We start from the raw sequence: 288,358 nt of genomic DNA on the forward strand, positions 1-288,358 counted from the left end.
CGTAACAGCTAAAAGCAGACTCTCCTTGCTTTGAGTGAACCCTTGGTATTTCTAAATGACTTGATCCTGATGATCTGAGTGATCTGTTAGGTTTATATTCTATGAGCATATCTGCAATGTATTGAGGTCCTAGGCCATTGAGTGATTTATGAACAAGCAACAGTACTTTAAAATCAATTCTAAATGCAACTGGAAGCCAGTGCAAGGACCTGAGGACTGGTGTGATGTGTTCATGTTTTCTGGTTCTGCTCAGAATCCTGGCAGCAGCGTTCTGTATGAGCTGCAGCTGTCTTATGGTCTTTTTGGGAAGGCCAGTGAGGAGCCCATTACAATAATCCAGCCTGCTGGTGATGAAAGCATGAACAAGTTTCTCTAAGTCTTGACTGGAGACAAAGCATCTAATTCTTGCAATATTTTTGAGATGATAATATGCTGATTTAGTTATTGTCTTTACATGGCTACTGAAACTCAGGTCTGACTCCAAAATCACACCAAGATTCCTGACTTGATTTTTAGTTGTTTGACCCCTAGAGTGAAGGTACATGTTCACTTTGAGAACTTCTTCTTTGTTTCCAAATGCAATGACTTCAGTTTTGTCTTTGTTTAACTGAAGGAAGTTTAGGCACATCCAATTTTTAATTTCATCAGTGCATTGGCACAGGGAGTCAATGGGGCTGTAGTCGTTAGGTGATAGGGCTAGGTAAATCTGGGTGTCATCTGCATAGCTGTGATATGCAATTTGGTTCTTTCTCATTATTTGGCTCAGTGGCAGCATATATAGGTTGAACAGGAGGGGTGCGAGTATTGAACCTTGAGGGACTCCGCATGTCATGGATGTCCACTCAGACTTATGGTCACCGATACTCACATAATAACCTCTCCCTTCTAAGTATGACCTGAACCATTTAAGGACCATCCCAGAAAGCCCAACCCGGTTTTCCAGCCTGTCAAGAAGAATGTTGTGATCGACAGTGTCAAACGCAGCACTGAGATCGAGAAGAACCAGCACTGATAATTTACCTGTATCTGTGTTTAGGCGAATATCATTTATTATCTTTATGAGTGCTGTCTCTGTGCTGTGATGCGGTCGGAAACCAGATTGAAAGTTGTCAAAGTATCCATTCAAGCTTAAGAACTTGTTCAGCTGATTGAAAACAACTTTTTCAATGATCTTGCCTATGAAAGGAAGAATTGAGATTGGCCTGTAGTTGCTCAATATGGTGTTATCCAGATTGCTCTTTTTCAGGAGGGGCTTAACAACTGCAGTTTTCAGGGATTTTGGAAAAGACCCAGAGAGAAGTGAGGTGTTTACCACTTCTAGGAGATCTGCTTCTAAACAGTTAAATACGCTTTTGAAAAAAGATGTGGGAAGTGTGTCAAGGGTGCAGGTTGATGTTTTAAGGTGCTGTACTGTTTCTTCCAAAATTTTACCATTTTGCTTCGAAAACAGACATAATAGCTACTTTCTGAGGTTGTAATGTGATCTGTTTTACCCCGGTGCAGATCAAGGATGTGCTGATCGCCTTTCTGATATTATTAATTTTCTCAGAGAATAAGGAAGCAAACTCACAGCATTTGCTGTCTGAGAGCATTTCACTGGGGATCTGACTTGGTGGGTTTGTTAGTCTCTCTACAGTAGCAAAAAGATTGCGGGTGTTGTTTAGGTTTCTGTTTATAATATTTGAAAAGAAGGTCTGTCTAGCTTTGCCTAGTTCCACATTGAAAGCATGAAGAATATCTTTATAGATGTGATAATGGATTTCGAGTTTTGTCTTTCGCCACATGCGCTCAGCTTTTCTGCACTGTCTTTTCATATTTTGTTGCGATCTTATCGGACTTATGATAGTTAACTGAATCATAACAAAGCACTGTTCGCCAGAGGAGAACTGCCCCCCTGACTAAGCCTGGTTTCTCCCAAGGTTTTTTCTCAATTTTAACACCTGTTTGTCACCTGTCGGAGTTTGGGTTCCTTGCTGCTGTTGCCTTTGGCTTGCTTAGTTGGGGACACTTGACATGTGATATTCTGGCCACTCCAGTTATCTCTGTATGTATATTTTAGGCAACAATAAAGTGAACATATTAATACCCATGCATGTGGTTCAGACAACGCAGTCCCTGATTATCTTCACTGCATGTATATTTACAACCAAACAAACTATAAAACACCAGAATGGTATAAAACAGAACTATAAAACTTCCTCTTTTAATTTACATTTTAAAAATAATAAACATATGTGGTTCAGGCAATATGTTCATATAGTTTGCAATCATAAAACACAACTCTGTCTCATTTTGTTAAATGTCAGTTTTAATGATCAATAACAGCCATTATAAAAATCTAAGCAAAAGGTACATTTACATTTAAAGGTATAAGAAGCTACAATAAAAATTAAAGCAAACAGTTCAGTCAAACGTTCAAAGTCAGCGCTCTAATAGACTACAATAGTAAAGTTAAATAGGCTAAATATATAAAGTTATGAAACTTTACTTTACCCTCAGCCAAAACGATTATCCAGAGAACAAATTATAGATTAATGAGACCAAAGATTGCCTGTTACAAAAGATGAATTATATCTCATGTTTAACCACTACAGAGTCATCAGAGTCAGCGGCAATCATCAGAAGGACTAGCCGAGGTAAGGCTGCTCTTGGCGGGGTACATGAGCGCTGAACGCCCAGTGATCGTCTGGATCTCACAACTCCGACAACGTCAGATCAAATTTTCAAATAGGCGCTTTCTTTATCAATAAACCACAGATTTGATCTTGGTGCTGTTGCTCTGTGGCTGCTGTTGAATTATCCAGGTTGTTGATGAGGAGCGACCCCTGATGTGATTGTGAAGCACTTACAGTGTACAGTAGTACATAGTAAAGTGCTATATAAATGCCTCATTCATTCATTAGTTATCCATTTTTTAATATGTGTTCTTGTCTGTTCTTGTGAAACGTCATCAGCTGCTGCCCGAGTATTGATCCAATTCAAAGGTCACATCTAGCCAAGTACAGTTCAAATCCCCGAATGTGTTCTTTATCCGACTTTAATCGAAGATGCATCGAGAGAGTACTTGTGATAGCCAGGTATCCCAGAATGCCTCTCACATCAACCAGCAACAGTTAAACTACATGTCAAGACATAATAACATGGAGGACACTGAGGGGTATTTTTCCCAAAGTGAGCCGTCAGCTCCAGTCCACTACAATTTGAAGTGGTTAAGGTCCGGGTATTTGTCATTTCCCACGTTCTGCTCCATCTCGCGCACAGTTGAGTATGCAAGCCTTTCAAAGATAATTCTTTGCCCGTGAGCGCGAAAAGACAGCGCACCATCAAGCCCTGGGTATACTTCACTTTCCGTAACTGGACGTGTCTCGCGTGCAGTCGTGTCTGTGCATCTTTCAAAGTATAGTAACCACGGATGCACGTGGATCACCAAGTTCGACACGTGCGCAATAAAAAATTTTCTATACTATTACCAGACATCATGTCACCAATGGGACATTTGCTGCCTGAACACCGTTTATCCCTTCACAGTGGTGTTTAGCGGATTATTGTTATTATTATGCTTCTTTTATTATTAAATTAATATTGCAATTCATTTAACCGACGCACCGCGAGCATAATAAAAGATTAGTTAGATGGTATACTCCTCATTTAAAAAAACAACTTGTTTAACCTTATAACACTCTTATCAGTCCCGCTAACGGACCACTGGGTCGTTAAAGGGTTAAACTTGTTTGCTTAAAATTTTTGTGAATAATTTGCTGATGCAGGTACAAAAATACGTTTTGTAACTGCAAAAAAATATAAATGAATAAAACTAGTCGCCCATGGTGCCAACTATAGCTGGAGAGGAGAGATTTGGCTGTGGCTAACTTACACAGAAGAGATTTTTTTTTGTTTAGCACATAAAAATGAACTACTTCATTTCAGACTGTGGTGATGTGGTTTCTCCACTGCATGGATCTTCATGTGCATCATGTATTACTGGAGCAGGGTCGCTTCTCATCCACAACCTGGATAATTCAACAGCAGACAGTGCAACAACGCCATCTATAGGTGTAGAGGAGAGATTTGGTGTCTGTCTTAGAAGAGACGTTGTTTCTCAGCACAAAGATGAACTACTTATCATGATTTCAGACTGTGGTGATGTGGTTTCTCCACTGCATGGATCTTCATGTGTATCTTCAGGTGGTTTTTAAAAGAGAAACTCTTTCCACACTGATCACACGTGTGCGGCTTCTCTCTGCTGTGGATCATCTCATGTGTTTTCAGATGTGATGAATCAGTGAATCTCTTGTCACACTGTGAACACATGTAAGGTTTTTCTCCAGTGTGGATCCTCTCATGTATTTTCAGATTTGTTAACTGACTGAATCTCTTGTCACAGTGTGAACACTTGTAAGGTTTTTCTCCAGTGTGGATCCTCTCATGTATTTTCAGATTTGTTAACTGACTGAATCTCTTGTCACAGTGTGAACACTTGTAAGGTTTTTCTCCAGTGTGGATCCTCTCATGTGCTTTCAGATGTGATGAATCAGTGAATCTCTTGTCACAGTGTGAACACTTGTAAGGTTTTTCTCCAGTGTGGATCCTCTCATGTGCTTTCAGATGTGATGAATCAGTGAATCTCTTGTCACAGTGTGAACACTTGTAAGGTTTTTCTCCAGTGTGGATCCTCTCATGTGTTTTCAGATATGATGACCGACTGAATCTGTTGTCACAGTTTGAACACTTGTAAGGTTTTTCTCCAGTGTGGATCCTCTCATGTGTTTTCAGATCTGTTGACTGACTGTATCTCTTGTCACAGTTTGAACACTTGTAAGGTTTTTCTCCAGTGTGGATCCTCTCATGTTTTTTCAGATGTGATGACACACTGAATCTCTTGTCACAGTGTGAACACTTGAAAGGTTTTTCTAAGGTGTGAATTCTCTGGTGCACTTTTAAATGGTTTGCTTTAGTAAAAGTCTTCTCACACTCAAAGCACATGTACTCTCTCACACCAGTGTGTATTTTCTCATGTTCATTTAAATATGACAGCAGTGAAAAACTCTTTCCACACAGAGAACATGAATGTGGCTTCTCCTTTGTATGAACTCTCAGGTGTCTCTTCAGGGCTGATGACCTAAGAAATGTTTTGTCACACTGATCACATGTGAACGATCTCTCTCCAGTGTGAACTTTCATATGACTCTTAAGATTCCCTCTTTGTGTGAAGCTCCTCCCACACTGATCACATGTGAACGGTTTCTCTCCTGTATGAACTCTTATGTGAACATCAAGACTTTGTCTGGTTGAGAAACTCTTTCCACACTGAGTGCAGGTTGGAGATTTCTTGGCTTTTTTCTTTAAAAATGTCTTTTTAGTCTTTGAGCGACTCAAAGGTTTTTCTCCAGGTTTATCATGATGTTTCTCCTCCACTTCACTCAGTTCTTCACTCTCCTCCTTCACTTCCATCAGCTCTGAAATGAAAGAGAAAAAGTCATTTCATTGTCAGTAAATCAAAATAAAGAGAGAAATATAAAGTTAAAGGTCATAAAATTGAGACGTTGTGACAGACCACTGGAACAAAACATTGCGATCATTTTGAAGCATTTCCAACAACAGAATCCAGTGGTCTGGTGAAGGTATAATGTGTGTACATCTTTTCAGCGCTCCTGTGAAGTTCACTTAATTTTTGAATTTAGTCTCAATTTTACTTTAGCTGCTCGTTTAATCTGACTCCAATTTCAAATGTTTTTACATCAAGATTTACTGAATTAAGACAATCAGCACTGAATGGACGTCTTCTGGCTACAGAATTTCCCAAATAGCTGCTCTGTCACCTTCCCTTAAATAATTCTTAATAATTTATAAATAATATTAAGAAAATAAAGAAAACATTGCTCTGAAATATTTTGAGTAATATATATGATCAATGACAAAATGATCTAATGTGATATTAACAGCCATATTTTGACATCAACTTTTAGGTTGATATTTAATTTATTTTCCTAAAAACTGTGTAATTATTAAGGGCCGTTCACAGCAGACTTCTCCTTCCACTGACTTCCTTTCATACACATGTGAATGTGGGACACCAGAAACACAAGATCAAGTGAAGTTTGCAGTAAAGTGGAATAGATTGTATATTTTAAAATTCTGGAGTGATTATTATTTGTTATTTATGTTTTTAAAAAAATATCATGTCTTATCTCGACCGTTGCAGTGTCTGTAGAAAGTTCACATGCTCAAAGTCTAGACTGACTGCATCTTTAAATGTGTTATTATCAGTGTCCTACATGAGTCACTCAACCCTGTTACTTCTGACATGATTTTCCTCCTTTCAAAACCAGAGGATTTCTTAAAACTGTGGAAGTGACATCATCTGGGCTCTTTTCTACAGCATGATGGGAGGACAAGAAAATAATCTCAATCCATTGTCTCAGTTTTTACACAAATGAATGACTGCATTCATCAACCCTGTTACCAAAGTTATTGTAAGAAGAGATTTTGCTCAAGTTACACTCACAACCCTGTCAGCCATTCTGGAAAGTTAATTTACTTCATACATTTTGGTTTTACAGTTTATTCCTAAAAAATAACAATGTTGTAAACTGTATTGAAATTGCCTAAATTCTGGAAACACTTTTGCAAACTGTGAACCAGATATTGAAATAATACATTTAATAATATAAATAAATAACTTTAACTGTTTCTCTAAATGTGCAGAAGTGCTTGAATCTTTCTGACATGAATGTTGTTCAGCATCATGAATGGATGAAGAATAAACACCAACCTCTTTGTTCTTCAGTGTGTTTCATTCTGCAGGGTTCTGGATCACTCATGTTCTTGGCAGATTTAAACTCTTCCTGATGCTTCAGTGCTCATCTGATGGGAATATCCCAGCATTTATTGATGAGTGGGCGAGGCTATATTGATGATGTGACTGATGTGGGCGGGGCTTCACTGGTGAATTGACTGCTGTGGGAGGAGCTTCACTGATGATGTGACTGATGTGGGAGGAGCTTCACTGGTAGTGACCTATAGTGGGCGGAGCTTCACTGACTGAACTACAGATTGGTTGGAGGAGATGATCAGTCCAAATCAAAAATATCAGTTACTGTGTTTGTTTTTATTGGGTTAAAGACCAGAAATCAAATTTTAGTATCTGCATCAAATTAAATGTACAAAAGCGATTTTACATAGAAAACCTTTTAAATACAAGTGTCTATTTTAATGTTCCAAATTACTTTTGTGAAAGTTTTAATGTCCCATTATCATTTAGTGTAACAGATATATTTATGTAAAAATGAAACAACGGTTATTTTTTTTACCTGTACTTAATAAAATAATAAGCTATCATACTACATGTAGTTAAATTTTATATGATTAAAAACTTAGTGTCTTGAAGGATAGTGTATAAATATACTCTATAAAAGTATAAAGATTTAAAATGACAGAGTATTTTGGGCTGCACTGTGGTCATTAAATACAGTGTTTGAATGTCATCAAATGTTTTTTGTGTTAAGTACTTACAAGTTTTTTTTGTTGTTGTTGCTATATTAACCCCTTTTTGTATTTCACCCATAAACTAATTGCATTAAGGATTTATATCCATCTTTAATAAAACAACTGATGCTAATTCAGAACTTCTTATTTTTAAATTGAACATTATTCTGTTGACAGCAATGAAATGAGCTTTAAGTGTCAATTTACAGCAGATCTGAAGACATCAACATAATAAATGAGGTGAAAACAGGAACTATTGACATGAAATAAAGAGTGTTTTCAGCAGTTTCTCTGTAAATATTGATGATCCTCAGACTATCAACACTCATTCAACAAGACACATCACATCATCAGCAGATTATCTCACACTCTTTATTTCATGTCAATAGTTCCTGTTTTCACCTCATTTATTATGCTGATGTCTTCAGATCTGCTGTAAATTGACACTTAAAGCTCATTTCATTGCTGTCAACAGACTGAGGGGATTTGATGGTGTTTATGTCTGTTTATTTCAGTATTCATGTTTTTAACTTTTTTTTTTTTTTACTTTTAGTTTTTTTTTTTACTACAGACAGCACCTACATCCCTACAAGATGTTTGGGAGGGTTTCAAGAAAAATCCTCTGCTCTCATCCAGAAACAATCTCCAGCATATTCAGTTGTCAGACACGTCTGGAACTTCAAACGGGACCGGCTTCTACGGTCAGATGAAACTAAAACAAGAGCTTTTTGGCAGCAAACCCACTAGATGGATTTCGTGCACACATGGATAAAAAATACCCCATTGTCCACGGTTAAATATACTGCTGGATCTTTAATGTTGTGGGCCTATTTTTCTGCTGAAGGTCCTGGACATCTTGTTCAGATTCATGGTATCATGGATTCTATCAAATACCAACATATAAAAAAATCAAAACCTGACCATTTCTGCTAGATATCCAATAATGGGCCATGGTTGGATCTTCCATCAGGACAATGATCCAAAACCAACACAAAAATGTGTCACTGAGCACAAAATGAAGCTTCTGACATGGCCGTCCCAGTCCCCTGACCTGAACCCTAAAGAAAATGAGTGGAGTGAACTGAAGAGAAGAAGCACCAGCATGGAGCTGGGAATCCGAAGGATCTGGAGAGATTCTGTATGAAGGAATGGTCTCTGATCTCTCCTCAGGTGTTCTCCAAACTCATCAGGCATTATAGAAGACGACTCAGAGCTGTTATCTTGGCAAAAGGAGGTTGCAAAAAGTATTTAACAAAAGGGTGCCAATAATTGTGGCCAATATGTTTTGGATAAAAACATTCATTTCATAATGTGATTTCCCCCCCACTTTCAATTCTTTTCTTTCAATGAAAGGTTAGATTTTTGCAAATTTTATGAATTAAAGATCAAAAGGATAAACAATGCATAATTATTTTTATTGTCATCTTTGATCATATTTACCAAGGGTGCCAATAAAAGGAAAAGAAAATGACACAATGTCTCTTTATTCACTTATTTACTTGTGTAGGATGAAGAGATACAAATGAATGATCAGTAACAAGATACACTTAAAAAAGGTATTAATAAGCAATTTTTAGACTTACTACTTTAACACTTTTGAGTCACGTGATATTCATGGGTTCTGTCTGTCTCAGTGCTGAAACTCTTTATACAAACTTACATTTATAGACAGATCAGAACTTATGAATATAATGTATTTTACTGACTTTTATTCGGTAATCTATTGAAAATTCAAACACATTAGTACTTAATTTAGGTTCATATGTTAATGATTCTTCATGATTTTTATCTTAAATCATACGCTGAAGGTTCAGAATTATTGAAATCACATTCTTCAAATCTCCTGTTATCTTAAGGGAAACAATAGATAACCACTGAAAGTGTTGTGTTTATTGAGGTTATCATATATCCTCCTGCCAGACCACAGTTTCACATAGACAACATCTCCAACCTCCAGGATCAACACAGCTCCATTCGAGGAGTTTGCCGGATCCCTAGCCTTAATATCATGTGCTACAACCACAAAGTCTCCATTCTTAAAAATGGCTGCAGTTGATGTAGTTCCATCACGCCCATATACAGAGACTCTGAACATGTACGCTCCTTTCAGTGGGGCTGTGAAAACACCTGAATCACATAACAAGAGATACAGAAAAGAATAATCTGTTTCCTGTATTATTGCAACACACTGTAATAGTTTTGAAAGACGGCAGATCATTTAATTCTCTTACACACATTACACAACTGCAGAGAGGTCTGAATGGAGCAGAAGGTTTTCATTATTATAAACTGAGTTTATGACTCCAATTCATTGATAATTACCTGTAATTGGGTTGTAGGCGTTCCCTATGTTTGTGAAGACGTTCCTGTAGATTAGTGTAATGTGAGTGGTAAAAGGACCAATAAATCCACTGCCAGATTCCATCAGTGAAGCTGAAAAAGCTATTTCTCTGTCTGTTATTGAAAAACATAAGCAATATTGTGATATATTACTGTATTACACTGAGATTGTATACACTGAATTTAACATCATTCAAGCACACTTTCACCTCTATTTTCCTTTCTCAACTCCTCCACTTGACTCAGAGTAAGATTTGAAATTTCTGTGAAGGAATAAAGATTCTGTTAAATGACATTTACATTGATTATTGTAATAGATAACACAATTTACACCGTATACACTCAACTTTACACTAACATTTACACTATACAATGTATTGCATTGGAGTTTTACTCTGAGGATCATTGATAAAAGAGTGAATGTTTTGGTGAAGTACCTTCATTTTTCTTGTTCAGTACTTTCAGGATAAACGTCTGTTGTTCCATCATTTGTGTCTCTAAAGCTCTGATGTTTGCTTTCTGCTCTGTAACGGTGGCGGTCAGTTCTCTAAGTGCTGCATGGATGTCAGGGATGCCCAGATCACAGTATTGTTGTCTGTCAGTTGAAGCTTCAGCTCTCAAAGTGTCTCTTTGAGGTGGATTCTGTCTTCCGTCCTCAGAGCTGATCTGTTGACTGATCTCATTCTCATTGAGTCCTCCATCTACCTGCTGCTGGACGACAAACACAAAGGTTTCCAACAGCAGCAGTATACATACTAAAGCCTTCATTCTTCACTGATGTTTGTTTCCAGCTCTTGCTCTGTCATCCTCACAGCCTCTCATGTTCCTTTTATAGTGTCCTGATTTACTGTCTTTTGTGCTTGAATTACTTTTATTATCTGAAGCGTTATAAATCAAGTTAATTGTTAATCATAGTGGGATGTTCCAGGTTCAGTAGAAGTTTATCTCTATTCACAACATTTGTGGCACTGTGTTGATCACAACAGAATGTAGCGAATCAGCTCAAAGAGGAAATACTAATAATTATTCATAACTCATTATGATTATTAATTATGATTAATTATGAATATTTGAATCAGTTAATACGATTAACTTGATGTAGCTATATTAAAATTACAATCAATAAATCAGTTCATCATGTGAACACTCAGTCCCAGATAGCACACGTACGTCGTGCAGACATCTGTGCGACGTCGTCATTTTCGTCTGGAAGATGTATATTTTAGAGCGGTTATTTTAGAACAGTTGCAGCAATGAATACGACCTGTCCATAGCAAGCTGTGGTCCTGGATTTCTCTTTGGCTGGAATGGTGGCAGAACAGGATCCACATCCTTGACATTTGGATCATTCCACTTTAGAGCCTCGCCATCTTTTGTCCCCCATGAGGAAGATCCTCTTCTGGTCTGCCTCCTGGAAGTGCAAGGCCTGTGTGCCATGCTCTGGAGCCTCAGATTCAGACTCAGAATCTCCACTGTATCACAAAAAAAAACAAAAAAAAAAACAGTTTTTTGTAAACACTTGGTTGTTTTCACTGTAATAAAAATACATTTCAAAAACATATTTATTTGTATTGTACTTTTCTAAGAATGTTCAACCTTACCAAAATGAAAAACATTAATAAAATATATACAAAGGACTCACCTATTCCCTTGTCTGATCTTTGTACTTTCCATTTTACACTTTAAATCCTACACCACAAAACCCTTACATTTCTCACTGACTTCTACAACACCTTTCACCATTATGCAATACTGTTAAACGAACACCAAATTATACTGTATTTACTCATCATTTGATTCAATTATAAACACAGCCAAATTTATCAAATTCTATTTTCAACAACAAATCATGATAACAAATAAAGTCTTTCTAATTTTGCCTTTGATATCAAATACACTATAAATGGAGGTCATGATTGGACAGGCTCTTATGAATGATGATGATGATCTGACAGAGAAGAAGGCAAAAAAATTCTTTGAACTCTTGAAGAAAAACTGAAGAAACAGTGTTTCTATCACCGTTCACCAAACCATTCAAGAAAAAAGATGGAATAAAGATGACAACATCCCCCTCACAAAAAATGTGATTGCTCTGAGAGACCATCTCAGGATGGTTGGTGAAAGTCCCACATTAACTTCTGGTTTACAAAGACAAAGAAAAAAGGACAAGTGAAGAGAGGAAGAGAAGTTGATGAGGGTAAGATTTAAAGTTTTTACATTTAAACTTTGTGTTTTTAAAATCACCTCCTAGGAAAATGGAGTTCTAAACAAAACCACCACTATAAACTACTATGTAAATAGTATTTTTCATGAAATCTTGGCATGCACCAATGTGAACATTTTGGCAGATACTGATTACTGATAATTCTCTACATTTTAAAGCAGATAACTAATATATTGACTCTATAAATCAAAATCCAAATTGATATATTTTGAGAGCCTGATTACAAATACAAAAGTCTCGCCACTTAAAGGGTTAGTTCACCCAAAAATTTTTTATTAAATCCAAGAGCCTCCACGTCAACAGCAATGTAACTGCAACTTTCAAGGTCCAGAAAGGTATTAAAGACATTGTTAAAATTGTCTATGTGACTACAGTGGTTCAACCTTAATGTTATGAAGAGACGAGAATACTTTTTGTGTGCAAAACCCCCCAAAATAATGACTTTATTCAATCTCTTCCCTGTTGAAAAAAAAAAACAGCATATGCTGTTAAGGTATGTTTTGAAGCTGGGATGCTGGTTTATGCTGGTCCTTAAACCGAGTTCAGACTGCACGATTTTAGCCCCGATTTTGGCTCGCCGACAGGTTTTGAGAAATCGCCGACAAATGCCCGAAATCACAGGCAAATCGGAGCTCGTTCACGCGAGTGACAATCACGCAGTGTGAATGAGCAAAGACGCGATCTGAGAGAATCGCCGACGAGTCACCGACACCCGTGAGATATTTGGCATGCTAAATATCTGGACCTGTCGGCGATTCAAAATCCTGCTGTGTGAAAAGTGTTCGGACTGAAAACTACATCGGCGATGACCGACAGCCAATGAGAGAGCAAGATACCGAGCAGCGGGGAGTTCGGGGAGGAGTTATAGACCAAAATATCAGCAAGCATGGCTTCATTCACATAAACATTACAATTATATCATACAGAAGCAAAGCACAAACATTTGCTTGACCATCAACAGCAGCACATTGAAAAGTTATGTATTTTGCTCCAACTGTCATTGCAGAACACACAATCCTTGTTCTTCGCATCTCCCCAAACATTTCCTTCTCCATATTCTTCTTTTCTTCATGTTGTTTTCGCTGCAAATCAGCACACAGGCAATTTGTATTTCAAGCTTCTTGCGGGCTACTATTTTTAATAATAATCCCACCGTGTGTCTCAATCAGCTCCCTAGTTCAGTAGTCAGGGCACTGATCAGGGTATCAGCCACATTCACTTACATTATATACTGATTCACTACCTAGGGAGCTGACTGAGACGCAGGGCCAGTCTCACGTGAGAACTCTGGTCTTGCGCGCGTTGTTTCCTTATCACGTCTCGCGTGTGTTTGGTTGTGAAACGTAGTTTGTGTGCCAGACAGAGCTGTCGGCGATTCTTCCTATTGTAAAGTCATGCAGTGTGAAACCTTCTGTCGCCGATCCATCGTGCAGTTTGAACACAGCAGCGACTGAATGCTGGCCAAGATAGTCATGCAGTGTGAAAAGAACAGTGACCCGACTACTTTGAAAATCGTGCAGTCTGAACTCGGCATTAGCTGGTTGATAAGGACCAACTTGGACCAGCTCAAACCAGCATCAAAACATACCTTAACAACATATGCTGCTTTTTTTTTTCTACAGGGAAGAGATTGTTTTAACTATTTTGTATTTATAGACAAACAATGTCTTTGCTACTTTTCTGGACCTTGAATGTGGTAACTATGTTGCTTTCTCTTGAGGATCAGAAACCTCTCAGATTTCATCAAATATCTTAATTTGTGTTCTGAAGATTAGAAGTTGAGGTGTCACCTTTTGTTTTTCAGACGGATGTTCTGACCTCTTTTCCCCTCAAAAAACATCTGCCCAATGCAGTGAGGATGGGGGTTCGGATATAGATGGTGAGTTAAATAGTGTTTTTCATCAAGGCACAATAATCATTTATAGAACTTTTTATAGAATCATTTATAGAACCTTTAGTTATAGGACCCTAATGGAACCAGCCATTTACTATTCAAGGATATGTTACAGTGAAGTTGAACATTTAATCTTTCTCTTGTTTTTATTTCATGTAGCTTATTTGTAAAACACTGTGGTTGGGAGGCACAACAGAAGACCTTGCAATGTTGCATGGTTCCATTTAGCTCCCCTATAGCTGTATTGTAATGTTCAAGGATCGTCTGCTGCTTAAAGTTGGGAACTCTGTCAGGTTTTAGGAGTCAGATTTTACTGTCAGCACTTACAGTAACAGGTACTAATGCATGTCTGTTGCAGATCGCAGTCAGGGAGCGAGCCGGGTCACGAGGCCCTCACCGAAGATGATGAAGAGAAGAGCAGAAAAACTGGCTAAGATGGGGAAACTTTAAGTTTAATCTAAACAAAAGAGTAGCGAGTAGCACCAGTGCTTACATGTTAGTAAAACCTAGTAATTTAAAGATTTTTAAAATGTAACTATTGAAAGACATAAGACGAATAGCATTTATGATTTAGAGAGTCCTTATAGCTGCCCAGTAAGCAGGCCAGAGCTACAGGGTTTTGATTAGGTGAAGAAAGTAAAAACAGGGGAAACCTGAAGTCATCACTCAGCAATAGGGATGCAAATAACAATTACTTTGATAATTGATGAATCTAATGATTATTAGAATAATTATTTGAGTGTAACAATACACGTCTCATGATTCATTACAGTATACAATTCGGAAATCATGGTTCACAATGCAGTTGATTCTTTAAAAACTCAAAAAAAGTTTTTTTGATTAATTGTCTGTAGAGCATGTGACTGTTTGATTCAGTACATATTGGCTGTTTGGTTACAACTAAATGTCCAGTTATGAAGGTAAATCAGTTGCTCTCTCTCATCTGTTCTGAGTTTTAGCCTACGGTCCATTACTTTTACAGTTCGGGCAGTTTCTGCTTTGATTTCATGTTTTTTTGCAGAAATCCACAAATGCTGTAAAGGCCTTTCTTTTCCTGAATCCTGCTACTCCTTGTATTACATTCTTACGTGGTTTCAGTTCCAGTTATTGCTGTTTGAGACAAATTTATCATAGAGTACCCTAAATTCTAGTAGCCAATCTATTTCTGAGCTAGTGTTTATTATTGCATAATAAGGAGAATAAACAGTTAAATAATTTCAAAAAAGTGTCCATTCTCCATGGCACATTTTTTTAAAATCATATATATATATATATATATATTTCTTTATTATATAATGTGTGCATATATTTTTTAGACCCCTTACCATTCAGTGATTATCATAAACATTAATGGGGTCATGACACAGATTTTTTTAATCTTTGTTTTAAACTATGAAACAGCAGGATGTTTAAATGTTTCTTTGAGGATTAAATTAATTTTTTGACAATCATGCAGCCCTACATTTATGTGCTTTCTGTGACTGGGTAAGCAAAAGCAGTTTGGTCTCTGTTTTTAAGTTTACACAATCTACATTGTCTTTGTCATTTGTAGAGACAACCAGGATAATCCTGAAGAGACCATGGAGTGAAGAAGAGAGAAGGGCAGTTAACAAACATCTTCGCAGGGTTCCTGGAAAACTGGACTGCATGAAATGCCTAGAAGAGGAAAAGTCCCTGAAGGAAAGATCTTGGAAAGATGTTAAGAACTTTGTTTACAATACAATTGTTAATCTAAAAAGGAAGTCTGCTTCACGAAAAATTATGTTTTAAAAGCTCAGCATCTTGCCATCCAGTTGTTCCGTTTACCTTTAAGTTAAGACAGTATTTTTGGGATTACCATCTGTTTACAAATTAAATAAATGTAGAGCTGGACACTGGAGATGGCATCTCTTACAGTTTTATTTGAGGCTTTTGGTTAGTTTTGTATATTTGCTAAAATTTTGTTAATCTAGGTAAATCAATAAATTGAACAAATGTTAGGGTAGACTGTTTATGAACCTCCATCTGAAACGCGCATTAATTGTCAAGTTACATAGTTTTTTTCTCTTGTGCTTTTTTCAAAGCAGCTTTACAGTGATGACAGGAATGAAGCTCTAAGTCATTATTCAGCTGAAGTTAGTTCAGTTAAATAATGTCTTAGACCTGTCAACACTAAAACAAAAAATAGCAAAGAATAAATGCAAGCTTAAAAAAGGTAGTTAAAATAATTCAGTCAGAATCAATAGCTCAATAGCGCCCCCATGAAAATGTCCTCACTCCGCTGGTAAAATGCTGGTTCTTTTCCTTTGATTTTTTTTTAGAAGCTGAGGTGAAGATTTGAATCATGGACACAGCTAGTGTTGAAATATAGTATACATTTATCTGTAATTGTAGCAGAAATGGTGGTCTTCACACACAGGTTAATTGACTCTGTCCTCACTTTGATAGATGTACAGGAATGTGTGTGTGTGTGTGTGTGTGTGTGTGTGTGTGTGTGTGTGTGTGTGTGTGTGTGTGTGTGTGTGTGTGTGTGTGTGTGGCAAATGGGGCAGACCTTTAGGAGTCTGCATGCTGTGAAGTTTGACGTTTACAACTGTGTGTTTGATCTCTCTAGACTCGACATCAGAGAACCAGAAAGTCTCTTTTAAGAGCGTCAACATCACAATTTGATTTGCTAAATAGGCAGCAGCTCACACAAATGACCCCTGACATTGAAGACTTGTTATTGATTTAATTACAAATATGTGAAACATTTCATTTTTAATTGGACTGAACCTTTTAGCAATATTTTTGGTATTGAATAAACTACATTTATACTTGAAATTTTGCTTATTTTACTTGATTACTGATTCTTGAGAGATAAATTGTGTTTCAGTTTGGACGGACACATGAATGAACTCATACAACCTTTTTAACATGTTTCTTTCTATCTTATTTGTCACAGTTTTTATTTCAATACAAAGATTATCTGGTAAAACAGATTTCTATGCAATTCTGTGATTGTAGACAATGCAGCGTGTGAACAGGACTTTTATTTTGGAGTAACGACATGACGTCATAAGACTGTGCCGCGCTCCTGCATCTCCTGAGATTCTGCTGAAGAAAGGTTTGTTTTAAAAAGTTAAGCTGTTTTAATCGATGGAAACAGTTCAATGATTTATAGTTGTTACAGTTTTTTAAAAGCGATGTGAAGTGAGTTTATTTACTATCTAACGTAACATTGTGATTCTTTATCTAACAGTAATGAAGGGTATTTGTGTGTAAAGCTCATCCACTGATGAGAAACAGTAAACCTGCATCTCATTTCTCTCTATATAAATCATAAATCAGTTTATCATGAACACGAGTTCAGTCTCTGGAGAGTAATGATGGAGAAACTGAACTTTTCAACTCCGAATCAATTGAATCAAATACTTTGAGAAATGATTCAGTGAATCACGACACAGTGAACATGAATGACAGTAACAAACTAACTAATTATGTTTTCATCAAAGTGTAATAATTTAAATATAATATATAATTTATTAAATTACCAAATGTAGATAATAAATGCCTAAATATGAAGTTTATTAATTTGCAGCGTTAGTTTTGAGTGTTTTTAACAGGTCATTGAAGACCATTAACTCTGTTTTTCTCTTCTTACAGATGGCGTTTATTAAAGAGGAGACTGAAGATATGAAGATAATTATTAAAGATGAGACTGAAGACGTGAAGATTGAAGATATAGAGGAACAAACAGGTTGGTTTTATTCTCATCGTTTTATTGATCCTAAAATGTCCAGCTCTACAGAAATAGAGAATATTTTGTGCAACATTAAACCCAATATCTGCTTCTGAATAGAGAACAATGAAAAAAAATCTTTGAGCATCTTAATGCTCGGAAATGCTGTACTTACATTTTAACATACCTGAACATAAACAGCAGTAACTGAACATTAAATCAGGCAAAAAATAATTCTTTAATAAATAATAATTTAATGTGTGTGTGTCATATGGAGGAAAGTCAGCAGGGGAAGCAAGTGAACTGATAATATCTGATGAAACCAGTGAAAATATTTACCGTGTCATTTGTGGCACAGGTGTAGGTTGGAAATCAGTAAGCGCTGGCAGATGAAATGGTGTGAAAATTACATGTTGTGACAAAATTATCATGGTTGTCGTTTACATGTTTTTGTTAATGTTCTGTAAAAGTTCTGATACAAGCTGAAATAAGTTCAAAAGTTCTTTTATTAAACTACAAATTAAATTAGCAGTGTACAAATTTTAGTTGAAATCCGATGACTCAGTGAGGTCTTCATAGGGAGCAATGACATTTCCTCTCTCAAGATCCATAAAGGTACTAAAAACATTTAAATTCAATGCAATTCACATTTATTTGTATAGCGCTTTTCACGATACATATCATTTCAAAGCAGCTTTACAGAGAATGGATGTCAACATTACAATTTAAAGAATGCAGTTAGCAAATAATGTAATAATTTAGGCAATTAATTTACAATTACTGTTAGCAGTTTAACTGAACGTAGAAGCAATGAGCTCCTGGAAAAATGAATTACATTAACAATAATTAGGATATAGAAATTGTGCAATGTGCATGTTGATCTAGATGATTGCGTCTCCTGAAGTCCTCGCAGGAGTTGTCGCCGTCTCTTCACAGGTGATGGTCATCTGAGGTCTTCTTTAGAGAGGACTTCAGCTTCAGTTTGGATCCAGCCTCTTGGCAAAACAGAAAAGCAAATGGAGAATAATTAGCGTAGCTGCTGTTCATAACTTTAAGCAAAGGTAGTCATGTGCAGTTGATCTGGTATGAGATGCATTATGTGAATGCTTGGCTAAAGAGATGCGTCTTTAATCTAGATTTAAACTGGGTGAGCGAGTCTGAGCCCCGAACATTATCAGGAAGCTATTCCAGAGTTTCGGAGCCAAATGTGAAAACGCTCTCCCTCCTTTAGTGGACTTAGATATCCTAGGTACAACCAGAAGTCCAGAGTTTTGTGATCTTAAAGAGCGTGAAGGATTGTAGGGCGATAGAAGATTGGTTAAGTACACAGGAGCTAAACCATTTAGAGCCTTATAGGTCATTAGCAATACTAATATATTAATACGGAACTTAATAGGTAACCAGTGTAGAGATGATAAGATTGGTGTTATATGATCATATTTTCTTGACCTGGTAAGAACTCTAGCAGCTGCATTTTGTACTAATTGTAGCTTGTTTATTGAGGAAGCAGGACAACCAGCTAATAATGCATTACAGTAATCTAGTCGAGACGTCATGAAAGCATGAACTAACTTTTCTGCATCAGAAATAGATAACATATTCCGTATTTTAGCAATGTTTCTGAGGTGAAAGAAGGCTGTTTTTGTAACATATGAAATATGATTTTCAAAGGACAAGTTGCCGTCTAATATAACACCCAGGTCTTTAACTGTTGAGGATGGAGTAACAGTACATCCTTCTAAATGCAGATTGTAGTCTGAGAGATTCTGTGCTCAGGTTTTTGGCCCAATAAGTAATACTTCAGTCTTATCTGAATTTAATAGAAGAAAATTACTAGTCATCCAATGTTTTACTTCTTTAATACATTCTGTCAGATTGGATAATTTAGAGATTTCATCTGGTTGTGTTGAAATATATAACTGAGTATCATCGGCATAGCAGTGGAAACTAATTCCATGTTTTCTTATAATATTGCCGAGTGGCAGCATGTAGATTGAAAATAGCAGAGGGCCTAACACTGATCCTTGCGGCACTCCATAGTTTATTATCGTGATCTTAGATTTTTCCCCGTTTATATAAACAAAATTGTGACGGTCTGATAGGTACGATCTAAACCACCGCAATGCCTGGCCTTGAATACCAGTAGGGCTGAAACGATTCATCGAGTTACTCGATTAACTCGATTACAAAAATTCCTAAGAGTTGCCTCGAAGCCTCGTTAAATTCCTATGACGCGCACTATATGCGCAGGGATCTGATTCACACGGACCGTTGTTCAGTGTTCAGGAAGCACACCATAGCACGTGATACATTTTGAATTTAGTTGGCGCGATGACGGAGAGTAAAGATAGATATGATGTTTAGCTTTGATGTTTTTAAGTAGTGAACGTATTCACGTTCAATTGTAAGAGTATAGCCTAAAAAAAAGAACCCCTTCACACACACACACGCATGCACCCTCGTCTCTCACGCGCCAGTCAGACCAATCGCGGCAATGCATCACATATGCATAAACTTTTTATGTAGCCACGCAACAATAATTTCAGCATGCATTCACTGTATACACAGGGACGTGATGTTGTGACGCGATTTTTTGAACGGATGCTTCACCTAAAATGCACTGCAATGCAAGTGATGCAGGCCAAATGCACCGTTCTATTGAAAATGATTGTATGTAACGTTAGGCTATTTCTGCCGTACCAAACTGCAATGAAGCAACTGGTTTGACTGGGGCGTCACTCTTCCTCACACACGGCATGTGTTTTTGTTCTCAGGTGGGTAATTTGCAGAAGGTGCAATCCTTTTTTTGTAATGTTGTATTAAGACGACAAAACTAAGGCCAAATGGCCTTTACTATTTAAGTTTGTATTCATAGTTTTACATGTCATACATGTTTTACAGTAAGTTGACTTAACTGTATTGTTATATAATTGTTGGCACTGACACTTATAAACACTAAATGGGTAAAAAATTGCAATAAAAAGGCTTAGTTTTGGAGCCAAATGTTGGAGTTGGAACCAATACCTCTGTTTTTTTAAGAAATAAAAGCCAAATGCTTGATCATTTTACAGCCACATCATTTTCACTATGCATTATTTGTTTTGGTTGTTAAAAAAAAAAAAAAAATCTGATTAATCGATCGATTAAGTGCTAGATTAATCGATTACAAAAAGAATCGATAGCTGTAGCCCTAAATACCAGTGTAATTTTGTATTCGATTTAGGAGTATTTTATGATCTATAGTGCCGAACGCAGCACTGAGATCAAGTAACACTAGTATTGAGACACAGCCCTGGTCGGAAGCTAGAAGTAAGTCGTTTGTAATTTAAACGAGCGCAGTTTCTGTGCTATGATGAGATCTGAATCCCGTTTTTTTGCAAGAAGGAGCATTGGACAGTTGTCGGGAGAATTGTTCTGCCTAGTCGATATTGCGGAGCAATTTGACAAATATCATGAGTATGCAGTACGCAAGTTACGAGGTAGTGATCAGAGACATCGTCACTTTGCAGTAGAATTTCTATATCGGTTGGATTGATTCCATGTGATATAATTAAATCTAGTGTATGATTAAAACGGTGAGTGGGTCCAGTGACATTTTGTTTGACCCCAGATGAGTTTAGTAAATCAGTAAACGCAGCCCCTAACGTATCATTTTTATTGTCAACATGATGTTAAAATCTCCAACAATCAACGCTTTATCAACGTTGACCAATAGGTCTGAGAGAAAGTCTGAAAACTCTTTTAGGAAATCAGCATAAGGCCCTGGAGGTCTATAAACGGTAGCCAAAGCAAGAGATAGTAGCGACTTTTTACTTATATCTGAGAGTGTAATATTTAGCATAAGAATTTCAAATGATTTAAACCTATAGTTTGTTCTCTGAGTAACATTAAGAGTACCTCTATAGATTGTTGCTACACCACCGCCACGGCCAATCAGGCGGCATTTGTTTTTATAACAGTAGCCAGGTGGACAAGACTCATTAAGACCGAAATAATCAGTTGGTTTAAGCCATGTTTCAGTAAGGCAAATTAAATCAAGACTATTATCTGTGATCATTTCATTTATAATAACTGCCTTAGGTGTCAGTGATCTAATATTTAGTAGCCCTAGCTTTAGAAATTGTTTTTGTTCAGTAATTTTGCGAATTTCTGGTTTGATTATGATCAGATTTTTTCTAGATCCTTTATTTTTATTGTTAGACCTCACTATTCGGGGAAGTTTACACAGTTTATACAGACTGTACTACACTCACATTTCTATCTATAGACCAATTTGGTGTTTGCAAACAGCGATGACGTTTTTTATGGGCGGAGCCTACCTGGTTGCAGAAAATGACAGTTGAGCAGTAGCAGTCAATGGAAGCCACGAAATAAAAGAATAAAAAAAAGTTAATTTTGAGTTTGTCTCACAATTCTGACTTTTATTTCTCGCAAACCTGAGTTTATATCTCACATTTCTTACAAAGAAAAACAGAATTGTGAGATATAGCCTACTCGTTATCCTGTCTTTTCTGAATTGCAATTTATCCCGCAATTCTGACTTTTTTCCCCTCAGAATTGTGAAATAAACTCACAATTGCGAGTTATAATGGCCGAACTGGGAGTCATAAACACGCAAATGCAAGAAAAAAAGTCAGAATTGTGAAATAAAAATTTTATAGACTATGTTTAAAAGTTATCTATGTAAAATGTTATAGGTTTAAATATTATTTCATGCTGTAACTGCTATGTATATATGTCCTCTGAACTGCATATGTGAATATTATGTAGACTTACTGTTTACATCAAATTCCTGCTTTAATAGTAGACTAATCCTTGCAGGGGTGTATTCCAGAAAGCAGGGTTAATTTACTGTCACATATACCCTGAACTCTCGGTTGATTAACCCAAACCTTGCTTACGCGAGGTATGCTGGTTCCAAAAATGCGTCCGGGAATAAGTTCAGCCAACCCAGAGTGTGTTCCCGGTTAACACACAAGACATTCTCAACAGAGCGATGAATCGATGATTCACCATGGAAACAGACGCTAAGAAAAAGCGCGCCATTCTACTTCATTCTTCTTCTTTTGTTTAATGGCGATTTACATAACCTACTTGGTGCACATCACCTATTGGGTGGTTGTGCAATAATTTTTAATCTTAATATTGTTTGTTTGATGCTAATTATTTAATAAAATATCACATATATGATATGTATTTTATTATAGAAATTATAGCATAGAAAATGTCCTGTTATAAAGATTAAGAAGTAGATCCATGTGTGCTATGACAATAAAATTCATATATTAGAATTGAATAAACATTTATATATTGTATAATATAACATTGTGTATATAACTGTAACTATATAACAAATTTAGATACATTAATATAACCATATTGATAATATAACACACATCTAAATTCCTCTTAAGCTAACTAACCCTTGAACATAACCTGCTCCGGAGCAGGTTATGTTCAGAGAGCAAGTTGCTATGGTTACTTACATACCCTAAAAGTTACCTCCGTTTTTGGAACCGAAAGTTGAGGTTATCTGCTTACTTACTCTTAAACATACCCAGGTATGTCACATAACCTGCTTTCAGGAATACCCCCCAGGTGTCATCAGTCCAGTCTGTGAAACGTCTCCGTTTAGCTTCAAAGGACGTTTTCAACGATGGTTTTCTTTAAAAATGAAGACTATATTTTTTTGCATTCCGATTCCAACATCCAGAGGCACAACAAAACGTTTTTCTCTTGTTCTGTGGATTTTGCACATTTTCGTCTCGATCAGGCTCCTGAAGTCCTGCTTCAGCACCTCCGTCTGTCGCAGCCTGGTGTCGTTCACCCCCGTGTGCAGCACTACAGCTCCGATGGTCTCAGCACCGTTGAGGATCTCGGGAACCTGCGCAGCGACATCGAGAACACGAGCACGTCCACAGCGTCGCGTTCCGCCTCGCGAAGAGGGGAGAAGCGGTTCCGTGTCGGGACCTTGAAGACCGGGAGCGGCGGCGGAGGAGAGGTCCTGGTCCAAGGCCTGGCTCGCGTCTTCTGCTGCTGAAGCACCCAAGGTCCTTGGTGAGACGGCGCCGGAGTAAACGAGGGCTGGGATGAATGCGTTCTGGGAGCTCGGGCCCTGTGCAGAGAAACACATGGCGTAGAGGAAGCAGGAGTGTTAATATCGCGCTGTAAACTTACCGAGGAGCGGTGAACGTCAGCACGGGAAGTTTCCAGCGCTGTCTGCCGCTCGCGTAGCTCGGCCTGCTTCTTGAGAAGGGTCCGGATCTGTCGCTCCATGTTCCAACTGCACCACATGCAGCTCAAACGTGTCCTCACCTGCACACAAAGATAGAGAAGCATCCGATACACTCGCCATTAGAATAGATGAACAATAATGTAGTGAGAGAAGAGTACAAACGCTAGTGTGCCACGCCGCTATTGCTAACGGGCTAAAGCTAATAGCGAATGTTCGGGAAGTCGGATAAAACTAGCGATATCAAGGTAATCTGAGTGTTTTTATGTAAAATATTGTTGGGGATGTGTTCCCCCGCCGAAAAAGAGAGTGATATGTTATAAGTTTGATTTTAAGAGACAAAAACAAGCAATTAGGAATCAGCTCGACGGAGCTCTAGTTCAAACAGTGCGGCAGCAACAAATAGGAAGTGACGTCACTTCCTGTTTGTATAAATCCGTTCATGTGAGCACAGTGGTTCAATATTAATATTATAAAGCCACGAGAATATTTTTGGTGCACCAAAACAACAGAATAATGACTTATTTAGTGATGGCCGATTTCAAAACACTGCTTCAGGAAGCTTCAGAGCACAAATGAATCAGTGTATCGAATCTGCTGTTCGGAGCGCCAAAGTCACGTGTTTTCAGCCGTTGACGGTTTGACACGCGATCTGAATCATGATTCGATACACTGAACAGAGCTGTTGCAAACATATCCACATTGCTATGATCAGATGCTTTTTTTATGCTGCCACCGCCAGTGGCGTAGCGTCTGGGAATGCAAGGTATGCACGTGGATATGGGCCCGGGCAGATTGGGGGCCTGATACGGCCTACCCCAAACTACCCATCCACGTGCACGTCTGCACATTTTAAGATACTGCACAAGATGTGAATAAATGTAACTCGTACACTCATTGGGGTGGATACTCTTTGTTCAACGAAATGAAATACACATAAAATGTGATGGAAAAATATTTAGAGAAGAAACTTATTGTAAATTTATTAGGAATAAAAAGTGCATTAAAAAAGACAGAATAATTAATTAATAACTGGAATAATTTTCGGACTCATCACATCTGAAATTATGCTATTATCATTCTGAAATTCCAAAGCAAGAGTCGTATCGGTCGAATTCAAACGTAGACTGTGTTGAGAAGCCGTTTTATCACTCCTATAAATGTTTTTACCATTTCCGTCTGCATGTTAGTGATAATATCATTCATAAATAAATTGAATCTCATCATAGATTCGAATCTATAAATCAAAATGTATTGCATTTATGAAGAAAAAGTTGAGCACCTAAGGCTCTCTCGCTATTGCCTCAATGGTGTACAGTGTCTTTGGGTGGATTAGGACTGTTTGTGATTTGGTCTTAGTGATTTAGGAGTCCTCTGGTCTACTCCTAACGCTTCACAGATTTAGGAGCTAGTTTTAGTGCTAAAATGCTTTGTGAAATACTCTTAGAGCAAAATTCTAGGACTCCTAAAATTAGGACTGACACGCCCATTTTTTTTAAGAGTTTCTCCTAAATCAGCAAGTTAGGAGCTTCTTTTAGCCTTAAGATGTTTTGTGAATACGGCCCCAGGTTTCTTTATGCCTGCCGCTCCACAACAAACTAAAAAACAACTTCCGTCTGAGAACACGAGTAATTCAGGCAGTTGTACAATAATACAATCTGTTAGCACCCTCTGCTGGACTGTCTTGCACTTTTCTTTGCAGCAATACTGATATGACTTCTCCCGATAGTGAAGGCAAAAGGTCAGAGACAAACTGTGTGGGGTTGCCCTTCTCGATGTTCTCAGAAAGACCAGCTATCTTGATAATTTGTCAATGAGATCTGGCCTCTAAATCTGTTACCTTGGACTTCAGAGACGCACCCTCTTGTGATAAACTTGCTAGAGTGCCCTCCACTGTGTCGGCTGACGAGGACGAGCCTTTTTGACAATCTTTTTAGATTTATTCATCATCAGCATGTTAATTATGTTGAGTGATCAATTTAAGCAAGAGCAATGAAGTTTTAAATGATTCATTTCAACAAGTGTGACGGAGCTAAGTGAGAACGCGTCCTACTCAATGTGTTGCTCTCTAGCGCCCCCTTCCATCATCATTAATTCTGAAGTATTTCCACACCTCTAAGGCTGACATTGTTTCTGCTGCTGCCGTCAGTGTCTCTGTGCTTGGAAAATTCTGTCAGTTACGTCACGTGAGGTATCAGTCTTTGGTATTGTGGGTATTTTTACGAGTACGTGTACAAGTATATGAGCTTGGTATCAGGTCCGATACTGATACTGGTATTGGTGCATCCCTACTGAAAACCCCTGATTTAGATCATGCTGAGGTTGTGTGTGTAATCACGGGAGCTGATTAATTATTGTTCATGGTCATGATGCCACCAGCTGGCAGCAATAAGTGTGGCACATATTCAAGCATTTAAAATAGTTCTTTATTATTTTTTTATAAAAAACTGACAACTGACTACAAGTCGGCTCCATAGCAGATTTCAAGCAATCAAGAGCTTAGAGAGTTACATGTAAAGTACTAGACAGATTCTGCTAGTATTGGACATTTACAAGTAACAGTATAACTGTAAAATGTAAGTTTTGTGCTGAGGAAATCACATCTCATAAGCATTAATTCTTTAATTGTTTTTTTTTTTAAGTTGCCAGCCATCACCAGCATTTTTGATTATTTTTACAAAACTTTAATGACCCCAGAAGATTTTGTTGTATGAATAGCTGAACATGCAATATGTCAAGAAAAATAACACAGATGATTGCATTAGTTTGCATGTACTTGATCAAAGCTTTTATCGCTTCTTCCTGCTGCTGCTTCTTCTGTGTTTTGATCTGGAGGTTTTGTACTGATTCAGATAAGTAAAGGCACCCCTACCGTATACCAGGAAAATTCTGTCAATGGCGGCAAAGTGTTGTGTCCTAAATTATTCTCAAAATGTGTCTTGAAACAGAAATTAGGGGGGTACTCGCACTAGGCAATCGAAAACGTGCCGAGCACTTTTGACCCCCAAAGTCTAGTTTGTATGGCTAGTGTGATTGCTCCGTACCACTTGAAAAGATTAGGCTCGGTACGGCTGTAGTGAGATCACTAACCGTGCCGCAGTACGGAACAGATATCTTCTATTACTAATAGAATAGTTCACTTTTCAGTTAAGTTAATTAATTCAAGCATATTTAGGTTTATAACAGGTCTGATTCTCGCCTTATTGGTGAACAGGAAAAGTAGTCTGCAAATTTCTCTATCAATGTCAGCTCTCCTCTAACAAGCGAATGATCTTCACCAGATGTAAAAAATACAGGAGACATACAAAATGTGCAGTGGTGGGTCCCTGTGGACCAGGTTTGAAAACCACTGGTGTACTGAGTATACTATAGTATAGTATAGTATAGTATAGTATATATGGTGTACTGAAAATATAGATCTATAGACGGGATGGGCAAATCTGGTCCTGGAGGGACACTATTCTGCAGTTTACCTCCTTGATCAAATACACCTGCAAAATTTAACCCAACCCCCAAATTTAACCCGTATTCTTGAGGACTGCTTGAAAATTACAGGCACGTGTATTTAATTAGAGATAAAACTTTACTCTGCAGGTCCTCCAGGACCAAAGCTGCCCATCCCTGATCCATAGGGTATGGTATAGATCAGGGGTGTCCAACCCTGCTCCTGGAGAGTTACCGTCTTGCAGACTTCAGTCCCAACCCTGCTCCAACACACCTGCTGTAATTATCAAGGAACATCCTGATTAGCTGGTTCAGGTGTGTTTGATTGGAGTTGGACCTAAAATCTGCAGGATGGTAGCTCTCCAGGAGCAGGTTTGGACACCCCTGGTATAGATCATACATGTTGTTGGTTTTGATGCTTTAAATGTCGAAATTGTTTTGTCTATTTTCCTCCTAGACCTAACGGCACTGAGAGAGGCTAGCCATGAACTTAATGAAAGGGAAGAAGAGAAAGAACATTATGATAAACATGATTTCATGACTGGGGAAAGGTCGACGCTGGCTAAAAAGACTTCCTCACGAAAAAGAGTTCAAAAGACAGGAACTAAAAGATATTTCACCTGCCAACAGTGTGGAAAGAGTTTTGATCGACATATAAAAGTTCAAGTCCACATGAGAATTCACACTGGAGAGAAACCTTTTTCTTGCTGGCAATGTGGAAAGAGTTTCAGTCAAAAAGGAAACCTTAATGTCCACATGAGAATTCACACTGTAGAGAGCCCATTTGCCTGCGTACAGTGTGGACAGAGTTTCAGTGAAGAAGGAAAACTTGAAATCCACTTGAGAATTCACAAAGGAGAAAAGCCTTACAGCTGCCAAGAGTGTGGAAAGAGTTTCATACAAAAAGGAAGCCTTAAATACCACATGCGAATTCACACTGGAGAAAAGCCTTATACCTGTCAAGAGTGTGGAAAGAGTTTCCATTATAAAAGAAACCTTAAGGTCCACATGATAATTCACACTGAAGAGAACCCATTCACCTGCCAACAGTGTAGAAAGAGTTTCACTGGAAAAGCAAACCTTATAGCCCACATGAGAGTTCACACTGGAGAAAAGCCTTACACCTGCCAACAGTGTGAAAAGAGTTTCAGTCGAAAAGAAAAACTTGAAATCCACATGAGAATTCACACTGGAGAAAAACGTCACACCTGTCAAGAGTGTAGAAAAAGTTTCAGTCATAAAGGAAACCTTATAGTCCACATGAGAATTCACACTGGAGAGTGCCCATTCGCCTGCCAACAGTGTGGAAAGAGTTTCATTGGAAAAGAAAGCCTTGACATCCACATGAGAACTCACACTGGAGAAAAGCCTCACACCTGTCAAGAGTGTGGAAAGAGTTTCAGTCATAAAGGAGGCCTTAAGCGCCACATGAGAAGTCACACTGGAGAAAAGCCTTACACCTGCACTCTGTGTGGGAATGGCTTTTCACAGAAACAAATCCTAAGGGAACACATGAATATTCACACTGGAGAGAAGCCTTTTACATGTGATCAGTGTGGAAAGAGTTTCGCACATAAATTGTCACTACATTTTCACATGAAAATTCACACTGGAGAGAAGCCATTCATGTGTGATCAGTGTGGCAAGTGTTTCAGATTAATGGGTAACCTTAAGGAGCACATGAGGATTCACTCGAAAGAGAAATCTTTTAGAAGTCGTCACTCTGGAAAGAGCAGAGGTGTAAAGAGTACCTGAAAACAATACTTGAATTAAAGTACAGATATCTTATCTGCCTCATCTCCTAAATCAAACACCTGTGATTCATTACTAACTGCTAATGCACTTGCATTCATGTAAAGTAGCCTTGTTGGCAAGTTTGGGTAAGTAAAGGCAAACATACAAGATATAGTACCTACAATGCCTTCTTTATAGCAGAAACTGCTGCAGAAATATTAGGTGCCATGCAAAATATAATGTAAGTATTGGAGTAAAACATACATTTACTTGTTTACTTGTCAAGTAAAGAGTAAAAGTTGCTAATATCTTGATACAAAGTAGCCAAAAAGATACTTAAGTACAGTAACTAACTGCATTTACTCAAATACTTTACACCACTGGCAAATAGTTCCACAGTCTCCGTAAATGGCAGATTTGAAGAAAATTAACGTAGTTTGGCAAATAAATAAATAAATTACGGACAGTTACAAACACATTACCAATCATGTTGTCTTTAAACATAAAGCTTATGTTTAAATGTTTTTCCACTTGCGTGATCAACGTAATATATAAATCAAAAGTATTAGTTCATACAGGGTTCCCACGGGTCGTGGAATTTTAAAATTTCTATTCCACACATTGAAAGTCAGGACATGTTATATTTTTTTTGTCCAAGTCATGGAAGATCAGGGATTTTTGTTTGTTGCTTTAAATTTTAGTTTCCGTTTATCAAAATGTATTCTATACTTTATTTTTTGTTTTTGTCATGTTGTTTCACGTGTTTTGTATTGTAGTGGTTAGGCTATTTTTCAGAGCAATTTTATTTCCTTGAGCTTTGTCAACTGGCAATCACTTAATCAAATGCAGTCACCTGTACTACCTGTTAACTAAGGCAAACATGCCAGGAATATGTCAATTCTGATGGAGAGAATAAGGTCTCTTAAGGATTGATGTGTTTTTCTTTTTGATGAAAGCTTTAATCGGAAGACCCCAACAAAGCAAATGGGCATTCATTTAAGATTTTAGGACAATGATGCTGTCGTTACATGCTACTTCACTTCTGGATTCATAGGCCGCAGCAGAGGATATGGTGGAGGTCTTCCACAAGTCAATAGAGGGGTTGAATTACAAAGGTCTTGTTTCAATGGATGGATCTAATGTTAATTTTAAATTCCAAGACCTTATACAAACTGAACTTGGACAAGATGTCAATACTGTGTTACTAATTGTGGGTATCTGTGGCCTACATATTTTGCATGGGGTATTTGAAAAGGTTGCAGATGCCTCAAACTGAAATGTAGACCAGTTCTTAAGTGATGCTTATTGGCTACTGAAAGATTCCCCTGCCTGAGGAGAGGATTATGCTAAAGCTGTCGGACAAACATCTCCTCTTATGCCACTCAAATTCTGTAAAACAAGATGGGTAGAGAATGTCCCAGTTACAGAGGGAATGATCAATATATTGATGGACTTAAAGAAATATGTGAATGCAGGCAAATTCCCTAACCCTGGAACTAAATCCTATACTACTGTCAAAGAAAGGTGCAGAGACACACTGTTGCCTGCAAAGGTTGCACCTTTCTTGAAACTATATAAAAGAGACTTTGCTAATGTTATCAGGTCAATTATGGATCATTTTATCAAGCCTGATATGTCGTCACCAGAGTTGGGCACGTTACTTTAAAAAAGTAATTAGTTATAGTTACTAGTTACTTCTCACAAATAGTAATGGAGTTAGTAACTGAGTTACATCATTATAAAAGTAACTAATTACCAGGGAAAGTAACTATTGCGTTACTTTAAAAAAATAAAATAAATAAAAATATGCCAAATAAATTGAATGCCCTCAATATTACATTTAAGTCTAAGAATAAATTATTCTTGATGCGACTCCTGACTCATGATCCGCTCTTGCTCACAACATGAAATTTCTCTGTACTGTGTTGGTAGCCATTAAAGAAAACGTAGTTTCATATTTATGTTTAAATAGTCCTATGTTATGTTTTAAATCCATTCATTCGATTATGAAAAGTGAACAGCGTGAGTAAGATGCATCATAAAATGCGCAAATATATCGGGAGACATGGAGTGGGTCAGACATGATTTTAAACACTTCATTAAGTTTTGTTTTATAGAAAGCCTCTCTTTAAAGTGAATTTCGTTTTGTAAAAATTGTATCTTAATTTTAATCAATGTTTCATCAGCCAATTGCTTGGATTTAATATATAACAAGCAAATATAGCAGACAATAAAATCATGACATGGAAGCGCGGGCGCGATCACTGGCGTGTGAATTGGAGCGCGTCTTATAGGCTAAATGAACCGAAACTCAGAGGCTGCTTGCCTCGCAGACATGAGAAATATATCTATAGAACGCTTGAAATATCTACTTTAACGAATATGAAGTAATTAAACACGAAAAGAAAGAGGCTACTCTGATTATATAGCCTAATCCGAATGAAATGTGCGTTATCTCTCTAGGCGCGTCCATATGAGCAAATGATCAGCAATGAGAATCAGCAATGTCAACTTCATCTTTGCAGCCGACACTGTTTATTAATAAAGTAATGTTTTCTGAATCAATTAAAATGTCTCCTTGCTGTTTTTGTCACACTCATAATCATTACTTTTGCCGGTTCTTTATGGCAATTATGCGTGCCCTTGAGTGCTATATAGCCTATATTATGTAAATGCTCCTTATTATGGTTTCTCTCCAGTATTTAAGAAATTAAATTAATATAAATGTGATTAGTCAACGAATAGCTTAAATGAACAACAACTAGTCGACTAGAAAAAAACTCATTTCACATTTTAGCATCAAAAAGGGTATTCTGGTTTGAGCTCGTGCTTCGCGCGCATGCTCTGACAGACACACACACACAGCGCATCATACATTATTATCAGTTTAAAATTATATTTGTGTATGACTTACCGCAGCACACACCAGAGAAAAAAACTTTGCAGGTCCTATGGCTGAGAGAGAGCTTACTCGGATGAAAACCGCTTCAGTGAGCTCAATTATAGTAACGCGGCATTTTTTTTTTGTCAGTAACGCTAACGGCGTTGTAACGGGAGAAAAAGTAATTCGTTTGATTACTCGTTACTGAAAAAAGTAACGGCGTTAGTAACGCGCGTTATTTATAACGCCGTTATTCCCATCACAGTTCAGGTAGATACCCTATTCTATAAAAAGGCAAGAGAAAAGAGAAACAGTACGAAACACTGTGGAATGTTATGTCTCTTCTTCTAAAGCTCTCGCATAGAAATGCAACCGTGGAGCGAGGTTTTTCAGTCAATAAACAAATTGAGGTTGAAAACATGAGGGAAAGTGTGGATCATTTGAGGTCAGTAGGGGGAATTGATAACTGTGGTAAATAAGGCCTTCAGTCTGTATCCTTGTCAAGACAGTGATACATCTTTCATCTCAAGGAACAGAAAAGACTTAAAGGAGCAGAAAAACTAAACATGAAAAGGAAAACTCTCTGATGAGATTGATGAGCTGAGGAAAAAGAGAGCATGCCTCTAGGAGGATGCCTCAGCTATGGAGCAATCTGCTGATGACCTTGCATTATAGGCAGAAAGTGTAGGTGATCTTACATAGATTGCTCAGTCAAACAGTCTAACACAGTCTGCAAAAAATAAATGTGAAGAATGAACTTGATCACAAACAGAAAATCATTGTTTAACTGACGATAAACTATTTCGATTTAACTATTTCTACAGAAATTAAAGTCCATTTAACAAATAAAAGAAGAAAAAAAAAAGTAGTGTGTATGTGTTTAAGTTGGTTAATAAAACAACTGTGAATAAGTAAATAAAGTTTGAAAAATACTGTTTGTGGCTGTTTTTTGTCTGCTCAGTGCTCCGTTCATTATAGGTCATGGAAATTCAGCTTTTTAGTTTGTGAAAGTCAAGGAAAAGTCAGGGAATTTGATATTTGGCTTAGAGTGGGAACCCTGTTTACATAAATATAAAGTAATGAATTTAATAAAACATTTAAACATGACATCAATGAAATATAGTGTATACAAAGAGAATCACAATACTGACAAGCCATGTTCATTAACAACTTTTCAATTTAAATTAAAAATAAGTAAATGTTGTTTGTGTTAAACAGCCACAGATCAGTTACACACTGCAAACCTGGCATCTGTGAAAGCACAATAGCACGGGCTGCTCCTGCATCATACTGCAAAGGCATGACGATGGTGCGTCTCCGCTCTCCTCTGCTGGCCTTCCTGTGTTGTTTCATTTTGACAAAAATAATATCCAAAGCTTAAATCCTAAAGAATTACCTACGTGCAGACACGTCGCAATAGGGTAGGCAACAACACATTTTGAGGGAGTCCCCACGGGCTGATCAACAGTCAGAAATGTTAATATAAACATCAAGCAAGGAATAGCGTTAAGACATGTTTTCCTCCTTAAAGTAGTCCAAAAAAGGGTTCCAGGCTCTAAAAAATAGTTTATGTTTCTGTCCCATTATATACCTGATCTTTTCCGTTTTAAGTGCATGTAGCAAATCAAAAATCCGTTGGCGATAAGTAGGTGGAACTGCAGACTTCCAATTCATGAGAATCAATCGTCTGGCCAATAAAGTTGCAAAGGCTACACTATCAGCCTGTAGATTAGTTACTTTGATGGTGTCTGGTACAACCCCAAACACTGCCATTAGAGGGTTAGGGTCTATTGGTAAAGAGAGAACAATTGAAAAACACCTAAACACTCTCTCCCAGAAGTCAAACAGTTTAGGGCATGACCAAAATGAGTGCAGTAGGGTGGCTGGTTCACTTGAACATCGAAGGCATGTTGGATCAAGATCAGGGAATATTTTATTAAGTTTAGTTCTGGACCAATGAGTTCTATGCACTACCTTAAACTGAATCAGAGTGTGCCTAGCATTAATTGATGATGGATGTATTCGGTCAAGAATCATGTTCCAAACATGATCCTCAAATACTAGGTCTAGTTCCTCTTCCCAGAGCTTCCTCAATGGACCGGTTGAGGGGGACTGTTTTGTGTTAATTATCATATAGATCTTAGAAATTGCCCCTTTCGTGGATTTGAAGAAGGTGGAAAAGATATATTGCAGAGAATGGGAACAGTGAGACTAGGATCTTTAAGGCCTAATGATAGTCGGAACTGAGACCAAATTCTCAATGAATGTTTAACAACTGGATTTTTAACTACAGTAGTATGTTTGGAGGGGATGGATGTACCCAAAATTGATGTTAAAGTTGCTGGGCAACAAGAGAAAGCTTCCAGTTGTACCCACTGAAATTTCTGAAAATGCCAGTCATGTTGAATCCAAAATAGCATATTTCTTATGTTAGCTGACCAGTAATATGTTTGGCAAAGCCAGGTCCCCCAAGCATTTTGGTTTCATAAGATGATTTTGACTAATCCGTTTAGACTTATTATTCCATATAAAAGACAAGATATTACGCTGCAGAGCCATAAAGGAGGATTTAGGAATAAAAATCGGAAGGCACTGAAATAAATACAAAAATTTAGGGAGAACACTCATCTTAATAGCATTCACCCTTCCTATGAGAGAAAGAGGAAGACAATTCCAGGACAGGAACAGAGATTTGACATAGTTGTGGAGAGGGCTAAATTGACTTTAAACAAATCTGAATGCTTGCGTGTGACCAGGACTCCCAGGTATTTAAAACGATTTCTAACAACTTTAAAGATTTCATACACAAACTTTCCTTTTAGAGACACATCATTCAACGGGAACAGCTCACTTTTAGAAAAATTTAACTTATATCCTGAAAAACTACTAAACGATTCTAAAATAGAGAGAGTATGTGGAATTGAGGTGAGAGGGTTAGATAGAAATAAAAGAAGATCATCCGCATAAAGGGAAACCTTTTGTACAATACCTGCACGAACTATACCACAGACCTGAGGGCTTGACCGTAGGGCAATAGCGAGAGGTTCAATAGCAATAGCAAATAAAAGTGGCGAGAGGGGACAACCCTGTCTTGTGCCCCTCTGTAAATTGAAACAATCTGATGTCACATTATTAGTGCGTACGGAGGCTTTAGGAGCAGCATATAACATTTTTATCCAAGAAATAAATGTAGGGCCAAATCCAAATTTTTCTAAAACTCTAAATAAATAAATCCATTCAACACGGTCAAATGCTTTTTCGGCGTCAAGTGAGAGCACCACCTCAGGACTGTTAGAATGTGGAGAGTACAGAATATTAAAAAGGCGCCTAATATTAATGAATATCTATCACGGATGAAACCAGTTTGATCGGGCGAAATTATTTGCCACATAGAGTTCTCCAAACGGGTAGACAGCAGTTTGGCTAAAATCTTATAATCACAATTCAAAGATGATATGGGTCTATACGAACCACATTCTAGTGGATTCTTATCCTACTTTAAAATTAAAGAAATAATTGCCTGATACATGCTTAATGGTAAAGAATGTTTCTGAAGACTCTCTGAAAATACTAAGAGCAGAATTGGGCAGAGAGAATTAGAAAAAGCCTTATAAAATTCAGCCGAAAAGCCCCGGGGCCTTGCCAGATTTTAGAGAGGCAATAGATTCCCCAATATCTTCAATTTGAATGTCCCTCTCTAGTGCTTCGCGTGACATTTCGCTAATTGTAGGAAACTCAATATCATTTAAAAAAGTTTACAATTGGAATTGGGCGGGTTTGGCATAAATAAATTATAGATCTGGCACAACAAGTTCAAATTTCATTAGACAACGCAAAGTGGAATTTACATAGACAGACGAGTGATTTCTGCTGTTTGTCGCATTTTATAAGTTAAATTGCATCGCTGACAAAATGGATGTTAACTGACCACAAAGCGAGAAGTCGCATTAATGGTAAGTAGTGTTCAATTCATTTAGTGTTTAATATAGCCTACACCGTTTAGTAGTATCTGATGAAACTACAGTATCATAGTTAATGAAGCCAAAGTGCCTCCTACAGGCCTATTATGTGTAGGCTGGCGAAATGGTGACGTGAATATTACCTTTTTTGATAATTATTAGCTTATGCGGCATTACGAAATAAGTCTCTTATGCTCATTAAGCCTGCATCTGATCAAAAACAGCAATATATATTTAATAAATATTATTGCAATTTAAAATAATGGTTTTCTATTTGAATGTACTTTAAAATATAATTTATTTCTGATGCAAAGCTGAATTTTCAGCATCATTACTCCAGTTTTCAGTGTCACATGATCCTTCAGAAATCATTCTAATATGCTGATTAATTTTCAAAGTTAGAAAGTGGAAACAGTTGTGCTGCTTAATATTTTTTATTACATGCTGTGTTCCTTCAGTCAATTAATTTAAAATCTTTTATTTAAAAACATTAAAAATAACAGCATTTATTCAAAATCGAAATCTTTTCTAACAAATTACCTTTACACCACCTACTATGTGGCATTTTTACCCTAAACTGATATTATTTTTTAAACTAATATCTAAGTAAATAAAATACAGTGTACATGCCATGGTATATTTGATGAGTATGGTACCAATTTTATTGTTTCCACCAAACATATACATATTCCTTTAGGTCTTTAGATTTCTTTAGGCCTTGTCTCAGACCCAACCTTATGTGAACTTGTCTTGGACCTCTTTGGTCTTGGTCTCGACTTGGTCTCGACTCGGACTCGACCCTCTCTGGACTTATTACTGAGTAATAAATTACATTAAAATTTTTTTTTACTGTTTTTGCTGTATTTTGGATCAAATAACTGAAGCCTTGGTAAGCAGAAGAGACTTATTTAAAAAAAAACATTTAAAAATCTTACCATTCAAAACCTTTTGACCAGTAGTGTACATAGTGAAGAGTATTTACCTCTGGATGAACTCCAGGGTTGAGGCTGCGTCCTCCTGGTATTCCACATTGAAAACATAAAATGACCCAAAGAGGGCAGCCAGGGCGGAGGTGAAGACCTGCTGGAGGGGACTGGACTCTGTGACGACCTTCCCCTCCAAGGCCAGCATCCACTTTTTGGGAAACAGAATGGAATCTCCTGAAAAACATATTTATGTATCACACTTAATTTTTCACTAGGCAATGATATTTCAGAAAAAGGTAAAACAAATATAAATAAACTGCATGCATATTTGTCTGTCATCAAGAGTAAACAAAAATGTATTATTACAATGTTTAAAGCATTCAAATTTGTTTACGGAATCTTAAGAATGAGGTTTGTTGTTGAATGTCATGCAAGCAAGAACCAATGACGTTTAAGTACAAGAAGGTTTGGTTAAGCTTGGTAAGTTTGGTTTGTTTATCCTTGCTGATCAAAGTTTAAAGAAGCATTTTTTTTTGTCAATAAAAGGCCAACTTAAATCTGATCATCATGTAAAGTGATTATATCGCTTCAAGAAACTGGTCCAAGGTACTCCTTCCTCCTCCAAATAAAAGTAGACTAAAAGTAGATTTGAATGATCATCTCTTTTTTGAATGACCTTAAAAATGACAGGCTATTTTAAGCGATTGTTGTATTTTTAATAAAAATAGAAGTTTTAATAAATTCTGCTCTCGTTTGTTGGACTGTGAGGTTTGTCCACGGATGCTGGAAGGCTTCCGCACCGTCACAAACGTGACTCAAAATTTATTTAAACATGCATAATTGATTTTAAAATTTATATAATTCGGTTATAAACACTGCAAAGAAAACGTCATAAGAACAGTTAAATGTCATATAACAAGAAACATGCCAGGTCCCCACGAAGGGTAGGGTCAGTTTGTGGGACAGGTTGAAGCTGTAATTAGAAAGCAGTTCCATTAGTGTGCAAATAGAAAATCTACACATTAGCTATATGATGACAAAAATAAATGCAAATAAAGAAAAAAAGAAAGAAAAAAAAACGTACCTTATGAAAGCCTCTGTTGTTTCCGTTTGAACACCGCAAAGGTCCTAACTGGCAAGTCCCTCTCTTGGCACAATTCCAGGTAGGCCTCGTATGCGTCGGCATGTGTTAGGGTAGGGTTTCCCTCAACCAAAGCGGATTCCTCTGAAGTCCATCATCCGAAGTTCGCGGGCACTGTTCTTGTGAACACTCGTTCGATGACCTGTTCCGCTGGAACATCTGGTTCCTGCTGGAGCACTTCTGATTGGTCCTGTGACGGGGAGCGCGGTCAAGGCGCTGGAGTAGTCGATGGTTTATTCTTTTTTTCTGTCACAATGTGGGCCATCTTGTATTTTATGGAGTCATGCAGCCTGTGTACCTGGGGTGTATGCAGCAGGATAAGTGGTGAGAGGATGTGCATCCACTGGAACTGGACATGAGTGACTGGCAGTTCCGAGATGAGGGATGACAGTTGGTTGAAGGAGACAAAATCTCCATTGTGTATCATTCCGATGCAGCTCACAAAAGTTAATGTTGTGAGCAGTCGGTCTTTCTGCAGGCCTTTGGGAAGGCGCTGAATGGTCTGCTCCATCCATGGCATACCTTGTTCCTTGTATTTTACAAGTTTGGAGGAGTAAGACAGGCCTCTTTTTTCTATGGCTGAACAGACGTCACCAGTGCATGCAGCTGCAGAAGCCTTGGCAGACAGTGTTTCGGTTCACCTGTATGTAGTCGATGTAGTCGATTTTATTCCATTTTGCCTTTGGGTGCCTCTTTTCATCCCAATAGACAATGGAAGGGAAGAATTTAAACCCTGCAAGGCCAAGTTGTAGGCAGGTCTGTACGTCGTGGCCTGCACCTTGTGCCAGTTCAATTGCCCTCCCAAATGTGTGTGGGTAGCAAAAACCCTTGCGTTCAGTCAGGTCCTTACAGAGGTCGGAGGTCGTCCGGCAGCCGACCAACTTGCACAGTAAAGGGATGGACGATTGCTTGAGGGTCTCAATGGAAATTCTGTCGTTTCTTTCGTGCAGGTCGCAAAGAAGCACCTTCACGAGAGCCTCTCCAAGAATTGCAGGGCCAGCATCCAGTGTGTCGGTTAATGGGAATACCCTATGGATTCTCATCCGCTGCAGTGGGTCGGCAATCCACTTTTTGAAAGGGTCGATATTGTCCCCACCACTTTTTGAAACATCTCGCGGCATCTCACGGATATCTAATACTAAATAAACACCTCTAGTTGATTATCAATTTGTGTTAATAATTGGCGATCTGCCGCTGGGATTTGATGTTTTAAAATTATGTTGAGTGCTCGTTACCGCTGTTATCAGAGGCGCAACAGTTTTCTCGGCGCTCGTGCACACTGCGCAGTCTTCACAAGGACAAGCGCTTTAATCTATCGCTGTTGCGGAGACTCTCTATTTCGTTCCTTTGAAATCACAAAACTCAATACACATAAACGTGTCCCTGCTCTTGATATACAATCATTGACGAACATCTTTGGTTTTAATGACTAAAAAACATGGTTGGATTAGAACCCAGAACCTCTTGCATGTTAAACGAAAATGCTGCCCCTAGTCCATCAGGACATTTGTTTATCACAAGCGGATCCACGTATTTATTAACTAATGTACATACTCAAGACTAACGACATATATTATTATAGCAGATGTAAGAAAGAAACTATCATATTAATTTTAATATATTATTTTAATAATACAATTACAATACACCCCCCCCCCCTACACACACACACACACATTCCTATCCCAACCACTTTTTAAAACAAAGTTACACCACTGTGGCCAGGTGTTGTTGAACCCACCTCTACATTTACACTCATCAAGCAGAGTGTAAAATGTGTTTTTTTGAGGTAGTCTGCCACTGGATGGATTACTTGTCTTAGGCCCAACTTATGTGCGTTGTCTTTAAACGGCATCAGCATTGGTCTATTCTCCAGCAGATGGTAAATGGCCTGTGGATTGTAAAAATCTCTGGCTTCTAGAGTGCGTGGGATTTTTCCTTTAAGCAGGTACACAGCCTCCATCCTAGCTTGGGTCCGACACACAGTCTTTCTGGCCAAGTCTTGCATATGATCTATGTATGACTTTGCTCTGAAGGAGCATACTGGTGTGTTTTGAGATGTGTAGGCCACAGGTGGCGATAACCCTGCTGACCGGATGTTTAAATGTGTCAAAGTGCACATTTGTGGCAAATTTTGTCTGAACAAAGGTGATGTTGGGGTAATTAATAGGGCCATTGAAGATGTGCAGCAGTTCACGGTCCAGGGTCATTGGGTATTGGTCTAGATTTGTCTGAAAATTAGCGGCCTCCGGCATGGCTGCAGTGGTGAATATATTTCCTCTGTGGCCCACAACTTCTTGAAGTCCATTCCGTGGCCACATAAAGTCCACCCGTGGGTCCTTGGCAGAGATGGTGAAAGCAGTGTGGCATTTTATAGCTTTATAAATAATCTTCCTGATCAGTTTCATCGCCTTAGCTTACCAGACAGCTTAGAAGACCTCGATGTTGCAACAGAAACTATTGCCTCTGTGTTTTCCAGCACATTAGACTCAGTTGCTCCTTTGCGTTTAAAAAAGATTAAGGAAATTAATCCAATGCCATGGTACAATGAGCACACTCGGGCCCTAAAAACAGCAGCTAGAAAAATGGAGCGCAGCTGGAAGAAAACAAAACTAGAAATATTTTGCATTTCGTGGAGAGAGAGAACGATTGAGTACAGAAAGTCCTTAAAAACTGCTAGATCTGCCTATTTTTCCAAACTCTTAGAAGAGAATAAACACAACCCTAGGTATTTATTTGATACAGTGGCTAAATTAACAAGAAATAAAGCTTCAACTTCTGATGTTTCCAAAGAGCACAGCAGTAATGATTTTATGAATTTCTTTACTTGCAAGATTGATAATATTAGAGAAAAAATTATAACCATGCAACCGACTACTACAGTATAGTGTCAGACAGTGCATTGTAGTGTCCCTGAGGAAAAATTCAATTCATTTACTGCTTTAGGAGAGGAAGAATTGTCTAAACTTATTAAATCATCAAAATCAACAACATGTATGTTAGACCCTATACCGACTAAGCTATTGAAAGAGATGCTTTCAGAGGTCATAGATCCTCTTCTTAATATTGTTAATTCATCTTTATCACTAGGATATGTACAAAAAACTTTTAGGCTGGCTATTATTAAACCTCTTATTTAAAAAAAACACAACTTGATCCTAGAGAATTAGTCAATTACAGGCCAATTTCAAATCTCACTTTTCTGTCAAAAATACTAGAAAAGGCAGTTTCATCACAACTATGTTCCTTTTTAGAAAGAAATAGTATCTGTGAGGATTTCCAGTCATGATTTAGACCATACCATAGTACTGAGACTGCTCTCATTAGAGTTACTAATGATTTGCTCTTATCATCAGATCGTGGTTGTATCTCTCTATTAGTGTTACTGGATCTTAGTGCTGCATTTGACACTATTGATCACAATATTCTTTTAAATAGACTCAAATTATGTTGGCATTAGTGGAATTGCATTGGCATGGTTCAAATCTTACTTATCTGACCGTTATCATTTTGTAGTAGTAAACGAAGAGTGGTCATATCAGTCACAAGTTCAATATGGAGTATCACAAGGCTCAGTACTAGGACCGTTGCTTTTCACTCTGTACATGCTACCCTTGGGAGATATCATTAGGAAGCATGGCGTTAGTTTACATTGTTACACTGATGATACTCAGCTCTATATTTCTTCGCACCCAGACAAAACTTACCAATATGTATAGCTGATATAAAATGCTCTGTTAAGTCTTCGTCGTCAGCTAGGAACCTGGGTGTGCTCTTTGATACCAATCTTTCATTTGAAGGCCATGTTACTAGCATCTGTAAAACCGCATTCTTCCATCTTATAAATATATCTAAACTACGACATATGCTCTCAATGAAAAATGCAGAACAGTTAGTTCATGCGTTCATGACCTCAAGGCTAGATTACTGTAACGCTCTACTGGGTGGTTGTTCCTCCTGCTTGATAAATAAAATACAGCTCGTACTAAATAAAGCAGCTAGAGTCCTTACTAGAACTAGGACGTATGGCCATATTAGCCCAGTTCTGTCATCACTGCATTGGCTTCTTGTTAAACATCATATAGATTTTAAAATCTTGTTAATTACTTACAAAGCACTAAATGGTTTAGCTCCCCAGTACCTAAGTGAGCTCTTAATGCATTATAGTCCTTCACGTTTATTGCAATCTCAAAATTCAGGCCAGCTGATAATACCTATAATATCAAAATCAACCGCAGGCGGTAGATCCTTCTCCTATTTGGCACCTAAACTCTGGAACAATCTTCCTAGCATTGTTCGGGAAGCAGACACACTCTGTCAGTTTAAATCAGGGACTAAAAACACATCTCTTTAACCTGGCATACACATAACACATTATCAATTTATATTTTCAAATCCGTTAAAGGATTATTAGGCTGCATAAATTAGGTTAGCCGGAACCGGGAACACTTCCTATAACACCAGATGTACTCGTTACATCAGAAGAAGAATGGCATCTAAGCTAACATTAGTCTTCCTGTTTATCCCAAGGTTTACCATAGTCAACCGGATCCGGGCCGTACCCAGCTGAGACCAAGGACCTGCTCCTTGACACGATCACAACACAGCCCTGAAGTATCAGCAGAGATCGAGTCAACTAGATAATCCATTGTGAAGGCCTCATCGACACGACAGCCAGTGCCACAGTTCCTCACAAACCGTCCATACCGGCGTGATGAATACGATCCTCAACTGGATGGAACTGAAATAAATACTTTGATTGCTGCGATCCTATCAGACTTATGATAGTTACCTGATTCGTAACAAAGCACTGTTCGCCAGAGGAGAACTGGCCCCCCGACTAAGCCTGGTTTCTCCCAAGGCTATTTTCTCCATTTTAACACCTATTTGCCACCTGATGTCACCTGATGGAGTTTGAGTTCCTTGCCGCTGTCGCCTTTGGCTTGCTTAGTTGGGGACAATTGACATTTGACTTGACATTCGATATTCTACAGTATTCTTGACATTTATTCAACAGTGCTTTTGATCTGCCTGCATTGACACTATTCTTTAAGAGCTGTTGTGCAGCCAAAATTATATACCAGTTATCACTGTAAAGCTGCTTTGACACAATCTGCATTGTAAAAAGCACTATATAAATAAAGGTGACTTGACTTGACTTGGAACAATCTTCCTAGCATTGTTCGGGAATTTTCAGATCCAATAAAGGACTATTAGACTGCATAGATTAGGTCAGCCGGAACCGGGAACACTTCCTATAACGCCATATGTACTCGTAACATCAGAAGAAGAATGGCATCTACGCTAACATTAGTCTTATCCCGAAGTTTACTATAGTCAACCGGATCCGGGCCGTTTTCAGGTGAGGTCGAGGACCAGCGCCCTGAAACAACCACAACGCAGTCCTGAAGTATCAGCAGAGATCGAGTCAACTAGATCATCCATTGTGAAGGCCTCATTGACACGACAGCCAGTACCACAGTTCCTTAACAAACTGTCCATACCGATGTGATGAATACGATCCTCAACCGGATGGAACTGGATTAAATACTTTAAATATTGCGATCCTATCAAACTTATAGTTACCTGAATTGTAACAAATCACTGTTCGCCAGAGGAGAACTGGCCCCCCGACTAAGCCTGGTTTCTCCCAAGGTTTTTTTCTCAATTTTATCACCTGTTTGTCACCTGATGTCACCTGTTGGAGTTTGAGTTCCTTGCCGTTGTCGCCTTTGGCTTGTTTAGTTGGGAACACTTGACATTTGATATTCTGGCCACTCCAGTTATCTCTGTATGCATATTTTAGGCAACAATAAAATTAACATATTAACCCTTTGAGCGGTACGGTCCCACATATGGGATTTCGAACGTTCAGCGACGTCACATAACTGCCAGATTCAAACTGCGCTTTCGCGCTTTGGCTGTGAGACGGACACGCGCAGCTCTTGTCATATATCACAACTATGCAATGTTTTCAGCCACATAACTATTCTTTTAAGGTTTCAGACATTTAAATACACATAAGCACCATTAAAACAATATATTTAGAGTTTATAAAATACAAACTGATGTCAGACATCAGTGGAAGGAGCAATATTAACAATCCATTCGTTTACAATTTGCCGACATTTATTCATATCAGATACACATAATGGGCCCAAGTAACTACAAAGTTTACTCTATTATTCTTACAGTTCACCAGCCACATACTTGCATATATTTTGGGAGAAAATGATGAATTCACCTGCTGTAAATCCGACTGACAGGACTCTGCGAACTGCGGGGCAAACTAAGATGGCGGCGCCCCTCTCGCATTATAGATCAAGATAAAGATCATTTATAAAGGCTTTTAAACGACAAAACACACTCACTTACACATATTTGAGGATCGGAATATCAGATAGTTGATAACATGGTAAGCAAGTTTGTGAATATTTTAAATAAACAAGGAAAAACAAAATAATAGCGATCCACCTGTCATACAGTGTTATTGTGGCTGCGCTCAGCGCTCGTGATACGCATGACGCGTCGCTATGGAAACATTAAAGGCAAACGTTCTAAAATAACGGTCGCCTTAAAAAAACTCACTCTGGGGGGACAGTTAGAATATGTTAAACTCACACTCGAAAGGGTTAATACCCATGCATGTGGTTCAGGCAACGCAGTCAATGATTATCTTCACTACAAGTATATTTACAACCAAACAAACGTCTCAGGTTATGACTATAACCGTGGTTCCCTGAGAGAGGGAACTAGACACTGCGTCCCGAAGGGGGCGCTATGGGAACGCCCTCAGCGTGAATGCGTCTGATGCACGTGTGTCAACTAGTCCAATGGCGAGAGTGAACGTCACCGGCGGGTGACGTCACGACCAGGAAAGTATAAATACACATCCGGAAAGACCGGCTTCAGCTTAAACTGCCGAAGCAAATCGATCACAGGGATGCAGGGAGTATGGCAACGCGACGCAGTGTCTCGTTCCCTCTCTCAGGGAACCATGGTTATAGTCATAACCTGAGACGTTCCCTTTCGAGGGAACTCGCACTGCGTCCCGAAGGGGGCGCTATGGGAACGATATCCCAAAACGCCATAATTCCAAAATGCCTGTCCATGTGAAACTGTGGCACACTAAGACAAGAGCACCGAAGAGCCTGGAGCTGCATCCAGGTTGAGATACATATCTCATAACGTGAGTGGCGAGGGTCAGTCCGCCACATCACAGACTTCCTTGAGGAAAACCCCCAACATCAAGGCCTTGGAGGCCGCCATACTCCAAGTAGAGCGAGCTCTTGCAGACAGTGGATACTGCTGGCCAGAGACCTCATACACAAGTGATATATTCTCAACTATCCACTTGCTAACCATTTGTATGGATGCAGAGAGACCCCTAATTGCGCGGTCCAAAACAAACAGTTGATCTGAGGTCCTCCAAAGGGCAGCTCTGTGGATATCAGGTGTCCAGTGCTCACACTGGACACACAAGATTCCACTTTTCCTGGTCTGGATCTGAGAACAGAGGACAGAAAGCTTGCAGCACTATAGGCCGTGTCATATTGGTCAGAACCTTAGGTATATAACCCGGTAGGGTAAAGGAACACTTTGACCATCCCTGGTGCACACTCAAGGCACGTAGGGGATAAAGATATGGCCTGAAGGTCTCCTACTCTTTTAGGGAAGAAATGGCAAGGAGGAAAACAGTATAAACTTCAGAAATATTTCTGAGACAGAATCAAGCGGCTCAAAAGGAGCTGCAGATAGCCTTCCAACACAAAGGCCAACTCCCAAGCAGGAACCCTAGTGCATGTTGCAGGCCTCAACATCAGAGTGCCACGAAGGAAACGATACCTCAAAGGGTTATACCCCACAATTGTACCATCCACAGGGACATGGTACGCAGAGGATAGTTTCCTTGTGGCTGGAGTTCTGGGGTAAAGTATGGTCACCACAACCTCGGTTGAGAGACCAGATACTATGAGTTAGGCCCCCTCAGGGGCCAAACCCACAGATTGAATACTTCTGGGCAGGGTGAAAGATCAAGCCTGTCACCTGAAATAGGTCTCTCCTGATCAGAATCTCCAAGGGAGAGCTGTCGAGGAGAGACACGAGGTCCAAGAACCATACCCGACTTGGCCAGTAAGGCGCTACTAGCAGTAGACTTATCCCTTCCCGGCGAATTTGTCCAGAACTCCTGGGAGCAGAACAATTGGGGGAAAACGTACAGACGTAGCCTCGGCCATGTCTGTACCATGGCATCCAGTCCAAGAGGAACTGGCTGCGTAAGGGATAACCACAGTGGACAGTGCGTCGTATCCTGAGACGCGAAAGATCCACCTCCATGTGGCTATAAAATCTCCCATATGAGCTTCACCACTTAAGGGTGAAGTCTCCATTCCCCTGGCCTCAGCCCCTGTCTCGACAGGATGTCTGCTCCTGTATTCTGGGTCCCTGAAATAAGACTGTTCTCGAGGAGAGCATCTTCACCAGGGACCACAGGAGGATCTGGTGTGCCAGATAGTGGGAGCAAACGCAAACCCCCCTGTTGATTTATAAAAAAGACCATCAATGTATTATCCGTCCAGATAGCTTGATGACCTCTCAGGTCTGGGAGGAGAACTTCAACGCATTGAAGACCGCCATCATCTCCAGGCAATTATGTGCCACGAATGATGACTCCTCAACAGCCCTTGAGCTGAGTGGCCTTCCACTGCCACTCCCCAGCCTGTGAGAGAAACATCTATCATGTGAGTGACTCAATGATATTAAGCTCCTAACACAGGTCCCTGGGACAGGAACCAACTTTTCTTCCATATAACCAAGGCGGAAACACCGCCGCGTGATCATGATCATACGAAGTGGGATCCCCCTCAGGGAAAACCCTTGGTCCTGAACCACCACTGTAAGGGTCTCATGAACAGCAGGTATCACCGTTGGACGCAGCTGCCATCAGACCCAACAGTTTTAGAAAACTGTTTTACAGTGAGTGACTGGCCTAGTTATATCTCCTGTGTGACTGAAAAGATTGCAGCAATACGAGTGGGCGACAGAACGACCCGCAGCGTCACTGAATCCATACCATGCCCAGGAAGGTGGTTCTCTGTAATGGAGAAAGCACACTCTTCTTGGCATTCAGCCACAACCCCAATTTTTATGAGCAAGAACAACATCTCAATGTTGAACTAAGCATCTGTTCCGACTGTGCTAATATTAGCCAGTCATCTAATCAGTTCAGAATACGTATGCCCTGCAGCCTGAACAAGGCCAGAGCTGCATCTACGCATTTCATGGACATGTGGGGTGATGGAGCTAGACCAAATGGAAGAACCTAATATTGGTATACTTTGCCCCTGAAAGCAAACCTGAGGAACTTCCTATGCTGTGGAAGGATGGAGACATGGAAGTATGCATCCTTTAGACCTATCATGACAAACCAGTCCTCAGATCTGGTTTAGCGTCAGTATTTTGAACCCAAGTCTTTTGACTGAATGATTCAAATGATTCAGATCTAACATAGGACACAACCCTCCATCCTTCTTTGGAACAAAATAGTAGCGGCCGTAAAAACCCAACTCTCTACTGGGAGGAGGAATCCGTTTTGTAGCTCCTTTCGCAAAAGAGTTTACCTTCTGTTCCATTACCAGAGCCTGCCCATTGAGATAAATTCGGCAGAAGCCTCAACTCTGCCAGAAAATCCACAAAAGGGAACCAGCCTCTCAAGGCTGGTCTCTGGTATACCTAGAGCAGCCACTTTGGTGACCTGAAATACACTGGCAGGAAGCAACCCATTTGACTGCTTTTCGACCCTCCTCAGAGGGTGCGAACCTGATGCAGCGTTGTGTGAGCGCTGAATCATAGCTTGCTGGAAACCGCTTCGCCCTGAAGCACCGAGGGTGCCAGGGTTGGCAGAACGGCCCCCTAAGGACAATGAAGTGGAGCGGGCACCATATACTGAGGTGTACACCGCTCTATCCCGTATATGGGGCTGCCATTAGATTTCATTCAGAGGGTGCAAGCCTGATGCAACGTTGTGTGAGCGCTGAATCAAAGCTTGCTGGAAACCGCTGCGTCCCAAAGCACCGAGAGTGATGGGGTTGGCAGATCGGTCCCCTGAGGGCAACGAAGTGGCACGGGCACCGTATACTGAGGTGTACACCGCTCCACCCCGCAGGGGGGCTGCCCTAAGAAGCCTAACACCACTGGCGTCAGGATCTACATGAAAGGCTGAACTAATACATGAATCTAACTACTTAAAGTCAGATAAATATGTATTATTTCAATTTCTCAAAATTAAATTACAGCCAACTGTCCATTTAATTCCACAAAATTAAATGCAGCAAATGATCTATCAGACAAGTTAATACGGTCTGAAAGAAATGCTATATATATATATATATATAAGGCATATAGCCATACACACATCAAATTTCATTTAATCTCTCAAAATTAAATGCAGTCACATATCAACCAGACAGGTAAAAACGGTCTGAATGAAAGGCTAAATAAAGAGTTATTAGTGCAGATATATAGCTTTTAAAAACCAGGCAATATCCCATTTAATTCCTCAAATTAAATGCATCAATGAACCACCAGACAAGTGTACACGGTCTGAATGATTAGTTGAATATTTATAACTGCCGTCTGCACACCCTAATCTACGCGTCGCCTCGGCAAACACGAGATTAGAGCCACATAGAATCTTTACTGCAGTTTGCAGACTCGAAATCTACGCGTCGCCTCGGCAGACGCAAGATCCGTGTCACTAGATTCTTTATTGCAGTTTGCAGACTCGAAATCTACGCGTCGCCTCGGCAGACGCAAGATCCGTGCCACTAGATTCTTTATTGCAGTTTGCAGACTCGAAATCTACCCGTCGCCTCGGCAGGCGCGAGATCAGAGCCACTAGAATCTTTATTGCAGTTTGCAGACTCGAAATCTAAGCGTCGCCTCGGCAGATGCGAGATCAGAGCCACTAGAATCTTTATTGCAGTTTGCAGACTCGAAATCTAAGAGTCGCCTCGGCAGACGCGAGATCAGAGCCACTTCTTTATTTATTGCTTAAGACTATTCCCTCAAGAAAAAAAGCCAAGAGGAGCAGAGATAAAAATCTCGATAGTGCATCACATCGGGAAATTTATGAATGAACACTGTCAGATCCACAAGAACTGACGTGCATGCTCTGCTCTCAAACAACAACACGTGAATCGCGTGTATCCCCACTCGTATAGTAGCGAAGGCAGGGGAGCACACATGACTCAAGATGCTATTTGCTCACCAATAAGCTTCTGTCTAGAATATATATAATGCTTGAGGACAAACAACAATAAATAGACAGAGACAGTTTAACACAGAGCGCTTTGCTGAGGCACAAAAGCTGAAGCTGGTCTTTCTGGATGTGTATTTATACTTTCCTGGTCGTGACATCACCCGCCGGTGACGTTCACTCTTGCCATTGGACTAGTTGACACACGTGCATCAGACGCATTCACGCTGAGGGCATTCCCATAGCGCCCCCTTCGGGACGCAGTGTGAGTTCCCTCGAAAGGGAACTATAAAACACCAGAATGGTATAAACCAGAACTATAAAACTTCCTCTTTTCATTTACATTTAAAAAAATATTAAACATATGTGGTTCAGACAATATGTGCATATAGTTTGCAATCATAAAACACAACTTTGTCTCATTTTGTTAAATGTCAGTTTTAATGATCAATAACAGCCATTATAAAAATATAAGCAAAAGGTACATTTACATTTACAGGTATAAGAAGCTACAATAAAAATTAAGGCAAACAGTTCAGTCAAACGTTCAAAGTCAGCACTCTAATAGACTACAACAGTAAAGTTAAATAGCCTAAATATATAAACTTATGAAACATTACTTCATCAGCCAAAACTATTTTCCAGGGAACAAATTATAGATTAATGAGACCAAAGATTACCTGTTACATATACAAAAGATGAATTATCTCATGTTTAACCACTACAGAGTCAGCGGCAAACATCAGAAGGACTAGTCGAGGTAAGACTGCTCTCGGCGGGGTACATGAGCGCTGAACGCCGAGTGATCGTCTGGATCCCACAACTCCGACAACATCAGATCAAATTTTCAAATAGGCACTTTCTTTATCAATAAACCACAGATTTGATCTTGGTGCTGTTGCTCTGTGGCTGCTGTTGAATTATCCAGGTTGTGGATGAGGAGCGACCCCTGATGTGATTGTGAAGCACTTGCAGTGTACAGTAGTACATAGTAAATTGCTATATAACTGCCTCATTCATTCATTAGTTATCCATTTTTTAATATGCGTTCTTGTCTGTTCTTGTGAAATGTCATCAGACACCGAGTACTGATCCAATTCAAAGTTCACATCTAGCCAAGTACAGTTCTAATCCCCGGATGTGTTCTTTACCGCCTTTTATCGAGGATGCAACGTGAGGGGACTTGAGACATCCCAGACTGCCTCTCGCATCAACCAGCAATGATTTCTTCATTCCTTCTATGCTTGATCACTTGTTGGAGACTGTGCCAATGATTGTGCCCTTCAAGGATAATCAGGATGGTTTGGGGTTGCACAATGTTGTACATACGGTTGCCTCACATCTCAGTCAGAGTCTCGGGATGTTTTTGCAGCTTAGAAAGGCATGGGAGGATTCTTCAGCAGCTGGAAAGCATTTCAGTTGGAGCTGTCTCTGGAGGAACTATTTTTTGGCCGGGTCGTTGGCAAGTATTCCAGGCAGTTTGCGGCAGCACTGGGTGTCTGTCCATCGAGTCTCAATAGCCTGACCCAAATGAAGGGATTTAGGGCTCGGACAAGTGGGCAGTGCCAGTGTGGGTGAGTCCCCACCGCCTCTGGAGATCTGGCTTCGTGATGACGTGCAGAAGTCCAGGGTCGAGAGCATCTTTGATCTGTCTGACTGTATGGATACAGGTCATGTGGTGGTCGGTGAACATCTGTTAAGAATCCTTATGTCCGACCTTTACGGACGCAATGACCGTTTGTCGACTCAATCCCTGCAAGGACCCGAGCGTCCTATTGGCAACTTGGTAGGATGTCAGACTGTCAGGGAATTCAGTCGTGAGGTGTGCCAACGGAAGGGATTTGGATACCCTCATACTTATGGCAGGGCTCTGGATATCGTCACATCTTACAAGTGTGGATCCTGTCCCATGTTTGGAGTCAGCATTTTCAAAGCTGAAATACTTCCCAAGTATCCATTACTGGGATGAATAAAGCCAAATGGAACTTCAAAGATTACGTGGAGCTCCACAAACCAACTGAACTTCCTTCGGCTGCATCGCGTGCTGCCAGCTACTGCGGGGACATTTGTGCTCGTATGGAGGAGCTGGATCTGGCATTTTCACGGAACATCAGAAAATATAAAGACAATGGCATGCCTTGGCTGGAGAGGTGCATACAGTGCCTCCCCAGAGGCATGCCAAAGGATCGCGTGTTGACAGCTCTGGTGTTCCTTAGTGCCGTGGGGATGATCATGAATGGTGACTATGTGTCTTTTAAGAGGCTGGCCGAGCTTGAGCACAATCTTCCCGTGACCTAGAGTCACCTTAAAGGGTTAGGCATTTTGTCCAACTTGTTGCTACTGCAGTCTCCTTTTGTGTGGCGTTTTCATGAGTCAGTTCCATACAAGCTTGTTGTTTCTGCTCACCCCCCAGTCCCACGAGCACAGCGACGGCCACGTGCTATCTCACAAGGTTCAACAGGTGAACCGCTTGAAGCAGAGGCTGAAGAACCCGAAGAACAGCTGGTACAGAGGATGGAAACTGCAACTGTTCCTGCTAGTACGCATAGTCAGTGGAGCAATTTGGAGGTGTCGTATGTGAACCTCACTGATAATCTTGCACATTCACGTGCATACGCAATCTATCTGAAGCGGTGCAGAGAAAATTCCATGCCTGTGCGCATGTTGGAAGCCTTTAAAAGAAAGCGCCGTCGGCTGTTGGTAGAAGTTTGAGTCAGAAAAGTCTAAATTTTTTTTTTTCACAGGGACATTGGTAGGGTAATTTTCCCAAAGTGAGCAGTCAGCTCCAGTCCACTACAATTTGGAGTTGTTAAGGCCCGGGTATATGTCATTTCCCACGTTCTGCTCCATCTCGCCATCAAGCCCCGGTTATACATCACTTTCACGTCACCTGGACGTGTCTCACGTGCAGTCCTGTCCCTGCATCTTTCATACTAAACCACAGATGCACGTGGATCACCGAGTTCGACACATGCGCAATAAAAAAATTTCTATACTATTACCAGACATCATGTCATCAATGGGACATTTGCTGCCTGAACACTGTTTATCCCTTCACAGTGGCGTATAGCGGATTATTGTTATTATTATTCTACTTTTATTATTAAATATCGCAATTCATTGAACCGACGCACTGCAAGCATAATAAAAGATTAGTTAGATGGTATTCTCCTCATTTTAAAAAACAACTTGTTTAACCTTATAACATTCTTATCAGCCCCGCTAACGGACCACTGGGTCGTTAAAGGGTTAAACTTGTTTGCTTAAAATTTTTGTGAATAATTTGCTGATGCAGGTACAAAAATATGTTTAGTAACTGCAAAAAAATATAAATAAATAAAACTTGTCGCCCATGGTGCCAACTATAGCTGGAGAGGAGAGATTTGGCTGTGGCTAACTTACACAAAATAGATTTTTTTGTTCAGCACATAAAAATGAACTACTTCATTTCAGACTGTGGTGAAGTGGTTTCTCCACTGCATGGATCTTCATGTGTATCTTCAGGTGACTTTTAATAGTGAAACTCTTTCCACACTGATCACACGTGTGCAGCTTCTCTCTGCTGTGGATCTTCTCATGTGTTTTCAGATATGATGAATCACTGAATCTCATGCCACACTGTGAACACTTGAAAGGTTTTTCTCCAGTGTGGATCCTCTTGTGTGTTTTCAGATTTACTGACTGAGTGAATCTCTTGTCACACTGTGAACACTTGTAAGGTTTTTCTCCAGTGTGGATCCTCTCATGTGCTTTCAGATTTACTGACTGAGTGAATCTCTTGTCACAGTGTGAACACTTGTAAGGTTTTTCTCCAGTGTGAATTCTCTGGTGCCGTTTTAATTGGTTTACTGTAGTAAAAGTCTTCTCACACTCAAAGCACACATACACTCTCACACCAGTATGAATTTTCTCATGTTCTTGTAAACTACACAGCAGTGAAAAACTCTTTCCACACACAGAACATGAATGTGGCTTCTCCTTTGTATGAACTGTCAGGTGTGACTTCAGGTCTGATGATCTAATAAATGATTTGTCACACTGATCACATGTGTGTGGCTTCTCTCCAGTGTGAACTCTCATGTGATCCTTAAGATGTCCTTTCTGTTTGAAGCTCTTTCCACACTGATCACATGTGAACGGCTTCTCTCCAGTGTGGATCCTCATGTGTGCTTTAAGGGTTGATGATTGACTGAAACTCTTCCCACATTGATCACATGTGAACGGCTTCTCTCCTGTATGAACTCTCATGTGAACCTCAAGATATTGTTTGGATGAGAAACTCTTTCCACACTGATCACTTGTGAACGGCTTCTCTCCAGTGTGAACTCTCATGTGTTCCTTAAGATGATGTCTGGTTGACAAACTCTTTGCACACTGAATGCAGGTTGAAAAATATCTTTTTAGTCTTTGAGCGACTCAAAGGTTTTTCTCCAGGTTTGTCATGATGTTTCTGCTCTACTTCACTCAGTTCTTCACTCTCCTCCTTCACTTCCATCATCAGGTCTGAAATGAAAGAGAAAAAGGTAATTTCACTTTCAGTAAATCAAAATAAAGAGAGAAATATGAAGTTAAAGGTCATAAAATTGAGACTTGTTGTGATAGACAACTGCTACAAAACATTACGATCATTTTGATGCATTTGCATAAATTAGTTGCATATGTCCCTGAAACTTTAACATTAATCTTCCAATCGTAAAGGACCAGCTGTCTTTCCAGCGACAGAATCCAGTGGTCTGGGTGAAGGTATAATGTGTGTACGTCTTTTCAGCGCTCCTGTGAAGTTCACTGAATTTTAGAATTTAGTGTCAATTTTACTTTAGCTGCTCGTTTAATCTGACTCCAATATCAAATGTTTTTACATCAAGATTTACTGAATTAAGACAATCAGCACTGAATGGACGTCTTCTGGCTACAGAATTTCCCAAACAGCTGCTCTGCCACCTTCCCTTAAATAATTCTTAATAATTTATAAATAATATTAAGAAAATAAAGAAAACATTGCTCTGAAATATTTTCAATCAATGACAAAATGATCTAATGTGATATTAACAGCCATATTTTGACATTTGATATTTAATTTATTTTCCTAAAACTGTGTAATTATTAAGGGCCGTTCACAGTAGACTTTTCCTTCCACTGACTTCCTTTCATACACATGTGAATGTGGGACACCAGAAACACAAGATCAAGTGAAGTTTGCAGTAAAGTGCAATATTTTTAAATTTTGTAGTGATTATTATTTGTTATTTATGTTTCTAAAAATATATCACGTAATATCTTGATGGTAACCGTGTCTGTAGAAAGTTCACATGCTCAAAGTCTAGACTGACTGCATCTTTAAATGTGTTATTATCAGTGTCCTACATGATTCACTCAACCCTGTTACTTCTGACATGATTTTCCTCCTTTCAAACCAGAGGATTTCTTAAAACTGTGACGCCCAGGAAGTGACATCATCTGGGCTCTTTCTACAGCATGATGGGAGGACAAGAAAATAATCTCAATCTATTGTCTCAATTTTTACACAAATGAATGACTGCATTCATCAACCCTGTTACCAAAGTTACTGTAAGAAGAGATTTTGCTCAAGTTTCACTCACAACCCTGTCAGCCATTCTGGAAAGTTCATTTACTTCATACATTTTGGTGTTTAAAGTTTATTCCTAAAAAATAACAATGTTGAAAACTATATTGAAAATGCCTAAATTCTGGTAACACTCCTGGAAATAGTGAACCAGATATGAAATAAATGTAATATATGTAAATATTTAGTTTGATCTGATGTTGACAATCAGTATGAAAGTTTCTCAAACTTCCCTTTACTGAGCTAGAAAAGAACATTATGTATAATTTCATAGTTTAACTGCATATCTAAATATGCAGAAGTGTTTGAATCTTTCTAACATGAATGTTGTTGTTAAAAGTTCAGTATGTATTTGATAGTTTATCTAAATGTGCAAGAACATGAATGTTGTTCAGCATCATGAATGAATGAAGAATAAACACCAACCTCTTTGTTCTTCAGTATCTTCAGTGTGTTTCATTCTACAGCAGTGGTTCTCAAACTTATATATGACGTCACCAATGCAAACCAATCAGATTTAATGTTATGGTATTAGCAGATAATACTATTATTATACTAAGATGTTGCACACAATAAATAACAAATAAAAACGAACTTACTGACATTAGCTTTACAATAATAATCAGTAATGCTCAATGAACACACAAACTGTATATACAATCACTTTAAGTTGCTATTTAATTTCAGCTCTTCTTCTTCCTGATGCTCTGATGCTCTTCTGATGGGAATATTCCAGCATTTATTGATGTAACTGCTGTGGGAGGAGCTTCACTGATGATGTGACTGGTGTGGGAGGAGCTTCACTGATGATGTGATTGCTGTGGGAGGAGCTTCATTGATAGTGCCCTGTAGTGGGCGGAGCTTCACTGACTGAACTACAGATTGGTTGGAGGAGCTGATCTGCCCAAATAAAAAATATCAGTTACTGTGTTTGTTTTTATTGGGTTAAAGACCAGAAATCAAATTTTAGTATTTGCATCAAATTAAATGTACAAAAGCGAATTTAAATAGAAAACCCATTAAATGCAAGTGTCTATTTTAATGTTTCAAATTACTTTTGTGAAAACCAAATGTTTTAATGTCCCATCATCATTTAGTGTAACAGATATATTTATGTAAAAATGAAACAACATTCATTTTGACCTGTACTTAATAAAGTATATAAAAGAGTAAGAGATCATACTAAAGTTCATTATATTTTAAATGTATAAAGATTTAAAATGACAATTAAAGAGTATTTTGGGCTGTTATCCTTCAATACAGTGTTTGAATGTCATCAAATGATTCTCTTTCTAAGTATGCATGACAAGTTGTTTCTTTCTTTCTTTCTTTTGCTATATTAACCCCTTTTGTATTTCACTCTTAAACTAATTGCATTAATCATTTATATCCATCTGTCGTAAAGCAAATGAGGCATAATTAGAAGCAAAAAGTTATGAATTAAACTTTATTCTGTTTCTTCATTAAAATAATGGCAAATATCTAGAAAATTGGTAAAGAACTGTAAGAAAAACATTTATGGCATGAAGACAGAAATAAGCAGCCATAAACACCATCAAATCCTGAGTCTGTTGACAGCAATGAAATGAGCTTTAAGTGTCAATTTACAGCAGATCTGAAGACATCAGCATAATAAATGAGGTGAAAACAGGAACTATTGACATGAAATAAAGAGTGTTTTCAGCAGTTTTTTTGTGGTCTGTTCGTGCTCAAGGGTTTAGTAATAAGAATATCGGTAGACAATTATTTGCAATTAATGTAGTAATAGTTTTAATTACAATTTAACAAAAGTAAAGGCAAACAAAGGTTATTAACAAAGTAATCAAAACAAAGCAAAGTTTCAATCAAAGGTGTAAAAAGCTGGGTTTCTCGTGTCGAGAGACACTGCTCAATCAGTATCTGTCTGGCCAGTCTTCTTATCAGTCTTTTATACTCAAACAGTTCACTGCCGATGTTAAATTCTCTTCTGCTGTCATCAGTTGGAGAGCTGCCAAGTCTTCCACCATCCTTTTAAGGTGTTTCTGACGTAGCCTTTTCCTCCTGTTAGCTCTCCTCTTGGCTCTTCTCCTCTGTGTCCGTCTCGTTTTTGTCTGTAAAACATGCCTTATCTACAACATTACAATTCTCTTGTATCTAATACATAAATGTTTTCTACTCTGTTACTTTAATATACTATACACCACAGTTTAATAGTTAACATATACTGTAAGTAAAGTAGTCATATACAAATTACTTTAACATGGTCAAGTATACATGCATACATAATATCATTAGTTTGCTTTTCTACATTACATCATTTTAATACATTTTAATGCATCATCACTAATTGGGTTACATAAAACTACTACAAAGCCAAAACAACTTTAAACAAAATAGAGTAATTGCATAATCATCATATTCATCAACAATTGTTAATTTTATGAATAAACTGTAACACCAAAATGTACGAAGTAAATGATCTTTCCAGAATGGCTGACAGGGTTGTGAGTGTAACTTGAGCAAAATCTCTTCTTACAGTAACTTTGGTAACAGGGTTGATGAATGCAGTCATTCATTTGTGTAAAAACTGAGACAATGGATTGAGATTATTCTCTTGTCCTCCCATCATGCTGTAGAAAGAGCCCAGATGATGTCACTTCCTGGTGTCACAGTTTTAAGAAATCCTCTGATTTTGAAAGAAGGAAAATCATGTCAGAAGTAACAGGGTTGAGTGAATCATGTAGGACACTGATAATAACACATTTAAAGATGCAGTCAGTCTAGACTTTGAGCATGTGAACTTTCAACAGTCAAGATATGACGTGATATTTTTTTAAAAACATAAATAATAATAATCACTACAAAATTTTTAAATATACAATCTACTCCACTTCACTGCAAACTTCACTTGATTTTGTGTTTCTGCTGTCCCACGTTCACATGTGTATGAAAGGAAGTCAGTGGAAGGAGAAGTCTGCTGTGAACGGCCCTTAATAATTACACAGTTTTAGGAAAATAAATTAAATATCAACCTAAAAGTTGATGTCAAAATTTGGCTGTTAATATCACATTAGATCATTTTGTCATTGATTGAAGAAGATTATTGTTAAAGTTTCAGGGACATATACAACTGATTTATGCAAATGCATCAAAATGATCGTAATGTTTTGTAGCAGTTGTCTATCACAACAAGTCTCAATTTTATGACCTTTTTACTTCATATTTCTCTCTTTATTTTGATTTACTGAAAGTGAAATTACTTTTTTCTCTTTCATTTCAGAGCTGATAGACGTGAAGGAGGAGAGTGAAGAACTGAGTGAAGTGGAGGAGGAACATCATGACAAACCTGGAGAAAAACCTTTGAGTCGCTCAAAGACTAAAAAGACATTTTTAAAGAAAAGAGACAAGAAATCTACAACCTGCACTCAGTGTGAAAAGAGTTTCACTACCAAACATAGTCTTGAACGTCACATGAGGATCCACACTGGAGAGAAGCCGTTCACATGTGATCAGTGTGGAAATAGTTTGTCAACCAGACATCATCTTAAGGAACACATGAGAGTTCACACTGGAGAGAAGCCATTCACATGTGATCAGTGTGGAAAGAGTTTCTCATCCAAACAATATCTTGAGGTTCACATGAGAGTTCATACAGGAGAGAAGCTGTTCACATGTGATCAATGTGGGAAGAGTTTCAGTCAATCATCAACCCTTAAAGCACACATGAGGATCCATACAGGAGAGAAGCCGTTCACATGTGATCAGTGTGGGAAGAGCTTCAAACAGAAAGGACATCTTAAGAATCATATGAAAGTTCACACTGGAGAGAAGCCGTTCACATGTGATCAATGTGGGGAGAGCTTCACACAAAGAGGAAATCTTAAGAGTCATATGAAAGTTCACACCGGAGAGAAGCCACACACATGTGATCAATGTGACAAAACATTTCTCTGGGCATCAAACCTGAAGAGACACCAGCAAGTTCATACAAAGGAGAAGCCTCATTCATGTTCTGTGTGTGGAAAGAGTTTTTCACAGCTGTATTATTTACATGAACATGAGAAAACACACACTGGTGTGAGAGAGTACATGTGCTTCGAGTGTGAGAAGACTTTTGCTACATGGAGCGATTTAAAAAAGCACCACAGAATTCACACTGGAGAAAAACTTTATAAGTGTTCACACTGTGACAAGAGATTCAATCAGTCATCACATCTGAAAACACATGAGAGGATCCACAGCAGAGAGAAGCTGCACACGTGATCAGTGTGGAAAGAGTTTCTCTTTTAAAAGTCACCTGAAGATACACATGAAGATCCATGCAGTGGAGAAACCACATCACTGCAGTCTGAAATGAAGTAGTTCATTTTTATGTGCTGAACAAAAAAATCTCTTCTGTGTAAGTTAGCCACAGCCAACTTACACAGAAGTCTCTCCTCTCCAGCTATAGTTGGTGCCATGGGTGACAAGTTTTATTTATTTATTTTTTGCAGTTACAAATTGTCTTTTTGTGCATCAGCAAATTATTCACAAAAATTTTAAAGGTCCCCTAGAACATGTTTTTACAAGATGTAATATAAGTCTAAAGTGTCTCCTGAATGTGTCTGTGAAGTTTCAGCTCAAAATACCCCATAGTTTTTTTTTTTATTAATTTTTTTAACTGCCTTTTTTGGGGCATCATTAACTATGCACTGATTTACACTCGACCCCGCCCCCTGCCAATCGTGTCTTCCCTGCCACACGAGCTCTGGACTATATTACAGCGCATTTACAAAGTTCACACAGCTAATATAACCCTCAAATGGATCTTTACAAGATGTTCGTCATGCATGCTGTATGCAAGCTTCGAATTATGTGAGTAAAGTATTTATTTTGATGTTTACATTGATTCTGCATGAGTTTGAGGCTGTGCTCCGTGGCTAATGGCTAATGCTACACTGTTGGAGAGATTTATAAAGAATGAAGTTGTGTTTATGAATTATACAGACTGCAAGTGTTTAAAAATTAAAATAGCGATGGCTCTTGTCTCCGTGAATACAGTAATAAACAATGGTAACTTTAACCTCATTTAACAGTAGCAACATGCTAACGAAACATTCAGAAAGACAATTTACAAATATCACTAAAAATAGCCTGTTATCATGGATCATGTCAGTTATTATTGCTCCATCTGCCATTTTTCGCTGTTGATCTTGCTTGCTTACCTAGTCTGATGATTCTGCTGTGCACATCCAGACGTTCTGCCCTTGTGAAATGCATTGAACATGGGCTGGCATTATGCAAATATTGGGGTGTACACCCCGACTGTTACGTAACAGTCGGTGTTATGTTGAGATTCGCTTGTTCTTCTGAGGTCTTTTAAACAAATGAGATTTATATAAGAAGGAGGAAACAATGGAGTTTGAGACTCACTGTATGTCATTTCCATGTACTGAACTCTTGTTATTTAACTATGCCAAGTTAAATTTAATTTTTGAATCTAGGGCACCTTTAAGCAAACAAGTTTAACCCTTTAACAACCCAGTGGTCCGCTGGCGGGACGGTAGTGTTATATGGTTAAAAATGTTGTTTTTTTAAATGAGGAGTATGCCGTCTAACTAATCTTTTATTATGCTCGTAGTGGACTGGAGCTGACGTCTCACTTTGGGAAAAATACCCCCCCAATGTCCCTCATGTTATTATGTCTAGACATGTAGTTTTAACTTTTGCTGGTAGATGTGAGAGGCATTCTGGGATACCTGGCTGTCTCAAGTCCTGATGCATCCTCGCTAAAAGGCGGATCAAGAACACATCCAGGGATTTAACCTGTACTTGGCTAGATGTGAACTTTGAATTGGATCAGTACTCAGGCAGCAGCTGATGACGTTTCAAAAACAGACAAGAACGCATATTAAAAATAGATAACTAATGAATGAATGAGGCATTTATATAGCACTTTACTATGTACTACTGTACACTGTAAGTGCTTCACAATCACATCAGGGGTCGCTCCTCATCAACAACCTGGATAATTCAACAAGAGAGCCGTCGCTATTTTCATTTTTAAACACTTGCAGTCTGTATAATTCATAAACACAACTTCATTCTTTATAAATCTCTCCAACAGTGTAGCATTAGCCATTAGCCACGGAGCACAGCCTCAAACTCATATAATTCATCTTTTGTATATGCAACAGGCAATGTTTGGTCTCAATCTATAATTAGTTCCCTGGAAAATTGTTTTGGCTGAGGGTAAAGTTTCATAACTTTATATATTTAGGCTATTTAACTTTACCGTTGTAGTCTATTAGAGCGCTGACTTTGAATGTTTGACTGAACTGTTTGCTTTAATTTTTATTGTAGCTTCTTACACCTGTAAATGTAAATGTACCTTTTGCTTATATTTTTATAATGGCTGTTATTGATCATTAAAACTAACATTTAACAAAATGAGACAGAGTTGTGTTTTATGATTGCAAACTACACTCGCCTAAAGGATTATTAGGAACACCTGTTCAATTTCTCATTAATGTAATTATCTAATCAACCAATCACATGGCATTTGCTTGAATGCCTTTAGGGGTGTGGACAATCTCCTGAACTCCAAACTGAATGTCAGAATGGGAAAGAAAGGTGATTTAAGCAATTTGGAGCGTGGCATGGTTGTTGGTGCCAGACGAGCCGGTCTGAGTATTTCACAATCTGCTCAGTTACTGGGATTTTCACACTTTTGCAGGAACCAATCACAGACTGGCTTATCCACCTTGCTCGCTATTGGCGGGTATAACATGATGACGAAGCGAAGGCAAGCAGCTTTTTGTGTTCATTGAACATGGCGGCCACCGAAGCACAGCAACCAGTTGATGCCACTGTCAATGCTTTTTTAAAAGTTTTCAAAGGCAAGTTTTCTTTGAAAATGGAACAGAGACTTGCCCTGCAACAATTCATAAAAAAGAAGGATGTGTTTGCCTTACTACCGACGGCTTTGGTAAAAGACTAATTTACCAGCTAGCACCGCTGCAAAGTATGTCACCCGGATTGTTGATCTGATTGGTTGAAGGACTATCCAATTGCGTTAATAATGCTCGTTGATCATGCCTCTTGTGCAGTAGAAAATTCATAGCAGACTCTCCAGACCAATGTTCAATTTTAAATTGAGCTTGGTCTGGTGATAGCCAGACAAGTATGCGGCAGTCCTGTGGGCGAAAATGCCTTGTTGATGCTAGAGGTCAGAGGAGAATGGGCCGACTGATTCAAGCTGATAGAAGAGCAACTTTGACTGAAATAACCACTCGTTACAACCGAGGTATGCAGCAAAGCATTTGTGAAGCCACAACATGCTCAACCTTGAGGCGGATGGGCTACAACAGCAGAAGACCCCACCGGGTACCACTCATCTCCACTACAAATAGGAAAAAGAGGCTACAATTTGCACGAGCTCACCAAAATTGGACAGTTGAAGACTGGAAAAATGTTGCCTGGTCTGATGAGTCTCGATTTCTGTTGAGACATTCAGATGGTAGAGTCAGAATTTGGTGTAAACAGAATGAGAACATGGATCCATCATGCCTTGTTATCACTGTGCAGGCTGGTGGTGGTGGTGTAATGGTGTGGGGGATGTTTTCTTGGCACACTTTAGGCCCCTTAGTGCCAATTGGGCATCGTTTAAATGCCACGGCCTACCTGAGCATTGTTTCTGACCATGTCCATCCCTTTATGACCACCATGTACCCATCCTCTGATGTCTACTTCCAGCAGGATAATGCACCATGTCAAAAAGCTCGAATCATTTCAAATTGGTTTCTTGAACATGATAATGAGTTCACTGTACTAAAATGGCCCCCACAGTCACCAGATCTCAACCCAATAGAGTATCTTTGGGATGTGGTGGAACGGGAGCTTCGTGCCCTGGATGTGCATCCCACAAATCTCCATCAACTGCAAGATGCTATCCTATTAATATGGGCCAACATTTCTAAAGAATTGTTGAATTAATGCCATGTAGAATTAAGGCAGTTCTGAAGGTGAAAGCGAGTCAAACACAGTATTAGTATGGTGTTCCTAATAATCCTTTAGATGAGTGTATATGCACATATTGATGAACCACATACGTTTAATATTTTTAAGATGTAAATGAAAAGAGGAAGATTTATAGTTCTGGTTAATACCATTCTGGTGTTTTATTGTAACGTAGGGAGTTCACTGAAGGAGAGCGTTGTGTTGAACCCAAGTGCAGTTTATTTACATAAATCCAAAATACAGACACGAATGAACAGGAACGGAAACGTGGCTTGACCTGACTTGACGTAAACAGACTTGACGTAAACAGACTTGACTAGACAAAGACGACTCACCGACAGCAGGTTACATTGATAATACATGACAAAGGAACATGGGGAAGACAATGGATATAAATACAAGAACTGATGGAACACATGACTAGGACAACCAATGGGGAAGTGACACAAGGAACAAGAGAACCAATGACAGAAGATTACATGACCATAAACAACCAATCAGAACATGACACATGGACTAAGGGAGAACAAGAGGAGCAAGGGAAGCATGACAAAAACAAGCAACATGAAACAAACTACAAAATAAAAGACATGAAAACCAAAACATGAACACAAAAACCCAAAACACTCAAAAAAGAGAACACTTTTTTTTCCCTTTGTACCGAGTTTAATTTAGGTATGATAGAACTGTTGCAATTATTTATATTGACAAAATAGAAAGTTAAACATTTAGTGCTTACTTTTTTGGTTAGTTTTTGAAACAAACAAACTCAGAACTGTTGAAATTCTTTGGTTATACATAAAATTCAATGAAGGTTGTATAATCTTTGAACTACAGTATGTAGTTATCTGCATGTCTCATCCATGGAGATGCAACAATAAAGAACAAGAACTGACTGAAAAAGTTGAAATTTAGCTATAGTCTGAGCCCCTTTATTAAATGCCTGCAAGTGAGGAATGATTAAAAAAAAAGAAAGAATAAAGGTCAAATTCACTCAGCATTCCATGATCTACACTATCTCAATTACAATTAAGAACAAATTAACTGTATTTAGTTAGGCACAGTCCAGTACATTATAGTAAGGCTCATTTTTATGTTGAAATAATGAAGATTTTACTCCAGACTGGCTGCTGGCCCCTGCCTGGCCACCCCTATGAAAAAATCCTGGCTCTGCAACTGCGTTCTGTGTAATAGAATCACCAATAACTAGGGCACTTCCAACAGGATTCTCAGTGGGTGTGTCACTGGGGGGGAGAACTTGTTTGATGTTCTAATTGGAACGGAAGAGTGGTGTTTTCCACAGTTAGGCCCCCTCATGTCACCCAAGTGCCCTTCACATTTATGATGGTAAAGAATCGCTGTGCGTGATGATGCTGAAGCAGAAATTGATGTGTAAATATTGTCTGTTTACCCAGTTTATGAATATTCTCAACATAAATATATACAACTTACACAACAGACTCGAATTGGCTTGGCACATGAACATGAAACTCAAAGAACATCAGATTACACTAAGGCCCCATTTACACTGCACGGTTCAAGTGACCCAATTCCAATTTTTTTCCTCCCATGTGGCACAGATCGGATATGAGTCACGACCGTGTAAGCAGGAAAAAAGCGCATGGATTCCGATTTTCACAGATCGGTTTCAGGCCTCATTCACATGTGGTTATAAATCAGATATGAATCGGATACATGCGTTTGTGCCTGCAGTGTAAGTGGACAGATCGGATATTCCCCTGTAAATGCGACTCCTGCGTCATTGAAAAGTGAGGGTTTTTTAGCATTTCGCGGTACAGACATACCTATAACAAACGGAGCATCTCTAGTTGACTGGTAGATTATTAATTTCATTTGTTTGTGTTAAATAAAAGGTGATCTGACGGTGAAATGTGTTGCTCTTGAAATCGCACTGAGTGCTCGTTGCCGCTGTTGTTAGTGACGACGGCTCGTGCACAGACGCGTGCTTCAGTCCCGTTTTGGAGACTCTATTCGTTCCATTGTAACCACAAAATAAAAAGCACACAAACTTGCAACTGCCCTTGATATACAATCACTGATGAACGCATTGGTTTTAATGACAAAAAAAAACTAGTATAGGATGGCGGATTCGAGCCCATGAAGCTGTGAATATCTGGTTCAGGAAACAATCATTGACACCCTCCACAAAGAGAGTAAGTCACAGATGGTCATTACTGAATGTGGTGGCTGTTTACAGAGTGATGTATCAAAGCATATTAAATGCAAAGTTGACTAATAGGAAGAAATTGGGTAGGCAAAGGTGCACAAGCAACAGGGATGACCACAAGCTTGAGAATACTGTCAAGTAAAGCCGATTCAGACACTTGGGAGAGCTTCACAATGAGTCAAATGAAGCCGGAGTCAGCGCATCAAGAGCCACCACACTCAGACATCTTAAGGAAAAGGACTACCAAGCCACTTCTGAAACAGAAACAACGTCAGAAGCATCTTACCTGGGCTAAGGAGAAAAAGAACTGGACAGTGAACAGTGGACAAAAGTCCTCTTTTTGGATAAAAGTAAATTTTGCATTTCATGTTGAAATCATGGTCCCAGAGTCTGAAGGAAGACTGGAGAGGCACAGAATCCAAGCTGCTTGAAGTCTAGTGTGAAGTTTCTGAAGTTAGTAATGATTTGGGGGGCCGTGACGTCTGCTGATGTTGGTAGATGAGAAAGATGAGAAACAGTCGATCCAACAATATACAGATGATCTGAAGGCTCAATAGTGCCTCAGCAGTGGATCAGCCAAACTCAGCCAAGATCACTTCCATGCCATACTTCACTGATGCTGTAATTTGTGCTAGGACCAAGTCATTTGCTGTAATATGTGCTGCCGACCAAGTATTGAGTGCACAAATGAACATACTTTAAAGAACTTGAACTTTTCTGTTTTGAAAATCAATTTTTTGATTGATCTTAGGAAATATTGTAATATTTTGAGATACTGGATTTTGGACTTTCATGAGCTGTACGCTCAAATCATCAAAATTAAAAAAAAAAAAAACTTGAAATGTTTTACTTTACATGTAGGGAATCTAGAATATATGAAAGTTTCATTTTTAAAAAGAATTTACAATAAAAAAAACGAACTTTTTTACAATATTCTAATTATATGACCAGCACCTGTATGTCGTGTAATTAGGGGCCAAGCCCCGAAGGGGCTGTAGCCCCTATTGTAATTGTACGTTTTCCCTTTTATTATTATTATTCTTCCTCCCGAATGGGAGTCTATGGCAGCCCTATCAACGGAACATGAGAAAATGATGAAATTTGGCACAGTTGTAGAGATGCTCATGAATAGTGATTGGACCAAATTTGGAGTCTCTAGAACCAACTCTATAGCGCCACCACCAGTTCAAAATTTCAACATTCTAACGGTTTTAACATTTGAACTGTTTGTCATAGAAAAATTAAATTTAGTTCATCTGATTCGTCTCTTCATGCTGATGCTATTCAACTTCTTACATTAAGTCTCCACCCATTACAGTAGCGGCCATTTTGAAAAGTACAGTATTTGTTTTTTTCGCTTCTCCTCCTTCAAAATTTGTCCAATTTTGTCCAATCTTTGATCAGATTATCTTTGGACTGAGCCGCACAGAAATGACTGAACAGATTTTTTTTATTCATCTTTGTTCAAAGGTTATGATGTCACGAAGTTAACGAGGTCGACCTGAAATTAGTATAGAGGCTGTATCTCGGCCAAACTTTGAGCAATCGAAACAAAAATTGGTACGCTTCATCAGAACCATGGTCTGAGGGTTTACAATGTATCATTTGCCATTTTCCTTAAATGTACCTGTCTGCCATATTGAAGTAAATGAAAAACAGTTTTTTCGCTACTCCTCCTACAAATTTTGGTCAATTTTGTCCAAAATCAGCTCAGATGATCTTTGGACCGAGCCGCACAGAAATGACTGAACAGATTTTTGATATTCACTACCATTTCCGAGATATTCATCTCTGAATGTGACCTTGCTTGTGTTTGTTGTCTTATGCTAGTTAGCTTAGCACAGTAATTGCTTAGCATGCTAAACTATTGCTATTCTTTCTAATGTGGTCTTCAGTCAACAGGTTAACCAAAACTTAGTTGGCATTAAATAACTTTGCATACTAATATGGTTAACATGCTATGAAGCTTTTTTTTTTTGTGAACTCTTTCGCACACTGAAACCTCTGCTTAGCATACTGATGAACTTGCATGGCTGATTAGCTCAATGTGTTACGCCACGGATACCGAATGCTCTGCATCGTGGGTTCGAAACTCAGTGTGACACATGCCCAGACCGCATGAGGTACTGTGGCAGGAAAAGATGCAGAACATTCTGCCTAAAACTGGTCTAATCTGAAGCTATCACATGCAATTCCTTTATGTCCAAATTCGTAGTTATTCTTCTTCCCCCTGTATGGTAATCAATGAACCATAAGAAGGAAAATTATCAAATTTGGCATGCTTGTAGTGATAGTAATTAAAAGTAATTTGACCAACTTTGGAGTATCTAGCACTAAGTCTATAGCGCCACCACCAGTTCAAATATTCACTTTTGTAAAGGTTATAACTTTTGAACCCTTTGTTCCAGAAAAATGAATGTCAATACAACTGATTCCTCTCTTCATACTGATCACATTCAATATCTTACATTAAGACTCCACCCAGTACAGTAGTGGCCATTTTGAAAAGTACAGTATTCCATTTTTTCACTACTCCTCCTACAATTTTTGTCCAATTTTGTCCAAAATCAGCTCAGGTGATGTTTGGACCGAGCCGCACAGAAATGACTGAATGGATTTTTGATATTCGCTACCATTCCCAAGATATTCATCTCTGAATGTGACCTTGCTTGTGTTTGTTGTCTTATGCTAGTTAGCTTAGCATGCTAATTGCTTAGCATGCTAACCAGTTGTCATTCTCTTTAATGTGGCTCTTCAGCTATCAAGTTAACCATGAGCTTCATTAGCATTAAGTTAGCTTAGCATGCTAATATGGTTAGCATGCTAAGTAATGCTTTTTTGTAAATTCTTTCTTACACTAAAAGTTCTCTTCCACAGATTGTTGAATGTGCATCCTCAAGTAGCTCAATGTGTAAAGCCAGTTACCTGATGAGCTCTGCATCCCAAGATAGTGGGTTCGAATCCCAGGTGGAGCGGTTTTATGAAATAGTGTGTTTTGATTCCTTTACTGCCTCTTGGATTAGAAATAAATGCTTTTTTGTTTCATGCTGTGTTCATTTTCATCTAAGCTTATGTACATAAGTTCTGAGTTCATTTTCGCCCATAATTCTGAACCAGCTGTTTCATGTTTGTTCATTTTCTGCTGTTTTTCCTCTTCCTGCTCGGTATTGCGCTACAGCATGATGAGCTGCAGAATGATCTAAAGTAGTTATTAAATATAACATTCAGTGCAGTTTTATAAAATTCTTCATTTTGAGTTCATTTTCACATGAACTAATGAACTTCGGCAGGTGTGCCAACATTCACCTGCACAGTGGCGCAATGAGTTGAGAAATGGACATTGGACCCGGAGGTTGTGGGTTCGAATCCCGTGTGGGGTGCCTTTATACAATTGTGTGTAATGAGTCATTTTGATACCTTTTTTATCCAAATAAGCATTGTACTAATCTTTATTCCTCTTGAATGAGATACAAGTGTTTTTAGTTCATTCCGTGTTCATTCTCTGAACTTCTATTAATTTTCATTTCATTTCCACCTGTCCTTCTGAACGAGCTGTTTAGCATGTACATTCAATTTCTGCTGTTTTTGCTCTTCCTGCTCCGTATTGCGCTACTGCCCCTTCTGGGGCTTGGCCCCGAATTGCTGCTTGCAGCTATATTTTGTATTATTTTTATATAGGGATGTAACTATTGCATTAAAAGGGTTTCTGTATGAATTCATGTCAATAAATTAAGCTCAATGTACCATTGAAATTGATTTGTGATGTCATATAAGCTATTTTTGGTACGCTTCGCCAAGTGCAATGTAAAAAGGAGATATCCGATACAGGTCACTTTTAAAAGAAATGTAAGCAGCTCGTCCAAAAAAATTGGATATGGTCAAAAGATCAGAACTGTGCATTAAGACTTGCAGTGTAAATGCAGCCTTAAAGCTAGACAAGACAACTATGAAACATGAGGGCTATTTATACAAAGTGACTATTGACAAACAAGGAACACCTGTGATCAATCAAGACAATCACCCAATCACAAAACAGAACTGAATAACCACATAAATTAAAGGTGCCCTTGATTCAAAAATTGAATTTACCTCGGCATAGTTGAATAACAAGAGTTCAGTACATGGAAAAGACATACAGTGAGTCTCAAACTCCATTGTTTCCTCCTTCTTATATAAATCTCATTTGTTTAAACGACCTCCGAAGAACAGGCGAATCTCAACATAACACCGACTGTTACGTAACAGTCGGGGGCTCCGCCCCCAATATTTGCATATGCCATTGCCAGCTCATATTCAAGCCATTAGAAAGGGCAGTACGTCTGGATGTGCACAGCAGAATCAACAGACTAGGTAAGCAAGCGAGGACAATAGCAAAAAAGGGCAGATGGAGCAATAATAACTGACATGATTCATGATAACATGATATTTTTAGTGATATTTGTAAATTGTCTTTCTAAATGTTTCGTTAGCATGTTGCTAATGTACTGTTAAATGTAGTTAAAGTTACCATCGTTTCTTACTGTATTCACGGAGACAAGAGTCGTCGTTATTTTCATTTTTAAACACTTGCAGTCTGTATAATTCTGAAACTTCATTCTTTATAAATCTCTCCAACAGTGTAGCATTAGCCGTTAGCCACGGAGCACTGCCTCAAACTCATAGACAATCAAATGTTAACATCCAAAATAAATAATTTACTCACATAATTCGAAGCATGCATACAGCATGCATGACGAACATCTTGTAAAGATCCATTTGAGGGTTATATTAGCTGTGTGAACTTTGTAAATGCGCTGTAATATAGTCGAGAGCTCGTGTGGCAGGGAAGACGAGATTGGCAGGGGGCGGGGTCGAGTGTAAATCAGTGCATTGTTAATGATGCCCCAAAATAGGCAGTTAAAAAAATTAATTAAAAAAAAAAACTATGGGGTATTTTGAGCTGAAACTTCACAGACACATTCAGGAGACACTTTAGACTTATATTACATCTTTTAAAAACATGTTCTAGGGGACCTTTAAGCAATGAAATGTCACATTAGGCTTGTTCGACTTGCTGTAAAGATCGGCTGCCGCCCATCAAAAGCAATGCATTCAGGTTAGGAAATTTGTCCAACTTTGAATGGTGCTGCAGCCGTTTTACGATCACTTGTCCCATCAAAGTACCGCGAGAGCAAAACAAGACCAGCTTCTTCCAAACAAGATGGCTCTAATCAATGCAAAAACGTGTGGTCTGCCATGTTGGTTCAGCACACTATCGAAAGCACAAAGTGTCTGATCAGCTTGCTCTGCTCCTGCCTCTCAGAGTGGTTTGCATCTGTAACTCTGTATAGCGTTGTTTTGAATCCCTTACTTTCATTCACTGTTGCTTATATTATCACTACCTTATATTAGGGCTGGGCGATATATCGCATGCGATTGTCACACGCATTTCGTCAGTAAAGCCGGTTCCCTGATTACCGCGAAATCGCCATCACCTGCTTTCAAATGGAGCGGCATTTAATAGACAGAACCGTAGTTCACAGACAAGCAACGCAATCACGTTCATTATCGCAGATGAATCGCCTTCGATAATGAACCCGATATTGTGTGGCTTGTCTGTGAACTACGGCTCTGTCTATTAAATGCCGCTCCATTTGAAAGCAGGTGATGGTGATTTAGCGGTAATCAGGGAACCGGCTTTACTGACGAAATGCGCGTGACAATCGCATGCGATATATCGCCCAGCCCTACCTTATATATAATATTGCCTATCACATTAATCTGACATTGCTAGCTTTTAGTCTTTTAATCTAAATCATATTACAACACGGTTGCATCTCGCTAGCTTGTTTACTTGTCATCAGTCTCTCGCGCACTCCTTTTACGCGTTCATCAAACAGCTGTGGTAAGTCAGATCAGTCTACAAACATGGTGTGTCATGTCATCCTCTCCCTTTATTGCAAGTTCCTTGTCACAGGATTTACATGTCATAAATGTTGAGAAATAAGTCAGGCTGACAGAATCTCAGAATTAGAGACACACATCCAAACTTTAATCGAGGATAGTAAGAATGCAAGGGCTTCAGATACTGTTTTGGATGCGACTAGCTTAGTAAAGTCTGTACATTGTTCGGTTGCACAATTGCCCTTCATTGCGCTAAAGAATGTGGTTGGCACATGGAAGAGAAGAGAAGAGACACAGAAAACCTGCATCTTTCCTGCATTTTTCCCACAGAACACAGACTTTCTTGCATTAATTTATAGACAGACTGTTCTATAAATGAACATGCTCATCCCCAGGAAATGGTACCCATTATTACTGATGTTGTATTGCACTCACAGTGTATTCACATTGTTTTATGATACATTTAAGGTAACTTCAGTTATGCCATGTTTATTGTCTGTGGGCTTGAATGGGGAAGATTTAAATGCTTGTGTATGCGGTATGCATGGGCGAGGCTAGCCCTTTTTTAGGGGTGCTTTAGCACTCCTAAAAAGGAGCTCAGCACCCCTAAAACTTGGAGTAAGAAATGTCATTCTAAAAATTTTTGTTGTCTTTTAAAAGGTTAAATAATGCCCAAAACATACTCCGTAGTTTGTGGTTTAAAATGTATGTGTTAAGGATGAAAATGAAAACATCCCCCTTAGCAAATGGTGTCATCCTCTTCTCTTCTTCTACTTCTCCTCTGTACCTGCACCGCTCAGCACGACTGTCATCCAGCGCGAAACACACGCAGAGTGATAACCCGTTATGTAGTGTTGTGAATCAACTAAGTAGCTCCAAAGCTGTGTCTCACACTTCTTTCCTTTTACCTAGAGTTGTTCCGATTCCGAAACCATATCGGTGAGTACTGGAGTCAGTATAAAAAAAAAAATATCCCCCCTGGGTGATGCTACTCCTCAAACCACCAACAGAGCATATAAAATACCAAAAATATAAATCTTTTTTAAAACATAGCCAAGTAAAACGCTGCGTTTATATAGAACTGTCTCTTTACGACCACAACAAACGGGACACTTTTCAGACGCGCGTACCGTAAAACTCCGAAAAATGAACATGACTGTCCAATCAGCCGTTATACTGTGCTCGTGGCGCGCACTCAAGAATTGCTGTGCAAATGCGCCGGCGCGCGCTGCATAATTACTTTATTATAGCTTAAATAAAGCGCAAAAGAAACTACGAGCAATGACCTTCGTTGTTCTGTTGTAAGTTAAGTCATGAAATTACCAAACATGCGATTAAAGCTGCCTCAAAACTGTGCAGGCATGCATGTATTTGTTGACATGGTTTTAAAGCTATTGTTATCCAATTTGTTGGCCATAAAACGTCTTAAAATGCACATATGTACACCAGGGAAATCTAAATTTTCTCGGGAGACCATGCCCCCGAACCCCCCTAGCATACTAGATTTTCTGACCTCGGTAATTATATTTATTCTATCTAATGAAATATAAGGTAAACGTGCATTTCTCCAAATGTGCGCACTTTTGGACTAAAAGTTTGTGTGTAGCCTATGCACTGTGATCAAAAATAAATGGGACCAAACACGATTGAATGTCTCGTTATTCAATTAATAACTAGGCTAAAAAAAGAAAAGAAAACAAAAATCTGGATTTTGGAGTTAGTTGAATCAATGTTAAAATGATAAAGTTATTTTTCAGTAGACATATTTTTGTTTTTTGTGTGAAAAGAGGGTGGGTGGCGCCGGTCAGTGGCGGTTCTACATTGAAATACACCCTGGGCGAGACCCCTTTTGAGCGCCCCCCTCAGGTATGACTTGATCAACTTCAGTTTTGAAAAGCTCCTCTCTGCTTGAGCCACAGTGACTGGCAGAGTAAGTGCAATCCTGTGAGCAGTCCAAAAGTTGGGGTAGATCTCCGATAGATCCTTATCATCCATAAAAGTGATAAGCTCAAGGAGGCTCATGGTCTTTGATGGCAGGTCAGGGAAGTTCTTAATTTCCTGCACAAGCTCTTTACTGTCCAAATCAGAGTGCCCCTTAAAGTGCAGTGTGGTGGCAAGTGCCTCGCATTGATCTGTCAGCTCCACGTCTGCAAGACTTGAGAAATTGGTCAAAACTCTGAATTTCTTTCCCACATTTTCCAATGTGGAAAATCTCTCTTTGATGGCTGACGTGGCTGCATCAACGACAACATTGAAGAATTCAACCTCCAACTTCCTAAGTGCATCACTGAAAGGCTCATGATGTGATTCATATGAGAAGTGGCGCTTTGTGGACCTCAGCCTTTTTTGTTTTAATACAGCCTCCACATTCATATCTTCACAAATCTCTTTGGCCGCCATCTGTGCAGTCACAAAGCCAGTTGCCCTGTAGCTCTGGAGATCTCGCTCAGTCTTCTTCAAAAGACTCACGGCTAGGTCCACATGCATGTTAGGAGACTGCATGAGTTTGCTGGCATGTTGTATTGCAGATAGCATGTCATACCAAACAACCGTGCAGATGCTGAAGCGGTACGACCCCACCTCCTCAGACAAAGACTGGGCCTCAGCCTTTATAGCAGGGTCTTTGGTGTGGTCTCTCACCTCAATTAAAGCCTCTCTCACAGCAGCTCCCTGGTACCTCATGGGCTCGATGCTCTTGACCTTGCTCTCCCACCTTGTTTCTGCCCACATCTTTAAGGTGATGCTCACATGGTTCTTTAGTATGGCCCATCTTTGGGTGGAGGCTGAAAATAATGTGTACAGCTTTTGCAGGACACCAAAGTAACTTAAAGCATCAACAGATCCCTTAGCTGCATCACACACAACTAAACAAACAGACAACATGGCACAAACAGAGCTCAGGGATTCTTTTCTAAGAGTCTCGCTTGAACTCCCTTATTTTAGCCTTTCATGTTTGCCCCGTTGTTATATGACTGTCCTCTGCAGTCTTAAAAAGGAATTCCCAACTCCTCAAGTCTCGTCAGGATCATGGATTCCAAGTGCTGGCCTGTGGACTCCTCTGCCTCCAAAAATCCCACAAAATGTTCCCTGATATGGGGCTTCTCCATCAGTGACACCACTCTAATGACCACTGACAACTGTTGTGTGGCTTATATCTGGGGTGCAATCCAAAATTATTGAAAAAAACTTTGCCTGCTTGATGTCATCCACTATAGCAGATATGATTTTGCTGCTCAACAAATCAATCAGCTCATTCTGAACATGATGGCCTAGGTAGCTGTTATGACTTGCTGTTCCTCTTTCGACACGGTTAAGGTGATCTTTCATGATGGGATCAAACCTGGCCATAAGTTCGACCTCTTTGAGGAAGTTCCCATTTGATGGTGTGAACAGTGTTTCTGTGTGTCCCCTTAAAGCCAAATTTCGAATGGCCAGTGACTGCACGATAGCAGTGAGACGTGTCAGCACTGCTCTCCATCTCACCCTTACAGCCTCCAGAAGTGCCATTTCCTGCTTATCAATAGCTGTCCCACTTTTTAACCTCACTGACAGTTCCTTCCATGCTTTCATGCAATTGAGGTGTTCTGTACTGTTTTCATGTGATGTGAGATAATTTCTTGCATGTTTCCAATTTGCCATTCCTGCACTTGTTAAAATGATGTTCCTCTTGGAAAACAATTTGCAGCAGAAGCAAAAGAGGCTGTTGTTCAGCCAACTTCTTGCCATCTTTTCACCACTTACTAATGTCTTCTTAAAATATTGGTGGTGGCAACTTCACTCTCATTCCTACGGAAAACAAAGCCAGGTGGCACCTTACTTGGTCCTCTGCGAACCAGCTCAGTCCGAATCCTGTCAGTCAGATGTGAGGGCCAGTTAGCAGGGTCGGTTGACAGAGGCTCATCCTCACCAGTAGGGCTCAGTGGGGGTTCAGCTCCAGGCATTTCTATCAGACAGCATATTGGCATATTACTCAAAACACATAGCAGTGAAAAAACATAGTCCTACTCATAAATTATCAGAAATATTAAAATGACATTAAATTGCAGTTGTCCAGTTGTCTTGTAGCCTACACACACACACACACACACACACGATATGCACACCTGAAAGCTCATGCTGGAGAGAAGTAGAGGCAAAGAGGTCTTCATCCTCAATATCAGATATTTGCGGAGACATATGTGTAGCGGAGGAGGTGGTTGGCTCAACCTGAAGGGTCGAGACCATTCCAGAAGAGGCCTGTGTAGCGGGGGAGGTGGTTGGCTCATCCTGACCAATGGCAGAGGATGCTCCAAAATATTTTAGAAGTGCCCCTGAAATTGCAATTGAATTGCATTTGAAATCAAAAGACCATAGGATAATGTTTTATAAAGCTAAAACAGCCTGGGGTCAAATTGACTCAAAACATAATAGAAGGGTTACATAAACATGCTCTTACACACTAAATGTGTGTCATTACACACTATATCCTCCTAGACCCGGAAAAAAAACATTTTTTTTTTTCTTTTTTTTCCCCCCATGTCATCACATTGTTTAGAGCATAGAAACAAATGGTAAAAAAAAAAAAAATTGAAAAATTATATTTTATTCATGTTATGCTATGGTCACTGGGACTCAGTTGTTTAAAAAATAAAATGACTTTAAATTGTATGTATAGGCAAAAACAATGGGATTTTATTTTTTAATCACCAAAAACTTTTTGGGTTTCAGGATATTTTTCAACCAAAATTTGTATATTAATCTAACTTTCATGGAGGAACCATTAGCTCTTTGGTTACTGCCTCAAATTCTATGCATGACACACTTTTAGTTATGACTTGAAAAACTGATAAAAAAAAATGATAACTGAACATGTAACAGTTTTATTGCAAAGCACAATATTATAAATTAGATCTCGTTATTGAGTTGAAACCAAATTATTGTTGTATAAGCATAGCAAGCATCATAGCAAAAAGACTAACAAATATTTAATAAAAATTATACCCACCACCAATTAACATTAGCCCTTCATTCATGAAATTGATACCGTAACTTAATCGTACAGAGAGAGAGAGAACATAGTTGCATACCTTTATCTTTTGCTCGTTTCTCCTCTTCTTTTCTTTTTTTTTCGAAATTGGGCACCTGATGGCTTTGACCTTTTCTTCTCCATCTCTGTTTATTTGGCACTCGACAATCAACAGATTTCCCATCCCCCCAACTTTCACTCACGACCAGAAGTCAAGACTAAACCAATTCACCTTGATGACCGCATAATCGTTTTGTATTACCTAGTTTCATTTGCAGGAACTATAGGCCTGTAGTATAACATTATGAATGAAATGTGCATTATTTGGAAGAAAGTCGAGGTGTGTGACTGACTTTAGCCTATTATTAATTATATTACTAGTGTGGATCCCCGCCCTGTCTGTTCCATTTGAGAGAGACCCAGAGGTGAAATGTCGCCCGCACCTCTCGCCCCACCCCCTTTTACACTTCTCTCACAACACACAGCTTCTGTGCATGGTACATTTTCAGCAAGCAGGGGCGCCGGCAGCTGCAGGGAGCGCCAATTTGCCAATTCCACACACAGTGAAATGATATAAATGATGAAAAACCGCCTCGCCACGCAGAGGATTTTTATTTTTTTTTTTAAATCTGCTCGTGCTGCCGCCCCCAATGTGTCATGCAGCCAGCAGCCATATCACCCTGTAGCCCAAGACCAGTTGCCCACTGAAGCTAAGCAGGGCTGAGCCTGGTTAGTACCTGGATGGGAGACCTCCTGGGAAAACCAGGTAGCTGCTGGAAGAGGTGTTAGTGAGGCCAGCAGGGGGTGCTCACCCTGTGGTCTGTGTGGGTCCTAATGCCCCAGTATAGTGATGGGGACACTACTGTAACAAGCACCGTCCTTCGGATGAGACGTTAAACCGAGGTCCTGACTCTCTGTGGTCATTAAAAATCCCATGGCACTTCTCGTAAAGAGTAGGGGTGTATCCCCGGTGTCCTGGCCAAATTCCCTCCATAGGCCCTTACCAATCACGGCCTCCTAATAATCCCCATCCATTGAATTGGCTCTTTCACTCTCTCTCCTCTCCACCTACAGCTGGTGTGTGGTGAGCGCACTGGCGCCGTTGTACTGTGGCTGCCATCGCATCATCCAAGTGGATGCTGCACACTGGTGGTGGATGAGGAGAGACCCCTGATATGATTGTAAAGCACTTTGGGTGTACAGTAGTACATATGAAAGCGCTATATAAATGCCTCATTCATTCATTCATTCATGAAAAAATTACGCCCCGGGCGGCTGCCCGGTTCGCCCGTGCCTAAAACCGCTACTGGCGCCGGTGGCAGTGGGGCTCATTGGGTGCTGAGCACCCCTAAAGCTCTGACCCTAGAATCGCCCCTGGCAGTATGTCCATACCTGTGTAATACATCAGTATTACAAGAATCTTTAATAGTTCTTCTTCAAAAACTCAGCCAGTTAATCTTGCTCGGTCGTAAAAGCCCTGACAGGAGGTGTATTGTCATCTATGAGAGAGAAATAACTTTTTCCCCACTAAGAGTCAAATTAACAGCTTAAAAGTCCTTTCACACTGGACGCGATTTTGACGCGTGAATTATTCGTGCGGTGGTTTTATTTTTCGATCAGCTGTTTGTGTAATGAGTGCTTCCACACCGAACGCGAATGTGCTGCTGCGAAAAAACGACTTTAATTTTTTCACTTCGATGTCGTTTTTTTTCCACTTTCGAGGCGACAGAAAAGGCTTCAACCAATCAAATACAAGGAAACAAAGGTGACGTCACAGCAACAATGGCGGATCATCTGATTGCTTGTGTCGACACATCCCGTTTTGTTTGACAAAACTAACAAAAACTATAAGGACAACGATATGAAAGACAATGTGTGGCGTAGCATTGCCAACCAACTCGGCTATAACGACTGTAAGTATGTTATTTGTATAGTCCTGTGCTGTAGTAGGCTAGCAGGCTAGACTACATTTGGGATATAAAGCTAACACTATTATCGTCAGAGATAGAGACAGATGGTGTTTACTTTGAAAATTTAGTGAGACTGTTTAGGCCTGCTAATACTATACATTCTTTGTGTGATAGTTTTATTTTCTAGTCAAATGATTTTGACTTGTTAACTTTGTTATGTGTCCAATTGACATTACAAAACACATTGTTTTAGTTGAGGACACAAAAAAACTGTGGAAAACCTCAGGGACACCTATGTGAGGAAAAGGAGAGAGGAAAAGGAAACTAAAAGTGGACAGGCTGGAAAACAGAGAAAGAGAAAGTATATGGAGTGCATGAGCTTCCTTGAGGCTTCTACTTCTTTCAGAAGGGAGCTGTAGCCTGTTCAGTTATTCAGATTTATAAGCTTGTTCTTTTTTCAAGTTCTTTCAAATACAGCAATGAAGTTGAAAAATAATGCAGAGTTTGTACAATGAGGTGGCACAGGAAAGTTTACAGAATGCTTTTGAACAGGGTCTGCAGCAATCTTGAGGAGGAGCAGCAGGTGGTAGATGATGCAGGTCAGGGCACATCTGAGAGCGAGGGAGAGCCTTCCTGTCCGGGCAAATCTAGCTGCTAATGTAGGCTGTCACTTACTGCCATAGCAACAGTAAACATTCACTTAAGGGTTAATGAGCTGTAAATAGAGATGCAGAAACAAGCTATGTTTGTAAATACACATTAGATATGTTGTATTTTACCACAAAATACATGATTTTACCAGTTAGTAAACCTATAGAATATAATTAATTTAATTAGCAAAATTTACCATTACATTTATAGGCCACGCACATAGAAAGACCACTGTGACCATATACTGACTTGAAAAGAGCACATATTAACCAGTACTACTGTTACAATCTGCATAAAGTATTTTAATGTCAAAGCTCACATTTTTAATGTACGAAGGCATCCTGTATCATAACTAATGTCTGTTGTTTGTAATAAAACAAATCTGAATTGAACTCACTGAACATATACCCATATAACGTTACCAATTACATAATGATTAACGTTAATTATGTTTATAATTACATTTGTGTATGTTTGTATTTTATTGTTGTGGATTACTTGGCACATTGAATTGATCTTTTTCTCTTTTTTTTTTATAAATGTGCAGGAAGGTACAAAGGAGCTGAATCTGAACAACATGCTCTCACTATCAATGGATTGGCCCACTGTAAACTGGAAGTTCCCATTCAGTCAGTCACGTTCGACGTGCAATGGGGTCTCGCTAGGGAGCCCAATCACCTCCAAGGATACAAAACAAGCCAATGGGAATTGGGAGAATTGAGATTTACATGAGGTCGGAACCCTCCCATCCTCCTCGAGCCACCCGCAGGAAGGCAACGCCCCCCACCCAGTCCGCCAAGCCTCCTTCGAAGAAAAAGAAGGCGGCCAAGAAGCTGCCCTGAGACGGGAGACCCGGAGGTGTTGGAAGATGCTGGGGAGACGGTGACCGCACCGCTCCTTCCCCCGGGAGAGGGCCCAGGGGAGAATCCTGTGTTGCATTTTCTTACCCACCTTATCAATAAAAGAGCAATTTCCAAAACCTCTGGGTCATATAAGAAGGTCTGTGCTGGGGGCGAGCGAGTCTTCACTCCCTCTCTCTCAGCCACTCCTTCCTTCGCCACGGGCAGGGTCTTGGCGCCCCGGGAACGCACCGCCTTCCCACGCCACCCTGCCCACTCGGAGCCTTGTGAGTGGACTCCACTCACAGCCTCGACTTCGGGGCGCATTGCCTCCCGAGTTGGGCCACAGTGCTCCATGCTGCCCCCCCGCGGGTACTTCTGTTGTCCAGATGGTTCCACTCGTATGGAGCTTGGGGGCGTGGCTACGCCTTCCCAACCCATCCCGTTCTGACAATCAGACTTGGCTACGCGATTCAGTTCGCCAGGCGTCCCCCCAGGTTCAGCGGCGTTCTGTTCACCTCGGTGACAGGTCCCAACACCTCTGTCCTGCGGGCGGAGATTGCGGTTCTTTTGGCGAAGGACGCAATAGAGCCTGTCCCTCAAGCCGAGATGAAGTCTGGGTTTTACAGCCCTTACTTCATAGTACCCAAGAAAGGCGGGGGGTTACGACCAATCCTGGATCTGCGTGTCTTGAATCAGGCCCTTCACAAGCTCCCGTTCAAGATGCTCACGGTGAAACGCATTCTCACATGCGTTCGCGCCCAGGTTTGGTTTGCAGCCATCGACCTGAAGGACACGTACTTTCATGTCTCGATCCTTCCTCGACACCGACCGTTCCTACGGTTTGCGTTCGAGGGGCGGGCATATCAGTACAAGGTCCTACCCTTCGGGCTGTCCCTGTCTCCTCGCGTCTTTACCAAAGTCGTAGAGGGGGCCCTTGCCCCGCTCAGGGAAGTGGGCATTCGCATCCTCAACTACCTCGACGACTGGCTCATTCTGGCCCAGTCCCGAGAGCAGTTGTGCGAACACAGGGACCTGGTGCTCAGTCACCTCAGCCAGTTGGGGCTTCGGGTCAACTGGGAAAAGAGCAAGCTCTGCCCCGTGCAGAGCATCTCTTTTCTCGGTGTGGAGCTGGACTCGGTCAACATGACAGCACGTCTCACCAACGATCGTGCACAGTCGGTGCTGAACCGCCTGAATTCGAAACAGCGGTCCCACTGAAACAATTTCAGAGGCTCCTGGGGCATATGGCACCGCGGCTCACTCCGTGTGGACATCACGCCGAGTCGTCGCCGCACATTCAGCCCGTGTGCGGACCTTGCTTTTCTACGGGCCGGTGTGCCCCTAGTACAAGTGTCCAGGCATGTTGTTGTCACAACAGATGCCTCCACCACCGGTTGGGGTGCCATATGCAGTGGCCAGTCGGCGTCAGGTTCCTGGACAGGACCCCATCGCCATTGGCATATCAACTGCCTCGAGTTGCTGGCAGTACTCCTTGCACTGCGCCGGTTTCGACCGCTGTTGCAGGGCAAGCATGTACTGGTCCGGACGGACAACACATCAACTGTAGCGTACATCAACCACCAGGGTGGTCTACGCTCCCGTCGCATGTCGCCCGCCATCTCCTCCTGTGGAGTCAGCGCCGACTCAAGTCGCTGCACGCCTCCTACATCCTGGGAGAGCTCAATCGTGCGGCCGACGCGCTCTCACGACAGCTCATGCTCCCGGGGGAATGGAGACTCCACCCCCAGGCGGTCCAGCTGATATGGAGCCGGTTCGGGGAAGCACAGGTGGACCTGTTCGCTTCTCAGGAATCCGTCCATTGCCAGTTGTTTTATTCGCTGACCGAGGGGACCCTCGGCACAGATGCACTGGCACACAGCTGGGCCCCGGGGCCTACGCAAATATGCGTTTCCCCCAGTGAGCCTCCTTGCACAGACACTGTGCAAGGTCAGGGAGGACGAGGAGCAGGTCTTGCTAGTTGCGCCATACTGGCCCAACCGGACCTGGTTCCCGGAACTCATGCTCCTCGCGACAGCCCATCCCTGGCGCATCCCCCTGAGGAAGGACCTCCTTTCTCAGGGGCAGGGCACCATATGGCACCCGCATCCCGACCTGTGGAACCTCCACGTGTGGTTCCTGGACGCGGCGGACTTGAGTGGCCTACCGTCCGCGGTAGTCGACACCATCACTTCAGCCAGAGCCTCCTCTAAGAGGCGCGCTTATGCCATGAAGTGGAGTCTGTTCATTGAGTGGTGTTCCTCCCGCTGTGAGGACCCCCGGAAATGCCCGGTCGGTGTTGTGCTTTCCTTCCTTCAAGAGGGTTTGGAACGGAGGCTGTCCCCTTCCACCCTGAAGGTCTATGTGGCCGCCATCGCAGCGCATCACGATGTGCTTAATGGTAAGTCACTAGGTAAGCACGACCTGGTCATCAGGTTCCTCAGAGGCGCCAGGAGGTTAAATCCCCCTAGGCCTCGCCTCATTCCCTCCTGGGACCTCTCTGTTGTCCTCTCGGGCGTACAGAGAGCTCCCTTCAAGCCCCTTGAGTCAGCTGAGCTGAAACATCTGTCTCTCAAGACAGTGCTCCTGACCACGCTCGGCTCCTTCAAGAGGGTTGGGGACCTGCAGGCATTTTCAGTCAGCGATTCGTGCCTGGAATTCGGGCCGGACTACTCTCTGGTTATCCTGAGACCCCGGCCTGGATACGTGCCCAAAGTTCCCACCACTCCCTTCAGGGACCAGGTGGTGAACTTGCAAGCACTGCCCCCGGAGGAGGCAGACCCAGCCCTTGCGTTGCTGTGTCCCGTTCGTGCTCTTCGTCTGATTTGGAGGTCAGCAGAAGGGGAAGGCTGTCTCCAAACAGAGGTTGGCCCACTGGATAGTGGATGCCATCGCCTTGGCGTACCAGTCGCAAGGCGAGCCACGCCCCCTCGGGTTGCGAGCTCACTCCACTCGGGGTGTTGCTTTTCCCTGGGCGTTGGCGCCTCTGTTGCAGACATTTGCAGAGCTGCAGGCTGGGCGACACCGAATACATTCGCGAGATATTATAATCTCCGAGTGGAACCGGTGTCCACCCGTGTGCTGTCTACTCGTAGATAGCCGTGGGTGTTCGGTTGCTGTGCCATTTCCCTCGGGAGAGGGAATGCGAGCACTTTTCCCGCTCCTCAGTTCAGTTCCCCGTAACGGTGAACCCTGTGGAGTTCCTCCGGCATCCTGCAGCAGCCAGACGTGGTGGAGGCGTCCGGCGCTAGGTCCAGTACTCGTGTGTATGCCCAATTGGTCTGCCCTTGTACTGGGCTAGATGCCCATATGCTGTGATTCCCCACGGGTAATCCCATATGTGTTTGTCCACGGTACGGTTTCCCTGACGGTAAACCCGTGTCTTTCCCTGGGCGGCTTCGTTTTGCCCCGTCTCTGATTGCTAGTCGTTCCTCCCGGAAGGTAGGACCTACATCAGAGATCTTCCATATGCGTTACTGTTCTCAGACCAGTCCATATGTGTCTTCCACACATTACCTCCCTTCGGGCAGGGTGTGGTCTCCGTAGCTTTCCCCTCCTTGGGGAACGCTTTCCTGGCGTTTTTGTCGTTGCTGGAAAACGTGGGATTGGGTTCCGAAGCACTCTTCCCCATGGGTAGGAACAGCAGCTTCGACCTCTCCACGGTAACGCCCTGTCCTCTCCATCCCACCGGTATGGAAGACATTCCTGGGCTTACTCTGGGCGCTGGAGGGTTGCGATTATGGGCTGCACTTGCATTGGCACGCCTCAGCCTGCCAGCATCTGCCTCCCTAACACTTGTAACGTGGTTCAGTTGCTATGGCGCTTTCCATGGGACCCCATTACGTCAGTATTGACGTAATGTCGAACGTGACTGACTGAATGGGAACGTCTAGGTTACTAGTGTAACCCCCATTCCCAGAAGGAGGGAACGGAGACGTTACGTTCCCCTGCCATAGCTTTGAGTCACCGCTGAGCGGCCAGATATCTATCTCGGCTCCTCAGCAAAAATATGAATGAAGGTGAGTATGCCGGCCCTATTTATACCCGGATGCCGGGGGAGGGGCCCGGCATGTAAATCTCACAGGCCAATTCCCATTGGCTTGTTTTGTATCCTTGGAGGTGATTGGGCTCCCTAGCGAGACCCCATTACGTCAGTATCGACGTAACGTCTCCGTTCCCTCCTTCTGGGAATGGGGGTTACACTAGTAACCTAGACGTTTGTTGAACTCTTACAAGAGGACCACAGAGAACAGTGTGGTGGAGCCCAACTACAAATAATTGGGAGTTGTGGCCTTCACATGATGCAAAACTCGTTCAAGAACGGCTTCGCAGTGTGGCAAGTTGAGAAAGTCCTGAAAGCCCTGCACTACCTGTTTCATTGTGCACCTGCAAGGAGAGAGGACTTAGTGAGAAAGTGTGATACATTTCCTCTGCCATTTTGCGGACATCGATGGCTGGAAAACCTTCCAGCAGTGGAGCGAGCCATTGAAATTTAGCTATATATTGTCACCCATGTGGATCAGGTCAAAGCCTAGAAGCTCCCCAATCCAAGGTCATCGTCATATGACACCATCGCAGAAGCCCGGATGGATCACTTCATCTTGGCACAGTTACACTTCTTCATGAGTGTCTCAAGAAGTTTTCAGCCATTTCTCACCAAGTACCAGACAGATGCCCCGATGATTCCCTTCCTCAGCAGAGATTTGGAGGATCTAATCAGGGTAGGCCTAATGACTACTAAAAGTATATTAATGGTTTAATCATTCAAGCACCATCATTTACAGAGGATATGACCAATAAAACAAAGTACTGAGTTTTCAGCATGATGATGTTTGTAGAAAGTATTGTAAATAATGTAATACTTTTTCCAATTTTGATTATAATTATTATGCTTGTGATATTCTATTTTCAGAGCCTTCTCAGACGCTTCATAAAGCGAGAGGTCCAGGTTGATGTTTCCCCAGTAAAACTGGTCAAGCTTGATGTGACAGACCAAAAGCTTTGGGTCAGTCCAAAGCAAGTGGACATTGGCATGGGAGCCACAGCTGCCCTCAAGGTAATATTTATCTTACATTACTTTATCATTGTGCTATATGCGCTGCAAAGTCACTTGACTAGTGAAGTATTTATGTTGAGAAATTAAGAGATCAGATTAATTGTTTTGACATCAAGCAGTTGACCTATTAACTGGATCTGTCAAATGTTGTAACATTTGTAGAGAAATGTGAACAGTTAGCCTAGTGTTTATCAAAGGGAGTCTTATTTTAGATCTCAAGTTATACTAGCCTATTATTTTGTAGTTCATTTTTTGTTTTATTGTATTGGAAATACAGCCTAGTATGAGTTATAATAAATGTATGTAGGCCTAATATATGTTCTTAGATATAATAATTAAAATATAGTTGAAAATATAAGATGCATTTTCCAGAGTATAGTGAAAATAAATCTCTTGTGACAACAAAGTATAATTTTAACTAGAAAATTTTACAGATGTGCTTGTCTTTATCTAAATGCAGGTGATAAGATTGCCCAACAATTTCAGAAGTTCCTCTTCAGTGAGGCCAGAGGAGAGGAATTCATGGCCTTCAGTGCATTGGATGGAAAATCGTGAGTTGACAGCTTCCTGCATAAGGCCATGAATGGATATGCAGAACTTTGGAGCTTTGTGGAAAAGCTGGTGCTTCTGTCCCATGGACAAGCTACTGTGGAGCGTGGGTTCTCCATAAACAAGGAGGTGGAGATGTGCAATATGAACGAAGACACTATGCGACTATGTGAGGATGTGTGGTGGAGTGGTCAAAGGGCCTCTAACTAAAGAGCTGCTAAATGAGTGTGCATCTGCACACAACCGGTACAGGATATTCTTGGAAGATGAGAGGCAAAAGAGATGAACAAGAGAAAAGGGGTTGAAGATGAGCTTGAAGAGCTACGCAAGAAAAGAAGAACTGTGTGTGAAACTCTAGAAAAGGATGCAGATGGCCTTGCAGAGAAGGCTGAGAATACAGCAGGGACCAAGATGGCAGAACTTATCACTAAATCTAATTCCATGAGAAAAAGATGCAAGGAAAAGAGAAGGGAGTTGGTGGACCTAGACCATGAAATTGAGAAGAGAGCAGCAGAGCTATGCCACATGTCTTGAGGAGAATTTGGGATGTTACAAAACAAAGGGTTTCTCATTAAAAGTCATGTTATAACATTTGTGTTTTCTAACAGTTATGTAGATTATTTGTCAACTTTTTGGCTTGTGGAAGGCTGTTTTGAGGACTTTCATTATTGAGCTTATTTTCAGTATTTTATTCTATATGGTTCCTTCATACAAGGAATTGTGTTGTTTAGTGTAATCCAACTTATCTATGTTACGTTGTCTCTGTTCTACATCACAAAGGAACAAAAAAAAAAGAAAATAAAAAGGTCTCAAAGAAAAGTATTTTTACTTTTTTTTACTTACTGAGTTTACACATTGCATATAATTGATACCAAATGGAAAGTTTTGATTTCCATTGTAGGAGGCAATAAATTGAGTAGCCTGTTCCGAAGAAATTATGAAATTTTTGGGTCTTAAATTATATTTGTTGAGGTCTTAAAAAGGTCTTAAAAAGCATTAAATTTTACTTTTAAAATGGTGCAAGAAACCCTGTTTGAGGACGGAATGAAACAGAATATCAAGAAAGACAGACAGAGTATAAGAACGCTAATGAAGAAAGAATAGTTCATTTTCAATGTTCGGTTTTCGTTGTTCAGTTACAGTGAAGTTGGATGGAATGTCACTTTAAACTTTCTATATGTCATAAACAGAGGATGAGGTAAAAGGGATGAAAAGAGGGAGGAGCGAAAGTAAAAGGGATGATAAGGGGGAGGAGCGAATGTAAAGGGGATGAAAAGAGGGAGGAGCGAATGTAAAGAGGATGATAAGGGGGAAGAGCGAATGTAAAGGTTGTGAAAAGAGGGAGTGAATGTAAAGGGAAGGAGGAGTGTGAAGGTAAAGGAAGAAGTAGAGAGATTTTAAAGACGGATGAATGGAGGAAGTACGGAAGCCTCCAAGTTAGTGCCAGTTTTGCATTTTCATTGTCCTTTGTAAAAAAAATTTTTTCTAATCTTTTTGAATTTCTGTTATTCACCACAATGTGTTGATATTGTTAATATTAAAGAGTCATTTAATCAGTTTGTCTCACTAGAGTTCTGAAAGAGTCATTTTATCGGATTTTGTGTATCACTAGAGTCCTGAAAGAGTCATTTTATCGGAGTGTGTGTATCACTAGGGTCCCCAAAGAGTCATTTTATTGGATTTTGTGTATCACTAGGGTCCCCAAAGAGTCATTTTATCGGAGTGTGTGTATCACTAGGGTCCCCAAAGAGTCATTTTATTGGATTTTGTGTATCACTAGAGTTCCCAAAGAGTCATTTTATTGGATTTTGTGTATCACTAGGGTCCCCAAAAGGTCATTTTATCGGAGTGTGTATATAACTAGAGTCCTCAAAGAGTAATTTTATCGGATTTTGTGTATCACTAGAGTCCCCAAAGAGTCATTTTATCAGATTTTGTGTATCACTAGAGTCCTCAAAGAGTCATTTTATCAGATTTTGTGTATGTCACTATTTTTATTCATATAGTTTTTTGACTATTATTACATTTGCAGTAAACATGCCTAATGTCTTAAAGCAGCCAGTGAGCAGCCAGAGATGACTCTGGTGAGGAAAACATCTTAAGATGTTTTTGGGGTAATGATTATTTGCAGTCAATGCTAAATTAGCTAGAGGGATGCAGGCAGTGGTCAGGGAAGTGTTCTCTGCCGTGAAGTCAAGACAACTTTATTTCTAAGGTGTGTTATACTATACAGTTCATTTCATACACCTTCACACACATAAAATAACTGTTGCAAATTTTAACAATTGACATGATTTGTATTCCAGTTGTAAAACAGTTCTGCAGAAGACAATTGTGGCGAGGGGGGCGTGGTTCAGCGAGGTCTGCAGCGGGAGAGAGCATCGGGAGATCTTTGGTGAGTGAGCGAGTTAAATGTAAATCACGAACACCTGTTTCTCGTTTCAGTAATTGGCGCGGAGACAGGTTTAAACGCCGCGAGAAGCAGGAGTCGGTGAGAGAGAGCGGGACTGCTGACTGAGCCACTGGTGCACGACAACTTGGAGTGAAGCCCTTTGTGGATTGTATATGCCGTGACTGGAGTGAAGCCCTTTGGGGATTGTTTTGTTTTGTGCCTTGCACAGTTTTTGTTTGACATTTCTGAATTTTGAAATAAAGCTCAGTCAGCAGTCAACCGCCGACCCTGTCCCCTTCCTTCCTACACTAACGAACATTGTTTGTACTACAACAATAATGTCATTATTCAGCTTAATTCAGTTCATCTTTTGTTCTCTGATAGTCAATACAGTCGAATCAATAATATTTCTGAATGTTAATTGTCATTTCCCAACTGAGCAATCCAAAGGCACTTGATCTCAAGCTGCAAATCAAATGAAAATGTATGCTACCCATTTTCAGTGATCTTGAAGAAGTTAAAAAGCCCAGTTAAGTCTCTCACACAAGTTTCTCTGCTCTAGCTTGATTTCAGTACCCAGTATTGAAACTTTGAATTGTAATATTCCACTTCTGTGTCTTCTTAGGATAAATAACTTATAAAATTACAAGTTTAAAACAAAGTCCTGAAAGTGTACCTTAACCAGAGTCTGTGTATCACCACAGTCCTCAGAGTTTGTGTATGTCCCCAAATTGGACACATAAAATACTGTCCCCAATGTGAAGGTAAAATGTCAGGGGCCGGTTGCATAAAGCACCTTAAGTTTTTCCCTTAAGTATGACACTTAAGGGGTGGTTTCTCCTTACCTAAGGGAATATGTTGCATATAATCCCTTAAACGGTTCCCTTAGGTAAGGGAAAATGCTAAGTGTTTAACGACAGCGACCTAGGTTTTGCCGTTATAAAATTCTATTGTTGCCATGGACACGCTACTGTATACTTTAACCCATTAGCAGCCATTACAGAAAACAATGAATACAACTGAAAAAGAAATGGATAAGGAAAACAAAAAGAGAAAGCCAAATTGGACAGAGGAGGAGAAGTGTATACTCCTCGACAAATATGGGAAAAGGAAAGCGATTTTAAAAAGCAAGCTTAATCCCAATGTAACTGCTACCAAAAAATATAAACAGTGGGAGGAAATAACAGATACAATTAACGCACGTAATCTAGGTGTAAAAAGGACTGTTCAGGAAATAATTAAGAAATACGAAAACATCTCTGTGATGGCAAAAAAAGAATTAAGCGTTCACAAGAGGGAGTCCAATAAAACTGGTAAGAGTTTTACCGCACCGTAGTGCGTTTTTTTTTTTTTTTTTTTTTTTTGCCGTATAACAACTGTTACAAAACTGATAAACAGGTGGAGGACCACCGCTCCCTGAATTGTCAGACTCTACTAAAATGGTCCAAGACATCATTGGGGCGGACTCACCTGTCCTGGCTGGCATCACAGGAGGTTTAGAGAGTGAAGCTGAACCAGAGGAACAGCATAACACGGAGTGAGAGAGCATTATTGTCTCATATCAGCATACAATCTTATCAAACTTATCATTAAAACAAATTGCAGCTGGAGATCGAAAAAATAAAAAAGGAGAAGGAAAATCAAGATCTGTACAACTTTATTCTCAACAATAAGCTTCTACAGCTACAGAGCGAAGTAACAATCACGTCAGTTGACGAATAAATACATTTTATGTTGTATATCTTTTGTATTTTATTTATGAAATTATAAATTACAAATAATAATAACAATAGGCCTAGCTATTACATTCACATAAAATATTGCTAGCAATTGTCACAGACACGCCAGGCTCCACCTCACCACAGTACCCACGCACTCAATCACCAGCTTATTAATCACCGCCACCTGCACCTCATTCACTCTGCAATCACCAGCACTACAAAGCCACCACTCTCACACACACTCACTGTCCGGTCTCGTTTGCACTACGCCATGTATATGCTTACCTTAAGGACTCCCCTTCAACATACTTACCTGCTCCAGCGATCTCCTTCATCTCCTTCGTCTCCTGGTCCCTTCGTGTGCTTACCTATCTGTGTGTGTGAGTGTCTCCAACGTCTCCCTCCATCTCAGCTCAACTCCTGGATCCACAAACCACACAAGGACAGTATTACTTTATATTCATCTCTCAAGAACCTGATAACAGCCATTACCACTCTGTGTTCCACATATTGTTCCAATAAACTCACCTGGATTGCTTTTATCTCTGCCTCCGTGTCTATATCATAACAGAAGACCGGACCATAACAACTAACGGCATGAGTACAAACGATCCATTCCAGGAACTCGTGGACGTGCTGCGTCGAGCACTCACACCACAGCCCTCAACATCGTCATCCCACAACACGGCTGTCTCCGCACCCACCAGCACCACTCCTTCACCTGCATTCACCGCCAGTCCCATGGCCAAACCGGCGCCCTACTCTGGATCGGCGGAGGAATGCAGCGGATTTCTTCTCCAATGTGAGCTGGTCCTGGAGATGCAGCCGCACCTCTACACCACAGACACGGCTAAAATAGCGTTCATTATTTCACAACTGCAAGGGAAGGCTCTGCAATGGGCAGATTCGTTGTGGACCCAGAAAGGCCCAGTCGTCCAATCCTATTCGGCGTTCGTCTCCCACTTCCGGGAAGTATTCGGGAAACCTCTGACTGATTCCTCGACTGGTGAGAAACTTTATAATCTAAAGCAAAGAAACCTATCCGTTAACGAATATGCCTTGCAGTTTCGAACGCTAGCCGCCACCAGCGGATGGAACGAGCAAGCCCTCATCACCACGTTCCGTCAGGGGCTGGAACCCTCCGTGCGGCTGCATCTCGCTGCATACGAGGACTCCATGGGATTAGAACGCTTCATCCAACTCGCCATCCGCGTGGGGTCCCGTATGCAGTCGTGCATTCAAGAACACCAGGGCCAGTCATCCACCACTAACCTCCTCCGTCGGTCCGAACCCGTCAGCTCCCCAGAACCAGCCAACGAACCCATGCAAATTGATCACTCTCGTCTCACCCCTAACGAAAGACAAAGAAGGCTGGCCCTGAATCTCTGTCTCTATTGCGGAACAATGGGGCATAATCTCTCCACATGCCCAATCCGTCCTCCTCGACCCGTGGTGAGTGCAATATTTCCCTCCATTCAGAAAATGAAACCACTCACTACAACTGTAACTCTTACTGCTGCTAACATCTCTGTTCCAGTGGTGGCGCTCCTTGATTCAGGGTCAGCCGGAAACTTCATCTCAGGCACCCTCTGTAGACAACTCAACCTTAAGATCTCTCCTTCGCCGACGAGCTATCAAATCCACTCCATCACGGGCAAACCCCTAAGCCGCAGACACATCCGTCACTGCGTGGGCCCACTACAACTCAGCATCGGTATCCTGCACACTGAACACATCCATTTGCTGGTTCTGGAGGAATCCACCGCTGACGTGGTTCTAGGGCGCCCGTGGCTGGAACAACACAACCCCAACATCTCCTGGCGCACGGGCGAAGTCCTGAAGTGGGGCGATCACTGCTTCCCAGACTGCTTCCCAGCGCTTCCTGTTCCAAAACCTCCACTCTCCAAGTCTCTTCTCGTGAATGCCACGTCCATCGAGAGCCCTGTTGAGAAGCGCTCCGTGGATGTTCCCCCTGACTACGCCCCCTTCAGCGACGTCTTCTGCCCGCAACGCGCCTCCAAGCTTCCTCCACACCGGCCATGGGACTGCGCCATCGATCTGCTGCCGGGTGAACCAGTGCCCAGGGGACGCATATACCCCCTGTCCATACCGGAGGAGAAGGCCATGGAGGAATACATCAAGGAGGCACTCGAACAAGGTTACATCCGCCCGTCTACTTCCCCTGCTGCTTCAAGCTTCTTCTTCGTGGCAAAGAAGGACGGAGGCTTGAGGCCATGCATCGATTACCGTGCACTCAACAAGATCACCATCAAGTTCCGATACCCACTTCCCCTCGTCCCAGCGGCCCTGGAACATCTCCGCGGTGCCACTGTGTTCACCAAGTTGGACCTCCGCAGCGCGTATAACCTCATCCGGATACGTGAGGGGGACGAGTGGAAGACCGCCTTCGTCACGCCCACTGGACACTACGAGTACCTCGTGATGCCGTATGGCCTGGTCAACGCCCCCTCCGTATTCCAGGATTTCATCCACGAGGTGCTCCGGGAGTTTCTCCATAAGTCCGTTCTGGTTTATATAGATGACATCCTCATCTACTCCCGGAGCTTGGCCGAACATCGCCACCACGTTGCGGAGGTCCTCCAGCGCTTACGGCAGTTCCATCTCTTCCTCAAGGCTGAAAAATGCTCATTCCACCAACCCTCCGTCCAGTTCCTGGGGTACGTGATTGATCACAGTGGCATCCGGATGGACGAGGGGAAGGTCTCCGCCATACAGTCCTGGCCCACTCCTACCACCATCAAAGAACTCCAAAGATTCCTAGGTTTCTCCAATTTCTATCGCCGGTTCATCAAAAACTACAGCACAATCGTCAGTCCACTCACCAACCTCCTCCGTCACCAGCCCAAGTCTCTGTCCTGGTCTCCATTAGCCACCGACGCCTTTGAGACCCTGAAGAAGGCCTTCACCACCGCTCCCCTCCTCGTCCACCCTAACCCGGACCTCCCGTTCATAGTAGAGGTGGACGCATCTACCACCGGAGTGGGAGCGGTCCTTTCACAGCAGCAGGGGACACCAAGTAGACTCCATCCATGCGCCTTCTTCTCCCGCAAGCTCAACCCGGCGGAGGTCAACTACGACATCGGTGACCGCAAACTCCTGGCCGTCAAGCTTGCCCTTGAGGAGTGGAGGCATTGGTTGGAGGGAGCTACTCACCCATTTCAAGTCCTCACTGATCACAAGAATCTCGAATATCTGAAGGCCGCAAAGAGACTCAATCCTCGCCAAGCTCGCTGGGCTATGTTCTTCTCTAGATTCAACTTCTCCATCTCCTACCGTCCTGGTTCAAAGAATACGAAGGCTGACGCCTTATCTCGCCTCTATGCTCCTGAGGAAAAGCCCGAAAAACCTGATACTATTCTGCCGGAGTCCATCTTCATGAGCCCCATCCAGTGGTCCGAAGAAACCATTCCCTCCGCCAATGCCTCCACACGCACTCCGCCGGGTTGCCCACCGGGCTTGCAGTACATCACACGGACACGTCGCACTCCACTCCTGCACAACGTTCACTCTTCACTTGGCACTGGTCACCCGGGGGTCAAGGAGACCCTCTCGTTGCTCAAACAACGCTTCTGGTGGCCCAACATGGCCAACGACGTCAGGAGGTACGTGCAGGGCTGCAGGGAGTGTGCCATCTCCAAGAGCCCACGCCATCTTCCCACCGGCAAGCTCTTTCCTCTGCCCGTTCCTGAGAGACCCTGGTCACACCTGGGAGTGGACTTCGTCACCGATCTCCCCGAGTCTGACGGTCACACATGCATCCTGGTGGTGGTGGACCGCTTCTCAAAGTCCTGCCGTCTGATACCCCTGGAGGGTCTACCTACCGCCATGGCCACCGCAGAACTAATGTTTAATCATGTTTTTCGCTATTATGGATTACCTGAAGACATCGTCTCCGACAGAGGACCCCAGTTTGTCTCACACGTCTGGAAAGCCTTCTTCTCCCTCCTGGGTGTGACCGTCAGCCTATCGTCTGGATACCATCCTCAGTCGAACGGGCAGACGGAACGGAAGATCCAGGAGATCGGCCGCTTCCTGCGTACCTTCTGTCACGGCCACCAGAACTCCTGGAACCAGTACCTGGGTTGGGCCGAGTACGCACAAAACTCTCTCCGCCAAGCCTCAACGGGACTAACACCCTTCCAGTGCGTACTCGGCTACCAACCCCCGATGTTTCCCTGGGACGGGGAACCCTCCAACGTTCCGGCAGTCGACTACTGGTTCCGGGAGAGCGAGAGGGTGTGGGACTCAGCTCACCACCAGCTGCAGAGGGCCCTGCGCAGACGCAAGATGGCAGCCGACCTTCGACGCTCCGAGGCTCCTGTCTACCAGCCGGGGCAGAAGGTCTGGCTGTCCACCCGGGACATCAGGATGCGTCTGCCCTGCAAAAAGCTGAGTCCCCGCTTCATTGGCCCGTTCACCATCCTTCGGCAGATCAACCCCGTCACCTATCGTCTCCAACTCCCGGCACAGTATAGTAGAATCCATCCTACATTTCACGTGTCTCTACTTAAACCTCACCACCCTTCTGTTTTTCCCTCCACAGAGCCTGACGTGGCAGCCGCCGAGCCCCCCTTCCACTTCTCCTAGAGGACGGCACAGCCTACGTGGTCCACGAGATCTTGGATTCCCGGCGCCGTGGTGGTAAACTCGAATACCTCGTGGACTGGGAGGACTATGGTCCCGAGGAACGCTCATGGATTCCCAGGAACGATATCCTTGATCCTCTTCTGTTACAGAACTTCCATACCAACCATCCAGACAGACCTGCCCCACGACCCAGGGGAAGACCACCACGACGTCGGGGTCCGCGGCCCTCAGGAGCGGGCCGTGGGAGGGGGGGTACTGTCACAGACACGCCAGGCTCCACCTCACCACAGTACCCACGCACTCAATCACCAGCTTATTAATCACCGCCACCTGCACCTCATTCACTCTGCAATCACCAGCACTACAAAGCCACCACTCTCACACACACTCACTGTCCGGTCTCGTTTGCACTACGCCATGTATATGCTTACCTTAAGGACTCCCCTTCAACATACTTACCTGCTCCAGCGATCTCCTTCATCTCCTTCGTCTCCTGGTCCCTTCGTGTGCTTACCTATCTGTGTGTGTGAGTGTCTCCAACGTCTCCCTCCATCTCAGCTCAACTCCTGGATCCACAAACCACACAAGGACAGTATTACTTTATATTCATCTCTCAAGAACCTGATAACAGCCATTACCACTCTGTGTTCCACATATTGTTCCAATAAACTCACCTGGATTGCTTTTATCTCTGCCTCCGTGTCTATATCATAACAGCAATAGGCTACTAATAAATAATATTGTTATATTGATTTAATATCAACTAGGCCTACTTTAGACTACACTACTATACTAATAGCCTAAAATAATATATATTATTACTAATATTTGTACTAAGGCCCACTTTTTTTGCTACAACTAATTAAAGAACGCATTCACAATGGCATCTCTGACAGCAAATCCAGCCTGCTGGAAATTGTAGGATTATTCCCGAACAAAGCTCACCAAATTACCACAAACTCCACATTCCAAAGATCAAAGAGTCAACTCATTCCCTTACTGAACCATTTGTGAACCATAAAGTTGGACCTGGAAACTAAAATGGCTGATCGAAGATGGCCCCTCAATGTCTGCTTAATTACAAATGCATTTGATTGTAGTAACAGAGCAAAAGATCAAAGAGACTCTCTTTCGCTGTGTTGACTTTAAGAAAACAGATGGATCAGCAAACACCAAGGTGTAAATTCACGGTTATCAGAAAACTCGGCCTTGCGACACATCTTGAGGTGAAGATCACAGCAGGGCACCATGGGAATCACCCACAAGAAACTTTCCCTCTGCCCAGCTTTGCATTTCAAAAGACATTCCAAAGTTTCAGAGACAATTTAGAAAATACTGCCAGAGATATGAACTTATCACCAAAAGCAGTCTCTAACATATCATATGTATTAAGCATGTTTTATTTTGTTCATGGAACGTATGTAATTCTTTCTGTGTGTTTTAAATATTGATTACTGGTAAATTTGAAGAAAATCTACCTCTATTACAGAAAGTGTCTACTGTTTGGTATGGTTGTGATGGATGAATGCTTTCCAGTATTTTGATGCAAAATTGATTTATGTAAGATGTATAACTTTTGAACCAGCAAAATTAACTTCTCAAAGTTCTGACCAAAATCCCTAGGTTTGAGAACAAAGGACTGTAAGGACAGTATGCTAATTGCATACAAGGACAGGAGAACTGGGCGTTGGACCCCACCCAAAACAGGACCTGATTGGCTAAAACAATCGGAAAGGCGGAACCAACAAACCGTTCAAAACTCAATACCGCCCATTGTGAAAGAGCTTGGCTTTTGCTTTTCCTTTTTTTTGGCTTTTGCTTTTGCACTTCGTCTTGGCATTCGCTGAGGCGGCGGACCGAACATCGTCCTGCCAGCAAGCCAAACCATTTCAAGACTCTCTCAAACCCCTGCAAGAAACTTCGTTGAACTTCGCAGCCGAGGACTCACCAAAAGTCTTTTGTTCCAACAACTCCTTGAGACGCAGAGAGACACTCACGCAGCAACGCGTAAACCCTGCTATCCAACGAAGACTCCATTTTCTGCAAAGCCAACTTCTTCCCCACGGACGTCGTCCTTCAGAACTCTTGACCAAGCCACGCGCTTCCTTCAACTCCGTCACAAAGGGAACACGCGCTTAAAGGAGCAGCCAACGCAAGTAACACAGGTCTCCTAATTTTGCTGAGTTGGTGCAATTTTATTAAGCAAATGAAACTATGGTTGAATTGCTAGTGTATTAATTCTCTCAGGTTACGGTCAGAGAAACTTGTTAAAAGCTAAACAACTGGGGAATCCATTCACCTCCAAACAATAACCTCACCATTTCCCTGTAACTGAATGAATGTGTGTGTGTGTGTGTGTGTGTGTGTGTGTGTTTGTGTGTGTGTGTGTATGTGTGAGAGTATATGTTTTTCGTTAGATTAATTTGTGCGTAGTAGATTTAGTTCAATAAAGTCTTCTTTGATTTTCCACACATACAGTGTCTTGTGCTGTGCTTACCAAATTGCTGCCTTAAACAAAGATCATGCTACTTGCTCATAATCATAATCATAATTATTAATCATAACAAAATAGTATTACTGTTGGCCACAGAATAATAATTTTGTCCAGAACTGGTAAAAATACTGTAACCTCAATTTTTCGGTGGACGAATAATTGATAAAGTGTTAAATATTGATTCTGAATCATTCACGGTTAATCCGGTTCTTATTCGGTGTAATTTAATTACATTTTTTCGATATTTGGGTTTGATTCCTACAAAATCTTGTTGCAGATGATTTGCTTCATGAACCTCTTCTGCTTCTTGTCCCTCTTCTTCGAGTTCATCCTCCTCTTCGAAGGCAGAATACATCTTTGACATGTTGAAAAGAACCACACAGGCCACAATAATTTTGCAAGCTCTTGACGGCTCAATGCGCAGCTCGCTATGGAGACAGTGAAATCTGCGCTTAAGCTGTCCGATCGTCCTTTCAACTATAGACCTCGTGTGTGTCAAAGCGTTGTTGTATCTTTCCTACAGGTGTAAAACAATGCATCATTAGTATCAGCAAGTCACACTGTAATAAAAAAAATAAAATACAATGCAACACATTGTTCAAATATTACTTTAATGTTAATTAAGCAATAATAAACTTTTTTTTATGTTATACAGGATTCAAATCATTTTTTCCAAGTCAGTTTAATGTCATTTAAGTTGAATGACTTAGACTATACATCGATCTAAGTTGACTGTTAAGATTATTACATGCCTGTGCAGCGTTACAGGGATTCATAAAGGGCGTCATGAGCCATGGTCGGCAGGGGTAACCACTGTCCCCGAGCAGGAGGCCACTGTGGATTCCAGCCTCAAAGTCTGTCCCGATCTTGCTCTCTGCCAAAATCCTGGAGTCATGTGTACTCCCTGGCCACGATGCAACAACATTTCTAATTATGGACATATGGTCACACACTAACTGGACATTAATTGAATGATAGTTTTTTCTGTTCACGTGTGCGGGGCGCCTGAATTCTGACATGTGTGCCGTCTATTACACCACTTATTCGAGGAAACCCCACTTTCCAAAAAAAAGAGGTTTGAATGGCACCCTGTTCTTGACGAGATGGAAACGTCATGGTTTGACTTAAATGACGGCAAAGGCCCCCCTGCCCCCCGGTGTACAACCCTACTGAAAGATGATTTATGAATGTGGAAAACATCTCCCACTACATACTGGAAACTCCCAGTTGCAAAAAAGTGAAGCGCTATAAGCAGCTGTAACACGGATGGTAGCGAGTGGGTGCGCTGACTGACACGGTCAAGGTCATATGGTCATATTTTTGCAACAGTTTTTCGTCGTTAAGATGGTCCAGCGGGTTCTCCCTATCACGAAATATTCGCCTCGGCACATCAGTGTCTTCAGCAAGATCCATAAACTCAGCCATGTCATCTAATTTATGTTTGTGGAAACTCTTAAGGTAAAGTTTGCCCAACCTTAGAGTAAACTTTAAAAAATGACAGTTAAGGCGCTTTACGCAACACTTAATGGTTTTTAAGGGATTACTTAAGTGAAAAATAGACACATTAGGGAAATTAAAGAAACCCTCAAGTGACAGTTAAGTATTATTTTTTGCAACATCCTTAAGTTTAAGGGAAACTTAAGGTCGAACTCAAGGGAAAATTACACTTAAGGTGCTTTATGCAAGCGGGCACTGGCCATCCCGTCACATAAGCCCTAAACAAACTCCTCCACATACCTCTCCAGTGAACTTCCTTCCTGTCGGAGCCCAACGAGGCGATCCGCAGCAGAGGTTGGCGTGGGAGGTGCGGGAAGAGCAGACATATCAGACATGACAAATAGCCCCATCCTGAGTCTTGGATCTGTAATGCCCCTCGTGGTTGTTCAGCGGTATTTGGTCCGGTCTTCTGTTACGGTACACAGGAGGTCGGCGACACAGGTAAAGTTTACAATGTTTATTGACACAACCAGAGCAGTAGCAGGTGAGTTATTCAGATGAAGTTTCCAGACAGAGTATACAATATATTCCTATTTAGCACCTAAACTCTGGAACAATCTTCCTAGCATTGTTCGGGAAGCAGACACACTCTGTCAGTTTAAATCTAGACTAAAAACACATCTCTTTGCTCTTGCATGCACATAACACATTATCAATACATTAACATTTTTCAAATCCGTTAAAGGATTGTTACGCTGCAATAATTAGGTCGGCCGGAACCGAGAACATTTCCTATAACACTAGATATACCTGTACATCAGAACAAGAATGGCATCTCCGCTAATATCTGTCTCTCTGCTTATCCTGAGGTTTGCCGGGTGCTGGATCCAGGCCGTATCCAGGTCAGATGGAGAACCTGCGTCTGGACCTGACTACAACGTAGCCCAGGATCCCCGTATCCGCTTACATATATTTATATATAATCGATTTTTAAACTCTATAATAAAAATGTACAATTCAGATTTTGATCTCCATATACATTTACATATATATATCTTCCAAGGGGTTTTTTCCCTCCTAGGACTTTTTTCCCAGTGCTAGCACGCTGGGTTTTTCTCCTAGGGGGTTTTTTCCACCCCTGGAAGTCAGCCGACATTGGCTTAATGTAGCACCATCTTGTATATGTTACATATTACCACGCTTGTTTGTACAGTTTTAACCACTTCCCTTTTTTTTTCTGTGCTTCTAATATGTAAAGCTGCTTTGAAACAATTACCAATTGTAAAAGCGCTATATAAATAAATTTGACTTGACTTGACTTGACTATATCAAGACAGTAATACTTGACTTGATCTTCACACCAGGTTCGATGAAGGCATAGAAACGTGGAGCCAGACAAGAGGATATATCAAGACAGGAATACTGAACTTGATCTTCACACCAGATTCAATAATGACAAGGGCTGCGTTCCACTCCAGTTTTAGACACGCACTCGCAAACTTTCCTAAACACTTCCCCTCGGGGGAATCCCTGCCGCCATTTTGAAGTGCGTTCCACTTTGTGAAGTGGACAAGGGAAGTTTATATGGACAGACCCTCGCTCCCTCGGTTAAAATCGAGGGAGCGAGTCTACTTCACATGTACACTTCAGGCAGCCCATAACCCACAATGCAACACGATTATGACGTCACTGCATATTGCGTTTAATTTACCCTACCACAAACAATTCTATGACATATGAATTATTTTTTTAAACATTTAAAACACATATATACATATAGAATGCTGTGTTAAACAATATTGTAAGGGGAAAAAATAAATAATAAATCAGCTCCATTGTGGATTCCAAGTGATCAAGGGCTTAGGACGTTCCAGTTCAGTCCATACAAAGGTTCTGCCAGAAGTGGGCACTTGTGCAACGTAAGCAATGACATACATCCAAGTCAACGAGACCGAGGGAAGTTAGCGAGGGAAGGGCATTTATAAAATGAACTGGAACACAGCCCAGGAGACTTGGAACAGACTCAGACACAGACTTGGAGCGTGACGTGATTGGCTGGGTGCAGAACCTGGTGTGTCTGTGACAACAACGTAGTCAATATTCTTTATTAAACATCTATGGAACTGTAGATCATATAATACTAACAATTAATATCAAGATTTGTTTATTGCTGGTAGATTATTTGAGAGGCATAACCAGTATGAAATCATAATGTTGCTAATGTAAGGATGGAAAGTTGCAGAATGAGAGTAAATCTGGTTAAATCTGGTGAACTGAAGGAGAGAAGAGATCGACTCGTCAAACACTGGGTCACTTCTAACAGCACTAACATGAGTCTACTGTAGCCCAGATTTACTGTTAAAATCACACATTTAAATACTGATGATACCAAATATGTTTTTAGACTAATTTAAAACCAAAACATCATTTTTATGATTTGAATAACTAAAGCTAAAATGTGTTTTCCATGTATTCAGTCATTTTCATGATAAACAGTAGAATTATAATATACTGTCGGCTAATCAAATGATTGAGCAGGAGACATTTATTGATTGATCAGAGTATCTTTGAAGAACATTACTAAAGGGGTTGAAGTTTAATCCAAGACTTATGAAGCGATATGATTTCTCTGTATGGGGAGCAAAGTGAAATTTGATCGATTCCTTCTGATCAGTTCATGTCTACAGAAGACAAATCAAATATGGTGACGTGTCAATAATATCAAACCCTCAGTAGTGTTTGTGTCAGGAAACAGCAGAGGCATTTCTCTAAATATCTTCTGTGTTGGAGGATTTCTGCATGTGTGAGTGATGGATGAAGGGATCATTTTCTCCTGACATGATAATCACACTCTTCATGTCTCTTGATTTCCACAGACAAAGACTTTCCCAAGACCAGGAACGACTTCCTAAAATGTAAGTCACTGAGAAAACAAGCAGAGAAACTCACTGAGTGAGAAAACACGACAGAAGAGTTTAGGTCAACTGGTCAACTGTACTGAGACACTGCTGGTATAATGAACATGAAGAGTTCAGATACATTAAAAGATCAGATTGATGATTCCTGATTGTGATGTGTTTTATCTCTATCAGATTCCCAACAGCTCACTCCGGATCTGAACACAGCGAATGAAGACCTCCATCTGTCTGAGGGGAACACACTGATTACTCTCACTGACCTACAGTCGTATCCTGATCATCCAGACAGATTTGATTATTATCAGCAGGGGTTGTGTAGAGAGAGTGTGTGTGATCAACGCTCTTACTGGGAGATTGAGTGGAGTGGAGATGTGTATATATCAGTGTCATATAAGAGCATCAGGAGGAAGGGAGAGGGTCATGAGTGTGAGTTTGGATCTAATGATCAGTCCTGGAGTTTGATCTGCTCTCCCTCCAGATACTCATTCAGACACAATAACATACAGACTGATCTCCCTGTAAAGCCCATCATCAGCAGGATAATCGGAGTGAATAATGATGCTGATGAGTATCACTATAGAGTAGGAGTGTATGTGGATCACAGTGCAGGAACTCTGTCCTTCTACAGCGTCTACAGAGACACAATGAACCTCATCCACACAGTCCAGACCACATTCACTGAGCCTCTCTATCTTGTAATGACTGAGGCAAATCAGACACAATTATTGGTTAGTTAACCAATAGTTTTAAGCTCACTCTGGAGTCTGTCCCCATCCCCCGGGAAGTTTTCAGTTACAAGTTTATTGCGCTGAGGAATGTGGTTGCCGCATGGAGAACAGTGTAGAGACACAGAAAATCTGCATCTTCCCTGCATTTTCCACACAGAACACAGACTCTATGGCATTAATGTATAGACAGACTGTGCTATAAATGATTTCTTCTCAGGAAATGGTATCCATTATTACTGATGTTGTATTGTACTCATTGTATTTACATGTTTGATGATTGTTAAATGTTATGACCTGCACGGTAACTTCAATCATGCCATGTTTAGTGTCTATACATTCGTAGCGGGAAGATTTAAATGTTTGTGTATGCGGTACATCCATACCTGTGCAACACATCAGTATTAAAAGAATATTTAATAGTTCTGATTCAAGAACTCAGCTTGTTAATCTTTCTGGGTTGTAAAAGCCCTGACAGGAGGGGTGTTGCCAACCAGAATTATAACATCTTCATTGGTCCGGTCAACAACTGAGAGGTGTGACTTTGACCAGAGGTTAAAAACCAGCGAACAGTGCCACTCCCTCTCTTCTTTCTTCCTTGCTTCTGGACCGAACAAATCTCCTTGCTGCCGGCCTCTCTAGGCCCGGCCGCAAGGCTGGTAGGCCCCTGGCCTACAACACCCAGCCATGTGCTCATCACCCAACAGACTGGCAACAACTTCAGATGATAACATCAAGAGTTATCCTCAACCTGCAGATTACCTTTGCTATTGCTAAAAGAAACTGATGAGTCCTTTCCAGATTGCCTTTGACATGTCATGTAGCTCTAGTAACAGCATCTCTTCCGGTTCAACACTATCATTACTCATTCTGACTTGCGTGTGTGTGTGTGTGTGTGTGTGTGTGTGACCCTTTATGTATGTTATGTTATGTGTTTGTTAGTTTAGTTATGTGTTTGTGAGTTAGTTAATAAAGATTGTGCACAATACACGTTGGATTCTGACTCGGTCTGCTAATGAATTGCCTCTTAAGTGATAGATCCGGACTACGTGAGTAGTACAGTACAATAAGAAATATTATTTTTCCATAACTTGGAAATTGACATTTCTTAGAATTAATAAACAATCAACACTGAGCGTTCACTGGACGAACAGGTTAACTGATTGTAATGTTAATTTTAATGTAGCTACGTCCAGTTAATCTGATTAACGGATTTGCATATTCATAATTAATCATAATTAATAATCGTAATGAGTTATGAATAATTATTAATATTTCCCCTTTGAGTTAATTTTCGCTACAATCTTGGGTTTGGGTTTCATCTTTTGTCTACTGGATCATCAGTGAAACTGTGTTGATGAATCAGAACAGACTAGAGAGACTCTACCCATAATGCTTTGAGCTGATGATGAATCAGAACAGAGACTCTACCCATAATGGTTTGAGCTGATGATGAATCAGAACAGACTAGAGAGACTCTACCCATAATGCTTTGAGCTGATGATGAATCAGAACAGAGACTCTACCCATAATGCTTTGAGCTGATGATGAATCAGAACAGTGAGACTCTACCCATAATGCTTTGAGCTGATGATGAATCAGATGTTATAGTCTCTTCATGACATTAACACTGAAATATCATGACACAATAAATGTGTGTTAATGACTCAAAATCACATGATGAAATAAATGTTGAAATATTGTAATAAATGTATTGTAATAAATAATAAAACTCAGTTTACATGTATATTGTGTCATGTGGTGTCGTTATGAGGAGCAGGAGTGACACTTACAGATTTAGATCCACTAACCCACTGAAAAATAACATCAACAATCAATTTATCAATTTAATCATTCAGACAGAAATGTATGGGATTAATAGCCTGCCATGATTCAAAACAGAAAATAAAGTTCTGAAAGGTTGCAACTAAGTGTTCGAAAACTGAAAATCTTACAAAAAAAGTTTTGCAAGATCGAAAAATAAGATTTGCAAGCTTGCAAAATGTAAAAAAAAAAAAATATCTCTGCAAACGTTGTTTTTGAGATTTCCTTCTTCAGAACTGCAACATTTTTTTACGATGTTGTGCAAAGAATTTTTCAGAGTTTCAAATTTGTCAGTGTTCTCCCACTGTATAGTTTGTTTTCCAGGTTTGAAACCTTGTAAATGGTGATCTGAAAACTGGTGTGCAAATGTGTGAAAAAAAGTTTTGAAACTCTGAAAATAGAGGTTCGAAAGGGAGAAACTTATTACATTACATTACATTTGCACTCCTATTGCAGACTATTTGGTAACACTTTACAATAACAGTACATGAATAACCATGAACTAATACCTAAGTTAATAGTTACTTCAACATGAACTCATGATTAGTTGAGATATGAACTAATGAAGAGTGATCCTTAACTACGACAGGAGTCATAGGGATTCATGCATGGAAACAGAAGCCTTAACTACGCGTTAATACATGTTTGATAATTAATGCATTAATTAACATTTAGGGTAAACTAAATCAAGCAGTCTCTATAAGAAGGAATAATACATATTTGGACTTTGAAATAAATGTAAACAATTTATTCTTGTCAGAATTTAAACTACTGACATCAGCAGCTTCATTATAAACATCACTGAAAGGCACATGATTAGTTTGCCATTATTTTCACTTATCCTCCTTATCAAACATATAAAATACTAAATACACTATTTATCTTAAAAGGTCTTAATATGTTTTGTGATATTCTTTCCTATCAAACTAAACTACTGTGACTTACATCAGTTCCTTAGGAATCGGTTCCCAAAAAAATAACCAAACAGGAAACATGAACTAAGGTCAGGGAGCGTTTGCTGGGATCAGAATCAGAAGTTCACTCTCCATCCAGACGCAGGCCGTGATCATACTGTACCTCCATTCTCTGACTTTTTGAAAAGTCACACAACATCACTTAACTGGGCTGAATACTTATATAGTTGTGTTAGTACAAGTGTATTTGATAGTAAGTTAATGATAATCATGAGCTGAATTTGGTAAGTAGTTAACTGTGAATTAATTAGGGGCCAAGCCCCGAAGGGGCTGTAGCCCCTATTGTAATTGTACGTTTTCCCTTTTATTATTATTATTCTTCCTCCCGAATGGGAGTCTATGGCAGCCCTATCAACGGAACATGAGAAAATGATGAAATTTGGCACAGTTGTAGAGATGCTCATGAATAGTGATTGGACCAAATGTGGAGTCTCTAGAACCAACTCTATAGCGCCACCACCAGTTCAAAATTTCAACATTCTAACGGTTTTAACATTTGAACTGTTTGTCATAGAAAAATTAAATTTAGTTCATCTGATTCGTCTCTTCATGCTGATGCTATTCAACTTCTTAAATTAAGTCTCCACCCATTACAGTAGCGGCCATTTTGAAAAGTACAGTATTTGTTTTTTTCGCTTCTCCTCCTTCAAAATTTGTCCAATTTTGTCCAATCTTTGATCAGATTATCTTTGGACTGAGCCGCACAGAAATGACTGAACAGATTTTTTTTATTCATCTTTGTTCAAAGGTTATGATGTCACGAAGTTAACGAGGTCGACCCAAAATTAGTATAGAGGCTGTATCTCGGCCAAACTTTGAGCAATCGAAACAAAAATCGGTACCCCTTATCAGAACCATGGTCTGAGGGTCTATGCCAAACTTGGGAACAGCGCCACCTACAGGTCATGAGATATGAAAAATGGCTATTTTGGCCAATAACTTTTGAACAGTTTGTCAGAATCAAGATCTTGGTGTCTATGGATTCCTTGGATCATGCCGAATCCGACGATACCGATTCTGTCAATATTGGATGAATCACGTGTCCGCCATTTTGAATTTTGTCATAAATTGCGATATCTTTTAAACAATTTGACATATCTTCACAAAAATTGGTATGTATGACCTTTAGAAGGTCGTGAAGGTACCTGAGAAGTTTCAGCACAGCGCCACCTACTGTTCCACAGATGTAATGATTATTTCAAAAACGCTTATAACTTTTGAAAACACTTTCCAAAATGTGTATGCTTCATGTCATTTTATTCCCTGGCTTATGCCGATTCCGACAATGTATCATTTGTCATTTTCCTTAAATGTACCTGTCTGCCGTATTGAAGTAAATGAAAAACAGTTTTTTCGCTACTCCTCCTACAAATTTTGGTCAATTTTGTCCAAAATCAGCTCAGATGATCTTTGGACCGAGCCGCACAGAAATGACTGAACAGATTTTTTATATTCACTACCATTTCCGAGATATTCATCTCTGAATGTGACCTTGCTTGTGTTTGTTGTCTTATGCTAGTTAGCTTAGCACAGTAATTGCTTAGCATGCTAAACTATTGCTATTCTTTCTAATGTGGTCTTCAGTCAACAGGTTAACCAAAACTTAGTTGGCATTAAATAACTTTGCATACTAATATGGTTAACATGCTATGAAGCTTTTTTTTTTGTGAACTCTTTCTCACACTGAAACCTCTGCTTAGCATACTGATGAACTTGCATGGCTGATTAGCTCAATGTGTTACGCCACGGATCCCGAATGCTCTGCATCGTGGGTTCGAAACTCAGTGTGACACATTCCCAGACCGCATGAGGTACTGTGGCAGGAAAAGATGCAGAACTTGTGTCTGTTCTAGGCATTCTGCCTAAAACTGGTCTAATCTGAAGCTATCACATGCAATTCCTTTATGTCCAAATTCATAGTTATTCTTCTTCCCCCTGTATGGTAATCAATGAACCATAAGAAGGAAAATTATCAAATTTGGCATGCTTGTAGTGATAGTAATTAAAAGTAATTTGACCAACTTTGGAGTATCTAGGACTAAGTCTATAGTGCCACCACCAGTTCAAATATTCACTTTTGTAAAGGTTATAACTTTTGAACCCTTTGTTCCAGAAAAATGAATGTCAATACAACTGATTCCTCTCTTCATACTGATCACATTCAATATCTTACATTAAGACTCCACCCAGTACAGTAGTGGCCATTTTGAAAAGTACAGTATTCCGTTTTTTCGCTACTCCTCCTTCAAAATTTTTCCAATTTTGTCCAAACTTTGATCAGGTGATCTTTGGTCTGAGCCGCACAGAAATGACTGAACAGATTTTTTTTATTCATCTTTGTTCAAAAGTTATGATGTCACGAAGTTAACGAGGTTGACCCAAAATTGCTATAGAGGCTGTATCTCGGCCAAACTTTGAGCAATCAAAACTAAAATTGGTACACTTGATCAAGACCATGATCTGAGGTTCCATGCCAAATTTGGGAACAGCGCCACCTACAGGTCATGAGATCTGAAAAATGGCTATTTTGGCCAATAACTTTTGAACACTTTATTAGAAAATCAAGATCTTTGTGTCTATGGATTCCCTGTGCCATGCCGAATCCGAGGATATCAAATTCGTCAACATCGGATGAACCACGTGTCCGCCATTTTGAATTTTGTCATAAATTGCAATAACTTTTAAACAATTTGACATATCATCACAAAATTTGGTACATATGACCATCAGAGTGTCCTGAAGGTACATGAGAAGTTTCAGCACAGCGCCACCTAGTGTTCCACAGATATAATGATTTTTGCAAAATTGCTTATAACTTTTGAAAACATTATCCAAAATTTGTCTGCTTTATGTCATTTTATTCCCTGGTTTATGCCGATTCCGACAATGTGTCATTTGTCATTTTCCTTAAATGTACCTGTCTGCCATATTGAATTAAATCAAAAACGTTTATAACTTAATAAACTTAATAATCAAAAAGGTTATAACTTTTGAACCCTTTGTTCCAGAAAAATGAATGTCAATACAACTGATTCCTCTATTCATACTGATCACATTCAATATCTTACATTAAGACTCCACCCAGTACAGTAGTGGCCATTTTGAAAAGTACAGTATTCCATTTTTTCACTACTCCTCCTACAATTTTTGTCCAATTTTGTCCAAAATCAGCTCAGGTGATCTTTGGACCGAGCCGCACAGAAATGACTGAACAGATTTTTGATATTCGCTACCATTCCCAAGATATTCATCTCTGAATGTGACCTTGCTTGTGTTTGTTGTCTTATGCTAGTTAGCTTAGCATGCTAATTGCTTAGCATGCTAACCAGTTGTCATTCTCTTTAATGTGGCTCTTCAGCTATCAAGTTAACCATGAGCTTCATTAGCATTAAGTTAGCTTAGCATGCTAATATGGTTAGCATGCTAAGTAATGCTTTTTTGTAAATTCTTTCTTACACTAAAAGTAAAAATCTCTTCCACAGATTGTTGAATGTGCATCCTCAAGTAGCTCAATGTGTAAAGCCAGTTACCTGATGAGCTCTGCACCCCAAGATAGTGGGTTCGAATCCCAGGTGGAGCCGTTTTATGAAATAGTGTGTTTTGATTCCTTTACTGCCTCTTGGATTAGAAATAAATGCTTTTTGTTTCATGCTGTGTTCATTTTCATCTAAGCTTATGTACATTCTGAGTTCATTTTCGCCCGTAATTCTGAACCAGCTGTTTCATGTTTGTTCATTTTCTGCTGTTTTTCCTCTTCCTGCTCTGTATTGCGCTACAGCATGATGAGCTGCAGAATGATCTAAAGTAGTTATTAAATATAACATTCAGTGCAGTTTTATAAAAATTCTTCATTTTGAGTTCATTTTCACATGAACTAATGAACTTCGGCAGGTGTGCCAACATTCACCTGCACAGTGGTGCAATGACATGAGAAATGGACACTGGACTCGGAGGTCGTGGGTTCGAATCCCGTGTAGGGTTCCTTTATACAATTGTGTGTAATGAGTCATTTTGATACCTTTTTTATCCAAATAAGCATTGTACTAATCTTTATTCCTCTTGAATGAGATACAAGTGTTTTTAGTTCATTCCCTATTCATTCTCTGAACTTCTATTGATTTTCATTTCATTTCCACCTGTCCTTCTGAACCAGCTGTTTTGCATGTACATTCAATTTTTGCTGTTTTTGCTCTTCCTGCTCCGTATTGCGCTACTGCCCCTTCTGGGGCTTGGCCCCGAATTGCTGCTTGCAGCTATATTTATGATTGTGCCCCCTCAAGTAAAGTCATGACATAAGTATACATTAACAAACCATTAGTTGATGTTAGTATATGCTTAGTTAATAATGAGTTAATTATGATTGTGCCCCCTCAAGTAAAGTCATGACATGATGCACATATCACACATCATTAACTAATATATGAATAAACACTATAGAGTGCCATCCTTATTCCTTTACACCCCGGTAAAAAAAAAAAAAAAAAACTAAAATAAAAAGAATTTGTATTTTACTTTTATTTATATAATTAAACATATATGGACTTGAAAGCAAGCCATAAACATACCTGTAAAGACACACATAAGGCACATTTACATGTAAAATCGCGAGCGTCCACAAGCTAATGCTAATCAAAGCATATACATTTAAATGACAAAAATACAAATACAGTTAATAACTGCACATAACCTCCTGAAAACCCCAATAAAACATACATGTAAATATGTCTTTAATTATTAATTCGGCTTACCAAAGCAGTCAACATTTATTAGTTTAAAATGCCAGCAACACAACAAACGCGCCAAGAGAACACCTAGCGTGCGCCACTAATGAGTGTCCCGCCAGAAACAAACCTTACATACTTTAGTTCCGGGAATAAACTATGACTATTTAGCTATATGACTAAATATAAATGAACTGTAAAAATCAGAAAACAGTTTAGATCAAATTAAATTTATTAGTGGTAGTTAGTCTATTTTCCACATTTGATTAGACAGATCTATGTAATTAATGGCTAAATAATCATGTGCCATTGCAATTATTTGTCACAAAGCTGCAGATGGCAGATTATGATATTACAGTGTAAATTATGACAGTATTAAATCGCGTTTAATTCAAATTCAGAGTACTTCTTGTTTACTCTTATTTAGGCTGATTTATTTAGTTTACCCCTAAATGTTAATTAATGCATTAATTATCAAACATGTATTAACGCATAGTTAAGGCTGCTGTTTTCATGCATGAATCCCTATGACTCCTGTCGTAGTTAAGGATCACTCTTCATTAGTTCATATCTTAACTAATCATGAGTTCATGTTGAAGTAACTATTAATTTAGGTATTAGTTCATGGTTATTCATGTACTGTTATTGTAAAGTGTTACCGGAAAATGCTTATGTGTTAAATGTGTTGCGTTTATATTCTGGGCTCATCTGCTTTTCTGTACATAGTAAACACCAAACTAATAAAGCATACTAAGTTTTGTTTGTTAATAACTGTCTTAGTAAATTAAGCCACGTTATTTTTCACATTAAGCGTGTTAGAATGTCCCTCATTTTCTGCCTTCCAGCTTAGAAACAACACAATGGTGAAAGTGAAACTTAATGAAAATAAACTTGACCAAAATGTGGCTTTGTCATTTGTATTTATTACAGATTCATAATTTCTGATCCACTTGAATATGTAAGTGCTCACGCCATGAATAATGTACGAAAACACGTTTAGAAATGTTATTTGTGATATAGATCGTTGCGATCACTCTCTGTGTTCATAAAGCAACACCTTTTGATTCATTGTTCAGCTTCTCTCTGTAAGAAATCATGTATTTATTCCATTTAAGTCCAGTAAAACTTACTTGGTGTAGCAACTCCACAATATAATTCATTTTAGAGCTGCATTACAGAGGGTCATGCTGATTTGTTATCCCTTAATGCTTTAACATGAAGAAATCAGGGCTGAGATCAATCTATATTGTGTTTATTATTTTATCTGGCAGATATATCGGTGCCACTTAGTTATTAAAAACTACAATAGAGAAATCACTTTGGTCCTGTGTGATAGGAGGCGGCAGTGTGATTTCTATGCGTGTGTATATCGTGTCCTGGCCACACGACTGAGCGATCGAATGAACACGAGATTCAAATATTAGTCCACTTATTCTAAGCAAGTGCAAGTAGCTCTCAAAAAAATTAACGTAAATACAGTCGTTTCTTCATCTGGTGGTTTGTATTTGTTGTCATTGTATGCTCCTGAGTGTGACCTAAAACATGGCAGCGACTACCCAGAATGCAACGCGCAGTGACGTAGTTTGCCAAGCTCTATTAAACAAATAAACAATACAAACTTAGATAAAAACCAATGACAGTTTTTCAGACGCAGTGTGTGTCAAGCAATGAAAAAAAAAAATGTGACGAACAATGAAGTCTCAAAAAATCTCCAATCCAGCAGAAACACAAAACAAATGTCCGTTTTTCAAAGAGGGAAAAAAATTCTAAATAAATATTCCAAGTGTTTTCTTCTTTCTTAAGTCTCTTCAATCAAAGTTCTGATTTCAAAGAACAATAAACTGTCCGTCCCGTTGAAAAATATGACCAACTAGATGAAACAAAACAACATAAAGTTCACCTGCACTTCTTAGCACTTGCAGCTCCAGTCAATCTCGTACAAGTCTTTAAAGAACAGCAGAAAATCCGCAAAAGGCGATCACACATTCATCAACTGAATTCCACATGCTCACCACGGTTAGCAAGCTAGTTGTTTCGCCTGGAAAACCCATCGAACCACGAACACGTCCGTCGAGAATCCGTAACCGGCAGGAGAGAATGAGACAACGTTGGTAGATCCAAACTGTTCGGGCGCCACTTTGTAACGCAGAGTTGAAATGTTCTTGCCCAGAGAGAAAAACAAATATGTAGAGCTCGAGGAAATGATGCATGTGAGGCGAGAGCTGGCGTATTTTCCCCGGGTTTAATAAAATGACGTAGACATCATCACACTCGTCCGCATACATGGGGATGGAGTGAGAGGAAAAGATACAAATAAACATTCAACTTAGGTCACAAATAGAAAAAGGAAAATAAAACGGAAAAGAGTACATAGTCGGTAGAGCGGTTATCTCTTCTCCTGCTCACAGTTCACATTGTCTTACAGACACCGAATACCAGGAATTACCCTTTAGAGTCTTTAATACAAGGTTTTCAGTATCAAACTTGCAGGGAGTTCACTGTAATTTCATTTTGAAGACATTTTGTCTGTGTGGAAAAAAAAAAAAAAAAAATTTAAACAGTCATGCATCATTGAGACACAAAGACATCAAGAATCAGCATATGAATCTCAAAAACACTGACATGCTTCATGTTGCAATGCATGCTGGGAGCTACCATAGTATAATGCTGCATTCACGCCACCGCATGAATACCGCAATCTTGAGATGAAAACACGTGACGTTATATTCTGAGCTATCAATGCCTAAATTAATCTACAGCAGTCAGGTGGTACAGCAGCCACTTGGGAGCTTTCAGAAAACTCCCAGCTTACAAACCGTAATTACAAGCTGTACGAGGACGTGAATGCTTTTTACCAGTCAGAATCTCAGTTACAGTAACTACTATATGGCGTGAATGCACCTTTAAACTCATGGCTCCCTGCATGCATTGCGACATTAAGCATGTCACCATTGTTGAGATTCATATGCTGATTCTCAATGTCTTTGTGTGTCTAAAGATTATTTTCAAACAATGTATTTAAAAAGCTAAATTATATAATTATAATAAGAATATCTTATTTGTAGCAAGAAATCTATTAATAATGAATTACTTTTTTTTTGATCAGTGATTAGATTAAGAAATCATTCTACTTTAGAATGATGAAAACATCACCTGATCATCTTTCACAGCTTCCTTTACAATAAATCATGTATTTTGGTAAACATTGCTACAAAAACCACATAAAAAGCCAAGAGTCAAACTGCCCAACCAAAGGAAACACTGCTCAGCATAATGGTGATAAAACATCTTCAATGAAACATCAACATATAAACCTCTGTTGATTCTCAATAAGAACTTCTGTAGACATGACAGAAAACATATTCAAACAGGTTTCAAACTAGTTTAATCCTCCTTTCCTGAGATCTTAAGAGATCTGTGGGTGTTCTGAGTTTTGTGGGTCACCATTGTGCTGAAGAGTAGAGCCTGTAATTCAGTCCAGGAGAAGACCACAAAACACTGATGATATGCTGCATGTTGCTTTTTTCTTTTTTAAAGTGATGTCTATTAATGATAGTTTACTGTATATTGTCACATATTTACAATAAAAGTAGCAAGTCCTAGTGTTATTCACTGCATTTCAAAATGTTAATGCAATATAATAATTCACATATTTTTCAATAATTAAAAAAAAATGTAATATATTGATCATAAATATATGGAAATATATTTACTTTCTGTAAGAGTTTTGACCTGTTTAAAGATACCCATATGATCAGAAACTCCACCCTCTTACTGAACTTACCAGGAAGAGACTCTCATTTCTCTTTTCTGTCAAACTCACACTCAATGTCTCACCAAAAACAAACAAGAATCAGCAATCAGTGAAGAATGAAGAGAAAAACTTTCAAGAAGGATTTTTGACACATTCATTTCTGAACAGACAGCAGACATTTGTGATTCTCATGGTTATTTTTTGAAAACCATTGTTCAGAAAGCTAAAGTAAAGTTTAGATTGTTGGCGTTCAAACAGTTAAGATGGCTTCAATAACTATATCTGCAGAAGATCTGTATTGTCCTGTGTGCTGTGAAATCTTCAAGACTCCTGTTATTTTATCATGCAGTCACAGTGTCTGTAAAGAGTGTCTTCAACAGTTCTGGAGAACCAAGAAAACTCAGGAGTGTCCTGTCTGCAGGAGAAGATCCTCAAAACATCAACCTCCAGTTAATCTTGTTTTAAAAAACTTGTGTGAGTCATTCCTGAAGGAGAAAAATGAGAGGCGTTCATCAGGATCTGAGGAGATCTGCAGTTTACACAGTGAGAAACTCAAACTCTTCTGTCTGGAGGACAAACAGCCTGTGTGTGTAGTGTGTATTAACTCACAAAAACACGACAATCATAAATTCAGACCAATCAGTGAAGTGGTTTCCTCATACAAGGTAAGACAAATGTCTCTTGTTCCACATGTAAAGAAAAATAATTTGTCATGAACACTGATATCACATTCATGTACTCAATATTTACTCAACTTATTATGACATATACTGTGCTGTGAAAACGTATTTGCTCCCATCCTGATTTCTTTTGATTTTGTGTCTCATACTAAATAGTTTTAGATATTCAAACAAAGGCAACCTCAGCAAACACAGAATACAGTTTTTAACACAAATCACCCATGTGAAAAACTATCACCCACTTTAGCAGCAATATCTGCAGCTAAACGCTTGTGATAACTGGAGATCAGTCTTTCACAGTGCTGTGGTGGATTTTAACCCACTTTTCTTTGCAGAATTGCTTTAGTTCAGCCACATTGGAGAGGTTTCAAGCGTCAATTGCCTGTTTAATGTCCTGCCACATCATCTCAATTGGGTTAAAGGACTTTGATAAGACCACTCCAAAACTTTAATTGTGACCTTTTTGACCTGTTCAGAGGTGGATTTACTCCTGTGCCTTACAGACTTGAAGATCGGATATTCTGTTAGAAAGCAGAAAAATGCAGTTCTTTCAATGTTTTCCTTGGCTCTTTTCTTGAATGAGCAACTTCTGGGAAGATTTGCTATTGTGCTAAGTTTTAGACCAGCTGAACACTATTATGAATGCAGTTTCATAGATTGGGGAAATTAGTAACTTCGGAGGCAAATACATTTTCATGGAGGCCCAGTTTGTATTGGATATCTTTTTGTTGTTGCTTAAAACAAATAAATAACACTATCATTTACAAATTGTATTTTGCGTTCACTTAGGTTATCTTTGTTTTATGATAGGTTTTAATTTCTGAATGAATTTAGTATGAGATATTCACAAAAACAGAAGAAAACAGGATGGGGTCAAATAGTTTTTCACAACATTGTATGATTACATCACTGTATTGTCTTTTCTTCTCTACACTGCATATTTGGATTTTCATTTTTTTTAATTTGTTCACTTCTAGGAGGAGCTCAATTCAGCACTGAAGTCCTTACAAGAGAAACTCCAACACAATCAAAAAGTGTTTAAGAAAACAGTTCAACACATCAAGGTGAGGAAACTGAATCAAGAGTCATTTTTATTACAGCTATAGGATTGCTGTATACGGATTCCAGATTATTATTTCTGTAAATGACGAGCAGCGATCTGCTTCTGGATCTGTATCCGAGTTTATTTCTGATATTAATGATGTGAAGTGTTGATTTGTGTTGATTGAGATGATTGAAGTGAATGTGATTTGATTTCAGTCTCAAGCTGAGCACACAGAGCGTCAGATTAAACAGCAGTTTGAGAAGCTTCATCAGTTTCTCAGACATGAAGAAGAAGCTACGATCACTGCACTGAGGGAGGAAGAGGAGCAGAAGAAGCAGATGATGAAGGAGGAGATGAACAGACACATCTCAGATCTTTCAACCACAATCAAAGACATGGAGGAGATGATGAAAGCCAGTGACATCTCTTTTCTGAAGGTCTGCCCTTACGGAAAGAAAGTATATTTTTCTAGATACTAATGATCATTATATTAAATTATATGAAAGTATATTTGAAAATATACAGAATAATATTGTGTAAATACATTACAATATATTGAATAATACATAAAGAATTGACTGGGTCTGCCTCCTCCCATCTATGTGGACCACAGCATGCCTGGACACTTGTTCAAGGGGAGCTCCAGCCTGCAGGAATGAAGGGTCTGACCACTTGGTGAGAGTGCGACGGCAGTTCGGCGTCACAGGGACATGAAATGTGCCGCGCTGCCACACCCATCTCGGGACCCGAACGTGGAGCCAGTGTTGAAGCAGCCTAATATGAAGCAATCCGAGTGGCGTGACTGCGGCTGCGGATGCAATATGCCCCAGAGCCTCTGAAAGAGTTTCAGTGGGGCCGCTGTCCTGCGCTTGAGCATACTCAGGCAGTTCAACACTGACTGGACGCACTCCTCTGTGAGGCGCGCTGTCTGGGTGACCGAGTCCAGTTCCATACCGAGATAAGAGATCCTCTGCCCGGGGGTGAGTTTGCTCTTGTCCCAATTGACCCGAAGACCCAACCGGCTGAGGTGAACTAACACCATGTCCCTGTGTTCGCACAACTGCTCCCGCGAGCTGGCCAGGATGAGCCAGTCGTCGAGGTAGTTGAGAATGTGAACGCCCTGTTCCTTGAGCGGAACAATGGCCGCTTCCGCAACCTTCGTAAAGACATGGGGGCAACAGGGCCAGCCCGAAGGGTAGGACTTTGTACTGATATGCCCGACCCTTGAACACAAACTGTAGAAAGGGTCTGTGTCGAGGCAGAATCGAGACACGTCCTTCAGGTCGATCGCTGAAAACCAATCCTGGGGACTGCATAAGCATCTTGAACGCAGCCTGTGAAGGGGCCGATTCAGGACATGCAGATCCAGGATTGACCGTAGCCCACTGCCCTTCTTGGGTACAATGAAGTAGGGGCTGTAGAACCCTGACTCCATATCGGCTGGAGGGACTGGCTCAATTGCATCCTTCGCCAGGAGGACAGCTATCTCCGCCCAGAGAACAGGTGCATTGTCCAGTGACACCTGAGTGTAGTGGACACCCCTGAAGACTGGGCGAACTGAATCACATAGCAAAGTCTGATAGTGCGAATGAGCCAGAGGGACGGGCTGGGGAGCGCTATCCAGGCTTCCAGACACCGAGCCAGCGGGACCAAAGGCACCACAGACGTACCGGGGGTGGGCCAGCGAAGCAGAGTGCTGGGACCCGACTCGGATGGCATAGTGGCCCGAAGTGGGGTCAGACTCTGCAAGGTGGCAGTGTGCATGGGAGACGGCACATGGGAGGCGGCCTCGACCATCACACTGGGACCTGCTGGCGATGTGAGAGGGGGCTGAGAGTGGCAAGGCTGGGCCTCACGCACTGACAGCCGCACTCTCTTGGGACCTGGAGGATTGGGAAACTGCTCTTTTTGTGTGGAAGTGGGTACCGCTGGACTCTGGAGAGCCAGCGGCGGGACAATACAAGACACAAATTGGGGGTGGGAGAGAATCCTCTCCCGCAGAGCTGAATCCTTCCCCTCCAGGTCGCCCGTCTTGCCACCTGGCTTGGCTTGAGCGGGGTGGGCGCTGCGTCCGCAACCGGCTCCCTGCTGTTTGGTGGGTGTGGGCTGCTGCTTTGCCGACTTAGCAGGGGCGGAAGACGACGAAGGCGGGTGCCCTCGGCGACGAGCAGACTGAGGCTGTGCAGCCGGCGGCGGGGTAGAGGCAGCAGTGGCCCGCCGGGCAGGGATGGGCAGTATTTATGATACACGTATTTCAAATACGTATTTCAAATACGTATTTCAAATACATTATTTGATAGTGTTGATGAAAATGGCTTTGTATTTTGTATCAAAATACTTTAGTGTTTTGTATTTTTGTAGTTTTAAAATAGTTTGTAGGAAGTCTACATGATCACATCATAAAAATGCAGCCTCTGATTGGTGCCTACTCAGTGGTTTGCCCAGACTTGTTGATCAGAACAGATGTTAACTTTAGGCTAAATAGTTTACCAATTTACATAATGTTCTTGAAAAATATTATACAGAGTAGCAGCCCACTATATTTATGATTAATCAATTGATTAAATAGTTAGAAACTAGTTGCTATGAGTACAGGTCCCATCAGTTGTCTTCTTATGAATGACTTGTTTGTCATTGAGTCAGTGTTGCTGATGCAAAGTAGGCCCTTTGTTACCAAACACCAAGTAACTAAATTAGAATACAATTATGAGTCATTCGCAAAAAAAGGCGCTCCCATTTGCGTGTCTCTCTTTAAGAGCCAATAAACCTGAACCCATATAGGTAGCCCAAAAATTCTTTTTGTATACAAAACCAGAGACTTTACACGTTCAGATCAAGCCTCCAACATGCTTCTGTTGCGTTGATTTCACCCTCTAATGAGTCTGAGTAATATGCGTTTACAACAAAAACAGCACAGCCACTAACTGAATACAAATATGTATATTTCACATGCTCATAACTTCATGAAAAATGCACAGATCATAGAAAATGGCACATCATTATTTAAAGCAGATTCTCACGATTAAAATGAATCCAACATTATATATTGCGTTGATCACAAGATATTACTCACGGAATGATTTAACATACATGGCTAAAAACATGTCTCTCATCTTTCCGTGATGCAGTGTGTATCCAATGTTCCCGGACCCATCCATGTTCGTTTTCCAACGTGGAATAACACAAAATAGGTATCATTTTAAAGCTAAGAAACTCAGCTTTTTGATGCATCTAACCATTTTGAAAAACTCCTAACGATTGCTGAGAAGTGGCTGTAAACCGGAGTTTACCGCCCGTGGGCGCCACCTGGCTGCGAAAAAAATGAATAACAATTTATTCAACTATACTTTAGGCTATCACTACAAATTGCAGCCGACATATAGGAGAGCATCACCAAAAAAGAATTTTTTTTTTTTCTTATTGCCTTCCTGAGTTATTCCATGTCAAATAAAAAAAAATTAAAAATTATACAAAAAAATTATATAGCCTGTTCCTCCTTGGGGTCAGAACAATACTGCCCAGGCTGAAAAGCCTTTCGACTGGTGCACTTGACGGTATTGGAGTGTTGTACTGCTTTGCAATTTCCTGGGGAACCTGGAGAGAACCTCCAAGTCAGATCCAGGCATTTTTAGGTACTCCATGACTTCAGTCTCTGCGGTGTAGGAAAACTCTTCTTCAAATTCAAAAAAGTCATTGTGACTGGAGGTGGCAGGGCTCTGAACTGCTGGTCTCATCAGTGGCTCTTCAGGAATCCGGGCACGACATTCAGAAATTAGCATGTTTTTAACAGCATCTCTTCTCTCTCATCTTTGAGCCAGCGGACCGTTAATTTGGGCATTGTGGCAGCAGCCATCAGAGCATCCTTGCTGTCTAAGACGGATGCAAATCTGTCTTTGATTGCCTGTGATATGAAATAGTAGGCTACATTAGACAAACATATATAGTTCAATTAACAGCCTCATAAATTTGGGCTACAGTACATCAGCTATATTAAACTGCAGGCCTATAGCCTACACTGCAAGCTATTATTTAAGGCAGCACTTATAAAAATTATTTTGTGGTGAAGTAAATACTACAGAAAAAAACAATGTAATTTACATGAAAAAGTTAGTTCAGGCAAAAAAAAAAAAAGTAAATTCTTCATTCAGTTTTATATTGTTTGAGTGAAATGAACTAAATAGATATTCCACATTTTCCTAGCCAAGTTAAAATGACTTATTTTCTTTGTTACTTTCATTTAATTCCATATGTAAAATTTACTTAAAACATATGTGCAAAAACTTGCCAAATAAAAATTAAGTGAATTGATTTTTTTTCATTCATTTTATTATTCAATATGTGTTTACCTGTACAATAGCACCAGGCATGCCAGCTGTCATCTGGGAAAGGCCATCCTTCAACGCAAGCAACTTTGACATGAGAATCTCTAAGGTTGGCAGCAGGATGCCGTAGTAGCAATAATTTTCTCCTTGGAATATTGTGCAGTGTTAAGTCCTTTTGCTGCTGCATTAGATATACTACTTCAGGAACTGATACTCTCGCTCAGTGATGCTCTTTACACTCAGTCTAGAAAAAATGGTGTTTAAATCTCTGATTGGGATTTCTGTGATGAGAGACAAGGCGTCATGAGTTGAGTTCCAGCGTGTAGCAGTGGGTGTGATGAGCTTTCTTTTTAGCACATCCTCAACCTGGTCTGAAGCCACAGTAGAGCGACTAGTTTTTGTCCAGAGAGCTGCACACTTGGCAAGAGCACTTCTGTAAACTGCTTTACAGTCATTGTTACTGGTCAGCCATTTCTCCAGGTCATTTTTTGCGATCAGGTTTAGTGTATGTGATGCACAGCGCAGATGAGGCGGCAGTGAAAATGTCTCATTTGATTCTGTGGAGAGTGCTTCGGCAACATCAGTAAAAGTGACCTCCTCCCCCTCCTCATCAGATGACTCAGAGTCAGACTCATCATCAGGATGGGATTCAAACATTCTAAATGCTTTTACAAAATTGCTGCCATTATCAGTGACACATGCTGTTACTTTATGTGATAGCCCAAAGGATGAATGAACCTGTTCTATTTCGCTTGCTATAACATCGTAAGAGTCTCTTCCTCTCACTCTCTTGCAGGCAAGAGCAGCCTTCTCGCGTTTAAAACTAATGCCGTCTATCCAGTGCACCGTCATTCCTAAATAACTTTTGTTGTTGGCGGACCAAATGTCCGCGGTGGTACACACATGATCCAGGGACTCGAACGTTCTTTTAAGCTTCGATTCCATGTCGGAATAACACTTATCCATGTATTGTGAAAATGTTTTCCTGTCGGACGTTGGCTTGCGAGTCATGGGTATTTTATCTAGTATTTTTCTAAACCTGGGCGATTCAATGGTCGACAGGGGAAGCATGTCTTCTACAATGAACCCTGCAACTAGCCTGTTCATTTCGTTTTGTGTTACCTGCTGCGCTCCAAGACTTGAGAAAAGCTTAGCTTGTTTAGGCGGGGTCGGCTGATAATGAGCGACTTCAAATGACTGGTGAGCAGGATCTTTCGCCACAAGTTTTGTATTGCCATGCTGGGCTGACAAATGCTTAGACAGGTTGCTCATCGAGTTGGCAGCAGTTGAAAGACACTTGTCACCTGGGCATAGTGTGCATTTCACACGAATATTTTTGTCCTTTCGAGCAATAAACTTAAAGTAATGTGAATATCGCCAGTGGCCGAAACCCCCTGTCTCCGTCTCCATCTCAATTTCCCGCTCCTTTTCTCACCAGCAGCAACGTCAAATCGATTTCTATGGCAACGGCACACATACAGGCACACGCATGCACGCACCACTTAAACAGACAGAACATTACACACAGGCAAACACGGCTTGGGTAACGCAGGAAAGCGCGTTCCTATAGTCTAGTAAAGTAGTGTAGTTACCAATTTTATTAGTGTAATACGTTACTTTACTTCGTTACCCAAAAAAGTAATATCGTTACTGTAATCCGTTACTTTGTAACTCGTTACCCCCAACACTGCCTACACAGCACCGGTCCCTTGTCCCTGAATCTAAATGGGGTTAGGGCTGACTTGGGTCAGGATTGCAGGTAACCGGTGCTCTCCAGGTCCAGAAGGTCCGTCCAAGGAATCCCACTTCTGACACCAAAATTGTTGCGGCAAAAATTAATTAGTTGAAATCACAAATAAGAGACAAACCTTATGAAAATTCACTTTATAAAGATTTCTTGCAAGAAAGAGTCCACAGTCGACACAACCATACAATGTCTGCCCCGAGTGTGAACTAAGGACACAAAATAACCCACAAACATTTATACCCCAGAGGTTTGAGCAACTCTCCCCAGTACTTTTCCATACAGGATGAAGGTAACAAACACACACACAAATGGCCTCCCCTTTTGTCTTAGAACTTATTTAAATTATCTGACACCCTTGGTTTGGGAAAGCTCTCAGTTTGGGTGTCCCATCGTTACTCCCTGGGTTTCAACAGACGCTGTGTCTGTTGAGCTCAGAGAGGTGTTTTGCATAGCTGAAACAGATATTGACTTCAGTGTGAACTCAAACATAAATCTTTTTGTGTGATTAAATTTTTCCCCAACAGCCGTTTTCAAGTGAGACCGAGGACCAGCGCCCTGACACGACCACAACGCAGCCCTGAAGTATCAGCAGAGATTGAGTCAACTAGATCATCCATTGTGAAGGCCTCATCAACACAACAGCCAGTGCCACAGATCCTCAACAGACCGTCCATACCGGCGTGATGAATACAATCCTCAACTGGATGGAACTGGATTAAATACTTTAAATGTTGCGATCCTATCGGACTTATGATAGTTACCTGAATCGTAACCAAGCACTGTTCGCCAGAGGAGAACTGGCCCCCCCGACTAAGCCTGGTTTCTCCCAAGGTTTTTTTCTCAATTTTACCACACCTGTTTGTCACCTGATGGACTTTGGGTTCCTTGCCGCTGTCGCCTTTGGCTTGCTTAGTTGGGGACACTTGACATTTGCTATTCTGGCCACTCCAGTTATCTCTGTATGTATACAGAGATATACGTATGTATACAGAGATGGCAATATTCAAAAGACAGCTGAAAACCCATCTCTTTCGTGAGCACTTAACCTCATCTTAAAAAAAAAAAAACTTCTTATTCCTATCCTTTCACTTCCTCTAATCCCTCTCTATTGTAGTTTAGGATAATCTGAGCACTGCCTATAACTTGTATTATGAGCACTTCTTGTCTATTTGCCTCGTCATGACGACTCGCTTGTTGTATTCCTCACTTGTAAGTCGCTTTGGATAAAAGCGTCTGCCACATGAATAAATGTAAATTTATTCAAATTTATGCAAATGTATATTTTAGGGAACACAGTCAATGATTATCTTCACTGCATGTATATTTACAACCAATCAAACTATAAAACACCAGAATGGTATAAACCAGAACTATAAAACTTCCTCTTTTAATTTACATTTTAAAAATAATAAACATATGTGGTTCAGGCAATATGTGCATATAGTTTGCAATCATAAAACACAACTCTGTCTCATTTTGTTAAATGTCAGTTTTAATGATCAATAACAGCCATTATAAAAATCTAAACAAAAGGTACATTTACATTTACAGTTTTAAGAAGCTACAATAAAAATTAAAGCAAACAGTTCAGTCAAACGTTCAAAGTCAGCGCTCTTATAGACTGCAACGGTAAAGTTAAATAGCCTAAATATATAAATTTATGAAACTTTACTTTACCCTAAGCTAAAACAATTTTCCAGGGAACAAATTATAGATTAATGAGACCAAAGATTGCCTGTTACAAAAGATGAATTATATTTCATGTTTAACCACTACAGAGTCATCAGAGTCAGCGGCAAACATTGGAAGGACTAGCCGAGGTAAGGCTGCTCTCGGCAGGGTACATGAGCGCTGAACGGTTATATGTCATTTCCCATGTTCTGCTCCATCTTGCGCACAGTTGAGTGTGCAAACCTTTCAAAGATAATTCTTTGCCCGTGAGCGCAGAAAGACAGCGCCCCATCAAGCCTCGGGTATACTTCACTTTCTGCACCTGGACGTGTCTCGTGTGCATTTTTTTGTTCAGCACTTCATTTCACATTGTGGAGATGTGGTTTCTCCACTGCATGGATCTTCATGTGTATCTTCAGGTGACTTTTAAAAGAGAAACTCTTTCCACACTGATCACACATGTGCGGCTTCTCTCTGCTGTGGATCCTCTCATGTGTTTTCAGATTTGATGACACACTGAATCTCTTGTCACAGTGTGAACACTTGTGGGGTTTTTCTCCAGTGTGGATCATCTGGTGTGTTTTCAGAGATGATGACTTATTGAATCTTTTGTCACAGTGTGAACACTTGTAAGGTTTTTCTCCAGTGTGGATCATCTCATGTGTTTTCAGATGTGCTAACTGACTGAATCTCTTGTCACAGTGTGAACACTTGAAAGGTTTTTCTCCAGTGTGGATCATCTCATGTGTTTTCAGATGTGCTAACTGACTGAATCTCTTGTCACAGTGTGAACACTTGTAAGGTTTTTCTCCAGTATGAATTCTCTGGTGCTGTTTTAAAGTTTTTTCTGTAGTAAAAGTCTTCTCACACTCAAAGCACATGTACTCTCTCACACCAGTATGAATTTTCTCATGTTCTTTTAAACTACACAGCAATGAAAAACTCTTTCCACACACAGAACATGAATGTGGCTTCTCCTTTGTATGAACTGTCAGGTGTCTCTTCAGGTCTGATGACCCTAGAAATGTTTTGTCACATTGATCACATGTGAGCGGTCTCTCTCCAGTGTGAACTTTCATGTGTTCCTTTAGATGTCCTTTTCGTGTGAAACTCTTCCCACATTGATCACATGTGAAAGGCTTCTCTCCAGTGTGGATCCTCATGTGTTCTTTAAGGTGTGATGATTGACTGTAGCTCTTTCCACACTGATCACATGTGAACGGCTTCTCTCCTGTATGAACTCTCTTGTGAACCTCAAGATATTGTTTGGTTGTGAATCTCTTTCCACATTGATTACAAGTGAACGGCTTCTCTCCTGTATGAACTCTCATGTGAATCTCAAGATGTTGTTTGGTTGATAAACTCTTTCCACACTGAGTGCAGGTTGTAGATTTCTTGTCTCTTCTTTTCTTTAAAAATGTCTTTTTAGTCTTTGAGTGACTCAAAGGTTTTTCTCCAGGTTTGTCATGATGATCCTCCTCCACTTCACTCAGTTCTTCACTCTCCTCCTTCACTTCCATCAGCTCTGAAATGAAAGAGAAAAGGTCATTTCATTTTCACTTAATCAAAATAAAGAGAGAAATATGAAGTTAAAGGTGATAAAATTGAGACTTGTTGTGATAGACAACTGCTACAAACATTACGATCATTCTGAAGCATTTGCATAAATCACTTGCATATGTCCCTGAAACTTTAACATTAATCTTCCAATCGTAAAGGACCAGCTGTCGTTCCAACGACAGAATCCAGTGGTCTGGTGAAGGTATAATGTGTGTACGTCTTTTCAGCGCTCCTGTGAAGTTCACTTAATTTTAGAATTTAGTCTCAATTTTACTTTAGCTGCTCGTTTAATCTGACTCCAATTTCAAATGTTTTTACATCAAGATTTACTGAATTCAGACAATCAGCACTGAATGGACGTCTTCTGGCTACAGAATTTCCCAAATAGCTGCTCTGCCACCTCCCCTTAAATAATTCTTAATCATTTATAAATGATATTAAGAAAATAAAGAAAACATTGCTCAGAAATATTTTCAATCAATGACAAAATGATCTAATGTGATATTAACAACCTGTCACGGAGACGAACTCCGTGATTCCCTCCTCTGGCCATCGGAGGGAACCATCACCCGAATATTAGCACACACACTCACCCACACTACATTTCCCATAAGCCCGTACCTTGGACTGATTACACCTGCAGCTGAATCACATTACCCAGACTATAAAGGACTGCCATATCCACCTGTCAGACGCGAAGTCTTGTTTTGCCGTGGTGAACAATTCCGAGCGTTATTTCCTGTTTGATTACTTGTTGCTGTCTGCCTGTATACCCGTCTACGATCCATTGCCGCCCACCTCTGACGTCTGCCTGTTTTCCCGTTTCTGTGAGTGTTATCTGCCAGCCCTGACTTACTGCCTGTCTGACCACGATTTTGCCTGTTCCTTACATACCAGTTTGCTCCTGTCTGACCCTGCCTGTATTACTACGATTCTTCTAATAAAGCATGCAAATGGATCAATGCCCGAGTGATGATTCGTTACAGAAGACTTCGCCAGAACAAGATCCAGCTGCTTTTACCCACCTGTGTGCTACGATGTCTGCTCAGGCCAGCCAGCTCGCCGCCCACCAACACCAACTTAATCGCCTCACTTCCATCACGGAGGAACTAGTTAAGGCACTACAGAGACTGCAGATACCCGCGCCAGCGACGCCCTCTACCCCCGCCGCGGCCGCCATTAACCACGCGGCAGGAACGCCGTCGCCTAGCAACCCTCGTCTCTCACTGCCAGAAAAGTTTGACGGTGATCCAACCAAGTGCAAGGGCTTTATCCTCCAGTGCTCACTCTTCATTAATCAGCAACCAGCTTTATATCCCACGGAGACCAGTAAGATTGCTTTTGTTTGTTCTCTGCTTACTGGTAAGGCACTAGAGTGGATAACTGCCATATGGGGGGAGAGTGGGTCCACCTTTTCCACGTTCGATTACTTTATGCAGCAGTTTAAAGCGGTGTTCGACCACCCGAGTGATGGGAAGGGAGCGGGTGATCGACTGATGGAGCTGTCACAGGGCAGAAGGACGGCGGCTGAGTATGCCCTGGCATTCCGCACTCTCGCCGCTCAAACCAACTGGGTGAGTGATACCCTGAAAGTTTGTTTTAGACGCGGATTGTCTCATGAATTACAGTCAGAGCTGGCATGTCGAGATGAGGGGAAGAGCTTGGACCAGTATATTGAACTCGCCATTCACGTGGACAACCTGATTCGAGCTCGCAAGTCTGGCCAGAGACGTAATGTCCGCCCCATTCCGCAGACAGAAGCAGAAACTCCAGAACCCATGCAAATCAACGCATACCACATCTCCGAGGAGGAGAGGAATCGCCGCCTGACTAATAGACTTTGTTTGTACTGTGGCAGTCCCGGTCATGTTCGTAACACTTGTCCCGTCCGCACTCGTCCTGAAAGTCAGCGCATGGTGAGTGAATCCAATCCCTATTATCACTCAGATTTAACTGTGTCCGTACCTATAACCCTCCAGATTCAGAACACTCAAATGAATACCACGGCTTTACTGGATTCAGGGGCGGCTCCTCTAATAGAATGTTCTTCTCCCCTCACAGTGGAAGCCATAGACGGGCGACCCCTGGGCTCCGGACGAGTCAACACCATCACCCAACCCTTAACCATGCAAACTGGCATATTGCACACAGAGTTCATACAGTTCCATGTGTTACCCACCTCAACCTCGGCTATTATACTCGGATTACCCTGGCTCCGCACGCACAATCCCACCGTCTGCTGGAGAGAGGGTCAAATATTGCAATGGGATAAGAATTGTTTTACCAAATGTCTGTCTCCTGTCACCTCTCTACCCCTCAGAACAGTCCAGGCCGATGACTCTTCACCCGGTTCCGAGTTCCAAATCCCCTCAGATTATCAGGATCTATCGCTGGCATTCAGCAAAGTACGCACCACACAATTACCACCGCATCGCCCATATGACTGTGCCATTGATCTTCTCCCAGGAACAACACCTCCTAGGGGCCGTATCTTCCCGCTCTCCCAACCTGAGTCAGAATCCATGAAGAAATACATCGAGGAGGAACTGGCGAAAGGATTCATCCGTCCTTTCACGTCACCCGCTTCAGCGGGCTTCTTCTTCGTGAGTAAAAAAGACGGAGGTCTGCGTCCCTGTATTGATTATCGTGGTCTCAATGATATAACTGTCAAGTTTCGCTACCCATTGCCCTTAGTGCCTGCAGCCTTGGAACAGCTCCGAACAGCCAAATTCTTCACCAAGCTCGATCTACGGAGTGCCTATAACCTACTTCGCATCCGGGAGGGTGACGAATGGAAAACCGCCTTCTCAACGGCCACCGGACACTACGAATATCTCGTTATGCCCTTCGGGCTTGTCAATAGTCCGTCTGTCTTCCAGTCGTTCATAAACGACGTGTTCCGAGATATGCTTAACCGTTTTGTTATTGTTTACATAGACGATATCCTGATTTACTCCGATACCATGCAGGAGCATGTGCAACAGGTCAGACAGGTTCTCAAGCGCCTCATCCAGTATCAGCTCTATGCCAAGGCTGAGAAGTGCGAGTTCCACAAGTCCTCCATCTCATTCCTGGGGTACATCATCAGCCCCGAGGGCGTCGCCATGGATGAGGGAAAGGTAAACACTATCCTGAAATGGCCGCAGCCCCAGACTGTCAAAGAGATGCAGCGATTCCTGGGCTTTTCAAACTTCTACAGGCGCTTCATCCGCAACTTCAGTTCCATAGCCAACCCTCTTACAAGTATGGTCAGAAAAGGTCAGAGTCAACTCAGATGGACCCCTGAGGCCTTACATGCTTTTCAACAGCTCAAGGAACACTTCACCTCCGCGCCCATACTGCACCACCCCGACCCGTCACTGCCATTCATAGTCGAGGTGGACGCATCTAACACAGGTCTCGGCGCCATCCTATCCCAGCGTCAAGGTAATCCTCCTAAAATGTTTCCCTGTGCTTACTATTCCAGAAAACTGAATGCTGCTGAACGAAATTATGATGTCGGGGATCGGGAGTTGCTGGCCATGAAAGCGGCTGTTGAGGAGTGGCGTCACTGGCTGGAAGGAGCCGTGCATCCGTTTGTCATACTAACGGACCACAAGAACCTCGAATACCTCCGCACCGCCAAGAGATTGAACCCCCGTCAGGCCCGATGGTCCCTTTTCTTCTCACGCTTCAACTTCACCGTGACTTATCGACCCGGCTCAAGAAACACCAAAGCGGATGCCCTTTCGCGTCAGTTTGAAGGTGAGCAAGAACACAAAGATCCAGAAACCATAATTCCATCTTCTCTTGTTATCGCACCTGTACAGTGGGACGTTATGACTGAACTGGAACAGGCAAACGCAGAGATCGAGGTCCCTCGAGAATGTCCTCCGGAGAGAACATTTGTACCACCGGCTCTGCGCCCTCGGATACTGGAGATGGTTCACAACTCCCCAGCAGTCGGTCTCCCAGGCATCACCGCTACTATACAAGTCATACAGAACCGCTTCTGGTGGCCTTCCCTATCGAAAGACACTACTCAGTTTGTCAAAGCCTGCTCGATCTGTAACCGTCATAAGTCCTCTCATCAGCTCCCAGCCGGTCTGCTGCATCCTCTACCCGTGCCCCAGCGTCCTTGGTCCCACATCGCAGTCGACTTTATAACTGATCTCCCTGTTTCCAACGGCTACACCACCATACTCACAGTAGTGGATCGTGTTATCAGTGTTATCTGGTGCGTGATTTGAAAAGGGCCAACGTACCTTGGACTTAACTTCTTGCATGGGAGTCGCAGGCGCATATCTCTTGTGGATAGCCATACCCACTGACCAGGGCGGTAAAGGGGTCCGAGGCGACGGTGGCGGTCAGCTTGTTCCTTCTGACGGCGAACAGCGTGTTGCAGGTGTGTGTGCGCTCTATCCCAGGTGGCTTCGCTACGGTTGAGCCAGTCGTTGACAGCTGGTACGTCGGTGGGTTCACCAGACCAAGGGAACAGGGGCGGTTGGAAGCCCAGGACACATTGGAACGGGGTTAAGCCGGTTGCTGGTTTACGGAGAGAGTTCTGGGCGTATTCAGCCCATAGGAGGTACCGGGACCAGTCGTCTTGATTGCCGTTGCAGTATGATGACTGTTGCCGTGTCTGTAGAAAGTTCACATGCTCAAAGTCTATACTGACTGCATCTTTAAATGTGTTATTATCAGTGTCCTACATGATTCACTCAACCCTGTTACTTCTGACATGATTTTCCTCCTTTCAAAAACACACAGGAAGTGACATCATCTGGACTCAAGAAAATGGACAAGAAAATAATCTCAATCCATTGTCTCAGTTTTTAAACAAATGAATGACTGCATTCATCAACCCTGTTACCAAAGTTACTGTAAGAAGAGATTTTGCTCAAGTTACACTCACAACCCTGTCAGCCATTCTGGAAAGTTGAACAATGTTGTAAACTATATTGAAAATGGCTAAATTCTGGTAACACTCCTGCAAATTGTGAACCAAATGAAATAAATGTAAAATATGTAAATATTTAGTTTGATCTGATGTTGACAATCAATATGAAAGTTTCTCAAACTTCCTTTACCTGTTAGAAAAGAACATTGTTTAATTTCATATTTCTACTGTTTCTCTAAATGTGCAGAAGTGCTTGAATCTTTCTAACATGAATGTTGTTCAGCATCATGAATGGATGAAGAATAAACACCAACCTCTTTGTTCTTCAGTATCTTCAGTGTGTTTCATTCTGCAGGGTTCTGGATCACTCATGTTCTTTGCAGTTTTCAGCTCTTCCTGATGCTTCAGTGCCCGTCTGACGGGAATATTCCAGCATTTATTCATGAACTGCCGTGGGAGGAGCTATACTGATGATGTGACTGCTGTGGGAGGAGCTTCATTAAGTGAATTGCAGTGGGCGGGGCTTTGTTGACTGAACTGCAGATTGATTGGAGGAGCTGATCTGCCCAAATCAAAAATAAATCAGTTACTGTGTTTGTTTTTATAGGGTTAAAGTCCAGATATCAAACTGTAGTGTCTGCATCAAATGAAATGGACAAAAGTGATTTTAAATAGAAAACCCACTAAATGAAGTGTGTCTGTTTAATGTTTCAAATTACTTTCGTGAAAACAAAATGTTTTAATGTGTCATCATCATTTAGTGTAACAGATATATTTAATGCAAAAAGGAATCAGTTATTTTGACCTGTATTTGATAAAGTATATAAAAGAATAAGAGATCATACTAAATTTCATTATATTTTAAATGATTAAAAACTTCTTGGTGACAAACAGGTGAAAGCTAGTGGTTTGAAGGAAAGTGGCAAAGTATAAAGATTTAAAATGACAATTAAAGAGTATTTTGGGCTTCACTGTGATCCTTCAATACAGTGTTTGATTGTCAGCAAATTATTCTCGTTCTGAATATGCCTGAAATATGTTTTTTTTCTTTTGTGCTATATTAACTATATTAACTTTTGTATTTCACACCTAAACTAAATGCATTCAGAATTTATATCGGTCTATCGTAAAGTAACTGATGCTAATTCAGAACTTTATTCTGTTTCTCCATTAAAATATTGACAGATATCTAGAAAAGTAGTAAAGAACAGTAAGAAAAACAGTTAAAAGCATAAAGACAAAAATAATTGTTCATATTCGAGGTCCACAAATCCCCTTAGTCTGTTGAAAATGAAATGAGCTTTAAGTGTCAATTTACAGCAGATCTGAAGACATCAGCATAATAAATGAGGTGAAAACAGGAACTATTGACATGAAATAAAGAGTGTTTTCAGCAGTTTCTCTGTTAATATTGATGATCCTCAGACTATCAACACTCATTCAACAAGACATTCAGATCATTCGCAGATCATCTCACTTTATTCTGAGTGTTTGCTGATAGAAACATTATTAGAGTCCTATAAACTGCTCTACTGAAAGACAATACTGTTATTTCTCACAACATGAAATGGATAAAACACCAATAATACAGAAACAAACACTAATGACACTCATCTTCATCAACCACTGCTGCTAAACAACTACAGTAATATAGTATATATGAACTGAAAGTTTGATTTTCTAATAATAAGTACATTGATTGCAGTAGTGAAATTAGATCAGAAGAGACAATGATCACAAAACCATTAAAAATAAAGAGCAGCACAAAGTTGTTACAGTCTGTCTAGTTTCTGTTTCAGTTCATGGACTCAGTTTGTTTTCATTGATCACATGTTCTGTTTCCCGCCATCATCATTAGTTAGTTTGCATCACCTGTGTCCCATTAATTAACCCTGTTATGTTTGCTATTTAGTTCCTCCTGTTCACTCAGTCTTTGTCTGTTCACCATTTGACTATGTTGTGTTGCACCTCTCTGCCTGTGGATTATTGTATTAAACTGATATTATTCTCCTCATCTGTGTTACCTTCCTGCAACCAGCCGTAACAAAAGTAGGGTTGTTGTCATGATACAGAATAATCTTATATTTAAGATATCAAAGCATTGATCTGTATTAAATCCAGTATAATCACCAGTATAGGCTACATGTAGATTAGAGAGGATGAATTAAAGTGTGAACTCAATGTAAATGAGGTGTGTGTGTGTGCGCGCTATTGGAGATGCTGTTATGCGTCCCTCGATCATTTCTCCTTCTACACTTAATGCAGTTCAGCATCTGAGGAAGCCTTTTACTCCACAGACTCCCATTCTGGTTCATATTTCTGAAAACTTTTATCTTTTTCTTTCACAAGCTGGACTAATAACAGCTGCCATCATGAGCTACTCTCTGTAAAGTTAAACTTCCCACCACTGTCAGCATCCAGTCTGGATGATCATGTGATGTATCAACAACCAATGACAGAGAGCTTTACTTAAACTGAGTCTCAAGACAGAAGAAGCACAAGAGAGTCTGCTCCATCATTGCTGAAGATCTTCAGCTGTGGCGGGTGAGAACTTTATGATTGAGGCAGATCTGACTATCCTGACCCTACCTGAATAATCACAGGGTTAAAGCTGAATGATAAAAGACACACCGACTGACAATATATAAGACCTATGATGTTTGCATATTTTTGTAATTTTCAATTTGTACCTGTTATCTGGGGAATAATATGAGCTTTGTTCATGAACTTTGACATCATAAATGTAAACTCTCCAGGAGTGTTTTAACGTTTCATATCAGGCCTCCTCCGATCACACTCCATCACTGTGAGAAAAGAAGAAACTAATGTTAAATATTTTTATTTGAACAGACCAAACTATAATGTATCAGAATACATCATGTATCAGATTAATTAATCTAATTATTAGCATTTCAAATTTGGCTGAGAAATTAGCCCCAGAAGATCATCTAAGAGACAAAAAGTAGCTTTAAATATTTGATTTGGTTCAACATGTGGGTGAGTAAATGATAATTATTAATTATTAATATGGAAATACGATTTATTTAAGTGATCCGCTTGTAAAGTCATGACATAAGGAACGCTGTTTCCGGGTCCAAGCCTCGACTCATTTCACTTGAGAATGCCATCGACGGACGTTAATGAGCGCTATTTATTCATATTAAACATCAATCATTTCAAAAAGTTAAACATTTTAAATACTTACAGTCTACACAACAGTCTCCGTGCTCACAGCATCACATATATTAATATTTTAATGATTTATAAAAGATGAATCACTGTCTGGCCATCTGGAATTTTGGTATGGAGATAAAGGTTATGATTATATTTTTTTGTAGTATTACACCACATTGTGTGTGTGTATATTAAGCACCATTTGTTGTTTTCTTGTGGTATGAGATAGAGCGTTAGGACCCGGAAGCGCTGCCGCGTGACGCCAGACTTAACAACCGAATACTCATTCATTCAGGAATGAAGTAAATGGCTCTCTTTATGAGTGCACATTTGAATAATTGATTCACCCGATTGATTCGCTCAAAACGCAGATTCATTCGGAAACAAAACAAAACACTGTTTAATAACAAAATCATACTAAATTAAAAGCAAAACATTTATAATAGTTTTAGATGAATGACCATATTAATAAAAAACATGTTCCAGAAAGTGACAAAGTAGTTCCTTATACAATGATGTCCATACAGTGAATGAAAGCTTTACAAAAACTGCAAATAGTTTAAGTAGAAATGTAAAATCTCAGAGTTTTTCTCTAAGTGAGATCTTTCCAGCAGCATTTGTGAGTCTGAGACAGGGAGAGTTTTCAGTTTCTGCACATAAAACTGTTACATGTTAAATCTCTAATTACTTTATTACAATGAATCTTATCATAAAATCAAACCATGTTTCATTGTTATAGTTAATTCATAGTTATTTAGCAGCAGTGGTTGAGGAAGATGAGTGTCATTAGTGTTTGTTTTTGTGTTATTGGTGTTTTATCCACGTCATGTTGTGAGAAATAACAGTATTGTCTTTCAGTAGAGCACTTTATAGGATTTCCTCATACATTGTGACTCCAATAATCAGTTTCTAACAGCAAACACACAGAATAAAGTGAGATGATGTGAATGTCTTGTTGAATGAGTGTTGATAGTCTGAGGATCATCAATATTAACAGAGAAACTGCTGAAAACACTCTTTATTTCATGTCAATAGTTCCTGTTTTCACCTCATTTATTACGCTGATGTCTTCAGATCTGCTGTAAATTGACACTTAAAGCTCATTTCATTGCTGTAAATAGACTGAGGGGATTTGATGACTACAAATATCTACATTTATTTCTGTCTTTGTTTTCCTTACCATTTATAATATTTGGAATCATTTCGTTACATTATATTGTTATCATTTAATATAAAAACAAACCCTGTAACTGATATATATTTTTTATTTTGGCAGATCAGCTCCTCCCACACTGGGATTAATCATCAGTGAAGCTCCTCCGACATCAGTCACATCATCAGTGAAGCCCTTCCCACATCAATTCTCCAATAAATGCTGGCATGTTCCCATTAAAGGAGCATCAGAAAGAGCTGAAACCAGTAAAGACTGAATTTATTAAAGAGGACAGTGAGAACATGAGTGATCCAGAACCCTGCAGAATGAAACACACTGAAGATACTGAAGAACAAAGAGGTTGGTGTTTATTCTTCATTCATTCATGATGCTGAACAACATTCATGTTAGAAAGATTCAGCTACACATTTAGATATGCAGTTAATCTAATATTCAACAAATGGTCAGTAAAGTGAGATTTGAAAAATGTTCATATTAATTGTCAACATCAGGTCAAAATACATATTTTTATATCTGGTTTAAAATTTCCAACAATGTAACCAAAATTTTAGACATGTTTAAAAAAAATATCAGTAATATCAGTAAACACCAAACTGAATCAAGTAAATTCACTTTCCAGAATGGCTGACAGGGTTGTAAGCTTGACTTAAGCAAAAACTGATTTATAGTTATTGATAAAGTTGTATTTTTCATAAAATGTAGAAGTTATTCATAGTTATATAGATTATTCTTCTTGCAGTAACTTTGGTAACAGGGTTGATGAATGTGATCAACACTGTACAGTTTGTGTAAAAATGAGACGATAGATTGAGATTATTTTCTTGTCCTCCCATCATGCTGTAGAAAGAGCCCAGATGATGTCACTTCCTGGGCGTCACACTTTTAAGATGAGGAAAATTCATAACAGGGTTGAGGGTCGAAATTCACTTGAGTTTGTTTTCAGTGTCCCACATTCACATGTGTGGAAGAAAAAGTGACTAACTCTTAATAATTAAACAGTTTTAGTACAATAAATATCTTAAATAAATATCTAAAATCTTAAATAAATAAATATCTTAATTAAATATCTTAAATCTAAAAGTTGGTGTTAAAATATGACAATAATTGTGTCATTCATCAACATCTTTAATAGTTCTCACTACAGAAACATGGTGATTTGTCTATAATGTTTTAAATATAATAATTGTTTCAGGGACATATAATAAATATATAAAAAGGCATTAGAAGTGATCAGAATATTGTATAGCAGTTGTCTACTTCAGTACATGAAGGTTCACTTTTATGTTCTTTCACTTCATAATCCTCATTTTGAATTACTTTAATATACTGAAAATTAACTATTTTTGTAATTTCAGAGCTGATGGAAGTGAAGGAGGAGAGTGAAGAACTGAGTGAAGTGGAGGAGGAACATCATGTCAAACCTGGAGAAAAACCTTTGAGTCGCTCAAAGACTAAAACTACTTTTTTAAAGAAAAGAGCCAAGAAATCTACAACCTGCACTCAATGTGGAAAGAGTTTCTCAACCAAACAATATCTTGAGCTTCACATGAGAGTTCATACAGGAGAGAAGCCGTTCACTTGTAATCAGTGTGGGAAGAGTTTCTTACAAAAAGGACATCTTAAGAGGCACATGAAAGTTCATACAGGAGAAAAGCCACACACATGTGATCAATGCGGGAACAGCTACAGTCAATCATCAAGTCTTAAAGCACACATGAGAAGCCGTTCACATGTGATCAGTGTGGGAAGAGTTTCACATCAAAACAACATCTTGAGATTCACATGAGAGTTCATACCGGAGAGAATCTGTTTGCATGTAATGAATGCGGCAAAACATTTCTCTGGGCATCAAACCTGAAGAGACACCTGACAGTTCATACAAAGGAGAAGCCATATTCATGTTCTCTGTGTGTGGAAAGAGTTTTTCACAATTGTGTAGTTTACAAGAACATGAGAAAATACATACTGGTGTGAGAGAGTACATGTGCTTTGAGTGTGAGAAGACTTTTACTACAGCAAGATGTTTAATACAGCACCAGAGAATTCACACTGGAGAAAAACCTTACAAGTGTTCACACTGTGACAAGAGATTCAGTGATTCATCATCTCTGAAAACACACGAGAGGATCCACACTGGAGAGAAACCTTACAAGTGTTCACACTGTGTCAAGAGATTCAGTTGTTCATCAAATCTGAAAACACATGAGAGGATCCACAGCAGAGAGAAGCCGCACATGTGTGATCAGTGTGGAAAGAGTTTCTCTTCTAAAAATCAACTGAAGATACACATGAAGATCCATGCAGTGGAAAAACCACATCACTGCAGATTGAAATCACGATAAGTAGTTCATCTTATGTGATGAGGAACAAAGTAGTTTCCTTACAGCCACAATAAGCAGCAGGACCGTTTGGTGGTTGCTTAGTGTCTGCTTGGAAAATCTGAATCTTCTCCTGAAACTACAACAGAACGATCAAATCACTGTTAAAACAGACTGTGTGGATTCTTCCCTTAAGGTCAATGTGACAAACTACTGACTTACACTTAGTGAACAAACTGCTATGTTTCTATTATTGTCATTTACAACATAACAATAAAACAACCTACAACTATTAACTTGTTGCTCATCTTCATTCATTCCATGATAAATCTCCCACCATTTCCCATCATCATTACTTCGATCTTCTGTAGTAGTTCTTGTACCTGAATGTCTGATTTACTCCTGATATTGAAACAGTAAAATTGTCCTCCACATTCAGTCAACATCACAATCTTTCAGTTTAAGATGTTCATCAATGCCTGTTCCAGATCCTCCAGCTCATCTCCATGCGTGAACAGAATCAGGATGTACTTCTGAACTTCAGTAGTAAAGGTAAGCAAAAAACAGGCCATCATGGTAAGAAAATTAGACAGTTTTCAGAAAATATTTACAATATTTCAAACCATGCCTTGACAAGTGCTCCATTCTGACAGTTCACAGAATTATATGTGGCAAGTCAAAAACATCTACGATAAGACAAAATCTATTAGGCAATCATAGTAAGAAAATTTGACAGTTTCCAGACTATATTTACAATTCAATGTGCCAAATAATAAAGACACAGACAAGAATGACACTGTGTAGACTCACTGGGCCCATGCCTTGACAAATGGTCCTTTCTGATAGTTAATGAGAAGACATGACACTGCAAACAGTTGATTAATGCTACCAGAAATGGACAAGGGGATGACTGCGTCAAACAACTTGTGTTCCTTCACCCGCCGGATAAGGCGTTTAACACACACCCTGAGCCTGGCAACAGACTGAGTGTGTCTCACCTCTCCAGTATACAGGTGCTGGTCATATAATTAGAATATTGTGAAAAAGTTCATTTTTTTATTGTAAATTATTTTTAAAAATGAAACGTTCATATATTCTTGATTCCCTACATGTAAAGTAAAACATTTCAAAAGTTTTTTTTTTTTTTTTTAATTTTGATGATTAGAGCGTACAGCTCATCAAAGTCCAAAATCCAGTATCTCAAAATATTACAATATTTCCTAAGATCAATCAAAAAATGGATTTTCAAAACAGAAAAGTTCAAGTTCTTTAAAGTATGTTCATTTGTACACTCAATACTTGCTCCTAGCACAAATTACATCATCAGTGAAGTGTGGCATGGAAGTGATCAGCCTGTGGCACTGCTGAGGCACTATTGAGCCTTCAGATCATCTGTATATTGCTGGATCGACGGTTTCTCATCTTTCTCTTGAAAATATCCCATAGATTCAGGGGTCAGGCATGTTGTCTGGCCAATAAAGCACAGTAATATCATGGTCAGCAAACCACTTGGAAGTGGTTTTTGCACTGTGAGCAGGTTCTAAAGTCCTGCTGGAAAAGGAAATCAGCATCTCCATAAAGCTTGTCAGCAGATGGAAGCATAAAGTGCTCCAAAATCTCCTGGAAGAGGGCTGCATTGACTTTGCACTTGATAAAACACAATGGACCAACACCAGTAGACGTCACGGCCCCCCCAAATCATTACTGACTTCAGAAACTTCACACTAGACTTCAAGCAGCTTGGATTCTGTGCCTCTCCAGTCTTCCTTCAGACTCTGGGACCATGATTTCAACATTAAATGCAAAATTGACTTTTATCTGAAAAGAGGACTTTTGACCACTGTTCACTGTCCAAATCTTTTTCTCCTTCGCTCAGGTAAGATCCTTCTGACGTTGTTTCTGTTTCAGAAGTGGCTTGGTAGTCCTTTTCCTGAAGATGTCTGAGTGTGGTGACTCTTGATGCGCTGACTCCGGCTTCATTTGACTCATTGTGAAGCTCTCCCAAGTGTTTGAATCGGCTTTACTTGACAGTATTCTCAAGCTTGTGGTCATCCCTGTTGCTTGTGCACCTTTGCCTACCCAATTTCTTCCTTCCAGTCAATTTTGCATTTAATATGCTTTGATACATCACTCTGTAAACAGCCAACCCATTCAGTAATGACCTTTTGTGTCTTACTATCTTTGTGGAGGGTGTCAATGATTGTCTCCTGGACCATTGCCAAGTCAGCAGTCTTCCCCATTAGTGTGGTTTCAAAGAACAAGAGATACCCAGAATGTATACTGTAGGGATCGTCATTAAATGAAACTCAAATGAAAAATTCTAATTAAAAAAAAAAAACACTTTTGAAATGTTTTATTTTACATGTAGGGAATCTAGAATATATGGAAAGTTTAATTTTTAAAAATAATTTACAATACAAAAATGAACTTTTTCACAATATTCTAATTATATGACCAGCACCTGTATATGACAATATTCAGTCATAGCGCTACCTGCTGGCAAAAGGAAATGGCATTTTTACATTTAATTCACTACCAGAAACACATTTCAATATGCCATGAAGTACCAAACATGCGAGACACGTTAAATCATGCAGCACTTGGCTAAGTGGTAATGTATGCGATTAACGCCACAAAGCAGGAAGTTGTTATAACTTAGGCATACAATGTCCGGTCTGCTCCAAACTTAAGACATTTGATAATATTTCTGGCCTGAACACATCTATATCACAATATTCAGTTACGGTCAAAGCGCCACCTGTTGGCAGCAGGAAGTGTGCCACTTTGACATGACTTTGCTTTTATTCTCCTGTATTTACACACTTACATGCATGTCGCCCACTATTCACTCTTTTCCGAAGGCCAATGGGTGAGCCCGGGTACGAGGGCCCTTTCAGTGCTGCTTGCAGCTTTAATTAACATTACATTTGCGAGTATGAGTCTCGCTCGGCTTGTGAATGAGTATAACTTGAACACAGCCACTTAAAAACTGTTCATACGCTTCTATGGGTTTGATTTTGGTTGTCATTTGTTGAAATAAATACTAAAAAAATACAGTGTGTCAGTGTCTGTCCGCTGAATGGCCATCAGATTCTCCTCCATGGCCATATGGGAAAGTGAATATTTACAGTTACATTTACACCCTACCAACACAGAAATGGATCGACTTCTGTCAGGTTGTTGAACATTTATTTATTCTGACATTTTCTATAATATGATTGCTGAAGCAGCAGCATGTGACACTGTTCTCATGGTAATCAGATCAACATTGTAAACCGAATTCTAAAAAACTGATGTGAAAACACCTGTAGTGATCACGTGTAGCGATCAGTTATTAATCAATTTATGGGTGAAATATGAATATAATAATTCATAAATCTTTATGAATAATTATTATGAACATACCGATGCAAGGGGGAATTAAACATATATGGTGAATTAATTACAACAAATTATAATCAATCACATATATGATTAGTTCTGGTTTAATAATTATGTACAGAAACTATCCGTTTGTCCAGCAAACCAGTAAGTTTTCCACAGACTATTATAACAGAAGTTATCCTCTGGCCACAAGGATAAATTCCTATGATAGCATCAAACATAGAGTGATTGTATTAGAATTGAAACGTTAAAGTGACCTGGTTTTTGTTGAATGAGCAAGAGAACAATCGAGTATGAATAATGTGTTTAATATATGAAAACTACCGAGGTTATACATCTAAATATATACAGAAGATATACACATATATATATATATATATATATATATATATATATATATATATATATATACACAAGAGTGAAAATGAAGAAAAGACAGGAAAAGAAAGATGATCAAAGAATGGCAAATTACAACCGTTAAACCTTTTGAAAGCCAGCACAGAAATCAGTTTAAACGAATTTCAAAGAAATCATAATACTTGCATATTGGTTCAAGTCAGTGTGCAGTAGAGTTTTAGTGCGCTTGGCTTGGTTGGTCCTTTCCGAGAGGGGTTTCTCCGGCGGGGTTTTCAAACGAGGTTTAAAGAGTAACTTAACCGAAGAGAGAGAGAGTCCAAAGAAGTGGTGTTCCCAAAAGAGGAGCGCAATGGAGGTGTGTGGTCACCGGAGACGCAAAATTCGTTAATCAGATTAACTGGACGTAGCTACATTAAAATTAACATTACAATCAGTTAACCTGTTCGTCCAGTGAACGCTCAGGGTTGATTGTTTATTAATTCTAAGAAATGTCAATTTCCAAGTTATGAAAAAATAATATTTCTTATTGTACTGTACTACTCAGAACACGTAGTCCGGATCTATCACTTAAGAGGCAATTAATTAGCAGACGGAGTCAGAACCAAACGTGTATTGTGCACAATCTTTATTAACTAACTCACAAACACATAACTAAACTAACAAACACATAACATAACATACACAAATGGTCACACACACACACACACACACGCAAGTCAGAATGAGTAATGATAGAGTTGAACCGGAAGAGATGCTGTTACTAGAGCTACATGAAATGTAAAAGGCAATCTGGAAAGGAATCATCAGTTTCTTCAGCAATAGCAACGGTACATCTTACAAATTAATACTAAATTGCTATTTAGTGTTAAAATGTACGATACTTGCAAGGTGCCCTTAGGCTGAGGAGCATCGGCTCTGCCATCTGAGGAGAGGTCTTGAGGATTCAGTCCGGAGTTTTTATCAGTCTTTTCCATGTTGGATGAGGAGCACATGGCTCGTTTGTAGGCCGAGGCCTACAGGCCTTGCCTAGGCCGGCCGCAAGGACAGTCCGTTCGGTCGTTCAGGAGTGGCACTATCCACTGACTTTTAACCTCTGGTCAAAGCCAACCTCTTAGGAATGATGTGGGCCAATGAGGATGTTGTATTTCCGGGTGACATACACCTCCCCTTGTTGGGGCTTTTATGACCGATTAAGATTAAACTGGTTGAGATTTGAAGAAGGACTATTAAAAGATCCTTGTAATACTTATGTGTTGCGCATGTATGGACATACCGCATACACAAACATTCAAATCTTCCCGCTGGGAACCCGTAGACACTAAACATGGTATGATTGAAGTTACCTTGCATGTCATACCACTTAAAAATCATAAAACATGTAAATACAATGAGTACAATACAACAACAGTAATAATGGATACCATTTCCTGAGATTACCATTTCTTTTATAGAACAGTCTGTCTCTAAGTTAGTGCAGTAACATCTGTGTTCTGTGTGGAACATGCAGGGAAAATGCAGAGTTTTGTGTGTCTCTTTTCTGCTCTCCATGCGGCATTTATTGGTGCAATAAAGTTTGTTACAGAACTTCTCTGGGGATGGAAGCCAGGCCCCAGAATGAGGTTAAAACCATTGGTTAACTAGCAAATAATCATGTCTGATTTGTCTCAATCATTACAGTACCGATCCGATACCATTTTCTTAAACAATACCTAGTTGTGCCTGCTATCTTTGCTTAACACAGCAAAAATCGGAAATCAATTCTTCTCCGCGGCCCAGAATGCAAACACAGGAAGTTGTGCTGTGTTGCCACAAGCAACCGCTGTTTAAAGCAGCGGAGAAGTGAAAACGCGCTAGCAGTATGTCTGCTGTTTGGCAGTATTTCAGACCAGTAAAACGGCGACATGTCTCATATGCAATGCTGCAATTTCGAGGGGTGGCACAAGTATTGGCAACTTTAACACAAATAACTTAATAAAGCATTTGAAGACGTGTCACCTCGCGCAACACAATGGTTACAGAAAGGCTAGGACGGAGAAGGATGAGGCGTGCCAGCTTCATTCAAACAAAGAGAAAAGTTTTCAAGAGACAAATAAAGATAACCGACAAAATTGTCGTCTGGATGACCAGCCGCTGTCAGTTGTTGAAAACGTGGAATTTTTATTTAACTAAATTGTTTCTGGACTTTAAGTTTTAAATAGATTATTTTGTTATATAATTATATTCCTAGATTTATTTGTTGCACTGTTTTTATACAGTTATATTGTAAAACTAAAATACCCTTTTCAGTTTACAGTGTTAGATTTGTGGCTGCATTTGAAGTTCTTTTTCACTTAAAATAAATAATATAACTGACAAATGTATGTCAGATAATAAAAATACTCTATTGTATTTTTTTTGTTCTTGTTTTATTAAGGGATAAGTCTGAAGCACACCATAAATAATTCTATCAATTTATACAGGGCTAGTAGTATATACAGCTGTTTATACAGAATACATACCCAGGTATCGGATCAGTACTCGGTATCGGCCGATACCCTGAGCTCAGGTATCGGAATCGGTATCGGGAATGGAAAAGGGGTATCGGAACATCTCTATTAAAAATAGAACAATACATTCTACAGGGATGTGAGATACATTATGGAATAAGGGAGATAAAGAGCTTTAAAAAGAATCTAAACTCATCACATCAGAACAGCATATAGAAGAAGTTATAGTTTACAGGCAAATTCCATCAATAAACTAACACACCTACAATTATGTAACAAACACTGGGAAACATACATGCATGTGTATATATGATGGGTACTTTTGGCACAGTCATATTTTGAGAATAACTGTACATACCATCTCTAGGCATGTTTGTGTGTGTGTGTGTGTGTGTGTGTGTGTGTGTGTGTGTGTGTGTGTGTGTGTGTGTTGGTGTGTGATCTGGTACTGAGTCTCTGGGCCCACAACAGGGGGTTGGTCCTTTGAAGTCCCAAGAGCTGGCAGTATAGCCGCCTGGTCAGCTTCGGCCAGGTGGTAAAGTTGTCAAAAGGGCTTGTCTTTTGCAGACCGGCCGGAACCGAGGGGAGATTTTACTGAACAGTCCAGCCTGCTAAAAGCGTTCTGAACAATCCAAAGTTTATTGACTACGAACGGATCCATCCAGACGCTACACACCAAATTATCATTCAAAGGGATAAAATATCTTCTCTTCACTGCAAACGATACCATGAAGAATGTTAATATTTAACAAAGTTAAAAACAAAGTAAGCAGGTTCCATATTCATTTCAATACCAGCAGACACAAAATGCTATAAAAGGTGACAACTTTTAAAGTTAAAAAAAGATACAAGTTATGTAAATGATAAAAGCTCATTGTGGTTTCTTGGTTTGATAGATTTGATCAACCGTAAACGAGTTTGTGATAGTAGCGTAAGCTTTGTGAACTGTTGTGTCAACCTCGATTTATTGCAATATTGAGCTGTTCAATTTTATTTTGATATTACAAAATAATGAATCAAAGTTACAGGCTTTTCTCCAGTGTGAGTTGTCATGTGGGCTTTAAGGTTTCCTTTTTGACTGAAACTCTGTCCACACTGTTGGCAGGTGTAAGGCTTTTCTCCAGTGTGAACTCTCATGTGGACTTTAAGTTTTGCTTTGTCACTGAAACTCTTTCCACACTGTTGGCAGGTGAATGGGCTCTTTCCAGTGTGAGTTATCATGTGTTGCCTGAGGCTATGCTCCCGTTTGAAGTCATTCCCGCACAGAGTGCAGGTGTGAGGCTTTTCTCTAGTGTGACTCATCATGTGGACTTTAAGGTTTCCTTTTCTTCTGAAACTCTGTCCACACTGTTGGCAGGTGAAAGGTTTCTCTCCAGTGTGAATGCTCATGTGGTCTATAAGGTGTTTTTTATGTTTGAAACTCTTTCCACACTGTTGGCAAGTGAAACAACTTTTAGCTCCTGTCTTTTGAGCTCCTTTTTGTAAAGAAAACTCTGCTGATTTTTCTTCACTCATTAAATTATAATGTTCTTTCTCTTCTTCCCTTTCATTAAGTTCATGACTCGCCTCTCTCAGTGCCATCAGGTCTAGGACAAAAAATAGACAAAACAAAAAACAATTCAGACATTTAAAGCATCAAAATCAACAACATGTATGATCTATACCCTATCCAATCGTATGGATCAGAAATAGGCAGCTTTGGTACTGGAGGGCCACTGTTTTGCAGACTTAAGTTTCATCCCTAATCAAATACACCTGCCCTTAATTTTCAAACATTCCTGAAGACTTATGGCTGATTTATATTTTTGCGTCGTGTGTACCCCGTAGGTACGCCTATCTGTTCTAAAGTATTGTTTTGTGTAAAACATGCTGAACTCATGCTGAAGATTGGCAAACAGGCTATCCATTAATTAAAGGATTAACTATTTCCCCACAAAAGCTGTTTAATCAGCATAGTGAAGCCTCTCATCCATTCGAAAAACAGCCTCTGGTTTCATTCTCTGTGTACCGTTAGCATAGCATTAGTCGTTACGCTTTTTTGTCTAAAGGTTGCAGGCTTGCCTTCCAGTGGCTTTGGATCTACATTTCCTGCAGAGTTCAGCTCCAACACTGATCAAACACACCTGAAGCAGTGAACTAAGATCTTCAGGGGCAGGTGTGTTCGATCAGTGTTGGATCTGAACTCTGCATGTATGTAGATGTCCATGAACAGGATTGGACATTCCTGCTCTAGGTTACTGATTCTCTGATCTGAGACTGATGGATATTTCAAATAAATCTACAAAGTGTCCCGTTGAGGTTCTCCAGGGCTGCGCTCAAGTTCAGATTTTTATGCCCTTCCCTTGCTAACTTCCCTCCATCTTAAGGACTCAGATGTACATCGTTTACTCTGAACTAACAGAATCTGTCTACTACTTTAACCCTTGTGCGGTCTTCGTTTGGAAAGTACACCCAGGGTCTTCGGGGTCTCCACAGACCCCAGGCAACAAAATTTAATTTTGTAACAATTTTTTGTTGTTGTTGTTTAAAAAAAACAAACAAAAAACAAATGTAATTTTACTCTGTTTATATATTTTTTTATTCAACATTTGTGCAGTTTCTTGAGGATAGTGAAGCTCTGCAGCATCTACTGGATAAGGTGATCATTTTTTACTTTTAAAACTGCACTTTCCAAAAGATGGGCAAAAATCTTACACTAAACCATGTCAAATTATCCATGTGATCCCCATGAATGAAATTTAGAAATTTGGGTCTTTTAAAAAGTGAATTGCACATAAAAAGCTGTTTTTGTATAAAAACCTACTCAAAAAAAGATTTATTTATTTAAATAAATGTAAAAGATATGATAAATCCTTTATAAAACTGCACAAATATGAAGTCAAAACATTAATAAACAGAGTAAAATTACGTTTGTTTTTTAAAAAACAATTATTTAGTTACAAAATTACATTTTGTTCCCCGAGTGTGAATAAAACAAGATATCACTCAATTTTTTTTATTTTTATTTGTAGATCTAGAAAGTGTTAACCACTGTACAAAGTTTCATGTCATTTGGACAAAGACTAAAAAGACCCCAAAGACCCTATAAGGGTTAAATGTACCTCTCTAAGCTTTTGATTGCTTGGAATCTGCCATGGAGCTGATTTGTAGATGCACTTATGTTCCAGAAAATACTGTGACTATAAAACGATTATTTTAAAGGCTTGAATATGTGCCACACTTATTGCTGCCAGCTGGTGGTCCAATAACCATGAACAACAATTGATCAGCTCCCATGACCAAACATACAACCACAACATGAAATGTGATTTATACAAATCCATTTCCAGCTACATTCATATGTGGTCTGAAATCCTATTCAAAAATTGTATTTCTGGAAGTCTGTTTCAGTCCGAGCGCTCTGATCAGATTTAGCGTGGTTTGTTTGACTTGCTCACGCCTCGTCAAACATAAACGTCAGACATTGTTATAGGAAACATGTTTAAAGTCACTGCAGAAACAAGGTTGTGTTGGTGCCGGACGAGGAGAAAACAGAGACATATTTTGAAACCAGCGGAGATGATAGCACAGAATAAAGCTAGAACAAAAAATTATATATGATTCCACCAAATTAGCTTTTTTTGTAATATGGCAAAGCTCTAAACATCAGTCAATCAAGTATTATTTAATTAATAATAGAACTTTATCAACAAGAATTAAAACTTGATAACCATGAATGCATATTTGTCATTTTAACTAAGCAGAACTGGTGGTGGTGCTTAAGATATTGTTTGTCAATCAGTGTTTGTTAAAAAAAATATTGATAATGGTAATTATTATTACAAGAAGATTATACTACTACTTCCGCTTTTCCAGTCCTTAGTATGAGCAAAGAATATACTCTTTGGTATGAGGAAACGCAGCTGTTTATCATATTAGATAAATTTGAGAATGTTGAAAATGATGTTATAACGTTACTCTGAGCGTTCGCTCGGCGGCTGCTGTGAGACACTGTTACACACTGCTGTAAGATAGATCGATTTTACAATATCATATTAAATGCTGGATGGCTTGTGTTGATAAATGACAATGCAATTAATTTTAAAACGTATTGGATGATGGAGAAAAAAAATTAAGCTGCATCTGATTATGTTATGTTAGCTATGCATGGTACTCACAAGACAATTAGATTTAAACAATAAGACTAAACGTGTTAAACTATATAACGATAATTTTCTGCCTATGAAAAAAAAAGTTGTTCCCTTAAAACATGTGATTTATTAAAGTCTTTGGTGTTTCCATGGTTTCTACAAAATAAAATCGGAAACCGAGGGTAACGCGGGTATGACGCCATTGACAGGCGACTCCTCACACGTCCTGGAGCCTTGGTTAAAATTGCAATTTTCTCACGATTTACAAATTGTTGTAAACATTTGGGATATTGTAAGTACTCAAGTGAACAAAATACATAACACTGGCCTAGTGGTTTTTGGATATTTTACTGCAAAAATATTACCTATTGTACCTTTAACCCTTCACAGATTCGACATTCGACATGTGACCATAAATGTCTGAGTAGCCTATTTTAGAGTTGTTTCTGCTTTTATAAGAAAATTCAAGTGATCGCGCCGGCGCCTCGCGTACACACAACATATATCAGTTTTAGTAACTTGACATTGCAGCCTGTTAATTGTAAAAATAACATACATTCAACCAAATATGTAAAAAGTTATAGTAGTATGTGTACAATAAGTGTTTAAATAATATAGTTTAGCCAAATCGTGAATATGGAAACATTTGGATTTGTGACAAATTATAGGTTATAACACCAGTTTTTAGCTTTAAATGAATTAGATTTGGCTCAACGTTTATATATTTTTTTTATAATTAAAATAGTAGGTTACAGTATAGGTGCCCCCAAATACACAAATATACCCGTGCGACTTAAGAGTGGTTTTGTGGTCCGGGATCAGATTTAATGGAAACACTGTATTTTAAAGTGATGTACACATTACTACATTTACTCACTATAGTAATGAGTTAATAAAGCTTAATTACAAGTAACTAAACCCTAACACTAACTCTATAGTATGTCCACTTGAAGAAATTAATGAACCGACTGAGTGAATTAGGACACTTTTCTTCAAGATTATACTTCTGTATATTCTCTATTTCTGTGGAGCTGGACATTTTAATAATGATCAAATGACTGAGTTCAGCTGTGAGAATAAAACCAACCTGTTTGTTCCTCAGTTTCTTCATGTTTCACTCTGAATGTTTCTTCAATCTTCATGTCTTCAGTCTCATCTTTAATAAACACCATCTTTATATCTTCACTCTCTTCCTCTTTAATGAATGCCATCTTCATGTCTTCAGTCTCCTCTTTAATAATTATCTTCATGTCTTCAGTCTCATCTTTAATAAACTCCATCTTTATATCTTCACTCTCCTCCTCTTTAATAAACTCCATCTTTAAGAAGAGAATAATTAACAGAGTTAATGGTCTAATGACCCTGTTAGACAAAACAAATCTCTAAAAACTAACGCTGCAAATGAATAAACTTAATAAGGCATTTATGACTGATGAAAACATGTTTAGTTTGTTAGTGTTTGTTGTTCTCGTTCATGTTCACTGTTTGAGCGCGAGTCGTGATTCACTGAATCATTTCTCAAAGTATTTGATTCTATTGAAAAGTTCAGTTTCTCCACCATGACTCTCCAGAGACTGAACTCGTGTTCATGATAAACTGATTTATGATAAATATAGAGAGAAATGAGACGCAGGTTTACTGTTTCTCATCAGTGGATATGAGCTTTACTCACACAAATATCCTTCATTACAGTTAGATAAAGAATCACAATGTTACATTTAATAGTAAATAAACTCATTTCACATCGCTTGTTTAAAACAAAACACACAACTATAAATCATTGAACTGTTTCTATCGATTTAAACAGCTTAAATTCTTAAAACAAACCTTTCTTCAGCAGAATCACAACAGATGCAGGAGCGCAGCGCAGTCTTATGACGTCATGTCGTCACTCCAAAATAAAAGTCCTGTTCAGACGCTGCATTGTCTATTGAAAGACGTTTTTTCTTGTCATTATTTTGCAATACGCTGTCTTTTTTATGTCATCACATTGAAGCGCCGCTGCTGAAAAGCAGTAGTAGCCTACTTGAAACACTGCTAACTTTTATATTTTATTCTCTGATAATTTTTGGGTGGCAGACGGGGTGGCAAAGCTTTTTCTTAGGGTGGCAGTTGCCACCCCGTGCCACCCCGGTAGATCCAACCAGTATGGGCTGATCTTGCTTCAGATTTTGTGACGTTGCTCCAACTTTGCTTTTCAAACCGGAAGACAGAAATCGCTCTGAAAAAATGCAAAAACTTTTCAATAAAATTAATGAGTACCTTTAGTGTTTTCAATGATGTGCAGCCTATACATATCTGTTCACAGCTCAAAAAATGTGTTCTGGGGTTTCATGAACCCTTTAAGTACTTAGTATTTTATTTTAAAAGATACTAAATCTTGTGTTTTATTCAAGGGATCAGGCGTTTCCATCATGCAAAGACCGATGTGACACTCGTTAGTCAGGTGACTGACACTGCATACCTGTATGTTGACATTCATAAAATAAAATGATTTACAATACAGCAATGATTTTGTAGATCAAATAAAACATACACGAAAATAAATAAATAAATAAAACATTTTATATCTGTGGTAAGTTGGATAATAATGGTAAGGGTGGGGTTCCTTTCCAAAGCTGATTTCTTATAGAACATGCGCACAAAAGTAGTTAATCACCATACAGACAAAACGATTTCTAGTAACCCAGTAAACACAGAACGTTCCCCTAACGTTCCCATATGGTTCCCGTTTGGTTATTTTTTTGGGGAACCAAATAAGAACGTTCTGAGAACGTTCTCTATTGGTTCCCTTTTTTTTAACCTAAAGAGAACGTTCCCAGAACGTTCCCTGCAGGTTCTTTTTTTGGGATCATTTTACAACCTAAGGAGAACGTTCCCAGAACGTTCCCTGTAGGTTATTTTTTGGGTTCATTTTATAACCTAAAGAGAACGTTCCCAGAACGTTCCCTGTTGGTTATTGTTTGGTTTTATTTTTATAACCTAAAGAGAACGTTCTGGGAACGTTCCCTGCAGGTTCTTTTTTTGGGATAATTTTACAACCTAAGGAGAACGTTCCCAGAACGTTCCCTGTAGGTTATTTTTTGAGTTCATTTTATAACCTAAAGAGAACATTCCCAGAACGTTCCCTGTAGGTTATTTTTAGGTTCTATCTGCATAACTTTAAGAGAACGTTCCCAGAACGTTCCCTGTAGGTTATTTTTTGAGTTCATTTTATAACCTAAAGAGAACGTTCCCAGAACGTTCCCTACAGGTTATTTTTAGTTATGAATGCAGCTGTGTGATTTGAGATTATAATGCATTGACAAAGTTCAAAAGTAACCATTCACAGCAGCCGAAAATGAATCAAATTTGATGTGCACACTTTCTACAGTCCTTTAAAATGTTTTAAAAACTAAGATGTAATTTGTAATAAAAAATATTCACCGAAACTGTGATCAGTTAATTCAACAAGCCAGATATTACATTACCATTATCTCACAGTAGAGGACGCTCATGCACAATATTTTTTGTGTTTTGCTGTAAACATTTTCGGACGAAAATTAACTGTATAATATCCATCTGTATAATATGGTGTAAGACAGTACATTAACCAGGTCTAGTGTTCAAACAGCTGCACTACATGAATAAGTGGTCAAACATTTCTGTACTCAGCTCACTAGGAAAAAAAGAAAAAAGAGGCAGTCAGGTAAGACAATGTAACTATTTGTGTTTTTTACCATTACACACACATTTTTGGGTTGTAATCTCTTGGGCAAGACTAAAGACGACAATACAATAGCAATTCATTTTTAAAATGTTTTATTAAAACAGGAACAAATGGAACAACAGAACAACGTCTTGTTACAGCATTAAAAAGATATAACTCGGGAAATAGTTTTAAAGCAGGACCAAAAAAAGGGGGAGGGGGGGCAAGAGTGTAAAGAATGGTTTCAGCTTCATGTACACAACAGTAAGCAACAAAATAATCAACATCACTCAAAATCAACATAAAGAACATCCCCATACACAATAAAACAGTGATAGGCAGCGATGTCAGGGATAGTGTGTCCATTTTAAATTGAGAGAGCCTTGGTGAGCAGCTGCAGCACTATTAACCCTTTGATGCACAACATGGGTCAAAAATGACCCGGCTGAGTTTTTATTTTCTATATCTTTGCAAGAAATTATTTTAATCATTCAGTATTCCAGGTATTCCTCAATTAACTTGTTTTTGATCATCACAAATCCTCATTTTAATTTTTTCTTTCTTACTTTTTTAATAAAAATCATTTTTGTATCACTACCCTTCTAATGCGCAACATGGGTCAAAAATGACCCGTATTCATTTCCTATGTAATTTCAATCATGGTTGAGTGTTTCTTTGCTGAATCTTTAAAAGAAATGTATTTTATCATTCATTTATTCCAGGTATTCCTTAAATATCTTGTTTTTGATTGTAAAAAATCATTATGTTCATTTTTTCTTTCTTACTTTATAAACAAACACAGTTTTTGTTTGTCTACATCAATTTTACACACATGGGTCAAAAATGACCCGTATTCATTTCCTATGTAATTTCAGTCATGACTGAGTGTTTCTTCGCTGAATCTTTGAAAGAAATTTATTTTATCATTTATTTATTTCAGGTATTACTTAAATATCTTGTTTTTGATTTTCTACAAATAATTATGTTTATTTTTCTTTCTTACTTTATAAACAAACACAGTATAAAAGATTCAGCGAAGAAACACTCAGTCATGACTGAAATTACATAGGAAATGAATACCGGTCATTTTTGACCCATGTGTGTAAAATTGATGTAGAAACTGTGTTTGTTTATAAAGTAAGAAAGAAAAATAAACATAATTATTTGTAGAAAATCAAAAACAAGATATTTAAGTAATACCTGAAATAAATAAATGATAAAATAAATTTCTTTCAAAGATTCAGCGAAGAAACACTCAGTCATGACTGAAATTAAATAGGAAATGAATACGGGTCATTTTTGACCCATGTGTGTAAAATTGATGTAGACAAACAAAAACTGTTTGTTTATAAAGTAAGAAAGAAAAAATGAACATAATGATTTTTGTCAATCAAAAACAAGATATTTAAGGAATACCTGGAATAAATTAATGATAAAATACATTTCTTTCAAAGATTCAGCAAAGAAACACTCAACCATGATTGAAATTACATAGGAAATGAATACGGGTCATTTTTGACCCATGTTGCGCATTAGAAGGGGTTTTCATAGCTTGTGCATCAAAGGGTTAAAGGGAGATAATAAATTAGAAGCATATTGGAAACATTGTAATGCTGATTTCACTTGGCTATTATTTAGATATTAAAAGATGGGGGTTAATGTTTTAAATTGTTACAACTCACAACTAGGTGTTGTTCCATGAAACAAAAGGTCATACATGACTGGAGCAACATTAGGGAAAGTAAATTACAATTTAAGGTGCTATAAACACTGTTGTCACATGTAGTAATGAGTAAATTATATATAGGTTTATTTTTTTTGCAGAGAGTTTCGCCAAGAATTTTTGTAGCATATGTCCATGAGCCTGCAACGCTGGAGACTGACACTTTGAGGGCTCTGGAAGCTTTATGTTAAAATGACACTACACAGTCAGGCAGGATTAACTAGAAGCCAGTCAGATGGTTTTGCACATTTCCATGGACACTACAAAAAGTTCATGTTTAACTTAACCCTTGTACTTGTGTTGTATTTCTTCTGCCTGTTTTGTGTCATTGACCATTCAACCATCTGTGTCTTTTCTGTAATCCTTCCAAACCAGCCAAATAAGGAAACAGATGAACACCTGTAAAATAATGATCGGAGATTAAATTAATAATGATAATCATCATCGACAGGTAAACAACAGGGGTTTGTTTTTCGTATGTGGATTAATCATCAGTATTTACAGTTGATGATTAGAGATGATCCAGGATTGTTAGATTCTTTGAAGTCATTAAGCTCAAACTTGCTCAGGAGCAGGCATATTTGACAGAAACATCTTTATAAGGTGAAAGTTTATCACAGCCACTGTTACTTTCTGAACCAGGGAAATAATTAAAAATATAAACTTACTTGTCATTACATACAGTTGTGCTCACAATTATTCATACCCTTGGTAAATATTACCAAAGAAGGCTGTGAAAATAAATCTGCAACCGTTTATTGGAGAATAAGAATTTTAAATGGTTAATAATACTAATAATATAATAATCTCATTATGAAATAAATGTTTTTTTCTCTAATACACACTGCTCACAATTAATCATACCCTTTTAATCTGTTTGTAACCTCTTTTTTTGTCAAGATAAGAGCTATGAAATGTACTGCTGGAATATTGTGGGCCTATTTTTCCGCCGGAGATCCTGGACATCTTGTTCAGATACATGGCATCATTGATTCTATCAAACAGCAAAAGATTAAAAAAAAAAAAAAAAAAAAAAAAAATCAACCTGACTGTCACTGTTAGAAGTCATATAATGGCTATCTTGGCAAAAGGAGGTTAAAAAAGTTTTGAATAAAAGGGTATGATTAATTGTGAGCAATGTGTATTATAGAAAATCATTTATTTCACAATGAGATTATTATTAGTATTATTAACCATTTAAAATTCTTATTCTCCAATGAACGGTTTGATTTTTATAAAGTTTTAAAATAAAAGATCAAAAGGATGAACAATGCAGATTTATTTTCACAGCCTTCTTTGATTATATTTACAAAGGGTATGAATAATTTTGAGCACAACTGTACATAATGTGTAGTCAATAGAGACAATTTTACTCATTGAGAGATTTATTTGTGAGTGAATAATTATCTTAATTTAATTGGAGCTTTACATTAAATACAGTTTGGATGAACCTTGCATTAATAATCTGAACGATGACAGCTATTATACTTTATGCAAAATGTAAACAATTAGGATAGTGGTTCCCAACCACATTCCTGGAGGCCCACCAGCACTGCACGTTGTCTCCTCAATCAAACACACCTGATTAAGGTTATCAGCTCATTAGTAGTGACTCCAAGATCTAAAATGGGTGTGTCAAAACAATCATTTACAAATTTTATTTATCTATTAAACATTTTATATTATTTTGCCAGCTTGGCTGTGTCCTATTTTAATTATATGATTTATTTATTTATTTTATTTTTTATTTGAATTAGGACAGTGCACATTGATCAACAAATCAGCAATGAGCATCAGTGTAAATATGCTGGAATTAGCACAATTTCATCCGTTGTCCTAAGGCAGGTATCATAAAACACAAAATACAGATTATTTACAAACATAACAACATACATGTAGACATATTACACAGAACAACAAAGACTAAGTACTGTAAACAGCAGTCACATAGAAGTTAAAAGGCCACTATGAACAGACATCCAATAAGAAAATTATTTACATATGGGTACATCGCTGGTTTGATTTCAGCCATTGTTTAAGGTTTTTTTTTAAAGGTTAAGTAATTGTCACAATTCCTAACTTGAGCTAGACACCACCATTTGGCTAAATAGTTCTGCGCCATTGTACATTAAGTAAGTCGCCAAAAACCCTTGAGGGGTTTTAAGATGCTCTCAGTTGTATGAGACCAGATTGTATAACATTAAGTTATGTGAGTAAATATCATTGCATGCATATAAGCCTTTGCTGACTCAACAGTAAGAAAAGGCCTTATACGTTGGAAATTTGACAAGTTAAATTTTATAATATTTGTGATTTTTTTTTTACATGTTGCTTAAATGTCAGATGTGAATCAAAGACCACACCAAGATACTTAAATTGTTCTAACACATCTAGTCTATCTCCAATGACAAAGACAGATGGCTCTGGCCCCACTGCTGGCTGCCGTGAGAATACAATACTGTATCATCAGCGTATAATTGCATTTTTATATTTGAACAGACATTTGGTAAGTTATTAACATAGAGACTGAATAAAATCGGTCCCAGTATTGAGCCTTGTGGGACTCCAGCAGAACAAGTAAGATAAGATGACTGTGAATTTCCTATTTGTACAGCTTGTTTTCTGTCTGACAAATATGATTGCATCCAACAATGTGCTCTTTCAGAGAAATTAAAATAAGTCAATTTAGCAAGAAGCACATTATGATTAATGGTATCAAAGGCTCGTTTCAAGTCCAGAAAAACAGCCCCTACAAAGCCCGCTTTTTAAATTCTCAAGAAAATAACAAGTGGCTGTTTCTGTAGAGTGATGTTTGCGAAATCCAAAATGAATTGGATGGAAAGGGGTATCACTACTGTTTAGGTGTTCAATTAACTGTGAGGCAACCCATTTTTCAGCTATTTTGAAATTATTGGTAGAATGCTTATTGGACGAAAATTCTCTGGTTTTGACTTATCACCAGCCTTAAAGACTGGGATAACCCTAGCAGTCTTCCATGTTTAGGGCACTATTCCCTGTTTTATAGATAGATTTATCAGGTGTGCAATTGGGCTTGCAAGAGCCTCTTTATGGAGTTTTAAAAGATCATTAGTGAAACCAAAAGTATCTCTGGCTTTTGAACTTTTTAGAGATGAAATTATTTTTATAACGTCAGGAACAGATATATCCTGTATACTAAATATTGGTTTATTAGCATCTAGAGGCTTGTATGGGATGTTTGGGCATTTAAAATGCATTGTCAAATCCTCAACTGAGCTAATAAAGTATCTGTTAAAGCTATTGACGATAATGTCTAAATTATCAGTTAGCATACCTTTAACTTGAAGTTGCAGGTCTTTGAAATTTATATCTTTATTTCGTCCTAACAGATCATTTAAATTTTCCCATATTAATTTTCCATTTCCATTTGTCCCTTTAATTATCTCAATAAAGAAATTTGCTTTAGCTTTACGGATCTGATTTACATTTTTAAAGTGATGTAAAAATCTGATGGTCACTTGTAATAAATTATATGATGTTGTTATGGTGCTTCCTTTCTGGGCATGTGACTTACCCAGAGGTGAACAACCTCATTCTATGCACCAGTGACACATGATAAGACGTCATGGCCCATCCGCTGTGCCATTCACCTGTCACCCATCAATGTCTTCCCAGTAACACTGCCAATTGGTCCCACCAAACCAGCAAACCTGGATTTTACAGAAGAAGCCATAAAAGACATTCAGGAACTACTTGAAAATGGTTTGGATGGAAAAGACATAAAAAAACAGATGTGTTGTGTGTGACGCACCCGCAAGAGCCATGGTAAAAAAAGTCTACGGACCAATGCCACATACCGTGCTGAAATGACAAGACGTCAGGAGAATGAAGACATTCCAATGTCTCCATTTTTGAACCTCCCACTGGACATGGTAGAGCAATTTCCAATCGACTACATGCACCAAGCCTGCCTGGGTGTAATGAAAAAGCTCATCACAGAGTGGGTTAGAGGAGACAGAAAGGTGAGAATGTCTGCTGGGCAAATAAATGAAGTGACCCAATGGCTGCTGTCACTCCAAGGGAAGGAGGACATTCCAAGCTGTTTTGCCCAAAAACCAAGGAACCTGTATACAGTGGTGCTGAAGGGAATTCTGGCGGACCAGTTGTACGAACATTTCATGGCGTTCAGTGTTGCCTTGGGTCTTCTGCTCTGCCCTACTCTGGCAGTGGACCACAACAGCTACTGTAAAGAGCTGATGACATACTTTGTTGGAGAAACAAAATAAATCACTTCATGGTGTACAATATACATTCAATGGTGCATCTTCCGGGACCGATTTTGGGAAACTGAAACGTCTCGTAAGGTCAGGAAAGCAGCCACTTACTCAAGTGGTCAAACGGCTGGGGGAAATGTCAAATTCCCCACTGTCTGTGGAGGCTTCCAAGTCCAAAATCAAAAGAACTCTATGGAGAAAAACAAAGTCATAATTTAGCATATGATATGCATTTTTCAGGCCACTGAAAAGGTGTCAATTTAACAATTTATTCATGAAATTATACTGAGATCCCAATATCTCTAGAATTAAACAGTATAGGGCCTTCAAAATGACAATAACAAAAGAAAGTTTAAGAACCAGAATCTAAAAGGATATTAAGATATATTAAATATTTCTTTAGTTACAGGTATGGGGTATTAAAATAGCAACAAATATTGCTAAAAACAACAGATTTTCCAAATAGACCTACCAAGCCTAATGGTTAGGGAGTCAAACTTGTAACCTGAAGGTCACAGGTTCGAGTCTCAATACAGGCAGGAAATTACTGAGGTGCCCTTGAGCAAGGCACCTAAACCCCAATTGCACCAGGCACCAAAAGTGAATGGTTGCCCACTGCTCTGTGTGTGTGTGTGTCTTCACTACTCACTACACCTAATGTGTGTGCACTAACTTCAATGGGTTAATAGCAGAGGACAAATTCTGGGTTACCATACTTGGCCTTCACATGGCACTTTCACCTTTTTTTCAATAAACAAAATTAATAAAATGATATAAAATCAATACTTGGTCTTCACTTTCACTAATGTCATTTTTACCCCCTGTAATTTGGGTTAATTTCAGGTGACATATTAATTTTCACCCCCTCTACAAAATATGTGATTAACGTTACTCAATAGCCATTATTTGTCATGGTATTCTTTGTAATAAACACCTAATAACATATAACTTCTCTGACACATTTGATTAAGTTTCAATAGTAAAGATAGATTTTAACAGTGATCCATTTTCAAAGTAATTTTATTTAGCGCGTGCATACCATAGACTGCATACACTGTGGTGCACGTCGGGGGGAAAACACACATATATCCCACAAATGACTACTACGATAAAATACAATACAATTTCAACATAACACATATACTACTTACCTCCAACCACTTGCACGTCAAAAACATCAAATGGTCCTACGCAACGTAGTTCTCTCGTGCATACATGCTTCTTCTCTTCCAGCATCTTTGACTAGCGATATCGCCACCTATGGGTTGTTTAATATTATATACATTATATACTATATTATACATATTTCCACATCCAGGTATCACCAAAACAATTGTTAATTAATTAATAATATAATATAATATAATACAATAAATCTAAGTTTATATATAATATACAAGGAATCAAAATGTACATTTTATATATATATATATATATATATATATATATATATATATATATATATATATATATATATATATATATATATATTGTCTTCATTTAAATTCTTACTCGCGTGCCAAGCCCGCGAAACCTGCCGGCGGGCATATATAAGCTGGGGTCTTGTGTCCACCGCGCGCAGAGCACGGTACCTTGTGAGAGGAAATCCCATCCTACGAGTTTTTCTCAGGTAAAGTACTTTTTTATTTAACCGATTTAGGTAAATTACTTTGTAATGTATAAATGACTTTAATGTAAATGTATGAACCCACTATAAATTTAAATAACATTTAAAACTTGAAGAAAGAAAGCAAATAATAAAATCTAATTATAGCCTATACTCAGGGTATACCAAATAACGGCCACTTTTACATAACGAACCTTTTAAATTGTCATAAAACTGATTAACTGTCATTTCCAGTAAATGTACATATATTGTTCACATAAACAATGGATTTCTGTCTTTTTATCCATTTATCAGCACCGTCAAATACCTGGTATAGCGTTAAATACCGTTAAATGCCGTTAGTCTGTGTGACGTCACTTGGGATAATAGAGCATATCCGCTCGGATTGAGAGAAGCTCTTTCATTTCAGAGTTATGTCTTTCCTGTTAACCTTGCGTAAAAAGAAATAAATTCTACAATTATAATATGTTCACTTTGTAATTATAATATAGGCCTATTCACTTTGTATGGAAAGTAGCGCCTTCAGGGCTGCGAGCGCGCACACGCGTCACTTCTAGAGCGAGACAAAAGCCGCTGTAAGATGAAAACTGTATAATGAAATTAAATATTGAAATTTTTTAATTTAATTAAAAAAAATATTATTATTGTTATTATTATTATTATTATTGATACTACTACTATTAATATTTCATATTTAAATATATTTAATTAATTAATGTTTAAAATTATTATATTTTAAATGATTATATTATACAATTATTATATTTTATTTGAATTATTATTGTTAACAGTATTAATAATAATAATTATTATTAGTAGTAGTAGTAGTATAAACAATAATACTATTATTGTATTAATAAATTATTTAATGTTATTATTTTTATAATTCTTCCTATTAATAGGCCTATTATTACCACTATTATTGATATTATTTAATATTTAAATATTTAATCATTAAAGGCAGGGTAGGCAAAAAATTTTGTTCCAAATTTGTTTAAACTTTCTATATATATCCATGCATAATTAAAATGTAAGAACTCTGATAAAAAGAGTATAAAAATCGAGTGACTCTAGACCGTTTAATCTGTATTTAACACAGCTCATTATTTCCATCCGGGACGAAACGTAGGATTGGCTTAGGCGACTGTCACTCTCTCGCAACCATGGCAACCACCCTTTTGACACACATGACCTGCCCACTTGCGCGCGCACGTTTGATTTGGGGAATTCAAGAGGCACGCGATCCTAGGAATACCAAAACAATGGCAGAGAAACAGCAAGCAAAATTCACAGTACCGGCCTATGCAGTTAGTGAAGGCAAACCAGGCAAAAAAAGGAAGACAGTAACAGTACAAGAAAAGGCAATGAACAAAAAGCCTTTGGATAAACAAAGAAATAAAACGAGTTAATATCGGCGTGGCTTTCCAGCGATGGCGAGAACTGAGAGCAGGATTGTGCACAGTTTGCACGCATGCATCAATCGGCATTTATCATATATGCATCATATAACAGTGGCAGGTCCCGAGGCAGGCGCGCATAACCGCGGCAGCTCCCCTGCCACGCAAAGATTTTACTCCCTCTCAACTGAGGGAACTCAAGGGGCTGAAAAGTGACTCCTTGATGGCTTTATTTCTGCTGGACAGGTAAATCTTTCTTTTTGTATTTTGATCATACATATTTTTTTGTTTATTTGTTCATGAAGCATGTGTCATTAGCACACGTAGCTGCGTAATATAGCTAACATAACATTACTTAGCGAGCCGTAGTAGAGACGATAAATAATCTATAGGCCTAGCTCAAGATGATAGCTATAGTGTTGAATTGTGCATAATTTTGCTTTAGATAACTAAATACATGTTTAACAGATAGTAGGCCTAACGTTACTCCGCATCTAGGAACTTTTCTTAGAACTATATTTACCCTCTGTCTAACTCTTTTACCATGTTCACCTGTAAGTTTACCTGCACGTTTTTTTCGCCTTTGTTTTGTTTTTATATTCTCTACCTATGTTTACTGATGTCTTTATCTTGTATCTGTGTGTGTCGTACACACTTTGTTGTATGTGTGTGTTATTATTTTGTCTGCAATGCAGTTGTGAGTTGATATTTGAGTGTATGTTACTCTGTTTATCTGTAGAACAACGTATATGTTATGAATCTTAGACGAAATTCATCTTCATCACAGTGTAAATGATGGTAATGGAAAAACGTGTATCATGCAACCTGTTTTTAGCTTTGCCTTATAGATAACTAGCTCGTTAGCGAATCAAAAAATATATATTTTAAACTTTACCAATATCAATATGCTAGCTTGATAGTGAGTACTAAAATACATCTTGTTTGTTTATCTTCATAATTATAAAGTTATTTTTATTACATGTGATTCTGACAAGATGTCACTACATGCACTGTGCTCCTTCCTCTCCGCTCGTCTCAGGTAAATAATGCGTCTTCCAGCTCAGTGGTCGGAGTCGCGCGTTCATGCGTTTTGGGGGCGTGGCTTTGGAAGGAGCCCAGAAGGGAGGGGGTGGAGTGAATGGAAATAATGAGCTGTCTTTAAAACAGTCGTGAGAGGTCTACAGACACTCGATTTTTATACTTTCTTTTTCAGAGTACTTACATTTTAATTATGTATTGATATATAAATAAAGTTTAAACAAATTTTGAAAAAAAGTTTTTTTATACATTTTTTACCTACCCTGCCTTTAATTCACTTTTGTAATTTATACTAATAATTATTCTCTTCTCTCTTTTTTAGTGTCGATTGTCGTCTGATTATTGTAAGTGATAATTCTACACATCCTGATAAGTCAGAAATCGCTGATGCAACTGAAAGCATTTTAATTTGTATACTCATGTTCTCGCCTCTTTCATTGTGTGTTAACAGCAGTTAAATACACCCAAAGGCTCTTTTAAGAGCCCAGCACAGAACGTTTTTGGCTTTGTAAGTATGTTTGATTTTTTTTTTTTTAAGACGCATCCTGCATCTCTGATTTGTCATGCTCCTCATAACCTTAGTCATAAAACACTGATGAAACTGAATGCATTTTAATTTATATCATATTCAGACATGTTTCTATCCCCTTGTGTTTCTTACTTGTTATTTGGTTACTAGTATTAGTAATACCAATAATAATAATAACAGTTATTATGTTTTGTTATTATTTTAGTTTTAATAGTAATAATACAAATAATACAAATAATAATAATAATAATTAGCATATTACTATTGTTATTGTTATTATTATGATTATATTCAAGAATGACCATGTATTTTACTGACTTTATATGGTTTCTTACTTGTTATTGTAAAGTTTTATCAGATGCACTGCTGCCTGCAGTCTTCTCATCTTCATGCACTTTCAGAAGCTATTAATAGTTCAAGAGCCTTAAGTAACTTTTGTAATTTATACTATAAATAATTATTCTCTTCTCTCTCTTTTTCAGTGTCAATTGTCGTCTGATTATTGTAAGTTATAATTCTACACATCCTGAGAAGTCAGAAATCGCTGATGCAACTGAAAGCATTTTAATTTGTATACTCATGTTCTCTCCTCTTTCATTGTGTGTTAACAGCAGTTAAATACACCCAAAGGCTCTTTTAAGAGCCCAGCACAGAACGTTTTTGGCTTTGTAAGTATATGTATGACTAACAATCAGACATATTTGGGTTTCTTTAAATAACTGAAGATTTTTTTTTTCTTCTTTAAAATGCATCCTGCATCTATGATTTGTCATGTTCATCATAACCTTAGTCAAAAACCACTGATGAAACTGAATGCATTTTAAATCATATTCAGACATTTCTACTTTCTCTCCCCTTTCCTTGTGTCAACAGCAGCTACACAAGTCATCTTAGACTTTCAGGTAACTTCATATGTTTTAATGTTGTTTTACCTATCTAGACATGGCTGTTCAATAAAATATTTTGTTGTTTTACCCCCAACTCAAATCCATTTTTTTTTTTTTGTTTGTTTTTTGAAATCTCAACTGAAAAGTTTACCCCTTGCAGAATCAGCAAAAAATGTTAATCATTTTAACAAAAAAGGATCATGAAAATTGCATGTTATCTGTTCTGAATAAAGTATTTCACATAATGGTTGTTTACATAAAGTGCACAAGAGAAAAAAAAGAGCAGAATTTATAAAAATGACCCCATTTAAAAGTTTACATAGCCTACCGTTGATTCTTAAAACTGTGTGTGGTTACCTGAATGATCCACGACTGTTTTTATGTTTTGTGATGGTTGTTCATGAGTCCCTTGTTTGTCCTGAACAGTAAAACTGACCAGCGTTCTTCAGAAAAATTCTCCAGATCCTGCACATCATCTTCTTGTTCAAACGTTTTCACCCCTGGCCCTCAGTTGTCCTCAGTGTGAAAAGATGGATCTCAAAATCATTCAGTCACTGCTGGAGAGGGTTCAAATATGCAAAAGGTGCTGGTAAACTGAAGAATTTGCAGGACCTGAAGGATTTTTTCTGAAGAACGGTGGTCAGTTTAACTGTTCAGGACAAACTAGAGACTCATGAACAACCATCACAAGGTAACCACACACAATATTAAGAATCAAGGGTATGCACATTTTTGAACGGGTTAATTTTATATATTCAGCTATTTTTTGACTTAGAACTGTATATTCAGGACAGTACTATATCCAAATTACCCAAATAAGATGGGCTGAATTCTTCTTGTTCTATTTAATGGCAGGTCACAACTTAACTGTTATTATGGACACTTTCTGTTAGCAAGAACACTAATCTCTTCTACCCCCTCCCCTTTCCCCCAGTCTCTTGACCCATCAGTGCCAAAGCTTCAGCAAGCACTGTGTGCTCAGCTGCTCTGGTCTCCACAGTTCAGGGAAAGGTAAGAAGTATATAGAAATATTTGTGTTGCCCCAATACAGTTTTCTAAAATTTCTAAAAAAAAATTAATTTTTCAGTGATTTCAAGGCAAAAATTTTGTAATCGTTTAATGATTTTCAAACATGACAATGAGTTCAAGGTGCATATTTTTATTACACACACAAAAATGTTTATCTTTAACTTAATCATGACTCTTTTAAACTTCTCTTAACAAATGTACATGTGCCACTCAAACAGCAAACGAGGAGCAAACAATCATCTAAATCAGACTTTGCTGTGATAGTGCAACATTAAAGACAGTATCAGAGGTGCATATGCAGGACACATCACTTCAAGAAAACAACAACAACAAAAACAGAAAATATGATTGTGCTATATACCAAATATTATGCTGAAAATTGCTTTATTTACTATTTATGTTTAAATATGGTCTGAAAAATCTACAGAGAGGTTTAAAAAAGTATGGAAAGAATTTTGAAAGGGAAAGTTTTACAGGCATTTCCTCAATTGGGATCAAACAATTTCACTGTAAAATGCAAATCTCTTGCAGTTAACCATTATGCATGCGATAATATAAACATCACTGTGTTACTGATTTCACAGTTATTGCTTTTAAATAAAGCAACATGCAGCATAACATCAATATTTTCTGGCCCATGTTGAGACTTAAAGTTAGATGTTAAAGACATCTTTAATGTCTTCCTTTATCAATGCAGAAAAGTTTTCTGAAAACACCTACAATACTGAAAGAGAACTAAAATGAGAAAATTCAAGGGTCGATAGCCCAACTAAACCAAACACACAAATGAAACATTTTCAACCAAACATCAACATCTAAACTTCTGTTAATCTCAATAAGAAGATTGAAGATTGCCAGTGAGTGTGATGTTTAAGTGTTCACATTCTTTTGGCCATGTAGTGTAGGTACAGTGAAATACTGCAAAATATGCCATTACCACATTTTTATCAAGTGTAATATTTTTAATTTAGAATGGATTCAAAATCCAAGAGGCAGCGCTACACAAGGCAGTGGAAATATGCACGAAGATCATTGGCTGAAAGGTTTATAGGAGAGGAATCGTCAGAAACATCTGATCATCCGATAACACCTCATTCAATAACACCTCTTCCAATAGCACCTCAACACATCAATTCCATTGATGAAAACTTGTCAAGTGTTATTGAAAGTGTGCAAATTGGGGTCAGTGGGGAAAGCTGCAGTTCTGGACCTGGCAGTGTGGATGATGGGCTCAGTGAAGGAAATTTCATCTCAGGAACTGAGAGTGAAAAAGAAATAGCCTCAACTTCCCTCACAACATTTTTACAAGAATGGGCAACAAAACACTTAATCACACATAATGCCTTAGATGATCTCCTGAGGGGACTTAAAACAAATGGACACCCAGAGCTTCCATCAACAGCAAGGACATTGCTGAAAACTCCAAGACTCATTAAATTTAAAATTAAATTTATAATGTTATAATACGCAAATACGCAATAATAAGTTGTTGAATAACTGTAATGCAATATCTTTATCTTTACATTTATTTATATATATATATATAATGTGTGTGTGTGTGTGTGTGTGTGTGTGTGTGTTTAATTTAATCTCAACAGATGGACACAAAAAAATATGCAGTGGTGGAATTTACAGAGGACAGTGCAGTGGAACTAGTCCCAACCTCGTGGTTGGAAGAGACCAAAGAGGTATGTTTTTGGTTTCAATAAGCTTTCGCAATCATTTACAGTATAAATGTCTGTTCAAGAATGGTAAAGCAACCCCTTTTTTTCTTTCAGGGAACGTTCTGTTACTGGACATTTGGAAACATAAGGCAGCTTGTAAAAAACTGCACAATGCCAGACAAAGGAAAGTGGAGGCGGTGTCTAATAAAAAAAATCTGGCTAAGAACAGGTAATTTAATAGTTTTTGCATTATTTAAATTAATCTACAGTATCTTCAGTACAGTGAGGATTGTTAAAATCATATCTAATTATCAAGAAAATTGCTTTAAAAAAAAGAAAAAAACTATACTTTACACCAACAACATATTTTCCAGACTCATACACCAAAGGTGTCCAGAAATGCCGGCATGTTGTGGAGACCTCAAATATTGAAACAGAGGAAAGATCAACAACGAAAAAAAGAGGGCACACAAAAAGCCAACAAGATATCTGTCTGAAACCGTTGCCTCCTCAGATGGTACGTATTCAAAAATGTTTTTGAGGATGAATTTTGTCCATGTTCTAAGCAGGGTCTAATCGTAATGTAAGATTATTAAAAAAAAATTCAGCAAAAAAAAAAAAAGATAAACTTTGACAAAAAGTAATTTTTATTCTTATAATTGTGATTTCATAATATTTAGATATGAATCCAACTGAAAAAAAACTTGTGAAAAGATATATTTCAGTTAGTCAAATAGCACAAATCAAAAGGTGGAGCTCTGCAGCCATTTACTGGTGAAAGATTTTTTTTACTTTTAAAACTGCATTTTCCAAAAGATGGGCAAAAATCTTACACTAAACCATGTCAAATTATCCATGTTATCCACTTGAATGAAAGTTAGAAATGTGGGTCTTTTATAAAGTGATTTAAAGAGAGACCCTGAATGTACCCCAAACAAAGATCGCACAAGGGTTAAGAAAAAATATATATATTTATCTCAAACATTATGGAGTGCACGATGTGTCATAATTGTTTTATTAATTTCAGTTCTATTTGTGAACTCTGTTTTTAATTTTAGATGATAGCAGAGTTTTCCCAACTGAGAATAAAACCCTTTCAAAACCTCTTCCACCCAAATGTAAGTTGTTAAACATGTAACATGATTAACACATAACTTTTAACCAACCTATTAGATGCCTTTTCCTTTTTATTTTATATTCACAGATAAGCCATTCTCCAATTTTCAGCCTCTGGACAATGGTTTGTAGAATATACAAATATATTTTTAAGTATAAAGACATAATTAAAAAAAATATTTCTCTCTCTGCCTTCTCACTGGCAACAGATACATTTTGACTTGTCTCTCTTTTTTATGTATACTTATCCCTTCAACTTATGAATGCTAAGTCTGTTTGGATTTTATTTTTGCAGCAGAAGCATCACCGCCAGCATCCCGGCTATCGTGTATGGCACAACCCCTTCAAGGTATTTTACAAAATTTCATTATATTATTATATTATTGTATTAACCATTCTAGATAGAGTGATTTACTTCTAAACTTTGAAAAGTAAATTCTAATGTAATGCCACAGCTGCCTCACAGCTCCTCTTAGAAGAGCCCCAGTGTTCTTCAGAAGCAGCAACAAAGAGTAAGTCACGTTTTTGATTTTTCACACTATACTGTATTTTCAAGTACCAATCTGCAATATTGCTTCACAGACTATCGCACAAAAGTCTTGCAAAAACTGCAAGACATTGCAGAAACCCAGCAAGACATCTTAGCGATGCAAAGAAGCATACTGGCTGCTGTTGCTGGGACGGTGACAGTGACTGAGGAAGGGGGGGACATCCTGGAAAATGGACCATGCCAGACTGTGGATGAGCTGAATACGCTAAACACAGAACTGGGAAATAAGGACAAAAGGACCAAGCTGGTAATACATAAGTCACTTAAATGTACAACTATCTTTCGTAAGGTTGGTTAGGACCACTCTTAGCTGTACCTTATCACTGTTGACAGTCAATACAAATATAATTCTGAAGCTGTAATACACCCAGTGTTAGATTAGAATTATGGCAAAAAATAAACTGCAAATATTCACTGCTAAATTCATATATATAACGGCTCCTGATTTTTTTCTCTGTGATTAGAAAAAACACGCTTCAACTGATGCCTTTGTTTGCTTCAATTATAATGTCTGCTTCTTAAGAATTATTCCCATGGTGCGGAATGTACCAAGTATTGCCTTCTTTTGGTGTGGCATCTGCATCTTTGGCATCACCAACTTTAAAGACACTGTTCATAAATCTCAAATAGTCCTCTCTGTACTTAGGACTTTTCTCCAGTTTTCTTTTCAAATGCTTCAAATGAACTGTAGCATGCTGCTTATTGTTTAGTAATTGAGGAAGCTCTCTGAAAGGTAAGGGCATTTCCACATGTCCTTCTTTGTTGTGTTGAACCCTTTCATCCAACTGTTGAAGAAATTGAAGCAATTTTTGGTTTTCTTCACAATCGTCCAAAACTTCTAGACCTACTACATGAGGCATTGAATTTTTGCAGGAGATGAGGAAATCACTAAACTCCCTTAACTTCTGTGATTCCTTAGGTCTGATTTTTGGCCAATTACTCAGCTTTGCCCTGAATGCTCTTTCAACTACAAAAGGGTGTCCATAGCGTTTGATCAGGGCATCCCAAGCTTGAGTGTATGAATCCTCATCACTCCTATAAAAGGTTCCCTCTAGTACACTAAGTGCATCTCCACTTATGTACCTTTTAAGATAGAACAGCCTCTGCGCTGGGGTTGTGTAGTTCGTTTCAATCAAAGCTTTAAAGCAAGTGCGCCATTCAGTGAACTTGAGTGGATCACCTGTAAACGTGAATGGCTCTGGAGCTGGAAGTTTGGTCATCATCAGGGATTCTTTTAATGCCTTCACTAACAAGACCTCATCTACTTTCGTCCCCAGCTCCTTTTCAGACCAAGGTTGAGCTAAAGTTTCTTGGGAAACCTTGATGCATGAAGGGTTATTGTGTTGCAGAGGGTGCTGACATGGAGGCAATGTGCTTCTCTCTTTAGTATCTCCTATTTCAGCGTTCAATCTTGATTCCACTTCTGCATACACAAAGTATTCAGCTTCCATGACTTCAAGATCCCTTTGCTCCTCCAGCATTTTTAACCTCTCTTGTTGGGCTAGCACCTCTTTTCTTTAAGCTGAGATTTCTTTTTCTCTCTTCAGTTCAGCACGTTTCGCAGCTAAGCGTGCCGCTGCTTCCGCTCTTTTTACTGACATATGGCTTCCCTGCTGACTATCTCGTTCAGCTCTCGAAACAGTTGATCCATAAACTGACCTGGCGTCATCTCTTTGAAGTAGCTGGAGGAGTGTTTCTTTTACAGCCTCCGCATCAAACACTTTAGTACCAACTTGTGCGCAGCCTCTTTTCAGTGCAGTTATTTCACTAGTAACCGAAGCGCAGCTATCCATTCTCCTTCTTATATCTTGAGATGGGACGTTCAATGCACGAATGCTCTCATATAACTCTGCTTCACGTTTTTCTGCAGTTACCATCATGTTGTCTAACTCGGTTTTAGAGCACTCTTCTTTCAGTTTAGATCTGATAAACTGAGCTTCAGCTTTAAAGTTTAAGTATGTGAACATAAACTTCCGTTCTCTTTTAACTAACTCGTCACGTCTCAACTCAAGCATTTTTTCTGTTGGACGCCTTTCTCTTTCTGATCACCTAACTTCTTGCTCAACTCATGATGATGATTCCTGGAGTCTCTTTTAACTTCCAGATCTGCATTAACTTCAGCTAAGCATTCTTCACATTTTTGTCTGTCTGAGACATCAATTTCAGTTTCTAATTTCTCCTCTAATTGTGCCTTTTCATCTTCAAGAGCTTTAATCACTTGGTCTAATCACTTGATTCTAATCACTTGGTCACTTGGTCTTTAAACCACACTATTATTCAGCTTTAAACACTAATAGCAAGCTGTAATACCACAAGAAAATGCTCAATGACAATTATTAAACAAGTTACACACTTCTATAAACTAAGCAAATATTTGTTTCAACCATTTGCATACAATTTCAACTATTAAAAAAAAGGCAGCATAAACCAAGAAATTAAATTTCAAGCTGAAAAGATATAGTCTGACCTGTGAACCCAAAGGTAGCAACTCTTATTGACAACCGAATTGTCATAAAACTTTGCAACGTTGTCGCCTTGTGGCTATCTCGTCACTGCAGCAATAACTTCTTGCGTTGCTCTTCTGCACGGCAAGGAATGCAGTCACGATAAACAATGGAGTTTCAATGCGACGAAATCGCGTTGCTCCCTGAATCTTCTCCATCACCAATGGCTGCAGTTTTCCAGCGGGGTCGATTGGATGCTCTTCACGTCGAAGTCTGACAACGATCTTTCTTTTTCCACGATGAAATCTGGCACTCTTCCAGGGAATGTGAATACACGTTTTTTCACTATAACGACTCCTGAATTTTTCTCCGTGACTAAAAAAAACACGGTTCAACTGATGCCTATGATTGCTTCAATTTTAATGTCTTCTTCTTAGGAGTAGAGACAGTCGACATCACCCATCAAATGAACACCGTGAAAAAACTGAAAATAAATACAAATTACAATCAAATTTGTGAAGTGAATTTTGCCATGACGTCGTTCAATTAAGCCCATAGCTTATTAAACATAATACACACAATAGCTACCTTAAATTATGAACAAAATATAAGCAAACATACCGTGTGCCTTTCAATAAGGATCCAGGAGACATTATGAGACATCTTCTTATCAAATTCTCAATCTTTGTGTCAGATCAGATCACCTCTCAATTCGTGTCATCACCTCATGTTTTCCGTTGCTCACGCAGCAAAAAAAGTCACATATCAAACGCTAGTCATGTACTCCACTAGATGTCACTATTGCTAGCTATCATGCAAATAAAATATACAATACCCAAACAAGTATTCAATTATTTATAACAACATTTATAACAAAAATAAACTTTCAAGTGACCAAAATATTCAGCGAGAAAATGCTCTTTATCTGCGACATCTACAGTGCTTTAGCGCTGATCCAGAGCCAGACGCGCGCTCCGCGCTTGACATGTATCACAACTATTCGGTGTTTTTAAGTTATAGTTAAATGGTTGGTGAATATTTTGAATTAAACATGAAAAAAACGATATAAACGCGATACCTACATGTCTGTCAGCTGCATGACGCGTCTCAAAGGAATTAAAACTGTTCAAAAATAACGGCCTTAAACTCAGGCTGATGGGGGCTCCGCGCCTCCAGAATATAGATAAATTACATTATAGATTTAGTTTGCAATTTGGATTACATTTATAACATCCCATGAGTCCCGATAAATGCAATTTCTACTTCTGAAGTGCTTCTTTTTATAAAGAACACGTATTTCTCACATAATGCAGTGAAGCAGCCCCTGTATAGAGTTAATTATCGATTCTCGAGCCATCGATATCAACCAATTCAGCACCAGCGCCGTGGACAGCACCTAACGTCGCAATTAAGAAGATATACCTTAAGCAACCTCCTAAGGAACAGTTCGGGGAACACGCCTGGAAACGGTAGCCTATATTCAGTTAAGGTCTACCTTTAGAGTCTTCGTAGCGCGCTAAGAAACAACGTTATCGGGAAATCCAGCCCTGATCTCCAGCTTAACTAGCATAGTAGCCTACGGATGCAAACGTTGGTTAATGATGTCACGCAGGTGGTGAAATAACTTATTTAAATTAATCTGTTTGAGATACAGATTTTTGCTGTATTTTTGCAGATTTTTGCTGCAAATAACGGACATGGCATCTGATGACTAATTCCTCAGTTATCTTATTGATTTTACATTTTTGCTCTTAGTAAACCTGTGCATGTCTGCCTTGTTGTGACGGAAACAAGTTGCGCGAAAGCCTTAAAATGAAATGTATTGATTTGTTTAGTTACAAACCCTAAACAGAAGTTATTTGTTAAGTTTAAAAGCAATTAATTAAAAACTATAATTACGATAAAGACATTTCAAAATAAAATATATTTGAACAGGTGTTGTTGCAAAGTACAGTAAATCTTAACAATGGAGATGAACGCGCTTCTGTCTCTCTTTCCCTTCCTCATTAAAAAACTTTCAACACATCGGCCATGGATTCAACAGTTTCCATTCATTCAAACAAACAAAACACTCTTTCAGCTGCTATCATAATGGCGAAATTCTAAATAACAGTGTTGTTTAATTATGATTTTTTTTTTGTTTTCTAACAGATGAACTACCTTCGATCGCTTGGAGGAACAAATTCAGGGGCAGCCGTGCGCAAAATGTTGCGCAAGGTTGCATCAAACAACGTCTTGAGTGCCTACAGTTTAAAAGGGAAAAAAGGAAACTAGCCTTCAAAGACTTAATTATCTGTGATATAATTATAGGCAAGTTTTTTTTCCACAACTACTATCAATCATTGTTTTGTATTTTGCACTTTGAAATAAAATAAATATTGTTATGGTACCATATCTCAAATCTAACACCAATTTTCGCATAAATCAACCTTCTATGTTATTCTTTCTTCTAGGAGCAACGCAAAAGCTTTTTAGGTCTTTAAAGGCAGCTGACGTGGAAGACCTTATTTCAATGGTGCTAAAATTTGCCCCACACAGGCATTTAAAATGGTAAGCAATAATGCTAATTTTGTTTTGAGATTATCAATTATCAATGCTATGTCAGTAAGAGTTGGTGGTAGCCTACACCATTGTTTTGTCATTAATAGGCTCTTTTTTATTACTCAGTATGACTCTGACATTCAGTTTATATCATGGCATGACTCATCAATTCTATCGATTTATGACCTAAAAACTAGGCTATTTCTAAATATTCGCATATATAATAAATCTTAAACAAGTAATGAAAAATTAGAGACTCGTTTTTCTCAAATGGATCCACACAGTTATTAATAATTAACCCAAACACTGTATCGCGACTTCTGGAACAGTCTTCCTTGCTTTGTCATGTGTATATTTCTCATGCGCCATCACATCCAGCACATCTATGGCCACTAGCCTATTGCGCTTTTGCGCTACATTTGTAACAATTATAGTTAACTAACAAAAACTAAAACTATTAAAAACATTTATGCTAATCGAAATAAACCTGAAATATAATAAAATATAAATAATAGTTGAAAAACCTAAACTAAACGAAAATGAGAAATGTTGCCTTGTCAATATCCTTTCGTTTTTTCCCCCTGACTTTCAACCGACGCGATCATTATCCTTTCACCTTTCATTAACCGGCAAGATTATGCTAAATTATAATTAAACAAAATTAGAATGAAGACAAAAAATCAAGGGGTTTAGTTTTAGCCTACAATACAGGCACAAATAGCAGAATAAACAACAGAACACGAGGATTCATATTCATCATCATCATCACGCACCGGCAGCGCTTCTCGGAGAAAAAAATAGGGTAAAATCATATAAAAGGAATAAACAGCCTATGCCTATACGCGAAATATATTTCACTTAAACGATTAACAGATTAAAAAAAAAATGAAAGAAAAAACTGCGACAAGTAATAGACTATATGCTGAGTTTCGGTTCATTTTTGAGAAGCTCAAAGGAAAAGGAGACGGCCGAAAATTACTTTTGTTTTCTTTATTTTACAAGCAATGTTTTGTTTTTATTGTGAGTGTACAAAAATAATAAGCCTAACCCTTCACAGATTCGAATGAATGATGTTACTCTTATGACCATAAACTTCTAAGTATTTTAAGTTTTTTCCGCTTTTATAAGAAAATTCAAGTGATAGCGCCGGCGCCTCACGGGCACGCACAACATAAGAATTTTTAGTAACTTGACATTGCAGCCTGTTCATTGTCAAAATAAAATACAGTCAACTATATAAAAAGTTACACTCCTCATTTTAAATAGTCTGTGTACAATCACAGAGTTTAAATAATAGTTTAGCATCCAAATACATCGTGATATAACATTTGGATTTGTGCCAAATGAGAGAGGTAGGTTAACGCCGGTTTCTGTTTCAAGTTTTAAATGAATTCATTTTGGCTTGACGTTTATATATTAGATTTTTCATTCTTGTTCTGTTCTGAATAATACTATTAAGTTTTAAAGATTTGTTGTAGTGTGAGGGGAAATAAAATAGCCTATGTAGTATCATATATCAGTATGTATTTTTACAATGCATATCATAATATCAGCGCATAACAATCAGTCCACAAGACATCGGCAAAACTGCAATGACATAACTATTACTCAACAGCACAGTGAAATGTTTATAATTTGACTCATGTCCTTTTCGTGTATTTGTTTTTGATTTGCAGATGATGGGGAATTGAAGATGTGTGGTGAAATATTTTTTTCATATTTCATTATATGATGTGTAAATATGTTGTTTAAATTAAAATGTGGCTTTCTCATGATGTATTTGATAATAATTAGTATACGATAATATAGTCCATTTATTAAATTATTATAACTCTAAGTTTTATTATATTCATGTTCATGATTATTACGTTCAATTTTGTATTTGTTGTTTAAAATATGTTCATGGTTTATGTATATAGATTATAGAGATTGTTTCTGTAAATACAAATTATATTTCTTTTAATAATATTACTATTCATGGTTCTTACGATTCTTATGTTTTCTGAACAATAAGCAACGACTATAGTTTCTCGTGATATATTTGATAATAATTAGCATATGATATATGACCTGTTTACATTTATTAAATTATTATAATCTCTTAAAGTTTTAGAATTTTCATGTTCATGATTATTACGTTCAATTTTGTATTTGTTGTTTAAAATATGTTCATGGTTTATGTATATAGATTATAGAGATTGTTTCTGTAAATACAAATTATATTTCTTTTAATAATATTACTATTCATGGTTCTTACAATTCTTATGTTTTCTGAACAATAAGCAATTACTATAGTTTCTCATATTTGATAAAAATTATTTTAATAATATTACTATTCATGGTTCAAACAATTATTATGTTTTCTGGACAATAAGCAATGACTATAGTTTCTCATATTCGATAATAATTATTTTAATAATATTATTTATGGTTCAAACAATTCTTATGTTTTCTGAACAATAAGCAATGACTATAGTTTCTCGTGATATATTTGATAATAATTAGCATATGATATATGAACTGTTTACATTTATTAAATTATTATGATCTCTTAAAGTTTTAGAATTTTCATGTTCATGGTTATTAATATGTTTTCAATGGAATTGTATGATATGTGTTGTTTAAAAAAATATGTATATGACTTATTTATAGATTGTTTCTGTAAATGAAATTTATTGTAATAATATATTCGTATGATTCTTTTATTTTTGAGCAATAAACTAAGTAGACTATTTTTTGTAGACTGTGTTATTTGAATATCTGGATGTATAGGTTAGGGGAACGTTCTGAGAACGTTCTGGGAACCTTCTAAGAACGTTCCCGGAACGTTCCCGCAACGTTCCCGGAACGTTCCCCGAACGTTCCCGCAACGTTCCCCGAACGTTCCCGGAACGTTGCGGGAACCTTCCGGGAACGTTCCGGGAACGTTCCCCTAACCTAAAGGGAACGTTCTATTTACGTAAAGAAAACTTTCCTGGAGAACCAACAGGGAACGTTAGAATCTTTGTTCTGGGAACGTTCCGGGAACGTTCTGGGAACCAGAAACGAACGTTCCCGGAACGTTCTGGGAACCAAAAATTGTTAGCTGGGAATGAGTCTTTTTGGGAGTGCAGCATATAAATGCATATTTAATTTCCATAATAATAATAAATAGTGGACTGTGACAAAGTAGTACAAAGTAATTGTAATTTTACTCAAGTAATTTTGAAAATGAATATTTTTTTTGTTAATTAGTAGTTACTTCATAGTTATTGTTCTTGAACATTAATTAGTAGATAATTAAAAGTAGTTCTTCAGGAGTTATGACAGAATTCATTAGTTATTGATTAGCTAACTGTTACTCAACATAACCATAAGATTCTCTTTCATACTGATTAGTTAACACATCTTCATTAGTAGTTAACAGTAGTGACTAAAGTGTTAATGAAGAATGACCTATTAGTCCTTCAGTAATTTCTTATTAGTGATGCAGTAAGTAAGAAACAGTGCTCTAAAGTGTTAGCCACAGTTCTTGTGTTGTTTGATACACTTACTGCAAAGATTTTCACCTCTAAATGAAGAATATACAGAGCCTCTGAGAGATGCTTTTCTGCAATGAATTACAGCGACTGAATGGTTGAAGGACGCTCTTGTGTGTCAGACAGAGAGAGATGCGCTCAAATTGTAAATGTACACAAGGAATGTTGTCTTATTTAAATAAAAAAACATTTTTCTGTATGTTTGAATTATTAAACTGGAACTTTATAATATATTGTAACATTTCATAATAAATATTTTGGAACCTTATATTGTATCATTTATTTTATTTTAAACATTTATGGACCTATGTAGGTCATACAATAAAAAATTAAAAATATCTTTTGTTCCCTTGAATTCGTTCATTGTTGAATTTGGCGCCAGTCCGGTCCAAGTTTTCGACCCCTGATCTGATTCTATAATTGAGTTATTTTACATAATTTACAACTCTAGTTTATATTGTTTATTAAACATCTATGGAACTGTAGATCATATAATAATAACAATTCATATCAAGATTTGTGTGTTGCTGGTAGATTATCTGAGAGTCATAACCAGTGTGAAATCATAATGTTGCTAATGTAAGGATGGTAAAGTTGCAGAATGAGAGTAAAACAGGTAAAACCGGTTCAATCTGGTGAACTGAAGGAGAGATCGACTCGTCAAACACTGCGTCACTTCTAACAGCACTAACATGAGTCTACTGTAGCCCAGATTTACTGTTAAAATCACACATTCAAATACTGATGATACCAAATTTAAAACCAAAACATAATTTTTATGATTTTAATAACTGAAGCTGAAATGTGTCTTCCATGTATTCAGTCATTTTCATAATAAACAGTAGAATTATAATATACTGTCGGCTAATCAAATGATTGAGCAGGAGACATTTATTGATTGATCAGAGTCTCTTTGAAGAACATTACTAAGGAGGTTGAAGTTCAATCCACGTCTTATGAAGCGATATGATTTCTCTGTATGGGGAGCAAAGTGAAATTTGATCCTGTTCCCTCTGATCAGTTCATGTCTACAGAAGACAAATCAAATATGGTGACGTGTCAATAATATCAAACCCTCAGTAGTGTCTGTGTCAGGAAACAGCAGAGGCATTTCTCTAAATATCTTCTGTGATGGAGGATTTCTGCATGTGTGAGCGATGGATGCAGGGATCATTTTCTCCTGACATGATAATCACACTCTTCATGTCTCTTGATTTCCACAGACATTGTTTCCTGGACCAGGAACGACTTCCTACAATGTAAGTCACTGAGAAAACAAGCAGAGAAACTCATTGAATGAGAAAACATGACAGAAGAGTTTTAGAGTTGATCATGATAATGATGATTTTCACAGGATATCTGCTCAACTGTACTGAGACACTGCTGAAATACTGAACATGAAGAGTTCAGACACATTAAAAGATCAGACTGATAATTCCTGATTGTGATGTGTTTTATCTCCATCAGATTCCCGTCAGCTCACTGCGGATCCAAACACAGTGAATAAATTCCTCCTTCTGTCTGAGAACAACACACTGATTACTGACACTAGCACACCGCAGTCGTATCCTGATCATCCAGACAGATTTGATGATGTGTATCAGGTGTTGTGTAGAGAGAGTGTGTGTGATCGACGCTCTTACTGGGAGATTGAGTGGAGTGGACGTGATGTGTCTATATCAGTGTCATATAAGAGCATCGGCAGGAAGGGACGGGGTCTTGAGTGTGGGTTTGGATGGAATGATCAGTCCTGGTGCTTGATCTGCTCTCCCTACGGTTACTCATTAAGTCACAATAACATACACACTGATCTCCCTGTAAAGCCCATCATCAGTAGAACACGAGCGAATGAGGAGGATCACTATAGAGAAGGAGTGAAGGTGAAACACTATAGAGTAGGAGTGTATGTGGATCACAGTGCAGGAACTCTGTCCTTCTACAGCGTCTCTCCTCATCCACACAGTCCAGACCACATTCACTCAACCGCTCTATCCTGGGTTTAGGATTAATCATGCTGGATCATCAGTGAAACTGATTTGATGAATCAGAACAGAGAGACTCTGCCCATAATGCTTTGAGCTGATGATGAATCTGAACAGGCTGTTTTTACCCATAATGCTTTGAGCTGATGAAGAATCAGATGTTATAGAGTACCATGGATGATGTGTTTGTAACACAGTTCGTATGTACAGGAAGAAGGAGGCGGGAACCGGCGAACATTCAACATAACTTTAATTCAAAATAAACAAAGAACAAAAACGAAAGTAAAGCCGGGAGACCCTCGCGGACGTCTGCCGGCCGCACAAACATAATAAAACATAAAATAATATCCAGGCCTGGTCCTCTCTCGTCCTTCACTGGCGTCGCTCCTCCTTTTATGCTTCCAGAGCTCCTCCGTGAGAGACTAAAGGCCGGCGCGCCTCCCAGGTGGAGCTCATTAACTCTCGCGCCACTGGCCTCGTGGCGTTCCCTCACGGCTCTCGCCCGCCCTGCTCGTCACAGTGTTTTTGTAGGCCAACCCGGAAGTTAGCGGGGCACAGGTTCCCTTGGTTGAAAGCCTATTAATTTTTCCCATAGACTTTTGGAAAATTGCAGAAAATAAGCTCTGTGTTTAACAAAGGGTTATGACAATTACACGTTTTGTCTATCAAGATAATCTTTACAAGTTAACACAACATTTATACATTTTGAAGCCTAAATAAAGTCGTCAGATATAAAAGGCTAACAGTATGCTATAAACGGACTACAGCACACCATGGTCGTGGATCAACTTCACCACCACCAAACTTCCTCAAACTTTATTTAGAAAACAACTCTATTTAAAAACATGCTCAGTGATTATGATCTGCGCTGTGTATGAAAACTTATCCACTTTTTCATGAGAAATGCTGTCCAAATGTCCCGTTTTTAATGATGACGTCTAAAGTCCCCGCCAAAGGAAGTAGTCCCTTTTAGCAATTTGTTAGCAACCGCCAATTTGAAGACACAGTAAAAGTTTAAAAAATCACAAGCGGGTTATAACTGGTGTGTTTTATGTCAGAGATCAAAATGTGAAAGTATTTAGAGGTTTTGTTAACTACAGACCTTATTTCAGGCGATTTAGCAAAAACCCATTCAAAAAACCCACAGACTTTGCGGCGTTGGAACCGGAAGTCCTAAAATGCTAACTCGCTTCCGTATTTTGCGGACGCAAAATGCGTCATCCCTGAGGCACTCTATTGACCTTATTCCTGACTAGCCTACTGCGTTTCGAATGATGGTTTGCACTTCCGGTTTGGGGAACTTCAATTTAAAAAGACTGAAACGAATCGTTTCAAATCAGAATGTTGCCCTACAAATAAAGCTTATCCGTCAGTTTGACTGAATGAGCTGTCAATGTTTCTTTCATGTTTTATTTTCAGACATCATGAGAATAACGTAACGCTTGGTATTTTAACGTAACATGTTATGACAAGAATATCTATGGCTAAAGCTCTTTTCAGCCGCTGCTTTCTATCCTTGTGATTATTTTCTTTTGTCTCTTTGCATACCACTGTAATAGTATGAAAAAGGACAACATATACTGCACATTTGTGGTCTGTTCTCCCAATATAATTTACGATATATCCTATTAATAATTCACTGGAATGAACAAAGAATCTCTCTTTTTTCAGGTTTGTTTTCACAGATAAATATAGTTTATTATCTGTAAAAAATGATGGAAATCACTTTGAAATAGTATGCAATGGTGAAGTTCATGAACATTTTTATTAAGGCAACATATATTACATAATTCAGATATCACTATAGTTATATGTAACCTGTTAATTATTGCTGTGGAAGAATCACGCTTTTTCATGGCCTGTTGAAAGTACCTTGTTGATGCTTTTACACTTTTAAATGTCCTTTTAATGTTCGTTGGCTGAAGGGTGAGTAGAATAATGTCGTCTCATTGTACCCAGTTTAAAAATAAAACGCATTACTGTGTTCATAGAGCGAGTCTTTCACTGACTGTTTAGAGCTTAACGGAAGTTACTCCCATAATTCACGCAAAGCATCATGGGGCATTGGAATAAGGTGGATAGAGTCTCTTCATTACATTAATACTGTGACAATAAATTATCATGTCAGAATAAAAGTGTGTGAGACAGATCATTGTGTGTGTGCATCTGTGCTTTTCTCAATCTCTGTTAATGGAAATCACCTTCATTTAGTTCTGTTATAGAGTCACATCAGTTATAATTTATGAGTGTAGAATTGAGATTTGTTCAACATCTTTTAAGTGTATTTTAGGAGTCAAAGCACAGAAGCAACATTATTAAGATGGCTTGAAAAAGCAGAAATGGTGTTTAAACTTATTATTAATGGTGCTTGGAGCATCATCACTGGCAGCTGCCAAGACACTCCCTAGCAACCAGACAGAGTACCCTAGCAACCGTTTACCAAGACCTATATCTCTGCAGCAGATCATCGTATAGAGATGTGGGTTGGATCTTTTTACCAGAGACTTTATTATTACAGGGAGATGGGAGGGTCTGTATCTCTTACCATTGGAGAAAGTGTAACGGCTAATGTAATCACATGCAGCACCTCTCAGCCTATCATGTAACGGCTTCTGCTCTTCTTCCCTGTGTAATGCCAGTCTTTGTGCTTTTGTGGCTAATGTTTGCAGGCTTGTCATCTAGTGGCTTTGTTTTTATGTTAGCAAACAGGACTTCCAAAATGCTACACATGCTAGCAGTGAATAGCTACATGCTAATAACAAGTGTTAAAACATTAAGATTAACTTAAAGGGTCATGAAAACTTTTTTTGAGATGTAAACAGATATGTATAGGCTGCACATCATTGAAAACACTAAAGTTACATTTACATTTACGCATTTGGCAGACACTTTTATCCAAAGTGACTTACATTGCATTATACTATACATTTGTATCTGAGTCTGTGCAATCAGAGCTGAAGGTTGGGCGAGGGCGGCTGGCACACTGTGGCCCCAGAAGACAATGAATGGACTGTATGTTTGTTGCAAACATTTAGTACCGGAGAACTTTGTAAATCTGGGACAGGTGGAATCCGGCTTTGCTAATCAGCTTATTTTAAAGCAAGACACTGTACCAATTCCCATCTCCAAAACTGTGTAAGTGTTTGCTAACATATTCTTTATTTTTGTGAATTTGCATGGGTAATAGTTTTTATCGGCAATGAACTCTGAGTTCACACCGCACAGAAAAATGCAGACGAACACATTTGTCTGGTTAGTTCGTTGCGTATTTTGGCATTGCTCGGGAATTAATTTTCACCTGACTGAACATGTTCAATCAGCGTTTGTCGGTGTCTGTTTGGTAAGTGTAAACATGACTTCTTTTTATAAAGTTTTAAATCCTGCGGCCCACTTAAATGTTGGCGTTTTTCTGTGTGGTGTGAATTAGTCATTAGGAGCAGACATAGTCAATGTTAACCAGTAACAGATTTTTTTTTTTCTTCAGTGCTTTGGGTTATTTTCGTATTGTGAATATAATGCTTGCGTGTTGTACTTTTTTTTAGGTTGTAAAGCCCTTGTGTCGTGATGTGGTTTGCCAGACAGAAGTATTCACAAAAGATGCGACGTGCCAAGTAGATGTGGATTCGCCCATCAAGCATGTATCCACACAATATGCATGGAAACCAGAGCGAAGAAGCAAGAGTAAGTATCCAAATTTTATTATTTTTTGTGCTCCCTTTAGTCGTTGTTTGCAGTTAAATACATTTACTTGTGTCATTAGGCATACAAATGAAGCAACATAGAAAACATGTTAGCTGCAGCACTACCATGACAAACACATCATTTGAGGAAGGCCCTCTAGCTTATTCAACACCCGTAAAAAGGTCTAGAAGAGAGGCTTCAGATGATATCACTTTTATTCAGAAGTGACTAACCACAGCATCTATAATAAAAGGTGAGTTATGTGGACATTTGGATTGCATGCTACTCATTAGCAATACAAATTGGTACAGACATTAATTTCTTTTTCCTGTTTTGTTGGTTGAAACTCCTCCTCATAAAATGAGAAAGTTTATTGTTTACGAAGAAAACCTCATTGAGCTCTTCAGGAAGTGCCCGGTGTGCACAAGAAGCTGTATAACACATCTTAGGACGGTGGGGAAACTTCTGTGCGTTGACCCAGTGTGCACATACTGTGAGCATCAGAAAACTTGGACAAGTCAGCCTTATGTCACAAGCATACCAGCAGGAAATATCATGCTTTCTGCAGCTGTAATTTTTAGTGGAGCATCCTTCTTGCAAGTGAAAAAGTCAAGGCACTTTTTCTTTACACATCCATGACATCTCTGTGCCAGCTTTAGTATGACTAACTGTCCTCTTTCTTTCTTTCTTTTTTTTTTTTTTTACTTTTCCCCACAATAAACTGGCTGTGGAATGTACACCAAAGTACAGATATTTCAGAGGCCATCAACAGTGGGGACACCGTTTTGGGTGGTGACATGCAAGCAGACTCTCCATGTATGTGCAATGTACTAAAAATATTTGTTATCCTGTGTTTAATTATTACAAACAAAAACATATTAAAACAAAAACACAGCACAGGAAATAATTAACATATCTATGAACATGTGGACAATTTACATACAGCATTTCGTCATATGGTTGTACCTAAATTTTATCCAGTTTTTGGTTATGACCATTTAATCTTTAGACACTTTAAAATATTCTCCCATTTTTTAAACAGGTGTGTTTTACCATTGAGACAATACCTCAATCTTTCTAGAGTTACAACTTCAGATATCATAGATCTCCACATCTGAGTAGAGGGGGCATCACTACCAACCCATTTGACCATTATAGCCTTTCGAGCCAACATTAATAGAAACTGAACAATCTCTTTGTGAGCTCTCAGAGGGTCAGGTATAAGCCCCAGTAGGCACATGAGCGGGCTGAGTGGAGCTGTCTGTCCTATCACCAAACTGATTTCACTGCATACTGCCTGCCAGAACACCTCAATGTTCTTGCACTCCCAAAGACAATGATATCTGGTGCCCTTAGCTGAATTACATTTAGGACAATTCGGAGAAGCACCTGGGGTATACTTACTATATATATAAGGTGATATGTAAACATTATGTAGAATATTGAACTGCATTTCTTTGTATCTATTACAGATTGATATTCTAGAAGGTAGTCTTACTATTTCCTCCCACGACTCAGAGTCAATTGACATTTTAAGCAGCGTATTCCAAGTTGTTCGTAAATGTTTCAGTTTGTCTACCGTTATAGTCTGTAGCTCAGAATAGAATCTAGACACAAAACGTCCTCGTTTCCGGCATTCAAGTAGAGTTTTTTCAAGCAGGTAACAGTTCGTTGGTAGCTCCAGGGATCCAATCTTTGATTTTACGTAATGCCTGATCTGGAGGTATTTATAGAAGTCTTTGGCAGGTATATTATATTGAGATCTTATATCTCATTTATCTTCAAATGTCTTAAATTAACCTTTGTCCCACAGATAATACATTCTCTTGATACCAGTTTCTTGCCATGACTTGAGATTGAGACTAGCACCCTCTGCGGTTAAATCTGGTATATCTACCAAAATTGCAAGAAAGTTAAGAGTCTTAGGCTTCACAAATAATTTCTTCAAAATACTCCATGTCTTGATAACATTATTAACTAGATAATTGTCTTTAACAGCAGGAGGCAGTTCTCTTGCATGTTTATCTAATAAGTTTATAAGACAAAAGGGTTGGCTAATTACTTTTTCAATCTCAAGCCACGGTGTCACATCTTGTTTAGGTGCCCACTCTGAAACAATTCTAGCATGAATAGACAGTACATAGTTCTCAATCTTTGGTAAGCCCCACCCACCCTGTTGTTTTGGAAGTTGTAAAGTATCCATTTTAAGCTTAGGTTTCCTGCCTGCCCAGATAAAGTCTGATATCAGTTTATTAATGTCCTTTGAATCATTTGGATTCAAAAATACAAAAAGCATTGACACTCGATAAGAAATTTTTGGAAGTATTATCATTTTAATAAGGTTAATCCTACCAAGCATTGATAAAGGAAGCTTGTTCCAACTTATAACTTTTTCTTTTATGTGATTAATTAAAGGATTGATATTATCCACATACAACTGATCAACTCTGGGTGTGATTTTTATTCCTAGATACTTAAATCCTTTAGGTGCCCAGCTAAAGGGTTTAACGTAAGCAGGCTCGACCTGAACACTGTTTGTTAAAGGCATTATTTCTGACTTTTCAAAATTTACCTTATATCCTGATATTTGTCCAAACTCTTTAATACAATCAATCAATGCTGGAATTGATTTATCAGGGTCTGTCGAAGTTAAAATAATATCATCGGCATATAATAAAATTTTGTGCTGTTTTCTTCCTATTGAAGTTCCTCTTATATTTATATTGAAAACAGCAAAGGTGATAAAGGACTGCCCTGAGCAGTACCACGTGTAATTTTAAATGATGCGGATAAAAGACCATTTGTCAAGACAGAGGCTACAGGCATCTTGTACAAGATCTTCACCCAGTCTATAAAGGTGGATTTAAAACCAAATCTTCTTAGCACTTCAAACATGTACTCCAATTCAACACGATCAAAGGCTTTTTCGGCATCCATTGAAACGATGGCGCCTGGTATTTGATGGTAATTAAGATGATTGATCTAAAGCCCATTGTATTTACTTAGTATAATTTTTAAAAGAAACATGTACAGGAAAGTTTATAAGTCTTGATATACTACTGTGATTGCATAAGAAAATTGCACAAAAGAAGACTCACCACAAGGAGACAGTAGTGGTGTTTATTGGGACCAGAACCAGTTTAGTCTGTCCTAGAACAACTCTGCCAATTCCACAATCCATTGTGATGGTCTACAGCCACTTAAAACAGCTGCTGGAGGACAGCAGAGTTCTTCCTCTTGTGTCCTTGGGCCTGTTCCGTGCTTGCTTAAACTCCTTAAAAATGTCGTAGGCAAACACATTCACAGACCCTGTGGACTTCAGGGTCCTGAGCCACCTGCCCATGAGTCATGAGCAGTCTATGGAAAAGGATTATATAATCTAGACTGTATACTGGGTTACAAACTAGTGAAGATCAAAATAGTCAAATTTCCTCTCTGCTGCCTGCTGTCCTGGAGCAGAGCCACTCCGCTTCCTTGATGCTCTCCATGGTCCTGGCAAAGTCTTCTTCTTCATCCTCTGGCTATATTTTGATGGCACCTTGTCCATGGCATGCAGAGCCATGTAGAGCTGCACTATGTTGGCCTCCTCTTGTGATGATAAGGCAGTGATGGTCCGGTTTAGACCAACCATGTAGGTTGCCAGGGCATCAACTGCCTCCCAGCCCAAGACACCTCTAGAATCACACTGAGAAAAAAAGCCAACCACAGTCCAATAAATATATACAATGTCATAGTAAATATTTTACATTGTACATGCATATATTTTATCTTTACAAATGGTTGACAATAAGTGTTTTGCACTTCACCAGATACAATTTTTATTAAAAAAGTAAAAGATAGTACAGGATAGCACTATTACCTCCTCTTCCTCACTGGCCTCTGCATCAGGGGATTTGGGTCCAGTGTCATCCACCTGACTGGTCACCTGGGCCTCCATGACATCTACTGGAGGGTCAGAGTCACCAGCCCTAAGATCAGCAGCATGGCACACAGTTGCGTCAAAACCACTGTCATCTTCGGGCTCCTCTGAGGGGACTTCAGGCATGCAACTGTGGTTACCAATCAACTGGTTGCCTCTATTGGACTGGGCCAACAAGTACTCATCTGCAATCATTTTTAACACATTGTTAATGGAGAGAGGACACACACACATTAGAGAGAGAGAGAGAGGAATACTCCAATGCTCAGTATTTCCCTGAGAGATATCTTACCAACTTCCTGGAGGGGTGAATTCTGGCATTAAAGGATAACCAAGGACACGTTGGCTCATGTTGTTAAGATGAGACATTAAGCGCACATCAAATGTCCTGATGGTTGAGGCCCCACCACAGACACAGCTTCTTTTGCCCGGCTCATGTTCCACCTCGATGCCCCCTCCAAAATGTACATTTGTGTGTGCATGGCATTGCATCTCAATCCTGTGAATGAAAATGCACAGATTAGACCAGCAATTATTTCAAACTTAGGACTTACAAAATTAATGACACAGATAAAGAACAGTAACATAAAATAATAAGCTAGTAGTAAATTCCATAAAAAAATAAGCCAAATCCATGTAGTACCCAGGGTTCTACATCAATAATGTTAAAACAAAAGCAATCTTTACAACTTAAAATCTACAGAACATTATGCAATTTAACATTCAGAATTTACCAGGAATGAAGGCACACTGGTGGCGGTGAAAACTCTCCACAGAGGATGACCCCCTGCCACACTAAGCACATTTAGGACTCTGCCACCCTTTTGGAGTGTCCCCGTCTTTGTATAGCGGTCTACATGTGGAGGGTCCTGGATGCACTCGCCTACAGTGCTTCGCCAGTTCACCTGGGCTGATGCTGGTCATGAGCTGTGCCTCAGTGGGAGCCTGTCCACCATGACTGTTTTTCCACTCCCCTCTTTTGGCCACCTTTAGTTCTTTAACATCCTCCTGATCCCACTCAAAGATACAGGAGGAAAGTTTAGAACAAAAGGTACCATAGAGAGGGTGGTGCTCAGTAGTAAGGCAGCATTTGAATCTTCTCATAAAATGGAAGATATCTAGCCTTACATTACACTTTCATGGCCGAAAAAAATGTAGCACCGCAGGTACACCTGTGAATAGGCAAAATAATAATCAAAAAGCATGCATGTGATTTCGTTTCAACATACTTTTCAGTCATTATAATTAATTACAATTACATTACATTGATGGTAATAATAATACTAATTAACATCACCAATAGGAAAAGGTGATTTTTTTTTACACCACTATTAACTTTTGTAAAATGTATTGCAATGCACATTTGTGACCCTGGACAACAAAACCAGTCATAACTTGCACAGGAATATTTGTAGCAATAGCCAACAATATATTACATGTGTCAAAATTATTTATTTTCTTTTCGTCCAAAAATCATTAGGATATTAAGTAAAGATCATGATCCATGAAGATATTTTGTAAATTTCCTACCATAAATATATAAAAATATATATTTTTTTGAGTGGATATGCATTGCTTGGACTTCATTTAGACAACTTTAAAGGTGTTTTTCTCAATATTTAGATTTTTTGCACCCTCAGATTTCAGATTTTCCAATAGTTTTATCTCAGCTAAATATTGCCCTGTCCTAACTAACCATACATCGATGGAAAGATTATGTAGTCAGAAAAAGCTTGCTTTTCAGATGATGTCTACATCTTAATAAAAAAAAGACCATTAAGACTTGGTCCAGGGTCACATTTGATAAAGTAATAATATGAAAATACCACCTGACTGACTGCAGCAATCCCGGTCAACATAGATGACCTCTGGCTCTGGCTAGCCAGCATTCTGGTAGCGTCTGATGATGCCCTGGCACAGCTCCTCCAGCCCCGCACCTTCAGCTGTTGTCAGAACACTGTTCAGAACCTGGCCGAGCTCATTGCCAATGTTGGTCATCCATGCAGCCGTGTCCCCAATGCCACCAGCCAGCTTTTTGGTGATCTGAAAAGCAAGCATAAACAAATATAAATGCATTAATTATACACTTTTTTTTCCTCTCCTTGTGATGTCCCTGCCTCCTCTGAGCTGCCTCCTGTCACTGCATTAGGCCCAGCCTTATCTGTTGACTGGGAGAAAACAAAGTTTAAGAACAAAAGAAGGCAATACTATTCATGTTGAATAATTTCACCAATTATTCTGCAAAACTGTGTACTCTGATAATAGATATGGGGATGGTCCATAAAATAGTCTATTACATATATTATATCAAATACCTACCTTATGGAACCCACAAGTGCACACTATATGCCTGCCAAACAGGTCCACCTTATTCCCCTCTTGCAGGGGACAGGCATCAATGCGCTCCAGGGCCTCCTTCCATTTTCTGCTTCCAGGCCTTTTGCCTGTACTGAACTGGAAGGTGCCCTGGGCATACCTATGGCAGACATCATTCCAGTAGGCAGAGGATTTGCCTGTTTTGGTCATATCTGAAAAATATTGTGGAACAAATCAATGTAGTTGAGCATTTTTTGACAGTGACATAGTGACATGTTGTGACAACATTAAGTTTACACTTGCAAACAAAATAGCTATCTAGCAGCGTATGTGTATTCAAAACAATTTTACAACAACAGGCTGTAGCATTTAATTTCATTCATTTACTTTTGGCTACCCCAGAAGATTTGGGGACCATAACAATATTATTCTACAGATCAACAATGCAGACTATGTGTCACGATCACGTCTGTTCCTGTCACTTCCCGGACTACATTACCCATAATCCTCTCTGCCTATCACCTGCACTCACTCCACCAATCATTATCACTAATCACCACACCCAGCTGCAGCTCATTACCAGGACTATAAAGGACTTTCACACACACCACCGCACCGCGAAGTCTTGTTTAACACTGTTACAATTCCGAGCGTTATATCCTGTTTGCCTGTCTGTTACCAATCCTGCCTGTTTCCTGTTTATTGACCCGTTACTGCCTGTCCTGACCTTTGCCTTGTATACCGACCTGTGAGTGTTATCTGCCTGCCTCTATCTACTGCCTGTACCCTGACTACGACTCTGCCTGTCCCTTGCTGTTCCTGTTTGCTCCTGATTGACCCTGCCTGTACGACCACTCTTACTTCTAATAAAACGCTGCAATTGGATCCCTGCCTGTGAGTCCCCTTCGTAACAGAAGACTTCGCCAACCAAGATCCAGCAGCTTTTCTGAGCATGTCCAGCCTCAGCATGGACCCGGCATGGTGTCTCGTCAGCCTGCGTCAAGGTAACAGTACTCTCGAGGCACATATCCAGAAATTTTTGGAGATTGCTAATTTATCTGATCTGCCGGACCACGCCCTCATTGACTTCTTTACATATGGTTTAAACGAACCATTAAATAACTGCTTGCTTACCAATGGTCCCCGAGGGTCGCTCACGGAATTTCTGGACTTTTCCCTGTTCACTGTCGGTTCACTTTTTACTGTGGGTATCGCAGAGGAATGCGACACCACGGTGAATCACATCATGGCGGCCGCTAAAGAGAACACACACAAAATGGTGGCTACAACAACAACATCACATCACGTCTCCGCTGATCGCCCAGAGCAACATCACGCCTTCGCTGATCGCCCAGAGCAATGTCACGTCGCCGCTGATCGCCCAGAGCAACGTCACATCGCCGCTGATCGCCCAGAGCAATGTCACGTCTCTGGATCAGTCAGAAAGCAGCTAGGATTGCGTTCCAGTGTGGCTGATTTACCGTTTCAGCGCGAGCGGCTGGTATTCCCAAGCATCAGCCGGCCGCTTCGCTCTCAAGCCAGCCGGCCGCTTCGCACTCAAGCCCGGCGTTTGCTTCGCACTCAAGCCCGGTGGTCGCTTCACACTCAAGCCCGGCGGTTGGCCCTGCCACCACCGCCCAGGCCGCTGGCTTGAGAGCGAAGTGGCCGGCTGATGCTTGGGAATACCAGCCGCTAGCGCTGAAATCAGCGGTGGATCAGCCACACTGGAACGCAATCATACCCAAGCCACCCGACCTGCCGTGGTTGCTCAGGACACCTGACCTGCCGTGGCTACCCAGGCCACCTTACCTGCCGTGGCCGCCCGAGCCACCTTACCTGCCGTGGCCGCCCGAGCCACCTGACCCGCCGTGGCTTTCCGACACTCCGAACTCGCCATGGCTGCCTGTAACACCTGACCCGCCTTGGCTGCCCTGGAACTTGCATTGGAGACCCTGCTCTCGTCTGAGCTCCAATGCACCCACCCCCCCTCCCTATCTGTGCTATCTACGCCGCGAGGACGCGCCTTCCGGGAGGGGGCGTTATGTCATGATCACGTCTGTTCCTGTCACTTCCCGGACTACATTACCCATAATTCTCTCTGCCTATCACCTGCACTCACTCCACCAATCACTATCACTATTTTTTTTTTGTATTACTATAGTTATTATATTACCAGAGCAACTGTAAAATTACCAAAAAAAATTACCACAACAAATTAATTCAAATAATTTACTATAGTATGGTTCAAAAACACTAACGTTATAGTATTTACTATAAATTACCATAGTATTTTTTTTTTTCTTTGGCACATTGTTGCCCTGAGGCAACAAACCAACATCTGGATCTGGTGTAGGGGGTCGACACATTTTATGATGGATAAATGATCAAGGATCCCCAAAAAAATATTTAAAAAAAATAATTTTTCCTCCCAAAAATAAAATGTCGTACCATAGAGGTTTAACTAGCGTTCATTAGCAATAACTGTCACATGTCAATTTTAAATTAACTTGTTAACTTAAGTGTACCAAACCGAATAATCTTTATTCCAATAATCTTGAATTATTGTTTGAACAAATAGGTTAACAAAAATTTGTAATTTGATAACGCTTACCTTGCATCTCTTGATAGCAGACGATGTAAACAGCGGGAATGCCATAAATAAAAATTGGCTCTTTTTCGGTAGGACTTGATTGGCTCCTTTGCCCCATCAGTTCGGAGTTTTCGGATGTGCGTTAGGACATGTTCGGATTTAGTTAGGAGGTGGTTCGCACCTCGTTCGGACTTTGTTCGGAAGTGTTAGGACCTAGTTCGGAGGTATTAGGACCTAGTTCGGAGGTATTCAAATGTTGTTAGGAAGTGTTTAGCAGTCCGATCGCTGGAAGTAACTGCTTGAGATCTATCTAAAAAGCTTAAAATTAGTTAGTTTATTGTCATTTAATATCTATTTTTGTGTTAAAAACTTAAGTTTAATATTATTGAAAAGTTATGGAACATGAAGTTTATATTCGTTTTGAGATTGTTTGTTAACCAAGTTACGTGGCTAAAATTATGTCAGGTCAATGCCAAAACTGAACGCCACGTATTGACTTTTTTCATAAATTTTCCTTTTTATTCTCTCAGAATAATAATAAAAAAGTGGTCTGTTAATGATCATCACAACGCAGAGCGAAGGTGCAGACACAGTAGTCTATAAGTTAGGCTATTGGTTTGAGGTTGAAGTTACCTTTGTGCACAAGCTCATAAATATCATCTTTCCATTTAATTAAAATGATATAATATGAAGAAGTACTATTTGTTCTCACACACACACACACACACACACACACACACACACACACACACACACACACACACCATTTGTCTCTTATTTGACCTAATATCTATGTACTTGCCAACGAAGTAGCTAAAATGTGAAGTCTCCTGGCACAGCATAGACACAAGTACACTTATCCTATATATTTTCCCAATGTATATCTAAATTGTGCAGATATCAAAACACTACATAATTATAATTAACATATCTTTTAACCACTGAATTTGGCACTGTCAACTCTTCCTCCCCAGATTTGCCAGATAACGTCACAGATGCAGAAACTGTAGGTTCATACATCTGTAAAAACTATAATTTCATGCAGTGTAAAAATAGATGAAATTCACGTTAAACACCTCTTGCCAAGCCTGGCATCTGGAACATCGTCGTGACACCACAACTTCAACAGAGGTGATACTGCCTGCAGTTATTTTTACTTCACTTTCATCAGTGTTGAACTCAAGCTTTTTCAAGACAGGCAATGGGGTCGCCAATTCAATCTCACTATGGCGCGTTGTCGTCACATAGAGCTTTTCACCAAACATTCTAGTACTTAGATTTGACCACTTGTAAGTTTGCCCCAAAACAAGCTCCCAATTAATGTGTCCCAAAGTTGAAGTTTAATATTCCCGCTGCAATCTTCAATGTAACATGCCTGGGTCTCCATTGGCGACCCTCTGCATTCGACAGTATCCGTAAGATGGCTTACATGGACAATGTGGCCCACAACAGCACGTAGCTACCTATTTAAAGTGTATGAACTGTGGACGAACCAGACAGATGAATCATTCAGATGATTCTTTCAAAACATAATTCTAATTCAGAATTGAGGTTCCGGCTCCGGCCCGTCTGCAGATAAAGCCAGGCTGATTACTTTTACGACACATGCTTCCTGATAGCAGGAGAAGCGACATACCAAAGGGTCACCCAAGAAGACAAAGTTTCTTTGATCATCAGAGCAAAGAAACAGAGAGACAATGCAGACCCTTTTGTTTCCTTACTTCACAGGAAAGCCAAAGAGACTGTTGAACAAATAAAACTGCTTCAAAATTTTTCCAACAATTTTAACGGACTTATCAAACATCTTTTAACTACATACATTTTGCATTATGTGTCCACAAGTACTACCTGTGAACAGTTAGGCTTTAGAAACACTCACAATTCATGTAAATGTGTTAACTCTTGACTGAATGACTGGAAGTATGCCTTATTTGGACTTAATTTGATTCTTTCCCCCTTTCCTATATCCTGACTTGAATGAAATCTGTTTAAAATGTATTGTATTCCATTTAATAGAAATTATGTTAAAATGGCACTCTCTGCTGAAGCAGAAACAGGATGTAACACTTACGTTTTATTGGGGGCAGAGGAAGGCCCTCTTGAAACAGGAGAATATCTGATTGGCCAGGACTCCTCAGAGGTGTGACAAACAACTAAGTTTAAATTATCATATTGCAAGATAGTGAAGGGGGGGAGTTGGTTAGAAAACGAGGAAGGAGTTGGGGTTAAAAAAAAAAGAAGCCAAGACAAGTACCAAGAACAATGGAGTAACAAGAAGAACAGACAAGCCGCTCATTCAAGCCATCCAACCTTCACTCACTTTTCTTTTCTTTAACTTAATTCTCCTTTACCGCTGAAAGTCTCGTGTTCTAAGTTCAACCAACGACTTTTGCCGCTTCAACTCCTCTCTCCAAAGAGACTTCCTTTCATTGTTCCACACGGACCTGATCTGGACCAATCATCGACTTGTGAAACCCCTCTCTGCACGACGAGGGAGATTCACCTTTAAGTCAATGCAAGCAAGTACCTCCAGATGAAAACTGAACTGGTGCATTTAAATTAATGATTCATGGTTCGTTCGGGTCTTTGAAATGCATTGATAGGAATTCTGTTAATCATATCACTCTCTCTCTCTCTCTCTCTCTTAAAACTCTTTCTCTCTCATTTCCTTCTTACTGCAACGCGTATGAATGTGTATGTGCGTGCCTTTGTGTTAGATTAATTTGTGTTAGAATAAATAAAATCTCTTGTAGATTTTAAAAAAGAAAGTGTCTTGTATTATGTGCTTTATGATTTAATGTCTTAAACTGTGATCAAGTTACCTGCTCTAATCAGTGTTTTCACAATTGTTGGATATTATATCCGCTACAAGAGCTTATTACGGCTCGAGCAAATGAACGCTGGACGAATCAGTTGCTCAGTCGTAATCTAAACTACTCTTTATAATTCCCTATAAATATTTCATTTGAGCTAATTTTACTTTCTAGGGTGTTTTCCCTACAAAAGAATGAAAAAAAAAAAACTCTTTAAAGGTACAATATGTAACATTTTTGCAGTAAACTATCCAAAAACCACTAGGCTAGTGTTATATATTTTGTCCAGTTGATTACAAACAGTATCTCTAATGTTTTCAACTACTTGTAAATAATGAGAAAATTCCCATTCTAAACAGTGACACGGGGCAGTGCAGTCGCCTGTCAATGACGCAGTTACCTTTGTTACCGCCTTTACTGACGTAGAAACCACATGACAACAATGCCGTGGACAAATGCGGAAGTAGACTCTAGCGTCCATCAAACCACTAGCTTGCTTCAAGCAGTTCCTTATTTACTTGCACGTTTTATGGTGGATTGTGTTACTTATTTATGGAACATAATTACTGTTTACCATCTGCCGCTGGTTCTGTCGACAAGGACAGCTCCCGTAAACTCATGACCGGAAAAGCGGAAGCGACGCCGGCGACTGTGTCATAATAAAAGTCCCGCTGCTCGTGAGGCGTGTGTTGATCAATCGCTCCAGCTCCTCGTTCAGCTCCACAACACTCGGTCCTGCTCTGCTTCACATGAGTTCTTCCAGACTCCAATCCCTATTCTTTTGCACCGTCCATTGAGATGGAGACCACATGTCCCAAGTTTCCACTCTAAAACTTGGCGTCATCAAACTACGCCTTTGTTTTGAATAGGCTTCTAGCGACCTCTAGACCTCTACCCCTACAAAACATATTTTCTTGGGTTCACATGACTCAACAATAAGTTATAATTCAACTCACATATTTTACAACATCCACAAACAAAATCAATGTATATATAGCTTTAAACATGTATAAATATCACTGTGCACACTGTAACTAGTTTTTTATTCAAATAAGTATTTTAACACTATATGCATCTACAATGTACATCTTACAACATTAAATTTGTAAAATTTCACTGTAATTGATGTCTCTGCTCCTGAGCCACAGATGGTAGACCCCAGTGTTTTTGGTTCATGGTCGATGGCTGGTCAGTTGATACATGGACCACAGTGGGTGGCTGGTCCCGCTGTTCATAGGCCTTGTTGGTATATAAACTAAACTAGATGGCTGGATCACCAGTTCACAGGCCATGGTCAATGGTCTGCAAATGTGCTGCTGTTTTTCAGCCATGCTGGATTTATGAAGCCCTTTTGCTCTAGTCAGAGTAGATGATTGTTGATCATGTCTTCAGATTGTCCTGGTTGACTGTCTTTCTGCACTTATATTTGTGCTGTGTCTAAGGACGTGTTTTTCCAAGTCTGTCCGAAGTATAATTGGTTTGCCATAGTAACAACAATGGTAATGTGCAGCTTTGTGATACAAGAGGGTGCATTTACATATTTTGAAATGTAAAATAAGTATTATTTAAAAAATGAGAACAAAAATTACCTTTTGTCAATACATAGTTAATCTTCCTCCTTTAGCATGTAATAAAAATGATTTGATCTACTTGCAGCCATGTTGTAACACTCAGGATAAATGCGACTGAAATGTTGCCTGGAAGCACCCCTCAAATTTTATTTTGTCCTTTGGACAAAGTGGGCAGTGAAACTTTGTGCACTTGAGGCACTGGTATGCCTCAAGAGTGTCAAGCACATTTTTCACTGATATCAGATGCAGTTGATGAAGTTTCTTCAGAACTTACATTTACATGAATTATGTTGATTAGCTCCTGTAGACCTGTAAATAAAGCTTCTGGGATGTTGACATGATTTAATGCAGTAATTGCCAAATCCAGTTCTTGCTGAGCAGGATCCAGGAGATAATCCAAATCTAAAGTTTCAATCCGAAAAATCAAGCTAAACTTTGTCAGCATATGCTGTAAAATGTCTTCTTGCACTTGTTCCTACAGGTAAAAAAACAACTCCTTTAGGATATTTAAACCAATCATCCTCTTTTCTCTTTCTCTCTTCCTCTCCAGTTAATTTGTTTATGTCTATACATGGTATCATGATATACATAAGTTTTTAATCAATAAAACTTTATCAAGTTTTTAAACAAATGTCAAATAAAGCGTTGCACACTGTACATGAATAAAACTTTTATAGATACTTCAGTAACACAAACTTACTTCAAGCTGCTTTGAAGGACAAGCAGAGGAAGATGATGCTGCTTCCGTGTCTCTCCTGAGAGCTCATCTTTAGAGACTGAGATGATCAAAGGTCAAATATTATTTACATATTTAGTAATACGAAGCACAAGGTATTGCACACAAATCCCCGCGAGAGCTTTCCAATATGCGCGCCACTGTGTGACATCTGTACTTCCAGGTCAGAGAGCACCTGTTCATCAAAAGTTCACTATCCAATCAGAGTAGAGCACTGTTAAGCCCACCTCCATGAGAGGGTTGTGCCAAAACAACAAAAAACTGTGAAGTGTAAGTGAAACTTGTGGCAATGTTTTCAGAATCTACGATTTTGCAAAAATCTTTGAAAAACATTAACAAAGAATTAAGCATAATTGAAGAGCTTGTTAAATTTATGCAACTGAGTTCTTTTTTTTATTTTCATTGTTTTTATTCTTGTATTCTTTAGTAATGGCATATTTTTGATATGTTCAGTTATGTTCAGTTTTATTGAGACAAATATAATTCCATAACTCTGGAGGCTGTATGTTTTGTATTGTCCCTTTGTATTGACATTCGTTCACAAAGCTGTCCAGTGTGAAATGATTTGTGTAGATGATTTTTGGTAGAGTTGATGGAGCATTTTCTTGGAAAACAAAATGAATCCACCTTGTCCTCAGCAGTTCAGATTTCAGGAGTAAATGGAGAGAGCTATGAAAACATGAAATTTCAAACAGTTTAATCATGCTGATGGAGAGCACATGAATGTTTGCAGCAGCAGATTGTCCCTCACATCTTCTCCCACTCTTGCTTCAAGGTTAAGGGGTTCAGGGGTTCATCATCATCATAGTCTTCCTCATCCTCTAGATCAACGTTGTCCCCATTGAGAAGAGCAGCAGTGAGGGACATGATGGATGAAGGGGTTCAGCAGCAGAATTGGCACAGCTGTGTTGAGATGGCAGCAGGACTTTAAATACATGATTGTTAGATCAATAAGTTTGAATAAAACTTTGTTTCATGTGTTGTTGATTTGTATACTGGGTGTCATTCCTACACAGAGCCCCTTTGAATCTCTATACAGTCTGTGTCTATATTTGTTCTTCATGCTAGTAAGTGCTAACCACTTATTGTCGAGAACAGCACTTAATGTAGCGCGATTTGCTGGCTTATGTGGGTGGAGTCAGTTTTGACCGCAAAAAATGAGGTAATTTGATTGAATGTTGTGTATTTATGGGATTTTACCTGCTAGAAATACGTGGCCAGTTTTAATGTTATTTTAAATAAATTTTCTATTAGGTTGAACTGATTATTAGTCACTCTACCCTTTTTTAAGACCTTTGTTAATCTTCGGAACACAAATTAAGATATTTTAGTTGAAATCCCATGGCTCTGTGAGGCCTATATACATAGCCAGCAATGACATTTCCTCTCTCAAGATCCATTAATGTACTAAAAACATATTTAAATCAGTTCATGTGAGTACAGTGGTTCAATATTAATATTATAAAGCGACAAGAATATTTTTGGTGTGCCAAAAAAAACTATAATAACGACTTATATAGTGATGGCTGATTTCAAAACACTGCTTCAGGAAGCTTCGGAGTATAAATGTATCAGTGTATCGAATCTGCTGTTCGAAGCACCAAAGTCATGTGATTTCAGAAGTTTGACATGCGATCTGAATCATGATTCAATACACTGATTCATTTATGCTCCGATTCTTCCTGAAGCAGTGTTTTGAAATCGGCCATCACTAAATAAGTCGTTATTTTGTTTTTTTGGTGCACCAAAAATATTCCTGTGGCTTTATAATATTAATATTGAACCACTGTACTCACATGAACTGATTTAAATATGTTTTTAGTACATTAATGGATCTTGAGAGAGGAAATGTCATTGCTGGCTATGCAGGCCTCACTGAGCCATCGGATTTCAACTAAAATATCTTAATTTGTGTTCTGAAGAAGAACAAAGGTCTTATGGATGTGGAACGGCATGAGGGTGAGTAATTAATCACATTATTTTCATTGTTGCGTGAACTAACCCTATAATGGCTTTCAGATATAACGGAAATTATGAATTTATTTCTTGACGCAAGTAGAATCGACAGAGTAAAAAGTTTCTAAGTGTCCAACTTTTGGAGCGTATTATAAAATAAGAGTCACTGGGAAAAAAATTCAGACCAGAGGACAGAAAAAAAAATTCTTCACAAATCATGAAGAATGACATGCAATATTTATATTTTATTTTATATTATTTATATTTATATTAATATTTATTGTTACAGTCCCTGGTTTAAATGCCTAGGAGTGAAAAGGGACACGTAACATAACAGATGGCTAGTGTTTTCCAAATAAATTATTTATTTTAACACAAATTACTCACAAAAATAAAAGAGACGGGTCGCCCAGCAACAAAAGGGAGAAAAAGAACACAACTAGTAAAGTCAAGCTGGGACTCCCCGCTCCAACAAAAAGTACAAACTAAGTAAAAATAAAATAAATAAAGAATGTGGCTGCGAAGAAGGCTGTGGCTGGCAGAGAGACCCGAAAGTCCGCCTCCTCTCACTTTATAGCCTCGCTTCCCCAGTTTCTTATTGGTTGAGCTATAAGAAAAACAATAATATTAATTAATCATTGAGGACTCTGGGCCGGGGCATTTGCGAAACACGCATAACATTTATATTATAAACTAAGACTAGCTAAAACATTATAACATGCTAGACTTCGAAGGCATGTATGGTTTCTCTACGGCAGTGGTTCTCAACCTTTTTTGAGTTGTTTGCATTAATTGGTCAACCCAGATGTATATTACACATATTGCTGTTGTTACAGATCAATATTTTAACAACATGAAATTGAGTTATTACACTGTCATACTACCTTCAATATTAATAGCTGGAAATGTCAGTTTATTACAGAAATTTTATAAATTTCCATCTGAATGTTACTTCATTAATTTTATTTTCAATGTGAAATGTGCACTTGTTTATCACAAATAAGGTTTTGTATTCTGGGGTGAAGTGTGGCAACAGCAGCAATAAGACTTCTCTCCAGGCTGAGTCTGTTTCTCTGTTTTGTCTTTATGTGTGTCATGGCTGAAAATGTTACCTCATACAAATAGGTTGACCCAAAAGGTAGCAGTTCATACAGTGCACATTTACCAAAACTGTGTCAGTGATGTCTCTGAAAACATTAGTCTCAAACCCCTATCTGAGGACAAATCTATAAGTCTTTCCTGGAGACTAGCAGGAGCGGTCTGGATGCTAGTAGGTACAAAAGGATTCCTTATCCAGTCAAGTTCAGAATTCTGAACCTCAATGTCTGGAAAGTATGATTTAAACTCAGAGGAAAGTTTGTTCATGTGTGTCTGTACTGTCTGCAGAATGCCGACTTTATCAGCTCCACCATTTAAAATGTACATGTTCAGCTGAGGGAAACTACTGACATCCCCATCCTCACATTTCCTACCCCAGAGGTAATTTTCTTCATGAAACTGGAAACTCGATCATACAGGTGTAGGACAGATGTGTCTTTTTCCTGCAATTCCAAGCTCAAGTCATTAAGCCTGCTGAAAACATCCGCCAAGTAAGCTAAGTGGGCCAGTTGTAGTCCTTCAGCAGTGCTGCGCTTGGATGCAAGTGCTCAGAGAGAAAATCACAGACTTGCTCCTGTAACTCAAACAGTCTCTGAAGCGTTTTTCCTCTCGAGATCCAGCGTACATCAGTATGTAACAGTAATTGCTGGTGCTCAGAGCCGACTCCGTCGCACAGTTTTTTGAATAGCCTGGCATTCAGCGGTCGGGATTTGATGAAATTAATTATTTTAACTGCATCATTAAGGACTTTGTGTAATTTGGGGCTCATTCGTTTTGAAGCTAGCGCCTCCCTGTGAATCACGCAGTGTATTGTTTAAATGCCGGGGTGTACCTGTTTCACGCGTGAGACGAATCCATGGATCCGCCCCGTCATTGATGCTGCACCGTCAGTGCATATGTGTGAGCAGCACTGCCAGTCCAACAAGTGCTCCGTGAGAAAAGAATCCACAGCATTAAAAATGTCCTCACCGGTGGTTTTGCCCAGAATTGGCTTACAGAATGTTCGTCGATCTCATCCTTGTCCTTGTAAGCGAACAAATGCAACTAATTGTGATTCGCCACTATTGTCAGTTGACTCGTCTAATTGCAAAGCAAAACAAGTGGCGCGTTTTAACTTTTCCACCACCTGCGCAACGATATCTTCAGCCATGTAATGACTGAGGCAAATCAGACACAATTATTGGTTAGTTAACCAATACAGGGAGTGCAGAATTATTAGGCAAGTTGATTTTCTGATCATATTTTTTTTCCAAGCACATTTTACCAATTCCAATCCACATCAATCTTAATAACTACTATTAATATTGTTTTTAATCATTTATAAGTGATATATAATTGTTCATGAAGGCTGGAAATGAAGAATGCCCTATATTCAGGTGTGCAGAATTATTAGGCAGGTTTTCTTTTACAGATAAAATGAGCCAAAAAAGAGATTTAACTCAGACTGAAAAGTCAAAAATTATTAAATACTCATGAGAACGACGCAATACTAATGTAATACTAGAAATTGCAAAGTTAAAGCATGACCATTGGACAGTGAAATGCTCATTGGGTCAGCAGGGTCATACAAAAACAGCTGGAGAAGCAAAGACACATGTTAACTGCAAAATAATTAAGAATTAAGGTGAAGAATTAAGTGTGAAACCATCAGGAACCCTTTAGTCTCCAGCGCCACCATTTCCCAGTACTGAAACCTACCTGGAGTCTTCAGAAGTGTGAGGTGTCAGGATCTCAGAGACTTAGGTTAGGTGAAGAATCCTAAAAAGCGACCCGCTCTTAATAAGAATCACAAGCTGAAGTGTTATAAAGTACATGAAGTACCTATAAAAACCCAGTCTTCATGTATTTTATAACACTTCAGCTTGTGATTCTTATTAAGAGCGGGTCATTTTTTAGGATTCTTCACCTAACCTAAGTCTCTGAGATCCTGACACCTCACACTTCTGAAGACTCCAGGTAGGTTTCAGTACTGGGAAATGGTGGCGCTGGAGACTAAAGGGTTCCTGATGGTTTCACACTTAATTCTTCACCTTAATTCTTAATTATTTTGCAGTTAACGTGTCTTTTCTTCTCCAGCTGTTTTTGTATGACCCCGCTGACCCAATGAGCATTTCACTGTCCAATGGTCATGCTTTAACTTTGCAATTTCTAGTATTACATTAGTATTGCGTCCTTCTCATGAGTATTTAATAATTTTTGACTTTTCAGTCGGAGTTAAATCTCTTTTTTGGCTCATTTTATCTGTAAAAGAAAACCTGCCTAATTATTCTGCACACCTGAATATAGGGCATTCTTCATTTCCAGCCTTCATGAACAATTATATATCACTTATAAATGATTAAAAACAATATTAATAGTAGTTATTAAGATTGATGTGGATTGGAATTGGTAAAATGTGCTTGGAAAAAAAATATGATCAGAAAATCAACTTGCCTAATAATTCTGCACTCCCTGTAGTTTAAGCTCACTCTGGAGTCTGTCCCCATCCCCCGGGAAGTTTTCAGTTACAAGTTTATTGCGCTGAGGAATGTGGTTGCCGCATGGAGAACAGAGTAGAGACACAGAAAATCTGCATCTTCCCTGCATTTTCCACACAGAACACAGACTCTATGGCAGTAATGTATAGACAGACTGTGCTATAAATGAACCCTTCTCAGGAAATGGTATCCATTATTACTGATGTTGTATTGTACTCATTGTATTTACATGTTTGATGATTGTTAAATGTTATGACCTGCACGGTAACTTCAATCATGCCATGTTTAGTGTCTATACGTTCGTAGCGGGAAGATTTAAATGCTTGTGTATGCGGTACATCCATACCTGTGCAACACATCAGTATTAAAAGAATATTTAATAGTTCTGATTCAAGAACTCAGCTTGTTAATCTTTCTGGGTTGTAAAAGCCCTGACAGGAGGGGTGTTGCCACCCAGAATTACAACATCTTCATTGGTCCGGTCAATAACTGAGAGGTGTGACTTTGACCACAGGTTAAAAACCAGCGAACAGTGCCACTCCCTTCTCTTCTTCCTTGCTTCGGGACGACCGAACAAATCTCCTTGCGGCCGGCCTCTCTAGGCCCGGCCGCAAGGCTGATAGGCCCCTGGCCTACAACACCCAGCCATGTGCTCATCACCCAACAGACTGCCAAGAACTTCAGATGATAACTTCAAGAGTTATCCTCAACCTGCAGATCCGACGCTCCTCAGCCTAAAGGCATCTTGCAAGTATCGTACATTTTAATACTAAACAGCGATTTAGTATTGATTTGTAAAGACTTACCTTTGCTATTGCTAAAAGAAACTGATGAGTCCTTTCCAGATTGCCTTTGACATTTCATGTAGCTCTAGTAACAGCATCTCTTCCGGTTCAACTCTATCATTACTCATTCTGACTTGTGTATGTGTGTGTGACCATTTGTGTATGTTATGTTACGTGTTTGTTAGTTTAGTTATGTGTTTGTGAGTTAGTTAATAAAGATTGTGCACAGGACATGTTTGGTTCTGACTCCGTCTGCTGATGAATTGCCTCTTAAGTGATGGATCCGGACTACATGCTCTGAGTAGTACAGTACAATAAGAAATATTATTTTTCCATAACTTGGAAATTAACATTTTTTATAATTAATAAACAATCAACACTGAGCGTTCACTGGACGAACAGGTTAGCTGATTGTAATATAATTTTAATGTAGCTATGTCCAGTTAATCTGATTAACGGATTTGCATATTCATAATTAATCATAATTAATAATCATAATGAGTTATGAATAATTATTAATATTTCCCCTTTTAGTTCATTTTTGCTACAGCCATGTCGCCGATTCAACGGCATACAGTGTCATTAGATAAAGGCACTGTTTTAATTGCCTTTGCTGCTTTCTTGTCCAACATTGTTTCAGCGAGGATCGCTGCAGCTGGCACAATTAGTTCCTCTGCAATTGAATATGGTTTTTTAGATTTAGCCTAGTGACACCTCGTATGATGCAAGCAAATGAGTTTTAATTTGATTATTGATAAGAGTTCATGCTTCCCCGAATGAGGAAATGAAATTGCATTTGAGAATTTGATTTATCATTTGAGCAGCTGTTTTGAAACTGAGATTTATTATTTGATCTGTTTAAGCATTTGAATTTTCATTTTAATTTTGTTAGGAAAAAACCTACTATATAGTAGAGAAGTAGACCGTTTCAGACTCTTTCAGTCAGAGTGTCTCAACTCTCATATTTAATGAATGAATAGTTGTTCTCACTGTCCAATGACAGCGTGTGTTACATTTACAGTGACAGAGGATTGGCTCTTCACACTGAGGTGAAAGCTGATTGGTTGTTCCATGTGTGTCCTAACCAATGGCGTTTTTAACTCGATTGACAAATGGATAAAGAAAAGCAATTGGCCAAAGCTTTATTATAATGATTTAAATGATTATTGTAGTTTTTATTGTTGTATTAATGTATGTTTTAAAACATGAATCAAATAAACAGTTTTAAGTTTGTGTGTTTATTCAAACATGTAAAAATGTCCATTTGTGTTTGAATGATTAAATTGATAAATTGATTGTTGATGTTATTTTTCAGTGGGTTAGTGGATCTAAATCTGTAAGAGTCACTCCTGCTCCTCATAACGACACCACATGACACAATATACATGTTCAACATTTATTACAATATTTCAACATTTATTCATCATGTGATTTTGAGTCATTAACACACATTTATTATGTCGTGATATTTCAGTATTAATGTAATGAAGAGACTCTATAACATCTGATTCATCATCAGCTCAAAGCATTATGGGTAGAGTTTCTGTTCTGATTCATCATCAGCTCAAAGCATTATGGGTAGAGTCTCTCTGTTCTGATTCATCAACACAGTTTCACTGATCCATAAATCCTAAACCCAGGATAGAGCGGTTGAGTGAATGTGGTCTGGACTGTGTGGATGAGGATCATTGTATCTCCAGAGACGCTGTAGAAGGACAGAATTCCTGCACTGTGATCCACATACACTCCTACTCTATAGTGATTCTCCTTATTCACTGTTCTGCTGATGATGGGCTTTACAGGGAGAACAGTCCATATGTTTTTGTGTCTGAATGAGTAACTGGAGGAAGAGCAGTCCAAACTCCAGGACTGATCATTACGTCCAAACACACACTCACTCCCTCCCTTCCTGCTGATGCTCTTATATGACACTGATATATCCACATTATCTCCACTCCACTCAATCTCCCAGTAACAGCGTCGATCACTCACACTCTCTCTACACAACACCTGAGCAAACACATGAAATCTGTCTGGATGATCAGGATACGACTCATATGTGTTAGCGTTAGTAATCAGTGTGTTGCTCTCAGACAGACGGAGGTGTTTATTCACTGTGTTTGGATCCGCAGTGATCCGATGGGAATCTGATGGAGATAAAACACATCACAATCAGGAATCATCAATCTGTCCATCTTTTAATCTACACTGTAAACATGATTTCTGCTGCTTGTTAAATGAACTTCATTAAAATGAGTTAAAGCACACAATTACTGCACATTCTGTCCTGATTTAATGGAGTAAATCCACTTAAACACGTCAAACTGAAGTTCACTTCATCATTTGTGTTGAACGAACTGAAACTGGGCAGTTCCCAGCATGCTTTGCTCTGGTCTGGATCTATTCCAGAATCTTGAGTTCAGATCTGACAAGTTCATGTAGGATTTGTCTCAGATCTGAACTTGATTTAGGATCTTCTTCTCTCTCACAGAATCTCAACAGGTGTGCTTTTAATGAAGAGCTGCAGAAAGACAAGTTTTGATAGAAAAGACAAAGCCTATCACTGTGTTTCATGAGTCTGTCATTATTTATCAATGTTTTGTGTCAAAGTTTCTCCTTCTCCTGAAAGAACATGAACACACTCAGTGAGTTTCTCTGCTTGATTTCTCAGTGACTTACATTTTAGGAAGTCTTTCCTGGTCTTGGGAACAAAGTCTTTGTCTGTGGAAATCAAGAGACATGAAGAGTGTGATTATCATGTCAGGAGAAAATGATCCCAGCATCCATCACTCACACATGCAGAAATCCTCCAACACAGAAGATATTTAGAGAAATGTCTCTGCTGTTTACAGAGCCCAAATCATGACACAACCACTACTGAGGGACTGATATCATTGACACGTCACCATATTTAATTTGTCTTCTGTAGACATGAACTGATCACAGATCTGATTAGAGAGGGAATGTAACGTCTGTGACACAAGCCTTAAAATCTGTATACTGTGAGAACTAACATGGAAATTAAAGAGAAGAATTTTGATTGAGTAGATTTGAGTTTTAATCTCAGACCTCCTCATTAGTCTTTCTCAAAGAGACACTGAGTATGACACATTTATTGATCAGTTAATCATTTGATTAGCCTGTATTATAACTCTACTGTTTATTATGAACACTTCTGTGAAAACATTGAAGCCACAGTTTAGTTCCAATTAAATATGTTTTAAATACTGATGTCTTAAATTCTTAAAACACATTTGTGGTGAGGGAGGTGTGGTTCAGTGAGGTCTGTGACGGAGAAAGCGTCAGGAGATGCGCGGTGAATGACTGGGTTGATTGCAAATCATGAACACCTGTTTCTCATTCCAGTAATTGGCGCAGAGACAGGATAAAATGCCAGGAGAAGCAGGAGTGTGGGAGAGAGAGGGACTGCTGACTGAGACTGCTGGAGCTGATCAGGAGATCAATACTGGAGTGAAGCCCGTCTGTAGATCTGGATTGTTTGATTGTGCGTTGCACAGACTTTTGTTTGTTCATTTTCCTTGGAGAAATAAAACTCAGTCAGCAGTCAGTAAGTTTGTGCGTCTCTGTGATAATAATACTCGAGTTTGTGCAGTCAAAGCTGACCCTTGTCCTCTTCCTTCCCTGACGAACTTGATCATTACTACAACATTGTTATGAGATATTCATTCAGCTCTTGGTATCAGTAGAATCAACAGTATGTAAATGTGTGATTTTAACAGTAAATATGGGCTACAGTAGACTCATGTTAGTGCTGTAATTGCTCTATGATTTCTCACAATTTACTTCAAGTGAAGTTATTTTTCATTCTTCACTCATGGTAAAAACCTAAATACCTTTACAGTAAATGTGTTCAACAACTCAAGAACTTGCAGTAATGTTATATTTTTTGAGACTTAGTGTCGACTTCTGCTATTTATCAATGTAGGCTTTATCTGTGACTTTATTGTTCACATGTATTTTATGTTGCATTTCTCATTGTGTCTGTAAAAACACTTGAAAGAAATGATGTTTTATTATCAAGTTCAGGAGGAGCATGTTCAGATACTCCACCCAATCAGAGAGAGGATTATATATGGAGCTGACTCACCTCGGTTCCTCAACAGTTCTTCGTCATCTCTCTTCCTCTTCCACTCCTCACTCTCGTTTAATCCTAGCCCAGCCAGAGAAGGGGGGAGTGCTCTGGGATCAGGACAAGTGCTGAGCTGGGATCCCTCTCCTTGGACATGATATTAAATTATCACTAAGTTAGTGTAGTTCAAATGTTTACTTGCATAACTGTATAAAAATATGCATGAAATAATAAGACAATTGTTGCATCACTCAAGTTGAATTTTAAGGGAGTAATATGAAATAATCAGCAGCTTAATTGAGTGATATTTATGTTCACATTATCTCATGAATACCTGCAGAAAGTGCAAATAAGCACACTTATTGTCAATTATTATTTTTCATTCCTATTATATTGTGAATATGAGAAGAAACAAGAGTTCGCATGGTGAGTTACCAGCACTCAGTTAAGGCTGCTAGGGAAAAATATTTTTCTAACTTGATAGGAAAGCATGCACACATACAGCCTAACGACTCGGTTTAGTACAAAATACATAATGTACTGAATCACTATGCTTTCATTCCCTGATGCTACACCTACAATTTGTGATAACTTTTTGAAGTGTTTTGGGTAACACTTTACAGTGCTAGTGCACTATTATGCATTAATTCATGCTTAACTAATGCACAGATAATCATGTGTTAATGTGTGACTCATGAAGAACCATTAATGAATGATTACTGCATCAGCAACTAATAAAGAGTCTATATGATTAATAGATTAAGTAATATATGAATTGCTTTTAATTAAATGTGACATGACGTATTAATTCCTTAATAACATATTTTATTAACTAATAGTCTAAATTACAACAATGGGGCCTGGCAGGAAGAGTTTGGGAACCAGTGAGCTGCAGCATATTGTGGATTTTGTGTAAAGCTCAACACACTTCTTTACATTTTAAGAGCCGTGCCTGCAGGAATCACTGTGATCATGTGTGACAAATTGTGTGATGCCAGGTAAAAAAACATGGATTCTTCAAGGCCACATCTGTAAGAATAAACTCAAATCTGGGTTTCTCTGTACAGACGGTGATCATTATTTACCCTTCATCGGTTCTGAACTGGCTCCAGCGGGGTCAGGACCCTCGATACTGCCCTCAGCCTCTGTGAGAGAGAAAGAGATCAGAATGAAAATAGTTTGTTCGTCTCTGTGATAATGATACTCTAGTTTGTGCGATAATAATACTCAAGTTTGTGCGATAATAATACTCTAGTTTGTGCGATAATGATACTCTAGTTTGTGCGATAATAATACTCTAGTTTGTGCGATAATAATACTCTAGTTTGTGCGATAATAATACTCAAGTTTGTGCGATAATAATACTCAAGTTTGTGCGATAATAATACTCTAGTTTGTGCGATAATGATACTCTAGTTTGTGCGATAATAATACTCTAGTTTGTGCGATAATAATACTCAAGTTTGTGCGATAATAATACTCTAGTTTGTGCGATAATAATACTCTAGTTTGTGCGTCTCTGTGATAACAATACTTGAGTTTGTCTCTGCAACAATAATACTCTAGTTTGTTCGTCTCTGTGCTAATAATACTCGAGTTTGTAAGAATTGAAAATATCCAAAGATATTTTAAAATGAACAAAGACATTTGCTTTACTGTTTCAACCCCCTCTCTCTTGCCAAGGGCCATTTGGGAGGCACAAAGGTGTTGATAGAGATCAAGGCCTATAGGCCAAGATGTGTGTACATCGGGGGTCTACAAATGGTCACACCTTTAGTACAGTGGGGGAAGTTTTAATCTTCTGATTGGTCAGTTTGAATGTCTCACATTTGAGTTTCAGTCACATGGTCAAGGAAGGGATAAAAGAAGATTTTAACTGTTGCTCTGGTCTCTTTTCTATGCTCTTCTTCCTTGGATCTCGGGCACTCTCTTGCCCTCCCTCTCTCTCTCTCTCTCTCTCTATTTCTCTTTCTCTCTCTCAGGTAACTTTTTCATACATGCTGTGTACGTTCAATGGTATATGATTTTATCATCTCATACATCTACTTTGTAATTATTTTAAGTGTAACCATAATCAGATATTGTCATTAAACCCTTTCAATTACAAATGATGTGCTAACTAGTTTTGATTTAGTATTAACATTAATGTGCTCCCTATTGCAATACAATGTTGTCACACTATAGCAACGCTCTCCCACATATTTTGCTATTGTAACTGCGCTTATTTCCGTCGTTGGTATAAGTTGCAGTGGGTGGTAATAGACAAGAAATGTACAGTATTCTAACATCTTACTGATGAAGTTTCTTTAGTCGCTCGGCAAACCTTACAGCCTGAACCCCTGTAGGAGTTCCACCCTTACAAGTTTGAGTTTGTTTGTCTCTGTGCTAATAATACTTGAGTTTGTGCGATAATGATACTCGAGTTTGTGCGTCTTTTCTCTCCTTCATTTCACCAGGATCAACCCGTTTAGCCTGTTTTACTTTTCCCCTCTTATAATTGCCATGTGATTTCTCACAATTTAAAGATTTAAAAGGTTGTCATGTTTTTAAAAACCTTTCCAATTTTTCCAACATTCAAGGCAACAATGTCTGGAAAGATATATATGCATTCTGAGCACTTTCTGTGTGAAATTATGTTTATAAGTGCAGCAAAAATAGACTTGGCGCCGAAACCCTCACTTTGCTGCTCATGTGACGCTCCTGCTACCAGTGTGAATGCATCCATTGGCTAACATGCACGCTGAAAAAACACGCTGCTCATGCTTGCAGTATGAAACCAGCGTAATACCAAAGTCACTGAAAGGCCTGCAACCTTTAGCCAAAAAAGTGTAACGGCTAATGTTCCGCCTCTGGCGGTACACAGGGAAGGAGACCAGAGGCTGTTTTTTGAATGGATGTCAATGGATGAGAGGCTTCACTATGCTGATTGAGTAATACTTGGAGCATGTGCATAAACCTTGCGCGCTGTATACAAACTTTAGTAAAGCTTATAGATTCAGTAGCTTCTGCGGCATGAACACAAGCATGTTGTGTTCAGATTTATCCATTCTGGGACCCGTTTTTAAAAAAATAGCGGTTTCAGGCTCCCAAAACACTGGATTCATCTGGACGAAATACAGATACAATACAAAATCTTTACGGATACATCTATACGTGTCTCTGTGTGGACGGGCTCTCAGAGAAAGCTGTTTTCTCACACAGCGCACCAAGGCTGTTTGTCAGACACGCAGAGAGAGGTGTGTCTGTGCGGGAAAACTGAAGTATGTTCTGAAAAATCAATTCTTCAGTTTCACTTTTATTCTTTAAACAGATTTCATTTTAACATTAACCTGTTACCTTGCTTGTGTTTCTTCTCCAACTGTTCAGCCAGATGGTTCTGTTTTATCTTCCTCAGGATGTCCACGGTGATCTTCACAGCTCTTTCTGGTCCAAAACGCTTCTTCATCAGATCCACTGTATCAGTGCTGTGTTTTGCCTTCTCCAGATCAGAACTTTGAACATGGTAAGAATTCTTCAAGTACCATTTAAATTTCATCAGTTCTTCTGTGTTTAGATCATCCAGAGCATCCAGAAGATATTCACATAAAACAGACTCCATCATTCTTCACTGATTCATGTCTGCAGGACAAGAAGATACAGCAAGTCATCTGATTTGTGTTAGACAGCTATAATTACTTGAAAAGATCAAATAATTACCTTATTTGACATGTTTAATTGTCACTTACTGATGCTGAAGGTCTGGAATCAGTTCATTTAAAGGGATACTTCAGGATTTAGCATTAAGCTTTGTATTAAGCCTGGGGTATACTTCGGCCGTCCGCGTTCGTGCACCGTCCGCATGACGTAATTTTCGCCATACAGAGGGCTCGCGGCCGGCCGCACACCCTGGCCGCATGCAGGCCAAATTTCGAGACCGCGCGGACAGTCCACGTGCAACAGCGCATGCGCAAGCAGTATAGAAGAGTCCACTAGGTGGCAATATGCACAGTATTGAGCACAGTGTTCAGCCGTCAAAGAAGAGTGTGAAAAGACCGTTTTAAAAACAACACACTTGAAAAGAGAAAAACACGACAATGGACAGTGAACTTGGTGAGCGTTTGTGCGAAGAGATTAGAAAGTAACCACATTTGTACAATTGTACATGTTTAAAGAGTACAAAGACGTGTTTAGGGCGGCAAATTCATGGAGGGGGATAAGTAAAATATGGGAAAGGATGCACTTCTTTTCTTCTCCGATCATGCCCAGTGAATGTCACATTGATGACACGACTCCGTGCTGCTCTCCGATGTCAGGTAGAGCATAGAAAAAAGCTGTACTGCGCATGTGACGAACGCGGTCATCCGCGCGCATCCGTGGTGTAGTATACTTTGAAAGACGCACGGACGTGACTGCGCGCTTGAGCATAGCATAAATAGATAAATAGACTAACTCAGTTTTACAGAACAGTGGCTTTACTTTGATAACCGTCAACTTATATGCAACTTATATGTAATTGTCTATCTAACGTTACTTTCACTGCTACCTACAACACTACATATAGGCTACTGTGTTATCAGAAATAGAGTCTAGTTTCAGCGAGTCTTACCTCTAGGCGAATACGCTTAGGCCGTGTGTCCACCAGAGCGCTCTGCTTAAAACGCCTGTCTGTGAGCGCTTGAGAGCGCTTCTGCAGCGTAGCGTTTTTTTTCGTTGAGACACTTTGTTGCTATGATTCGGAATATCCATGGCACTGTTTCCTTGTAAATGATTTTGCAGGAATTTGTTTCAGCCTTAGGCCGTGTGTCAATTTAGCACCATTTCGCTGTAAATGTATGAACTAACTCACGATTTATAGAATTAATATGTAACAAAGCAAGCGTAGTTGTTTGAATTTTTCTGGTAATGCCGCCTGTAACCGATAGGCGTGGTTTGGACGTGGCCTCGCAAGGGCAGCAAAACAAGTGCATTCTGGGAGTTGTTGTCTTTCATCCACATTAGTCAAAAATACATTTTCTGCCTTTTCTCAATCTAGAAAGCTCCAAATTCAAAAATAATTTCACATTTCTACTACATAAATGACCAATTTTAAATAACTGTACCCCTTTAAATAAATGTACCCCTTTAAATCTCCATAGGTCAGTATTTTATGAAGCAGTTTTTACTTACCGTGAAAAACTAGGACATTTGTAGGCTTTTTGTTCCTCCTCTGAACTGACTTCTCGAGAAAAAGCTCTGAAACTCGTCTCCGGGAAATCAAGGGAAACCGGTTTTTCAAGAGACTTTGGGGAAAATCACAGCCTGTCATCAAAACACACATACGTCTTATCTGATGTATGCAGTAGACTGATAGAGATTGAGAAATGACTGTTACAGTCAGAGCCAGATTTACTTTAGCAGGTACATTTATCCAAAGTAACTTAAAATAAGAACCATCATCATCATATGTTAAAAAGCCCAATGATGATTTGACTCTCACATATATTGACCTATAATTATAGTATGATTTTTCATGAAAAATCGTGATTGTAGAAATCAGATGTTCGCTCCATAAGCAAGTTCAAGGAAAAGAAACATGACAAAAAAGCGCATCCTGTTTTATTTATTTTGCAAAAGCACAATGTTCTGTTTTTAGTGTGAGTGTAGGCTACACAATTAAAAGTAAACTTTGCAGTATCGAATTATGTCTACTCCTATCTGTAAATTATGGTGTTTTTAAAGCCCATCTTTCAAGTTGAAGATCACTGTGAATGAACGTGTAGATAAATAGTGTAGGAACTCGACTTGCGTGAAGAAATTAATCATAAATGTGTATTAAAAAAGAAATTGTGAGTAAAATTACTTCTGCTGTGAAAAACGTTCTGATCGGAAGTACGCAACGGCAGGTAAATATCATCTCTTCGTAATGGAGTCAGACAGTGAAGAGGTTGCTGTACGGGTAAATGTCAACTCTTACGATGGTCCATTACCGTATAATTACGAGCCCCCTAGGCGAGAGAGGGGTCAGGCAGTATGAGGGTTGGATCGTGCCATTGATACGTGTACTTTTCACGTGTGAGAAGGGGCACGTCGCAACACAGACGCGTGACACCAGCGCTGGAGAAAGGGCACGTGGCCACCACGTAAGATAATTAATATCTTACCCTCATGTTTTTGTCAATTACTTTTTTCTTATATTTTCCTGTGGTCTGATGATACTTTGCATACAAAGTTGTATATGTAATCTCTGTAGCCTACTATTTAAAAATCTAATAATTAAAAAAAAAGAATTCATTCACTTTCTCCTTGAGATTAATGACTGTACAAATTATACACCACCAAAGTAGCAATTTTATGTTATGTTCACGATTATTACCAACTTCAAATTCAAGCACGTAAAATGTATAACTATAATCTAGAAACATAGTATTATGGAATAATTTTGATAGTGTTGAGAGTTTTAATTAATACAGCTGAATATACAATGTGTGAATAGAATAGCTCACAATATCAGACTATATGCGATATTGAGTCATTTTAATATATTTTCAAGAAATCAACATTAACAAAATATAGGAAAATACTTATCACAAATTTCATAACAATGCAGGTTAATTTTCAAATGTTTTAACTAGGGATCTCAGTAAGCTAATGATTATTTCATTAATCATTTGCTAAAGATTTTTTTTTTTTTATTAAGATAAGTGAACAATAGCTTTTAGTATGAATTAAATACATGTAATGATGAGGCAATAATAATTGTTTGAAATTAATTATTAAAAGTAAGTAGTCATAGTGTTTTACTAATAAACACTATTAACCTACATTAAGAAATGTATAAACAAAAAAATAGCGTGATATAGACTAACAAATGCCAGCAGATGGCGACAGTGGCCTGACGATTGTTGTTCAACTTTACATCACGAACAAACGTCTCGGTTACAAAGGTAACCCTCGTTCCCTGAGGGAGGGAAGAACGGAGACGTACGTCGGACAGACCGACGAATAGCAATCTCGCTAGAGAGGCCGATCTACTTCGAGTGTAACTAAAACGAGCCAATGCACATTGGCATGCAATCATCTTCATCAGCTGCTCACCTCGCAGCGCGGGTATATAATGAGCAGCAGGTGCGTTGCATCTTCAGGTTTTCGCTGAGGAGCCGAACCAAGCAGGCGGCAGCACAGCAGGACAACAACTGTGGCGACGGGACGTACGTCTCCGTTCCCTCCTTCAGGGAACGAGGGTTACCTTTGTAACCGAGACGTTCCCATTCAGTCGGTCACTTTCGACGTACGTCGGACAGACCGACGAATAGGAATCCCTACCAAAGCGCCACAGGAGCTGCCCTCCTCCAGCGCTCTGTTGTAAGCCACCTGAACCCCCTTGCCTGCGGACGGTGGGACAGGGCTAACACACAGAGAGGGTCGATCACTGTTGTTCCAAAACCCATTCAGTGAGACTATTGGATAACGCTGGGAAAGCGTAACCTTCGTTTGAAGGAACGCTGCGGAAGCCACATCCTTCCCCGAAGGAGTTATGTGGAAAGTACATATGGACTAACCCTGTAGGGCTGTGTTACATATGGAAGAACTGGGGTGACTCCAACTCGATAGAGATGGGTTCTCCCAGAGGGAAAGACACGGGCTTCGTTTAAGAGCAGCCGTGGAAAAAGCCATATGGGATCCCCGTAGGGTCACACATATGGAACCCAGCCTAAATCCGGTTCTCAAGGATACAACGGAGTATAGGCCTGGCACCAGACGCTCCGCCACGTCGGCTGCCGAAGGGTAACCGGAGGACTCAACAGGGTCTGCCCGTAGGGACTCTCTGGAGAATAGAACGCGCATGTAGCGCAGCAAGCCGACACTAAGCCGGGGCCTCTCCGTGCCTCTGACCTGAGGTGAGAACATGGGAGGAGACTGGCTCGACACAAAGGCTATAGTATCTAGCGAACGTGTAGGTGTCGCCCAGCCCGCAGCTCTACAAATGTCTATTAGCGAGGCGCCACGAGCCAGCGCCCAGGAGGATGCCACACCTCTCATGGAGTGAGCATGCAACCTGAGCGGGCAGGGCATGCCCTGAGCTTGGTAAGCCAGGGCGATGGCATCCACTATCCAGTGGGCCATCCTCTGCTTGGAGACAGCCTTTCCCTTCTGCTGGCCTCCGTAACAGACAAAGAGCTGGTCTGAGGTCCTGAAGCTTCGAGTTCTGTCTATGTACAGTCGCAAGGCGCGAACTGGACAGAGCAAAGCCAGGGCTGGGTCTGCCTCCTCCGAGGGCAGCGCTTGCAGGCTCACTACCTGGTCCCTGAAGGGAGTGGTAGGAACCTTGGGCACATAGCCAGGCCGGGGTCTTAGTACCACATGGCTATCACCCGGCCCGAACTCTAGGCACAATTCGTCGACCGAAAATGACTGCAGGTCCCCTACCCTCTTGACGGAGGCCAATGCCACCAGCAGCAAAGTCTTCATAGACAGAATCTTTAAGTCTGCTGACAGCAAAGGCTCAAAGGGAGCAATCTGAAGTGCTCTGAGCACCAGAGTAAGGTCCCAAGAGGGTATGGAGGGGGGACGAGGAGGATTTAACCGTCTCGCCCCCCTAAGGAACCTGACGACCAGGTCGTGCTGACCAACAGATTTGCCATCTATGTGGTCGTGGAAAGCGGAGATAGCAGCAGAATGGACTTTGAGGGTGGAGGGGGACAGCCTACGCTCCAACCCTTGCTGCAAGAAGGAAAGCACGACACCGATCGAGCATCTTCGGGGGTCTTCCTGGCGAGAAGAGCACCACTCGACGAACAGGTTCCACTTTGAGGCGTAAGCACGTCTCGTAGACAGTGCGCGAGCCGAAGTGATGGTGTTAAGTACCTCGGGGGGTAAGTCACCTAGAACCTCCGCGTCCCGTCCAGGGACCAGACATGGAGTTTCCAGAGGTCTGGACGCGGGTGCCAAAGAGTGCCCCGTCTCTGAGAAAGAAGGTCCTTCCTCAGAGGAATGGGCCAGGGAGGGGCTGTCGCGAGGAGTGAGAGTTCTGGGAAGCAGGTCCGGTTGGGCCAGTAAGGTGCAATCAGCGAGACCTGCTCCTCGTCCTCCCTGACTTTGCACAGAGTCTGTGCAAGTAGGCTCACTGGGGGAAACGCATATTTGTGCAGGCCCCGGGGCCAGCTGTGTGCCAGTGCGTCTGTCCCGAGTGTTCCCCCAGTCAGAGTAAAACAACTGGCAGTGGGAGGTTTCTGGTGAGGCAAACAGGTCTACCTGAGCCTCTCCGAACTCTCTCCAGATCAGCTGAACCACCTGGGGGTGGAGTCGCCATTCTCCTGGCAGCGCAGCTCGTGATAGCTCGTCGGCCACACGGTTGAGCACACCGGGGACATGAATGGTGCGAAGCGCCTCAGAAACTTCCGACTCCACAGGAGGAGATGGCAGGCGAATTGCGACATGCAACGGGAGCGTAGACCACCTTGATGGTTGATGTACGCAACGGTCGCAGTGTTGTCCGTACGGACCAGTACATGCTTGCCCCGTAGCAGGCCTTTGAGGCGGCTCAGAGCAAGGCGTACTGCCAGCAACTCGAGGCAGTTGATGTGCCAATGCAGATGGGGTCCCGTCCAAACCCCTGACACTGCATGCCCGTTGTACGTGGCACCCCAGCCGGTGGCAGAAGCATCTGTGAACACCACAGCATGCCGGGACACCTGTTCTAGGGGCACTCCTGCCCGAAGAAACAAGGGGTCCGACCACGGACTGAAGGTTCGGCGGCACTCCTGAGTGATTGGCACCCGGAACGTGCCGCGCTGCCACGCCCATCTCGGGACTCGGCCGTGAAGCCAGTGTTGAAGCGGTCTCATAAGAAGCAGACCGAGCGGTGTTACAGCCGCAGCAGCCGCCATATGCCCCAGGAGCCTCTGAAAGAACTTCAGTGGGACCGCTGTCCTGCCGTTGAACGTATTCAGGCAGTTCAACACTGACCGAGCACGTTCCTCTGTGAGGCGTGCTATCTGCTCGACCGAATCCAACTCCATACCGAGAAAAGAGATCCTCTGCACCGGGGCGAGTTTGCTCTTTTCCCAGTTGACCTGAAGCCCCAACTGGCTGAGGTGTCTGAGCACCAAATCCCTGTGTTCGCACAACTGATCCCGGGACTGTGCTAAAATGAGCCAGTCGTCGAGATAGTTGAGAATGCGAACACCCTGTTCTCTCAAGGGAACAAGGGCTCCCTCCACGACTTTCGTGAAGACGCGGGGAGACAGGGCCAGCCCAAAGGGTAGGCCTCTGTACTGATATGCTCGACCTTCGAACGCGAATCTCAGGAATGACCTGTGTCGCGGAAGAATCGAAACATGGAAGTACGCGTCCTTCAGGCCGATCGCTGCAAACCAATCTCGGGGACGGATGCACTCGAAAATGCGTTTCTGCGTGAGCATTTTGAATGGTAGCTTGTGGAGGCTCCGATTCAAAACTCGCAGGTCCAAGATCGGTCGTAACCCGCCGCTTTTCTTGGGTACAATGAAGTAGGGGCTGTAGAACCCCGACCTCAAATCGGCTGGAGGGACCGGCTCTATCGCGTCCTTCGCCAGTAGGACTGTGATCACCGCACGCAGGACAGGGGCATCGGAATCTTTCACTGTAGTGAAGAGGACGTCCCTGAACTTGGGGGGAAGCCGGGCGAACTGAATCGCAAAGCCGACCCTGATGGTCCAAAAGGAGCCAGCGAGACGGACTGGGGAGCGCTAACCCGGCTCGCAGAGACCGTACAAGCGGGACCAAAGGGACCACCGGTGTACCCGCAGCAGGGCAGCGAGGTGGAACACAGGGACGCGGCTCGGGGGGCTCTCTTTGTGAGGCGGCCCGAAGCGGCGTCACAGCGTGCTAGGCAACACTTACCTGGCTCCACGGATGGACAGAGGGAGCAGTCGAGGCTTTGGCTGCCCGCTGCTTGCTGCTGTCCTCTGGCGACAGAAGAGGGGGATGAGAGTGGTGAGGTTTTTCTCCTCCCACTGCTCTCCAAACCCTCTTCGGACCTGGAAATGGAGGAACTGCTCTTTTAAATTTGGGTACCGCTGCCTCTTGGGTCAGTGGCGGAACAGAAACAAACCCAATAAAAGGATTTACCACCTGGCCCTCCTCCAGGGGTGGAAGAGCAGCCCCACCCATCTCTGGGTCGCCCGTCTCAGGGGTGATTCTCACCAACCACTTAAACAGCTGCAGAGACGGGAGGCGTCATCTCCCCGCAATGGATACAGCAGAGCCTGCTGGGACGGAGTCTCTTGCAGGGGACGACACCCTTGGCGACGAGCAGACTGAGGGGCGGCCCAAGAGGAACTCAATGGTTTGTCATGGGAAGCTCCCCGATCCGCTACTAACTGAGGAGAACCGCTGGGCTCAGTCCTCGACAGTGTCACCGAAAAGGCCACCTCGTAAGATGGGAGCATTGAGAAAGCATTTAGCTTGACAACCTCTCACACCTCACAAGGTAAGCCAGGGGGCACTTCTGGACCACGGAGGTGGACATCGTCTGGCTGAGGGCCTGCGCCGTGACTTTGATCACGGTTAGTCATCAAGCGCAGCTCAACCCCATCACAGAACTACCCTCATGCAAAAAGAGTGCCTTGGCCTCACATGCAGGGTGGGTGTGGTCTGTGTACAGCCACCCCATCCAAGAGGGTAGTGAGAGAGGAAATGAAATGCTAGGTTCCCCTATGAAAAGGACCAGCAATCCAATCCAGAAACTGCACAGCTTGCAATGCGCTAGAGAGGGAGGGGCCCTAGGGGGTCGGTTCCCCGAAGGAACCCCTCAACCTCATGTCACCCAAGCCATATCAGCAAAGTAGACCTCTTCTGGTGCACCAGAGAGAGCGCTACAATGGAGATTATGCAAGGGAACCGCGCATCTAGAGCGCCGAGCGAGCGCTGGGTTGCCATGACAACCCGCGCTGCAGCCCGGCAGCTCGACGGCACACGACACGCAGAGGAGCGAGAGGTTTGCTCTCGTTGATCTCCACGGTCTCCCAGAGTGTCGGGCAGACCCGCGGCTGTGCTTTTACACACAAGCGGCAGCTGGCCAACAACAGAGGGGACTCAAGCTTCCCGGAGAAAGAAGAGTCACGACCGGCGTGTCGACGTGATCATGTTCTCATATGAAAACATGAACACCCACGAACATCACTTCAGCACGCGCCCAGACATGCGAAACGGTGATCGTGGCCGTCAGTGAGGACAGGAACGACCGCATCCAGAAACACAAGTAGGATGTCGTCTTTAAAAAGACGCGAATCTACTTGTGTAAGCTCTTTCAGGGACTTTACTCTTTTAGAAGTGCTGAAGCACGCAGGGGAACGGCCACCGCAACACAGACAGGGATTGTGTGCAGCTTGTCATGTGCTTTCTCTCTCTTTGAAGGCGCTCACTATTACCAGCCGTAAAAACGGCTTTTCAGCGCTCAAAAGCGCACCGTTGCGGCCGTGAGAACAGCCTTCTGACGCTGTCAAACAGCTATTTGCTCAAAAACGGCAAACGAAACAAAAACAGAAAAAGAGAGGACTTCGACCCCGCTGCTGTGCTGTTCGCCCGCACTCGGAAAAAAGAGAAGTTCAACCAAAAAGTTTCACTCGTCTTCTAGCAGACACTCGCTTGCAGAGAACAGGAACAAACACCGTTCGGCTCCGAAGCGAAAAGCTGAAGATGCAACGCACCTGCTGCTCATTATATACCCGCGCTGCGAGGTGAGCAGCTGATGCAGATGATTGCATGCCAATGTGCATTGGCTCGTTTTAGTTACACTCGAAGTAGATTGGCCTCTCTAGCGAGATTCCTATTCGTCGGTCTGTCCGACGTACGTCGAACGTGACCGACTGAATGGGAACCATTGTTTCTGTTGTTGAACTGAACAGTACCAGAAGGTTAAAGAGATCGAGATGCATGTTGTCCCAAACACGTATTTTTTCTTTATTCTCTGGAAAATAAAAATTTAAAGGAGACTTATGTAAGACTTTTCTATGTCCCTTAAAAATATTTTGTTTTCTTAAAATAAACACAATGGTTCATTGCAGAGAAATTGTGAACTCTTAAACATTAATACGTACTGTACAGCTCATCTGTACATATTTATGTGTTAAATTCACTGTTCTCATTTGAGCTAATAAATTAATTTATATAAATTAATTTTACAATAATTTATTTGTAAACTGAAGTATTATTTTTCTTATATTTATTATCATTTATTATTTGTTTTTGTTTTTTTATTGTGGGTTACAAACATTTACTATTTAGACATGAAAAAAAGCAAAACAGACACATAATGTTGTTAAACATTTTTTTTTTATAACACAAAATTATTATTTCAACAAAAATAAAAAATCAAGAATGAAAAAAAGAAAAAGTAATCAACACAAATAATACTGCCAAGTCCAAAATGTGAGGACTGAATTTAGGCTAGTCCAAAATTCGGTGACTGTACAATGCCTAAAGTCATACTTTCATTAAATGATTCATAGGACGCATGCAGTGGAAGCCTCAGGACTAATCCACATGTGTTAGCCACTGGATACATTTGTGGAGATCCATTTACTGGAACGTGTAGGAATTCGAGCATGGGTTCTGGATCGAATCCCAGTGCTGGGATCCTGTCTGTTCCTGTGGCAAACATTAAAACACTTTCAAATGTTACTTTGACCTCTGTGTCCTCTACTGTCACCACAGCATCTCCACCTGAAATATAAAAGGAAGGGGGAATTAAGAAATTTAAATATGTTAAGTCTGCATAAATTAAAGCTATGCAGGCCTTTTCTTCTCTTTTGTAATTTATATCTGCACTTGAGTGGTCAGTACACACAAAATTACAGTATTTAAAAAATCCTATCTATCAACGCAAACATAGTTGGTTATGTATTGTGTAAACATTTAAGGAAAAACATTTGATGTGTAACATTACATTAAATCTCTGTATATGGTCATAACAAGCTGTGGTCTGTCATTAATGTTTATCAAATAACATAAAAGATAGAATTATTACTTTCGAAGTGACAATTTTTCAGCTACAATAACAAGTTGTTTTGGAATAAAACACTAAAGAGCAAGTAGTGACTGTTTTAAATGTATTCAATTTCTATTTTTGTTACTTGAATGCTTCTGTCTAAATCTGAATATTTAAACTAATTGTACAATGAACTTAAAAGGATAGTTCACCCAAAAATTAAATTTGATGTTTATCTGCTTACCCCCAGCGCATCCAAGATGTAGGTGACTTTGTTTCTTCAGTAGAACACAAATGATGATTTTTAACTGCAACCATTGCCATCTGTCTGCCGTATAATGCGTGTCAGTGGGAATTCCAACAGTTGGAGTTAAAAATCATCATTTGTGTTCTACTGAAGAAACAAAGTCACCTACATCTTGGATGCCCTGGGGGTAAGTAGATAAACATCACATTTAATTTTTGGGTGAACTATCCCTTTAATTGAGAAAAAAAGCACTGTTGATTTAATTTGTTTCTTATCATTGTAATGTTTGTCATTTTTATGAACAACACAATAATAATAATAATAAAAAGCTAGATTGTGATTATCAATATAAAGAAATCATTTTGTTTGACAAAATAATTGGTTAAAATGATGCAATCAAATTGTTACCATCTGAAGCGTAACTGAATAGAATAATGAGGCAATACATATTCACCTCTTTTAGAAAGTATTCATATATTCTTTAGGTTGTTCATTACAAAAGGAAGCCAAAAGAATAATCCATACTGTGACAACAGGCACACAACAGTCCAGAATGTGGCAAATCATAATGAATTTGTGAGAACTATTATGTTGTTCAGTATATACACCCACGTGTCAGTGTTGATGTAAGTACGTAAAGACAGTGTGTTAATTTGTAACATTACTATGTAACAGTGTTTGTTCTTTGCATTTTCCAATTGTATATTACAAACTGTGTTTCCCATTCAGTCGGTCACGTTCGACGTACGTCTCCGTTCCCTCCTTCAGGGAACGAGGGTTACCTATGTAACCGAGACGATACCCTCTAGGTCAATCAACCAATCTCTCCACTGGCCAACTGCACGTTCCTCCTGCAACCGCCAAGAGGTGCCTCTTTCCGAATATCTGACCTTAAAGAGGTCAGTTAATGTTTTTGCAGTCAACGGGGCAGGGGGATCTCCAATAAACATGTTCCATAGGGCGCTGTCACGTTGGAGTGTGTGTCCCAATGTGTCCAAGCCCTCCTGCAATCTAGTGAAGACATTACATAAAGTCCAATGAATAGTTACTTTACTACCTGTTTGTAAAAAAATTATTGTGACAATAACATTTTCATATGTATTTGCCAATCTTATGAAGGTATTAAAGGTATAGTTCACCCAAAAATGAAAATTCTGTCATTAATTACTCACCCTCATGTTGTTCCAAACCCTTAAGACCTCCGTTCATTTTTGCAACAGAAAATAAGATATTTTTGATAAATTCTGACAGCTCTCAGACAGCAAGGTAACTACCACGATCAAGGTCCAGAAACATAGCAGGGAGATCGGTAAAATAATCCGTGTGACATCAGGGGTTCAACTGTAATGTTACGAAGCAACGTATGCTTTCCTGTGTCAGCTGCATCACATGTTACATTGCTTTCTTTCAAATCAAAGCATACATACCACATAGAAAGCATATTTGTGTGTTGAAGCTGACACAGAATGGCATACGCTACAAAAATATTCTACAAAATGACACCAGGGTGATGCAGAGTACACCAATTTTTTGCGTAAAAAAAGTATTCCCGAACCTTCATAACATTACACTTGAACCCCTGATGTCACATGGATTATTTTACTGATCTCCTTGCTATGTTTCTGGACCTTGATCATGGTAGTAACCTTGCTGTCTATGGTGCTGTCAGAACTCATCAAAAATATCTTAAGGTCTTAAGGGTCTGGAGCGACACAAAGGGATATAATTAGTGGCAGAATTTTCATTTTTGGATGAACTATCCCTTTTACCTCTTAACTGTCACCCATGCCTATGTTTACTTCATTATATTCCAAATAAATCCTAATGTAATCATGACAAACTATATATATCGTTGGATATGTCTAAGACTCGTTAGTTGATATTTTACCACTGCAATAGATGAATTTATGACAAGAATGCACCTCAAAAATTTACATCATAAAATGAGTTCTAAGCTTTGTCACAAAAAGTGTTTCTTTGTTGCCTTTTTTTTTAAATCATATTTTACAAATCATTATAAAGTATATTTCAACTGAAAATGTAAAACATCTAAATTAATCCTTTAAAAGCCATAAAATGAGACACTGCATATCCAAGAAATGGAACATCATAATCATATTATAATGAAAACATATAATTCATTATATAATTATAATTTAAGTTTGGATAGTGCATTTTCATGTCTATTTTTAAAAATGGGGGTGACAGCTGCAGCAGTCAGGGCATTTACTTGCACAAATGTTTATGTACAGGAAACAACTGTCACAATAAAAACACTTACTGTCTCAAAGGTGCTTCTAGTCTACCCTCCAGATAATACTGTAAAGAGGAGTCCAAAATGTCATCACCGGACGACAGTCAAGGACCCTAAGAGTGCCAGATTGGAGGCTGCCTCTTCTACAGCATCCCTTGTTTCCTCCACTGTTTTTGCTTGTTGTATCTACAATAAACACAACAATTATATTTACTGTTCATGTGATAAGTACATGTTCTGTTAGTAGATTTCAGTATGAAATATAACTGGTATCTTGTAAATGTTACTTGAATATAGGTGCAAAGCAAGTAATGAGTGGACCTGACATTTTTACCTTTTTTCTATAAATTTTTTTCCTGTCAGGCTCTGGAGGATTGACTAGCACTATATTTTTTTTATTTAATATTGCTAATAGCTGTTAATAATTAACAGTTAATATTCTTATATGATCCATGTGTTTTGGCTCCGCAGTATGTCTGAGATAAAAAATAAATATTTCAATGATGTCATCTGGCAAGTATGAGTGTGCATCATCATTGATGACATTGAAGTATTTATTTTTTATCTCAGACATACTGCGGAGCCAAAACACATGGATTATATAAGAATATTAACTGTTAATTATTAACAGCTACTAGCAATATTAAATACAAATGTTATAGTGCTAGTGAATCCTCCAGAGCCTGACAGGAAAAAAAAAACTGAATGTATCTACACAAAAGATCATAGAAAAAAAAAAGTAAAAATATCAGGTCTACTCATTACATTCTTTGCACCTATATTCAAATCACATATACAAGATACCAGTGATATTAACATGTTAAATTTGGTTTATGGTGTCAAAACTCAAAATGGTAAACCTGATTAAAAATGATGGAAATGTCTTAAATGTAATTGCTTTAATTTGCAACTGGCCTTCAGAAACTGTTGTTTTAGTTCTTCGTCATCCACCTCCATAATATCAACAGGTGGTCTTGGCTCCCCCGTCAACTGGCAAAGAAGCCTGTGTGAAAAAACATGGGGGCCTATCCCTCCATGCACCAGGCAGACAGACAATAGGCTTGTTTGAGATGAGCAAATTCTGCGCAGAACCGATCACCGGTGATCACCGCGAGATGCATGCCGGTTAGAAATGTGTCCGAGGGTGGTCCGCCTTGCTCTGATGTCATGCTGACGTGTGTCAAAAACCTCTCGCGAGGGCGAGGCGGACGTGTCGGATTCTGCAGTCGAGCGCAGTTCCTCTCCACAGACTGCGCTGACCAAAAGCACGATGGGAAACGACTTGCTGACGACACAGGATAAAGCTTATTGGTTTAAACAACCGTGATGTATTGATCTGATTTAAAATGTTTGATTTTAAAACACTAATACCATGATTTTACGCGTATAAATTATGTGTGAATAGTCCTAAAGTCTCTGACAGTGTGATCTCTCTATGGGTTATGTGATTGTTATCATATTTATAAAAATATATAAAAACATGTCTGTAATTAAAATAAAAATGATTGATACACACATCCTTCGAATGGAAATAAATATCAAGTTCTTTGGGTGTATTGTTCATTATGTTTATTTTCATATAAAAGCAACAGAACGTAAATTACATCCAGTTTATCAGCAACACAGCGCACGAGTGTGAATCCCGCTATATCCGCTTTTGATCTCGCAGGTGTCTGATGCACTACGAGAACGGAGAATTGTCCGTCTTGCCTGCACTTTTTTCACTCCTCCCCTCACTGCAGCCGCCTACTCTCGGCTGAACTTCAGGTGAGGCTAGGCGCATCTCAAACAAGCCTATTAGGCTTGTTTGAGATGAGCAAATTCTGCGCAGAACCGATCACCGGTGATCACCGCGAGATGCATGCCGGTTAGAAATGTGTCCGAGGGTGGGCCGCCGTGCTCTGATGTCATGCTGACGTGTGTCAAAAACCTCTCGCGAGGGCGAGGCGGACGTGTCGGATTCTGCAGTCGAGCGCAGTTGCTCTCCACCGACTGCGCTGACCAGAAGCATGATGGGAAACGACTTGATGACGACACAGCTTAAAGCTTATTGGTTTAAACAACCGTGATGTATTGATCTGTTTTAAAATGTTTGATTTTAAAACAATAATATCATGTTTTTATGTGTATAACTTATGTGTGAATATTCCAAAAGTCTCTGACAGTGCGATCACTCTGTGGGTATTATGTGATAGTTATCAGATTTATAAAAATATATAAAAACATGTCTGTAATTAAAATAAAAATGATTGATCCACACATCTTTCGAATGGAAATAAATAACAAGTACTTTGGGTGTATTGTTCATTATGTTTATATATAAAAAGAAACAGAACTTAAATTACATCAAGTTTATCAGCAAAAAAGCGCGAGTGTGAATCCCGCGATATCCGCCTTTGATCTCGTAAGTGTGTGATCCTCTTGATCCACTACGAGAACAGAGAACTGTCCGTCTTGGCTGCACTTTTTTCACTCCTCCCCTTACTGCAGCCGCCTACTCTCGGCTGAACTTCAGGCGAGGCTAGGCGCATCTCAAACAAGCCTAATATCAGGGTTGCCAACTCTCACGCATCTGGCGTGACACTCACGCTTTCAGCATCAATCTCACGCTCTCACGCACACGCAAGAAATGTCACGCCAAAATCCATTCTTCTCCCCTCTCAATCCGTTACTTTCTGTTGATGACTAGACCACAGCGTATTAATGACAGGAGAGGAGTTTAAGGCCCACAGCTGTTACATCTCCCTACAACGTTCTCACTGCAGTATTCTCTGATCGTTGATTGGCTGAAAACCTTGCACCTGATACGTCAGTTGCGTGTGAGAAGTGAGAGAGAGCCCCGGCCGCGCGCGCGCACTCAATAAACAGAGCGGCCAAAGTGTCAAGCACAGAACGTCTTCAGCACTCCCGGATCGTGCACACTCCGCCGCTGGCCAGGCTGCTTCTGCTTTACACACCATGGCCGTTATTTTCTCGAGAAAAGGAGTTTTCTCATAGCGTTTGCAACGCAATAGCCTACTCCTTCCCTTATCTCTCAGGGAACCGAGGTTACGTAATTAACCGAGTACGTTATATACGTTTTGTTATATAACAACCGATATGACAATTTTTGCACATTTATCAGCTATACATTCATTCAGGGTTTTCCATTAATGACCATCTGCTGACGCCACCGTTTCATAATGAACTGAAAATTTAAAACATAGCCTACTACGTTTGCCAACGAACTAAAATCGAAACTTTGATATGGCTTTGTGCCTTTATAAAACAGCAAAAGACAGTGATTAAGTATACAGTCTCTCTGTGCTGCGTGTTTTAAAGAGAAGTGAGCACATTTGTGCACGCGATCAGCTGGTGATCTGGTGATCAAAATAAAAGCTCAAGGATATCTTTTAAAAAGAAATGAGTACAAAAGTATTTTAAAAAATGTTTGAACCCTTTTTAATGCCCAGGTACAGGTCAATGCTGTTTCTTTCAATTTGCACACTGTACATGGGTTGAAGCTCTTAATTTTGAGCTTCCAAAGTGCACCAGATTGATGCATTTAACCTTAAAATGTACTAAATTTTCTTACGGGGGGACATACCCCCGGACCCCCCTAGCGGAGGTACATCCAACAAAGTTTTACAAATTACAGTGGCAAATAATGTACATTTTCATACGACAACAAAAGCTCCTTTCATGTCATTAAAGCTATTAATACAAAATTGAAATGTCTTTGGACAAATATAGATTTGGAATAAGCCCCTAATGTTTACAATGTCTGGCTCCGCCCCTGTCATGTAACAAAACTGACAAAAAATAAAATAAATTATTTCACCCCAATGATACTAAGTAAACATGGACTGACATTGATTTTTAAAATAGGGCTACCGAACATTTTCTCCGCGCACACGCGCAAACTGAATTTTTTACAAAGTCTCACTCCAGCCAAAGTCCCAAAGTTGGCAACCCTGCAATATGGTCCCAACAACTCTGTAGTTGCCCCTGCTGAGTTCTGAAAATATAAAAAACATTCGCAATTCTGTGTGATTATATGTTTAGAAGGTAATATTCCATTTCTAGACTGGAGTGGAAGCTGCAGTTGTTTTATTTATAGTTTGGCTTTAACTGGTTAGTTGTAAAAAAATGATATTTGGCTCTATATCAAACTACAATGCAGTTTGTTCTCATGTACTGCAACAGATTAGCCATTTCTTGGTTTAAAGGAACATTCTCAAGTTCTCTAAGAATTCTGGGGGCATATATGGTCACATGTATGTAGTTTGGCACTGCAAGGTGATCAGTCCTTTCTGTCTCCATGCAACTTTGTGTTATGGTACATATGGATATAGCATTTTTTGCTATGTCCATATCAAGACCTAAAGGCTCCTGCCCATTCCCAGCCTCAGCCCATTCAGAGTACCAGTACCAGTACTTAAGTGGAAACCTATACATAGGAGCATAAAAAAAATGCTAATTCTAAATAAACTTTAGACAAACTTTGACTTTTTTGCCATAACTAAATAAAGGCTTTTTTTATAAATACATAAATTGATATATATATATATATATATATATATATATATATATATATATATATATATGTAAATACATAAATACATACATACACAAACACACACACAATTATATTGGTTGTTAATAAGATATTGTAGTAGATTTAAGTTCGTAGTGGGAAAGGAAGTGGTCAGGGACGACGAACAACTGCTGACTGAGTCTTTATTGAATGTCAACAGAAGGACTGTGCAACGCACAACAACGGAAATAAACAATCCACAAAGGGCTTCACTCCAGGTTCGGCATACGCTATCCACAAGGGCTTCTCTCCAAGTTTGGTTTACACCATCCACAAGGGCTTCACTCCACGAACCTCGACTCGACTCAGTCAGCAGTTCCCCTCTCTCTCACACACTCCTGCTTCTCACGGCGTTTTAACCTGTCTCCGCGCCAATCACTGGAATGAGAAACAGGTGTTCATGATTTGTATTCAACCCACTCACTTACCAAGCGTCTCCCGCTATTCTCTCCGGTTGCAGACCTCGCTGAACCACGCCCCCCTCGCCACATACCCCCACCGCCCGACTCAGGCCGGGGAGCCGTCCGGCCTGCGGCCCCCCCCCCCATTTCTGGAGAGGAATTCGGCCACAGCCATTCGAACACCCGGCCTGTGGACCACCTTGAACTTAAAAGGCTGTAAAGCCAGATACCAACGAGTGATCCGCGCGTTGGTATCCTTCATGCGGTGGAGCCACTGCAGGGGAGCGTGGTCCGAACAGAGAGTGAATTCCCGTCCCAGGAGATAATAGCGGAGGCTGAGGACGGCCCACCTGATTGCCAAACACTCTTTTTCTACGGTACTGTACTTAGCTTCTCTCTTCGAGAGCTTACGGCTAATGTACAGTACCGGCCGCTCCTCACCCTCTATCTCCTGGGACAGGACAGCACCCAGCCCCCTGTCCGACGCGTCAGTCTGCAACAGAAAAGGGAGAGAAAAGTCAGGAGAGTGAAGCAATGGCCCGCCACATAGAGCAGCTTTTACCTGGGAGAAAGCCTGCTGGCACGGCTCCGTCCACTGGACCGTATCTGGAGCATCCTTTTTAGTTAGATCAGTCAACGAGCTGGTGAGGGCCGAATAATTAGGTACAAACCTTCTATAATATCCCGCCAGCCCGAGGAACTGTCTAACCTCCTTTTTGGTCTTGGGGCGCGGACAGGTCGCAATCGCTGCCGTCTTGTCAATTTGGGGGCGCACCTGCCCATGCCCCAAGTGGAAGCCCAGATACCTTACTTCCACGCACCCAATTGCACACTTCTTCGGGTTGGCCGTGAGCCCAGCCGCTCTCAGCGATCTCAGGACGGCTCTCACATGCTGCATATGCCGCTGCCAATCATTACTATAGATGATAATATCATCTAGATAGGCAGCCGCAAATGCAACATGGGGCCGGAGAATTTTATCCATGAGTCGCTGAAAGGTGGCCGGTGCCCCGAACAGCCCGAACGGAAGCGTAACAAATTGGTGTAATCCGAACGGCGTCATGAAAGCTGTCTTTTCTTTGGATAAAGGCGACAAGGGGATCTGCCAGTACCCTTTCGTTAAGTCCAGTGTCGAATAAAATCGAGCCGCACCTAGCCGGTCAAGCAATTCGTCCACCCGCGGCATTGGATACGCGTCGAATTTCGACACTGCATTCACCCTGCGATAGTCCACGCAGAAACGAACCGAGCCGTCGGTCTTAGGAACCAAAACTATAGGGCTCGCCCAGTTACTGCTGGACTCTTCTATTACTCCCATTTTCAGCATTGCCTCTAATTCGTCCTGAACTACCTTTTTTTTGTGCTCAGGTAATCTATACGGCCGGCTGCGAACAACCACGCCCGGCTCCGTCTCGACATGGTGCTGAATGAGGTTGGTACGTCCCGGCAGGGGAGAGAACACGTCTGCAAATTCCTTTTGCAATTTGGATAAATCAGTGAGCTGGGAGGGCGAGAGGTGATCTCCCCCCGGGACCAGAGCGAGAGATTGAGATTTTACATTCGCCTCTGGTCCGAGATCATCCTCCCCACTAATCACCGTCGCCAGCATCACTGATTCTGCCTCATTCCATTTTTTTAGGAGGTTGAGGTGATAGATTTGACGTGCCCCCCTCCTGTCGGACCGTAGCACCTCGTAATCGAGCTCGCCGACTTGCCGTGTGACCTCAAAGGGTCCTTGCCACTTTGCAAGTAATTTCAAACTGGAAGTAGGGAGCAATACAAGCACTTTTTCCCCCGGTGCGAATTTACGTAGGTTAGACCGTCTGTTATACAGTTGGCTCTGTCTGTGCTGGGCCTGTAACAAATTCTCCATTGATAGCCGCCCCAAAGTGTGGAGTTTTGATCGCAAGTCCAGCACATACTGAATTTCATTTTTGGCCTGAGATGGTCCGTCCTCCCAAGTTTCTCTGAGGACATCCAGCACCCCACGGGGCTGGCGCCCAAAGAGAAGCTCGAAGGGGGAAAACCCCGTGGAGGCTTGCGGGACCTCTCGTACTGCGAATAACAGAGGTTCCAACCACTTATCCCAATTTTTGGCGTCCTCTTGAACGAACTTACGAATCATGGATTTAAGCGTGCGGTTAAAACGTTCGACCAGCCCGTCCGTTTGTGGGTGAAAGACGCTGGTACGAACCGATTTAATGCCCAATAATTCGTACAGTTCGCGTAACGTGCGTGACATAAACGCCGTGCCTTGATCAGTGAGGATTTCTCTTGGAATCCCCACCCGGGAGATTAAGCGAAACAGTGCATCCGCAACACTTTTAGCAGAAATGTTGCGGAGAGCCACTGCTTCAGGATATCGTGTTGCATAATCAACAATGACTAAAGCAAAGCGATGTCCCCTTGCTGATCGTTCTAATGGCCCGATGAGGTCCATACCAATTCTCTCGAAGGGGACCTGCATTAATGGAAGTGGGCGCAATGGCGCTTTTGGGGTGGCCGGTGGGTTCACCAACTGGCATTCACGACAAGACGCGCACCACCTGCGTACATTCTCGTGAATGCCCGGCCAGAAAAACCGGGTCATGAGACGATTTAGTGTCGCTGCCTGTCCCAAATGCCCCGCCATTGGATTAGAATGAGCCACGTGGAAAAGCATTTCCCTGCGGCTCTTTGGCACTAATAACTGGGTTGTATCTTCTTTTGTCTGAGTGTCTTGGGTCACTCGATACAACCTATCTTTTATAATCGCGAAATACGGGTAAGCAAGCGGACGTCCAGGCTGGAGAGGCTGACCATCAATCATCGAGAACCTATCAAATGCATTTTTTAATGTCTCATCCTGAGACTGCTCCAGGGGAAAATCATCGCGTTCCGGAAGTATTAGTCTTCCGGCTTCACTCCGATCCCCTGCAGCAGAACTCTCCGGTCTCTGATCAGTCTCTCCCACCTGTACTCGCGCTTGCTCACCCCGCGTTCTTTTCCCCCAAGAGGCATCCGAGCAAAGACATCCCAATAATTGTTTAAACGCGGGCCAATCCGTTCCCAAAATTATCGGATGCCGGAGGTGCGGGTTAACTGCCACCTCAACACTATGCTTTTGTCCCCTAAATTTAATTATGACGGACATTACGGGATATTTTACCACATCCCCGTGCACGCACCGAACCCCAACCATGCGGCCTGTATCCAATGCCCCAGACGAAATCAGGCTTTGATGGAGAGAGGTTTGGTTACAGCCCGAGTCCACCAAAGCCTGATAGGTACCCCCCTTGATACTCACAGGTATTTGGTACCCGCCAGCCTGACCAGGGGCGGCCTGAGGTTCGTCGGGGACCCGGATCACCGTCCCGACCTCCATAACCGGACATTTATCCACAAAATGATCCGGATCCCCGCACCGCCAACAGGCCGGCCCAGACCTGCCCGCCGCCCCAGTGGCAGAGAGTGGGCTGAATACATGGCGCGGAGAGAGGGGAGAAGCAGGAGCGGGGTCCGTCCCGGCAGCAGGGAGTCCCGCCCCCCGGGGCGGAACACGAGGTGGGCCGGGCGGACGAGACCTAGGGAGAGGGACAGGTCTAGAGAGAGAGGGGGACAAAAGAGAGGGAGAGAGAGAGGCAGCTAGGAGGGGTTCGCCGCCCCATCTTATTTAATGGCAGGTGGACAGGCACAGCGGGTGGTTCGGTGGGCTCCCGGGGAACCTCCCGGTCAATCCAGCTCCGGAACGCCTCGCGGTCCTCCTGCTGGGTTTGTATAATGGCTTGGAAACACTGCTCCTGGTCGCCTCTTAACTCCAGCAGGGCCTGTTGTTGTTCGCGGTGCAGGACGGCGAGGGACGCGATGATGTCCGCAAATGTGGCGGTCATTGCATGGCGACGTGCTCACCGACTTCCTTCCCGGGTTTCGGCACCAGTGTAGTAGATTTAAGTTCGTAGTGGGGAAGGAAGTGGTCAGGGACGACGAACAACTGCTGACTGAGTCTTTATTGAATGTCAACAGAAGGACTGTGCAACGCACAACAACGAAAATAAACAATCCACAAAGGGCTTCACTCCAGGTTCGGCATACGCTATCCACAAGGGCTTCTCTCCAAGTTTGGTTTACACCATCCACAAGGGCTTCACTCCACGAACCTCGACTCGACTCAGTCAACAGTTCCCCTCTCTCTCACACGCTCCTGCTTCTCACGGCATTTTAACCTGTCTCCGCGCCAATCACTGGAATGAGAAACAGGTGTTCGTGATTTGTATCCAACCCACTCACTTACCAAGCGTCTCCCGCTATTCTCTCCGGTTGCAGACCTCGCTGAACCACGCCCCCCTCGCCACAGATATATATGCTGTACTGTCATGTACATACCTATAGAATCCAGTCCAAGGTTTTTCCTCCACACAGGACCCACAAAAAAACGTGAGTTCATTAGTTCTTTCATGAGAAGGGTCAAAAATTCTCTGGTGGGTCCCCCACCGTCTACAGCTCCTTCTCCCTGGCCACACGTGTCTACAAAGACTATGTCCAGTTTTAATTTTGGGTCAAACTGCCTTCTTCTGAACGCTCTGAATGCACATTCAAGGACGTCTCCCCTTACAACATTTATTCTGTTAGCTGTGGGTGGCAGTTCCTTCAAAATTAACTCTTTCCTGGAGAGTGCGGAGTACCACCCTCAGGTCAGACTCTACCGTCAAAGGACTGCCTGGAGGGGACCCAGGGGAAAATTGTGGTAGAGACTCTGCAGAAACTTGTGGTGTTGACCCTGTAGAAAACACTGGGGAAGCCTGTGGAGACCGTGGTAGAGAAAACCCTGGGGAGGTCTGTGGTGGAAAAGACCCTGGTAAAGCCTGTGGAGACCGTGGTAGAGAAAACCCTGGGGAGGTCTGTGGTGGAAACCTTTGAATCATGGCTACCATTCTTTTTTCCCCAATGTTATTAATTTATTTCTACATTTTGATTTAATTTAATTACATTTTCTTTTTATGCTTTAATTTTATTTGATATCACTTTTGTTATCAAATTTTGATTTCAATATTTCCAGATGTTAAAATAAACTTAATTTAAATAACCTGATCAGCTGGTCTCCAGTGAATAAATAAGGTTGTTGTCTCCAACAACCCACACTCTCTCAAGGTTCCAGTCTGCTGACTGTGCAGGTGCAAAGCTGGATTTATAGATGTTAATATGAAATCCTCTGTGGCATTGGGTACAGCCCCAGCAAAAGAAATGAGGCTCTATAAACAAAGAAAAACATAGCCAAGCATATAAATATTATACCGTTGTCAAATACAAATGTACATATGAAAGGAAAGGAAAAAACAAACAAACAAACAAACAAAAACAACAAACTTACAAATTTTTTTGTTACCACATGGTTTTATCTGCAGCCAAAGGGGATTTGGGTGATTGAAGTGCAAAATTACATTATAGTAATCTGATGTAAAATACATTTAATTTTATTTTTAAAAAAGACACTCTGCGATGTAATGCGATTCATCTTCCTGACTAGACTATGGCCACTTACAGGTGCTCTGCAGTTGAAGCCTTTCATCGAATATACTATAAATGGAAGTATTTTCACTTTTAAATTGTAGTACTTAAAATACTGCAAAATTGGGTAGAACGGCATGAAATATCATTTGGTGAAACCATTTTTATTTGAAACAATATTGAAAAAGTGTCTCAACTTATCAAAATATGTTTTCCCGTGTTTAACAGAATAATGAAACACATACAGGTCTGGACCAACTTGTAGTTGAGTAAATAATGACAACATTTATATTTTGGGGTGAACTATTTAAGAGTAACTACCTATCTCTGGCCCTACAATAAGAATTGGGGTTATTTCTTGTGGCTTACTACAGCAGTTCACATATTAAATTAAGTGTAACACTAATACCATCTGTACATCAACATAATTGAACCCCTGCTAGTACTTTCCCACGTGGCCAGAATACATCTGAAATTAAGTTTCTTTGTACTGCTTGTATTCATTAAGTGCTTTAAAATGAACAGGACAGTTACTTTGTAATGAATGGCAATTGAGATCACTGGGACAGTTTCTTCCTGCAGACCATTTCTGTTTTGAACAGTTAAATACCTGTACGTGATAAACTGCATAAGTTTACAGTAGTTTTCTTTAGTAATGAAGTACACAGGATTTTATGAAACTAAAATTAAACTTAAGATAAGTTTATAAGTTATTTTCATGTTTTTTGTTTTGTTTTTTACCCTTGTGTGTCAATTAATAAAAGTTACACATATTTTTATGAAACCTGTTTAACTCTAAAACTGCTAGAAACTCAAAACCCCAAATCTAAATATCTCAAAAAATGAACTTTCAGCACCAAATTTTCCCCATTAGATGCCAGCAAAGCTCCACAGGTACACACACTGGTTGGTATTGTGATTTGCATTAGTGTTTTTTTTTTTTCTTTCAAATGTTACACACACACACAATAAAAATACATAAAATATCTACAAATTTGTGATAATAAACATTATACTATAAATGCTGTTCAGTCAATGGTACTTTTATTGAACCAGGAATATTCCTTAAAGCAGCCTAGAAATAGATGTGGTAGCATTTAAGAATGCATTTCAAATGTGTTTTTTTTTTGCCCCAAATGTGTGCCTATCATCTTTCATTAGCAACTGATGATGACAACAACAACCACAACCACAGCAGCAGCAGTACTGATGACAGCTCCATACCTTCTACTGAGTCTGCGGTAGAAACCAGTGATGAGGGGACTTCAAGCAGTCATCCAGTGGAAGCAAAGAGAAAGAGTAGCAAATCCAACCAAGAAGAGAAGAAAAGTTCTCTACTGCAAATTACCACTTTGATTTCATCATTCACTGAACAGCAGAAGAAAGACCATCATCTGTTTTTGCTGAAGGTAGAGGAACCAGAGAGAACTGGAGTTGGAACGAGAGCGTTACGAGCTCCAGATGGAGTTAGAAGAGAGGCGACACCGTGCACAGATGGAGCGTGATCAGGCTATGATGAGGATGCTGTGTCAAGTGATGAACTCAGCTGTTACAAACACTTTTCCTCCTATTCACACACCTTTGTACCACACAGAAGAACCATCTTTTCATACTTTGCCTGTCATACACCAACCAAGTGCTTCGGTTACTGGTCAAGGAGTTGGTAGTACCAGCAGTAGTGAGCAGACACTGTCTTCTGTCTTGCGTGAGTTGAGCAGTTTGTTGGTGGAATTTTGATGATATAGTTATTGATGTTCAAGGGTTGTTTTTAGAGAGAAATACTTTATCCACTTTTAAATGACCGGACAGTTTTAGCTTTGACTCTACTTGTGAGTATTGATGACATCATTTGTTAAATACAAAAATGTATAAAATAAACAAATACAATAAAAAAAATGAGCAATGTTTTCTCTAGATAAGACCCTTATGTCTCGTCTGGGATCACGTAGAATCTTTGAAGCTGCAATGAAACTAATTTTGACCTTCAACCGTTTGGAGTCCATTGAAGTCCACTATATGGAGAAAAATCCTGGAATGTTTTCATCAAAAACCTTCATTTCTTTTCAACTGAAAAAAAAAAAGAAGACATGAACATCTTGGATGACATGGGGGTGAGTAAATTATCAGGAAATTTTAATTTGAAAGTGAACTAATTCTTAAGAAACAGATTCAGTATGTGGCTCATGAGAGATCTGCCCCTGAATGGACGTGTTCTGCTCTCAAAAACAGAAGGATCTCAAGCTCTGTTTATATATGGATGTCAGCAGACACTCCGAACAGTGTTGTCAGGGAATTAGACAAGATTCTTCATGATTTTATTTGGAGGAAGAAAATACACTATTTACTGAAAGATATTCTAAACAATGATAGAGACTTTGGTGGCCTTGAAGAATTTTACAGATCCTAATAAAGTGTTTAAGATAAAATAGATAATTGGATTTATTAAAAATAAAGATGCATGAAATGTTTTCATATTTAAGTCTTTGGGTGGCATTCATTTTCTTTTAAAATGTATTTTTTTTGGTCGAAAAAATCCCAGTTAAACCGGCAAACTTTCATAAGCAGGCACTGCTGGCTTGGCAATTAATCTATAAAAATAATGTTTCACTGCATCAATACTTCATATGGAGTAATAAAGACATCTTGTACAAAAAGAAGTCAATCTTTAATCAGACATGGATGTTGGATGAAATTTTTACTGTTAGTCGCTTAATGAACAAGGTTTACTTTTAATATATTCTAAATTTATCAATAGATTTATGATTTCTGTGAGGCCAAAAGAAAACGTTGATCGTCAAACCAGTTTTTGTAGTGATACAATATTTATTGAAGATATTATTATAGTAAGAGATAAATGCAGTAACAATTATATTAAAAATATATGTATATAAAAAAAAACAATTTGCCTTGTTCAACAGTGTTTTGATCAACTAAATATGAAAATATTAACTGGAAAAGAGTAATAACAAATACGCTTTATTTTATTAATAATAAAATTAGAGAAGTGTCCTATAAAATTGTACACAGAATTGACCCTTTACGGAGTTGCTTGAACATTTCCATTTGAATATTGAAAACTGATCTGAATTTTTTATTTATTTAAATACATATGGATATATTAAGCCTAAAGTACCCGGAGGTGTACCAAGCGTTCGTTTGTAAATAATAACTTCATCTATTCTGTCTCTTAAGTACAATGAAACATTAATATTTTACTTAGGATCTATTGGCTAAACAGATAATAAGATACAATCATAGTTAGCACTTAATATTTCTGTATATGGCCAAATCATTCACAAAATCGTCCATAAAGGAATGTTTACGCTGAGGCTCGAAGCGTCTAAGCCAATAAGATTTGCTGAATTCTAAACCAATGAAATTGTGCCCCGCCCCTTCGTCAGACTGCTTGGAATCGTGGAACGCGTTGTTGTGACGTCACAGTGCGCGCGGCCGCTTCGTAAATCGAGTCAGTTGAAATTCAGCTCTTTGTCGGAGTTTGAAGCTGCTCGATGGTCACTGGCGATCGATCTGTAGTACTGAGTGTTACAAGTCTACCGCTAGAACCAACAGGCAAATACAGTGTTCACAGATCGTTGAGATGGAGCATCTGACGACTGTCACATTGGACACTATGTTTGCCAACTTTCCACTGGAGCTGGAAAGCTGCAGCAGCTTTGGCTCGATCGAGGACGCTCAAGTTGAGCCGCTGGGTGGCGCTGTGAAGCCGGCTGACAGAAAGCCCTGCAGTAGCAGCTGCCAACAGCTCCCGACAGAGGCGCCTCGACCACCGGCTGTCCCTAGAGTCGCCTGGGAGGACGATTCAACAGGTAACTGACAACCTTAATGAATCAAAAACGACATTATATATCAAAAATAACCCGCAGGACACAATTACTTTGAGACTTCTATGTAACAGCATCAGCACTGTGTTTTTAACTTTTCAAGTGTTCTTGGAAATTTGCTGTGTTCAGAAACAATGAAAAGCTGCTAATTATTCACATGAACTCGCTGCATTAGGACAGTTTTACTCGTGAATCATGTAGCTGTAATCTGTGCTGATAAAAACAATGTTTCTAATCAACATTCATTCATATACTGTCTGTTGTGTATTTTTTTAATATATATATTGCATGTTGTTATTTCCTGTTGACTTCTTCTATTTTATTATCTGTGTCACTGTCATTCTGTCTCTCATGTGTAAACATACCTGGCAATAAAGCTCTTTCTCATTCTGATTGTTTGCAGAAAAGCGCACACAAGGGAGGAAACTCTTTGCTGGCCTCCGGAGAGCGTGGAAGTCTAAGAAAGAATCCATCCAAACCCAGGAAGAAACCCAAGTGTGTGCTTTTGTGCCTGAGGATCCATCGCAGGAGCTTCCACACACATCCGGCGTGGATCCGACGGGCACAGATCCGCGGGAGTCTGAGCCAACAGACCGTGAGTCTCCAGATATTACCACTCTGATTCATGTCTATGTCAGCCTGATGCTTCTGGGTTTAGTTTTCATTTTTCCTCATCTTCTGCTGGTTCCTCACCTGAAAGACCACCAAAAGATCTGTATTTTTTTAGTGTGTGGAAAAAGTGCTAATTACTAAAAACTAAACTATCAGATTTCTCGTTACCAATCTCACACCCATACACACACAAACACATTTGACTTCACAACACACAAACGCACACCTTTATTTATTCTCATTCCCTCTTGCTTTCTCAGTATGTCATTATTATTTTTTGCATTATTACGTTTTTAAATTCTCTACAACTGTGGTTCCCAAACATTTTACAGTCGCGTACACCCTGAGGCATTTAACATTCTTCTGCATACCCCTTCTCTTCCACTTAGACTGCTGCAATCACACCTTTTCCATTAAGGGACAATATTTTCCCCTTTAAACTGATTGTGCATTACAGTGCTTTTTTTTACCTCTATAAATACCTTTATAAAATAAATCAATGTTTTAAATTAAAAATGTCCAAAAGAAAAATAAGCAATGATGTTATAATGTGTGATACTTTTAAATTGAACTAAAACTGCCAGTAGGTGGCGGTAAGTCACTGTCTTAATGAGTGAGTCATCGAGTCATTCAATTCATTCATTCATTCATTCAGTAACGACACAAGTGGATGTATTTTTGAAAGGGTAATTGAATCATTGACTCTCATGGTTTTTACACAGCCACAGATTTGTTCACAAAACATCGATATGAATCGCAGATCTGCTGTGGCTTTTGTTTGAACTAGACGTGCGCTGATTTCAATTTTCTTGGCTGATTCCGATTTCCGAATAGTGTGATCTGCCGATACCTATTTTTGCCGATTCTGATTTTCTTTCTAAGAACTATAATTAACAGCATATACAAACAAAAATCTACCTTTCTTCAACACAAAGTTTTATTTTTATAAAAAAAAGTAAAACTCAGTAATAAAATAAGAACAAATAAAAAAATTACAAACAGCAAATAAATGCAATAGAATAGAGAGCAATGAAACTAAGTTTTTCAGGTTAAGTAGGTTTTTATTTAGATAAGAAATACTACAGAAATTAAAGTAATCAAATGTAAAATAACACATCCATGTTGGTTACCTTAATTTCTGTATTTTTTATTGTAAATATTAAATACAGACTTATTCTTACCTTTAAAGTTAAAAACGTATTCAGTCAAGAGCAGAAAGTGATTTTCTTTGTCTTTTGTTCTTTAAATAACATGTCAGACAGCAGCAGGAATATTGGACTGCTGTCCCTTTAAGAGTTGCGTTCTCTTAGCTATTTAACGATCCAAAACTGACTGTGTTTATCTGAATAATTGCCAAGACGAGCATTTTAACATCATTTTGTATGTATTTAATATTTTAAGTGCATTAAGCCACTCATTTTGGTAATTGTGTCTCTGTTTGACTTCTGTCTCTGTTTGAGACTAAGCGTGGCTTATTCGCGTGATCAGTGGTGCGCGCGCTTTCGGTGTGAGCACGAAACCTGCAGGAACCGGAGCGAATGAGACGAGTGAGAGAGAGGAGGCGCCCGCGCGAGTGTGTGTCACTTCACCGTGAGAGAAGAGAGCGAGAATGCGCAGCTGACGTTACTGCCTGTGCCGCTGGTAACAAAAAAGATCGGCTCGGAATCGGTAAGAAGTGAGACTGAAAAACTGGACTCGGTCGAGACCAATTAGGACTTGTGGCGAGACCAATGACCAAGTCCGAGACAAGTCCAAGTGCAAATATCACCGAGTCCGAGACAACAGAAAAACGTCTCGAGTCCGGACTCGAGTACTACAGCACTACTAATAGTAATAAGCAACGTTAAAAGACCCTAAAATAAAGTGTTACCATTATTTTATAACAGTGTCATCTTTTTTACAAAATTTTTAATTGTCTCTTATCTGACCTTCTGTTGGAGGAAACTTAAAAAAAACATGAAATGAAAAATATTCATGACGCTGTTATAAAATTATTTGTCCGAGTATTGTCACTTAATGACATTTTAATGACAAGTTCAATTTGTTCCACTGTACTTGAGCTCAAGATACATATTCATGACACTATTATAATGGCCTCATGACAGCCAATGTCAAAACCAACCACATGACAGTTTATTGCAATGTTAACCCATAAAGCTAAATGATGTCAAGTTGTCATGACAAAGACACTGACAGGTTATGATGTATTGGTTTATGTCAAGTTGTCATAACTCGGACATCTCAAACAATGTCATCTTTGCATTAAAAATAACATAACTGAGCGAATGACACTTAATGACAGTTGTCATAAACATTCATAAAACCTCCTTCATATTCATGACATGTGTCGTGTCAGTCTTATGCACCCCTTAAGTAAAGTGTTACCGCTCTTTCTCACTCTGATTGTTTGCAGAAAAGCGCACACAATGGAGGAAACTCTTTGCTGGCCTCCGAAGAGCGTGGAAGTCGATAAAAGGATCCTTCCAAACCCAGGAAGAAACCCAAGTGTGTGCTTTTGTGCCTGAGGATCCATCGCAGGAGCTTCCACACACATCCGGCGTGGATCCGACGGGCACAAATCCGCTGGAGTCTGAGCCAACAGACAGTGAGTCTCCAGATATTACCACTCTGATTCATGTCTATGTCAGCCTGATGCTTCTGGGTTTAGTTTTCATTTTTCCTCGTCTTCTGCTGATCTGCACAGGTGTATTTCGTCACAAGCAGATGCTGCTGGAGTTCATTCTCATGCTGTATATTAACATGTTGTTGTGCATTTTTCAGGATCCTTTGAATCTCTTTATTATGTGGCAAAGAAACTGAAGTCGAGACCTGGTGTCAGTAATCATATAGGATTTCGCTACTCCGATCACAAACTAGTATGTTTCCCTTTCTGTATACACATATATATTCATATATTCTGTATATTTCTGTCTTTACTCTTTCAGTCCTGATGAAAACATCAGTGTTTACAGTTTTGATTAGATTACCATGTACACAAACAAGAATAAATCACTTTACAAAAATGTCTTAATTTTTCAGGTGTTCATCAAATTTATTAAGAAGAACCGGTCTGAGAAACTAGTGGAATTGGTAAGTTGAAAAGACTTTATTCTTCATAAAATGTTTTATTAAATTCTAATTTGGTAATTGATTAAAGTTTGTATGTAGACAGTATAAGATATCATTGAAACATCAGTTGTAAAGTACATTGCTTTCATCTTCGGCAGCCCTAGAGTGGAAAATGAAGTGTACCGGGCCTTTATTTAGGAGATTTGAGATCAGTAAGGAGTTAACTAAGCTTTTGTCAATCTCTTTTCTTTAGTCTGGGTATTCCTACCCTTTAAGTCAAGAGGCAGCTGTAATGTTGATGGTGCAAAAGCCTCCAACTAGCAAGTATCTCGTACAATTATATGATCACTTTGTCATGGAAGATCAAGACATCTTGATTATGGAGTATCCACGTTCCTACATCAACCTGTTTGAGTATGTCGAGCGAAACAGAAGTGGCCTGATAGAAACCGAGGTGAAACTCATCATTCGGCAGCTCACTGTTGCTCTTCATCACTGCATGAGTCGAGGTGTTTATCGTCCCACGCATATGAAAAACATCCTTGTCCACAAAAATACCCTGCAAGTAAAGCTGATGGACTTTGGAGACACACTGCTCGTCGAAGAAAGACGTGAGTCGGCTTTTTAAGCACAGTTCACTGATGACTTATTTACTACAGTTCACTGATGGTGTTTTACTGAACACTGAGCATGTGTTTCTGACAGGAGAAGATGAACCTCTATTAATCAGTGCAATCAGAAAATACGGTGAATGGGCAACAACTGAGGACTTGCGCGTACTGCTGGATCTGCTGGTCCCGAGAATAACTTGTTGCTTTTGGATAAGACCACGCGACAAAGGTGAGACCAATAACTAGTGTGAAAAACATATAAAGCCCTGACATGAGTGACAGTGACATTATCAGTGGGCATCCAGAGAAAGTCATAGTAACAAATGCAGTGTGTTTCATGGTAACATTACCTTACATGAACTACATGTCTCAGTCAAACATGACCAATCAGATCTCTTATAAAAACGTTTACAGAATGCCTGGATCTTGTTCAGCGTCTTCATGATGTAAAGTCACGGATGACGTTACAGGCTATGTGGGCTCATGACTGGTTTAAAAGAAAAACTGAACCATAAGAAAAGTAAGCATAAGAAAAAGAGATTTTTTAAATTTTTTTCACAGATTAAGGCCGTCATGGCTAGGGATGCTCACATTGACCGTTTAACCGTTAACCGAAAGTAAGAATTTTAACCGATTAATACTATCAGTTAAACGTTTTTTTTTTTTTTTTTTTTTTTTGCTGTTTGCTGCATGGTTAAAGAAAAATATGCTATATATACATATATGCTTATTTGTTAACTCGCGGGGCGTTTCACACGTGCCAGACATATTTCGCTAAGCAACAAGCAAAATGAAGCGAGCGAAAAGAAGTACTGACCATTTCGATAGAAAGGGTCAGGCGCGCCGTTGGCACGGGGACAGGAAAGAAATCGACCCCCGCACTTTTGATAAGGGCTGCTTCAATCAGTCACAATATATCATCTTTTAGCTTAGGATATTTTCTTTCAAATGAGACCATTTTCACGTTTCTGTGAGCTTTCGTTCATAAATAATAAACTGTTTTGTCGCAGATGTGAAGAAGAGGAAATGCGCTCTCGAACAGAGAAACACGCGATCTCCAAGCAATCGATCACAGCGTGCTAACGTTTTAGGACAGGTCGATGGTATATAAATCGTGGCCGAACGTTAGCGTTTGTCAATCAAGCCAAACCGTCCATTCAGAAACCGAGAAATTTGACACTTTAAGGTAAGAGGCTGATCTCTCAGATTGACGCGCGAGCTTGACTGAAGTTTTCGTGAGGATTTGTAGTTTATGGACTGTTTTGAGTTCGGTAATTACATCTAGAAAGTTGAAAGCATTGATGGCATCTATAAAAGAGATATCTAAAAGCGAAACGAAAATTATTGCCTCGACCGGCGACACAGTGGGGAGGACGCACGAGAGGAGACCTGCGCGTTTAATTGGTATGTGTATACTGTAATACTGCATTTACAAAGCTTATCAGTGGCATGCACTTTGATCACGAAAGTGAAAGTGCCTTTTGCGGTCGCATCGCGGTGACCCCCGCGTTCCCATTTCTCTCGATGTGAACCGTGAGCTCCAGTCCATTACAATTTAGGGCCATGGTATACTTCATTTCCCGCATTCCGCTTAGTCTCGTGCGCGAGCCTTTCAAAGAAACTCCTTTGCCCATGAGCGCGGAAAGACGCGTTCGGTGTGCACACGTGCACCGTCCGTGGTCATAACAATAACAATCCTTGAGGTAGGCCTGCTATTTTTATTTGACGGAAAAAATGTCTAAAATACCGGTTGTTCAAAGCTTCAATGGATTCACCGTGTTTTTGTTTTGTCATCTTAATTTGTTAAACATTTAAGTGAAAAATATTTAGTGTAGGCCTATTTATTTTATGCCTTTTATTGAAATTATTTTTTTCTGTTGTCAGAAACGCTGCAGGTGCGTGACAATTTGATAATGTGAATCCAGGTTCTGTTGTTTATCTGTTCTATGCTGCTGTTTGCATGTTAAAATAAACCCGTGGAAGACACAGACACTCGATAATTGTATTTTTTATTTAATGTCATATATATGTCATATTATCATCATATAGGCTATACAATATTATAATCTTATCAGTTAACGGTTAATAATCGGATAACGAGCGTCGGTTGTCGGTCGAGAAATTTAACCGAAATGAGCATCCCTAGTCATGGCACCTCTTGACCATAATTAATATCATGCTCTCATTATTTGGCAGGTTCCCCTGCATTGGCAGCTCAGGGCCTATAGTTCAGCTGTATAGGTCATCAGCCGGGACCCCGGGGACGGTTCACGCTTTAACCCTGGGGCGTGGATAAGACCACGTGTGTCCAAAGGTGAGACCAACAATAGGTACAAAATGGAAATGACATTGCTTGAAAAACATATAAAGCTCTGACATGAGTGACAGTAAAATTGTTTGTGTCAAACCTTGATGTGTGTAAAGAGATGGAAAAGAGATGTTTGTTTTGATAGATTAAGGCCTTCTTGCCACCTCTTGACCTTAATATCATGCTCTCATTATTTGGCAGGTGCATTGGCAGCTCAGGGCCTATAGTTCAGCTGTATGGGTCATCAGACTGGGACCCCGGGGACGGTTCACGCTTTAACCCTGGAGCGTCTCCCTTCCACCCCTGCATGATGACACTGATGGCAACTGTCCTCTACTTGTGAACTGTTTGTGTGCCACCAACCCTCTCTGAACATTATCGCGTCCCACTGATAGCGGTGCGAGCCCCACCTTGCAGCCTGACAGGAAGTGCTGGAGGCTTACATTTGGACTCCGTTCTTCCAGGCCAGACCACCATGTTTCAGACAAGCGTCGTGTCAAGCCCAGCCATTTTCCTGAATTACTGTGGACAGTGGATTTCACACAGCTTCAGTGTCACACAATTTAACGCCACACCTTGTACTTACCTGGAAGCTGGCTTTAATCAATCCTTCCTTAGTGAAAAAATAGTACACTTAAGCACAGTTTATTCAAATGTAATTTAGTGTAACTAAATGTATTTGTGGCACACTGTAAATCTGTTCAAGTGGATCAACTCATTTTGTACTAAATGCATTTTAGTTGTCCAAAAGCAGTGCTGAAGTTCAGGTTGTATTAATTGTAAACTTGTAGTGTGCTAATGGCTTCATTATTGTGTGATTCTAATACAATAAAGTGATAATACAATACAATAATAATACAATAAAGTACAATCTAATACAATAAAGTCTTTAAAAATAATGGCACAGCTTAGGAATTTTCCTTTAACTGGTATTTTACAGACACCCCCTAGTGTACCAGTAAAGCTCACTTATCTAGAGACCAGAGAGACATTGGGAACAGATATATGTACACCCATGGATTCAAACCCGGGTCACTGCCACACAAGCGCGCTCGGCTCTGTAAATGTTAGAAAGTCATGCAAATATTTCCATTTTGCTGCTAAACTTCACAGTGAACAAGCGCAATAGAAGTGCAATAATTCTAAAATATACATTTCGCTAAAATATTTGATGTTGGACATTAAATGTGCCTTGTGTACAATTTTAACCCTACAAGTAAGAGTATTTTTAATGGACTATTGTAATGGGGTAAATTCAATATACTTTGGGCCAATTACTTACAATTAAAATTTAGTCTGTGCATATTTATTTTAATGTTTAAATTTGTGATTTTAATATCTGCTCTTCTAATAACCATAAAGGTACTACAGCTGCCAAACAAAACCAGAGAGAAATGTATTCATATATTTTAAAACAATCTAATATTGTGCACAAAACATTTAGCCAATAAGAAAAGAAAACCTGTAGGTTACACACACACACACACACATTATATGTAATTCAGATTGATTGGGACACTTTTTACATTTCAATAGCAAAAAGTGTCCCAATCAACCTGAATTCACTATATATATATATATATATATATATATATATAGAGTATAGATTAAAAATGGGCCTTGGAAAAGGCTAGCTGACTTTATTGTGCTTTGACTACAGTGGGTAGTTCCAGTGTGAACAACAACCATACATGTCATTTCTGCAGGCCACATCTTACTCTGTCACTCTTTTCATAGCTTTTGCTGTCTCTGAAACACTTGCTTGGTATTTCTTCTGCTCTTTGTCTAGCAAAAAATATCAATTATTAAAAATGAAGGCCTGATTGTTTCAGGGGCCTTGACACAGGTTTATTGATATTGAATTTCTGTGTTACTTTTGCTATATTTTCACACTTAAAACAATGATTTGGTAATCCACTTGTCATCTTCTGTGCTAAGAAATAAGTCTCTTGACAGTTCTCTCCCAAGTGCTTCCATTGTTGTCAGCATTAAGTCTGAGAATGATTCAGTGGGCTATATAACACTTCATGTTTAAGAGATTACTTCTCTTTAAATGTTTTGGTCCATCATACTTACCTTTAATAAAAAAAATGCCTTAAACTTACACCATTTTTTTACATTTATTTAGCACTATTTAGTAAATGTGTGTGTATATATATATATATATATATATATATATATATATATATATATATATATATATATATATATATATATATATATATATATATGTATGTGTGTGTGTGTGTGTGTTAATAAATGTGTATATGTTAATATATGTTAATAAAGTCAAAGAATAGTATGTGAGAGAGTCAGCTGTAATATCATTGCGTTCCTATTGGTCAGTGTTAGAGGAGCTCAGCTTAGCCTGAAGTTAGCCTGCTCCAGACCAGGCTAGTTTCCCAGCATAAGTTGCCAGAGTAACTGAGTTTGAATTAATTTAAATTTATTTTATGAAACAGAATTCGCTGACAAGTCTGACTAAGTAAAATAAGCCTGGCTTGTTTTCTAATCTTGTTTTATGAAACAGCCCTCTGGTTATGTTAGCTATGGAGTTAGCTTGGTTAACTGTATTTTCTTTTCTTTTAGTTTTAGTAAATTGGTTAATAAGGAGTAGATCTCTTTGTTGTTTTGGCAACACCCCCTTCTGAATCTGATACCCCTATTTTGCTTTAGTTTGACTTTGCAAATAAAAACTACTTTCTTTTGTGAAATCTCTGGTTATTTGACATGTTGTGAAACAATTCTGGGTCTGGAGATGGGGTGGCTTCATGCTGTTGCACATTCATTCACCACCATCCATTTTGCTGTTGCATTCTTCACCTAGACCAATTAGGAAATTGTAACACCAGGTTCCAGTTAAAGAGACTTTTTTGTACATCTTAATTTTGGATAGTCTAAAATTTGTTTCGCAACACAGATATTTCTAAGTATTTTGAATCGGGGTTTGACATCAGTCATGATGTATGTTACTGATGGAAGTTACTGCAAAGGCCACCCATTGTTTTCAAAACAGTTCCTTACAGATACAACTGTATTACGATGATTTCGAGACCTACAATCCCCTGGGGGCAAAACATGGGATTCACAAGATTGGCTGTCTTTATTTTATTTGGAGAAATCTTCCACTGAAGTTCAACTCTGCTCTATTGAACATCCACTTTGTTTCTCTCTTTCATTCTGAAGATGTTAAAAGTATGGATTTGATGCCATTTAGCACCTTTGATAAATGATGTAAAGGATTTATTTGCCCATTTCTTCTGAAAAGGTTTATGATTCAATTTGTCAGGTTGTAGGAAATAACTTGGCAATGCATGTTCTTGCTTTTACTGAGTCTTTTAACAGTAATTAGTATTGTCTCTTTGTCTAACTGAAACATCTGAGGCCCAGAATGTTTATAATGAGGATGACCTAAGGGTAGTAGTCCATGGTAAAGCCAGCTTTGAGATGAGACATTCAGTCAGATACACAGTTGAACTCTGTAAATGGGGTTAAAAGAGACTCTTCGTTGAACACTTTACAGTATTTTCATGTTTGTTCCAATGATCCCTTTGATATAATCCATGATATATTAGAGGGTGTCGCTCAGTATGAGCTGAAACTTTTATTTGGATACATCACTGAAAATTTCATATCAAAAAATTATCACCTTTTAAGGATTTATTCTTTTGACTTTGGTTACACAGAGTGCAGAAACCGCCTGACAAATATTAACTTAAACATTGTGGAAATTCCATTGGATTTAATTCTACACAGACACTCTGTTTGGTGTGAAACACACCCTTACTCTTTGGTGAACTTGTGCCTCCAGGAAATCCAAACTGGAGCTTGTTGCTCATCTTACTGCACATTATTATATATATATTATATATTGTCTTTTCACCTGTTGTTACTTATGGCATGACTGTGATCACTTGATCAGCAAGCATCATCAACTTTTAAATTGGTGTACCCTCAGAAAAGATTAATACCAAAGCATCATTTTATGGTCCATTATCCTTCATGCATAAGGAAAATAGGACCTTTGTTTGCACTTTTGAAGAACGTGATTTGAGGCAAAAAACTACTCAAAAACATGCTAAGAGAACATCACAATGTCGCTTGTGAAAAACATCAAATGGCAATAGGAAGTCACTGGGAAACGCTCAGTTTACATTGGAAAGAATTTGGACCAATTAACTATTTCTCTCTAAATGACTAGGAAAATGGTTAAGACTTGGCAAATGCTTTGCATATCACAGTACAGAAATTTACTCTAACAGTTGTACTAAACTTGATGGCACTGAATATAGACCTGGCCTTGCTATGCACAGAGATAAAAGATGAGCTGCCAGTATTCTGTAAAATCACCAGCATTCTTGTGTTGGGTGAAAATGTTTATTTTGTGGTTGACAAACCTGTTATAGAGCTCTTCATTGAGCATTGTTGTGCATTCAGAGTTGTTGATGGAAATGAGTTTGATGCTGTTGTGCAAGCTGATTATCTTAAGCATTAACATTCAGAATGCATATGGACCAAACAAGGATACATATGTTGTGCCTTTCCATTGTTTTGTCTAGGAAGTGTTTTAATTACTAATTTTTTAAAACAAACAAAAAAAATTCAGTACACAAGTTAAAGATGCAATATGCAATATTTTTGCTGTAAAATATCCAAAAACCACTAGACCAGTGTTATATATTTTGTTCACTTGAGTACTTACAATATCCCATATGTTTCCAACTATTTGTAAATCGTGAGAAAATTGCAATTTTAACTAACTGTGTGTTCACACCGCCGGCGGCGAGAGCGTCAAAGTGACGCTAGTCATTCATTTTCAATGAGAGCTGGCGGCGAGCTCCGGCGAGAGCGGCGCGTCTTGGACGGTGAGAGTGTCGAGGAGAGCTGAAATCAGGTTAACTTTATGGTAATGAGCTATGACGCGGTTCGGCTGCAACCATTTGGAATGTAGAGGTCCTCGCGATTTGTCATTTACTTTGACCCTCCCGTCCGTGGCGGTTTGAACGAACAGTACAGTGATGGTACCCGAAAGATGGTGAACTATGCCTGGGCAGGGCGAAGCCAGGGGAAACTCTGGTGGAGGCCCGCAGCGGTCCTGACGTGCAAATCGGTTGTCCGACCTGGGTATAGGGGCGAAAGACTAATCGAACCATCTAGTAGCTGGTTCCCTCCAAGGAAGGTAAGCCGGAGATGGTGGGGCCAGTGCAAGTTCATCCACGGGTACCTGACACTAACGTGTCGGATGCTTGCCTCGGCTGGGTGGTCGGTTTCTCGAAAACTGTCTCTGAATGTAGTTGAGTGGGTTGAGTGTCAGCCAGTCGAAGTCAGGACCCCCGGGATATGGGCCGTTCTTGGGTCTGGCCCGGACCCTCCGTCTCGAGCCTGAAACTAGGGTCGGCGCAAGGACACGGGTGGGGGAAGCTCTTGGTGCTCGGGCTCCGTCTATCTGAATGTCTTTGTTATGCCTGACAGGTCGTGGTTATGCGATTCTCCCCATCTGGAGGGGTGGGGATCCGCTTGGCCTTCCCTGTCAGCGCTAACATCGGCAGGACGAGATGTCGGGATGCGGGTCCACCTGTCCGAGTCCACCTCTCTCCTAAGCTGACTACATTGAGTGGGTGCGCTGCTGCCATTGGTCATGGTTAGTAGACACTTCTCTTGATGTACCTCCTCTCACCGTCTTCCACCGCTAACGGCAAGGCACAACGCTGCCCCCGTTCGCATGTTGTAGAACAGCCTCTGACCGAGCAGATGGCTCGTTTTTTTCAAGCCACTTACCAAGTGGCTCAACAACGAAGCGTAACTAATGGGGGGAGATGATCTGGGGTCGGACGGCCTTCCGGTGACAGGACTCAGGAAATGAACTGACTAAGAATAAGAGATTCCCTTTGGCATGGTGAAACGGCATACCCTGGAGGGGGTATGACCTCCACAAAGCAAATATGTCAAGTTTAAAGAAGCGAAAACTCATACCGGCTGGCATGTCGCCCGGGTTAGGTGCCCTGCGGGAGCTTCGGGATTGGGCGACCGTAGTAGGGTAAGATCCCCCCATCGTCCTCTGGCCACGGGCGATGGTGGCGGTGGTGGCCACTCGGTTATCAGACTTCAGCAAGGTTTCGATTTACGTGAATGCTCTGTGGTTTTGACTCGGCTCCAAGGAGTCAGAGTGGGAGACGGGACCCCGAGCGGAGAGTCCGCAGCAGGCGGTTGCCTCGGAAGAACAAGTTCTGCCGAAGAACCTCCGGACTCAGAACAACTGGGCGTTGCCCCGGCGAATGCTGCACGGGATGGAGAGACCGGAATGGTGGTGTTGCTGCCACTTCGGGACTTCACGTGTGCCTTGTGTGGCATGTCGGCAAGCGCAGTAGCGTGGGTTGGAAGACACTTCAAATCCCGCCACAGTAAGGTGCTTGTTAGATACAGTTGTAGGTCGTGTGGAAAAACCTCTTCATCCGGGCATTCCATAGCTTGTCATGTCCCTAAGTGTCGTGGTCAGGGGGTTACTGCACCGACTGGTGCAGTAAGGTGCGAGGGATGTGAGGCTAGTTTTGCCACCGTGAGAGCGCGGAGTATACACGAGTTGCACGTTCACCCAGACATTCGTAACATGAAAAGGATACTAGAAGGGCGAAAGCGGGGTGATCCTGCGTCTCGGCAGGCGGCAAGTGAGGCAGGAACTCCGACGGCCTTGGCGACCATGAGGGATTCCTCCCCGGATGGGGGGGGTCCCGCAAAATGGCTTAGATCCCGGGCTGCAAGGGATAGTGAGGACCCGTCTGAGCCAACCACGAGTTCATCACTTCCTCCCAACCAACCCAACCTGCCAGAGGGAGGCCTCCTGACGCTCCTTAAGGAGGTGGCCCGTAAAATGGTAGATGAGGGGGAGGATGATGGCACGGGTTTTACTCACGTGCTTACAAGTTGGTTGGATGGCAGCGATCGGTTACCTGAGCTGGTCGAAGCGGCAACGCAGAGGATGCTCCGCGGATGCATCCCGGGGAGAGTAAGATTCCCAAGCCGACGACCCCGGCCGGGGTCTAGGCAGCCCTCGAGCAGAAGCCGACGCAAGCAGTACCTCGCCCACCGTCAAGCTTTTCATGCCTGTCAGCTCAAGTTCGGCAGAGACCCCGTCCGCCTTGCCAAGGAGATATTGGATGGTAAAGTGCAAGCACGGTGTGCTATATCTCCCGAGACTGTATGCAGCGCGTTCCGGAGCAAGTGGGAGTCGTCACCTCCCTTTCGCGGACTTGGTCAATTCAGGGCAGAGGCGAGTGCAGACAACACTCACCTCGTCGGGTTAATCTCACAGGGCGAGATCCAAGAAAGCCTAAGACTGACTTCGAACGCCTCCGCACCAGGCCCAGACGGGGTCGAGAAACAGAATATTCTTGACTGGGATCCCAGGTGTGAGACCCTCTCGCGTCTGTTCAACATGTGGTGGTTCTCAGGAATCGTACCTACCCGTCTGAAGAAAAGTCGAACGGTGCTAATCCAGAAAGCGTCTGACCCTGGAGCGGCGATGGAGATTGGCAGTTGGCGGCCAATCACCATCGGGTCGATGCTGTTACGGCTCTTCACTAGGGTGATTACCAAGCGAATGACGGAAGCGTGTCCGATTCACCCTAGACAGAGGGGATTTCGTCCTACCCCCAGGTGTGCGGAGAACGTCGAGGTACTGCGGGGCCTTCTCCGACACTGCAAAGAAGAGCGCAGCCCACTCGCAGTGGCATTTATTGACTTTGCACAGGCGTTTGATTCCGTCTCCCACGAGCATATCCTGTCGGCTCTGACGCAGATTAAGGTGGACCGCCATGTGGTGGGTCTGATCCGTCAGATCTACACGGACAGTACGACACGTGTCGAGATTGGGGGTGGGGTCACCCCTGATATAAACTTGAGGGTTGGGGTTAAGCAGGGGGACCCACTCTCCCCCCTGCTTTTCAACCTCACCATGGATCCCCTTATCCATGGTCTCGAACGCTATGGCAAAGGGTACACTGTGTCCGGTCACAAGCTAGTGTCTCTCGCTTTCGCGGATGACCTAGTTCTGGTGGGAGGATCTTGGAGCGACATGGCTCATAACTTGGGCCTTCTAGACTCCTTCTGTCAAAGCACGGGTCTCAGGGTACAGCCAAGAAAGTTTTTTCCTGAGACCCTGCCACGGCTCGTTTTCGGTCAATGACTGCGTCCCATGGGTTCTGGGAGGCAGAGCCCTGCAACTCACCTCCATCGCCGAGACTGTAAAGTATTTGGGCGTAAAGGTCAACCCTTGCGATGGAGGAAGCTTTCGATGGTTGATGTCGTAACATCGGGAAGTCCCCCCTCAAACCTTCCCAGCGAGTGATCCTCCTGAACCAATATGCGTTACCCCGGTTGTTCTACGTGGCCAAACTGGCGGAGGCCGATTACGGTGTACTCTGAGCCTTGGACGGGAAGATCAGGTTGGCGGTGAAGACGTGGCTGCATCTGCCGCTGTCGACCTGTGACGGGCTGATATATGCGAAGAATCGGGACGGCGGCCTGGGGATTTGCAGGCTCACTCAGCACATCCCGTTCATGCAGGTGAGGCGAATGTTCCGTCTGGCGCAGTCATCGGATCTGGTTGTACGTTCCTTGATGCAAAGTTCCTATGCACAATCCAAGTTCTAGAGGGCATGGCGAAGGGCTGGTGGCTCGGCCGGTAACTGTCCGCAGCTCCGTGACGAGGATTCGAACGCTAGAGGAGACGCCACCAACCCCTTGACGCCGATGTGCCCAGTCCCGTGTGACTGGAGAGCGAACGAATTTCAGAGATGGGCAGGGCTGCCGACTCAGGGTGTGGGGATAGCCGGCTTCAGAGGGTCGTCCGCGAGAAATGCGTGGTTGAAGAAGCCTGCGTATATTGCCGAAATGCAGTATATTGCGGCTCTTCAGCTGCGGGCCAGTGTTTACCCGACCCGTGAGTTTCGGTGTAGAGGCAGGAGCAAGACAGTTGCGGCCTGCAGAGGGTGTTCATACAGGTTCGAGTCCGCTTCGCACATCCTTGGGCAATGTCCAGCCGTACAGGGGGCTAGAATTGCCAGACACCTTAAGTTGTGTTGTCTCCTCACAGTCGAGGCTGAGTCTCTTGGATGGGAGATCCGTCAGGAATGGTCGTTCAGGACCCCGGCCGGGGAACTGCGGCGACTTGACCTGGTGCTCATTCGGGAAAACTTGGCCTTGGTCATTGACGTAACAGTTTGCTATGAGTTCACGGACAACTCACTCTCCGAGGTGGTGCTGGAGAAAGTGAACTATTATGGGCCCTATAAGAGTCAGATGGCACAGGAACTGGGAGTGGGAAGAGTGCAGGTCTTTGGGTTCCCGGTCGGAGCCCGGGGCCTGTGGAAACTTTACGGTAATGGCAGCGGTGGGCCTCAGAAGGGAGAGGTTGGGGTCCTTTGCTAAGCTGGTTAGCAGAAGGTGCCTCCTGTACTCGTTGGACATACTGCGGAAATTCAACTCCTCCCTGAGGTCTCCACTGAGCGGACAAGGACAGGTAGCGGCCCCTCCAGCTGAGTGAAGCAGAGTCTGGGGAGGATAACGTGGTAGCTGGGCCACGGCCGGGCCAAGCGAAGCTCCTCTCGACTTGTGGCTTTCCTCCTTGGAGACAGACGTGATTGTGAAAAGCTAGGAAGGTCGGAGCAAGGGCGGAAATGGCTATCGGGCGGCCCGAAAGGGTCTCGGTCGCGACGGGTGGGTGGAGCGGAGTCCCGAGGGGTCATTGTGCAGCCGGGTCACGGCTGGGCTGCGCAGGGCTCCCCCCGACTTGCGGTTCCTTTCGCTCCGAGTGACTTCGGTGAAACTGAGTGCGAGCAGGAACTACCCCCGATGGGTACCCGTAGGTCCTCCCTTCGGAGGGGGCCGTGGGTTTGAAGACCCCTCTAGGGGGGCGCCCATCCGGGGCCTGCCGCCGCGGAAAGGCGCCAGAAGCGAGAGTGTCCTCCTATTCGGAGGACGGGACGGGGGTGGGTTTGCCGGTGGCTAAGACCCTCCCCTCCCTGGCCGGTGTGTGTGAGGATAATCAGCGATAAGAGAGGGCACTCGGAGATAAGCTCAGGCCGTGTAGGGCGCTGTGTCAGATGGGTCGGGCTCGGGAGACGTCCTCCTGTACTCACTGTTCTGTCTCGTTGTCGTTTCAGATCCGGACAAGGCTAGTGAAAAGAGGAAAGGCGATGGAGGATCAAGGATCACTGCCGGATCCGAGTCGTCCTAGAGGAAAGCAGCGGTTGCGAAAAGGGAGTCTCGATATGATTATAATTCCTGTCGCTCACTGGAACACGCTAAGGCATTAGTGACACGAACACACAGCAGGTGACCATTCATGTCTATACGGTGACGGTAAGTTCCTACCCAAGTCGGTTCCGGATGTGCCGGGGGCCGCTCCAGCGTGCCTCAAGGCTCGAATTTTTAGATATAGTCAATTGCATATGACTGGTGGACCATGTGCATGGGCTAGGTTGGTGACGGGCACCTAGAACCCGGAAAGCTTGACCCCCGGGTTTCGTTCCAGGAACGTTTCACGCAGTCACATGGAGGTCACTCCAGGTTTTTTTTACAGTCTATGGTACAGCGTTGTTGGCAGGGCGGCCAAGGCGACTGTTGACACTCTCGCCGGCGGCGGTGTGAACGCGCGGTAAGGCTCCAGGACGTGTGAGGAGTCGCCTGTCAATGGCATCGGTTTCCGGTTTTAATTTGTAGAAACCATGGAAACACCAACGACGCTTTAATATATTACACGTTTTAATAGACAAGGGAGCAACTGTTTTGATATATTTATAGACAGAGAACTAATTATAGTTATATAGCTCAACATGTTTAGTCTTGCTGTTTAAACTTAATTTTCTTGATTTTTTTGCGAGTACCATGCTTTACCATACCTCAGAGAAAAACACTATTTTGTCAAGAAGCTAACATAGCATAATCAGATGCAGCTTTATTTTTATTAACAGTAATACAGCATTTTCTCCATCATACAATACGTTTTAAAATTAATTGCATGCCATTTATCAACACAAGCCATCCAGTATTTAATATGATATTGTAAAATCAGTCTATCTTTCTGCAATGTGTAACCGGCAGCCGCCGAGCGAACGCACAGAGTAACGTTATAAAACTGTCAACACAGTCAAATGTATCTAATATGATAAACAGAGCAGTGTTACCTCATCTGCCGGAAAAGCAGAATCAGCGCCAGCGACTGTGTCATAATAAAAGTCCTGCTGCTCGTGAGGCGTATGTTGATCAATCGCTCCAGCTCCTCGTTCAGATCCACAACACTCGCTCCTGCTCTGCTTCATACTACAGTAACATTAATAATCGCATCCATGAACATGACTTCTTCCCGAGGGCAGCCAGTATTAACGTCTGGATCTGTGCACAGCTGAATCAACAGACTAGGTAAGCAAGCAAGAACAATAGTGAAAAATGACAGATGGAGCAATAATAACTGACATGATCCATGATAACATGATATTTTTAGTGATATTTGTAAATTGTCTTTCTAAATGTTTCGTTAGCATGTTGCTAATGTACTGCTAAATGTGGTTAAAGTTACCATCGTTTCTTAGTGTTTTCACGGAGACAAGAGAGCCATCGCTATTTTCATTTTAAACACTTGCAGTCTGTATAATGCATAAACACAACTTCTTTCTTTATAAATCTCTCCAACAGAGTAGCATTAGCCGTTAGCCACGGAGCACTATCAAACTCATTCAAAATCAGAAGTAAACAATATAACAGTATACAATACTCACATAATCCGACGCATGCATGACGAACACTTTGTAAAGATCCATTTTGAGGGTTATATTAGCTGTGTAAACTTTGTTAAGGCACTGTTCAAGGCAAGCGCAAGCTCTGTGGGCAGGGAGCATGAGATTTAAAGGGGCCGCAGCATAAAATCGGCGCATTTATAATGATGCCCCAAAATAGGCAGTTAAAAAAAAATAATTAAAAAAAAATCTTGATCTGAAACTTCACAGACACATTCAGGGGACACCTTAGACTTATATTACATCTTTTAAAAACATAATCTAGGGCAGTGGTTCCCAACCACATTCCTGGAGTACCCCCAACACTGCACATTTTGCATGTCTCCTTGATCAAGCACACCTGAATCAAGTCATCAATTCATTAGCAAAGACTCCAAGACCAGAAATGGGTGTGTCAGACAAAGGAGACATGGAAAATGTGCAGTGTTGGGGGTACTCCAGGAATGTGGTTGGGAACCACTGATCTAGGGCACCTTTAATGATGCCCCAAAATAGGCAGTTAAAAAATTGAATAATACAAAATCTATGGAGTATTTTGAGCTGAAACTTCACAGACACATTCAGGGGACACCGTAGACTTATAATACATCTTGTAAAAAAGCACCTTTAAAAGTGTTACTTTAACATTTCATTTTTAATGAATGTTGTTGTTATGTATTGGTTTATTTTGTGTAACTTATTAGCTCTGGACCTAAAATAATTAGGTGTTAATTTAATTTGAGCCAGTGTGGATTATATATACACTAGGGAAGTGTTAATTGAACTCTATGAGAGTTCATTTTAACTCTGGGAATTTTGCTGTGTAGGTTGGTTAAAAGTTAGTCATGTTACATGTTTAACAACTTACATTTGGGTGGAAGAGGTTTTGAAACTTTTGTATTCTTGTTTGGGAAAACTCTGCTATCATCTTTAATTAAAAAGTTCACAAATAAAACTGAAATCAGTAAAACAATTATGACACATTGTGCAGTCCATAATGTTTGAGTTAAAGATATTTATTTCTTAATTGTCCTCTGTACTCCACAGTTTTAGTTTTATAACCAAACAATTCACAAGTGTTTAAAGGTTTTAATTCACATGCTGTAACTGACAGGACTCTCTGAACAGCATATAGACAACATAAAATGTCTATCTGTGTCTGTGTTTGTGAATATAAAACATACCTCCAAAGGGGTGCTATATGGTGGATATTTGCGTGGTGTGTTTGTTCATTATTAAAAGGGTGATGGATTGTAGTTGTCCAGGAAAATTTCAGTCACACTGCAGAGAATTATTAAACTTTTTTTTGTCATTTTCAGATTCTGAAGTTAATTTTTCTTGGTTGGCTTTTTTGCTTTGTCTTTATTTGTTGATGGCAGGTAAGGCACTGGATGATTTTTGGCTTCTGTTGTGTCTTCAGTGGTGTCAGGAGCAGTGGAAGGCGTTTGTGGCGTGTTTGATTGTTTTGGCACTTTATCTGGGAATTGACCATCTGTGTTGGTGAGCTTGTCCTGAGCTTCAGTGTTTGTGGAGTGTTGTGTTTAACGCTTGTTGAACAAAGAGGTGTGCTTTCAATTGTATCCTGGCACAGCTCTTCGTCACTGGTGTGGTGTTCTGCTCTGTCTTGGGATTGAGTAGTGTTGGGTTTGGAAAGTGCTGTCATTTGGTTTTCATCTGTGTACAGTACTGTCACAGGCCCTGCCGTGCCGTTATCAATGTCCATGTTTTTCAAATCATGCTGCTGTTTAATGAATTTGCTGAGTGCAGAGTTTGTAACTGACAGTCCGATTTCTTCCTCATCAATGTGGAAAGTGTGTGTGCCGTTGCATTTAGTAATGTAGCCTGTACTTTTACGCAGGATTTTGCAGCTGTGCATCTATGGAATGGTTCTTTTAGAGTGAAGTAATTTGTGGGCTGTGGCATTTTGGGCAAAGTTTCGTTAAATGAATTATAGCACCTTCTAATTCTGCGGTCAGATTGTGTAGTGGTGTCTGTTGGGTTGTTGTTGCATCTGGTGGAATGAATGATATTGGCTTGTCTAGGAGTGCTGTTTGTCTGCCGAGTCGTTGTAAGTGTAGTGTTGTCTCTGTATGTACTAGTTGTCAGGTTGGTGAAGGTGTAGGAGTGGTCAGTTTGCACCAAGTCAATGTGCTTTTCCCAGAGGGATAATTCAATGGCTGCTGTTGAGTTAGCAATGAAGCATGTTCGGACTTCACAATCCACGTCTCTAACAGTGACTGTGTTGGTGGATGATCTATTTTGTAGACCGCAGCTAGTTTGGAGACCTGTAGGGAATAAAAGAAATCAATTAACATGTGGTGTGTGTTTAATGTGTTCTTAAAAGTTATTTTACAGGAGGTATACATGGTTGGTGCATTTATTTTTTCTTTGAAGACTTTTCTCAGTAACCTTTTCTTTTTTGTGTGTGTTTGTGGAGGTTAGCTTGGGGTAATTTTCATTTTATAGTGGACGAAAGCCTTTAATATCTTAAGCCATGAAGGCGTAGTTTGCTTAAAACAAGTGCAGTGCTTCTCAAACCTGTCCTGTGGACCCCTCATCATTGCACATTATCTGTCTTATTAGAAACATTCAATTCAAATCTAACAGTCACTACTAATGAGCTGATGTGTTGAACCAGCTGTGTTAGATGAGGGAGATAAGAAAAATGTGCAGTGGTGGTTGGAGCTGAGGATAGGTTGTGTTTGAGGTCATCTTTTCTCTGGCTGAGAAAGAGGTTTCAAACTTAAGCAATTTTGTAGAAGACCAAATGGGTGTAAAGACAACACAACTTGAGCCACAAGAAAATTGATCTCGAGATCAAAAGAGACAGAGAGAGACAATGCAGGCCTTTTTCTTCAGAGTGAAACTGACTTGAAAATCTACAGAAAAAAGACAGTTTTTACAAATAAACTCTATCAAGTTGTTCCAAAACAATTCTAAACTAACTTGTTGTCAAACATCGTTCAACTGCATAATTGTATATCATGTCTACACATTATACTTGTGGCCAGTTATGCTTAGATCACTCACAATTCATGTAATTGTTGTACTTTTGAATTTGAATTTGAATGGTTGATTGAAAATGTGCCTTGCTTGGAATGAATTTAAATCTCTATTCAGAATTCAAAGTTTGGCTTGAATGATATCTGTATGAAACTCTGAATTTTCTGCCAAGAGCAGGAAAGTTAAGGGGAGGAGAAAAGCCACCTTTGAAACAAAAGACGATACCTGATTGGTCAGAACTCCTCAAAGAGGTGGGACAAACTCCTAAGTTTAAATAGTCAGATCAGAATGACACAGGACAGCAGTTGAAGTTTGATCAGAACAAGATGAATAAGACAAAGAACAGTCAATGACGAGCTGACATAGATTCATTAAGAACTAATAATTACATATGTGTGTACATGCAGAGGTATTTTTTTTACATAGTTGTTCAGATATGAAATTGAAGGGATTATGGTCAAGTACTATATTGGCCAGCACCGCGGATCATTTCATATACAGATATCAGTTAACATCAGCATCAAAGGCATTTAAAAACATTTCAGCTCAACTCATTTTCTGTTTGTGATCCAATGTGGATTCTGTTCACCATATAAGACAGAAATATTTATATTCAATGCAAAAGATCTCCATGTGGATCATACTGGCTGTTGTCAGGCTCCTTGTACATACAAAAATCTCACTGGATTATTATAATTAATGGCTAAATGAATGTTTGGAAATGTATACTGAAATTTCCTACTGACACACTACAGGAAAAGATATAAATAACTGGCTTAAACCATTTTTTTTTTTTTCAGTGTGAAAATACTAACATGCCTAAGACTTCTGCACACTACTGTATAAATATTTTATTAGTAGTATTATTAAATAATATATATATATTTTCTTATTCAGAGTATGAAGTAGTGACAACAATCTATCAGGTTTGTCTAAGGCAAGGTTGTCTGTAGTCTGTGTTTATATAATGCTTAATGACTTTTATATAAAATTATAAATAAATATATGTATGTTTTTATTTCAACAGCTTCCTCTGGAAATCCTTTCTGAAATCCTCAGTGAAATTATTGTCTTAGGATTTGTTCATTGTTGTTCGAAGTGTTCTGTGTATCAGTGGATGGGATGTTTTATTTCCTTTTGAATTACTTAACAATTGGCAACTCAAAGACACGTCAATTTTTCCATGGTATTATGACCACGGTTAAGATAGTGAGTTATAATGTCAAGTGTTTGCATAGCCCTATAAAGACAAAGACAATTTTTAACCAGCTTAAACAAATGAATAGCCAAATTGTTTTTCTACAGGAAACACATCTCTCAGATAATGAACAAGAGAAACTGTCTAGGATCATGGGTTTCTCAGGTATTTTTCCCTCACACTCATCAGGACGTCGGAGGGGGGTGGCAATACTGTTTCATAAATCAGTAAAATTCAGTGTAAGTTCAAAATATGCAGACAATGAGGGGCGATTTATTCTAATTAATGGCACTTTGTCTGGGGTTATGATATCATTGTTTAACATATATGCACCCAATGAGACAAATACCAAGTTTATGAATAAAATGTTCAGTTTGATGAATGAAAAGGCTCAAGGGTTGCTGCTTATGGGAGGTGAATTCAATTGTGTGTTATCCCCACTAGATAGAAATCCCTTCTCGCATAAACCCCTTTCTATAATGAGTAAGACCTGGAAGAACAACTGTGTGGAATTAGGGATTGACATCTGGAGACACCTATATCCTAGGGACAGAGATTTCACTTTTTACTCTCATCCACACAACTCATACTCTAGAATAGACTATTTTTTGTTTCGGGAGATGAAGCACAGAGTTACTGACTGTAAAATTCATAACATTACATTATCAGATCATGCGCCAATGTCACTAGTATGGGATATGGAAGGGGATGCTCTTATGAAATTTTGTCAGTTAAACACTTCTTTGTTAGGACATCCAGCATTTCAAACATACATTGAATCAGATTTTAAATGCTATCTAGATACGACTAACACCGAAGATGTATCGGCGGTCACCCTCTGGGAAGCAACAAAAGCAGTTTTGAGGGATAGCGTGATTGATTACGCATCCGCTTTAAAGAAAACAAAAATAGCTAAGCGTACTGAATTAGAAAAGAAAATTTGTAAGAAGAGAATTGGGTGAACTGCTCACTGACCAAGTGGAGGGAACTTAAGATTTCTAAAACAAAGTTTCTATAAGTATGGTTCTAGGGCGAGTAAGCTACTTGCATTCCAGCTCAGAAAAAAAAGGAGGCTTAACACGGTGCAAAAAATAAGGACTAAGGACTCATTTTTAATTTTTAAACCAAAGGAAATAGCTGATGCTTTTGCTTCATTTTATAAAGGGCTATATTCAGAAAATAAAGAAGAATTAGATATTGAAGAGATAGATGTATATTTAAAAGACATTCATTTATGTCAGATTAACATTATGGATTCTGAAGCAATTGATGCTCCCATTACTGTGCAAGAGATCAGCAAGGTAGGCTAACTACGTTACCTCAGATGGATGAATGGTTGGATTCCACAACTGGTAAAATAAAACATATATAAGACAATACAACATTTACTGTAGGATCATACAATTTACTGGTGACTTAATTTAAAAAACTGTTCTATTGCACTTCTGATTTGTCAGTGAAATTCACCGATTTTGGGAGCGTAAAATATGAAGGTCCAGTTAGTATTTTCACCCCATAATGGCGGCCGTGCTACCGGAGCGCCATCTAGTGGCTGTTGCTCAAAAATAATCAGAGTGTCGCCTTTTGGGTTCTGTACTCTTTGCTTGTGCGGACTTGACACAGCCAGGTAACCCGCGTAATTTAAAGGAGCTATATGTAATTTTTTTTACTTTAATAAAGCATAAAAATAACCCAATATGTTTGCAGATATTTAGAAAACTAAGTTCACCTACTTGTTCCTCAGAAACACAATGCTACAGCCAGATATTCTACTTTGAAATGTGTGTTCCGTGTCGGAATATCTGTCTTTATTTTGGTCTGTGTGAAACTGTGTGCTGCAGTTTATCCAATAGTTTTTCGACATCACAGGTTACCAGTTGGCGGAAAACACTGCGTATTGTAGCCATGGAAACCAGTAAACAAACTGGGTCAGGGAATCGCAGATTCTACTTGACCTAAAAAGCCTCTGAATCCATCAAAAAATCTCTATGAACAACAGCATATTAAAACACACATAAATCAACTCATCAGCTTACAGTGTGTAAGTCTCCTCAACTTTCATTGTCAGTTACACTCCCTCTTGTTGCGTGTTTTCAAGCTGCTGGCCACCCGCGTCTTTGAAGGAAGGAAGGGGCAAACAATATTTTGAATTTGGACTGCAGTACCTATTTCGACCATTGGGTGTCATTCCTACATAGAGCCCCTTTAAACATATTACTGATATAGTTTTAAAAGTTTTTCAGGCAAGAATGTACTGGTTTAGAGCTCAAATTTGTGGTTTATTGATAAAGATAGAGCCTTTCTGAAAATTTGATCTGACGTTTTCAGAGTTGTGAGATCCAGACGATCACCGGGCGTTCAGCGCTCATGTACCCAGCCGAGAGCAGCTGTACCTCGGCTAATCCTTCGGATGTTTGCCGCTGGCTCAGATGTCTCTGTAGTGGTTAAACATGACATAATTTGTCTTTTGTATATCTAACGGGCGATCTTTGGTCTCATTAATCTATAATTTGTTCCTTGGCAAATCGTTTTAGCTGAAGGCTAAGTGACGTTTCATAGCTTTATATATAGCTATTTAACTTTTCCTTTGTATCCTACTAAAATGTTGATTTTGTACGCTTGACTGAATTGTTTGCTTTATTTCTTATTGTATATTCTTATACCTTTTATATGAATATTGATCATTAAAACTGACATTTAACCAAAAAACAAACAAACAAAAAAAAAAGTTGTGTTTTATATTTCATTTTATTACAGTGAAGATAATCAGAGTATGCACATGTATTAATATGTTTAATATTTTTGAAATGTAAACGAAAAGAGGCAGGGTTGTTTAATATTTCATTTTGTTATAAATATATAGTCTATGTATGCAGACATTGAAGATAATCAATGAACGTGTTGCCTGAACCACATTTGTGAGGCTATTAATATGTTTGTTTTTTAAATAAAATGAAAAGAGGGAGAGTGGTGTTTTATAACACATTTGGTTTTATTGTTGGCTAAAATTTACATACAGAGATAACTGGAGAAGCCGGAGTGAGCTGAGAGACGTATATCAAGTACGCTGCTGTGCCATTTGCAGAATCACTGGAGTCGCGTCCTCACGAGTCTGTTCTCCTGAGTCAAACTTGCCAAGTCCGAACGACCAAGGTCCCAAACCCTATTGGAAAAAAAGAGCAATATAGAGGTAAGAATCACAAGTTAATCATTGGATCAGCCCATGATGTTTATGCATTTTTTTTTAAATAGCCTTTTTAGACCATCTTAACTGGCAACACTGACACTGTGGTTAACTGCTTATTTAATTTTACTTTATTTTCTTTAAAATAAATGTAAGTAATGTTTTAATTTCAGTTACATTACTGCTTGCTTTTAATTCACAAAAAAGTGCACTAAATGTCTTTTGAAAAAGACCAGGACTAGGACTATAATCTAGCATTCATGATTTAAAATCATTTAAGTATGCCATTTTCCCCTGTATGCACAAAATAGAAAAAAATTAAATGGGTATGCTAATTATATTAACTAGCTAGCTTGCTGGCTAACATCTACAAATAAATTACAATATGAAGCCTTTATTTTGTTGCCTTTGTTGTCTGTTAGACTATTTCAGGCATTCCATATTTCTCATATTTCTCTTTGTTGTAATAAGGAAAAAACATACTTGAGATCTACCATGGCCCAAGAGCGTCTCGGTGGACTTGCTGTCATCAATAATGATGCTTCTCAAAATTTGTCATTTGATGCAGTCATTGATGACTTTGATGGTTTTGAAACTGTTCTGTAATTCTGAAAATATAATAGATTTTTGCACTTTTTTTGTTGATTTGCACTTTAATTTCTAAATTAAGGTTTGTGTTATTCTTCAGATGACAGTAAGTCAAATTTGTTCTCTCCCAAAAATCTGGTCTAATTAATTAACTTATTATTTTGTAACAGACACAATTGATTATCACTGAAATCAATCAAACAGCACCAATGTCTATTTGATCTAAATCAAATAATTTAAGAGAAATCATCCTGAAGCACAGGATATAAATTATAGGCAGGAATCCTTTCCCTTGTTTGACTGGATTCTTTCGTTGGCCTGTGGTTTTTACATTAATACTCTATGTGAATGAACTTCATAGTTCTTGGGCCATGCAATTTAAACACAGTGGTTAAATATTAACTCAGATAGAGAAACTGAATCCTGAAAGTGGAGCTTCAGTCAACCACAGCTACACTGGAGATAGATATTTTTACATATTTTATAAGTGGTGGTCTGTCTTGATAAATTTAAGGATTTGGAAGAGATCAAAATCTGTCAAAATGGCTCTGCATCAACAACTGCCGTTTTTCAACCCGGTAAGTCACCAACTGTTTTATTTTATTTTTTTTGGACACAAATTAATATACCATTATGAAACAAATATATATTTGATAATTTGATGGATGATCCACAACTGTTTTTATGTTTTATGATGGTTGTTCATGAGTCTCTTTGTCCTGAGCAGTTAAACTGAGCTCTGTTCTTCAGAAAATTCCTCCAGGTCCTGCAGATTCATCAGTTTTCAAGCATTTTTGCATATTTGAACCCTTTCCAGCAGTGACTAAATGATTTTGAGATCCATCTTTTCACACTGAGAACAACTGAGGGACTCAAACTCAACTATTAAAAAAGGTTCAAACATTCACTGATGCTCAAGAAGGAAACACGATGCATTGAGTCGGGGGTTGAAAACTTTTGAACAGGATGAAGATGTCCCAATTTTTCTTATTTTGTCTAAATATCATTGTTTTTCATTTAGTACTGCCCTTCAGAACCAACAGAAAGATACTTGCATGTTTCCCGGCAGAAAAATTAAGTGCAATTTACCTTGATCTATAAATTCAAGTGTTCACCCCACTCTTAATGCATCGTGTTTCCTTCTGGAGCATCAGTGAATGTTTGAACCTTTTTTAATAGTTGAGTTTGAGTCCCTCAGTTGTCCTCAGTATGAAAACACAGATCTCACTGCTGGAAAGGGTTCAAATATGCAGAAGATCCTTAAAAACTGAAGAATCTGCAGGAGCTGGATATTTTTTTTGAAGAACAGAGCTCAGTTTAACTGCTCAGGACAAACAAGAGACTCATGAACAACCATCACGAAACATAAAAACAGTCGTGGATCATCAGGGAACCACACACAGTATTGAGAATCAATGCTTCACATACTTATGAATGGGGTTATTTTAATTAGTTCAGCTATTGTTTTGTCTCGAACTAAAGGCAAACATCTTTTATGTAAAATATCTTACTCAGGACAGTACTAAATAAAAAATAACATGCATTTTGTATGATCTCTCTTATTTTATTAAAATTATTCACATTTTCACAGATTCTGCAAGTGGTTCACTTACTTTTCTTGCAACTATATATATATATATATTGATTCAAATTTAAGCCTCAGATGAGGAATCAATATACAAAAAAATCTAAATAACTACAGTGGACATTATGTGGATGTTTATTTTGCGTACAGTTATTAATCAATTTATGGATGAAATATGAATATCATAATTCAGAAAGCTTTATGACGTTCATATATCGACCCAACGGGGAATTAAACATATATGGTGAATTAACTACAACGAATTATAATCAATCACATATATGATTAGTTCTGGTTGAATAATTATGTGGAAAACTATCAGTTCGTCCACCGAAACGGAAAATTATCCACAGATTATCATGACAGAAATGTTATTCTCGGGCCGGGAGACTAACTTTCTATCATAGCCTTCAAATATAGAGCAAGGATATTAGAATCAGAACGTTAAAGTGACTCGGTTGTTGCTAAAATGAGCAAGTGAACAAAAAGCATGGATAAAATGAGTTTAATATACGAAACGGGTAATACACAGGTTATACGGCTAAATGGACACAAGTAAATACAAATACATACAAAGTAGAGGGAAAGGCAGAAACGAAAGAGATGATCAAAGCAGGTCAAATTGCAACAGTTCACCTTTAAGAGCCAAAAGGAAACTCAGTATTTAAGATCGTAAAGACGTTATACTTGCATAGGTTAGTCAGGGTGCTTGGAGTTTCGGAGCGCTCGGTTTGATAGTTGCTTCTTCTTCCGGAGGTTGTTTCGGCGAAGTTTCAAACGAAGGTTTAACTGTTATAATATGACCGGAAAATAAAGAAGAGAGGCCGTCTTGACGGCAGGAACTCGTGCAGAAAACTTGTGCCACCAAAAGACGCGTGTCATGGTGTTTTAAAGACAACAGACCAGAACGCCTTCTTGATAACGTCCTCCAATGCTAGCGTTGCGATTTGGCGGGTTTCCACATTCCTTTGTCCTGTCTCCCGAATAAATTTATGGTATGTTGAATCAGTGCATTTCCTTCATAGTATTATTAAACATTGAACGATGCATTTGGCAGAAATGTAACGTACATGAGTGAATAGCTCGGATTCACAGCTTTACGGAGAGATCAAACTCGACAGGTGTCTCTCGTCATATAAAGAAGATACACTTTACACTCTATTACTATCGTTTAACATGAAAACTAACCTACTACAGTCAATTCTACGATTCTACACTAGTAACACATACATGCAGCGAGCACTACAATGGCAGGTACATTCATATTTGCAGGTATAATGTTTGTGTATACAGTCTTTGTATGTGTGTGTGTGTGTGTGTCTGTGGGTGCGTGCGTGTATTTTCTCTTTTTATGACCGTTTGGAATTCGGGCCTGTCTTTCGAAACCCGATCCGTGGCGTTCGCATCTCCTTTGAAGTCACAGAGGAGAGGTTTGGGACTTATCGAAATAGTCATAAAAAGAAGGTCTCGTGATCCATTAGTGTCTGCCGGGCCGGAATCGATGTAAGATTTACAAACCAAAGTTCCGTGAATTGAGGCTTAAACACAGTTTATGGTGGGACCTGCTCATCCTTGAGACTGTGCAGACCCTACACAGACATGAAACTCAAGTTCAGCCATATCCATGTGAAACTCTTTCAGTCTGAAAGAGAAACTCATTTGTTATTTTATCTTCCATGTTTTCAGCACTCTGATGTGAACTCACTGAATTGTTTTATGATTGGTTGTAAAGAATATTTTGTTAAAGACACAAGGTTGAACTCAGAGATAAGGGAAGGCAGAATCCAAATGAAGATTAACTTTAATATCAATAAAACCAAATTATACAAAACAAAGGAACAGAAACATAACTGACAATACCTGACAGGTATTGGAGCACACTGTAAAAAAATAAATCATAAAAAATGGTCAATGACTGTCAGCTATGGCTGCCAAACAAAACCTTACAATTAAAGTAAAATATTCTAATTTAAATAAAGTGCAAAAATACTTTAACAGAAATTTTCTTACAGAAAAACAGTTGTTTTACATGTATTCAATGAATTATTACAATAAAACACCTTAGCTGCAAAACATAATCTTAAAAAAAAGGTCAAATGACTTTCAGCAAAAGCTGCCAAACAAACTCTGTAAAATAAATGTAAAATATCTTAATTCAAATAAAGTGCAAAACACTCTTACAGAAAAAACACTATATATCCATGCTAACAAAACTGTGAATCTCTTGCATTTAATCAGAAATAACGCACATGAATGAAAGTAACTGCAGTATATGTTACTGCCTCTGAAATAAAACAACATGCAGCATAACATTAATGTTTTCTGGCTCATCCTGGACTGAAGCACAGGCTCTACTCTTCAGCACAATGGTGACCCACAAAACACACAATACAGAAACCCAAGAGAACATGAAACACTAACAGATCTCTCAAGATCCCAGCATCTTTACTTATTACAATCCAGACTTTATTTATTTCATACTGAAGTTTTTATAGAGAATTAACAGAGGTTTAGATGTTGATGTTTAATTATAAGTTTGAAGTCACCATTCTGACTTGCTTTAGTTGGGCTTTTGACCCTTGATTCTTTAACTTTAGTATTTCTCTGGCTGCTTTAACTGTGTGTTTGATACATGTTTGTTATAGCAGCAAAAAAACAACAAAAAAAAAAGGGCAAGAGTAACTCTGATCAGATGATGTTGGTCAACTTTTTAAGTGATGATTTAGTCATCATGAAGTAGTCTGATTCACTGATATCAGAGTCTGATCTCTGACTAAATTGTTTAATATTAGTTGTAGTTTCACATGCCAATACTATTCCAGTGATGTGATACTATAAACAATTTTATTAAATCATTATGCAGAAAATGTTTTGTCAAGATCATGCAGACTTACAGAGACATCTAGAATTAGCGTATGAATCTCAACAATGGTGACAATTAAAAAAAATAATTCAGATCAACTCTGAAAATCACAAAACAAGCTACTAAAGTCGCAAAAAATTTTTGTTGATTGTCACCATTGTTGAGATTCATATGTTGATTATTGTGATATCAGTGAATCAGGCTACTTCATAACAACTATATCATCAATGAGAAGCCAAAATCATCTGATCAGAGTTTCTACAGCATTTTTTGCTATAACAAACATGCATTAGAATTGCACAGAGTCAAAGGTTAAGTGTTCAACTAAAGCAAATGCTCTCCTCCATAATGGTGACATCAAACTTTTTTTCTTTTAATAAGACATCAACATCTAAACCTTTTTTAATTCTCATTAAGAAGTTTAGGATGAAATAAATAAAGTCTGGTTTGTGATAATTGAAGATGCTGAGATCTTGAGAGATCTGTTGCTGCAAGTCATTTGAATTAAAATCAGGAAATACCTGTAAAATAACAGTGTTTTTTAGGTTTATTTTAATTAATAAATTTACTTTAATTCTACAGGTTTTTTGGCTGCTATTCATTTGACCATTTTATAATTTAACTGTTTTGTTACGGTTTAATTACTGATTATTTTTGTAATTTTACATACGTTTGTTTGTAATTTAAGAAAACAGAAAAAATAATGTAATTGTTAATTTAGTTGTAGTTGTTAATTTACATACATTGTAAGTAATTTTACAGATTTTTGAGTATAATTTAAAATAAAAGAAAATGACCATAAAAAAAAATATTTTCCGTAAAATTAGGATTTTTTTACAGTGCACAGCACATGAGCAGAGCGATAATATTTCCTTCAGAGCGGAAAACACCTTCAGAGCAAACCAACACTGGCTAAATCAACGCTGTTAAGTGTAGGATGTTGTCCCATCTACAGAGTGTTAGAGTAACACTGAAGCAGTGTTGAAGTTAATGAGACAATTAAGTGATGATTGAGCATTAGTGATGAACACCTGCTGTTAACAAGCAGAATCACTGAAGGAAAAAGAAACAAGAAGAGAAAAAAGAAGAGACAAGCAGAAACAAAAGAACTACATCTGACTTCAGCCGCAGCCTTAGATTAAATCAGCTGAAGATAAAAGACATAAAATATTTTAAGATCTTAGCAAAGGATTAAAGAACTCCACAAACAGCATTACCAGCTTGACCATGGATCTTATTCTCATTAATAATCACAGAATAAAAATACTGCAAGTAGTACAAGTGCATCAAGATGTACAAACACACATTTTATGGAATGTCTGATATAAAATCTTTTTAGAGTGTCCCATTCACTACTCCGATCCAGGGAGGACTGAAGGATGGAATGATTATTACTGTATGTGGCCGAGTTTTGCCAGATGCCAACAGGTGAGTAACAGACTCATAAACTGATATGATTGTGCTTTATCTCATCAACCATAGTTTTACAATTACAGATTTACACTTTATGTAATTGCCATTTCTTAAAAAGTCAAAGTAACAAATGCAACATATTTTTTCTTACTGCAATGTATTTTGAAAATACAGTCACCATAAACTATATTCTTTTGTTATTTCTTATTCTAACACATTTTCTCTAGATTTGATGTGGACTTCTTGTATGGGTCTGATCATGTTCTGCACTTTAACCCTCGCTATGATGGAGGGTCTGGGCTCGTAGTGCACAACACCCTTCAGAAAGGTATCTGGGGCTCAGAGGAAAACAAGTCCCAAACTCCCTTCCCAAGAGGCCAGACATTTGCGCTGCAGATCTTCGTCACCCAGGGATCTTACAAGGTGCTTTTCTGTCAGATAATAGTTTGTTTTTAGTTAAATACTCTATCATCCATCACTACATGCCTTTTTTTACAATAAAAATTACTGTGTTTCTGGCTTTAGATAAGTACCAATGGGAAACCCTTTTCGGAGTTCGAGCACCGTATGCCATTCTCTTGGGCGGACACATTCCGCATTGTTGGAAAGGTGGAACTGAGTTTAGTTGCCTTCCAGCGTGTTGCGGTGAGAACAAAAAAAAAAAAAAACACATTTTATTGTGAGGGACCATATAGGCCATAATTATTGAAATGTCTCTTATAAACATTAATGAAATGAAAAACATTGATCAACCTTAGTGAAATTCATTCATACGCATTACTGAAATGAGAAATATTTCCATTTAATTTGGCATGTTTATATCTTATCTTTTGCGTGTCCAATATAGACATTCATGGAACCTCTGTACAATGTTTAAAAAAAAAAAAAAAACTCAGCCACGGATCCATCCATAGGCAGTAAAACACACATTCACACCTTTAGACAACTTAGCATCTGTAAATCACTTATCTTTAGATTGTGAGGGAAAACAGATCTAAAGGAAAGACTTAAGGAAAAGTCTCAGCATCAGAAGTTTCCACTTCAAGCACTGGGAAAGACTTATCTCTTTCCCTATTTTTATCTTTAGCGTACCACCAGTTTTCCTTGCATACCGGCACTTCCGACAAGTTGCATGTACAGAAGCCTGCCGTGCCCTCCCTTCTTAAAGGGTTAGTTCACCCAAAAATAAAAATTCTGTCATTTATTACTCACCCTCATGTCGTTCCACACCTGTAAGACCTTCATTAATCTTCAGAACACAAATTAAGATATTTTAGTTAAAATCCGATGGCTCCGTGGGGCCTCCATAGGGAGCAATGACATTTCCTCTCTCAAGATCCATTAATGTACTAAAACATATTTAAATCAGTTCATGTGAGTACAGTGGTTCAATATTAATATTATAAAGCGAGGAGAATATTTTTGGTGCGCCAAGCTGCTGAAATCACGTGACTTTGGCGCTCTGAACTCCGGATTCAACACACTGATTCATTTATGCTCCGAACCTTCCTGTAGCAGTGTTTTGAAATCGACCATCACTATATAAGACGTTATTTTGTTTTTTTGGCGCATCAAAAATATTCTCGGTTTATAATATTAATATTGAACCACTGTACGCACATGAACTGATTTAAATATGTTTTTAGTACATTAATGGATCTTGAGAGAGGAAATGTCATTGCTCCCTATGAAGGCCTCACGGAGCCATCGGATTTCAACCAAAATATCTTAATTTGTGTTCTGAAGATGAACGAAGGTCTTACGGGTGTGGAACGGCATGAGGGTGAGTAATAAATGACAGAATTTTCTGCTTTGGGTGAACTAACCCTTTCAGGAATACGTTTTGAACTGAGCATTGGGAGTATGGGAGCACCATTTTTCCACTTAAAACACTGGGGAAGACATATGCCAAACATACCCATATAATTTGACTCGCACATATTCCTCAACAGTTTTTTAGCATCCCTCCACCACTCTCCATCTCCTCACACTTGCCTGGTTACTTTCCTAACCAGATATACAGGGGAAGTACTTTGGGTTCGGGCCAAATACCGAGCTCGGAGCCCTCTTGTGAAATGCTGTTTGACATTTATTACAAACACACTGTAACACCGTGTCTACACTGGACGTGAGTGGCGCGAGCTGACAAAAGAAAACTGAACCCATTACAATCAGTCATGCTGTCTACACTGGATGTGATGTGACAATAAATCCCCGATAGTAAACTGATGCCTCGCTCTTTTTTTGACATAGTCCAAACACTCACATTAAGACACATTGTTGAACTGACAAGAAGGACAAATGAATTTGAAACATTTGGTTTGTTGCTTCCAGTGTAAGAACCTCAAGATTAAAGGGGGGGTATATCACACACAGTTTCTGCCAATCTCATGTTAATCTTGAGTACATGTAGAGTAACAATGCATCCTTCATATCTCTTATCATATTTATGAATATAGATGCGCTAAAACCGAGTCTTTCCGAGATCCTGGAGGCGTGTCTGCCGTTAGTGCTGTGGGCAGAGCTAACGAGTCACGAGCGCTCACAGCTTCTGCGAGATGTCTGTTAGCTGCAACATCATTATAATACAAAAGATGGACAAACCATTCATCACCGAAATGCCGGGAACAAACAAACATACGTGCACAAATCCGTTGCTGCCCTGGCAAAACAAACTTCATCCTCTGTTCCCTTAACGCTGAGTTCTTTGGGAAGCTGAAAAAGGTAATCTTTCCCTCACAACCAAAAACACACTCCTTTGGTGACAGGAGCTGCGTCTCATTTCGGACGCTTCGTCCTCCGGAGGTCACACTTGAAGGCTGCATACGCCATCAAGGATGTCTTATTTAAGAAAAGTAACAGTAATAAAATTGACTGATATTCATTATGAGGTGTAAAATATTGTAATTTCTTTCTTACGTTGCAATCTAATGGTTATTTTTCTTAAATGAGACCGCTGATGTATGCAGCCCCTGAATTGGGACACAGCCATTGTTGAAAAATCTCTCGGATTCTGTATCCCGAACGAAACCCGTTGATGGGCGTGCTCTTGCTCTTGCTCTGGGTGATATGTGTGTGTGTGCGCGCTTATCATGGAGAAGTGCCTGTGCAAGGAATTCCTCTATCTTTTGACGTCATACAGGACACACTTGAAAAAATCTCTCTCAATTTTTTACCGAAACCAGAAGTAGTGGATTTGGCACAGAAATACTCCATCATATGTCCAACTCGTGTTTTGAAACTTTGGTCATGTTTAGCATGAGAATCCAACTCTTCAACAGTGTAAATAAGTCAGAATGCATGAAATAGCATTATACCTCCCCTTTAAAAACAAATGTACTTACCTGCGTTTTTCTCCTTTTGTTCACAGCCGCCTCATGCTGCATGTTCAGGATCTTTTGTAAGTCATCGGAAATGTTTTACAGACTATATAAATCTCTAATATTAACTTTGGGTGACATAAATCATCATAAGACAACGAGGAATGCTTGTGGTTTAAACCAGCACTAGTACTGGTAGTAAAAAACATTTATTTTATCAGTGCACTACAGTGAAACTATACAATGATTTCTTTAAGGATTATTCAAAGTGGATTTGACTTAAAGTTTGGAAAGGGATTAAATAGTTAATATTCTATACACATATAAATATTAATATAAATATCTTTAATTATTTTGGCAAACAATCAGATGGTGCCGTACAAAAGCGTCATCCCTGGTGGACTTCAGCCTGGCAAAGTCATCATCATCCACGGAGTCATCAGTCCCCAAGCAAATAGGTTTGACAATGTCACTTCTCTGGCATATAATCCCAGTCCACACTTGAGATCGTGCGATAATCACAGTGACCTCAGATCACTCTGTGACACTCAAAATGTTGAGCAGGTTGAGAGGATAACATTCAAATAACGTTCAAATAACATTCTACTTCCTGTTTCTCAACAAAATGTGGATACTGCAGGATTTGTTAGGAAACCGTTTGTGCTGTACAGTTGTGTTCTGTGCTCAGCGTGGAACTGTTAACATATTCTTGAATGTTGAATTGTCAACACAACTGAAAAATTTGAGAGAACATCACATAAATTGACTTCATAAATAGATGTTGATTTTCCTAAAAGGTTTTTGTTTGAACTCACTATTATGGGGATCAGTGTTCCCTTTGGTTGGGCACTTGGAACTTTGGTTTCAAAGAAAGATGTAACAAGCAGGTTGCTTTTAAAAGTGAATTGATATAATTCTTCCATATTTGTGATACTATTTTGTAATTGATCATGCTTGAGTCACACTTGAGACTTAAACATTCAGCATACAAAACACAACCACGGTAACAATTACATTTTATTTAAAGTAAATTATCAAGTACTCCCTCCAGTTATTTTTAATAACTAAAAATGTAGTGTAAGTGAACTATACTAACTAAGCATTTGTCAGTACAACATACTTTGTATGTTTACATATTCTGGGAGGTTCGTTGATTAGGATAAATCTGCTGTTTTAAAATGGTTGTAATTAGGGGCCAAGCACCGAAGGTGTGGAGGCACCTATTGTTATTGTTGGCGTTCTTTTTTTTTTATTTATTTTTTTATTATTCTTCTTCTTCCGCTCTTGAAGTCTATGGCAACCCATAGAACCATTTGCGGGAAAGTTGTGAAATTTTGCACACAGTTAGAGGACAGTCTGAACTATGTCCATAGCAAATTTGGAGTCTCTAACTCATTCCCTCTAGTGCCACCAGCTGTCCAAAGTTGCACTTATATTTATGTTAATAACTTTTGAACCATAAGGGCTAGAAACAAAATTTGAATTTTGAAAACTTTTTTCCTCTGATTCCTTGGCTCAAGCCGAATCGATTGCACCCTATGACGTCATTTTCCGTCATGAAAATTTTTCCGCCATTTTGAATTTTCTGAAAAACATACTTTTTCGAACTCCTCCTAGGCCGTTACTCCGATTTTCACGAAAATTGAACCAGATCATCTTCAGACTATGCTGACAAAAAGTTATGGAATTCAAGTCGATTCCTCAAACCGTTTTCAAAAAACTCGCAAACGAATTGTACCTAGTGCTTGCGAAAACAGAAGTGAGGCTGTATCTCCGCAATGCTTTATCGTATTCAGACCAAACTTGGTACATGTCATCACAAGCATGACCTGAGGTACCATGCAGTGTTTCGGCGCAGCGCCACCTACTGGTGCGGAGATATGAAATGAATTTTTGCTTATAACTTCTGATGGGTTTGTCCAAAAATCATAAATTTGATAAATTTGATCTCGTTGGATTCAGGGAATCATACCGAGTCGAATGATATCCAATTTTCTCACTTCGACCATTTTGGCCGTCGGCCATTTTGAATTTTGTGCTAAAATGCTGTATTTTACGAACGCATTAACATATCTTTACAAAACTCGGTATGGGTCATCAGCACAATGCCCTGAAGGAGTCTGACCACCTTGTGGTCAAAAGTTATAACAACATTTACAAAAATGCTAATAACTTTTGACTGTATTAACCGATTGTAATGAAACTTGTCTCAGTGGATTCCTTGGGTCATGCCGAGAACAAAGATATCAAATTTGCCATAGTCAGCTGAACTTCCTGTCCGCCATATTGTTTTTCTTTAAAAACCCACTTTTTCGAACTCCTCCTAGACCGTTGCTCCGATTTTCACCAAAATTGAACCGTATCATCTTCAGACCGTGCCGACAAAAAGTTATGGATTTCAAGTCAATAAGTCAAACCGTTTTCGTATGCCGGAGCAAAGAATTTGAGATATGATGCAAAAATTACTCTTGAAGCTGTATCTCTACAATGCTTTGACATATTGACACCAAACTTTGCAAATGTCATTGTCACCTCACTCTGACCATACCACATTAATTTGGTCACAGCGCCACCTATTGGCCGAAAGTGATGAACCAGTAAATCATAATTTTTGATCATTTTTCAGCTCTTTTGCCTAAAATCATCTTAATAGGTCTTTAATTGTTCACGGCCGTGTTGGCTGGCTTTTTGTGCCGCTTTTGTGCTTGGCCCCGTAATTGCTGCTTGCAGCTATATTATTCTTTATTACTGTTGGAGTGTCATAATGACAATTTACCTGATCACTATATGCAGTATATATATATATATAATTCTCTTCTCATTTTCTTTGTTCAACAGAGTAGTGATTAGTCTACGGCACAAACATGGAATTGCGTTTGCCTACAGTCCTCGTTTTGATGAGAATGTGGTTGTGCGCAACACTTATCAGGATGGGCAGTGGGGTGCAGAGGAACGATCTGAGCTCTTGCCATATAAAAGAGGAGCACTGATGCAGGTAGGTGTAAGCTACATGTAGCCTACAGCTTTATGATGCCTGTTAAAGTGGACAATATAGAAATATGACTGTAAATACAATGGACAATGACTGTACAGTTTCACATATTTGTCATTGTGCATTTCAGGTCACCATTTTTTGCAGTCATCATCAATACGAAGTGTTTGTTAATGGTGAAAAAACTCACACTTACAAGCATCGTTACACTAAACTGGAGGAGATTGATGTTTTAGACATCCGTGGAGACATGCAGTTGACCTTTGTGCAGCCCTGAAAAAGATTTTATCCAGATCTATGACGAATACATGTTCAAAACATGCACCAATCTATATAAACCTAAATGCAAAAAAAGATATATTAATCAGTGCATTCTGATGCAAAGATGTTTTGCTTGCCTGCCTGCCTATTAATCTGAGACCCATGTGATTGTCCACAGCTTCAGTAATAATTATTTAAAATGAATAAACACAGGCTTGTTCTGCATGAGTGTTTCCTCTTTTATTTGTGCAAATAAAATATGGCTATAAACATAATTTGACAAACACAAATTTGCAAAGCAAACAAACATTTAAAATAAACATAGTCACATCCCAACACAAATACTCCTGATCACTAGGGGACAGTGTTGAGCTGGAAACTTTACAGAACAGCTACCTCTAATGGCCACAATAAATCCCTGAAACAAATACTGCCTCCCAAATCGCCTACTTGTACTTTGGCCTAAAAGTATGTACTCTTTTTGTGAAGAAAAAATCCATACTTTCGAGTGTGTAGCAGAAGAGCATGCAATCTTTGGGACAAACTACTAATGGAAGATCTGTCACTCACTGCATCCTGTCAATCATCATGTCACATTTAAAATCTTCCACATTAAATTTGATTTAATTTCCTACCCTTTTAGAGTTTAACGTTGGTCTGCCATTTCATGCGGACCCTTATGGAACAAAATATATGGGAATATTTTGAAAAGTATAATGCAGTATATTACATTATACATTTCCATATGTCTGAGAAACTAGTGCTTATATTTTTCAATATACTGCAATATATGCATTGACCATGTATGGCTATTGATACATAGAAAATATTTAGAAATGAAGACAAAAATAGCATTACATGTAATATTAATATATAATATTATAATATGTAAAGTGTTATCCATTATTGTGTACATATATTGCACATACATGTTTCCATATGAATGTTACAGCAGATTTCTAGTTCCCAGCATGCTTTGTTTCTGACTGTTAAAGGAGGATAAATGTTAAAATGAAGTGTTATTTCATGTGTTTTGCTCAATATTATAAATATAGGAGGAGATGTTCTATAATTTTGGAATTTAAAAGGTTTTCTTGTATGTGTCAGTAATGTGTCAATGAAACATTGTATCAAAACAATCAACACTCCCTAGAGGCAAAAGCCTTCACGTGACACCTTTAATAATGGTCTTATTCATTTCACATCCACCTGATGTCTGGTGGAAAATTACCAGCAAATATGCTCAGTGTCCATGTTAACTTCTCAGACATTTCTGACCCTTATAGTCATGTAGGTCAAGAGGCCTCAAAACACTTCTAGCTTTTATAGTAAGCAAATTAATTCTACAATTGTTTTCTATAGGATAGATAAAATACTCCATCAATATCAAAGACCGTCTCTGCCTCTCTTTATTTAAACAGAGGCACCTGGAAGGCTATACTAAAGTGTTGCTATATTAATAAAGAGGATTACATTATTCATGATTTGAACAGTAACATTACAAAATTAAATTTAATGACAAAGACCCATGTGACTCTAAAAGTCCTGTTCACACACAGCATTGGCTGTTTCTCAATTCCAAGAACACAGAGAACAGACTTGCGTTATCGTGGAGACCGGTCTCGCCAAGCGACCTTGTAAAAACCATAGATATACATAATAAAAGCTAGATGTCTTACGGCGGAGTCTCTATCGCCATCATCGGCGGCCATCTTGTCACAGGCCAGCTTTCTGGTGAGCTCTGTTGTACCTGATGTAAGGCGAGTGATCTGCCCGAACACAAATACTCTTATCTCGCTGAAATCTTGATGCATTTACAAATGGTTTGGTTTCTTACAAATGTTATTAATGTGGCTATAATTCTGGATGCTTGAACATGTGGAAATTGCAGCTTTTCTTTTCGAAAAACGACTTAGCCTTGATAACTTGCGCAAGTAACTGTGATACACAACTATGCTGCAGGATTGAGACCACAATCGAGCTGTTCAATAATATAGGTTTTACTGACACCAATAATGATTTTATGACAGCTAATCTTTTGTCTAAATTACAATCTTTGTGGATGTGGTTGTAGTTATTAGCTGGCTAATAACAAGAAGCTTTGAGTGAGACCTAGTAGTTACAGTTTAGCTGCTACCCAGCAACTTTACATCAGTGGGAGAGGCAGAATTGCTCTTTGGTTGGTTTGGTTTGTTAAAAACATCTTACATTATGATACAGGAAATTGCTGGCTTTATAGGAGAAGATGCCAGACTTTTGTGCAGCCTACGGATGCTCCAATCACCGTAGTCTCAAAATGAGAGCCTGTGGGATCACCTTTCACCTGTAAGATATGACAATATTATGATTATATTTGGGATAATCGTTAGTTACTTAGTGGATGTATGTACAATACAGGTCCTGTTACACAGGAACAGCAGGGCTATGACATAATAGTATTACAAGATTGTTGTTGACCTAAACCTTTTTACAAGTTTGTTTACACGCAGAATGTCTTTTGGACACTTTTTTTTTTTTTTTTGGAACAGTGCAATGTCGAGGGGAAAAGCCTATGGCCCAACCCTGAAGAAGTTAAAATAAACGTAATAATTCAAATTATTTTATTATAATAGTAATGTAAAATGTAATATTCATATTGTAAAATTGTGTGTGTGTGTGTATATATATATATATTATATCTCATGTTGCCATTCTGTACACTGAGTTTTAGTAGCCTATATTGATTTAACATAAATACCTTGTGCGTGTGTATATTCATTGCACCTATCTGTTCTGTTCAGTGTTATTTTCATATGGAAGTTCATGGTTATAATTATTCATAAGTATGCAGTGTCATAAGTACATCTCTGACGATTATAACAAACCAAACAGTTTGAAAATCGGTAGAAAATTGAGCAAGTTATGGTTATTTAAAAAGTACATGCACCATTAAAACACAATGTTACGAGTGAGCGAGCTGACTGTGACAAGATGGCCGCCAGGTGCGGACGTCGACCTCCATTGGCCAGCAGTGCAGATGAGACATCTAGCCTTTATTATGTATATCTATGGCTGTATTTATGAGTGAATCATTGAATCAATTACTTTCACGAACGATTCGTTCAAAGCTGCAGATTCGTTCACGAAACAGTACTGTGTGTTGTAGCTCTGCCATGGCTTACATTGGAACTACTATTTTTTTTATTGCAAAATAGAGCAAATACTAAAAATACTGTGAAGAACATCACTTTTTGTTTGTTGAATTGTTGTAAAATGTCACCTTTGCAGTTATATACATATTTGGATTTGCATTATTGCTCATATAATATTAAAATCATTACAAGATTAAAAACAAGAACTCACAAAAGGTGTTTTGTATCATGAGTTTAAATCTTAAATTGATCTCTATGCACGCTCTGTGCCAGACTATTTTTGTTCTTCATGCTATTAAGTGCTAAATCTACAGGTACTGTCGAGAATATCAGTAATGTAGCACGATTTGCCAAGGCAGGCAACCTTTAGGCACCCGTAGGCATGCTGCTTATGTGGAAATGTATGCAGTCATTTTTGAGATGTGGTATTTTGGTTGGATGTCATGTATTTACGGCATTGTGCTTTTTAGAAATACATTCTTGGTTTATAATGATATTTTAAGTTGGGGAAGAATTAAATGAATGGCAAAATTCTGCATTTTGTTCACGTACCCCCTCCGTCACTTCACATACCCCCAGGGATACACGTACTCACATGTTCTCACAAGGGTCCTCCATTCTGAACTTGTATGCCATGCATAGCATATTGTGGATAGAAATTACAGCTAAGTTACTGGTATGATAATTGTGTATTGTAATGTATTGCTAATCAATATATTGTCACTTTCCAGGAAACAGAGGTATATAAAGGTTTCTCCACAGCTGAGGAGCAGATGATCTGCAGCTTGGGCATCAGCTGTGAAGGTTCAAGCCGGTAGTCCCTTGTCCTACCAACAACCTGCAAAAGCAAAGCAAAACCTTTCCTTCCATGCTGCCCCACCATGTCCATCTGTGCCTCTTCATAATTACCACCTACAGCCATCCAGTTGCATGTTTGTCTTTACTGAACAACAGCTTCTACACCATAGGAGTCTGGAGGTCACCTGGAACAAGGCACAAAAATATTAATGTGCCACCAGAGATCAGAGTTCATGCATTGGATGGCATGAGCTAAGGAGGCATAGATTGACCGCCTCACGTTTCCAGGAGATCTGCCACGTTCGTTCGAGAGAACACTGAAGCAGGTCTGGCTGAACGGATACTGCAAGGGATCCATCAGATAGCAGCTATGAGGAGGGGGCTTGAATTGGAGGCAGATGCGATCTGGGAGTTTTGCCAAATTAAAAGGGTCAACCACTACCCCTGTGCATTGGTAATTCACCCTGACGCTCCTTGGCTGGGGTCGTCTCCAGACAGGTTTGGGTTAATTGAGATTAAATGCCCAAATGTCAAAAGCTACGTTGACTGCCTATACCTAAATATGAAGTCAGGTAAGATGGAGCTAAAAGAAACACTTGCAAGTACAGGGGCAGATGCTCATCACAGGAATGAACTGGTGTGATTTTGTAGTTTCAGCCCAAGATGGCATTCTCATCCATCCAAAGAATATATAGAGACACTGGTGTTTTGAAAGTCATCAGAGAAAAAGCAGACAGTTTTTATTTCTATGTGTACTTACAGAAATGTCTGTGTAACACAGTTCGTAAATACGGGAAGAAGGACGCGAAAAAACCCTCGCGGACGTCTGCCGGCCACACAAACATAATAAAACATAAAATAAAGTAAAAAAAACCCAACTTATTTCAAAACAGATTTAAAGTTAAAACACTTCTTATTTGTTTCTCTTGCTTGGCTTCCTCCTCCTCTTGTTCCTCTTTTTCTTTCTTTCCAATGATGAATCTTAAGAGGGAATCCCATTTGCTATTCTGTATTATAAGAAAATACAGAACACCCGGAAATGTGCTCACCGTTTACTCAACTTTTACCCTCATGCCATCTGAGATGTCATGACGACTTTCCTTCTTAAGATGAACACAAAAAGGATTTTAGGAAAAAAATAAATCATCTGGGAACGCTTTATAATGCAAGCTCACGTGTTCCTAAAAGTCAAAGCATCAAACAGCACAAACAGCAATAACTACAGTAATGCATACGATCCTAATGGATGAATCGATGTCTTCTGAAGTGAAACGATACGTATTTGTAAGAAAAATACCAAATATTTGAATATTTTTAAAACTTTCGACCAGCTGTCTCCTGCGCGTGCATGCGAGGGTTGAGAGTTCATGCTTGACGTAACTTGAAGTGTGACGTAAGCGTGCCGAGAAACTCACGCAGACGCTGGATGCCGTCAGTTTTTTTTTTTTTTTTTTTTTTAGTAATGCTCACAACAAAATACACAGAATAACAGATAATGAGAATGAGAAACAAACAAGACAGAATAACAGAGACGGCAGTTCTCGCGCGAGTTTCACACGAATCTCCCACGAGAACGTCATGAAAGCTTCACGCTGCTTCATCGAACCGTATCGAACGCGAAGTCGACTCTCATGCAGGCGCTGGTGACAGTTGGTCAGAAGCGAAAAGATGAATAGCCTAAACCATGAGAAAATTTCTGGGTGCACTGTATTTTCTTATAATAGAGAACAGCAACGGGATTCCTTCTTAAGATTCATCAGCTGAGAAACAAGAGCAGGAGGAAGCCAAGCAAGAAATAACAACAACCAAAAAACGGACAAAACTTGCTACTTTCTGTCAGGACTTTAGAGTTTGAAATGAAAAGTTGATTTAAAAAAATGAATAATAAGTGTTGTAGACCTGTTTTTAATAAAGTTGTTTTTCAAATAAAGGTTTGTCAGTGATATCAGATTGTTTGCATTTTTTTAATTACTTACCCTGTAACTACATGAAACAAGAGCGTAACAAGCTCCGCTTTAATTTACAGCCCGTAATGTCATACTTACCCCGTAGTTATATGTCATAAGTACCCCTTAGTTAAAAATATTTACAGTATAAATAATTTGTTATTTTCCTGGTTGTTACCCCTTTATTCCCAATACTTTACATATTGTTCCCCTATACTTACACATACTTACTGTATAGTTACACTATAATTGTAGAAAGTTATGCTGTAAATTCGTTGTAATTACACAGTACTTTCCGGGCTGTAATCTAAAGCGTTACCTATTATTTCATGACCGTGCCTGCCTTTTTTATTATGTTTGTCAAAATACAAGTCATATTAGAGGCAATTTGCAAAGTGACAATGTCCCAGCTTTAGTTGAGTCTCTGTCAAGCAAAAATGGAAGAGGTTTTGTCATGGAACAAATTACATTCCATCTCAAGTTGCACGACAATTCAATATACTTCATTCAATTCCAACAATACTGAAACAAACGATGACTAAGGCAGATCTCTCAAATAGGGTGGACAAACTTGTCAATGACTGGTTAGGAGTTTATCCTCTTGCCAATGCACAGAAGCAGGAAGGTCTTGTTGTGTTGGGATGCTCTCGAGAAAAAGTCTTAGTTCACAAGGATAAGATCCAGATGCTCCCAGTCTGTGATCTCTCTGAAGAAGATGAGTACTCTGCAGAGATATATGACAGACAACTGTTAACTACAGAGAAATACGGAAAGGAGCACAAACACAACAGTTTTACAGTCCATCTAAGAAATGGCTGCATTGGAAAGATTGAGTCAATTGTAGATATCATACATGATCACAAAAACAATCCACTGATCCAAGTTCAGCTTTTACAAACTGCAACTGCTGGTTTTGTGTCTGAGGACTCTCCATCCCACATAAAAGAAGTGGTGCCAACTGCAACAGTAATGATTGTGAAACCTCTGGAAATTGTCCGCAAGGTTGTGCACATAAGCTTCAAAAAACATGCTATGTTGCATTACAACCAAACAACATAGAGCTGGACTGATGATTTTGCATGTACATAATAATAAATAATAATAATGTGTATAATTTCTAAATTTAAATGATAATAAAATGATGATACTGATAATAATTGTGCTGATAATAATGATGATACTTTACAAATTATTTTAATTACCTTGATTGTATTTATTAATAGAATTAATACAAATTGTAATGACCTTGTGCAAACATTGTCAGCACAGTATATGCCAACTTTAATTAAAAAATGAACTGTTTAAAACTTTGTGTTAAATTATTTTTCAACCCTCCAAAAGGAGACGAAATTGCAGCCAAGAGAGTGTCTGAGATGACACCATCCACAACACGAGGTTAGTAATAATTTTGGTGATGTTGACTGGTTTGAATTATTTATTATTTTCTTAATGATGTAATGTGTTTTAAAGCTATTGCTATTAAGATTAATCGTATTTATGAAATTCTTCTAACATACACTTACAGTGTGTGGTAATGCAGCTGAAAAATCATGATCGTAGGTGTACACCGTTGTGTGCTATAAATGAATGATAATAATAAAAGGCTGTTAAATTGAGATTTTAGCAGACATCAAAAGACCGGTCACCCAGGAGGAGAAAGAATGGGCACAGGCATCCTTATTGCAGCTTGGGCATTTTACTGGGATGGGGTGGATTTAAAGTCCAGAGTTTAAAGGTGCCCTAGAACATTCTTTCACAAGATGTAATATAAGTCTAAGGTGTCCCCTGAATGTGTCTGTGAAGTTTCAGCTCAAAATACCCCATAGATTTTTTTTAATTCAATTTTTTAACTGCCTATTTTGAGGCTTAATTAGAAATGCGCCGATTGTGTCCCCTTTAAATGCTCGCACTCCCTGCCCCCGAGCTCGCAAATCTATAATACATTGCATAAAGTTCATGTCAGATCATGTCAGTTATTATTGCTCCATTTGCCATTTTTCACTATTGTCCTTGCTTCCTTACCTGCATAAAGTCTGATGATTCAGCTGTGCTGCTCCAGACGTTAATACTGGCTTGTCTAATGCCTTGAACATGAGCTGGCATATGCAAATATTGGAGGCGAACATATTAATGATCCCGACTGTTACGTAACAGTCAGTGTTATGTTGAGATTCACCTGTTCTTCGGAGGTCTTTTGCAAAAATGAAATTTACATAAGAAGAATGAAACAATGGAGTTTGAAACTCACTGTATGTCTTTTCCATGTACTGAACTCTTGTTATTCAACTATGCCGAGGTAAATTCAATTTTTGAATCAAGGGCACCTTTAAGTCCAGAGTTGCCCTCAAAGCTATCAGAAACATCACATTTACACTACATTAAATCAATGACAGTTCAACAAGGGTATTGTTATCCAATGCTTAATAGTTTTGCTCAATGTCATGTTTCATCATTTTTTCAATTTCTTTTTCTTTTTTTTTGCAAATGCATTAAGATTGAATGTTTTATGCTGAAAGTGTTGTTGTGAACATGAGATTATGAGTGGTGTTTTTAAAAACTGTTTTGGTTAATTATTTGCAGACGCACCATTGTTTGAAGCCTTCTATATTTGTGACTGTGGAGACACTAATTGTTTATTGAAAACGTCTCAGATATGAATTTTTTTGCAAATAGTAAATATTTGTAAGTGATTTGATCTCATGATTGTTTTATTGATTTGTAGGGGAGTTTGTCAGCCACTGTTTTCTTTTATCTCCGTGTCTTTGATGTACTGATTTTGCTTATTCTTGGTTAATTAGACTTCGCATCCAGCAGGACTTGTATTTTATTTATTTATTTATTTTTTTGGTGTGTGTATTTTTGTATTGTATTGTTTTTTTGTTTTTTTTTTGGTTTGTTTATTATTGCATCTATACTTGTGGGGTTCTCTCCCTTCTTAGTATTATTGGGCAGTGTGCAATAATTTCCATCATGATTATCACCATATTGTGCTGTTTGCAGTGTATCACGTTGAAGGAGATTGAACAGTTTCTGGTTTGACTATTTATATGTGAAGTATTGTGTGCAGTGGGGTTTTATTTGAACATGTATGGGGGTTAAATTGCCTTGCCCATGTGTCTTTCATTATGACATTTTAATGCGTCCTGTTTTGGAGTAAAACCCAGTATTAATTGACAAATATTGAGTAATCAGAAATAAAGTGTTATGTATTACACCAGCACCCATCTCTGTCCTTTAATTAGGATATATATAGTAGAATTTCTGTATTGGCCTACAGTGCATCTAGATATTAATGTAATGGTTTGCTTGTTCAACATTATATTTGTAAACTGGTAGTAGTATGGAGAAGTGCACTTAAGGTCACACATTAAAACACCAATAAACATGTAAAATAAACAGTTTTTAGAACGGCAACTTTTAAACAGCAGTTCAACACTGGATGGTCTGCCCACCTTGGTAATGGTGGATGCACTGTTTTTTTTCTCCGATCCTGCCCAGCGAATATCCGGTTGATGACACGAGTCTGGTCTAAGTATAGAAAAAAAAGTGTACGGCACATGTCGAACTCGGTCATCCGCGTGCATCCGTGGTTTAGTACTGAATCATACAGAGGAAACCTAAACAGGAAAAGAGAGTTAAAGAGATGTCAGGTGTGTTTTGTTTGCCAAATGTGCTGAATGTATGCAAATCCTTGTAGTTCCTAAATTAGCATCTAGCCTAGTATTCCCACGTATTTCCATGTAATTATTATTCCACATTTTACAGTATTTATTGAGACAGTGGTTAACAAACTCACAATGAACAATGCTATCACAGCTTATACAATTTTGTTTAGTTTCAAATTTAAAGTTATGCTCATATGCTAATGTAAAATGAACTAGCAGTATAAAATTAGCAGGGTTGGGTGTAATGCATTACTTAATGATTAATTACTGTAATTTAAATACTTTAAAAGTGAAAACTGAGATCACTTTACTTGTGTCTCAGGGGACCAGTATCCTTTTGTACTGTACACATGTGCACTTGTAGTGAAATCACTATAACATGCACATGCTGTCAGGGTTCTGTCACTTCTGTCTAGTTTATTTCTTGGTTTTGTGACAGAGCTCTGACACTCCCGTTTTTGTCCTGTCTTTGTGTGAGCGTACAGTCTCGAGTGTTCTCGGGCCATGCGCTGTCTTGCCTGCGTGCCTTGTTTCATGTTGGGAGTGTGGCGTTCGGATCCCGGCACTCATGTCTAGTTTGATTTCACGCTCCCTGTTCTGTCTTTATTGTGAGCGCACGGTTTGTGTGTACTTTCACTTGCTGTGCGCCGTCTCGTGTTTTGTAAAGTGCCTGGTTGGTTCTTATTGGCCAGGCGCTCTTGTATTGTCATGTTTTGTGTAGCAGTCGGTTTGTTTCCACCTGCTTTCATGTTGTGTTTTTGTCTTGTGCTGTGTAGCACGCAGTCTGTGTTTCACGGGCTGCATGCTCTCATGTTGTCTTGTTTTGTGTGAACGTGGCTTTCTCTCATTAGCTGCGTGTCTCATTTAGTGCTTGTGTTTTTGTGAAAAAATCTGTGGATCTTCTGATTAACACACGAGATGTTTCCCCCAGCAATCCCTACATATTTGCTTGTCCCTTTTATGGCTCACAAGAGAGCATCCGTGGTTGTGACTGTTTAAAGCGATATACAGAAAGCTGTGGGGCTAAACATCCAGAAAATATTACATCTACAAAACTGAGAAAACATGTAGCTACCGTTTCACAGCTTCTTAACCTAAAAACACATGAACTTGACCAACTAGCTAATTTCATGGGTCACAACATTGATGTCCATAGGGAGTTTTACAGACTGTCCAAAGAAACATTGCAAATGGCAAAAATCAGCCGGATTCTTTTTTGCCATGCAGAACGGAATAGGGAAGTTTAAAGGGAAATCCCTGGAGGAGATAACACCAAACATCAACAGTAAGTAAATTACCTATGTTGATGATTATTATAATTGTTACTTTTTTAACAATTCAAAGTGTCCATGCTTTGTAAAGATCTACTTTTAGTTCTTAAGAATGTGTATGATCATTTTGTTACAGTTGAAGAGGGCTCCAGCCGCTCAGAAACAGAGGATGCTGAATCTAAAATAAGGATGACACGGGATGATCATTCTGAAAAAAGGGCTGCAGCCTCAAGAGAGGCAGTTGCATACTTTAGTAAATCGCCACTACCATTAAGTAAAGGTGTGTTATTCCACTTGCCATAAAGAAATTTATATCCGTGAAACATCTTGACATGTATTTTAAAACTTGACTCCGCTCTTCAGCTTTGTAAAATCTACATTATTGAAATTGTTCATTTGTTCATTCAATTAATTTAATTTGCCTTTTTTTTTTTTTTTTTTTTAATTTTAATAGGAAAATCCAGAAAGCTCTGGTCAGAGATGGAGGGTAAAATTATTGAACACCATTTCAAGAACTTCCTAAAGGAACTGAAAGTCCCTGGAAAAGTGGACTGTGAAATATTTTTAAATGAAAACAAGATTTTAAAGGATAGTGAAAGAGACTAGAAAGCAGTAAAATAATAATTTCTATCAAGAGAAATTTGTCTCAACAGTATTGAGCCTATAGAAAAACTGGGAGCTTGCATATGGAATGTCAATGTTTAGTCACAATACAGGGAGCATTGAAATTATTGAAAACGACTGAGTCCAAAATATTTACGTGACAGCCTTTTGTCTTTTTTATTTTTCACTTTTTTTTTTAAGTTTCTTTAACCCATTATTTTACACTTTGTTTTAATATTTCATGGTATTTTAATTTTAAAGTACCCCATTATGGTTTTTGAATATTCCCTTTCATGCAGCATATAATATAGCTGTAAGTGAATGTGACCCCTTAAGTCTTATTTGGACCAGGTTTATTTGGATTGAGGTTTCTAGGACAGAAGTCAAAACATGCCTTGAGAGAAACAAACACATGATCCAGAATGAAATTCTGGAGTGCTTGTTGTCTTCGGTTAAGCAGGGAGTTTAGGGAGGAGTTATAGACCACAATATCAGCCAGCATGGCTTCGTTTCAATAAAAGGCTTCTTCTTGGTCTATTTGGACCTAAGAAATGGAAGAAAAATCAGTAGAAATTTGGCAGGAGCACCCGTGTTTGTTTGACGTTTCATCTCAGTCTCATGCGTGATATCGCGTTGTTTCCTTGTCTCATCTCGCGTGTGTTTGGTTGTGAAACGTAGTTTGCGTGCCAGACAGAGTTGTCGGCGATTCTTCCTATAGTAAAGTCATGCAGTGTGAAACCTTCTGTCGCCGATCCATCGAGCAGTTTGAACACAGCAGCGACTGAATGCTGGCCAAGATAGTCATGCAGTGTGAAAAGAACAGTGACCCGACTACTTCGTGCAGTCTGAACTCGGCATTAGACTTTCACGGAGTTGCTTCTCAAGAATAGAGGTATGGGGCAAAAGAGGTCGTAAGGTACTAGTTCAAGCAAATGTCAAGGAATCTGTGGAACTTCTGATTAAGATTAGAGATGTCGTGGGGATTTCCCCCCAGCAATCCCTACATATTTGCTCGTCCCTTTTTTGGCTCAACTCTGTGAAAAGTCTAAACAAAGGCAACAAGCTCTCCAGAAGTTTAATGCACTTAATGCATGTGGACCTGTTGAAGGAGACCCCCAAAACAGAATTGGAACTATAATAGCATAACAGGGGCACTTTAATATAATATATTTTGTGTTACTTTTTTATTTTGTTTTTTATATAAACCAAAACCACTTGTTTGAGAAGCAATATGTTGTTGTTGTTGTTGTACATTTAGCCACTCATCACTGTGGTCTTTTAGCTTAAGGGATTTTCTATGTGATTAACTAATTTTTTTTTTTTTATGTGGAAAACCATTTCTGTTGTCAGGGTTGCAGCAACAGCAAGTAAGAAACCTTCAGTTCAGGAGTGTGTGTGTGTGTGATGACCTTAAATAAACTCTTACTTGATTTCATTTAGTATGTTGTAGGTATGCACTTTTTTCCACCATTTTATTCTGATAGAACTGGTGTTTGTGTCATTGAGAAAATTTACATAAAATTAAAGATTTGAGGTAAAACTCAATTTGAACCAAATGAACATTTGAAATGTGAAAATCAACATAAAAGAACACAAAGTTTTGACCATGTTTTAGTGTCTTTATGGACAGTTAAACAAGTGTTGGACAAATCATTTTTTAGCAAAATCACTTTCATGCTCATGCTTATTACTGCTTAAACTGCTCATTTAGCATGTACAGTTTAACTAGCATGGAATGGTGACTTCATTGAACAGTGACTTCGGTCCCCAAAGTTTGACTGCTTTGACATTTTCTACATTTCTTGCCATCACTGTCACAGACACGCCAGGCTCTTCACTCAACCAATCACGACGCACTCCCTCACCAGAATACTAACCACGCACACCTGACACCATCCTCATCACCATCCTCATCAGCTGCACTACAAAAGACACTCACAGTCAGTCTATCACCGTCCGGTCTCGTTAACGCATACTAATCTGCTATGCTTACCTTAAGGACTCCTCCAGTGAATACTTACCTGTCTCCAGCATTCTCCAAGAGCCCTTGTGTTCTCCACATCTACTGTGAGTGTCTCTGTGTCTTGTCCGCTCCACGTCTGCCTGCCATCCACGCTCCCTGGAAATACAAGTCAAGTATCAGTTTCAAGAATATCATCTGCCACGAACTTCACCTGCACTCTGTTTACTCATTTGGTTGTTCAATAAACATCTTAAACGTGATACCTGTGTCTACGTCCCCTTCTGTACGTAACAATCACAAATGATGTGAGGTCAAAACACATTTATGTTGACTTAATTCAATTGAACTAATGCATTGAAAACTCAGTTATGTAAACTTTTATGGAAAATGAATCTTTTATGGCAAATTTCTGATGGCAAAAACTTTATTTATTTTTTGTCATTATGAACACTATTACAATGACTGCTCTGACATTTATCAATATTTTGCAAACAGGCAAAATGACTTTGGTCCCCTGTTAAATGGTAAAGAGTGATACCCATAGACATTATAACAAACACTAGACACTCTATTGGCCGCTTTGGACTGTTGCTGCGATGCGTCAACACATCCGCCATATTGTGTGGGGCAAGACTGCGCTGTTAACAAACACAAGTAAACGGACGAGCAGCGGTTTTTCTGGATAAAAACAAAAATAACGTTTACTTTTATCAACCAATTTCAGTGGTTTACAGGGTTCCTACGCGGTTTGGAAAAGTATGGAATTTGATTTGAGTAATTTCCAGGTCTGGAAAAGTATGGAAAAAAGAAATCAGAGTATGGAAAAATATTTGTGTTTCCAGACTATTGTCTCTATTCAGTTTTCTAATTTATTATACCTGCAAACTAGACACTTTACAGCGAAATTAGCTCTTTTGAGTCAAAATACATAACTTATGTGAATCGTGTAGATCCAAAGAGGTTTTTTTCAGGGCAAGAAAAAAACTCATTATTCAGCCACAAAAATGAACTTCAAGAGGAGCATTTTGCTAAATATATGCACTATAGGCTATTGCATATTCATTGTATTTGTACTTAACATGTGCTTCGATATTAAACGTATAAATCTGTTTCATGACAGCCACCATTTAGTAGAGTAGAAAAATAATTGTCATTAAAAATTTATATAAACTTCCTTATGTGTAATTTAGCCTATATGAAAGTAGCTTCCAAATCAGTTTTAACCTAATATTATAATGATGTACCAGCTGTGGTTCCTTGTATAATTTACAGCATTAGTTGAGAGAATTTTTTTTTCTTTGAGGAAATTTGCCATGTACCTGATAGGCCCCAAATGAATCAATATTGAATCGAAGGTAATCAAATCAAAATCAAATCGCATTCAATTGTGAAATTTGTGTCAATTCTCAGCCCTACTATCAATAATTTATTATTATTATTATTTATTTATTTTTTTTTTACTTGAAGCAAATGTTGGTTTTCCCATTTATGTTGTTGTCAGAGTGCACCAGAATGCTTCATTTACATGTTAAAATCACAAAAATCTTCTCCTGGGGGAGGATGCCCCCAGACCCCCCTACACATCACCTTTTACAACTCTTTTTACTTTGCAGATGTTTATAAACTTATGAATTTCTAAAATATTACGGAAACTGATAATGCGCTTGTGTAGGCTACTCGTACTCGTAGGCTACTCTATAGAAAGGTTTTGATACCAACAAATACTGACAACAGAACAGAATGGATAAATCAGAGAAGGATGTCTATGAAGTAAATGTGTCAAGTTATTAGAATGTTAAACAAATTAAATATTTACGCCTATGTAGCGAGTGGTATTGTCAGAAAGGGAAACAAAGTCACTACCGTTTTAAACAGGGAATATATTAGTACTTGTAGATTAATCCGCAACAGAAGTCACACAGCAACATAGTTTTAAGAAGAGAAGGGTCTAGACGTGAATACTAAATACAAAACTTTATTTCAACAATCAAACACTGATTTAAAAATCACTAAAAGACTGTAAGACCCCTACTACAAACATGAAGCAGAGAAAACATAGAAAAGGAGACAGAGGCTTACCAATGGCAGAAAATCGTTTGG

General features: G+C 39.6%; 3 protein-coding genes, 2 long non-coding RNA genes and 3 pseudogenes across 10 annotated transcripts; 6 read left to right on the forward strand and 2 right to left on the reverse strand.

The window, feature by feature from the left end:
* Positions 1-4,122: 4,122 nt before the first annotated feature.
* LOC137005220 (zinc finger protein 721-like) lies at positions 4,123-147,237 on the reverse strand. Its single transcript, XM_067366039.1, has 8 exons — positions 147,182-147,237; positions 146,442-146,673; positions 142,284-142,810; positions 122,270-123,229; positions 52,673-53,603; positions 51,232-51,308; positions 40,737-40,756; positions 4,123-5,260 (listed from the first exon to the last, which is right to left on the reverse strand). Exons 2-8 carry the CDS (start codon positions 146,671-146,673, stop codon positions 4,123-4,125), a joined length of 3,885 nt encoding a protein of 1,294 aa, XP_067222140.1. The 5' UTR covers positions 147,182-147,237.
* Positions 16,973-29,682, forward strand: LOC137006672 (gastrula zinc finger protein XlCGF57.1-like). The gene is made up of 3 exons (XM_067367625.1): positions 16,973-17,028; positions 17,568-17,661; positions 27,777-29,682. The coding sequence occupies exons 2-3, from the start codon at positions 17,568-17,570 to the stop codon at positions 29,072-29,074; spliced, it is 1,392 nt and encodes a 463-aa protein (XP_067223726.1). The 5' UTR covers positions 16,973-17,028; the 3' UTR covers positions 29,075-29,682.
* On the forward strand, positions 57,721-59,137 carry LOC137014304 (gastrula zinc finger protein XlCGF57.1-like; annotated as a pseudogene).
* On the forward strand, positions 76,517-76,633 carry LOC137018208 (5S ribosomal RNA; annotated as a pseudogene).
* LOC137014317 (zinc finger protein 391-like) lies at positions 132,961-135,021 on the forward strand (annotated as a pseudogene).
* A 3,114-nt stretch (positions 147,238-150,351) lies between the features above and the next one.
* Positions 150,352-156,412, reverse strand: LOC137007754 (uncharacterized). 2 transcript variants are annotated; one of them, XR_010892655.1, is made up of 4 exons: positions 156,170-156,412; positions 154,602-155,208; positions 154,319-154,454; positions 150,352-151,164 (listed from the first exon to the last, which is right to left on the reverse strand). It is a non-coding gene; the product is annotated as an uncharacterized lncRNA (long non-coding RNA). The 2 variants fall into 2 exon arrangements; XR_010892654.1 differs by having other exon boundaries at positions 154,602-156,412.
* Positions 156,413-158,253: 1,841 nt separating this feature from the next.
* LOC137007809 (uncharacterized) lies at positions 158,254-163,605 on the forward strand. 3 transcript variants are annotated; one of them, XR_010892671.1, is made up of 9 exons: positions 158,254-159,424; positions 159,532-159,588; positions 160,092-160,113; positions 160,221-160,277; positions 160,483-160,511; positions 161,431-161,507; positions 163,124-163,213; positions 163,304-163,418; positions 163,564-163,605. It is a non-coding gene; the product is annotated as an uncharacterized lncRNA (long non-coding RNA). The 3 variants fall into 3 exon arrangements; XR_010892670.1 differs by lacking the exon at positions 163,564-163,605 and having other exon boundaries at positions 163,304-163,532; XR_010892669.1 differs by lacking the exon at positions 163,564-163,605 and having other exon boundaries at positions 163,124-163,532.
* Positions 163,606-259,831: 96,226 nt separating this feature from the next.
* Positions 259,832-273,086, forward strand: LOC137007168 (galectin-9-like). Of its 3 annotated transcripts, XM_067368507.1 has the most exons (9): positions 259,832-259,865; positions 260,962-261,025; positions 266,235-266,323; positions 266,536-266,731; positions 266,834-266,953; positions 269,679-269,708; positions 269,998-270,086; positions 272,467-272,623; positions 272,751-273,086. In XM_067368507.1, exons 2-9 carry the CDS (start codon positions 260,990-260,992, stop codon positions 272,895-272,897), a joined length of 864 nt encoding a protein of 287 aa, XP_067224608.1. In that variant the 5' UTR covers positions 259,832-259,865; positions 260,962-260,989; the 3' UTR covers positions 272,898-273,086. The 3 variants fall into 3 exon arrangements, with proteins under 3 accessions (XP_067224608.1, XP_067224618.1, XP_067224628.1); XM_067368517.1 differs by lacking the exon at positions 259,832-259,865 and having other exon boundaries at positions 260,733-261,025; XM_067368527.1 differs by lacking the exons at positions 259,832-259,865; positions 260,962-261,025 and adding an exon at positions 262,601-263,027.
* Positions 273,087-288,358: the final 15,272 nt, after the last annotated feature.

The sequence above is a fragment of the Chanodichthys erythropterus genome, chromosome 3 (assembly GCF_024489055.1).
Source record: "Chanodichthys erythropterus isolate Z2021 chromosome 3, ASM2448905v1, whole genome shotgun sequence".
Taxonomy (NCBI): Eukaryota; Metazoa; Chordata; class Actinopteri; order Cypriniformes; family Xenocyprididae; genus Chanodichthys; species Chanodichthys erythropterus.

What these genes read in the sequence shown, in the direction of transcription:
- LOC137006672 (XM_067367625.1), top strand. Translation starts at nt 17,568, where the DNA reads ATGGCGTTTATTAAAGAGGAGACTGAAGATATGAAGATAATTATTAAA. An exon ending in AGATATAGAGGAACAAACAG is followed by an intron (nt 17,662 to 27,776) that starts GTTGGTTTTATT and finishes TTTTCCTCCTAG; the next exon opens with ACCTAACGGCACTGAGAGAG.
- LOC137005220 (XM_067366039.1), bottom strand. Translation starts at nt 146,673, where the DNA reads ATGGAGTTTATTAAAGAGGAGGAGAGTGAAGATATAAAGATGGAGTTT. An exon ending in GTCAAAAAGGAAACCTTAAA is followed by an intron (nt 123,230 to 142,283) that starts GCCCACATGACA and finishes CAACATCTTGAG; the next exon opens with ATTCACATGAGAGTTCATAC. An exon ending in AGCCGAAGGAAGTTCAGTTG is followed by an intron (nt 40,757 to 51,231) that starts GTTTGTGGAGCT and finishes CATTACTGCTGT; the next exon opens with GCTCTTTGGAAACATCAGAA.
- LOC137007168 (XM_067368507.1), top strand. Translation starts at nt 260,990, where the DNA reads ATGGCTCTGCATCAACAACTGCCGTTTTTCAACCCG. An exon ending in TCACCCAGGGATCTTACAAG is followed by an intron (nt 266,732 to 266,833) that starts GTGCTTTTCTGT and finishes TTCTGGCTTTAG; the next exon opens with ATAAGTACCAATGGGAAACC. An exon ending in AAAGAGGAGCACTGATGCAG is followed by an intron (nt 272,624 to 272,750) that starts GTAGGTGTAAGC and finishes TGTGCATTTCAG; the next exon opens with GTCACCATTTTTTGCAGTCA.